This window comes from Taudactylus pleione, unplaced genomic scaffold (genome assembly GCF_031769625.1).
Source record: "Taudactylus pleione unplaced genomic scaffold, aTauple2 ptg000016l, whole genome shotgun sequence".
Classification (NCBI taxonomy): Eukaryota; Metazoa; Chordata; class Amphibia; order Anura; family Myobatrachidae; genus Taudactylus; species Taudactylus pleione.
This window is the reverse complement of record NW_028284418.1, coordinates 54,743,606-55,031,963: the sequence shown is the minus strand read 5'-3', so window position 1 is coordinate 55,031,963 and position 288,358 is coordinate 54,743,606. Positions and strand designations below refer to the sequence as shown.

At 44.0% G+C, this 288,358-nt stretch overlaps 1 pseudogene; it reads left to right on the top strand.

The window, feature by feature from the left end:
* The first annotated feature begins 217,995 nt into the window (after positions 1–217,995).
* On the top strand, positions 217,996–218,114 carry LOC148542064 (5S ribosomal RNA; annotated as a pseudogene).
* Positions 218,115–288,358: the final 70,244 nt, after the last annotated feature.

The window sequence follows — 288,358 nt, the reverse complement described above, 5'->3', positions numbered from 1 at the left end:
CGGGGCACCTCCATAAGAACAGGGTACATTTTAGCAATTTAAAATCGTGCAGGATACAGCATCCTGCAAAAACAACCTAGTGGAAATGCTACATCTGTAGGACTAAGGGCTCTATTTACTACAATCCGCATTGGTAATGCAGATTGTAGTGTGATATTACCGAGTGAATTCGCATTGCGAATTCAGGCAATATCACAGGGATTTACTACAAATCCCTTGCAGGGACAGAACTTGCGATAAAGCCCTGCCCCTGCAATTCCCCTTCGGAGCCTTATCACGGTATTTTCGCAAAAAATACCATGATTAAGTGCCCGCGCATGGGCCGACTGGTCGTCGCTGCTACCCCCCCTCCGGTGCTAAGCCCTGCCCCCGGCGCTAAGCCCTGCCCCCCACGATCGCGGACCCCCTCTCCCTTACTTACACTTACCTGCATGCTCCGGGCCTCCGGTGATGATCTCCATTCCTCCGGTCAGGTGATCTCCCATACTGCACTGGGGCCCGATCACCTGATGACCGTGCCACAGTGCACTGTGGGAGACCAGCTGACCGGAGGGGAGACATCACCGGAGGCCCGATCACCGGTGCCTTGAGTCAGGTAAGTTAATTTTTTTTCTTTTTTTTTTTACTTTTTTTTACACTGTATCAGTGTGTGGTCTGTTTAGACCACACAGCTGATTACTGGGGGCGGCTATGGGCTCTGCTCTCCCCGTTACAGCAGGTGAGTGGTCTGGTAACCGGGGGAGACCCTGGATAACGCCACCTCCAGGTGGCGTTATTATCACAGGGCTTTCTCCGGTATTTTTTACAATTTATTTTTAGTAACTTTGGTCGGATCACATTTCCCATTAAAATTATGGGAAATGCGAACTGATTACTAAAGATAAGTGATACTTAGGGGTTGGAGTAGAATTTTACGAATTCTACTCCATTTGCCCTGTAATAACTATAGGTGATACTAATATAATGTGAAAAGGGTGTGAAAACACCCTCTTTCAATTTTCACATTATTTTAGTAAAAATAATGTTGATAAATAGAGCCCAATATATTAGAGATGTGTGCGGATCCCCTTGTTTTGATATTGTTAAAACCACCCTCAAGTGTTTTGGTTTGGTTTAGATTTTGGTAAAGGATTTCTTAAAAACTTATAAAAACAGCTAAAATCATGTAATTTTGACCTGCTAACATGCAATCCAAAACCGAAGGTCTGTTTTTCTTTTTAAATCAGGTAACTTTTTATTGAAAGCTTTTCAGATATAAAAAACAACACACAAACACAATATACATATTAGTGCTGCTGACATAAAACACATATTATAGTGACAAAATATAAGTGATCAAAGGAGTAGCAGAAACGGAATGTACTCAGGAAGCCGACGGTCTAAATGGCGACTGCTGGCTTCCCGACTGTCTATTCCTGGCTAAGTACTAATGACAGGTGTCGAAACGCAGACGCCTATCATTAGACCTATGCCGGGAGACTGACACCCCGCATACCAAACAAGGTAAGCCGAGTGCGGACAACCGCGCGGTTGGGGGAGGGTTAGGTGTCAGGGCTCACAGGGGGTCTTAGGGTTAGGCACCCACCCGGGATGGATAGGGTTAGGCAAGGGGAAGGGGTGGTTAGGGTTAGGCACCTCCCCAAGGAGACTTAGGTTTAGGCTGCGGGGATGAGGTAGTTAGGGTTAGGCACTTGGGGGAGAGGTCAGGGTTAGTCACTCCTAAGGGAGGGTTAGGGGAGAAAATAGGGTTAGTATACTTACCTTATTAAGCAAACGGGATCTTCATCTCTGCCGGGCTTCCGATGTTGGGATTTGAACCGCCGGCCATGCTGCTACACCAGCAGAAACTATGCCCTGTCTAACATCATTGATAGAAAACATACCATAATGGCACATGGAGGCAAGGATAGAATCAAAAATAAAACAAAAAAGAGGAAATAATGAAAAAAGTTGGGAAATAATGGAAAATTAAAGGTGCATAGTGTAAGGAATTTAAAAAAGTAAATAAAATGGCATGCTACATGGAGGACTCCCTATTACTGTAGACTTATGAAAGCCCAGTGGTGAGAGACACCATCTGTCAATAGCTTATGAAATTTTGGAAGAACTTTATGGTTAGTATAAACATACCACTCATGGTAAATAGTATCATTAACAAGCGCCTGCCACTTGTGCACAGTATATCTGGGGAATCAGGAGCATACCAGGAGCAGACAATAGCCACTTTGGGAAGAGCAGATACTGTAGGCCCAGGACATAGCGATAAATATTAACATGAAAAAACTTGTCAATGTCCAATGCAAATAGACAAAGGTTAGCTTCTGGTGATGGTAGTACCAGAAAAGTAACTTTTATATCTGACCACACCAACATCCAAAAGTCCCATAATAAATGACAAAAATCACAATCAAGGGCACAACACTTGGTTGGAACATTAACATCAAAATGTGCTGTAGTAACAGGGGTACAATAGGAACTATGCAGTATAAAATGATGGATCTGTTGAAAATGAACACAAGGTAAGGTGCACGATGTAGAAACCAATATATGAGTCCATTGTTCATCTTGAAAAGGACCCAAGTTTGACTCTCATTTATTTTTAAGTGGGAGAATAGAATTTGGAAATTTTCGAAAGGTGAGGTCACTTTTAAGATAGGAGACAGTCTTACTAGTGGGTAGTTTAAGGAGAACAAGCTTAAGATGGGAAGGGGGTATCAAAATAAGATCAGATCCAAACTGGGCATGCAAAGCATGATGGAGTTGAAGATATCTATAAAAGGCCATTTGGGGAAGGACAAACTCCATGTGCAAATATTCAAAGGAGTGGAGAACACCATTATGAAACAGTTAAGTAAGTGTATTGATACCATGAGAGAGCCAAAAAGTATTCGAGCCCAGCATGCCCAGCTCAGAAAGACCACTTTAAATGACATTGGGACATCAGGATCAATAACCTTGCCCCCAAATACATTTTGTGCAAAGCATCAAACTGACTGGGCCTGACGGAGCAGAGGAAAATTACTCCCCAGGAATTTCTTAGAGAGTAGGACCTGCAAAGTGGACATCTGCTCACCAAGAAACCCTGCTAAAGTGGTATCAAAACCAGCTCTCAACCAAGTCACCAGAATTGCAACGCTATATAATAGAATCTTAAATTGGGAAGAGCCAGGCCACTGGAAGATTTAGTATGGAGCACAATCCGAGGCCTTTTGTCCCCCCACACATAACTTTTTTTAGTAATGTACACAGGGGAGTGTTGTAAGACATAAACATATTAGGCTGAATAACCATCTTGAATAAATTAATGGGACTGTAAGTGAGAGTTTATTCCACACATGATCTTTTGTTTAAAAACTGAGGTAATGGGTATCGAGATCTGGTTTTTAGATCCGAACTTATGGGTAGAACAGAGCAAGGACTCAGTTCTATTCAGAACCCTAAAAGTGATCAGAGCCGGGACTTGGTTCAACTCTGAACCCCAAAGTTCGGGTGTGTTCAGTTTCTGCAAAACCAAACTGCTCATCTATACTAAATATATAGGTAAAACTACATGAATTCTCAATATTAGATTCCTGTAGCACAGGAGAAACACTCTTTAAGGAGTGAAAACCTATAGTCTATGGCAACACATTTTCAATATGATGATGTCGGTATACTTTCTGTTCAAGGAATCGAACAAATTAACCCCACCTAAACAGTGGGTGAATTTATTATGCAGAAGGGAGGCCTTTTGAATCATTTCCCTTGGGACTCTTATCTCCACTGTTTTAATGATGCAATTAAGCTTAACAATGTTTGATTCATTAATGTTGTTACCTTAATGCTGTTCCATTAATATTATCTAGCTATGTTTCCAATGTTATTAGGATCCAAGTTAAGGCCTTGGCATGTTGGACATGCTATGTTTGGATTCTAATGTCCTCTAGCTACAATTAAAGAATATAGTAGTAATCTTAACAATATAATTAAATATAATTAATGAAAAACAACCCCTTTCTTAAAACTATTAAAATAGCACTCATGTTTCCATAATGATAATAAAAGTTGCATTGGTTCTGATTGTTTTAAGTAAAACCATTAATTTTGTTTAAACACATTAGGTTGCTCTATTTGTGCATTTATACAATACCAAAAAGTGATTTGTTTATTTAAAAATAATAATAACTTTACTGCTGACTACTGTGTACTGCAGTCAACTGGCTTTTAAGTGTTCTGCTGGGAAGATGGACACTGTACCCGCTGAGCCACTGAGACCAAGGGGTAAATTTACTAAGAATCGGGACTGAAGTAAGGATCAATAAGGGTAGAGGTTACAATATGTTTAAAAATGGGCAAACAAGATGGGCCAAGTGGTTCTTATCTGCCATCAAATTGTATGTTTCTATGACCCGAATTGCAAAGTGACTCATCTCTGTATAAATCGCCGGAACTCGGGTGATTTTTTCCCTTTTTTTCCCCCAAATTTACCAACAGGCAATTTGAGGCTAAACAAGTTTGCCAATGGTTATGTAGGTAGAGATTGTCGGGTAGTTTGTAAGCAAGCTCGAGTGAGTTATATCACCCAAGATTGCAATGATTTCTTTCTGCACAACTCTCCCTTGCAAGCAGCCTGCACATATCAGTGAGATATGTGTAAGCTGCTTGTGTTGTACCTGTAAAAAACAGGTTAATTTAAAAAAAAAAAATTATGTGAGGTCCCCCCCAAAAAAACTAACCAGCCTCGGACTTGTCAGCAAGTCCTGGTTCTTAAAATTACAAGGGAAAAAATGTGTAGGGTTCCACTGTAATTTAAGAACCAGCACCAGGCAGCAAGGACCGAGCTGGTTTAAAATATAGGTAGAAAAAATGGCATGAGGTTACCCCTATATTTAAAACCAGTTCCGGACCCTTTCTATAGGGGGACTGATGCCACAGCCAGGGGTGCCCTTTCACCGGCCCCCCAACCGCAGTATCAGCCCTAAACGCTAATCAGCCTAGCCCAGGGATCCCTAGGGAGTTGGGGACCCCTCCAATAAAGGCAAGTCCGTGGCTGGATAGTCTTTTGGGAGGGACCTCACGTAATTTTTTTTTAAATTAGCCCTATTTTAACCATTTACAGAAATAAACATACAGAAATCACAATGATTTCTGTATGTTTCTGACCATCTCGCAGCTCAGGGGGTTGAGAGATTGAAAAGTGATTTTGACAGAGAGTTTGCTCCTATCTCACCCGAGCTTGTCATCCCGATTCTTGGTAAATTTGAGAGATTTATGCTTTAGGTGAAAAGTACTTCCGATTTGGCCCGATGGTGATTTGATTCGAGATTGCTATCTCACCCGAGTTTTACTAGTCAGATGAGAGAAATCTCTCTATAACTCACCCGACTTTTGTCTTTAGTAAAATTGCTGGTCCCATCAAGCCTGCCAGGGCATTATGGCACTTGGTGAACCACAAGTGTCAGCATACCTGAGCATCAAGTGCCCACTGGCACCTATAGCACCAGAAAGCGCTAAATGTAAACCTCCTAAAAATTACCTTCTAAGATACAGTTTAGAAATATAGAATAAAATAAAATAAAATATGGATCTGCAAGGATATAATCTGTAAAAAGGACACACATAAAATGCAAACTATTTAGATGTTTATAAGCCCTCTAATGAGTGTATGGTGATTCTTCTCCAGAGGTCTGGCAAAGTAAAACCTGAATGCTGTCCCTACTTTACCCTACCGACGAGTAGCGGCCAGTGCAGATAGCTGGTGTGCCACTTTTCTTCCCTCATTGCAAGTGCTTGGGACCGAGGCTACAGTTCCTGGATTTTTTATCTAGTGGTGTTCACTATGCCCGGCTCCTTCCACACTGCGACATGATCTCTCTGCTCTGTGTTATATGCTTGGGACATATATAACACAGGGGAGCCTCCACTGGAGAAAAAGATGTTTTAAATCACTATAGCTGAGTGTAGATATTAACACCATCCTACACCAATGTGTTTCACTACTTATTGAGATAAAAAATCCAGGAACCATTGCCTCAGTCCCGGCATTTGCGGCGAGGGAAGAAAAGAGGCACCCTGACTATCAGCACTGACAGCTAAGAGGAGAGTGATTATATCCTTGCAGATTCATAATTTATTTTATTTTACTTATATACTGTGATAGGATCACTGGTAAAGTGGTCTGTGGCAGGTACATTTGTCCCAGATTCCTGTCTTTTGTGTTTTAAACCCCCAGGAGAAAGTCTGCAGTGTTGCAGGCTTGAGTTTCGGCTTTTTGAAAAGCCGGTTTGGGACCTGGGGGTTGTGGGTGAGAGGAGAGGGAGGGCTCCACCCACGGCCACTCCAGGTTTTGGTTCTCGCAGCCTGGTAACAGGATTGTTAGTTTTCCACCTGAGAGTGGCCAATATAAGCCTAGTTTGTTTAGGGCTGATTGTCTCACCTGGGAGAGCAGGCAGGGAGTTTGCTCAGAGACACTTGGAAACCTAACCGTGAGTGTTGTGCTGTGCTTTTGTTGCTGGCGAGGGCATTAGGCCCTGCCAGGTTCTGGTAGTAAGGGAACTACCTGTGAAGTTAGTGCCCCGACAGGGCTAGGATTTATATTTATGTTTTCTTTATGTTTCTGACATTGTACAATAAAGACTGGCACCGACCAGCTTGTACTTGCATCCAGACTGGTGTGCTTCTTCCCTGCTGCTGTGTGTGTGTGTAAGGAAGGAGTCCTCTACCCAGGAGAGGGACCCCCTAACCTAACTGTGTCACAATATGGTGGAGAATGCGGGCAACCACACACACTAAAGTTGCAGCAAGAGGAAAACTTTTCATTTAAAAATTAATGGGACAGACACCCAATTTGTGAGTGTGGAAATAACACTGTATCCTTGGAGTCCCATAAAGGAGGCGTCAGCCAATGCTCAGAGAGGCAAGGTTCAGCTTCCAACCTACACCCCAGGACAAAATGGAGGACATTATTAAGGCCTTTCTCCAAGCTACAGCAGCTCAGCAGGAATCTACCAGGGCTCAGCAGGAAGCTACCAGGGCTCAGCAGGAGACTAACAAACTTCAGCAGGAATCCGCCAGGCAACAACAGGTCGCCATTGAGGAAACCCGCCAGGCCTTAGCGGAAAACAGCCAGGCCATAAGAGAGGTGGTACAGCACCTGGTCGCCCGGCCCAGAGATGTTAATACTGGTCCTCCCACCACCACTCACTCCGTACGAGCCAGTCACTTCCTCCAAAAGATGACTTTGGGTGATGATGTGGAGGCCTATCTCGCCGCATTTGAAAGAACGGCCGAAAGGGAGAGTTGGCCCAAGGAGCAGTGGGCAAGTCTGGTGGCACCTTTTTTGTCTGGGGAGCCACAAAAAGCATATTTCGACTTATGCCTGGCTGATGCCAAGGACTATAAAAAACTAAAACAGGAGATCCTAACTCGCTTGGGAGTCACAACCTTTGTTCGTGTCCAACGGGTCCACCGCTGGGAGTTCCATAAGGACAAGCCTCCACGTTCACAGATGCATGACCTCGTCCATCTGTCCTCAAAATGGCTACAGCCCGAGACGCTGACGGGACCACAGATCGTGGAAAGGGTCGTGATGGACCGGTACCTGCGATCATTACCTGTGACTCTGCGCAAGTGGGTGAGCCATGCAGACCCTAAGTCCGCGGACCAGTTGGTCGGGCTGGTGGAGAGGTACGTGGCGGCTCAGGAGCTGATGAGTATGCCCCACCGAGCCCCGATGGCGCACCGGCAAACTCCCAGAGACACTGGTAAGACTGTTCCAGGGGAGAAGGGTGCTGGGCGGTGGAATGTACCTAAGACTGAGGGTGTAGAACCTGGAGACAGGCCTGCCAGGCCGGGAAGGTTCTTGCCCCGTAAACGACTAGACATTAATATGACTCAGTGTTTCCGATGTGGTGGCTTCGGCCATATTGCCGCTAATTGTGCACTTACGACTGAACCTATGCAATGTGATACTGCTCATGTCTACCGCAGGGGGTCTTTCTTTGCACAGATAGCCTGTACGGCTGACCGGCAGGCTGAGACTGATAAGCACATGTGTGTACTCACTGTAGATGGCAACCGAGTAGAGGCACTGTTAGACTCTGGTAGCTTGGTGACACTTATAAAAGCTGAGCTGGTGAACCCCTTGAGGCATACAGGGAAAACTGTTGGTGTGACCTGCATACATGGGGATACTCAATATTATGTTACGGCTGAGGTGAACATCGAGACACCATGTGGCTCTGCTATAGTTTCTGTGGGTTTGGTGCATGGTCTGGTGTACGATGCAATATTGGGGAGAGACTTTGCTCACTTCTGGAAGTTGTGGGAAAGCCGTTTTGTTCCAGAGGTGAACAACCCCGATCCATTTGAGAAGGTTGTCGATGTAGTGGAGGAGGGAGTTTCTTCTGAGTTATTCCCTTTTTCTACTATGGTTGGCGAACTAAAGAATGCGGAACATGACGGTGGCCCGCCAACTGATGTGCCTCCCATTGAGGTGGGAAGTGTTGTTGGGCCAGGTGATCGTCTGCCTGATTTAGAGGTCAGAAGAGAGGTCTTTGCCGTCGAGCAGTTGAATGACCCTACTTTGATAAAAGCCAGGGAGAATCTAAAAGTAGTTGATGGTAAACCCGTAGACCCTGATAGTCCTTTGTCCTATCCCCACATGGCAATGTGTCAGGATCAGGTGACTAAGAAGGGGGAAGATGTTGTGGAACAACTAATAGTTACCAAAGCCTACAGAAGAACAGTGTTGGATCTGGCCCATGGTCATATAACGGCAGGCCATCTAGGGGTAGAGAAAACCACTGAGCGAATAATGCAGAGGTTTTTCTGGCCCGGGCTTCATAAAGAGGTATCTGACTTTTGCACATCCTGCCCTGAGTGTCAGTATCATGCTCCCAGGCCACATTTTAAGGGTCCACTAGTTCCATTGCCTATCATAGAGGTGCCGTTTGAAAGAATAGCGATGGATTTGGTTGGACCCTTAATGAAGTCTGCCAGGGGACACCAGTATATTCTGGTCATAATGGATTATGCTACCAGGTACCCGTAAGCGATCCCGTTGTGCAATAAGTCAACCAAGACCATTGCCAGAGAGCTAGTTCATGTCTTTAGCAGGCTGGGTATACCTAAGGAGATACTAACTGACCAGTGTACACCGTTTATGTCCAAAGTCGTGAAAGAGTTATGCCGCCTGTTCAAAATCGAACAGTTAAGAACTTCGGTTTATCACCCCCAAACCGATGGGCTGGTCGAGAGGTTTAACAAGACGTTTAAACACATGCTTAGGAAAGTGGTCGACAAGGATGGTAGGGATTGGGACTACTTATTGCCATATTTATTGTTGGCCATAAGAGAAGTTCCCCAGTCCTCCATCGGGTTTTCGCCCTTCGACTTGTTGTATGGGAGACACCCAAGGGGGTTACTAGACATTGCCAAAGACACATGGGAGGGGCAGTCTAGTCCTTACAAAATGGTGATTGAGTATGTTTCTCAAATGCAGGAGAGAATTGCTGCTGTAGTTCCGATAGTGAGAGAGCACCTGGAACAGGCTCAACAGGCACAGCAGAGGGTATACAACCGCAATGCTCGGTTACGCAGCTTTGCTCCTGGGGACAGAGTGTTAGTATTGGTTCCCACTGTGGAAAATAAACTTTTGGCTAAATGGCAAGGGCCCTTTGAAATCTTAGAAAGAGTGGGGCAGGTCAATTACAAAGTTTACTAGCCAGGGAAAAGAAAACCGGAACAGATATACCATATAAATCTGTTAAAGCCCTGGAAAGATAGAACGGTACTGTCGGCCGTCCGAGACCCTCCAGTAAGTCCAGGGCCCTTAGTTCCCGAAGTGACAGTGGCAAAAACCCTGTCGGCAATTCAACAACAAGAGGTCAAGGAGTTTCTGATTAGAAATAGGGTGCTGTTCTCTGACGTACCTGGGAAAACCTTGGTCATTAAACATGACATCATCACTGACCCAGGGGTTAAAGTTAATCTAAAGCCCTATAGGTTACCAGAAGCACAAAGAGAATCGGTGTCGAAAGAAATTAAAAATATGCTAGAGTTAGGGGTTATTGAAGAATCACATAGTGAATGGTCAAGTCCCATTGTGTTGATTCCAAAGCCCGACGGGAGTGTGCGTTTCTGCAATGACTTCCGAAAGTTGAACAGTGTTTCAAAATTCGATGCCTACCCGATGCCAAGAGTGGATGAACTGATTGAGAGACTAGGGACGGCAAGGTATTTAACCACTCTTGACCTAACCAAAGGGTATTGGCAAGTACCGTTAACCGAGAGCGCCAAACAAAAGACAGCTTTTTCAGCGCCAGAGGGCTTGTTTCAGTACAAGATGTTGCCCTTCGGGCTACATGGGGCACCTGCTACCTTCCAAAGAATGATGGACAGGATTCTAAGGCCCCATAGATGGTATGCGGCTGCTTATCTGGATGACGTGGTCGTTCATAGTCCTGATTGGCAGTCTCACTTACCCAGGGTGCAAGCAGTGTTGGACTCCATCTATAAGGCAGGTTTGACAGCCAACCCAAAAAAGTGTTGTCTAGGCATGGAGGAAGTAAAATATCTGGGATACACCATTGGCAGAGGCCTGATAAAGCCTCAGCTCAATAAAGTTGATGCCATACAAAACTGGCCACGGCCTCTGAATAAGAAGCAGGTGAGAGCCTTCTTGGGAATTACGGGGTACTACAGGAGGTTTATACCCAACTTTGCCACCATGGCAGTCCCACTGACTGACCTGACCAAAGGCAAACAAAAAGTCATGGTAGAAATGAGTCCTGAGGCAGAGAAAGCTTTTCAGGAGTTGAAAGTAGCGTTGTGTTCCCAAACAGTCCTGATGACTCCTAATTTTGAAAGGGAATTCATAGTACAAACCGATGCATCAGAAGTAGGTATAGGAGCGGTCCTGTCCCAGATCAAGGAGGGTGAGGAACACCCTATTTTCTATCTTAGCAGAAAGTAGAATGTACATGAGAGAAACTATGCTACAGTGGAGAAGGAGGCGTTGTCCATAAAGTGGGCGTTAGAGGCTCTCAGGTACTACTTGGTCGGAAGAAAGTTCAAATTGATCACTGACCATGCCCCTCTGAAGTGGATGTCTGAAAATAAGGACAGTAATGCGAGAATTACAAGATGGTTCTTGGCGTTACAAACTTTGAAATTTTCAGTGGAACACAGGCCAGGAAGCCAGCTGGCGAATGCTGACGCGTTGTCATGTGTTCATTGTTTGGGGGCTTCAGTTGTTTCGCCCCACAGGTCGAAACAAAGGGGGGGGATATGTGATAGGATCACTGGTAAAGTGGTCTGTGGCAGGTACATTTGTCCCAGATTCCTGTCTTTTGTGTTTTAAACCCCCAGGAGAAAGTCTGCAGTGTAGCAGGCTTGAGTTTTGGCTTTTTGAAAAGCCGGTTTGGGACCTGGGGGTTGTGGGTGAGAGGAGAGGGAGGGCTCCACCCACGGCCACTCCAGGTTTTGGTTCTCGCAGCCTGGTAACAGGATTGTTAGTTTTCCACCTGAGAGTGGCCAATATAAGCCTAGTTTGTTTAGGGCTGATTGTCTCACCTGGGAGAGCAGGCAGGGAGTTTGCTCAGAGACACTTGGAAACCTAACCGTGAGTGTTGTGCTGTGCTTTTGTTGCTGGCAAGGGCATTAGGCCCTGCCAGGTTCTGGTAGTAAGGGAACTACCTGTGAAGTTAGTGCCCCGACAGGGCTAGGATTTATATTTATGTTTTCTTTATGTTTCTGACATTGTACAATAAAGACTGGCGCCGACCAGCTTGTACTTGCATCCAGACTGGTGTGCTGCTTCCCTGCTGCTGTGTGTGTGTAAGGAAGGAGTCCTCTACCCAGGAGAGGGACCCCCTAACCTAACTGTGTCACAATACTTATACAGGTTTAGTCTCCCATGTCCAAATATTCTGAAATATGGAATATTCCGGATTACGGAATAATTTTGGCATGACTGACATAATGAAACTTTTGATTTTTGATGGTTCAATGTATACAAACTTTGTCTAAGGCACAAATTATTAAAAATATTGTATAAAATGAGCTTCAGGCTGTGTGTATAAGGTGTATATGAAACATAAATAGAGTTTCTGTGCACAAACTTTTCTTGAGCCACAAAATTATAGAAAATATTGTATAAAATGACCTGCAGGCTGTGTGTATAAGGTGTATGTAACACATAAATGCTTTCTTTGTGTATATTGGGGTCCCATTCCCAAGATATTTTATTATGATATGCAAATATTCCAAAATACGGAATATTCCGTTATCCAAAATACCCCTGGTCCCAAGCATTTTGTATATGGGAGACTCAACCTGTATACTTTTATATACTCTATATTTATACACTGTATTTTAGAATGTCATTTTTAGGAGGTTTACATTTAGTGCTTTCTGGCTATTTAACATAATTGAACAAATCATTTTTGCTTATGAAAGCTGCTTTTTTGATCTTTGTGAAGCGTTTGATCAAAATTGCTATCCATACTGTAGTTGTAGTCCATATCTCAAACTTCTCTGTAATCGTACACTTTACATTTTCTGAGACGTCCCTTGTTAGCTCCTTATACATCTACAGGTCTTTCCTAGGACAAATACACTTTTCTCCAGTGCTCCCCATTCTTCATTAGACTGTCCTCTCATTTCACAACTATTAAAAGGTAGTTAAAAAGTATATTTTCATAGAAATTTACTAAGATCGTCTTCAAGCATAACGATACTGGATCAGAACCTCTATATACCTCTGCCTGTACCTTCTAAAATCCTTCTTATAAACCTCTAAGGATGACGCTAATTTGCATACGCAGTCATACAGTAAATAAAGACTTAGACCTGGAACCTGTGGTTCCAAAGCACAAGTGTTATTCAAGTAAAAGTTCAGACAGTTACACGCAATTGATCTAGACACAATTTAGGTGCAAAAGAAAATTATACGGACCCAAGTACAGTATACATATGCAGCGCTTCCGGACCCGAAGATAGGCATCAGCAAGAGACCCCTTGTTATACAGTATTCAGCACGAAGACTAAGAACCCAGCGTTTGAGCACACATATTTATACCCCCCCAGAATAAACAGGACAATAGAGAAGTTTGTTGCTGATGTCATTGGTTCCCAGGGGAGAAGCATCTGTTACAGGGCATTTAACAGGCTGGTTCCAATAGACTCTCCCTGCCTCTAACAGCTGGGGATCTTTCCTTTCCCACCCCCTGCAACATCCTAACAGTTGTTCATGAAATATACATTTTGTTGCTTGTAGGCTCTGCGATCCATAACTCGAGAATGCATGATGCGATCTCCCCACCGATAACACCGGAATACTGTAAAAAGAGTACGCATCAGTACAAGACCAAACACGACTTGTTTAGCATGTATAATACCTTAGTTATCAAATATCTTTATTTCTCAGCATTTAAACTAACTGAACCAACTTAAATCATACACTTTAAAGCTTATTAAACCTTATGTGTGAATATGTAATGTGTGAGTATTCGTGATTTGATATAAAGATGTATTAATGTGTGTATGAGGAAGGGTGCACTTAACTCTCACTAAGTGAACATCTTAACAGTGTGACATGCTGAGCCAGATAGTTCCACATGCCCACTCTGCCAGCAGTCCCCCCACCTGTCCCAGGCTTCAAAAGAAAAACTCTTTATTCTCCCAGTCTCTTGTGTGAAATGCAAATAGCCCAGCTACAAGAGCCAGACCTAAGATGACACTCTAGTCTTTGAAATCATGTCATTGCAGGAAGCCTGCTAATGTAGGTGTGTATTCGAGCCAGACCACCTGTAGTGAGGGCAGACACTGTCCAGGAAGCTTATCTACACAAGCTAGTTGTCACGTAGTCATTTGCTTTATTCAGCTAATGCAATCAATTTTGGCACACTGTAAAGTCATTTCTGAAATATATCCTTTATAATACGTAAAGTCATGAAATAGGCTTCTGGTGAATCGCTGTAACTTGCTAATAGTATTATCGCCACATGTACTAAAGTGTGAGTTTATCTAAAATGGTGCTTAGGCAGCCATCTCGCAAAATGGCATCTTGCGGCCAGTCGCAAGATGGTGTCGCTGCGATTCAATTTTAAACTGTTCTTGTCTCAGCCAATAATCTAGTTTCGACAAGCATAATCCTTATACTTCTTCATTCAACACAGTTTCAACATTATTGCCCACACAATGATAAAATAATTGCATTGACTTACATTATACATAATGTATATACATAAATGGTGGTTTTGAAGAAATGAGTTGAAGACATGATATTATAATTTGTGTAACTGATTATAAAATTGCAATTAAGTGCAAATGAAGCTGCAGATTGAGAATGAGTATGATGAGGCAGTAGTACTGCATAGTTGGTGATAATAATAAACAAGACAATTTCTAAAATGTAACATGAACAGTCTACAGCCAGTGAGAAGAGTCAGCAAACATATCATCTGGAATTGGGGATGCGGATTCCGGGGTTCAGTATGCCAATGCTGGAATCCTGCCATTTAGCGGTATACCGGTGCAGGCATCCTGACCACCGGGATCCCAAAGGTAACTACTGGGGTGAGGGGGAGGGTTAGGGGTTAGAGTTAGGCACCAGGGGGAGGGTTAGGTTTAGGTTGTGGGGGAGGTTAGGTTTAGGCTGCGGGGAGGGAGGGTTAGGGTTAGAGGTTAGGTTAGGCTTACTAACCTGGAGGCGGTGGGATTGTAACCTAGTCGGGATACCAGAAACGGGATTCTGGCCGCCGGGATCCCGAGAGCTGGCATCCTGTACCATCCCTGGAATTGGTACCTGAGTCCCATACATCTCAGAAACATAGACAGTGTCTGGTTCAAAGTTGCATGCATGTCGGGGTCAAGTGCAACAGCATTGTGTACTCCGAAATAAGTGTGGATCAGATGGATCTCTGCATACGCTCAGCTCAGCATAGACCACAATTCCACCTACACTCCCATAAAATACTATTAGAACACATAGCCTACATGCTAATGTCCAATAGCCACCCCAGTTACACGCATTCAGTCACAAGTGGAGATGCGGCTGAGATGTATACTGCTCATTATTATGTCTGTTTGGTTTGCACAGTGCCTAAAATCAGAACAGTACAGGGTGTGATTCCACACAGGATCATGGTATATATTAGAGATGAGTGGAACCACAAACTTTGGACTTACAAGTCCCAGTTTGGAATCACTTTGGGGTTTCGAATAAAGCAAAGTCCTGACTCGAGTCTTCTCGCAATTTGGAACTCAGATTTAAAAAACAGACCTCACGTGTTTTTGGATTGCATTTAAGTTCCTCCCTCATGATTTCAGGAGGTGTGAGGTGGGTCAAAATTGGCTGTAAATAAATGTCAATGCTATTGATGTTAATAATACTATAGGAACAAAAACAGGTCAAATTTACATGAATTTAGCTGTTTTTATCAATGTTTAAAGAAATCCGAAACCAAAAAGAACCAAAACACTTGAGGGTGGTTTGGGCGAAATAAAAACTAAACCATAGGAGTCCGCGCACATCTCAGTATATAATATACAAAGTATACTGCTGTATAATTTTTGTAACCAAGTATAACGTCCTATGAATTTTAATAAGATTAATTTTTTATCTTCAATGTGTCATATACAGAAAAAGGAAAGAAGTATCTTTTGCAAGAAGCGCTTCATGTATGGTAGATAAAATATAATTATTATTTTGCTCAGAGTACAATATAGTAGAGTACCTGTATTGACAAACACAAAACACATACAAACATATAAAATCGACCTGCACGATTTGGACAAACTGTTTATATTGTGACATTAAATAAAAGTTAAAGTTATTGCTCAACTATATTCTGAGACCTTTGCAGACCTTAATGGATTGTCAATGTATCACTTAAGCTGGGTACACACCTTACAGATATACAGTGTATCTGCATATCGAGTGATCTGCAGATGATGGCTTTTCATGCACACTGAACAACATCATCTGGCCGTGGGTCCTGCTGGCCGGGGGCATGTTGTGCCCAGTCCCCGCTGCCTCTGCAGCAAGCATACATGTGGTCAGCCGATTGCCCATACACACAGCACAACGCCCCAATATATCTGCAGACTGGGCATTGGTTTTGCAGCACAGTTGACGCGATATGTCTGTGAACTACGTTGGTCACAGACATAACGCTGGTACACACTGGCCGATGCACACAAGATATACAGTATATTGGCCAATATATCTGCCTGCATGTACCCAGCATTACTCTTATCTTTTAAAATCATTTATCGCTGACTTTAAAAACTCTGTGTCATTTAATTAAGTGTGACTTAAGCACATTAATTAACCACTTGCCTGGCACGGTCGTATCAGATATGACCATACCAGACTGGGCTTTCCCTGACATGGTCGTATCTGATACGACCAGTCAGAAATGCCCTGCGGGTGGCTGTTGAAGGAGAATCTTCCTGCAGCCACCAGCACAAGAGGGACCTTCCGGTCCCTCTGCAAATACATATTCTAATTGTTTCTGCTGATCACTGCTGGGCAGTGATCAGCAGCCCGGCGCCCACACCCGCCCCACGCTCAACACACACACGGCGCTGCTCCATGCAGACGCCGGGCTGCTACTGTAAACCCTGCGCTGCCGGGGGAAGGGAACAAGTGGCCTCCGCCTGCTCCCCACACTGTTCAATGATCAGCCCGGCACTGCTCCCTGCAGACGCTGGGCTGTTACTGTAACCCCTGCACTGCCAGGGGAAGGAAACAGGCAGCCTCTGCCTGCTCCCCCCCACTGTTTAATGATCAGCCCGCCGCTGCTTCATGGAGACGCTTGGCTGCTACTGTAACACCTGCGCTACCTGGGAAGGGAACAGGTGGCCCCTGCCTGCTCCCCCCCAGCCACTCACTCCCACTGTTCAATGATCAGCCCGGTGCTGCTCCATGAAGATGCCGGGCTGCTACTGTAACCCCTGCACTGCCGGGGGAAGGGAACAGGTGGCCTCTGCCTGCTCACAACAACTGTTCAATGATCAGCCCAGCGCTGCACCAAGGAGACGCCAGGCTGCCACTGTAACCCATGCGCTGCCGGGGGAAGGGAACAGGCGGCCTCCCCCTACTCCCCCCCACTGTTTAATGATCAGCCCGGCGCTGCTCCATGCAGACGCTGGGCTGTTACTGTAACCCCTGCACTGCCAGGGGAAGGAAACAGGCGGCCTCCGCCTGCTCCCCCCCACTGTTTAATGATCAGCCCGCCGCTGCTTCATGGAGACGCTGGGCTGCTACTGTAACCCCTGCGCTGCCGGGGGAAGGGAACCGACAGCCTCCGCCTGCTCCCCCCCAGCCTCTCACCCTCACTGTTCAAAGACCAGCCCGTCGTTGCTCCATGGAGATGACGGGCTGCTACTGTAACCCTTTTGCTGCCGGGGGAAGGGAACAGGCGGCCTCCTCCTGCTCCCCCCCACTTTTCAATGATCAGCCTGGCGCTGCTCCATGCAGACGCCGGGCTGCTACTGTAACCCCTGCACTGCTGGGGGAAGGGAACAGACGGCCTCCGCCTGCTCCCCCCCACGGTTCAATGATCAGCCCGGTGCTGCTGCATGGAGATGCCGGGCTGCTACTGTAACCCATGCGCTGCCTGGGGAGGGAACAGGCGGCCTCCGCCTGCTCCCCCCAGCCACTCACCCCCACTGTTCAATGATCAGCCCATTGCTGCTCCATGCAGATGCCGAGCTTCTACGGTAACCTCTGCGCTGCCGGGGGAAGGGAACTGGCGGCCTCCGCCTGCTCCTCCCCACTGTTCAATGATCAGCCCGGCATTGCTCCATGGAGATGCCGAGCTGTTACTTTATCCCCTTCGCTGCCGGGGAAGGGAACAGGTGGCCTCCGCCTGCTCCCCCTCCACTGTTCAATGATCGGCCCGGCGCTGCTCCATGCAGACGCCGGTCTGCTACTGTAACCCCTGCGCTACATGGGAAGGGAACAGGCGGCCTCCGCCTGCTCCCACCCAGCCACTCACTCCCACAGTTCAATGATCAGCCCGGCGCTGCTCCATGCAGATGCCAAGCTGCTACTGTAACTCCTGCGCTGCCGGGGGAAGGGAACAGGCGGCCTCCGCCTGCTCCCCCCCACTGTTCAGTGATCGCTCAGTGCTGCTACATGCAGAAGCCGGGCTGCTACGGTAAAGCTTGCGCTGCCGTGGGAAGGGAACAGGATGACTCCATCTGCTCCCACCCACTGTTCAATGATCAGCCTGGCGCTGCTCCATGCAGACACCGGGCTTTTACTGTAACAACTGCTCTTAAGGGGGAAGGGAACAGGCGGACTCCTCCTGCTCCCACCCACTGTTCAATGATCAGCCTGGCGCTGCTCCATGGATACGCCGGGCTGCTACTGTAACCCCTGCGCTGCCTGGGAAGGGAACATGTGGCCCCCGCCTGCTCCCTCCCAGCCACTCACTCCCACTGTTCAATGATCAGCCCGGTGCTGCTCCATGCAGATGCCGGGCTGCTACTGTAACCCCTGCACTGCCGGAGGAAGGGAACAGGCGGCCTCTGCCTGCTCACAACAACTGTTCAATGATCAGCCCAGCGCTGCACCAAGGAGACGCCGGGATGCTACTGTAACCCATGCGCTGCCGGGGGAAGGGAACAGGCGGCCTCCCCCTGCTCCTCCGCCCTGTTCAATGATCAGCCCGGCACTGCTCCATGCAGATGCTGGGCTGTTACTGTAACCCCAGCGCTGCTTGGGGAAGGGAACAGATGGCCTCCGCCTGCTCCCCCCCAGCCTCTCACCCTCACTGTTCAAAGATCAGCCCGGCGTTGCTCCATGGAGATGCTGGGCTGCTACTGTAACCCCTTTGCTGCTGGGGGAAGGGAACAGGCGGCCTCCACCTGCTCCCCCCACTGTTCAATGATCAGCCCAGCGCTGCTCCATGCAGACGCCAGGCTGCTACTGTAACAACTGCTCTGCAGGGGGAAGGGAACAGGCGGACTACTCCTGCTCCCACCCACTGTTCAATGATCAGCCTGGTGCTGCTCCATGCAGACACTGGGCTGCTATTGTAAAACCCCTGCGCTGCCAGGGGAAGGGAACAGACGGCCTCCGCCTGCTCCCCCCCACGGTTCAATGATCAGCCCGGCGCTGCTCCATGGAGACGCCGGGCTGCTACTGTAACCCCTGCGCTGCCTGGGAAGCGAACAGGCGGCCACCGCCTGCTCCACCCTGCCACTCACCCCCACTGTTCAATGATCAGCCCATTGCTGCTCCATGCAGATGCCGAGCTTCTACGGTAACCTCTGCGCTGCAGGGGGAAGGGATCTGGCGGCCTCCGCCTGCTCCCCCCCACTGATCAATGATCAGCCCGGCATTGCTCCATGGAGATGCCGGGCTGTTACTTTATCCCCTTCGCTGCCGGGGGAAGGGAACAGGTGGCTTCCGCCTGCTCCCCCTCCACTGTTCAATGATCGGCCCGGCGCTGCTCCATGCAGACGCCGGGCTGCTACTGTAACCCCTGCGCTACCTGGGAAGGGAACAGGCGGCCTCCGCCTGCTCCCACCCAGCCACTCACTCCCACAGTTCAATGATCAGCCCGGCGCTGCTCCATGCAGATGCCAAGCTGCTACTGTAACTCCTGCGCTGCCGGGGGAAGGGAACAGGCGGCATCCGCCTGCTCCCCCCCACTGTTCAATGATCGCTCAGCGCTGCTACATGCAGAAGCCGGGCTGCTACGGTAAAGCTTGCGCTGCCGTGGGAAGGGAACAGGATGACTCCGCCTGCTCCCCCCCTGTTCAATGATCAGCCTGGCGCTGCTCCATGCAGACGCCGGGCTGCTACTGTAACAACTGCTCTGCAGGGGGAAGGGAACAGGCGGACTCCTCCTGCTCCCACCCGCTGTTCAATGATCAGCCTGGCGCTGCTCCATGCAGACGCCGGGCTGCTACTGTAACCCCTGTGCTGCCGGGGGAAGGGAACAGACGGCCTCCGCCTGCTCCCCCCACGGTTCAATGTTCAGCCCGGCGCTGCTCCATGGTGACGCCGGGCTGCTAATGTACCCCCTGCGCTGCCTGGGAAGGGAACAGGCGGCCTCCGCCTGCTCCCCCCAGCCACTCACCCCCACTGTTCAATGATCAGACCATTGCTGCTCCATGCAGATGCCGAGCTTCTACGGTAACCTCTGCGCTGCAGGGGGAAGGGATCTGGCGGCCTCCGCCTGCTCCCCCCCACTGATCAATGATCAGCCCGGCATTGCTCCATGGAGATGCCGGGCTGTTACTTTATCCCCTTCGCTGCCGGGGGAAGGGAACAGGTGGCTTCCGCCTGCTCCCCCTCCACTGTTCAATGATCGGCCCGGCGCTGCTCCATGCAGACGCCGGGCTGCTACTGTAACCCCTGCGCTACCTGGGAAGGGAACAGGCGGCCTCCGCCTGCTCCCACCCGGCCACTCACTCCCACAGTTCAATGATCAGCACAGCGCTGCTCCATGCAGATGCCAAGCTGCTACTGTAACCCCTGCGCTGCAGGGGGAAGGGAACAGGTTGCCTCTGCCTGCTCCCCCCCACAGTTCAATGATCAGCCCGGCGCTGCTCCATGCAGACGCTGGGCTGCTACTGTAAACCCTGCGCTGCCGGGGGAAGGGAACAAGTGGCCTCCGCCTGCTCCCCCCACTGTTCAATGATCAGCCCGGCACTGCTCCATGCAGACGCTGGGCTGTTACTGTAACCCCTGCACTGCCAGGGGAAGGAAACAGGCAGCCTCCGCCTGCTCCCCCCCACTGTTTAATGATCAGCCTGCCGCTGCTTCATGGAGACGCTTGGCTGCTACTGTAACCTCTGCGCTGCCGGGAGAAGGGAACTGGCGGCCTCCACCTGCTCCCCCCCTCTGTTCAATGATCAGCCCGGCATTGCTCCATGTAGATGCCAGGCTGCTACTGTAACCCCAGCGCAGCCGGGGGAAGGGAACAGGTGGCCTCCACCTGCTCCCCCCCACTGTTCAATGTTCAGCCCGGCGCTTCTTCATGCAGATGCCAGGCTGCTACTGTTACCCCTGCTCTGCCGTAGGAAGGGAACAGGTGGCCTCCGCCTGCTCCCCCCCACTGTTCAATGATAATACTGGCGCTGCTCCATGCAGACGCCGGGCTTCTACTTTAACCCCTGCGCTGCCGGGGGAAGGGAACAAGCGGCCTCCGCCTGCTCCCCCCAGGCTCTCACCCTCATTGTTCAATGATCAGCCCAGCGCTGCTCCATGCAGACGCCGGGCTGCTACTGTAACAACTGCGCTGCCGGGGGAAGGGAACAGGCGGCCTCCACCTGCTCCCCCCACTGTTCAATGATCAGCCTGGTGCTGCTCCATGCAGACGCCGGGCTGCTACTGTAACCCCTGTGCTGCTGGGGGAAGGGAACAAGCAGCCTCCCCTGCTTCCCCCCACTGTTCAAAGATCATCCCGGCGCTTCACCATGGAGAGGCCGGGCTGCTACTGTAACCCCTGTGCTGCTGGGGGAAGGGAACATGCAGCCTCCCCTGCTTCCCCCCACTGTTCAATGATCATCCCGGCGCTGCTCCATGGAGAGGACGGGCTGCTACTGTAACCCCTGCACTGCCTGGGAAGGGAACAGGCGGCCTCCACCTCCTCCCCCCCAGCCTCTCACCCCCACTGTTCAATGATCAGCCCGGTGCTGGTCCATTCAGACACCGGGCTGCTACTGTAACCCTTGCGCTGCCGGGTGAAGGGAACAGGTGGCTTCCGCCTGCTTCCCCCCACTGTTCAATGATCAGCACGGCGCTGCTCCATGGAGATGCTGGGCTGCTACTGTTACCCCTGCACTGCCTGGGTAGGGAACAAGCGGCCTCCGCCTGCTCCCCCCAGAATCTCACCCCCTCTGTTCAATGATCATCCCGGCGCGGCTCCATGGAGAGGCCGGGCTGCTACGGTAACCCCTGCACTGCCTGGGAAGGGACCTGGTGGCCTCCACCTGCTCCCCCCCTGCCTCTCACCCCCACTGTTCAAGGATCAGCCTGGCGCTGCTCCATTCAGACACCGGGCTGCTACTGTAACCTCTGCGCTGCCGGGGGAAGGGAACAGGCGGCATCCGCCTGCTTACACCCACTGTTCAATGATCAGCCCGGCGCTGCTCCATGCAGATGCCGGGCTGCTACCATAACCCCTGCACTGCCGGGGGTAGGGAACAAGAGGCCAATGCCTGCTCCCCCCACAACTGTTCAATGATCAGCCCGGCGCTGCTCCATGGAGATGCCGGGCTGCTACTGCAACACCTGCGCTACCTGGGAAGGAAATAGGCAGCCTCCGCCTGCTCCCCCCAGCCACTCACCCCCACTGATCAATGATCAGCTGGGCACTGCTCCATGCAGATGCCGGGCTGCTACTGTAACCCCTGCGTTGCCGGGGGAAGGGAATAGGCGGCCTCCGCCAGCTCCCCCCACACTGTAAAATTATCAGCCAGGCGCTGCTCCATGAAGATGCCGGGATTCTACTGTAACCCCTGCGCTGCCGGGGGAAGGGAATAGGCGGCCTCCACCAGCTCCCCCCACACTGTTCAATGATCAGCCGAACACTGCTCCATGCAGACGCCAGGCTGCTACTATATCCCTTGCACAGGCAGCCTCCCCTGCTTCCCCCCACTGTTCAATGATCATCCTGGTGCTGCTCCATGGAGAGGCCGGGCTGCTACTGTAACCCCTGCGCTGCCTGGGAAGGCAACTGGTGGTCTCCACCTGCTCCCCCCCCACTCTTCAATGATCAGCTTGGCGCTGCTCCATGCAGACGCCGGGTTGCTACTGTCACCCCTGCACTGCCGGGGAAAGGGAACAGGCAGCCTCCGCCTGCTCCCCCCCACTGTTCAATGATCAGCCTTGCGCTACTCTATGCAGATGCCGGGCTGTTACTGTAACCCCTGCACTGCCAGGGGAAGGGAACAGGCAGTCTCCACCTGCTAACCCCCACTGTTTAATGATCAGCCCACCACTGCTCCATGGAGATGCTGGGCTGCTATTGTAACCCCTGTGCTGCCTGGGAAGGGAACAGAAGGCCTCTGCCTGCTCCCCCCCTGCCACTCAACCCCACTGTTCAATGATCAGCCCGGCGCTGCTCCATTCAGACGCCGGGCTGCTACTGTAACCCCTTCGCTGCCGGGGGAAGGGAACAGGCGGCTTCCGCCTGCTTCCCCCCACTGTTCAATGATCAGCCCGGCGCTGCTCCATGCAGACGCCGGGCTGCTACCTTAACCCCTGCACTGCCAGGTGAAGGGAACAAGAGGCCTCTGCCTGCTCCCCCCAAAACTGTTCAATGATCAGCCCAGAGCTGCTCCATGCACACGCCGGGCTGCTACTGTAACCCCTGCGCTGCCATGAGAAGGGAATAGGCGGCCTCCACCAGCTCCCCCCAACACTGTTCAATGATCAGCCAGGCGCTGCTCCATGCAGACGCCGGGATTCTACTGTAACCCCTGCGCTGCCAGGGGAAGGGAACAGACTGCCTTTGCCTGCTCACGCCAGCCTCTCACCCCCACTGTTCAATGATCTGCCCGGCACTACTCCATGCAGAAGATGGGCTGCTTCTGTAACCGCTGCGCTGCCTGAGAAGGGAACAGATGGACTCCGTCTGCACCCCCCCAGCCACTCACCCCCACTGTTCAATGATCAGCCTGGCACTGCTCTATGCAGATGCTGGGCTGCTACTGTAACCCCTGCGCTGCCAGGGGATGGGAACAGGTGGCCTACACCTGCTCCCCCCCACTGTTCAATGATCAGCCCGTCGATGCTCCATGCAGATGCCAGGCTGCTACTGTAACCCTTGCGCTGCTGGTGGATGGGAACAGGCGGCCTCCGCCTGCTCCCCCCCCACTGTTCAATGTTCAGCGTGGCGCTGCTCCATGCAGACGCTGGGCTGCTACTGTAACACTTGCGCTGCCGGGGGAAGGGAACAGGTGGCCTCCATCTGCTCCCCCCCACTGTTCAATGATCAGCCTGGCGCTGCTCCATGCAGATGCCAGGCTGCTACTGTAACCCCTGCGCTGCCGGGTTAAGGGAGTAGATGGCCTCTGCCTGCTCCCTCCCACTGTTCAATGATCAGCACGGCGCTGCTTCATTGAGACACCGGGCTGCTACTTTAACCCCTGTGCTGCCTGGGAAGAGAACAGGCGGCCTCCTCCTGCTCCCCCCCAGCTACTCACTCCCACTGTTCAATGATAAGCCCGGCGCTGCTCCATGCAAATGCCGGGCTGCTACTGTAACCCCTGCGCTGCCAGGGGAAGGGAACAGGCGGCCTCCGCCTGCTCCCCTCACCTGTTCAATGATCAGCCCAGCGCTGCTCCATGCAGACGCCGGACTGCTACTGTAACCCCTGCGCTGATGGGGGAAGGGAACAGGCGGCCTCCTCCTGCTCCCCCCGACTGTTCAATGATCAGCCCGGGGCTGCTCCATGGAGTCGCTGGGCTGCTACTGCAACCCATGCACTGCATGGGAAGGGAAAAAGCGGCCTCCGCCAGCTCCTCCTAGAATCTCACCCCACTGTTCAATGATCAGCCCGGTGCTGCTCCATATAGACGCCAGGCTGCTACTGTAACCTCTGCGCTGCCGGGGGAAGGGAACTGGTGGCCTCCGCCTGCTCCCCCCCACTGTTCAATGATCAGCCCAGCATTGCTCCATGGAGATGTCGGGCTGTGACTTTAACCCCTGCGCTGCTGGGGTAAGGGAACAGATGGCCTCTGCCTGCTCCCCCTCCTCTGTTCCATGATCAGCCCGGGACAGCTCCATGCAGACGCCGGGCTGCTACTGTAACCCCTGCACTACCTGGGAAGGGAACAGGCGGCCTCTGCCTGCTCCCCCCCAGCCACTCAGTCCCACTGTTCAATGATCAGCTGCTCCATGCAGATGCTGAGCTGCAACTGAAACCCCTGTGCTGCTGAGGGATGGGAACAGGCGGCCATCACCTGCTCCCACCCACTGTTCAATGATCGCCCAGCGCTGCTCCGTGCTGAAGCCGGCTGCTACGGTAACCCCTGCGCTGCCTGGAGAATGGAACAGGAGTACTCCGCCTGCTCCCCCCACTGTTCAATGATCAGCCAGGCGCTGCTCCATGCAGACGCCGGGCTGCTACTGTAACACCTGTGCTGCTGGTAAGGGAACAGGCGGCCTCCGCCTGCTCCCACAGCCTCTCACCCCCACTGTTCAATGATCAGCCCGGCGCTGCTCCATGCAGAAGCCGGGCTGCTACGGTAACCCCTGAGCTGCCGGTGGAAGGGAGCAGATGGCCTTCATCTGCTCCCCCCCACTGTTCAATGATCAGCCCGGCGCTGCTCCATGGTGACACCGTGCTGCTACTGTAACACCTGTGCTACCTGGAAAGGGAATAGGCAGCTCCGCCTGCCGCCCCAGCCACTCACTCCCACTGCTCAATGATCAGCCTTGTGCTGCTCCATGCAAATGCCGGGCTGCTACTGTAACCACTGCGCTGCAGGGGGAATGGAACAGGCGGCCTCCGCCTGCTCACAACAACTGTTCAATGATCAGCCCGGCGCTTCTCCAAGGAGACTCCGGGCTGCTACTGTAACCCCTGCAATCCCTGGTAAAAGGGAACAGGCGACCTCAGCTTTCTCCCCCCCAAGCTTCTCACCCCCACTGTTCAGTGATAAGCCCGGTGCTGCTCCATGCAGATGCCTGGCTGCTACTGTAACCTCTGTGCTGCCGGGGGAAGGGAACTGGTGGCCTCCACCTGCTCCACAACACTGTTCAATGATCATCCTGGTGCTGCTCCATGCAGACGCTGGGTGGCTACTGTAACCCATGCGCTTCTGGGGGAAGGGAACAGGCGCCTCTGCCTGCTCCCACCCACTGTTCAATGATCAGCCCGGTGCTGCTCCATGCAGACGCTGGGCTGTTACTGTAACCCTTGTGCTGCCGGGGGATGGGAACAGGCGGTCTCCACCTGCTCCCCCCAACTGTTCAATGATCAGCCTGGCGCTGCTCCACACAGACGCCGGGCTGCTACTTTAACACCTACGCTGCTGGGGGGAGGGAACAGGCGGCCTCTGCCTGCTCCCCCCCACTGTTCAATGATCAGCCCGGTGCTGCTCCATGCAGATGCTGGGCTGTTAATGTAACCCCTTCTCTGCCAGGGGAAGGAAACAGGCGGCCTTGGCCTGCTCCCCCCCCCACTGTTTAATGATCAGCCCGCCGCTGCTTCATGGAGACGCTGGGCTGCTATTGTAACCTCTGCGCTGCCGTGGGAAGGGAACTGGCAGCCTCCGCCTGCTCCCCCCCTCAATTCAATGATCAGCCCGGCATTGCTCCATGTAGATGCCGGGCTGCTACTGTAACCCCTGCCCTGCCGGGGGAAGGGAACAGGCGGCCTACACCTGCTCCCCCCACTGTTCAATGATCAGCCCGGCGCTGCTCCATGCAGACGCTGGGCTGCTACTGTAAACCTTGTACTGCCGGGGGATGGGAACAGGCGGTCTCCACCTGCTCCCCCCCACTGTTCAATGATCAGCCTGGCGCTGCTCCACACAGACGCTGGGCTGCTACTTTAACACCTACGCTGCTGGGGGGAGGGAACAGGCGGCCTCCGTCTGCTACCCCCCACTGTTCAATAATCAGCCCGGCGCTGCTCCATGCAGACGCCTGGATGCTACTGTATCCCCTGGGCTGCCTTGGGCAGGGAACAGGCAGCCTCTGCCTGCTCCCCCCACACTGTTCAATGATCAGCCAGGCGCTGCTCCATGATGACGCTGGGCTGCTACTGTAACCCCTGTGCTGCCGGGGGAAGGGAACAGGCGGCCTCCACCTGCTCCCCCCCTCAATTCAATGATCAGCCCGGCATTGCTCCATGTAGATGCCGGGCTGCTACTGTAACCCCTGCCCTGCCGGGGGAAGGGAACAGGCGGCCTACACCTGCTCCCCCCACTGTTCAATGATCAGCCTGGCGCTGCTCCATGCAGACGCTGGGCTGCTACTGTAAACCTTGTACTGCCGGGGGATGGGAACAGGCGGTCTCCACCTGCTCCCCCCCACTGTTCAATGATCAGCCTGGCGCTGCTCCACACAGACGCTGGGCTGCTACTTTAACACCTACGCTGCTGGGGGGAGGGAACAGGCGGCCTCCGTCTGCTACCCCCCACTGTTCAATAATCAGCCCGGCGCTGCTCCATGCAGACGCCTGGATGCTACTGTATCCCCTGGGCTGCCTTGGGCAGGGAACAGGCGGCCTCTGCCTGCTCCCCCCACACTGTTCAATGATCAGCCAGGCGCTGCTCCATGATGACGCTGGGCTGCTACTGTAACCCCTGTGCTGCCGGGGGAAGGGAACAGGCGGCCTCCACCTACTCCCCCCAAGCCTCTCACCCCCACTGTTCAATGATCAGCCCTGCGCTTCTCCATGCAGACGCCGGGCTGCTACCATAACCCCTGTTCTGCCGGGGGAGGGAACAAAGGGCCTCTGCCTGCTCCCCCCACAACTGTTCAATGATCAGCCCGGCGCTGCTCCATGGAGACGGCGGGCTGCTACTGTAACCCCTGCACTGCCTGGGAAGGGAACAGGTGGACTCCGCCTGCTCCCCCCCACTGTTCAATGATCAGCCCGGCGCTACTCCATGCAGACGCCGGGCTGTTACTGTAACCCCTGCGCTGCCGGAGGAAGGGAACAGGTGGCCTCCGCCTGCTCCCCCCCCACTGTTTAATGATAAGCCCGCTGCTGCTTCATGGAGACGCCGGACTGCTACCGTAACCCCTGCACTGCCGGGGTAAGCGAACAAGAGACCTTTGCCTGCTCCTCCCCACAACTGTTCAATGATCAACCCGGCGCTGCTCCATGGAGATGCCGGGCTGCTACTATAACCTCTGCACTGCCTGGGTAGGGAACAGGCGGCCTCCGCCTACTCCCCCCAGCCACTCACTCCCACTGTTCAATGATCAGCCCGGCACTGCTCCATGCAGATGCCAGGCTGCTACTGTTTCCCCTGCGCTGCCGGGGGAAGGGAACAGGCGGCCTCCGCCAGCTTCAACCAACTGTTCAATGATCAGTCCGTCGCTGCTCCATTCAGACGCTGGGCTGCTACTGTATCCCCTGCGCTGCCGGGGGAAGGGAACAGGCAGCCTCCGCCTGCTCCCCCCACACTGTGCAATGATCAGCCAGCCACTGCTCCATGTAGACGCCGGGCTTCTACTGTAAACCCTGCGCTGCCAGGGGAAGGGAACAGACGGCCTCCGCCTGCTCCCCCCTACTGTTTAATGATCAGCCCGGTGCTGCTCCATGGAGATGCTGGGCTACTACTGTATCTGCTGCGCTGCCGGGGGAAGGGAACTTGCGGCATCCGCCTGCTCCACTCCCAACTGTTCAATGATCAGCCCGGCACTGCACCATGGAGACGCCGGGCTGCTACTGCAACCACTGTGCAGCAGGGAAGGGAACAGGTGGCCTCCGCCTGCTCCCCCCAGCCACTCACTCCCACTGTTCAATGATCAACCCGGCGCTGCTCCATGCAGATGCGAGGCTGCTACTGTAACCCCTGCGCTGCTGGGGGAAGGGAACAGGCGGCCTCCGCCTGCTCCCCCCCACTGTTCAATGATCTGCCTGGCCCTGCTACATGCAGACGCCGGGCTGCTACTGTAACCCCTGTGCTGGCGGGGGAACGGAACAGACGGCCTCCGCCTGCTCCCACCACTGTTCAATGATCACCCTGGCGCTGCTCCATGGAGACACCGGGCTGCTACTGTAACCCCTGTGCTGCCTGGGAAGGGAACAGACGGCCTCTGCCTGCTCCCCCACAGCCTCTCTCCCCCACTATTCAATGATCAGCACGACGCTGCTCCATGAAGACACTGGGCTGCTACTGTAACCCCTGTGCTGCCGGTGGACGGGAACATGCAGCCTCCCCTGCTTCCCCCCACTGTTCAATGATCATCCCGGCGCTGCTCCATGCAGACGCTGGGCTGCTACTGTAACCCCTGCGCTGCCGGGGGAAGGGAAGTGGCGGTCTCCACCTGCTCCCCCTCCACTGTTCAATGATCAGCCCGGCGCTGCTCCTTGCAGATGCCGGGCTGCTACTGTAACCCCTGCACTGCCGGGGGAAGGGAACAGGCGGCCTCCGCCTGCTCCCACCCACTGTTCAATGATCAGCCCGACGCTACTCCATGCAGACGCCGGACTGTTACTGTAACCCCTGCGCTGCCGGGGGAAGGGAACAGGCGGCCTCTGCCTGCTCCCCTCCCACTATTTAATGATCAGACCGCCGCTGCTCCATGGAGATGCTGGGCTGCTACTGTAACCCCTGCGCTGCCTGGGAAGGGAACAGGTGGCCCCTGCCTGCTCCCCCCCTGCCTCTCACCCCGACTGTTCAATGATCAGCCCGGCACTGCTCCATGCAGACGCCGGGCTGCTACTGTAACCCCTGCGCTGCCGGGGGATGGGAACAGGTGGCCTCCGCCTGCTCCTCCCACTGTTCAATGATCAGCGCAGCGCTTCTCCATGCAGACACTGGGCTGCTACTGTAACACCTGCGCTGCCGGGGGAATGGAACAGGCGGCCTCCGTCTGCTCCCCCCCACTGTTCAATGATTAGCCCAGCGCTGCTCCATGCTTACGCCGGGCTGCTACTGTATCCCCTGCACTGCCGGGGGAAGGGAACAGGCGGCCTCCGCCTGCTCCCCCCACACTGTTCAATGATCAGCCAGGCGCTGCTCCATGCAGATGCTGGGCTGTTACTGTAACCCCTGTGCTGCCGGGGGATGGTGACAGGTGGCCTCCGCCTGCTCCCCCCCTCTTTAATGATCAGCCTGGCGCTGCTCCATGGAGACGCTGGGCTGCTACTGTAACCCCTGTACTGCCTGGGAAGGGAACAGGCAGCCTCCGCCTGCTCCCCCCCAGCCTCTCACCCCCACTGTCCATGCTCAGCCTGTGCTGCTCCATGCAGACGCTGGGCAGCTACTGTTACTACTGCGCTGCCGGGGGAAGGGAACTGGCGGCCCCCGCCTGCTCCCCCCCACTGTTCAATGATCAGCCCATGCAGTTCAATGATCTGCTCCATGCAGACACCGGGCTGTTACAATCAAAGAAACCTATGCTCCTGTGTAAGCCCCGCGCTGCCGGGGAAAGGAACAGGCAGCCTCCACTTGCTCCCCCCCCCTGCCACTCACCTTCCTCTCCACAGATAAGACCCAACACTGCTCCTTGCAGATGCTGGGCTGTTACTATGAGAGGACCCTGTGGAATATACGGTAGCCGCTGCCCCCCACTGGTTTGACCCGGTGCTGCTTCACGCAGTCGCCGAGTTATAAGACTGAATGGAGACTGTGCTCCTTTGTAACCCAGGCGTTGCTCTTCGCAGATGCCGGGGAAACTCTGCCCCCTGTGTAACCATTACAGTTATTAGGAACTCACACTTTATCCATGATCCCTCCCTTATCCCCTGCTTACAGAATATATGGTGCTCTTGAAGTGTGCCCTGCTCATTCCTGAGCCACACAGATCATATGGTGGCCCCTGAAGTATGTCCAACTCATACCTGCACACACTCCTCCTCTTCTTCTCTTCCCAGCAACAGGGGTGGGCAATCCTAAGGATTGTCCACTCCTACCTCTCCATCTCTTCCCAGCAACAGGGGTGGACAAGCCTATGAGAATTATCCACCTTATGATACTGGTGACTTATATTGTTACACTGTGAGTCCTGTGACAGTGTAGCTGAGGAGAGATAGAGAGAGAGAGAGAGAGAGAGAGAGAGAGAGAGAGAGAGAAAGAGAGAGAGAGAGATAGACATCAGTGATTGAGATAAGGATACATTTGTTAGATATCACAGTGACTGAAAATTATTTTAAGAAAAGTTATAATAACTGTGATCATCAAAGTAACGTGAAAACCATTATCCATTTATCATCTACACTAAGAGCGCAGTGATGTCCACCAGTGATACAGATTCTGATTCTGGAAGTGACATGTATTCCAGTGATGAAGAAGAACTACTTTTGGATGCCACTCACGAAGAGCAAGATCAAGAGGAGGTGTGCCAATTTTGTGCTCTAGATGCGCAACACTGTGGTCCAGCGCCACCACGATTTCCCTTCATGGGTGAACACCAAGTGACAACAGAAAATGGAATTCTGGGATATTTCAAATTGTTTTTTGACCTCCACTTGGTCGAATTGATTACTGCGGAAACAAATCGGTATGCTGAACAGTCCATATCCGGTGCAACACCACACAAGTTTTCAAGAAGCAATGATTGGGTCCCAACAACAGCTGCAGAAATACTGGTATTCTTATCTCTGCTAGTGCTGCAAGGCTTGATACAAAAACCTCTGCTTGAGAGATACTGGTCTAAGAGGAATGCCCTGGCAACACCATTTTTTGCATCAATAATGTCCCACAGACGGTTTATCATAATGAAAAAATTTCTACATTTTGTAGGTAACCAGGCTGAAGAAGAAGCCCATCCCAACCCCAAACTCCAGAAAATATGGCCTGTTTACTCCTACCTGTCCAAGAGGTTCTCTGTACTACTGACCCCAGAACGAGACATCTCCATTGACGAAAGTCTGCTGCTGTACAAAGGCAGACTTGGATGGAAGCAGCATATTCCAAATAAAAGATCCTGATTTGGAATAAAAATGTACATGCTGTGTGAAGCAAAATCAGGATATATTTGGTCCAGTATTATATACACAGGCAAAGGGACAATAGTGGACACAGAATACCATTATCTTCGCAAATAGTAATGAGTCTACTGAAACCCTTACTCAATAAGGGATATTGCGTCACAACAGACAATTTTTACACATCCCCTCAACTGACCGATATATTGCTGGCCCATCAGACTGATACCTATGGGACCCTGAGGATGATGCGAAGAGATGTCCCTGAAGCACTTAAGAAAGAAAAACTGCAAAACAGAGATACTATAGGCTTTCAACGGGGAAAAGTGTGTGTGATGAGGTTGAGAGATAAAAAAAGATGTTTGTATCCTATCTACAGTCCACAATATTGAACTTGAAGTAGTTGCAAAATCCCACACAACCAAAATCAAACCACAGGCTGTTATTGATTACAATTTGACAATGGGTTTGGTAGACCGTGCAGACCAGCACATTACCAATTACCCCCATACACCGTAAAAGGGGTAAAAAATTTTATATCAAAATATTTACCCACCTATTAGATCAAGCAAGTTGGAATGCTTACATCCTGTATAAAAAAAATGGAGGTGGTAAAACCCACCTACAATTCAGACTGGAGCTGGCGGAGTTGCTAATAGAGAATCATCACACAGCAGAGCCCTGCACAGCAAAACGCAGCCGGCCACCACCTAGCCCAAACCCCTTACGTCTAACAGAGAGGCATTTCCCAGAGTTTGTCCCTGCTACAGAAAAAAAAGACAATGCAGCCAGAAAATGTGCTGTTTGCTGCTCTAAGAGAGATGAAAGTAGCAAAAAAATATGCAAAGAGACACGGTTCTACTGCAGGGAGTGTGACGTTGGACTTTGTGCTGTGCCTTGTTTCAAGGTGTTTCATACTGAAAAAAATTTCTAAATGTTCCATTACACTGAAAATTACTGTTAAATGAGTTTTATATAAGTCTTAAATAGTTTAAAAGTGTTTAAAGTTCAAGTTCATGAATTTGAAAAAAATTGCTAAATTTGCCTATCAGACGGGAATCATTGTCAAACATTTACCATATCCAGTCTGAACCCTCCCTATACTCAAAGTGAAAACAGTTGTGGTAATCAAATATGTCTCATGATCAAAAGTACCACAGCCAAATTTATGCTGATATGTGTAAACAAGTTAAGCTATTTCTTTTTTTGCAACTGTTCTATCACATTCCAGAAGTCACTTAGAGTTGGATGTAAATCCTTATTTCATATGGAAATTGCACAATCACAATCAGAGGGAAGATGAAGTTAAAACATGAATTAGGTGAGCCATAAAAAACGTAGGTATTGGGGAATTCTGTGAGTTTTTATTTAAAATAAAGTACTGTCATTTTAATATGATGTTGTGTGTTTAGATTTCAGTGTTTTATTATAGGACACTGTAGTTATCATCTGGCTCTGGATACCAGTGTATGCTAACTCTTGATTTCTACAAGTACCGGTTTGTTTTGGAGGCCATGGGTATGCTTGCATTTGTAGTTCTGCAAGTGCCAGCATAGCCAAGCTGTTCATTGCTACCAGGTTGCTGAAATCAGTAGGGCCACATACTAAAATATTATTTATAAATAGTTTTACACCTATTACACCACCACTCACTACCCAAGGGTGGCGGAAGGAGGTCCAGAGGTATCAGAATGGGGTAGATTTACCTGTTTGGTAGCTGTCATTAGTTTGTGCATGCCCAACTCCCCTAGGGAACTTAGCTAAATGATTACTTGTTATAGTAGGACCAGCCCAACCTGCCATAGGCTGATGCTGTTGTGGCTTTTGCAGGGATCTACACACTTTTTCACTCCTTCACATTAGCTGTAACTACTGTAGCTGGAGCTCCATTCACTTTAGATGTGGCCTATATCTGGGTTTTATATATTTAATTATTATTATTTTTGTAATAATCAAGGTCAAGATGATGAGTGGCAAGATGCACTTTAAGAATATCTTTAAGTGGTCTCTTCCTAATTGCCTATTTTTAGTTATACATACTATATCTTATGATCTGTGTGACTTCAAAATATACAGGTAAGAGTACAATTATGTATCTTTCATTGTACATATACATTTACTGTACTGTCAACTGTAAAAAAAATCCCATATGTTCAAGAGCACAAGAGTCACCATGTTGATTTCCCAAGTTTCTCTAGACAGCCCCTACACACGTTGCTGTATACAGTCAGAACACTATATATCTTGCGTATTTAGCAAAGTGTTTTAGATAGTGAGCAGGCTCATTTTACTTTGGGCTCACCTAGCCTGCTTACTATTAAAAAATAAGGATGATAATGGATCTAGGCAAGTCAATAACTATGTTTGAGCAATGCTACCACTCAGGGAACAGGGCTGTGGTGGTGGAAACTGTTGCCCCACGACATCTGCATTTGGCTTGCAGAGTGCCTGTAATGGCGCCTGCAGCCAGTAAGGACTGTACTTCCTAATGCCTGCGGTCCCGTCCCCCCCTGCTCCAGCACTAAGTATGGGTGGGGAGAACTCTGCAAAAGTAGCAATCAACAGCATGCTATGCCAGACTCTGCTGGTCCCACTATAACAAGAAGATCTGCAGCATAGATTCCCAATGTCAGAATTTGAATATAGCCCAGGACCCATGCTCCTGCAACTTGGATATGATTGGCTGGAGCATGGAAACCCCTCTGATTGTCTGTTTACACACTAACTGTTCAAGGTTATTAGTTATTTCCTCACTGCTCTATCAGGGTTTTGTGTTTCTGGACTTCCTGAGGACATACAACAGAAGATGCTCTATGGAATTCAAAGAATTAGGAGAGACTTATTGTTTTTAATTATTTACAGTGCTATTTTTCAGCAGGAACTCAATTCCTGAACCTCTCATTAACTATGATGTAATGTTCTGGGCCAAAATGTGTGTTCCATAAGATAAGTTTTATTTTAAAGTCCCTTTTGTGTGCCTTCTTTTCTAAATACTACATATAGTCTATAGCTCCACCCCCAGTAGCTCCACCAACAGTTCCTGAACCTACAGTATTGTTCCAGAAAACTAGCCCTGATTATTTATATAAAATATTTTTAAAACTTGTAAAGATGTATATTGATTGTGTAAATGGTTTTGGGAGCCACAACATATAAATGTCTTTAGAGGCATATATGTATATACAATCAATTGTAATTGAGTTGCATCTCCAAGGGGTATAATAAAAAGTGCAAGTTACATGGAGTCAATATTTTGCTTTATTTTACTGTGAATGTGGATTAAAAGTAGAAATGTGCACGGACCCCTGTGTTTTTGATTTGGCTTTGACAAAACCACCCTCTAGTGATTAGGTTTGGTTTAGGTTTTCGATTTCTTTAAAATTATTTTTTTTTTAAAAAGTTAAAATAATGTAATTTGGGTCTGTAGTTGTACAGTATAATTAACAAATAGCGCATCTATGAAACATAATGGCAGACAGAATGGCAGTTAAAAAAAACTACACAACCGTATAGAATTTTTTTATTGATTAAAAAAAATAGCCTAAGAGTAAAAGCCTAGTAGGAAGTAATAGGTGGTGTAGCTAAAAAATATTGAGACTTTACTTGTAAAAAAATAAACCATACTGTGTGAGTTAAAAGGGAATGGGGAACATTGACTTTGGACTATCCCAAAATGGTTTTGCAAGTTTCACCCCTCTTGCAGAGATAGTTTGCTGTCATTCGATGAAGTTGTGCTTTTCCTGTGCATCGTAAATGTGCTTTGTTCAAAAGGAGAGCAATGTGTTAACTTAACATTTTTAGTTAAATTGACCAAAACGACCACCAAATCTTTACGTAGCTGAGGCTTACAGGGCAGATTGTGTGTCACGTGCACGTGTGTTTGAGTTGCACTAAAGATTTACATTAGTGACGGTAGTGAGGATATCAAAGATAATGTCCCAGAAGGCCTTGCACATCAAAAACAAATGAAAATGTGGAAAAATTTGAGAAAATCGTTTGAATTGACCATCGACTCAGCATCTGAATGATAGCAGAAATGGTAACTTTGACAAAGAAACTGTTAGGAAAGTGTTGCATCAAGATCTTAACATGACAAAAGTTTGTACTAAGATGGTTCCAAGGCTTCTCACTGCTGAGCAGAAAGAGAATCGAAAATTAATTTGCACAGACATTTTGGAACAACTTCGAGGCGACTCACATTTTTTAGAAAAAATTAACTGTGATGAAAAATTGAACTTCCAGTATGATCCTGAAGCAATATGCCAGTCCTTGCACTGGAAAACACCATCATCAGGAAGAATGAAGAAAGCACGTCAAAGCAAATCCAAATTCAAAGCCATGTTAATTGTTTGCTTTGATATCAAGGGTGTTATTTTGGAAGACTGGGTACCAGAAGGTGCAACAGACAATCAGCATTACTGCAAAAATGTTCTCGCAACTTTGCAGGAAAGAATCAGAAGAAAGAATCAGAAGAAAGAGGCTGGGGATCAGGACAACGCACCAGCTCACACAGCGACACAGATTGCAGTGCTAGAACACCCTCCATACTCGCCAGACCTAGCACTGTGTGACTTCTTTCTTTTCCCTAAAGTCTAATCTGTACTCAAGGGAATCCGTTTTGCATCAGTTACTGAGGTACAGTAGTAAAGAAGAAAACGTCAGAGCTGTTGAGACAGCTGACAGATAACAACACACTTCTCCAAAGCCACGAGTTTAGATTTCATTGTGCTCATAGCAGTGAAATAGTTAAAGTTTTTTTTAAAAAATGCTTGGGGTTCCCCAAAATCAATAACCAGCCCTGGACTTCTCAGCCTGGGCTGACACAGGAAAAAAGGAGCAGGTTTGCTGGACCCTGTAGTCCCACTGTAAAAAAAAATAGTATTTCTATATTTTGCACCTTTGCCCCCATGCCCCCACACCCATGTCGACTATGATTATTAGATGGTTGATGTAACATTATTTTAGAGGTCACTAAACAAAACTAAACATCAACATATTCTTATCAATGGACCAATATTATAGTTTCACAAAAGTTAAGAAAGTTCGGTTAATTGTAATTATTATCTAGTGTATTTTCATTTTTGGGTTTTGTTATTTGATTATTGCTATTGAGTTATCTCTATAGTTGTAACAATAGCAATGACAAGATGATACTTCTATAAAGTTCTGTGAAAGACTATTAGCCTGATTCAGAGAAGGACGCTAATGCGATATTGCACGGACTGCAGCTGCGAAAATATGCTAATGGTTCCAAAGCTTACAAGAGCATAGGGACACCCACTGCTGCCTTCTCATCTGCATCCAATGTCATGTATCAGCATTAATATCGGTAACATCGACACACATAGACCAACCATGCAGCCCTTGCAGCAGGTCTGACCTGTCTCAAATCCAGCGGCTCTCCTGATGCTCAGAGAGCTCTCATGCTGCATATGAGATCGCAATGGCAAATTTATACATGCTCATGTAATGGCATTTATATGCTAATGGTGCATACACACGTAGCGATCAGCCAGCAATACGATATCCCTGGCTGATCGTCATGCACCCTCACTAGTGTGCTGGGTGATTAATATTGATCACCCAGTACACCATATACTTTACAGATGGCTATAGCGACCCGCGATCAACGATCTCGGGTCCCTATAGTAACTTGCTCGATATCGAGCAAGTTGACTGGCATGCATGGCCCATGGACTATATCGCTATCATCCATACGTGGCCGCTCATCGCTGTTCGACACTAAGTTGGTAGGGACCTTTTAAATGACTGATTTGTACGATAATGGTAGCGATAAAGATATTGATAACGTTATTGTTCAAATCGTTCTTTAAAATCGCTATCTGTGTACGCACCATTAGACACACCTGTGTTTTTATAACTACTCTCCATTACCTCTCCCAAACATGGATTATCTGTCACTTACTTTGTGAATGGGTTCTCTGTGTATGTGGAATCGTAAGATAATCACTGCAGGTGTGCAATGCGGCTTTGACGCATACGCAATATAATAAAAACAGCTCATTCCACATAAAAATCACCATTGTGTATATCTCTGGATCATGCCCAATGTTCACTAATATGCTCTACACACATTTAAAGGACAGCTAAACAGAAAGTACAAACTGCCTTGAATAAAAGCATAAAAGCTAGGAAAAACATTCACATATATATATATATATATATATATATATATATATATATATGCAAAAATGTGCATACTGTACCTGACAGGACTTGAAATGTTTGACACTGTAATTACATTTGCTGTTCAGCAGAGTGTAAACCACTGTTCTGTTAATGGCCCTTCTCTGGCAGCAAAGAAATGATTTCTGACATGACCTTCAATAAATTTATTGACTGCTGTGCACTTGAAAAAAAAAAATAAAGTTCTCCCACAATCATCTTCAATTTAGGAATTTTAATGAATTTTTTTTATTTTTTTTTAATAAACTATTTGTAACAGAATTAAACTAACATTACATAGACGTTTAATATTTAATAAACAATTTCAATCAATTGGGTCAGATTGTAGCTTTGGACTAACAAATTCTGCTCATTTTATGATTTCATACTATATGTTCTATTTTGTATCAAGTAAAATTTCACTTATTGCCTTTTAAGGGAAATATTATATAACAAAAATAACATAACTGATTCATGTTATTACATAGTTATTTTTCTCCTATTGTACACTGCTGGCATATGTAGAATTGATAAACAATATTGCCTATGCCACCTTTTATGTCAATTCCTTGGTTACAGTACAAATGGATTCCAATTCTGTATACCAACATGTCTTATTGACCAAATACCTCTAAAAAGCAATGTGGCAAATTGACCTATGAAGAGTATATTTGGACTCGGAGTCAAGATTACTTCTTAGTGTACCATTGCAAATAATGTTTCCAATGTTCCATAAGTGATAATAGCAGAAATCACAAAGTGAGTTTACAGTATAAAGGACAACAGTAACTGGTATATTAAATGTAGCACAACCAGATGAATCCGGACTGGCAATATTCAAAATGGATAAACAGAACTTCAGATGTAGGTAGACATAAACAGAATATATATAAGCAGAAAATCAAATGTAGAACATTACTTGCATAGTATAAGGTAGATACATGAATGTCCCAACACAATATAGGAATGAACTCCTTAATGTGGCAAATATAGTAAAGCTTGAGAGAGACACTATAATATCAGATCAGAGTCCAGGTAAATCCAACAAGTTAGACAGGTCCAGAGCCCCTCAATGAATCTAGCAAGAGTCCCCAAGGTGTAACACAGTTCAACCACTGTAGGTGGATGCTAGTAGCTTAGGTGAGTGCAGACAGTGATCATGATGCAGATTAGATAGGTTGCAGATTAGCTGAATACGAGAGAGTTGTACAGTATAGTACAAAAGGATTTACCACTTACTGATCGTCCACTCAACATGTCGACCTGACATCACAACTGGACGGGCATGAGAATTTGCTCATGCAGCTGTGGCATCAGTCCCTGTAGCAAGTGTACAGGCGATCGGTGGACCGATATATCGGCTGTGCTGCTTAATCAACACGATATGTCTGTGATGGACATCGTTCACAGACATATAGGGGTTACGCACCCACTGACGTGCTCGGCATATATTAGTCGTTTGGTTGAGTGGCCGATATATCGCCCAGTGTGTAAGCAACATAGCTGTTAACTTTGAATTTGTTTCTTTAAGATAAGAAAGACTATTTTTAAGACATCTGTGCTACATAAAAGGTTAGTTTACTCTGTAATCTGTTTCCAATTTGTTTGCAACCTACTGTATTATAGAAATGTAATCTAATTCAAAAACAGTGTTGGTCTACATCAGTGATGGGGAACAGTTGACCCTCTACCTGTGGCTCCCTGCTCCTACCTGTTTTATGCCAATACTCTAGCACATTCAAAACATTAATTGCAGCAGATGAAGGGACTCTCTGTAGAATTACAATGTTACTGTTCCAGCCTTAAATCTAACTTTAAAAATTTGGTGGAGAATCTGGTTACCCTGAAGTCATGTTGAAGTTTCAAACCATTTATTATGGCTTTTACCATTAGTTTATCTTATATTACTATACCTGCTCATTTGTTATTACAGAATATTGTTTCTTTGATGATATGCAGTTTAATTTATTACTGGTTAGACTAATGTGAGCCCTTTTGAAAGTTACATGATTAAACATGTGGCCCTGGGGTTGTATTATGTTTCCCATAACTGTCCTAAACATAAAAAAATTCAGTCCACATACATTTTTAAACTTCCCAATTACTTTATACTCATTTAATGAAGGTGTTTACACAGTTGTGGATTATAATAAAGGTGATTGGGGTTTTAGCAAAGGGATAATACTATTTCTATTCAAGCTCAGTTACACAAGCAAGACCTTAAAAAGTGGTAAAGTGAGTTTCAATTCAGGGTCTCTGCTGTATATATTATAATGAGTTAAGCTGCATATTTGTTTTTCTTGCCATTCCGCAAACACTTAGGGCCTGATTCAGAACTGGACACTATTTGCGAACGGTCGTTCAGAAAAAGGGGCCAGCTATTTAAATTGAGCGCTCGCTCTTTGCGGTCTGTTGACGCCTCTATGTCTGAGCGAGTGAACGAAACATGCGCTCGCTATTTTGTAAAGACGCCCCCTGGCCGTTCACATCATACGTCATCTCCGCTATTTATTAGATTAATCGAGTACATCGAAAGGCGTCTGAACTGCTCGCAGTGGTTGTGGTTGGATTTTCCTACCGCAATCATGCGAACAGTTCAGGCTAAGAGACAACCAAGTGACGTGGCCGATGACGCTGCTTTGTTAATTATGCACACCCTTAAAACGCCCGTGTTGACCGTTTGGCACGCCTGCGTTCGGATCTCCACTCCCCGTTTTTAAGCACCTTCCTCTGTTACCACCCACAAACGCCTCATCCTGTCACTCAAATTAGCAGGCACTCGCTATTTTGCGAGTGCACGATTTCCGACCGCAATGACTGGTTGGCGCATGCACATTACGACCCATACGCATGCGCAGATGTGCGGACATCGCTCGGAGCGAACGAGTGGCCGCTTACGAGCGGCTCTGTGAGTTTTCCTCACAGTAATTCATCGAGGGGCCTGTTGTGTGTTCTGATGGAGATATAAACTTGAAAATGGTCTGAACTTGGTGCCTTTATAGGATGATCAGATATGGAAAACTTCCCAGTGATGTTAATTAAACTAGGCAAGGCTTCATGAAAATAAATTAAATGCATCTCAGTGTTATTACATTGTTGTAACACTTTACATAAAATAAGGTGTTGTATCTTTATCAAAATGTTTTACTTTATGCAAGTTATTAATCTTAACTAAACATGTACAGCTTGAGGGGACAGTTACTGTTTGTAACTACTGTTTTTGACATTACAGCTTTTATTATGAGCAAGCAGATTCAATTTACTATATGTACTCACTAGTGTAAAGTTTTACTACCCAACTAAGAGAAACTAACCCTTAGAGACGTTTTGGGCAAAATAACCGATTTGTATAAAGCTGGACCAATAACACAAAACTGTAAAGAATGTAATAGACTACAGGCACATGGGATATTTAGGCTTTATTTCTTTAAATAAGTAGTTAAATTAGTGTAGAACAAGTAAGTATATTTTAAAATTGATTTTATGAACATTGACATCTGTTAACAATAATTTATGGATATGCAGAGAAGATCTATCTAGTGCAGATTTATCAAACAATGTCTCCTTTTTGTACATCAGTGAAAAAAAGCAATGAGTTTTGGGCAATTTAAAAATAAATACACATCTATAAAATGGTTTAAATGACATGACACATTTCTTCTGCATGTGTATTGCTCAGACCTGTTCTGTGAGTTATTCATTACCTCCTCCCACATTGTCAGTCTTTTATCTCCTCAATTATCGTAACTTTATATTTACCATCTTGAAAATTCATACTACATTTAAGCGCATGTGTTCTATTGTGATTAGATTCACTTTTATACAGTATTCATAATGCAATAAGTTTACCCTATGCAGTACAAGTTGGAAGAGGAACTCAGACATAAATTAGTAGTACAGACTGTAACGCAATAAAAAAGGTCTGTTTGAAAGAACTTGCAATGTAAAGAGAAATGAATTGGCAGACATAAGATTGAGCAGCTATTTTTGAGGTTGAGTAAATGTTTTTTGATAATATCCAAGAAGCACCGGTGCTGTAATCGCTGACTTAGCCAATTATTTATTATATTTAAATATAATTAACCTGTGCTCCTTGCTCAATATTCAAACTTAAAGAATTAAGGCAAACTCCGATAAGCATTCTAGAACACTATCATGCAATTCTCTTCCAGGAAACTACATTCAGAGGTGATGATATTCAGTCAGAGTATAACAAGAGAGAAAACAAGGGGATGCGATTCACCGCACGAGCAAGGCGTTAAGTTTTACTGTAAATATAAATTGACCCTGTTATAATATTGGTCAGTAGCTGGAATTCATGTAAAGTTCACGGAGGTGCTATCATTAGCAGCTTTAATAGTCATAGAGCAAACAGAGGGCCTAATTCAGTGAAGGACGGAATTGCAGAGCTGCACACAAGCGGCTGTGCAATTCTGTCCATCTAAAATGCAGTTGCAGCAGAAGCTGTCATCTTATATTCTGCAGGAAACAGACACCTCCTTGCTTCATCTGCAATCCCAGCGTTGCGACCGAGGTCACAGCCTGGGATCATCATCACAACCATCAGTCATGATGGTTGCCCTTTTGCCAGGTTGCAGTAGTTAAATTTTACCGCAGCCTGACAGGGTCCTGGCAGCATGCAAGGCCAGGAAATCTGCGCCCTCCGATGGAGACCCCAGCCTCTTTCCTCCCCGTAAAATGGGTTAACAACCCTTTTTTCAGAGAATGCTACCCAGGAATGCACATGCTCTGCCTCTCAAATGCAACAAGCTGTCAATCAGGTTGGGCCTGGGAGGCACCGCGAGTGGGTTCGCATATGGAGGGCATGCATATGCATATTCGCAGTCCTCTAATACTCGGAGATGTGCGCTAACCATCGAGTTATTGGCTTCACCTCCTACATATTGACCCGCGAATCGTGACAGTTTGCCATGAGGGGACAGGGCTGAAGAACACGGTGCTGCCCTGCACTCCAGTCTGTCAGAGAGGATTTTGTGGGCATGTATGTGCAGCTTTTGGTGTCACCCCCTTGGAGGGTAACACCTGGTGCGGCCCGCAACCACAGCACCCTGCTAGTGACGCCACTGGTTAAGTAGTTCCAATTCAGTTTGGCTCTGATAGTGGAGAACTCTATTACTAAGATTAAAAAGAAAATAAGTTTTTAGTAGCAGTGTAAATATCCACAACTGAAATGGATGCTTGTTAGAGTTTAGGCTAAAGCACTTTTTAAAGGAGTTGGATTAACTCCAATGAATGAGAAGGGGTATCCAAATTTATATTGTAGTTTTGTAACTGATTTGGACCCAGTCTGTTAATAATCATAAGGTGGTATTGTGTTAAATATTCCAATCATCTTTTATTTTCACAATAATAAATGTTGGTCACAATAAAACATATATATCGTGTTAAAGAAAATGGGAATACCTCTCAGTTGTATATGGCTAGCCTGAAGTGTCAATAGGGCATATAATAATAATTGTATGCAATCAAAGTTTATTTTTGGTTACCTATTTGCTATCATTGATATTAAATGTACAATGTGTAAAGCTGGATACAAACTATACAATGTATCGTACGATCTATCATTCTGTCGATATAAGTTTTATGTATAACTGCAGATATCAACCACTAGGGAGTTTAAAGGAGCATAAGTCATATATGAGCATGAGCCGCGTTAACCCCGAGGTTGTAGGAGCAGCCGCTCTTTAAGGGTTATACTAACTCTCCCTATTTTTTAGTATGTTTTGCATTTGATGGTTCAGCCTATAGGGTTATACAGGATGTGTTTAAGCTCTATATCAGTGCTAGGCCCCGAGTGACAGCATCTTTTGGTTCTGGAAATCCCTCCCTCCCACCCTTTTGTTTATATGCAGTGTCTGTTTTGTGTTGGATAGAACATACGATATCAACCTAGAGAGTTTAAGTTAATTACACTGTGACCAGTTTGATAATTACATACAATTGTACTGTGCTGAATGAGGTGAGGAAATCATTTCAACACAATTAGTGTGTTTACAATGTGCCTAGCTGAATAAACACATTCATACAGTCAGATACTTACTACACCTTGCAGGTCAAGCCTGCTTACTAGCCAGTCTAATTGCTGCAGCTCACATACAAAAGACAACAATGTACATTAGTATCAAGAGGTACACGGTGTGGCAAGTGATGACACATGTTTAACTGTGATCAGCCTTGACAAAGCTCCGAGATTCTGCTGACACCCCTACAGTACATATATGCCCCATGGAAGATCCACACAAAAACTGGCTGATGGTTTACTCACCATTCACTTACTGTATGTTGATCAGCCAGTGGTCACTGGTGTCTGAAGTTTGAGTGCAGAAAGAGAGTAATAGCAATTAGTCATCTCCCTCTATATAAACACTGCACAATAAAATAATAAATTTAATGTATTTATGTGCACACAATTTTAATGAAGATTTTGATAGCTTTCTCTTTTAGTGTGATTTATATCTGTGTCCTGAATCACCTACTATAGTGCGCACCCTGAATGGAATGATCTTTATTCCATCTGTTTTTCTTTGTGCTAATATTTTGGGTTACTACAGAAGTACCTATTGGGTTGCAGCATTTTTTATACTGTGTATATTGCATGTGAAACAACTGGCACTGAATCTAACTAAGTGAGCGCCTGGTGTTTTGAGTTATTAAGGTAACTTGAATTGTGTTGGTTGAATAGCATGTCAATCATACTGCTGCTCAGGGAGCACTGCAAGTGATTTCACAGACACTGGTTGGCACATGCGCAGTACAGATCATGTGCATGTGCCAGTCGGCCACCATTAGAGTTTTACGCAATCTGTCGGGTTTGCGTACAACTTTAAATCAGGCTCTTAGTGACCACCAATAGTCATTGTGTGGGGTGATGCAGAGGTGGATGCATTTGTGCTCTGGAAAAGAGGGTGGATCTGTCCCTCTCAGCCAGGGGTGGTCCCAGGGGGGGTGATCAGGCTTGATGTGCAGCGGCAGTTCAGTGGCTGCAGCATCCCTGGACCCTCCACAGGCTGAGCAGCAGCAGTCTCCTCTCTCTCTCCCTGCCTGATGTACAACTGACCTGGTTGAACATGGGTAAAGAGTAGCCTCGCCCCCTCTCTGCACCCCAGCTTGTTGCTGTGGTAAATGAGATGTCAACTCTCCTGGACTTTGAGTAGAAGGAGGTGAGAAGAGCCTGATTCAGAGATGTATGCTGAAGCCACCACTGTTGGGAATTTGTATGCAGTGGCTGTGCAAATATATGCAAATGTTGTAGCCACCAGGAATAATATTGATCATAAATCCAAGTGACTGTGTACAAAGATGCAACATTGGTCACAGATCAGTTGATTATCAGACTTCTGAAACTGAGACACCAGAGCCATATTTACTGTGTATGGAATCACAGTCACAGACTGGAAATGGTTGCGTAGCTGCCCCATGATGCCTCCCACAAATGCCTCCTGCCTGTCAGTCACTTTGCGAATAAATCCTCACTGTGAGAGGTGATGGTAATGGAATATGATGCATGCACAGTGTATCTCATACACATGTGCAGTTCACCAATAAAGGCTCAAATGCATAAACACCAGCATTGCATCCATCTCTAAATCAGACCCTTAAGGCCCATCCACTAGACGATTAAGTTGAGCGATTGAACGGTAAAGATCGTTCAATCGTTCATAAATCGTTCATAAATCGTTTGCAAAAATGTCTAAAACAACCAGTGTTCCGCGTGCCTGATGGTCGTTTAGACATCTATTATCGTGCAAATATGCTGGACAACCTGACGGTAATGTCAGGTTGAGCATGTTTGCAGATGATTGATGAGCCTGCACTGAATGACTGCTCATTCAGAGCAGGCTCATCACAGACTGACAAACGACTGCACGATTACAATGTCATAATCGTGCAGTCATTTTCATTTCTACTAGTGTATGGGCTCCTTAAGGTTTTATACCCACTGGCATTTTATTAGCATATTTAAGACTAGTAAAATATTGCAGTTGTGAGATTAGAAACTATTGCTTCAAGTGTCACAGTCGCCAGTACTGCTGTTACTAGTGTTTGTGGTGACATTCCATTTATATTCTAATGTTGGGAACAAATAATGTTCTATCCCCATATGATTCCACTAATGTTATAAAAGCTAATGTAACACTGGCGGTTACAGGCTTTATAGCAATAATAGGTCTTATACCCACTTGCATTAATTTCATGCATTTTACTATCAAATTACATGGTCATGGCAAAATAACCAATTGTTTCTAATTTTATCATAGACACATTGCAAAAGCCTTTGCTGAACTCCTAATACTAGTAAAAATATTGATGAAAATACATATCACGTCTTACTTGCGTTAAAAAATGTTAATGCAGTGCCAGGCTATAAACTATACCATCTGTGTATTCTGGGACAGTGAACTAACTATCAACAGTATGTGTTATGTGAGCAAAGGGACAGATGAATAATGACACTGGTCTCTCCCTTAGGGTACGCAGTGGGCTCTGCAGACTGCTTGCTTAATATACCAGCAGACACATTTAAACCATGACAGTATGTCAGCGAAGATGTATGACTTATGTCTCTCTTTGGGGATTATGGGGTAAATTTACTAAGAACCATATCTGGTGGTATTAAACACGCTGGGCATTGTTGGGATAGAAGTGAGTTTTTCCCAATCAAACATACACATTTATTAAGAATCGTGTTTGACTGAATAATGTTTTCCAATGGTGTATGGAATCATAATTTGCCAGTGTGTATGTTTAGTCATATTTGGAGTGAGCTGCGTGTTTAGTAGGAGCATTTCACAGATCAGCGTGATATGTGAAATGCCCACTCTATTCTATAGTGTAGTGAAAGGGTTCAATAAAAAGAACAAAAACAGCATGGAGTCCTCCCCTCCCAAAAGACTGACCAGCCCTCGACCTTTAAGCCTCTTCTGATTTCAGGAAACTAGGAGGCAAAGCTGACATAGACTTCCCCATATTGTCCTATAACCAGCACCGGACTGAACCATCTTGGGTAGTAATGGCACAGCAGAGGGAAACACAGCCCTTCACTGTTGGGTGAGACTGTCAGTTACTGCAGAACTGACAGTCGGCACTATCCGCAACTGTACTCTGGATCCCCAAAAGGAAATTCACATACAGCAGCATTTATTAGAAACAATGACACTCTCCTATATTAATTTCTGAACTCATTCCTTAATCATTGGAACTTCATTTACTCACCTGGATGTATAAGACTTTTTTCTTTTGACTTGGACAACTTATAAATCAATTTATTTTTCACTATTACTCCAATATTTTATTTTGATTTCCATTTACCTTCTTTTAATAGTTATTTATACTGTTTTATAAACAACTCTTTTTTATATACCCCCCCTCACTGTTATCCCCCTCCCCCCTATCCTTCATGTTTCCCTGTAAGTATTTTGTAAGTCTGTTTGTCTTTAATGTGAGCCCATTAACACAATAAAATCCCTCAATTTAAACTAGTAACAGAGTCTCCTTAAAGTTATTTCCATTTCAACATAAGACTGTACATTATTATAACATATATGGTTCATACTACACCTTTCTTTTAAACAGACTTAAAATCCAAAGGTGAGCGCCAGCTGCCCCAAATCAAATTAGGGGGACACACAGTGTGGGGTCCCCCTGCCAAACCATTCTCCAGCCCTAAACTAGTCAGCTCAGGGTTTGAAGTCCTTGGATAGTGGAGAAACCCCCCCTTCCCCCCCCCAAAAAAAAAAAATGGGCCCCCCCTCCAAGCATCAACCAGCCCTAGGCTCAAAGCCTCATTGGTTTCTTGTACCATAGCCATGGCTAATAGTCTGGCTGCTCTTAGCCAATCAGTGGTGGTTGTATTAGTAATTGGCCGCTGATTGGCTTAGAGCAGCTAGGGTGCAGGAAACCTTGTGGTTTTCCGGTCATTCGGCTAGCACTATACTGTATATACAGTATAGCAGTTTGTCTGGTCCTGGTAAGTTGCTTTTTTTTCTCTGAAGATGCCTACTAGATAAGCAGACCGGCCGGTGCCAGGGAGTAGGTAAGCATGTAATGTGAGTGCGGGTGAGTGAGTGAATGTGTAATAAAGTATTGTGAATATTCACTGTGTGAGTACTGTGGTATTTTTTATATTTTTTTCATAGTGGGGTATCAGTGCCAGCAGCCTGCCGGCACTTGTGGTACTGCAACTGCCACAGGGCAAGCTACTAGTCCTAGTATGAAAACTAATACAGGTTGAGTCTCCCATATCCAAAACGCTTGGGACCAGGAGTATTTTGGATATCAGAATTTTTCTATATTTTGGAAAATTTGCATATCATAATTAAATATATTGGGAATAGGACCCAAATCTAAACACAGAATGCATTTATGTTTTATATAATCATATACACACAGCCTGAAGGTAATTTTATAGAATATTTTCAATAATTTTACCAGGAGTATTTTGGATATCAGAATATTCTGTATTTTGGAAAATTTGCATATCATAATTAAATATATTGGGAATAGGACCCAAATCTAAACACAGAATGCATTTATGTTTTATATAATCATATACACACAGCCTGAAGGTAAGTTTATAGAATATTTTCAATAATTTTGTGGCTCAAACAAAGTTTGTGCACATACATGAAATTTGTTTATGTTTCATATACACCTTATACACACAGCCTGAAGGTGATTTTATACAATATTTTTAATAATTTTGTGCTTTAAATAAAGTTTGTGTACATTAAACCATCAAAAAACAAAGGTTTTACTATCTAAGTCATGGTAAAAAAATTGCGTATTTTGGAATGTTTGGATATGAGAGACTCAACCTGTATTAGTACTTGATTTATACCATTAAACCTGCACCCATCACCACCAGGGGTGCAGGGAAGAGCCCTGGGCTCTACCTGGTTGAAGCTTTTAGCTTTATGGCCCAAGATCTTTGGAAATGGCTTTCTCGTCCAGTTAGAGAGGCCTCCACTCTGGTAACCTTCAATAACAGCCTCAAGACCTGTTTAATCAAGTATTTTTTTTTATTTTAATTATTTGTTTCTTAAAAAAAAGAACTGAGAGTCCATTTGGGAGAAAAGTGCTACTATCTGTAAAAAAACATTATTATTATTATTATTATTATTATTATTATTATTATTACTAACATTTGAGACCCATCATTCGCCAGATCGCCATGTACAGTATGCGCCCCCCTCTCTTCCTCCATCCCTGTTCCCTCTATATTCCTGTACCCCTGTTCTCTCTCTCTGTCTTTTCCCTGTTCTCTATCTCTTCCTCCTATTCTCTCTCTCCATTCTCTCTCTTCCTCATTCTCTCTTTTTCTCTCTTCTGCTCTGTTCTCTCTCCCCCCATCCATTTTCTCTGCCCAATTCTCTCTCTCTCTCTCTCTCTCTCTCTCTCTCTCTCTCTCTCTCCCAACCTATTATATTTTTCTCATCCTGTCTCTTCCCTCCTCCTATTCTGTCTCTCTCTTATAATCTCAAAATGATCCAACCTGGTAGCCCAGCATATTGGACTATGAGATCATACCCCCAGCAGCAGCTGCACTTTGCTAACTCACTTACACACACTTACCTCCCTCACACCATGCCTGTCTTCTCCCACCTCAGGTACAATGTGAGTATGGCACGAGTACAGAGTGCTGGTACAGTGCGGTAGGAATATCGGGCACAGTGACTGGTTGCTGCATTAATCTTGCTTTAGGATAGGGATGGCCATCAACCATTGATGGTTTGCAACCATTGACAATCTACTGCTGATGGCAAATGTGCTGGCAGCTCAGTGGCTGATGTCTGTGCATGCATAGCTCTCAGCCATCAATGGCTAAACCATTGATGGTTTAAAACCATCAACCATTGATGGTACAACTTTTGATTTCCATCACCTTTAGGACCCAGTGCAGCCAGCTGCATCCCTGATCAGTGGGAAGAGGTTGCATAGAACGAAGCAGGGGTAAAGGGAGTTGGGATACACACAAACTGGAGACCAAGTGGACACAGGCAGGAAGAGAGATACAACTTTACGTGCCGCAGTAAAAATACACATATGTGGGAGTACTCATTTCTGTGGTGGATCCAGTCTATGGTCATGGCTGACTAACATGCTGAAGCAAGAGGGTGTCATGCCGGAGTTCCCAGCAAGAGGCTGATGGCAGCAGCAGCAGCACCAAGCTCTGGAACCAAGGCTCTTCGCAGCTGACTGGCCTGCACTCTCATTAACTGTATTTAACTTGGAGAACTGTCACCACCATGGTTGGAGGGGGGCTGTCTTTACATTGTATACACCAGACTAACCCCTTAATAGATTATATAATAGATTAATATCAACTGGAGCATACATTGGAGTATGAACCATGATGTTTACAGCTGCAGTTTCTTCCTTCATGTTCCAGATCTCCTTCCCTAGAAATGTATCCAGGTTGATGTAGTTTTACTACAATTTAATAAGAGTCTCATCTTGTTTCAACAGCAGTGTTCCTCTACTCTGATCCTCTTCATATACCTAAAACATACTGTAGTTCATATGTGGACAGCTGCGGCAGAGAAAAACTACAGCTCTACCTATGAGTAACAGGGTATTGCTTGTATTGTGTACTATTGTTTCTTGTTCTAAGCAAAAGAGGTCCCGCTGTCTAGTTAGGACAAACTACATGTGAGTTAGTTACCAAGTCCAGGCAGAGTTTGTATAAGAGGCAGCCTCTCTGAGTCACTTTCTCTGCATGTATGCACTAATTTTATTCTCTGGTCTGTCATCAAGCATTGGCACTAGAAGCTGCTGTGCACAGACAAGCTTATCTCTCTATCACAAACAATGAGCCTTACATAGAGTTGGTGTTATATCTGCACTAGGCTGGTCGAGTCTAGACTGAATCAGTGGAATGGTTGCTGACTTGTTCACCTGTTGTGATGATGTCAGCCTGGGCATTGGCCTGGTTGACTTATTGGTTTGCCAGCAGTTTTAATCAGATGCTGGCTCTTGGGCCTGTGTGGTTTGTTCTGTTCTGGCTGAGTCTCTCACATGATTCTATGTCTTGCCTGGTCCCTGGTTCTAGTTGTTGGCAAGCTGCCTAGGAAGGATTGCTGGCTTCTTTATCTGCCAAGTATCCTGGATAAATTATATTATATATTATTGCTAGCAGATATACACCTGACTAATATTCTACTCTGGATAATCCATGTGTTTTGAAATGTCTTATCCTGCAGTTGCAGTATGTCTAAAGAAATTACTGAGTTTTGCAATTACTCTCATGTTGAAATATCATTCTGGAATTCTTACTATTGCTTAATAATGTATATATTATTAATGTAGTGAACATATAACTGCATACCCTCTTTTTAGCTGCATAATTATAGTAGCTAAATTGAAACATTGTTTGTTACTAGTAGGGGTGAGCGGGTTCGGATTTCTGAAATCCGAACCCCCCCGAGCCTCCCCGATCCGAGGCAGATCCGAGTCAGGCTCGACTTTTCCCGCCTGACACGGATCTGAAAACGAGGCAAAACGTCATCATCCCGCCTTCCGAGTCTCGCGGGTTTTGGATCCTATATAAGGTACCTGCGTCGGTGCCATTTTCTCACTCGGCTGTGGACAGTGAAGAGGGAGGGTGGGAGTTAGGGCTGGCTTGTCTGTGTAGTGTAGTGTAGTGCAGAGTAGTGTTGTGCTGTGCTGTGCTGCGCTGTGCTGCTGTTGTCCACTACTTCAAAGTCCATAGGGGCTGGCTGTGTTGTGCTGTGCTGCTGTTGTTAATAGGGGCTGTGTCCACTACTTCAAAGTCCATTGGGTCTGGCTGGACTGTGTTGTGCAGTCAATTCTCCATAGGGGCTGTGTCCACTCCAAAGTCCTGTGCAGTGTACCAATCCTAAAGGGGTGCTGTAGTGTTGTCCAGGGGGTGCTCTGTCCATCAGGGGTGCTCCCCCCAAGTGCTAAAAAAATTATATTTTTTGTGTGTTTGTGAATTGTGTGCGCAGTAGCCGCACGTGCATCAACAAAGTAGTGCCAAGCGTGCGCCTGTGTCATAAGTAAAGGGCCAGCTGGCTTGACCGTTAAAGGGTGCTGTAACCCCCAAAGTACACTCCAGTCCAAACCAAAAAAAAAATTATTTTCTGTGTTTGTGAATTGTGTGCGCAGTAGCCGCACGTGCATCAACAAAGTAGTGCCAAGCGTGCGCCTGTGTCATAAGTAAAGGGCCGGCTGGCTTGACCGTTAAAGGGTGCTGTAACTCCCAAAGTACACTCCAGTCCCAACAAAAAAAAATTTATTTTCTGTGTTTGTGAATTGTGTGCGCAGTAGCCGCACGTGCATCAACAAAGTAGTGCCAAGCGTGCGCCTGTGTCATAAGTAAAGGGCCGGCTGGCTTGACCGTTAAAGGGTGCTGTAACCCCCAAAGTACACTCCAAACCAAAAAAATATATATTTTCTGTGTTTGTGACTTGTGTGCACTGTGGCTGCACGTGCATCAACATAGGAGCAGCGCCAAGCGTGCGCCTGTGTCCCATAAGTAAAGAGCCGGCTGGCTCATTTCTTAAAGGGTGGTGTAACCCACAAAGTGCACTACTCTCCAGCAAAAATAAAAAAATATTTTCTGTGTATGTGTGCGCTTTAGCCGCACGTATATATCAATATAACATAAATGGAGGACCAAACTTTCTCTGATAAAAATAAAATAGGGAAAGATCAAGAACCACTTCCTCCTAGTGCTATTGCTGCTGCTGGGAGTTGTTCATCATCCCAGAGAGGAAGTAGGAACATCACTACTTTTACTAAACAATTGACCCTCCAACAGTCCCTAGCGAGGATGAAGTACGACAGCAGTCATCCTGAAGCAAAACGTATAACTGAGGCCTTGACTGCTATGTTGGTGTTAGACGTGCGTCCGGTATCCGCCATTAGTGCAGTGGGATTTAGACAATTGATGGAGGTAGTGTGTCCCCGGTTCCAAATCCCGTCTAGATTCCACCTGCATCCTCAAAGCAGCAGTGACAAGCGTGCGTCTGTCTGTTAAAGGGTGGTGACACCCTCAAAGTGCACTCCACAAACAATAAAAATATTCTTTTTTTTTTTTCTGTCTTTGTGAATTGTGTGGGCTGTAGCCGCACTTGCATCCTCAAAGCAGCAGCGACAAGCGTGCGTCTGTCTGTTAAAGGATTACATCGGTGACAGCATCCAAGTAGGCATGTCAAACAGTCCGTACCTGTACTGGCAGGAAAAAGAAGCAATTTGGAGGTCCCTGTACAAACTGGCTCTATTTTACCTGAGTTGCCCCCCCTCCAGTGTGTACTCCAAAAGAGTGTTTAGTGCAGCCGGGAACCTTGTCAGCGAAAGGCGTAGGAGGTTGCTTCCACAAAATGTGGAGAAGATGATGTTCATAAAATGAATTATCAACTCTTCCAGGGAGACCAGCCTCCAGAACGTACAGAGGGACCTGTGGTTCCAGCGGGGACGAATTAATACTCTGTGAGGATGAGGATGTACACACTGAAGAGGGTGAGGAATCGGTGGATGAGGAGGATGAGGATGACATCTTGCCTCCGTAGAGCCAGTTTGTGCAGGGACAGATTAATTGCCAGCTTGTTTTGTGGTGGCCCAAACGAACCAATCATTTCAGCCACAGTTGTGTGGCAGACCCTGGCGCTGAAATGATTGGTTTGTTAAAGTGTGCATGTCCTGTTTATACAACATAAGGGTGGGTGGGAGGGCCCAAGGACAATTCCATCTTGCACCTCTTTTTTTTCTTTGCATTATGTACAGTTTGGGGCCTAGTTTTTCAAACTGCCATCCTGTCTGCCACTGCAGTTTCACGCCTAGATTGGTCACGTGTTTGTGCCGCCCACTCGTGTCGCTTAGCATAGTCATCCAGCTACCTCGGTGCAACCTTTTGGACATAAAAACACTATTGTGAGGTGTGAGGTGTTCAGAATAGACTGGAAATGAGTGGAAATTAAGGTTATTGAGGTTAATAATAGCATAGGAGCAGAAAAACCTACAAATTCTGTGATTTTAGCTGTTTTTATGCTTTTTTTCAAAAAAATACAGATCCAAAACTCAAAACCCAGAACCCAAAACACGGAAGGGTGGTTTTGGCAAAACCAATCCAGATCCAAAACACGAAGAAAGATCCAGATCCAAAACCAAAACACAAAACACGAAAAGTGGCCGGTGCACACCCCTAGTTACTAGCTTGCAGTGATGTTAACTGCAGGATAGTATTTTGGTAAATGCATACGAATACTTAAGTTTGAGGATAGATAAGCACCCTGTTTGATATTTAAAATTTGTTAGTTAGTTAAGGGTTAAGGCTGGGTAGGATGTGGTTAGGTAGTGGTCAGTTGATGAGATAAGCCTATCATAGGATTTGTGGGAGGTGACAAATTACCCATATATATACCTTGGTAAGAGGAGCCATTTTCCTCTTTTCCAGTTTCTTCAAACCAGGCTGGCTAAGTGATCCATATAGTATCTTACATAGCTGTATATCTTTGTCTAATTCCTTCCCTTTTATTTCACATCCTATCTATCTCTTTTATTCTTATCTTTACCTCACCTCTTTCCTTTCAGCTCCTTCTTTCCAACCCCCCTTTTTTGTTTAACATCCCATCCACCTGCTGTGTTCAGCCCCCCCCCCCCTCTGTCCTCTGAGTTTACTGCCCCCCCTCCTCCCTCATTCCTGCTTTTCATAATGCCTAGACCCCCACCGATCAGCACCCCCCCGCGCCTATTGATCGAGGCTTCCAGGCCCCTTACATCCGCGCCCCCCCCTCCAACTAGATGTGGGTCGCACCATGCTGCAGGCCGCCCGCGTTCCCGCGCACGCACCCCCTGCCGGCTCCCGCTCCCTTACCTCCCCCGCTGCCTCTCCGCAGCTGATGACCGCCTGGTTTTCCGGCGGCGCCGCGAGCAGCACGGGCGGCCGCTGCCCAGCGCCTCTCCCCACGCTTGCCTCGGCCAGCCCGCACCTTGCATCGGTGGTTGGCCCCACCCACAGAGTCACGGCGGCCATTTTAGCTCCGGATCCCCCTCCTCAACAGCCCTCACCACTATTATTTAGCCACCAGGGTTCCCCCTGCAGCGTGGCATCAGTTGCAGGGTCCATCAGGTCTGGGGCCCTAAGTGCCCCCCCAGCTTATTATTGCCCTTCGGCCCCCCCGCATGTAGGAGCGGGGGTTATAACTTGCAGCAACCTCCCCTTGCATTCAACCCTTTAGCAGCGCAGCAGCCCAGCTGGTCACCATATTTCACCGCCCCCGGCCCCTACGGCCCACCCCATTTTTCAAATGCAGCACCTTACTTTTCAGCCCCCATCGGGCTCCACCAGGCCCCACCCCCCACTATGTTTCAATATGCCCTCCCAGCGATAACCCCTGGGCCCGCCCCCCTTTTGCAAGGGTTCACCGTATCACCAAGTCCTGCCGCCACCTTTCGTCCTTCCTCTGGCCACTTCTGCAGCATATTCCAAGCCCATGCATATCCCCCCCCTTCCCACCCTGCCCCCCCAGCCACCTGCAGCTGTCCATGCGCCCCTGCCACCCTCCCCCCCATGCCACCCTTTGCACGGAGCGAGTTGATGTGCATCTGTGATTGCATCAAGTCCCCAGTTTGCAGTTGCGGAGCATTCCAATCGGGTTGCTGAGATCCAGCGGACGGACGGTGAGATGGCATCGGCGAGTCAAGTCGTGGTGGGCGCACCGCACAGCGAGGGACTGTTGGCGAACACTCGGGAAGAAGTGGCTGGTCCTTCGACGGCAGTTTCTGGTGAGCATGCTGTTTCCACATTGCACAGCACACACTCATCTTCCACCGACTCTAGCGATTCTGCAAGTTCATCAGAGAGGCCGCGTAAGCTTATGCGATACTTAGCGCACAAGATTAAAGGGAAACGGGGGAGTCCCAAAAAGACCAGCACAGTGTCGGCAGCTAAGGTCCCAGATGCTACGAGGGATATGGTGCATTGCGCGAACACGGCCATTCTTAGGGGTTTGCGGTCTAAAGTTAGGGAAAGGATCAGGAAGGGGAAATTCGCGGACATATTTTCCATTACGGCCGATGCTAAAAAGGCTTTAGATCGGGCAAAATCAGCTGGCGCGGGCGCGGAAGAAAGCTTCCGTTCGTTCCAGAATTGGGAAGCAGGGATGTTCGTTTTCGCAGCTTCATACCTTGAGTCACGCCCGGCTGAGTACATGAATGTTCTCAAGTATATGCATATGGTGCACGGCATGCACTCGTCAGGGAAAGGTACAGCTTGATGGAAATATGATGAGACATTCCGGAAAAAACAGGAAGGGCAGGCGAATTTTCAGTTTGGCTTCAAGGACGTAGAGGTGTGGCTGGAAGTCAACCAGCTGCCTCGCGCTTCGGATTCCTTGATAGTGCGTAAACAGCCCTTTTCTGCCCCCATCGGGCTCCACCAGGCCCCACCCCCCACTATGTTTCAGTCCGCCCTCCCTGCGATAACCCACCGTATCACCAAGTCCTGCCGCCAACTTTCGTCCTTCCTCTGGCCACTTCTGCGGCATATTCCCAGCCCATGCATATCCCCCCCTTCCCACCCCGCCCCCCCAGCCACCTGCAGCTGTCCATGCGCCCCTGCCACCCTCCCCCCCATGCCACCCTTTCCACGGAGGGAGTTGATGTGCATCTGTGATTGCGTCAAGTCCCCAGGTTGCAGTTGCGGAGCATTCCAATCGGGTTGCTGAGATCCAGCGGATGGACGGTGAGATGGCATCGGCGAGTCAAGTCGTGGTGGGCGCACCGCACAGCGAGGGACTGTTGGCGAACACTCGGGAAGAAGTGGCTGGTCCTTCGACGGCAGTTTCTTGTGAGCATGCTGTTTCCACATTGCACAGCACACACTCATCTTCCACCGACTCTAGCGATTCTGCAAGTTCATCAGAGAGGCCGCGTAAGCTTATGCGATACTTAGCGCACAAGATTAAAGGGAAACGGGGGAGTCCCAAAAAGACCAGCACAGTGTCGGCAGCTAAGGTCCCAGATGCTACGGGGGATATGGTGCATTGCGCGAACACGGCCATTCTTAGGGGTTTGCGGTCTAAAGTTAGGGAAAGGATCAGGAAGGGGAAATTCGTGGACATATTTTCCATTACGGCCGATGCTAAAAAGGCTTTAGATCGGGCAAAATCAGCAGGCGCGGGCGCGGAAGAAAGCTTCCGTTCGTTCCAGAATTGGGAAGCAGGGATGTTCATTTTCGCAGCTTCATACCTTGAGTCACGCCCGGCTGAGTACATGAATGTTCTCAAGTATATGCATATGGTGCACGGCATGCACTCGTCAGGGAAAGGTACAGCTTGGCGGAAATATGATGAGACATTCCGGAAAAAACAGGAAGGGCAGGCGAATTTTCAGTTTGGCTTCAAGGACATAGAGGTGTGGCTGGAAGTCAACCAGCTGCCTCGCGCTTCTTCGGATTCCTTGATAGTGCATAAACAGCCCTTTTCTGCCCCCATCGGGCTCCACCAGGCCCCACCCCCCACTATGTTTCAGTATGCCCTCCCTGCGATAACCCACCGTATCACCAAGTCCTGCCGCCACCTTTTGTCCTTCCTCTGGCCACTTCTGCGGCATATTCCCAGCCCATGCATATCCCCCCCTTCCCACCCCGCCCCCCCAGCCACCTGCAGCTGTCCATGCGCCCCTGCCACCCTCCCCCCCTTGCCACCCTTTCCACGGAGGGAGTTGATGTGCATCTGTGATTGCGTCAAGTCCCCAGGTTGCAGTTGCGGAGCATTCCAATCGGGTTGCTGAGATCCAGCGGACGGACGGTGAGATGGCATCGGCGAGTCAAGTCGTGGTGGGCGCACCGCACAGCGAGGGACTGTTGGCGAACACTCGGGAAGAAGTGGCTGGTCCTTCGACGGCAGTTTCTGGTGAGCATGCTGTTTCCACATTGCACAGCACACACTCATCTTCCACCGACTCTAGCGATTCTGCAAGTTCATCAGAGAGGCCGCGTAAGCTTATGCGATACTTAGCGCACAATATTAAAGGGAAATGGGGGAGTCCCAAAAAGACCAGCACAGTGTCGGCAGCTAAGGTCCCAGATGCTACGGGGGATATGGTGCATTGCGCGAACACGGCCATTCTTAGGGGTTTGCGGTCTAAAGTTAGGGAAAGGATCAGGAAGGGGAAATACGTGGACATATTTTCCATTACGGCTGATGCTAAAAAGGCTTTAGATCGGGCAAAATCAGCTGGCGCGGGCGCGGAAGAAAGCTTCCGTTCGTTCCAGAATTGGGAAGCAGGGATGTCCGTTTTCGCAGCTTCATACCTTGAGTCACGCCCGGCTGAGTACATGAATGTTCTCAAGTATATGCATATGGTGCACGGCATGCACTCGTAAGGGAAAGGTACAGCTTGGCGGAAATATGATGAGACATTCTGGAAAAAACAGGAAGGGCAGGCGAATTTTCAGTTTGGCTTCAAGGACGTAGAGGTGTGGCTGGAAGTCAACCAGCTGCCTCGCGCTTCTTCGGATTCCTTGATAGTGCGTAAACAGCCCTTTCCGGCCCGCCCTGGCGGTGCAGGAGCCGGCAGAGGAAAATGCTACGCATATAATAACGCGCAGTGTTATAGAGGGTCGGGCTGTCGGTATAGACACATATGCATGCTCTCTGGGAGCGGGCACCCGGCTAAAGAGTGCGGGCGTACTGGTGGTGGAAGGACAAATCGCGGTGATCAGCCCTACGAGTCGCGGGGCGGTGTTAGGTAAAGCACCATCGCTGGTGGACCTAGGGGCGTTGAAGAGTTGGCTTGCTCGTTATCCTCTCAGGGAGGAAGCAGTCTTTTTGTTTCATGGGTTTAGTGAAGGTTTTCGTTTGCCAGTGACAAGGGAGGTCTCGGTTGTGTCTAAAAGAAATCTTAAGTCGGCACGCCTACACCCGGAAGTGGTTCGAGTTAAGATTGAAGTGGAAATCGGGTTGGGGCGCACGTGCGGCCCTTTTACGTCCCCACCTTTGGAAGGTTTGTGCATATCGCCTTTAGGGGTTGTACCAAAAAAGGAACCGGGTAAGTTTAGGTTGATACAGCATCTTTCTTACCCTGAGGGAGGGTCGGTCAACGACACGCTAGATCCATCGGATTGTCGGGTCGTTTATCAATCATTTGAGCAGGCTCTAGATATAGTACAGAGTTTTGGGAGAAGGGCTTTATTAGCCAAGGTGGATATCGAGTCTGCTTTTCGGCTGTTGCCCCTTCACCCCGAATCTTTTAAGTACATGGGTTTTAGAGTTGCGGGGCTCTATTATGTAGATAGATGCTTGCTGATGGGATGTTCCATCTCGTGTTCCTTTTTTGAATGTTGTAGCTCCTTTTTGCTATGGTGTTTACAGGCGGGCACAGGGCAAGCGGGGGTTACCCACTACCTAGATGATTTTCTGTTGGTGGGGCCAGCGGATACCCAGGTTTGTGAGGAATTGCTTTTGTCCTTGCAGGCCTTTTTCACAGTGGTAGGCGTTCCTGTTGACGGGGACAAGACGGAGGGTCCGGTTACACGCTTGACGTATTTGGGCATAGAAATAGATACTGTGCTAGGGTTATGCCGTTTGCCGATTGAAAAGGTGCGACGTTTGGGGGAGTTGCTTGAAGCGTTTGTTTTGTCAAAGAAAGTCTCGCTGAAGCAGTTGCAGTCGTTGCTAGGCCTCCTTAACTTCACTTGTAGAGTCATTCCCTTGGGTCGGGTCTTTTGTAAGCGGCTCGAAAGAGCCACGGCGGGTGCCAAGAGGCCCCATCACCTCGTTCGAATATCCCAAGATCTGAGGGAAGACCTTCGAGTTTGGTTGCTTTTCCTGCGCGAGTTTAATGGTGTTCGGAAATGGCTCCAGGCCCCAGTAGATAATTCAGAGCTTCAACTATTTACTGACGCATCCGGTTCCATCGGTTTCGGTGCCTTTTTTGAAGGGGATTGGTGCGCGGAGCCTTGGCCAGCAGTTTGGGGGGTTTTGGGCCTTACTAAGAACATACTGCTCCTAGAACTTTTCCCCATCGTAGTGGCAGTTGAGTTATGGGCTCACAGGCTTTGTAATAGGAGGATCCTTTTTTGGTGCGATAATTTGGGTGTTGTTCAGGCAGTAAATAATCAGAGGGTGGAATCTCCATTGGCTTTGAGGTTGTTGAGGCACTTGATGCTTCTTTGCTTGCGGAGGAACATTGAGTTTAGGGCGCAGCATGTTCCAGGTGTGTCTAATGAGATAGCAGACGCCTTATCTCGTTTACAGTGGGACAGGTTTTGTTCTCTCGCTCCTTACACTTCTATTCATGGTTTAAACTGCCCCTCCCATGTATGGCAGATTGTTGTGCCGGCATCAAAGGCCTCGCAATGAAGTCTCTGGCCCCTAGCACTTTAAGGACCTACACGGCAGCTTGGGACGATTGGCAGGGTTTCTTGGCTTCCACACGTGAGGGAGGTAAGACGGTTGACGACCGTATGGCAGAGTTTGTTTGGAACTGGCATGAAAGGGGTCGTTCTAAGGCTGCTATGTCTGCGGTGCTGTCTGGTATCGCTTACTTTTCTAAACTACATGGCATAGCGGATCCCACAAAATCGTTTCTGCTATCCAAAGCGATGAAGGGGTGGACGAAGGAACACCCTAGCATGTGCGACACACTTAGACCAATTGACCCGGCTTTGCTTAAAGATCTGATTGTGGCAGTATCAGGGGTTGCATTAGGCAAATACGAATCAGCCCTTTTTAGTTTAGCTTTTTCATTGGCATATTTTGGGGCGTTTAGAATCGGCAAGCTTGTGGCGTCTAGTAAGAGTTCCGCGACATCGGGTTTATTGTTAAAACACGTGGTAGTTAAGACGGAATTGATATTGTGTAAAATTCATAGGTCCAAGACAGACCAACTTGGCAGGGGTCGTTGGATTTCTATCAAAGAACACTCAGATGCTGTAATTTGCCCAGTTGCCTTGGCGCAGCATTTTAATGCTCTTCGCCCTCCAAGTGGTGCGCAGTGGCTTGTCCATGTTAACCTTACACCTTTATCTAAGTTTCAGTTCATAAAGCTGTTTAAAAATTGCCTTATATACTTAGGCCTGCCCACAGACCAATTTGGGACACATTAATTTAGGATAGGGGCAGCAACCTGCGCAGCGGTTGATGGTGCTTCAGTCGACACCTTACAAAAGTTGGGTCGATGGAAGTCATCAGCTTATAAAACTTATTTAAGGGAGGACAAGTTGCTTAAGTAGCTGCCCTCCTTGCGAGTTTGTTGGGAAGCCCAGGGGCCTTATGCCTACTGCCGCTTTGGAGTTTGAGGGGCTTTTCAGTTTTGCCCTCAAAGAGGTTTTATGTTTTTCACCTTCAGCTGGGTCACCCTATTGTTTCCCTTCCTTAAGATGCATTTATTTATTATATTGTGATTCAGTTTCTGACTAGGTAACTTTTCTTGCAGGGTTACCCAGGAATGCTAACAGTCGGGTGTGGTTTGGAGGACACTCATTTATATTTTGGGCTGGTCAGCACCCCTTAGCTTTGCAGGCCCCCCTTTTGTTAGGTGCAGATGACGTCCGTTGGTTGGGTTTCCGCGGTATGCGCTGGAAGCGACTACTGGAAGCCTTATGGACAGCAGAGGATAAGTTCGGGGTCCTGGACTGGGTGGTCATTCACTTGGGGGGGAACGATTTGGGCACTTGCAAAGTCATCGAGCTGATACACGCTGTTAGGAATGACTTGCAAGTGCTAGTTAACCGTTGGCCCAATGTGCGTATCGCTTGGTCGGACATTGTTCCGCGGCGAGTTTGGCGAGGACCCCAGGGTGGTAAGGCATTAGATGGAGTTCGTCGTAAGGTCAATATGGCAGTTGGCCGTTTTGTCCTCAGTGTGGGTGGCCGCGTCATACGGCATCCACGTTTGCATTACGAAGAAGAGAGCTTCTATAGGCCCGATGGGGTACACCTAACGGGAGTAGGTTTAGAGCTGTTTATCAGTGACTTATGTAGTTTCCTTTAGGTACTGAAGGGTCACAGTTTGGTGGTGGGCCTGGTTCCATGAACCGGGCTTTGGCGGGAAGCAGTACTCCTGGGTGGCCTATTATTTAGTGCAGGAGTGCCTGGGTAGCATCTTTCCTTTGAGAGCGGCAAGTTGGTCACCGCCCATAAGGGGGGACCTGGTCCCTGTCCAAGGGAAGGGCCGAAGGTTGTGCCAATTAAGGGGGGATGGTACTACCTAAGGTCAGCGAGGGGTGGGAATCCGCCTCCTTTTATTTATTATTGTTTCCAGCAAGGCTGTGGCCTCAGAGCACTGCTTTTGTCCTGCCACATATTACCAATTTCAAATTCGATCAATAAATTCTGTCTGTGACCTCTTTAGTTGCATTTCATGTGTCAGTGTGTTAATTTCTAGGCTTAGGTTAAGATAAGTTAACAAATAGAATGGTAAAACAAATGGGTGACTTAATGCATACGAATACTTAATTAAGTTTGAGGATAGATAAGCACCCTGTTTGATATTTAAAATTTGTTAGTTAGTTAAGGGTTAAGGCTGGGTAGGGTGTGGTTAGGCAGTGGTCAGTTGATGAGATAAGCCTATCATAGGATTTGTGGGAGGTTACAAATTACCCATATATATATACCTTGGTAAGAGGAGCTATTTTCCTCTTTTCCAGTTTCTTCAAACCACCCACCCGACTAAGCTGGTTAGTATGCTTTTTTGTTTTTGTTGCATTGTGCATTTCAGTGTTTTCTTCCAACAGGTAGAAGTTTCAGCCTGGCGGGAAGCAGTGCTCCTGGGCGGCCTATTATTTAGCGCAGGAGTGCCTGGGTAGCATCTTTCCTTTGAGAGCGGCAAGTTGGTCACCGCCCATAAGGGGGGACCTGGTCCCTGTCCAAGGGAAGGGCCGAAGGCTGTGCCAATTAAGGGGGGATGGTACTACCTCAGGTCAGTCTGCATGGGGCAGGAATCCGCCTCCTTTTATTTATTATTGTTTCCAGCAAGGCTGTGGCCTCGGAGCACTGCTTTTGTCATGCCACCTATTACCAATTTCAAATTCGATCAATAAATTCTGGCTGTGACCTCTTTAATTGCATTACATGTGTCAGTGTGTTCATTTCTAGGCTTAGGTTAAGATAAGTTAACAAATAGAATGGTAAAACAAATGGGTGACTTATCACTCTTTAGGAGTGCTATTGGTATTACTACATGAGTATTCTGGTAATCACTAAGTAAGAGTGCTATTTGAATTACTATATCAATCAGCTTTAGAGAGACTTCTTCTGTTAAGTTTGGAAAACTAAGCATTAAGGGCTTGGGTTCATTCCTGGATGGGCAACTCCTCAGAATCTAGGTGTAGTTCCCTATATGAGTTATTAGAGTGTCACATTTCTATGTTTACATTTTGATACCTGTGCTTCCTGCACTGTTATTACTTTAAGTGCAAAGTCCAGGCGGTAGCCAAGTACCTGCGAACAAGTGTGTGTCCTGAGAAAGGGGGTTGTTATTGGAAAAGAGCACTTTGTTTAGGTTTTGACAGTGCAGGAGTTTATCAGGTATCATAACAGTTGGATGCATTTTATATAAAAAAAACAAATGCAAAATGCATTTGAAATATTGAAAAAACTGCATGCACATACTTAGTTTCTCATATGTTAAGATGCACCCAGGTCTACAATATTTGCATATGTACCAAGATCATGTCTGGCATTCATTAAATGTACATATTTCCTACAACCAGGGCTGGATTAAGATTTTGGTGGGACCTGGAAATGTAAAACTGGAGGGACCCCTATGGTATAAAATTGATAACATTATGTCAAAATTAATCTGAGAGAAAAAGATAGTTATAAAAGTAGATGGTAATTATTAAAGAGGCAACCATTCAAATTCCCTCATAAAAGGGACATTTATTTAACATGCACCCAAATACAAAAGTGACTGCCAAACAAATGATAATAAATAAATGGCAATGAATACTGAAGGCATTTCAGTGCCCAATACACAATGCAAAGAGCATCCCATTGACTACCATACAATATAGAGATCATCTTAGTATCCATCATACAATATGAAGAGCATCCTAATGAGCCTCCATACAGTACAAGGAGCATCCTTGTGACCAACGGCTGCTCCTACCTGCAACGTCTGAGGGGGTCTGCTGCTCTCAGCAGGTCTGTGTAGCCGGCTTCCGCGCAAGGTGCAGGATCACAATCCCGCAGATGTGCACAAATTGACAAGCAGCCCAGGCTTCTAGGGACTGCATAGTCTGCAGCTCCTAGATGCCAGATACGGATGCTATTATAGCAGGGATCTGGCTTACTATTGGAAGTATTCTCTCTGCTACTTGTAATTGCAGACCGGACTGGCAATCTCAGGTGGAGAAAACACCTCGCCCTGGGACTGCCTGTCTGGCTGTGATTAGCAAGGAATGCTTGCCACTGCTTGGCAGTCCCTGTAGGGGGTGGATTCTACTGGGGGTGTGTCATCAGTACTTATCTAAAGTTACAAGTACATACAAGATTTATGGTAGCTTCCATAGCTTGGACAAGTCTTGAGATACCTATTTTATTAAATTATTAAGTTATTTGTGTAACTATATAAAGATTATAAATCACAAGATAAAAGGTGCGGCGCTGTGTGAGTACCATCAGGAAAAAGCACTGAATGTATTGCTTTTAAAACTGTAACCAATAAGGATCTTTCCTGCACATCTTGTGTAACTGCTCTAACCGTGTTGGTCAGATGCTATTTCACTACCTGTAGATAGCACCTGATCCTAAATATATCTTGCTTTCACTACCTGTTCCTAAGTTTTCTAATGTTGTGAGCACTGATGCAGCTAGGGTGTGTATATTCCCTGGGTGAAAGAGGGAGGGGTGGTCCCAGTGAGGAAGCCAGAGATGCAGAGAGAAGTGGAGTTAGCAGAGAGTGCAGTCAGTTGTACACAGTTATTTCCTCCCAGGAGCCATACTCTGCAGCAATAGGGTGCTTGGTCCCTGTCTCACCTGCCTGTATATGCATGGCCCCGCCTCCTCACTGACAGCAGCCGCCTCAGTCGGACTTTCCTGACAGGCAGCTGATTGATGCTTCCTAAATGCAGCTGTGTGGCTGCAACAGAAAGAACTGATGAGATTTAAAAAAGGTAAGATGGTATAAGGGGGGTGGGTTTATATACAGTAGATTATAGTAGATAATAGTAAGAATAAGGGGATAAAGGGTTAAAGCTTTAATGGAATTAATTAAAATAAAGATTTTTTTTATGAGATTGAGGGAGGTAATTATGGGGTTAATGTACATTAATGGAAATATATGTTTGTTGCAGCTAATTAATAATAGGGATTACATACCTTTGTATTAAAAGGTTTAGCAAAAGCACCAGGAAAAGGAAGCCTGTGTCGTTTACAAAACAGGTATCAACTAGTGTGAAAAAGATGGCTTTTAGGAAATATAAGCAGACCCAAAATAACAACGACAAAGAGGTGTACAGTATCTTGCCAGAAGGAAGGAGGCTAAGAAGGTGATTAGGCTGCAAAGGCAGAAGCTGAGGAGAAAATGGCCCAGTCAGTAGATAAAGGGAGCAAAACTTTTTTTAAGTATATAAGTGAATGGAGGAAGTCAAATGGAGGAATAATAAGACTTAAGACAGATAGTGAGTACATGATCGAGGGAGACAAAGAAATAGCAGATCATCGAAATAATTATTTTTGTTCAGTAATCACTACAGAAGGAGAGGGGAAGGGACCACAGTTACGTTGCAGAGGCATTCATAAAAATGAGGTACATGAAATGTAATTCACAGAGGAGAGGGTCCTAACAGAACTCTCAAAATTGAAAGTGGATAAGTCAATGGGACCGAATGGGATACATCCAATGATACTAAAAGAGCTTAAAGGGGTCCTGGTAACACCATTAACAGAATTATTCAACCAGTCGCTAGTATCAGGAGTGATTCCAGAGGAGTGGCAAAGAGCAAATGTAATACCACTGTACTAAAGTGGAAGCAAATAAGAAGTACCTACAGACCAGTAAGCCTTACATCAGTAGTGGGAAAAATAATGGAAACACTATTAAAAGAAAGTGGTGGGATATCTCAAATCCAACATTTACAGGATCCCAAACAGCATGGATTTACTCAGGGGAGATCATGCCAAACAAATCTTATTGACTTTTTTGACTGGGTTACAAAAGTAATAGATCAAGGGGGGGCCGTAGATGTAGCTTTTCTAGACTTTAGTAAGGCTTTTGACACGCATCGCAGAATGATATACAAACTGGAAAGCTTGAGATTGGATTCTTTGACTGTTGAATAAATAAGATCTTGGTTGAAGGATAGGAAACAGAGTTGTAGTAAATGGAGTGTATTCATGGGAGGGAAAGGTTACCAGTGGAGTACCCCAGGGATCTGTACTTGGGCCAGTGCTTTTTAATATCTATGTTGGTGATATTGCAAATAATATTAAAGGGAAAGTATGCCTTTTTGCAGATGACACAAAAGTATACAACAGGGTATACACACCAGGAGGGGTAAAACTAATGACTCAGGATCTGGGTAGACTAGAAAAATGGGCAAGGACATGGCAACTACAGTTTAATGTCAAAAAATGCTAAATCATGCACTTGGGTCTCAATAACCTAAAGGCTAAATATAGTATCAAGGACACTATAATGGAAAATGCAGAGGAGGAAAGGGATTTAGGAGTCACCATTTCAAAGGACTTAAAGGCAGGCAAGCTATCCACCAAAGCATTGAGAAAGGCAAGTCAGATGCTTGGTTGCATAGGGAGAGGAATCAGCAACAGGAAAAAGTGATAATGCCACTGTATAGATCATTGGTACGGCCACATCTAGAATACTGTGTTCAGTTCTGGAGGCCATATCTCCAGAAGGATATTGACACATTAGAGACGGTACAAAGAAGGGCAACTAAAATGGTGCATGGCCTACAGCACAAAACGTACCCAGAAAGATTAAAAGATCTTAATATGTATAGTTTGGAACAGAGAAGGGAAAGGGGGGACATGATAGAAACTTTCAAATACATGAAGGGTTTTAAAAAGCGACTGAAGGGAAGCATTCTTCAAAGGAAGAGATGTACAAGAACACGAGGACATGCACTGAAACTGGAGGGAGGTAGGCTCAGAGGAAATTGATGAAAAACTACTTCACAGAAAGGGTAGTGTATAAGTGGAATAGCCTCCCATCAGATGTGGTTGAAACTAAAATGGTGGAACAATTTAAACACGCTTGGGATAGGCATAAGAATATCCTTAAGAGAGATGTAAGGAGCAAATAGGGTCGAAGTTGCCTAAAGGATACATGAAAAGGGAAGACTAGATGGGCCAAGTGGTTGTTATCTGCCGTCAAATTCTATGTATCTATGTTTACCATAGGTGACAGAAAGCCTAGCTTCACCTATGAGTGCTAAAACATGTCAACCTGTCAAATTGCTATCTCTTGTAAACAACCGCTCCATTTTTCTGCTGCCTCGGTATGTAATGAGCATTCTGAGAAACAAATATTGGTCTTACAACCCCTTACCCATGTGAACAATCTCTCCTCCCTCTCCCTCCTTAGCTCCCTAGCCCCTAACCTTTCCTTCTCCCAATACCCCACACACACTCAATTTGTTAGTAAAATTTGCAGCGCAAACCTCTGCTTGTATCCACTTTTTGTATCCACTATCCACTGATTTCTGCTACATTGTCTACATTTTCCTTTTCTGTTACTCTGTGATTATTACTGCTTTACTGTGACTGTTACTTGTTGTGCATTTGACGCTTTCAATATACTGTATTAAAAATGAATATCAAATAACCCTAAACATTAAAAAATAAGATGTTTTCTTATGCTGGGTACACACTGGCATATATATTGGCCGATCAATTGATCGTCATATATCTCTTGTCTGCGTTGGCCAGTGTGTACCAGTGATATGTCTGTGAACGACGTCTTTCACAGACATTTTGCGTCGGCTGTGCTGCACAGCCAATGCCCAATATATCTGCAGATCTATTGGGGCATCGTTGTGTGTGTATGAGTGGTCAGCTAACCACCTGTTCACTTGCAGCAGAGGCCAAGGGGAGGGGTGCGCAATATGACCCCCGGCCAGCAGGACCAGCGGGCAAATGACATGATGGTTGTACATTATGTATGAACAACCATCATCTACAGCTATATCTGTTAGGTAAACTTATACAGTTTGTGTGAATGGTAGTAAATGAGATACTGTATATCAGGGGCTCCCAACCACGGTCCTCAAGGCACACTAACAGTCCAGGTTTTAGGGATAGCCATACTTGAGCACAAGTGACTTAATTAGTACCTCAGTTATTTTGATTTAACCATCTGTGCTCAATCATGGATATCACTAAAACCAGGACTGTTAGTGTGCCTTGAGGACCGAGGTTGGGAATCACTGCTGTATATGGTGCACTTGACTCTTTAGTTTTCAAAGAGCAAGTTGACACTACTACTACAATGCAGCTGTAGAGACTGAGATTACTTTTCTGCTTGTGTGTGTAATGACACACTGTACATTCTATTAGTGCCTTGGAATTTTGTATTTTAAATTTGTGAGTGTAGCATCTCATTCTTTTACTTGTTGCAAATACTGACATGTGTTTTGTCATGATTAATCCATACTGTATTTTCTAAGCCGCTGGAACATTTCATGCAGAATTGTATTAGAGAAGATAAGTGATGCTTTAAAGAATAAATAACACATGCAACCCTTGAGTATAAATTATACATATATATAGTATTTATATAACTAATCCAAGTCTATTTAAATATCAAATATTGGCAAAATTAAATGTACAATAATTCTTCATCTTTGAATAGGAAGAAATGTTTTGCAACCTTCACTTGGCTAAGACTTTTCTTGCACAAAGAGAAATGGTTGCATATGCTTAGTTAAAAAACAAAATACAAAAGAGAAAAAGTTAAAAATGTATAGTTACAATGGAGAAGCCGGAGGGGAAGGTAAGAACATTCCCACCACCATCATGATTTCTAGGTCGATCCTATCTAAAAATCACAATGTATAGTACATGGAGATCAATCTTTCCACAGTGATTTTTGCCCTTATTGTGCAAGCATTTACTGTACTTCCATATTTGCTTTCCAGGAGCACATACGACTGTCCAACTCTGCTTGAAGCCCATTGTATTCAGTAAATCTAATTTTTATTACAATTTGCTGTAAATGTCTACTTAGCCCAGCTAGACCAAGCTGTTCCTGTGTTTCCAAAAGTAAGTTCTACATCAGACAGAAACTCCACCTGCAGTCACATGGGCCAATCAAATAAATATGTTTCAAATATTTCTATTATTTTGTCACTTGCTCATTGATAATTTGTGAAGACCATAAAATAAATATGATTGTATGTATATATATATATATATATATATATATACACAGTATATGACAACATTGCTCTTCTTCAAAATAAAATTAATGTTGCTCAATATTCTGTAGTGAGTATACAGCTCTTATATTTCACACTATCTGCTAAATAATGTTAGTCATTTATTTCTACATTAAATGGAACTATAGACAAGTGTATATTGCTTTACTGATACCAATTTAAAATATCACCGTTTTAAATTGCGTTTTTGATTTTTCAATTTGTACTTTAAAACCATCATCTTATCTGAAAGGAATAGAATTGTTTCAAGCTGAGGCTTTGTGACTGTAGCTCAAATCGGGTTTCATGTTTCTTTTTATATTCTCCTGTCACTCCGTTGTCTGAAAGGGCTATAATCGAATTTTAACGTTAGAAAAGGCACAATAGGATATATGAATCAAACAAGTTTTTTTTATTTTTATCTTTGGAAATATTACTGTACAAATATATATAAAAATGAAAATGATTACACCAGGATATATAATTTTAGCTACAAACCTATTATGCAGTTTCAGCTGTCACTAATAAACTCTTTTCTGTCCACACTCCAAAATAATATGAAAATAACAAAGGGTCTGGTGCATTGTTGGTCACAATTGTGCCCCAAAACGCAGGTGCAATGTGAGTTCACCAAATAAGAAGCAAATTGTGACGTGCGACTTTGACAAGATATGCACAGGTCAGCACCAGTAGTATAGGTACCTCATTTATAATATATAATATAGATGGCATGGACATGTTTGAAGTCTAATGTGGTGGCATGGATCTACATTCTTTATGATATTTACATTATTTGGGGTGGCTCAAGTACAGAGCTTAACACATTTATAGACCTCCTAAAAAATCTACAAACTATAAAATTGACTGTGTGATGCTAGTACAACGAATGTCACCATTTGCAATTAACAAGGTAATGGGTTTAACACAATCATTTTAAATACAGGTTTGTCCCATATCCTAAGTTGACTGCTAGACAGGCAAATGTAAAGTTTCAAATCTATAAGTGAATGGCTGGACAATCTGAGCCCCATTTATGAAGGTTACCAGGGGTGTAGGAACCGGGGGAGGGGCAATGGGGGTAGATGCCCTCCCATGATATCTGTTGGGTGGGCAAAGACTGTATTTTGCCCCCCCATGAACTTCTACAAAAAGCGAATGGAGATGAATGGAATGAAAATGGGGATGAAGCGATAATAGCTTTATTTGAACTCGCCAACTGTTGTCATTTCTGTTTACCAAAAATAAAATTTTCTTCATGTTTGTTCTGCGGACATTTTCTTCTTGAAAATGCTTTTTTTTTTTCTTACCCAGAAGCCCCACTCATTTTGCTATCACAATTTGCAGTAAGCATCAGCAGGCACATGAGACCGGGCAGCTGCACTTCCCATCGACTGTTCTTGTAAGTTGTACGACAATGGAACAGAGAGAGCGAATGGTTGCTGCCTGCTGATGTTATAAGAGGGTAGCAGCAGTCTCATTGTCTCCAGATCGTAGCACATACCAGATATTATAGCACATACCATAACCAGTGAGACAGTGACTATAGATTTAAAAAATACTCCCAATCAAATGAGATTAGGCTGTCAATGAAATTTGAATACAAACTAGGTTAATAACTATGAAAAATAAAATTTTTTAAGATGAACAATTTAATTTATCTATCTTTCTAACAACTATAGTACTAATTGGTAGTTAATATTATTAATAATATTTATTTAATGTATAAATACATTTTTATAGTATAATAAACAAGGAAACTGGAGTTGGCCAAGCCCAGAAACACTGATGAAAATTAGCATAGGATTGGAAGTCTTTGTATACCTACAGTCATTGTTACAACTGTTGTCAAATGAGATAAGAAACGAGAAAAAGGGACTCCCTGCCCTATAGTAGTCCTTGTCCTTTCCCCCCCCATGAAAATTTTCATTCATACGCCCCTGAAGGTAACTTATTGCCAGCAACATATTTCGTTTAGTATTGCAGTGATACTAACGAATATGCCACTGCTATTCAGCATTACTCACCTATCCGGCGAGGTCCAGTGATAATCCCCCTCCTCATTGGTGTCTCTCTCAGTGTATCGCTGCCAGTGACAGGTTTCTGTGTCATGCACAAGCACTTTTTCAGCCGGCGAGTACCCGGAAGTGCCTGGAAGGCTTTGCTGAAGCCGGAAAGGCTGCTGCTGGGTCCCCATTGCCTGCGGTAATCTTAAACTACCTCTGTTTATTAAATGTTAAAAGTGCTAAAGAGGTTATATCTTGTTTATAAATGGGGCCTTTGACCTTATTGGTTGGTAAATTAGTTTGTACAGATTTAGTTACATGAATTTGGGACATAATTTGTTGCTTATTTTGCCAAATCACTTCAGATTAAATTCCAAAAGAGCCACAGATATAATTTTCTGAGAGCAATTCTATTCTTGGCAACATCTGATCATAATGTGTGCACATTTTTCTGCACACCTCCATGGACACAAGGAAAAAGGTGCAATGTTAGTGGTGGCTGGTGTTCCACCCCATTTCTCCAGCACCTTTCTTTTAATGGAATAGCCCCATTGAGTTTGTAGAAACTGTGCTGCCTATAAAGTTAATCATATCAGTCAGGGACTGCAGAGAGATTTTATAGGACCAATAGATGGCAGTAATAAAGGTTCGGATGGATGAAAGAAAGACAACTGCAGATGAGTCTCAAGAGTTAATTACCATTCTAATATGCAGGTAATCCTCTATCTAAAATAAGATTCCTGTTCTGTATTTTTTTTATTTTCATAAAATTATCCCAAATATAAATTTATGCATAAACCACAAAGGCTATAATGCCTTCAGTTTAGGTATTCATCTACAAAGTTACAATTTATATTGAGAAAGGGAAGTGTCAGAATCTGCTTTAAAGCCTCTGCCAGAACTACAGTAGCAACAGGATGAACAGAGACTGGAAGGATTGTTTGTGTGCTGCGAGAGACGCATGATTACATCTGTCAGATATATGAATAGATCACTGACAAATTCTCAGTCCTCCCCACCAATAGTCATTACAAACTGTACATACATTGGTTAGAAAATGAGAAGATTTCTCTTTTATATGCTGAATAATTACTACTATTCTAACAATGACTCACCTTGAAATCACACTTGTAAATAATAAAAGACAAGCTTTGAGAATACACACATACTGCAGGTATATATCTGCCTTAACTGGAGCACTGTTCTAACTAATAACCCTTTCAGACCGACGTCCCGGGAAATACACAGGTCTGTCAACTCATGATTTCCCGGGTGTCAGCAGGATCCTGGACCCGGGACTTTAACCCAGGTCGGCCCCTTTCAAATATAGGGCCGTATTCAACTGCAGATGAAAAGCCGTTCTCGGCAAAAAGTTTTCACCGATGACGTCATTTCGCCTGTTGGAAACTTTCCACCTAATTCAATTACAATAACTTTTCGCCTAAGCGGAAAGTCAATGCATTCAGATAGGCGAAAAAGATTTGCCTCTGAATGGAGGCGGAATAAAGTGCGGTTTTGGGGTGCAAAGTTGCGGGAACCCCATGCAGTGTTTGGACAGTCCCCCAAAGGTAAACTGCGTCAAAAAAAGTTAAAAAACCCTTAAGAACACCCCAAAACAGTAGTTTTGTTTTGGGGGCAATAAAGTGCAAAGTTGGGGGGCAAACTTAAAAACTAGTAAAATGGACTCTAGGGGGGTCCCCAAGAATACCCCAGGTGTTTTTTTCTTTGCAGGTGTTTGCGGCAGGTGGATTTTCCATGATTTTTAAAACTTCACTTTAGCAACTTTTAAATATGCTTGCCCACATTTTCAGGTACCCCAAATTTGCTGGGACTAATTATTTTGATGAAAAAAATATTGCTAAATGCTATTCTTCACCCCATGTACAAATACACTAAATAGCACCTATTGAGACCATTAAAGTACCCCAATACCTTCAGCAGGGCTATTCGGGGGTATCCATACTGATCCCCCATATCAGTTCATCTTTTGGGGGGTGTCAGGCCGATTACCCCGAAACTAACAGCACTTTTCGCCTATTTGAGTTTCGCCGGGTCCCGTTTTCACGTCCCTTGGAAATGAATAGGGAGAAAAGTGGCCACGCACGCAATACTTTTCTAGACCCAAAACCAGCGATGTAGGCAGAAAGTGCACCAGGCGAAAAGTCCGGGACTTGAATATGCCCCATAGTCTAGACCCGGCTCAGTGCACATACACCGGCAAAAAATGGAACCTGATAGTGGAAAGGGTTACACATGACAGGTGACTATGCACATCTCCCCCAATAACTTCTCACTACTCAGGGCTGCAGTAAGATGTATAATCTACCAAGCAATCACATAGATCAGAATACTATACAAGATTTAATTAATTTTACGGGGATTTGCTATTAATATTAATCAAATATTAAGCAAGATGAAAGTTAAATCAATTATTTAGGCTGGGTTACAGAACTGTACCCATCAATTAAAAAGGATGCAAGGAGGTCTCCCTAATACCTCCTACTATTCTATTAATGATTGTGCTTAAAATCAAAAAGCACTTTGAGAAAAAAACACATACTGCAACGTTAATTCTGCTTTACTGTGCATAGATTAACTCATTTCACACCCCTTTGATGAATAACATGATCCTGCCAGTGTAATATTTATTCAATATAATAAATTATTATTTTTTTCCAAATTACTTTACAGAATTATAAAGTTTCCTTTCACTTTTGACAAACAAGATCAATACAACTGTACTTGGATTTATTTACAATTTATATTACATTATTACATTTGTATCCTTTTGCAATATATTTTGTATTTACTTTGAGACTTTACTTTTTTCTTTGGTGAGTCATCCAAACTGCATTGCAGCCTCTAGTTTGTTTGTGTGAAACGAGAAATGTCATATGAAAAGTTAAATTAGGCAGGGGCAAAACAAGTATATTCTATAGATGGTAAGGACTATAGGGCATTAAAGAGAACTGTCTGCTTGGCTCACAGTCATGAGACCACTTTTCCCTTGTTTTTCTTATAATCTATTAGTGCAAATTTAGATTATAGACATGGCCATTCACTGCAGGGAGCATAGGAGCATGCTTTTGATTTGTAATTGCTAATTATTGATGACTATTTTTTGCACTTTGCATAAAACTCAATTAATCATAAAGGACAACAAAATGTTTTGTGTCACCGGAAACAGTGCTGTAAAATAATCCATAGCTCTTCTGTAAATGAATGCCTCTAAAGCTTAATAAAAGACATATTATAGATTTTAAAAGCAAGCTGAAAATGTCCTTGTGGAGCTTGTCTAAGTGCTTCTGAGAAATTAGATGAGTGTATGTATTATTATTTACAAGATACACAATATACGAGTATGTACTGCATACTACACAGTGTGCTTAAAGTATTCATTTCCATGGAATGCTCATGTATCAAATTATTCCAAAGAACTAGGAAAATGTTAAGTGTCACAATAGTGAACTATTTCTGACATTATTTAGAAAGGTCCTTAGAACACAAATTAAATATCAGAAGCAAGGATGCCAAAGCAAGATAGCTAACATATCATATTCAGGAACATCACAAATAAGCAAAATAGACAAATAGTTGAACCCAAGTTATGTAAAGCACCAACATAGGCAGTAATGCCGCTACGATTACCTTGGTCATGGTGCAAAATTACAATTTCTAAGGGGAAGCAAAACTGAGTTTTCGCCAGAGTGCAGTCTCAGGGAACAAGCAGACATAATATAATTTAAAGAAATGAGTAGTAGAAAATTGCATGAATTTTTTGAATAGTTTAATTGTAAATACCTTCTGTATAACTGCCTGGTGCAGGTTTGTTACATTAAATTAAAGATATAATAACCAACATATAGTATAACTGTCAGTTATAAGGTGTTCTAACATGTCATAAAAAGTATTGTATAACCTAATTTTAAGTACAAAATTGTTGTCCAAGAGCATAGGCGTGCGCAGAAGGCGGCACAGGTGGTGTTGCTTCGGCACTTCCCCATCTGCTGGGTCATGGGCTACCCCCTCCCACCGGGACTGGACAGCCAGGTGAGTCCAGGTGAGTAGTATATGTTCCGGAGGGAGGGGGGATGGTGTAGTCCATGAGCCGACAGTGGGGGAAGTGCCAAAGCGACACCCCCTGTGCCAGCTTTTATGCATGTCTATGTCCAAGAGTACACTACAGGCCACCTCACTCCTGAAAAAAAGCTGTGCCAGAGTATTTTGTGCAAATGCCTATTTTTGGCATTACCTTCAGAAATATGGCATTAGTGCTATATTTCCAGATATTTCATGGAAAAACTGTCTGGGCGGCAGTTGAAAAGGGTAACTGAAAAAGGTACAAGATGTGAGGTGTGGGATGTGCACTGCACATCCTGCACCGAATGACTGCATATTCCTGTATAATGCAGTATGCCCAGCCAGTGCATATCTGTCATGGGTGCAGGGTGAGTGATGCAAATGGGCCCATGTCTCCAGATGGCCCCTCACCCTTACTGACCAATGCACCACATTGGCTCCCTCTCTATACTTGTCCATCAGCACCATCTTTCCTTGGATATTTTCAGAAAGATGGCCTACACAGATGCCCTCTTCTGTCTGTGTGCCAACTTTTTTAATATATCACCAGAAAGCTGGCATGCCCCCTCACCCCTTAAAATGTCTCTATACTCAGCATTCATATCAGACTAGTGTGCTTAAAATATTAGGAAAATAGGCAGCACCAGATTATACCACATTCATTTTATCAATTTAAATAACCCATCCTTCTCCAATTTATATGACCCATCCTTCTCCAATTTATATGACCTATCATTCTCCAATGTATATGACCTATCCTTCTCCAATTTATATGATTTATCCTTCTCCAATTTATATTACCCATCCATCTCCAATTTATATGACCTGTCCTTCTCCAACTTATATAACTGATCCTTCTCCAATTTATATGACCTATCCTTCTCCAATTTATATGACTTATCCTTCTCCAATGTATACTACCTATCCTTCTCCAATTTATATGACCTATCCTTCTCTAATTTATATGACCTATCCTTCTCCAATTTATATGACCTATCCTTCTCTAATTTATATGACCTATCCTTCGCCAATTTATATGACCTGTCCTTCTCCAACTTATATAACTGATCCTTCTCCAATTTATATGACCCATCCTTCTCCAATTTATATGACTTATCCTTCTCCAATGTATACTACCTATCCTTCTCCAATTTATATGACCTATCCTTCTCTAATTTATATGACCTATCCTTCTCCAATTTATATGACCTATCCTTCTCTAATTTATATGACCTATCCTTCTCCAATTTATATGACCTATCCTTCTCTAATTTATATGACCTATCCTTCTCCAATTTATATGACCTATCCTTCTCCAATGTATGTTACCTATGCTTCTCCAATTTATATGACCTATCCTTCTCCAATGTATATTACCGATCCTTCTCCAATTTATATGACCTATCCTTCTCCAATGTATATGACCCATCCTTCCTCAATTTATCCTTCTCCAATTTATATGACCCATCCATCTCCAATGTATATGACCCATCCTTCTCCAATATATATGACCTATCCTTCTTCAATTTATATGACCCATCCTTCCGCAAAAGTTTAGAAGCACTCATCATACAGTATGCCTGTTTATTTGCATGGGCAAACTGAGGGTGCTATAATTATAAATGAAAATATAAGCATGCACAAATCAAAGAGGAAAGGTGAGTTATTACAGTGTGATGCACTAAGGTCCCAGTAAATGATTTGTATTATTTTGAAATGTAAAACTTAAACTTTATCAGTTTTAGTTAAAAACATTATTTCTTACTATAACTTCCATTCTGGCTTGATAGTGCTTAGTTTAGTATAAATACACAAAATCTTGTTAATTAATTCCCACTGTTTTAGTCCAGCATTAGAATTCTTAGTGAAATATTGAAAGCAAAAAAAAGAATTATAGAGAGTGTGCTCATAAAAATGAATGGTGAATTAAAATTACTATACGCATTCCTTGTATAAATATCAGTAGTGTGTGTGTTTAAACCATCAAGTTCACAGTATCTTATTGGATTATCTTAGTAGGGGTGAGTGATACATGCTGTATTTCCTTTCCTCTTGTTTATTCCTAATACTTTATTTGTTAAAATGTGTCAATTGAAAGTAATTATATCACCTTGCAGTAGCTCCCTGTGACTCAAAGTTAACATGTTGATGATGCTGGCTAGTATGCATTAATCAGACTAATGTAGTACTTCCTTTTGAGACAGTACACATCCCTGTTTGTGTATAAAGTGTGTTAAGGGGAATCACACCTAGAAGTTGTGGTTAATCATGCTCAACCCGTGTGATGTGGTACATAGGCAAATACAGAGGGGTTTCCAGATGCCTGGAAACCCCCCTCCCCAACTCACAACACAACCACAATATAAATAGTGATATAGAATTTTGCTAGTACTGTATGTTCTGCTCTGTATCACAAATGAAATAATTAGCACCACCTGTAACATGTGTAGGTCAGTAATTAATACACCAGTGCACCAACTAGAAGATCTGAAAAACATGCACTGTTAAGGGTGCAATGCTATAGACCATCAATAGGGTTAATTATTAATATCATATAATAATACACTATCCAGTGTATGTCAAGACCAATATGTACATATATATGTCTAGGGCAGTCCTAGGTTTTTTTCTGCTCCCCCAGACACCTGGACTTGCTCCAATGCTCTGGAATAGTGCCCACATCTAAATTAAAAACATTCAGCTCAGACAGGATGGCCCTACTGCCGCATTTAATGGCTTACTGTGATCACTGGCAGGGGTGTATCTAGTGATCCAAGCGCCCCTGGCAATGTAAAGGACTGGCGCCTCCCCCCTATGCAGTGCCCCCAATAGTAATCCCCCAGTAGTAATCCCCCCTATGCTGCATTGCCCCCAGTAGTAGCCCCCCTATACAGTGCCCCCAGTAGTAGCCCCCCCTATACAGTGCCCCCAGCAGTAGTCCCTGCATACAGTGCCCCCCAGTAGTAGACCCCAGTAGTAGTCCCCCTCTATACAGTGCCCCCAGTAGTAGTCCACCCTATACAGAGCCCCCAGTAGTGGCCACCCCCCCTAAATTGCCCCCAGTATTGGCCACCCCTATACAGTGCCCCCAGAAGTGGCCACCCACCCCCTAAATTGCCCACAGTAGTGGCCACCCCTATACAGTGCTCCCAGTAGTGGCCACCCCCATAAATTGCCCCCAGTAGTGGCCACTCCTATACAGTGCCCCCCAGTAGTGGGCACCGCCCCATAAAGTGCCCCCAGTAGCGGCCACCCCCTATTTCAGTGCCCCCCCGCTCCCCTTTATTGCCAGGCTTACACACACAAACACACACACAAAGAACAAAAAAAATGTAAACTTACCTGATCCCCGCTCCTGACGCAACCACCGCTGTCTGCTCTGAGTCCCGGCCGCTCTTCTCCTGGATGGGAGAGACGTCATGACGTAGGAACATCTCTCCCATCACATGCTGCGGAGGGAGCCGGCACACGGAGCTCATTAGTGAGCTCCAGCCTGCTCCCTCCGCGGACGACACAGCATCTAATGAGAGTCTGTCTGACTCTCATTGGCTGGCTGCTATTACAAACACACAGCCGCCGCTGGCGGATGTGTGTTTGTAAACTGTGTAGAACAGACCACTATCACTGCGGTCTGTCCTACACTTGTGGGGCCGGGGGACTTTTCCACCCCTTGGCTACTGGTGGCACTGTTGGGCGGCGCCCCCCCTTTGGTCAGCACCCCTGGCGAGTGCCATCCTGGCCAATGGGTAGATACGCCCCTGATCACTGGTCCTGTAGATGCTGGATACAGTATATGACACACAATACACTTTGCATGGTGCATATTAAAGCTGGATAAGTGCTAATTCCGCCCTCTTCATAGACTGGCCACACTTTCTCTAAAATCAAGCATTTTAAAACACTCTTCTAGATATCCTGTGTTTGTCACTGCGGTATCAGTGTCCTGTGGTCTTAGTTGGTCGGTGTCCCGCCCATGCAAATTATTTGCGCATACATGTCTGTATTTGGTTCAATATATATTGCTATTTGTATGCTATATGGGTCCCCGTGAGGGTATACTCAGAATATGTTTAAGAGCTGAGTATTACTACAGTAAAATCACAGGATGGTTTTTCTTCTAAAATATATAGTTCATACAGTAATATACCAATACTTGTTTGCTATATATGGAGCTTGAGGAGGTCTCACCCTGTAATGGCCAAAGTATCTGGCTTTTCCCTTCCCATTTGCTGTGCATGTGTCGGTCATATATAATTATCTTTTTATTTACCACATTGGCATTATGGGTGAATATATTATCACTGCTCCTGATCTATTTATCAGGAATATTTAGTCATATGACATATGGTTCTGCTGTATGAATCAGTTAGGTAGTAACATGCATGGCATTTCAATTTACTGGGGTCTTAGTGCATCACTCTGTAATAACTAAATTTTCCTCTTTGATTTGTGCTGACTGATGGGTTGCCAATTGTATACATTTTAAAATTCAAGAGGAAAGGGACCTCTGCTGTTGGCAGTCAGCCCATGGCACTCATCCAGTGTCTTAGTGCCCATCTGGGCCCCCACATGGTGTGCTGCCTGCTAAAATGAAGGACGTGGAGTCAGCACTTTGCTACGTGTAAGGCTGTTGCTTCTTTGCAGAGCCATAAGTAGGGTAGTTTGATCTGTGCCATGGCACAGGGCAACGCAGGGCAAGGTGTGCTGTTCGGGCCTGTCATTTTTCCTGTTTATTATCATTCCCACTTGTAGATTCCCATTATTTTATTCCAAGCATCTCCTGGCTGTCCCTATCGATTCCCTGGCCCTTCTCCATGAGACCATGCCCCTTTTTTGGGTGCTTTATGTCCCTATTTTAAAAATAGAGGAGGGGTGCCAATGCTGGTCACGGCTCTGCTGCTTCTTGTCAGAGTTACAACGATAGTGTAGAGAGTGGCAATGTTGTCACAGCCAAGCACCACACTTCTATTGTCAGAGTGAGAGCATGCCATCCTCATCTTTCACCTGCTAAAGTAAGCAGCAGGATATAAGTGCAAAGTGAGGGGTAGTAGATGCATCATCTAACAGAAGGGGGAGCCGCAGCCTGGGGTATTCCCAGGGATAATGCTGACTCTTACTGCATGGGTTAAAAAAGCCTTCCTGACTGACATTTTTAAAACTGTTTAATTACCTTGTTGCTGCAAGGGATGGTACACAAGAAAATCCCAGTGTCTATTGCATGTATCTTAACAAAACATTATGGCAGCGTTGCAGATCTGGGTGGAATGAGGGCATTTCTTATAAAGTGCACCACCAAGCACCAATGTGTCTAGTATTGTACAGTCATGGCCAAAAGTTTTGAGAATGACACAAGTATTGGTTTTCACAAAGTCTGCTGCTTCAGTGTTTTTATGATGGCAATTTGCATATACTCCAGAAGGTCATGAAGAGTGAACAGATTAATTGCAATTAATTGCAAAGTCCCTCTTTGCCATGACAATGAATGTAATCCCCAAAACAACATTTCCACTGCATTAAAGCCCTGCCACAAAAGGAGCAGCTGACATCAAGTCAGTGATTTTCTCGTTAACACAAGTGAGAGTGTTGATGAGGACAAGGCTGGAGATCACTCTGTCATGCTGATTGAGTTAGAATAACAGACTGGAAGCTTTAAAAGGAGGGTAGAGATTGAAATCATTGTTCTTCCTCTGTTAACCATGGTTACCTGCAAGGAAACATGTGCAGTCATCATTGCTTTGCACAAAAAGGGCTTCGCAGGCAAGGATATTGCTGCCAGTAAAATTGCACCTAAATCAACCATTTATTTGATCATCAAGCACTTTAAGGAGCGAGGTTCAATAGTTGTGAAGAAGGCTTCAGGGCGCCCAAGAACATCCAGCAAGCACCAGGACCGTCTCCTGAAGTTGATTCAGCTGCGGGATCGGGGCACCACCAGTGCAGAGCTTGCTCAGGAATGGCAGCAGGCAGGTGTGAGTGCATCTTGATGCACTGTGAGGCGAAGACTTTTGGAGGATGGCCTGGTGTCAAGAAGGGCACCAAAGAAGCCACTTTTTTCCTGGAAAACATTAGGGACAGACTGATATTCTGCAAAAGGTACAGGGATTGGACTGCTGAGGACTGGGGTAAAGTTATTTTCTCTGATGAATCCCCTTTTAGATTGTTTGGGGCATCTGGAAAAACGCTTGTCCGAAGAAGGAAAGGTGAGCGCTGCCATCAGTCCTATGTCATGCCAACAGAAAAGCATCCTGAGACCATTCATGTGTGGGGTTCCTTCTCAGCCAAGGATGAGGGCTCACTCACAATTTTGCCTAAGAACACAGCCATGAATAAAGAATGGTACCAAAACATTCTCCAAGAGCAACTTCTCCCAACCATCCAAGGACAGTTTGGTGACAAGCAGTGCCTTTTCCAGCCAGATGGAGCACCTTACCATAAGGTGTGGCATGGAAAACAAAACATGACCAGGAAAGTCCCCAGACCTTAATCCCATTGAGAACTTGTGGTCAATCCTCAAGAAACTGGTGGACAAACAAAAACCCACAAATTTTAAAAAACTCCAAGCATTGATTAGGTCATCAGTCAGTATGTGGCCCAGAAGTTTGCATAAACTTAATGTAATTGTCAATAAAAGCCTTTTGACATGTATGAAATGCTTGTAATTTTCCTTCCGTATACCATAGTAACATCTGACACTGAAGCAGTAAACTTTGTGAAAACCAATACTTGTGTCATTCTCAAAACTTTTGACCATGGCTGTAAGGTATTGCAAACATGAAATTTCAATTTGTGGAGAAAGATTACTGAAATGCATAAATTGGTAAAGGCACATATTTACGAGGCATTCCCCTGCTGTGTGGATGAGGCACACAGAGAGGGTGATACAGATAGGATAGACAGTGAGGAAAGAAATGGGTCTTGTGAGCTCGATTGCAGTTTTGTAGGGAGGTGGAGGGTTGCTATGATACCCCTTTGATACACGTATGAATTACACATATTTTGCGACTGATTAAAACCAGATGAAATGCAGCCTTGAACTCAGTGAGCCACAGGACCTGTGAAATTCATGAGTGTCCTTGATTGAAGGGATATTATTGCAACTCTATCCCCATCCCTCCCATGTCATTATGAAGTGGGGGGGGGGGTGGATGCCTAACTCTATGGGACTCCAACTATTCATGAGTCTCGGTGACATTTAGGGAGAGTTGGCAAGTATGGTTTACATTTCTTGCATAGTGTGCCTGTAGATTTTACCACCTCTCCACACATGCCTTATAGTTTTATGGATATATCAAACAAGAAAGGAGAGTACTGTAAATGTGCATCATGAAGAAACCATGTGATTTGCCCAGCAAGGCACATGGGTGCCAAAACAAGGTGTTTTGCATAGTCCATAAAGTGTGGCCTGTAAATGACCTCCAAGGAGCCTGTAAAAATAATTATGGTAAGAATTAGAGAAATGTATTTTTACCTATTTTGCTATTTTCCTTGTTTATTCCAGTATGTATAGAATTCAACATTTTAATATATCCAATATTTTAATATATACATACAGTATTGCAAATAAGTGAGTTTTCTTTCTGTTCATTTGGTTAATTCTGAAAAAAGTAATTTCTAGAGACAAAAATGTCCAGTAGCAAACCTTTAAAATCTGGAACTATCCCCTAAGAAACGAATGCCGTAATTAGAAGGAAAATAGTTTATTTTGTAAGCATATAAAAATAAATGTATCTTTTTTGAAAAAACAAAGTGGAGGTATATTTACTAAAGTTCAATTTTAATTGATCAAAATTTAGCAAAAATGATTTTGTGTTTCGTATAACTCATGTACTTACTAATACTTAAAGATCAAATCAAAAATTGTTTGTGATTGGCCCCAGAAACACAACATTAATTTTGATAGATTTTTAAATAATTCAAAAACAATTAAAATCAACCTTTACTAAATATAAGCGCTAATATTGTCCTGAGTCTTACCAAATCTCACGTTATTTTTAAAAATTAACAAATATAATTTTTGGTACACCAAAAAAAATCATGCATCTGCATGTGTCTATACTACCAGCCACTTTCAAAAATAAAATCCTTATTTTTATATATATATATATATATTAGGGGTGAGCGGGTTCGGATTTCTGAAATCCGAAACCCCCCGAGCCCCCCCGATCCGAGGCAGATTCGAGTCAGGCTCGACTTTTCCCGCCTGACTCAGATCTGAAATCGAGGCAAAACATCATCATCCCGCCTTCCGGGTCTCGCGGGTTTTGGATCCTATATAAGGTACCTGCGTCGGCGCCATTTTCTCACTTGGCTGTGGACAGTGAAGAGGGAGGGTGGGAGTTAGGGCTGACTGGGCTGTGTAGTGTAGTGTAGTGCAGAGTAGTGTTGTGCTGTGCTGTGCTGCTGTTGTCCATAGGGGCTGTGTCCACTACTTCAAAGTCCATAGGGGCTGGCTGTGTTGTGCTGTGCTGCTGTTGTTAATAGGGGCTGTGTCCACTACTTCAAAGTCCATAGGGGCAGGCTGGACTGTGTTGTGCAGTCAGTTGTCCATAGGGGCTGTGTCCACTCCAAAGTCCTGTGCAGTGTCCCAGTCCTAAAGGGGTGCTGTAGTGTTGTCCAGGGGGTGCTCTGTCCGTCAGGGGTGCTCCCCCCAAGTGCTAAAAAAAAAATATTTTTTTTCTGTGTTTGTGAATTGTGTGCGCAGTAGCCGCACGTGCATCAACAAAGTAGTGCCAAACATGCGCCTGTGTCATAAGTAAACGGCCAGCTGGCTTGACCGTTAAAGGGTGCTGAAACCCCCAAAGTACACTCCAAACCAAATAAAAAAATATTTTCTGTGTTTGTGAATTGTGTGCGCAGTAGCCGCACGTGCATCAACAAAGTAGTGCCAAGCGTGCGCCTGTGTCATAAGTAAAGGGCCGACTGGCTTGACCGTTAAAGGGTGCTGTAACCCCCAAAGTACACTCCAGTCAAAACCAAATAAAAAAATATTTTCTGTGTTTGTGAATTGTGTGCGCAGTAGCCGCACGTGCATAAACAAAGTAGTGCCAAGCGTGCGCCTGTGTCATAAGTAAAGGGCCGGCTGGCTTGACCGTTAAAGGGTGCTGTAACCCCCAAAGTACACTCCAAACCAAATAGAATTGTGTGCGCAGTAGCCGCACGTGCATCAACAAAGTAGTGCCAAGCATGCGCCTGTGTCATAAGTAAAGGGCCGGCTGGCTTGACCGTTAAAGGGTGCTGTAACCCCCAAAGTACACTCCAAACCAAATAAAAAAATATTTTCTGTGTTTGTGAATTGTGTGCACTGTGGCTGCACATGCATCAACAAAGGAACAGCGCCAAGCGTGCGCCTGTGTCCCATAAGTAAAGAGCCGGCTGGCTCATTTCTTAAAGGGTGGTGTAACCCACAAAGTGCACTACTCTCCAGCAAAAATAAAAAAATATTTTCTGTGTTTGTGTGCGCCTTAGCCGCACGTATATATCAATATAACATAAATGGAGGACCAAACTTTCTCCGATAAAAATAAAATAGGGAAAGATCAAGAACCACTTCCTCCTAGTGCTGTTGCTGCTGCTGGGAGTTGTTCATCATCCCAGAGAGGAAGTAGGAACACCACTACTTTTACTAAACAATTGACCCTCCAACAGTCCCTAGCGATGAGGATGAATTTACGACAGCAGTCATCCTGAAGCAAAACGTATAACTGAGGCCTTGACTGCTATGTTGGTGTTAGACGTGCGTCCGGTATCCGCCATTAGTGCAGTGGGTTTTAGACAATTGATGGAGGTAGTGTGTCCCCGGTTCCAAATCCCGTCTAGATTCCACCTGCATCCTCAAAGCAGCAGAGACAAGCATGCGTCTGTCTGTTAAAGGGTGGTGACACCCTCAAAGTGTGCTCCACAAACAATAAAAATATTCTTCTTTTTTTTTCTGTCTTTGTGAAATGTGTGGGCTGTAGCCGCAACTGCATCCTTAAAGCAGCAGCGACAAGAGTGCATCTGTCTGTTAAAGGATTACATCGGTGACAGCATCCAAGTAGGCACGTCAGACAGTCCATACCTGTACTGGCAGGAAAAAGAAGCAATTTGGAGGTCCCTGTACAAACTGGCTCTATTTTACCTGAGTTGCCCCCCCTCCAGTGTGTACTCCGAAAGAGTGTTTAGTGCAGCCGGGAACCTTGTCAGCGAAAGGCGTAGGAGGTTGCTTCCACAAAATGTGGAGAAGATGATGTTCATAAAATGAATTATCAACTCTTCCAGGGAGACCAGCCTCCAGAACGTACAGAGTGACCTGTGGTTGTGGAATCCAGCGGGTACGAATTAATACTCTGTGAGGATGAGGATGTACACAACACTGAAGAGGGTGAGGAATCGGTGGATGAGGAGGATGAGGACGACATCTTGCCTCCGTAGAGCCAGTTTGTGCAGGGACAGATTAATTGCCAGCTTGTTTTGTGGTGGCCCAAACGAACCAATCATTTCAGCCACAGTCGTGTGGCAGACCCTGGCGCTGAAATGTTTGGTTTGTTAAAGTGTGCATGTCCTGTTTATACAACATAAGGGTGGGTGGGAGGGCCCAAGGACAATTCCATCTTGCACCTCTTTTTTTTCTTTGAATTATGTACTGTTTGGGGCCTAGTTTTTCAAACTGCCATCCTGTCTGCCATTGCAGTGTCACTCCTAGATGGACCACGTGTTTGTGCCGCCCACTCGTATCTCTTAGCATAGTCATCCAGCTACCTCGGTGCAACCTTTTGGATATAAAAACTCTATTGTGAGGTGTGAGGTGTTCAGAATAGACTGGAAATGAGTGGAAATTAAGGTTATTGAGGTTAATAATAGCATAGGAGCAGAAAAACCCACAAATTCTGTGATTTTAGCTGTTTTTGTGCTTTTTTTCAAAAAAATACAGACCCAAAACACAAAACCCAGAACCGAAAACACGGAAGGGTGGTGTTGGCAAAACCAATCCAGATCCAAAACACGAAGAAAGATCCAGATCCAAAACCAAAACACAAAACACGAAAAGTGGCCGGTGCACACCCCTAATATATATATATATATATATATATATATATATATATTAGCATTGATCTAAAACAAAGTTTCTAAAAAACTTGATAGGATGTCAATTGAAAAATAATTGTGTGGGTAAGCTGATTCAGGGAAAGTGCCAAATTCCACCTTTCACATAGAAAATATACAAGAGCCAGCACTTCAGAAACGTATAATTCATATTATTATTATTTCTTTCAATTTAATTTAATAATTAATTACACATTTTATTACCTTGGCGCCGGTTCACCAAGGTATAATATTTAATGGTCATGACAAAAATTTAGTTCAATGGAGGAAATATGAAATCATTGTAATATCTGCTTTGTTAAAATACATTTAATACCTGCTCTATAGAACTGTATCATTTCCTGTGAATTAATGTATTTATTCCTACCAAACAACTCATACAGCAAAAACCTGTTGCCATGGCTTGTGGCCCGTGGAAAAATTAATTATAGGAAAGTGGAATGTGTGTAGGAGTTTCCATATTTCTCAGTGCTAGATTCATTGTCTTGTAGTGCAAAACTAGTATTTTGCAGCTAGATCTTTGAAGAGGACAAATTAAAACATAATTTATTGCTAACCACTATGAAGAAAAATGCAGCATTGTACTTTGCCATTTCTTTTAAAGGAAAAGGTGGATTAATTTATCATAGTACTATTGTTTCATGAAATCTTAGTTGAGTATAGGAAATGCAGTCATTATATCGACATTCACAAAGTCAGCACCAAAAAGTCATCATGGTTTGAATGTCGAAATGCAGGGGCATAACTAGAGGCTTCGAGGCCCCTGGAAAACTCTCAAGGTGGGCCTCCTATTTGATTTCTATAAACCTCTAGGTCTTAATGTTTTATCATATCCATATAATATATTTATCATGCATTTTAAAAATATGTATGAACTTTAAATACAATTCACAATGAAACTCCAATTTATTGGTCAACACATACAAAACATTATATGTAAACCCGTTTAGACAAGGACATTCTAAAAAATTTGAGCTTTACTGCATATAAAAAATAAATAATAATCAGAATTGATTACTTGTTAAGTATTATTACCGTATACCTTAAAATCTCTACTTCTGGCTTTGACCTCGGCAAAGTTATCTCTAACTTTTTTGAAATCCAGCTTCCTAGCCATGTACTGCTCAATGGATAGAACTGTTAAACATTTCCACCAATCTCTTCATGGATTTCCAGTACCTCGGCTATAGAGTCATCACTATTCGGGATATTATTATAACTACAGGCTCTGTAATTAGGTTGCCTTTGACATCTTCTATTCTAGTACTTTTGGTCTCCTCATAGCTTCACATTTTTCCTACTTTATCACAAGTCATAACTAGAGAAAAAAAACTCAGTGATTTTCAGGAGTTTAACACGCTTTTCTTCCTCCTCTCATTTCTTTTTTCATTTCTCACTACAATTTGCATATTTTTTTGAGGACATTGTCACAGCACTTGAAAAATGTTTACGATTATACACCTACACGAGGAGATCTAATGTTGATTCTGGCAAGTTATTCAGGAGCATCAACATTAAAGGTCAAGACTGTCAATGCTAAGGGGTAAATTTACTAACAATCGAGTTTGGTCCGAATTTGAGTGTGTTCAAACTCTCTGAGCTTCGCCGGGACTCAGGAGAGATTACAATAATGAAGTACGCACATTTACAAAGGATCGAGTTTAGAGTGAATCGAGTTCTCAGATGGTGAATGTATTCGAGTTTCTCTGGCAAGTTTGCTCTATTCACGAGAGTTTGATCCTTAATCGTGAGAATTGATTTGCCTGAGAGAGTTTTCTTGTGCCCGAGAGTTGAGAGTTCATAATCTGCAGTGGAATTGTTTGTTCATTACTACATTTCTCCAATTCAACATTCCAAAGAACCACATTAGTCACTAAAATATAACTGTTTATCCCTAAAAAAAAAAAAAAAAAGCAGGGTTGGTGAGGAAGTGATTTTGCTGAAGTATAAGTGCCAACATGCCTTGGAAAAGTTTTCACATGGGCAAATAGCATAGCTGTGGCAGGGCATGCTGAGATGTATAGTTCCCCAACAACTGATATACAGTTTATTGTCCACCCCTAGATTAAATTGACCCATTGTTATGTCCTACTAGCAGACTTTTACTGATCCACACCATTTACAGGCTGTCAATTGTCATTAGAAGGCCATTGAGATATAAAACACAATATTTGCAGAAAAAAAAACAAAATAAACATTTACATTGAGCATGGTTATAAGGATACTTACCAGAGAAATGTTCTCTGATGACCTGCAACCTGACCTGCCTCCCACTTTCTGTTGTCACACTGACGCCTGATGTTACAAATTCCCCCACCTGCTCTCTGTCTATTGCATAATCATCTGTTAAAGGCTGCTGCTAACACATATTATGCAAAAGAAATTAGCAGAGCACAATTTTGGATATTTTTAATGGCGATTACAGCAAAATGCCCACAGACTTGTCAAGACAGCGAAACCTAGATTTTAATAGATCAAAGGTACGTTCTATCACTGATCTGGTGGCCTTATGTGCATCATTATACTTGTGCTCAGCAGGAGAATTTGGAAGCAACAACAGAGTCAGAATTTTGTTCTGAAGGGACGACTGGCTGAGGATAAAGGCATCATGATATGAGCCAAGGTAGCTGACTACAACACTCATGATCTTTAGTTTTGCATCACAAACCACTTGGACATTGGTATAGTTGCCATGATGGTGATTTAGATAAACATGCGCCCTGTCCCGAGGTCACGTCAGCCCAATGTGTGTGCAGCCTATAGCACCTAGAACATTTGGCATGCCTGCAATGCTATAAAAAGCTACATTGACTGCATGCAATTGTAAACCTTGGCTAGGGAAGCAGATATAGATGTCTATGGGAGGGTGTAATGCTGCTACGACCTCTGTGGTAACTTCATAACCTCCTGAGCCTGTTCGGTTTCTTGCTCCTCTGTCCCTCCAGCCTGGTGATAGAGCCTCTGGTATCCCGGCCAAGCGCTTACCACACCAATGCTCACAAACTCAGCCTTGCCTACTCACACAAAATAATTGGCTGATTTTGGTCCTTTTCTAGGCATGCTGATACAGCAGCTTATAATTAAATTACATTTGAAATACATGCAAAATTCTCCCAAGTTTGTTTGTCAATTCGGGAGAGTTTCTTAAACTCTGCTGAGTTGAAAGGCTTTAGCAGGAACCAGCAGCTCACAGGCAGGTGAATTGATTTCCCAAATTTGGACACAAGTTTTGTCCATTCTCGTGAGGGTTTTGAAACTCGAATGTTGGCAATTTTCCAATTCCTATCTTTACAAGTGAAAAGTTACTCGAGTTTGGTCAATGGTGAATTGAAGAGTGTTTGCTAACTCTCCCAACTTTTTCTGTAGCTAAACAGATATCACTCCAGAGTTTGATGAGTAAATTTGTGAGTGATAAAAAATGGCCAAACTCTCCAGAGAAGGCTTATTCAACCAAACTCGAATCTTAGTAAATTTACCCCTAAGGATTGATAGTAAATCTACAACCAGGACTGGGTTCTAAGAGCTAATGTGTTAATAGTACACAAACACATTTAACGGTATGCAGTCTGAATGCCGACGGTCTAATCCTGGCAAGGGTTTAATAACAGGTGTCAAAATCCCAACGTCCCGTTCGAAGGTAAGCCGGGCGCCGGGCGTGGACAGCCATGGGGGGAGGGTAAGGTTAGGGGCTCCTGGGGGGGACTTAGGGTTAGGCACCCCCTGGGAGGGTTAGGGTTAGGCTAGGGGAAGGGGGGGTTAGGGTTAAGCACCTCTGGGGGGAGGTTAGGGTTAGACATCCCCCCGGGAGGGTTAGCTTTAGGCAGTGGGGAAGGGGGGGGTTACGTTTAGACACTTAGAAGGGAGTTAGGGTTAGGCACTAGGGAGGGAGGTCATGGTTAGGCATCCCTAAAGGAGGGTTAGGGTAGGGGGTAGGGTTAGGGGTACTTACCTAAATTAGCGATCGGGATCTTCACCCCTGCCGGGCTTCCGCTTTCGGGATTAGAACTGCCGACCATGCGGCCAGTGGTATTACATACTGATTCCATCCTAGTCCCTCCATTTATGGTTAACTCTCTCAGTTAAAACTGTTAATAAATTCAGTGACTCACACACATTCTTCTGTCAAATGACAGAGAACAGTTTTTTCACATTTTGCTGCCCAAATTGTCCCATAATTGTCTATGTAGGAGATAAGACACAGTTATGTAAATATACCTCAAATCTCAAGACTGGACATAGACGGTTATCTGCCCCTCTTTCCTGGCCTGACTGACTTCAAAGGACTCAGAGGTCGTAAACCTCAGTTTACCCATCAGCCCCTCTGCAGCACAAACCTAGGTCAGCTATAGGGCAGCTGCTTTATCATACAAAGTTCAGGAAATATAATTTCTGGTGATTACTTCTGGGCCTATTCACTACAAAGTGTCTCAGCATAATAGCATTAACATCACTTTCCCCAGAATGTATGTACTGTGCTGGGTTCTGGGGGGGGGGGTCTGCTGTCTCTCTGCTGTGGTAGGACGACCCTAGAAGAGAAATGACCCTGATCCATGTGGCCATCTAGTCCCAAGCAGGTTCCAGACAAACAGCAGACATGATCCACTCACTGACATCCCACCAAATTAGGGGTGTTACATATGCTATAACCTCATTAGGAGACATTTGTATTTACTGTACTTTTCATTGCGTATGTACACAATAAAGTTAATTGGTCAATATAATTTGGGTTTGGTTACATTCCGTGCCACAAACACCAAAAGGAAGTTCTGGAGTAAGAACAAGGGAACTATGAAGTCAGAACAAACAATACAACTTGTATAGGGCCTACTTTTATGAGGGTTTAGGCAATATTAAAATGTTATAACAGCCTTTAGGAATACTGTAAAGCTGGAAAGTCTACAGCAGATAGTAATATTTATAATGTTATACCCAGGTGTAGTATGAGATGGTGACTGTAGCTAAACTCTGTTTTACCTGGCAATCTGGATTCTCATACCTGGTCCAGGTTCTTTCCACTTATCAGAGAGGTAAGGAAGATCAGTCCAGACAAGGGTCATTCAAACAGTCTCCTCCACAGAGAGACAATTTATTAGAGATAACTGCAGTTTTGTGAATTTGATAACTGGCTACTAAACCCAAGCTGCTTACCAAAATATTCCGTTAACAATAATGTGGTTCATATCAAAACACTCAGCAATATAATATGCAAATACAGTAATACATTAAATTCAAATACGGTAGTGCAATTAACTTCAGATATGTATTCACTTCTCTGTCAATACTGTAAACATTCAATAATTAATTACTTTGCATACTCTATAGAAATCAGTTACGATCATGAACTTCACATTGTCATATATAATCAAGTGCAAATAATGTTTCCCTATAAACACTACAATCTCAAAAGATTGGCAATAAACTACTGTGTTTCTCGTTAGTGCGCCTAGGAATAGGGGTCCTCATTCAGACCCGGTCGCAAGCGCTGAGCGCTTGCAACCAGGTCGATGTTTAGGCCCTGCTGTGCGTGTGGAAGCCCTGGAGAGAGTTTCTCTCTCTGGAGCTCACTACAAAAGGGGCGGCTGTCGATGTTGATCGACAGCTTGGCCCATTTTGTAGACGTGGCGGGGGGATGGTTTCACAAATGGAGGCGTTCCTTAAGGAACGCCTGCCGTTTTGTGGGCGGCAGCACTGACATCAGCAGTGATGTCAGTGGGAACTTCCTGCTCGATCAGAGCAGGAAGCTCCCTGGGGCTTGCGGTTGCCGAGACCCAACATTAGGGTCTCGTCTCAAGCCCCGATGGTCGCGATGGTCTTGACCACCATCAACCTAGTCGGTTACTAAAGCTGTGGGTGGTAACCCACAGCTTAGCTAGCGACCAGGAGGCCGCACTTAAACATACAAGTGGTCACCTTCATTAAGAGCGAGCGCTCACTTCTTGCGAGCACCTCTGAATGAGGCCCAGTGTCCCTAATCTTCGCTGATCAGCACAATGGAGCTCATTATTAAGAATACCTGGGTATTAAATTGAAGTTGAAATGGTTACAGTCTTTGCAGAAAATCCACTTCCTATAAAATCAGCCTCTGTAATTGTGCAGTTCTTCATCTGACATGTATTACAATGCAAAGGGTACCTGTTCAGCATATAGCACGTGACCTGCACAGCCTCTCCTCTCTTTGGTGCTGTAGTAAGTTCAGTGAAACTGAGCACTTTCGAACTCTCTTGTCTTTCTGCCTGACATGGAGGGGGTCTCCTCCTCACAGCCACTGTTACCCCAATCAGCTGCTGATCCCCACTCTCTGTGCCCTCAGTCAAGGCCCAGAGCAACAAACACACACACTTCTGGCAGCTGCTTCTCTCCATCAGCACACACAACACAGCTCCTGTCACGCTCCACATGGCTGCTTCTCCTCTGACCTCTCTAGTTTCACTTTCAATCCTGGGCTCACCAGTGCTTCTCACACTTGGCTGCTCCTGGGTCCTAGAGTCAATCCTCAGCAACATTCACTGTGCACATGAAAGGACTGCCAGGGAGTTTACCCTTGCAGTACCAGTTAACCCCTAAGCAGTTTCTTTGGGGGTGCCACAATAATAGCACTATCTAAGATTTATATATTTTCATTTTCAGATTCGCTGACAACGTGGCATGTCGTGGCCAAAACTGCAATAGTGTTATAATACAACCAATTTATTTATCATATTTCAGGCCTGCAAATGCCCCTTTATCATAGGCGTCTTTACAATGGGTGCAAGGTGCACACGGGCCCCTGGACACCTTGCACTCATAAGCTACTTACCTCTCCACAAATTCCAATGAGCTGCTCTGCAGCGCCGTACCAGCACTGCAGAGCAGCATATAATCACTGAGAAAATATCGGCAGACATTTTCCAGGTAAGATGTCACCGGGAAAATTGGTGCGGGGGCCATTTTCCCGGAGACCCCTTGCATGCGCAGTAGATTCTGACATGAAGCCAGAATCTACAGTTGCTCATTGCTCATTGTGCTGACAGAGAAGAGGAGGCCCAAACGGAGGCTACACATGGGCCCCTCCTCTCTTAAAATGCCCCTGCCCTTTATGCTCTATGCCATCTGCACCTTTAGGCCATCAGAGCCCCTACATTCCATCTTTATATGCACAAGAGACCCCACATGTCCATTAGGTGCTTCAGAGGTCTTTCTTACCATTTAATATGGCATCAGAGCCCCATCACATGCCATAAAAGACCCCTCACAACCCGTTACATGCCAGTACTCACCCATGCCCTCATATGGAACTCTACAAAAACAAGCTGTAAACTGTTATGGCCCACTATGAAATATCATTGTATGTTGCAATGTGTATGTCTATAAAATGTGTCTGTCTATAAAGCTGATCTATTTCAAACAGGGCTAACCAACCAACCCCCTTCTCCATAAAAGGAACACTTATATTAAAATTGCCATGTACAAATATCTACAACCTTGTCCTCTGCTGAGTGGGATATCCTTTCTCAAAGTGCACCACACTGATAATGTGCTATATATAGTAAAACTAAAAAAAGGAATGAATAACGGACATGCCTTATGGTGCCCTTTACATTCCAAACTAGGGGGTAAATTTACTAAAGTGAGAGTTTTTAGAAGTGAGTTTTAGAAGAGATGTTGCTCATAGCAACCAATCAGATTCTAGCTATTATCTTCTAGAAGGTGCTAGGTAAATGTTAAGTAGAATCTGATTGGTTACTATGGGCAACATCTCTTTTAAAATTCACTTCTAAAAACTCTCACTTTAGTAAATTTACCCCTAGATGTTAAGTGACAGATAAGCAGACTGCTGCAACTCCAGTACAATGGGGGGTAACATGAACTTATGGCAGCAGGTAAAGGCTAGCTGTATACTGTAAATTAGCTTTATATTTAAATATTGCTGACAAATCAACACAGCAGCAAACATTTTCCAATCCACTCATTTTAGGCTCCGCTTTGCTGGGGTGTGGGGAAGCAGGTAGCTGCTGCTATGTGCTGCTAGAGCACTAACAATACTGAGGGGTCTATTTACTAAGCTGCGTTAGGCGATAAAGTGAACGGTGATAAGGTACCAGCCAATCAGCTCCTAACTGCCATTTTTCAAACAGAATGTGACATGGCAGTTAGGAGCTGATTGGCTGGTACCTTATCACCGTTCACAGACCCCTTCAAGTGTAATATATTTATTAAAGTCGTTCTCTTCAGATATATTTGTATTGTGCAGTTGTGTGTTGGTGATAGAAAGTCTTTTAAATACACAGCCAAGCACTCCCAATTGTTTTTCAATAACCTCCCAGAACATTTAATTAACAGCAAGCACCTGAGCATCAGAAGATGAGGGTGGAGTTATCAGAGGAGGTGGACCATGGAGGCGGAGCATCAGATGGGGCCTTGAATTAGGATTGCCAAACTTCCAGACTCCAGATAAAAATTGTGATTCTATAATGTCCGGAGGAATCCCAGAATGGTGGTAGCCCTAGCACTATCATTGATAAGACACAGATGTTTCACAGATAATATTAATCACATTGAATTTCAAACTTAATGTCAATTACATTTTAGTTGATTCCTCTCTAGTGGTTCTTTAAACTAATAATCATTGCATACTGCAGGCTAGCAGCAGGTATTTAATGTGTTAAAAAAATAACAGTGTGAGTTTTTCTTATATATTTTACTGGTTTCTTCCACCATTAGCTTCTTTATAGAAGTTCAACACAATTAAATATAAAATCAGCTACAAGGTCAAATGTGGGACGAAAAAGGCAAAGCATTCAATAAGCAGAGGGTACACGAAAAGGACAAGTTCTACACAAGACAATCATAGTATCTATTCAGACTAGGGCATAGTAGAGTAAATTAACATGCAATATGTTAATATTGTATTGGGCATTATCAGAGACACATAATGTATTAACACTTATTTATATAGTGCACTCATACAGTATTATGTAGCACATTACAGGGAATATTGATTCATTCACATCTGTCCACGTTGAACTTAGTAGTCTATTTACTAAGCCTTGGATTGAGATAAGGTGAACGGATATAAAGTACCAGCCAATCAGCTCCTAACTGCCATGTCACAGACTGTGTTTGTGTTTGAAAAAATTACAGTTAGTAGCTGATTGACTGGTACTTTATCTCCGTCTACTTTATCTCCATCCAAGGCTTAGTAAATAGTCCCCTCTCTCATATGGACATACAGTACATACACCCTAGGACAGCGGCATCCAACCTACAGCCCACAAGCCAAACGTGGCCCATCACTGCTCCAATCAGCCCAATCCACCTGCTCCAATCAGCCCCATCCACCTGCTCCAATCAGCCCCATCCACCTGCTCCAATCAGCCCCATTCACCGGACTGCAATATTAGCATCTTTGATCTGCCGCTACTCTCCTGCATCTACACCCCTGCAATAGCAAGTGATAAACCTCAGAGACAGAGAGTGAGGAGAGCTCTGTCCACTCTGCCCAAGTGATAGACCAAACTGAGGGGCTACCCCTGTGTGGCTTCAGCTACTACCCAGGTATCCAGCCCCTAGGCTGTCCCCCCAACAGTCCTGAATCTCCCTCCCAGTAGAAAACACAGGATGGACAAGCCAAAGACTGGAGGCAGAATCTGTCTTGAAGGGAATAGAGGCCATGGCAATACCTGAGGACCATAGTGACCGGAAGTAGTGTTTGATCATATTAGTGATTGGTACCTTATGTACTGGAGACTGTATATGAAAGAGAATCCTGGAGGATGCGATTCGGGGCATAATCTAAGAAGAGAGTGAGGAAAGGCTTATTATCTGAGGAGAATAAGGAGCAAACTGGGAAAAAACAATTTTGTGGCCCTCCATTCAAAATACATTTCTTAATATGTGTCATACAGATCCTGGCTAAGTCAAACCAGAAGCCTTCCGTCTTCTCACAGAATCCGATAATAACTCCACATACAAGTGTATTGGAAATAATCCTTCTTGTATAGGCAGGAGGATCAAAATAGGGTTCCCAGCATGGTAAAATAATTATCGCTGATGGTTGTGGCTATATTCAAAAGTGCACAGGAAGACAAATGGAGCAATAAATCTGGCTGTTAGCAGCCTTTTGTCTCCCTTGAGGCATTTCTCCCCTCTCACAGGGGTTTTATCAAAAGGGTTCTAGTTAGACTTATCCGGGAGCAGTATGACACAGTCTACATCGCATAGTGAGGTCTCCTTTTACACAGCCGGGAGTTGCATGATCCAAGTTGAAACGCTCAGTCTGGCTGTCCTTCTGTAGCAATGTCATTTGAAAAACACCCGGCGTCAATATATCAATTGCATAATGTCCACTGCTGTGTCCTGTTGAATGGGGGTGACTCGGCACACTAACAACAAGTGTCCATTGTTCCTGTCATTAGGACTACTATAGTGTGAGTACCTTCATAATTACTGTATACTGGACATAGGAGCAGTTTACTATAATCTACCATTGGAAGATATTTCAAGAGATTTTATCAGGAACCTTCACTATAGGCTCTATTTACTACAATCCGCATTGGTAATGCAGATTGTAGTGTGATATTACCGAGTGAATTCGCATTGAGAATTCAGGCAATATCACAGGGATTTACTAAAAATCCCTTGCAGGGACAGAGTTTGTGAGAAAGCTCTGTCCCTGCTAATCCCCTCCACAGCCTTATCACTTTATTTTGCAAAACATACCGTGACAAGTACCTGCGCATGCGCCGACAAGCCGCTGCTGCTACCCCCCCACGGTGCTAAGCACCGCCCCAGTCACCAAGCCCCGCCCCCCGTGACCGCGGGCCCCCCGTTACCCCTCTCCCCCCATGCCACCCTCCCTCTCCCTTAATTACACTTATCTGCATGTTCCGGGCTCCGGTGATGTCCTTCTTGTCCTCCGGTCAGCTGACCTGATGACCGGGCCACAGTGCAGTATGGGAGACCAGCTGACCGGAGGGAGGACATCACCGGAGCACCGAACTCTGGTCCCTGGAGTCAGGTAAGTTCATTTTTTTTCACTTTATTTTAGCTGTGATCAATTTTTTTTTATATTTATTTTTTTAGCAGTGATCAGCGTGTGGTCTGTTTAGACCACACAGATGATCACTGGGGCCAGCTCTGGGCTCTGCTCTCCACGTCAGAGTGGAGCAGGAGTCCGGAACTGGGGGAGACCCTGGATAACGCCACCTCCAGGTGGCGTTATTATCACAGGGCTTTCCCCGGTATTTTTTCACAATTTATTTTTAGTAACTTTGGCCAGATCACATTTCCCATTACAATTATGGGAAATGCGATCTGCTTACTAAAAATAAGTAATAATTAGGGGATGGAGTAGAATTTTACAAATTCTACTCCAATTGCACTGTAGTAACTTTAGGTGATACTAAAATAATGTGAAAAGGGTGTGAAAACACCCTTTTTCACTTTATTTTAGTAAAAATAATGTTAACAAATAGAGCCCTATATGTGTTAAACACTTGTTAGAATTTGCTAATAATTAACTAAATATCTATGAAAAGATTTTATTCTTAGGCAATTTGAGCAGTACCATTTAAACTCATCTGCAAAGTGTAACCCACAGCTTAACAATCGACAAGGAGGCGGCCGTTCAGGATGCAAGCAGCCACCCTGATTCAGAGCGACCGCTTGCATCTAACGACCGCCTCTGAATGAGGGCCAGAATCCCTCTGCTGTCAGCTGCAAGTATCCACATAGGACAATATTTACTGTATTCATAAACACACCAATGTTATTCTATTTTAACCACTTAACTGACGGTGTCGTATGGGGTGGGAATGCAGCCAGCAGTACTACAGCTGACAAGGTGTGACCACACCTCCCTGCTGTTTTTTTGAAGAGGAAATGTGTAAAATGGATCTCCTCTAACTCCCTGGACTCTCCTGAAAACCCGGCAATTTCTGACCAGTTTTGCTGGAAAAATCTATGTAGGTAAATCTCCCACCACCAATGTGCTAATAGGTAAAGACTGGGACCCTTGAGTTATAACTCAGTCACCCCAAAGATGTCAGTAATTCTGTCTGCCACTCCTCCCATCATTACTACTACATGCAGCATCTTTGTACACTCTCTTTCTGGATACCCAGGGCCAGAGGGGGGTATGCACAGGGGCGCTGAGGGGGGTACTAATTACTCGGGCCTAAGGGCCTGATTCAGACCCGGACGCAAGTGGCCGTTCGCTCGTCCGCCGTAGGAGCGGAAATATTTAAATTCAAGCGCTTGCTCGTATGTTCGCACGTAGCTAATTTTCCGCCCCATAGTCTCCCAACCCCTCCTCTAGCTAGCGAACGTTCAAAATAGCGACCGTCCGTCTCCTCTTTGGTTGCAGGGAACGCTTGCACAAGTCAATTCTGGAAGTGGCCCTGTCAGTTTTCGATTGCCTGCTATTTCATTCTTCACACATACTTTAATCGATTAATGGCAATCACTATATTAATTACCTTAATTGCTATTCACATGTTTGCAATCCTGTTTTTTTTTCAATGTCAATAAACTTTATTCTTGTCAGTGTGTGTCATTTGTACCGCAGAATACGTACGGTTTGAACAATGGGATGGTTTTTCGAAATTAAAAGTTTTTTGGAATGCTACTATTGTTTTGCGTTTTTTTTTTATAGGGAGATTTTATTACTTTAATTTTTTTATTTAAATTAGCTTACACATGTCACTGCACCAAGCCTATCATAACTCACATTATATTTGTGAGGCTGTAGGTCACATGACTCAAACAATAACCAATAGAATGGTTCCTGTTAATTTACATTAGCCAATCAAATTTTTTCTAGGACTTTTATTAAAACAGTTTTGTGTAAAAAAAATCATTGCCATCATGAGAGCCTCCGCGTTTTGTAGGCGTGAGCTACTGGTCCTCACTGAGGTGATGGACAAGAGAATTACCCATCATCCGCCCCCCATCACCAACCTCCTCAAGCGGATGGCGTACGCGGAAGTGCGCCGCCACCAGCATTCCGTCGGCTATCGCCGAAATATCGGCCAACTGGAATGCAGGTGGTCGGATTTGGGACGCCGATCCCCACGCCTGCTTGCACTTTTGCGTCTCCAGATTGTGGAAAGTGTTTATGTGTTTGTTTATATATATTTTATTATTTTGTTGTTTTTTTTGGCCTACCTGCATGTGCATGTTTACAGTATAGCCCTGTTTGTTAATTTTGGACCTACCTGCGTGTGCATGTTTACAGTATAGGCGTTTTTTTTTTTTTGGTATTTTGTTTACAAAATAAAAAAATAAAAAAACCATTGTAATTAAATATGTTTCTCTCCATCATTTAGGGGCCGAGCGGATAATGAGACGGCGCAGATGGGTGTCTCGACCCCTATCCCCCACTCCCACCCAAACATCCTCTGCCCACTCTTCCCCAAATTCCCCCTCCACCCCAGACCTTGCCGCCCATCAGTCCCCTCCCTCTCCTCACCTTACCATCCCTCCAACTTCCCCCTCCCCTCAAACCCCCCTCTCTTTTCCTCACCCTCCACTTCTTCCCAAATTACCCCTCCTCCTTCCCAGAGCCACTGGCCAACCTCAGAAGAGGAGGAATTCGGTGCTCCAGGCCTAGGCACCATTTTGACCGGTATGTTTACATTTTAAACTATGGGGTTTTTTTGGATTTTTAAATTTGGGTTGATGTTGTCCTTTTGCCTGTGCAGTTCAAAATAGTAAAGTACTTCCAATGTTTTTGATATATATCTTTGTGAAACAATGTCAAGGATGTTTTCCCCTTACACATATGACACATGTCCAAACACTCACAATTGTGTCTTTCTTGTTAACGCTACCCACAAATGTTGTATTTTTGCACCTTTTTTTTGTTTTTTTTTGGATTTTTATTTTTTATTTTTGGGCCCTTATTTGTTTTGAATCTGTTCGTTTTGCATTCCTTTTGTTTTGGACATGTTTTGGTACCTGTTTTTTTTTTTTGCGATAGTCTGAATTGTTGGATGTTTTTTAAAATATAAATGAAGGTGTCATTTTAGTAATCTGCACATTTTTTTAACCCACAGAGGACCAGAGGCGGAACAAGGCATTTTCTGCTGGATTAATGGAGCTACGGGGCCATGTCATTGCTATGCTGGTCTCACTGGACCATCTTTTGGTGAGCCTGCGCCACTAATTTTTTGTTTTTAAAAAAAAAAGTTTTAGAAAAAATAAAGTTTATTTGGATTTATTTAAGTCTCATTCCTTGTGTGTAAATCTTAGATTGTTGAACCTTACATAAGTCTACTATTTGTCCATGAGTTTTAAAGTAATGTAAATTTGTTTGTCGAAAGCTCAAGTAAGTATGTAAGCTTGCACATTAAACACATAACAATACCAATAGGTTTGGAGAATTAACCTCAAAAATAGAATAATTTTTGGTGTGGGTAATGTAAAAATTAAAGCTACCTGCTTAGGCCTAGAATTGAAAACATACTGATTCACCATAATACCTTTGGTGTTTGTTTTTAGCAACAAAGCAGGTACTAAACTTTACAAATTAAGAAATTACAGTATTAGACATTAAGCAACTTTGCATTTTTAGAAACAGGTTACACTTGGTTGTAATTTACGATGGAAATGGTTGGTTAACATAAAATAAAATTTTAATGCACACAAATAATAAACACCATGTGAATTGACACAATAAATTCAAACATTGAAAACACACACACAAGTCAAAACAACACCAAAACCCCCAAAAAAACAAAATCATTGTTCCCAACGTTATATCCAATGTGTCCACATAAAGTCATTTGTGTTGATCAGGTAGTAGGCAAGGATTTTTATGGTCATTTTAGGGATTAAAAAAAAAAAAAAGTTAAAAGTGTACATTAAAATATTACTTGTCTACATTGTGGCAATTAAATAAATTTGCTGAAATAATTTCCTAAAAAATCTGGCCACAACTTCATCGCGTATGGCCCCCCCACATACTGACCTCCGACCAACCACGGGGGGGCCGTCCTCAGGATCCTTATGGCGATGTTGTGAAATATCCCACACAGGACCACAATTTTCGAAACCATAGCTGGCAAATACATGAGGTCGCCACCAGAGCGGTGGAGGCATCTGAATCGGCCTTTTAAAAAACCGATACAGTGCTCCACCACCTGCCTGGTGGCTGGAAGTGTGGAATTATACTGACTTTGTGGCCCTGGTGTTGGAACCAAATAAGGAGTGAGCAGCCAGGGTGTGCAAGGGTAACCACTGTCTCCGGTGAAAATATAAAAAACAACATCAGGACCATTGTGTAACAAGCTATGCATTGGTTTCAACAGAAGGTGTCAACTTACCCAGAAGCCATGCATCACCAGCTTGTAGGTTGTTTAATTTGTGCCAAATCCCTGATTGCCGGAGGACGAAGGAACCATGTGCACTGTCTGGGAATTTGGCATTCAGGGACAGGATCTGGAGGGAGGCATCACATACCACCATTACATTCATCGAGTGAAAGTGCTTTTGGTTCCTAAATATAGCCTCCAGCCTTGCTGGAGGCTGAAGTGGTATGTGAGTGCCATCCACAACCCCTATGATGTGTGGGAAGCCAGCAATTTGGTAAAAATTTGCCTTCGCCATATTAAGGGAACCCATATCCAATGGCATTTTAATAAAATGATGAGGTGTTTAAAAAGTGCCTCCATCACTGCCCTCAGGATCCTTGAAAAGCAGGATTGGGATATTCCTGCGACTATTCCCACAGTGGTTTGAAAGGATCCTGAGGCACAAAAATGTAACACCGACATTAATTGCGTAAGTGGTGGTATTGCTGTAGGACTGTTAATTTGCCGTTCAAGATCACTCTCTATTAATGAGAGAGTGTCTATGATGATTTGTGGCGGAAGACGGTATCGCCTTAACACCTCATCATCTGGCATTCCAAAAAGGGTGACACGTGTTCTATATATCTGGGGCCTTGCACACCTACAAAGCCTACGCCTGGGACAAAATTGACGTTGGTCGGGTTCTGGAACCATGGCCAATATAATACGACCAACATCAACCTGAAATGTTAAGCCAGGTAGTTATTGTTTTAGACAAATGTGTTAAGAAAAATATACTTATCTGTTCAAAGCAAACCAAAGATTCTTACAGGCCTGGGACGTGTCATGTGAAAACCAACCTACATTTCAAAAGTAGAAAATATTTTTAAGATTAATTTAATAAACTATGAATGAAAACAAATATAGTTTGCAAAAAATTAGAGAAAGGAGCACACATTAGTTCTCAAAATAGTATGCTACATTTAGTGGTAAGACATGATTTTACACCGAAAAAATACACATTAGTTCGCTAAATAGTACACTACTTTTACAGTTAAAAAAATACACTTTAGTTCGTTAAATAGTACGCTACTTTTACAGTAAAAAAAAAAAAAGACACATTAGTTCGCTAAATAGTACGCTACTTTTACAGTTAAAAAAAGACGCATTAGTTCGCTTAATAGTACGCTACTTTTACAGTTAAGAAAAAAGACACATTAGTTCGCTAAATAGTATGCTACTTTTACAGTTAAAAAAAAGACACATTAGTTCACTAAATAGTACGCTACTTTTACAGTTAAAAAAAGACACATTAGTTCGCTTAATAGTACGCTACTTTTACAGTTAAAAAAAAAGACACATTAGTTCGTTAAATAGTACGCTACTTTTACAGTTAAAAAAAAAAGACACATTAGTTCGCTAAATAGTACGCTACTTTTACAGTAAAAAAAAGACACATTAGTTTGCTGAATAGTACGCTACTTTTACAGTTTAAAAAAAACACATGAGTTCGCTAAATAGTACGATACTTTTACAGTTAAAAACAGACACATTAGTTCACTAAATAGTACGCTACTTTTACAGTTTAAAAAAAAGACACATTAGTTCGCTAAATAGTACGCTACATTTAGTGGTAAGACATGATTTTATACAGAAAAAAAGACACATTACTTAGCAAAACATATGCTAAGACCAACACATCGAATTTGTTAATTCATAAAACCAAAAACACTTACCAAAAACAGACAAATATCCCAAAGTTATAAAACGTCACTGGGTCACTGCCAAAATAACTGTAAAAAAAAAAAAACATTAAAAAAATTGGAAACTATTTACTATTAATTTTTTAGGGGGATTTTTGAAATACTTACTCAAAAATTCTAATAAAAATAGCCCCAAAAAATGCAAAAATGCTAATGTAAAAAAACAAAGTAAGAAAAAAAACAGAAATATCACAAATAACAACTACTCCTTTGAAACAACCACAAAGCACCAACAAACCACTACACCACAAAACCTCCAACAATCCAAAAATGCCACCTCAACTGGAGTCACACCAAGCCATAAATAGGCTTTATTTTCCCGCTCAAATTAAGGACGGACAATAGGAGCGCACAAGGAATGATGCAGCCGAATAATGCTGACGCATGTCTAAAAATGTCACTGAAGGCCCAAATCGGTCTGCTACATTGAGAAAAGACAATGAGTACAGAGCAGCAAAGTACTAGCCAACAGGCGCCATGTAAGTATTTTTTTTTTGATGGGAAAATGTGTATTTTTAACATTACATTTTAAAACATTTTACTAAAAATATTTTTAAACATTTAAAAAAAAAGGTGTGGAGGATGCCATGGAAGAGGCTGCTGGCCCTAGTAGGCAAACTAGGGCCAAAAAAAAAAGGCAGCCACAATTCACAAGGAAGGAGATGGAGGTTTTGGCGCAAATGTGCAATGACAACCTGGCACAGGCACCAAGGAATGTGGGTGCAACCCAGAGATGGAAACTGTGGGACGACATAGCCAGTGCTGTCAATGGGGTGGGTGAGTTTGAACGCTCAACCTGGGAGGTCAAACGCCGGTACGTAAAAACTACATTTTATTAAAAAGTGTTTACAGGTCAAAATACTGCAGGAATAATGCCAACTTTTTAACCAACAGATGGAGCGACTTCAAATATCGGTTTAAACAAAAACTGGCTGATAGGGCTAGGTATGCAGGGGGGACAGGTGGGGGTCCCACCCCTGTGTCCCTTGAGCTCACAGATTTAGAGGAGCTGGCCCAGGGGTGTGTGCAGGATCAGGAGGTGTTTGATGTGTCAAACATGGATACCGACATGCGAGACTTTGCTGCTCCTCATGTTGCCCCAGGTAAATGTTGTAATGTTAACAACTCAGAAATATGTTTTTGACAATATCTAGATTATAATTTTACTCTTTTCTCTTTTTTCTCACAGAGACACAGGCGAATGAGTCTGCTCCAGAAGTGAGCTTTGGCCGCAGAATTTCTTCTGGCTCTGCAGGGGAGGAAGCAGTAGATCCGGCTGGGGACCCTGTGGCACACAGGCCAGGGCATTCCCCCTCGCAGGCAGTGGCCCTCCTCACTGATCTCAATGTTAAAATGGATCAGTAGACCGAGATTCTGCTGAAGATGGACACCAATTTGCTGTGGGTGGCAGATGCCCTGGAGGAAAATACTGTGGCCAACGTGCGAATTGCAAATGCCCTGGCGGAAAATACTGGGGCAAACATCAGAATTGAAATGCCCTGGAGCAGCTCGTTCGCCAGCACATGTTGGAGCCAGCCTCCTGTCCTGTCGGAACATCAGGACCCTCCACCTCTGGCACAACAACAGCCATCCCTCCAAATGTGCCTAGCCCTATGCCTAGTCCAGAGGCCACAACATCTGCCTCTGGCCAGGCCAGCCGAAGGACATTCCGGACCTGTTCAGACTACCTCCCTACCCCGGCCAAATGAACCAAAAGGCGATGACAGCACTGGCTAATTTCCCCACAATCCATCTCTGTGTTTGCCCCATATTCCTTAATGCCCAAAACCTCCCTCTCCTTTCTTGTGAATTGTTTTTAAATTTTGTTAGTTTTTGGATTTCAAATGCCACTTATTTTGTTTGTGTGTGGCCAAAATCATTTGTTATTTGTATTTATGTAAACACAATTTTGTTTATTAAAAAAAAAAAAAAACATTTAATAAAATTATGTTGAAAATCTGCAAAATTCTATTGTTAATTTATTCCAAAACTGGTTAAAAGGTAATCCCTCAAACAAAATTACAAACAATACAACGGAAATATAAACATTAATTTTGAGTTAAAAAAACAAGGGTTAAAAACAATTTATGAGTTTTAATTAACACTTAGCAAAAAACAAAAGGACGATTGTTTTCTCGGCCCCCCAAAAAATATGAAAAAAAACAAACATGCATACAATATTGTTTCCCTAAAAAAAAAACACTTAAAATATTTCAAAAGCACACAAAATTAAATAAAATTTGTTAGCTAATTGATTGTATGACCCAGAAATTAAAAAAGTAGTTCACCTGCGTTCGGTTTTTAGCTACTAAAAAATGTCTATTTGCTAAACACCTTACAAGCATTTTTGCAATTCAAAGTTGATTGTTTTTGTGGCCTCAATTGATAAATCGCAACACCATCGAAGTGCCAAGGGAAGTACGAGGAGACCACCGTCATTGTGGTAGACTATACCAGACCACAAGCTGAGCAAGCAGTCGTAATGGAAATTGGATCAGACAGTGACGTATCACTTGTTCCATTCACATTTGGCACTCGCATAAGATAATTTATGTACGCCCAAAAAACGCCTCGACACGCCTGCGTTTTTCCATCTCCACACCCATCACCGCCCCAAAAACGGACAATTCTGTTAATCACATTTGACATGTCACTTCCTGTTCGCTGTGTCTACGATCGACAGAAAAATGACCGCAATCAGACGTACGCACATGCGCACTATTACACCGACGCATGCGTGGTTGTACAACATCGGCTGACTAAGAACGAGCGGCCGCTTACAAGTGGCTCTGATTCAGGCCCTAAGCTTGATGGGGCCCTGGTTCCACCTCACCTTCCTTACCTGTCAGCAGCAGCAGTCTGTGAGGTCTATTTACTAAACAGTGTTATGAGACAAAGTGAGAGGAGATAAGGTACCAGCCAATCTCCTGTCATTTTTCAAACACAGCCTGTGACATGGCAGTTAGGAGCTGATTGGCTGGTACCTTATCTCATTTTACTTTGTCTCCTAACACTGCTTAGTAAATAGACCCCACCCGCGCACGCAGAGTGGGATTCTGAGTACCTAGTGTCAGTCTTTTTTCAAAGACTGACACTGCCTGGGCTGGCTTAAGGGGGAGCTGCAGTGCGCAAGCCCCTCTCAGTCAGTTCCCAGGCCGGGTACCATGATCGGATGACTCAGCGCCTTATGCCTGGACACTGTCACAACTGCCAGTGACGCGCTGTGGAGTTCCGGAGCTGAGTCAGCCGCAAGACGTAGATGGCTTGGTGCCGCCCGGGGGGGATATACAGCAGTACTGTCTGAGTCATCTGGCTTCATAATATTTATTGTATAAAGCCAGATGCCTCCGACAGTACTGCTGTATGTCGGCGAAGAGCCGGGGGTCTTGTGGGCAGCGGCTGGGGGGGGAGGTCTGCGCGGCGGGGGCTAGAAGTAATATTTCTTGATGCCATTCTGACTGCTGTATTTATATGGGTGGTGGGGCAGGAGGGGATATGTATTTAAATGATACCACTCCATTTCGACTGGTCTACTCCATGTATTTGCGGTGGGTGGGGATGAAGGTGGCACTGTATAAGGGGCACTACTGGGGCACTGTATAGAGGGACCACTACTGGGGGCACTATATAGGGGGACCACTACTGGGGGCACTGCATAGGGGACCACTACTGTACATAGGGGAGCACAGTATATGGGGCACTACTGGGGCCACTGCATAAGGGGCACTACTGGGGGCACTGTACAAGAGGCACTACTGGGGGCACAGTATAAGGGGGCACTGTATAAGGGATGCTACTGGGGACACTTTATATGGGGCACTGTATAAGGGACGCTACTGGGGGCACTGTATAAGGGGCACTGCATAGGGGGACCTCTACTGGAGACACTGTATAAGGGGCACTGCATAGGGGAACCACTACCTATGTGGGCACAGTATATGGGGCACTGCATAAGGGGCACTACTGGGGGCACTGTCACTATTGGGGGCACTACTGAAGGGAGAGGGGTATTTAATAAATCATGCTGGCTGTATTTATTTGCCTGTTGCATTCATGTTTTTTAGTGATAGAGGTGTGTGGGTGTGAGTCAGTGTGTGTGTACCCCGTCATGGGCTGAGTGGTATATTTTACTGTAGTGGTCGTAAATCCTGTGTAAGCTGTTTCTCTCTCTCTTTATTTATTTGGGGCCAGATGTTTTTTTATTGGTTCGGTAACCAAGGATTTGGAAACCCCCCTTTGAAAATCCTGCGTTTGTCACCGGACCCCTGTGTTTCCCCAGCCCACACACTGGGCTGCGGTGTGTCAAGGGAGTCTTCTGCAGCTGATCAGCATCAGTTTCCTCTGGCTGTGTAAGTGGGGGGGCGATCACACTGATTGCACCCCCACTGGATTTGCTCCTGGCTGAGGGGCACATGGTGCTCCCCTGTGGAGCTCGCTTCACCACTGTTCAATTTGGGGGGATTAAGGAAGTGTGCCCATGCCTTCATACATAAGACCACTCCCCCAACAGTACCAGTGACTGGCACGACTCTAAAGACCCTGGGTATGCACAGAACAAGATCAAGTACTACAATAATCATATTCAAATGATGTGACCAAGCTGAAGCCAGCAATAGTGCCAGTACCAGTTACTTGAAGTCACAGTGCTGCACTTGACTACTGTGCATATACATTTCCCCTTGTCAGTATTTACTTATTATTATACTGTATTTAAGCATCACAGAGGAGGGATACGGGGTGAGCTAGATCCAATCATCATCTTCATTATTTACATTTCCAAGTTCATCTCTAGTACAGTAAATGAATGAGTAATGTTATAGAACTAAAACAAATGAAATCTTATACAGTATATCATTTTCTTGATGCATGGTAAAGCAGCTGGTACTGTACGTCTATTACAAAACGAAACAGTATAACTGTAAAATGTTACATTATCATTATGTGATGCAACACAGTAACAGATGAACAGTGCAATATGGTAAAATCATAATGCACCAGGTATCATGGTAATGCTTGCTACATCTGTTCTTTATGATAATAAAGGTCAATTTCAATGTCTAGCATATACTGTATATTTATTATTCCGTGCTTCTACTTAATTTAAATTTTGCTTTATACTTTTTATGATCAAATAAAACTGTAAAGGTGTTTTTTTTTACATTGGGCAAAGTTAACCTCTGACTATTTCATAATATACCATGTCAGCAGTATGTTCATTTTCTCCCAGTGGAGTGAAGTTATTTTTATTGAATAACCTGTATTATATGACAAATGTGTTGTACAGTGGGAACATAGAGAACATTATTTTTAGATCACATTTATAATGTCAAATAGTTCTTTGGTAGAAAACCAGCTTACTGCTGACTTTAGAATTTTATATTGTATGTAACAGAAAGAGACTGGTATAACAAAGAAATATATGATTTTCTCAACAAACTACAGTAAGCACAGCAGGGCCGTAACTCGGGTAGTGCGACCAGTGCCGTGGCACAGGGCACCGCATGGGCAGGGGGCGCTGTTTGGGCCTGTCAATTTTCTGTTTATTATCATACTCACTTGTAGCTTCCTCTTCTTTTATCCCCAGCATCTCCTGGCCTCCCCTATCTCTTCCCTTGCCCTTCCCCATGAGGCCATGGCCCTTTTTCAGGTGCACTATCTTATGTCCATATTTAAAAGATGGGACGGGGGTGTGCCAATGCTCTCTCTGGCACAGGGCACCAAAAAGTCTAGTTATAGCTCTGAAGCACAGCTTTGTAACAACTGTGTTTTTTGGAGATCGATCGGCCAGGTACATTAACGTCTGAGCTTAATAGAATGCTTTAGGTTACAGTGCACCTGATCTACCCAATCTCTTTCCTGGTCAGACAAAACAGAAATATATTCACTAATATAACATCATACTGTAGCTAAATAAGAACAAAGCTGGGAATATATCTTAAATATATGCAAATAGTTCTGAAAAATTAATTAACCCCGACCTGATTAGATCACTCTCACTTCTAATTGGCTAGCTATTTTGTTTAGTAGGTGGGCTTTCCTTCCTTCAGATCATTTTGTGCATAGTCTTCAGCGTGATTTGTGTTTTCCATCTAATGAGGGTTTTTTTATTGTTACAAAGAAAAGTCTATGGATGAGATGTACTAAGCCATGGAAAGAGATAAAGTAGAGAGAGATAAATATACCAATCAATCAGCTTCTAATTGTCATTTTACAGGCTGTGTTTGAAAAATGGCAGTTAGGAGCTAGCTGGTTGGTACTTTATATCATCCACTTTTTTCTCTTTCCAAGGCTTAGTACATCTATCCCAGTATGTTAGGTGTACCCCCTTAGAGGACCAGACTGAGTAGCGCAGCCTATTACAGAAAGGGACGGTGGTTATGCTAGGTTTTTTCTGTTACTACAAAAAAATGCAAAAGTGTGTGAGTCAAGATAGCTACTATACCACACCTGTCACAGCCACCTCTACACTTTATTCTTTTATTTTCATAGGTGTTCCGATTTCCTCCCACACTCCAAAAATATACTGGTAGGTTAATTGGTTCCTAGTTTGCATGTGATAGGAAATATAGATTGTAAGCTCCATTGGGGCAAGGACTGATGTGAATGGCCAAATATTCTCTTTAAAGCGCTATGTAATATGTGTGCACTATATAAATAACTGGTAATAAATAAAAAAAAATTTGGCAGCACTTGAACTTGTCACTTTCTACATCCGGTGACTTCTGTCCTAACACTGTGACCTGCGGCACCTGGTGTTGATACCATCCACAATCTGACTTGTGTTCACATCTGCATCAGCCCAGTATATTTATCTGCATTTTGGAGAACTGTATACTGTATTCTATGTTGTAGTCATATATATACATATAAACTAGACAGAAAAGAATGATTATTCCTGCCAGTTATTCTTCCTTACTCGAAAACATAATACCCAAGTGATCAAACATTTAATGAGTTCAGAAATGCCAGGTCCTGTGGGAAAGTATAGTGGTCATTTTTAAATGTGTTAACACGGTACTCAAAACAACTGAATGCCCCGATGTCCTAAGCATTGCAGACGATAAACTCTATTCCTGCATACATTACCTATACATAATACTTGTCAAAATTTTGAGGGGCGATGGAGGAAACAGATTTTGCCATTTGCAGAGCCATTATGCCTCTCATCCCATTATTCCATGGAACTCCCCACAAGTTCAGGAATCTCCTAGATCAGCATTTTTCAACCACTGTGCCGTGGCACATTAGTGTGTCTCAAGTAGTTGTCAAGTGTGCCATGGCGGTCAGCTCAGCACACTTGTACTGTAGTGTTTTATTTTTGAGGATGCCAATGTAGTGTGTTTTATTCCTGCGGAGGTCAATGTAGTGTGTTTTATTCCTGTGGAGGCCAATGTAGTGTGTTTTATTCCTGTGGAGGCCAATGTAGTGTGTTTTATTCCTGTGGAGGCCAATGTAGTGTGTTTTATTCCTGAGGAGGCCAACGTAGTGTGTTTTATTCCTGTGGAGGCCAATGTAGTGTGTTTTATTCCTGAGGAGGCCAACGTAGTGTGTTTTATTCCTGTGGAGGCCAATGTAGTGTGTTTTATTCCTGTGGAGGCCAATGTAGTGTGTTTTATTCCTGTGGAGGCCAATGTAGTGTGTGTTATTCCTGAGGAGGTTAATGTAGTGTGTTTTATTCATGTGGAGGTCAATGTAGTGTGTTTTATTCCTGTGGAGGCCAATGTAGTGTGTTTTATTCCTGTGGAAGTCAATGTAATGTGTTTTATTCCTGAGGAGGCCAATGTAGTGTGTTTTATTCCTGTGGAGGCCAATGTAGTGTGTTTTATTCCTGTGGAGGCCAGTGTGTGTGTAGATTTTAATGTGGGAGCCAATGTTTATGTTTTTTTTATTGGTCATGCACACCACAAATCTTGTGTAGTGTGCCTCAAGCTGAAAAGGTTGAAAATCACTGTCATAGATGTTCCTAGGCTGTCAGGGAAATCTGACCTCTCATACAGGACATAGCCTGAGTCAATGTATACTTTAATCCAAAGTAGTGTTTTAAGGGGTTGGGTATGGGATCCCGGCTGTCGGGATGCTGGCTCTGTCAGAATACCGACAGTGGCATCCCAACAGTCACAGTACTGACACTAACAGGTAAGTTCCCTAATGCTAACCCTTACCCATAATCTTAACCTTCCCTCCCTGGTGCCTGAGCCTAACCTCACCCTCTAGTGCCTAAGCCTACCACCCCAGTAGCATACGCAGGGGGGGTTCTGAGTTCCCAGAACCCCCCCTGATGGGCTGAGGTTTTTTTATTGAGACGGAGACAGCTCTGTCTCCATCACTACAGTGATGCTGCAGCCACGATTGAATCACTCAGACAGAGAGCTCTGCTCAGATCAGAGCTCCCTCTAGTTTGAGGGGAACTGCGGGCACTCAGCAGTGGTGAATACTCAACTGCACTGAGCTCTGCCGTGGCTTCAGAGGGAGCCCGCAAAGTGTAGATGATCCTGCCTATGAGTACAAAGCAGTTTGGTGTTAGGATCAGCAGCTGTGGGACCCGTCAGTGTCAGTCACTGTGACTATTGACTACCGGCAGCTGCAGAGTTTGGACCCCCCTTCTCATAGTAGAGAAAAGTAGAGCTTCTCTGCCCGACCCGTCCAATGTCCACATACTTAGCTTCTCACCCTGTGTCAGGTGTCTGCAGACTAGGAGGATGGAAGTCTCCTCTCCCCGTCCCTCCCCGAGTAAGTCCCCGCCTTCCTGCTCAGCAAACAGTGTCATCTCCCTGCCCCCTTCCAGTCCCCACCTCGAGTCCACACCCCTCCTGCTCTGCCTGGTATGTCCTCCCAAGCAAACAGTGTCATCTCCCTGCCCCCTTCCAGTTCCCACCACGAGTCCCTGCCCCATTCTGCTCTGCAAGGATTGTACTTCTCCCTTGCTGGCAGCTTCCAGTGTGTGAGGGAGGACAGACAGACAGAGCTTACTACAGTGCTACAATCACAGGTAAGTACCAAAGGATGGCAATGTATTCATGCTATGGGGGAGGTTAGGAGGTGTAAATGATCAGATAGGGGGGGTTGTTTGGTATGGGAGGTAGGTTGGGGGGATATCATGTAGTAATGTATTGTGAAGGTTTAATAAGCTAATATTTTTGGGGGGGTTAGGTGGGTTGTAGTACTGTATTAGGGTTTGTGCAGTAATATTTTCTGTGGTGGGGTATATTTATATTACAGGTTGTATACTATGTTCTATTGGGATATATTGAATGCATATGGCAATTATATACTGTTTATATACACACAGTATATGTATGTATGTATATATATATATAATATATATACTGTATATATATATATATATATATATATATATAACTATATATATATATACACACATACATACATATATACACACACACACACACACTGGTGGCCAAAATAGCGGACACATTTTGAAATTTGAATGTTCTTCAAATTTGAATGCTTATAAAAACTGTTTCACTTCACGCCGTGCAATGATTCATATATCAAATTAAAGGACGTTTAATGCCGAATTCAACAGAATAAACAGAGGTCAAATATTTGCATTATACAAGGGAAGTTATGCTACTTTCAGTCAGACAAAGAAGCACAGGTGCATTAGATTCAAGAAGTGGATTGTAGTAATAGCCACTACCAGCCAATCTGAATTGTCATTCTGAGGACCAATCAGCTGTCATTTATGAGCAGGTGCGAGGTCATGTTCAAAGGTGGGAAAGGTCAGTTTGGCTGTTTCATTTTGCAGAATAAAGTTGGTTACTGAAGTGCAATTATGGTTGGATGTTTGTGTGTATTGTTTAGTGCTAACAACAGTGTAAAAAATAAATACAACAATGTCATCCAGGCAAAGTGGTGACTGGTCACCCAGGAAGAGATCCAGGATTGTGGAGTTACGTGAAAATGGTCTTTCGTATGCAGCAATGGCGAGAGAAGTTGGTGGGAATGTGACAACATCAGGAGTATGAAAGTTTTGTTTACGCTTTCAGGTAACACAATCTATACAAAACAAAGAAGGAAATGGTCGTAAAAAGTGCATAACTGCTATTGATGATAGGAGAATAAAACTAATTTGCGTCAGGGACAGATGGATGTCATCTGCATCCATTAGCAGTGACCTGAGTGCAACTAGTGTTTTTGTCAGTGCAAGAACAGTACAGAGAAGACTAACGGAGGTTGGCCTAAAAGGTAGGATTCCCTGAAAAAGCCATTTTTGAATAAAAAGCAGCGGCAGAAATGAATACAGTGGGCAAAAGAACACATTGCATGGACAGAAGGTCAGTGGAAACAAGTGATATGGAGTGACGAAACTAAGATATCGATATTAGGCAGTGATGGGAGAAAATATCGGAGATGTCGCATCGGGGAAAAGGTACATCCAGATTGCACTCAAGCGACAACAAAGAATCCTACAAGTGTTATGATCTGGGCATGTATGACAGCAGATGCTGTAGGCCGCCTTTATGTCATAGATGGCACACTGAACGGCAGAAAGTACATTGACACCATCCTACAACCAAAACTCCTACCTTGTATCAGGGATCTTTTTCCAGATAATGCCCCATTTTTTTCCCTTCAGGATTCAGCTCCCTGCCACACTGCACGGACATGCAAAATGGGGTTCATGGAGAATGACAAACAGGTGCTGGGAGGCCAGGAAACAGCCCAGACCTGATCCCCATAGAACATTTGTGGTTTTGTTTGAAAAAACTGGTACATCTGAGGCATCCATCTAATAAAGGACAATTAATTGAGGCTATAATTGTCTCATGACGCCACATAAAAAAGAAGGTAGAGCTCCAAACATTGGTTGGCTCAATGCCACATCGCTGTGCTGCTGTCTTGAAAAATAAAGGATACCCAACGAAATACAGTTAGGACAGTAACATCATTAGTACATATGGATTTTCACCCTAAGTGTTGTTTTCACTGCATAACTTCTCTGTTTATTGTGTTGAATTCAGCATGAAATTTCCTTTCATTTGATATATGAATCATTGCACTGCGTGAAGTGTAACAGTTTTTATAAGCATCCATAGTTGAAAAACATTCACATTTCAAAAAGTGTCCTCAATTTTGGCCACCACTGTGTATGTGTATATATATATATATATATATATATATAGTGTATATATAGCGGGGAGGGTAGTGCTGTAACGTGGGAGCTAATCTATATCTGGAACCCCCCCTTACAATCCTGCATTTGCCCCTGCACCCCCTCCCCGCACCCTAAACCTAAGCCTCACCCTTAGTGCCTAATCCTAACCTTCCCCCTTGTGCCTAACCCTAAACCCTAAACCCATTGACGTGCGGTGAGGTAAGTGGCCGGGGAGGCACTGGCTAGTATCAGAGCCAGATTTACATATACATATATGAAGCTGAGGGTACATGTGGGCATTATACCATGGTGCAGCAGTATATAGTGCTGGAAATGTGGTGTGTTTTGATCAGGGATGTGCGGAATAGGTAAACAGGGGAGGCAGTGCCTCACCTGCCATACACTTTTTATTCAAGAGTTTTGACTATAAAAATTATAAGAATAATAAAAAGAAGATAGTTATAATATTTTGTTACATTTATTCTTATAATTTTTATAGTGAAAACTTTGGAGTATACCTGAGTATGACAGGAGAGGCTCTGCCTCACCTCACCGCACATCACTGCCTAACCCTAACTCTCCCCTAACCCCTGATACTTACCTTCGGGATGCTGGCGGTTGGGATTTTGGAGCCGGGATCCTGACTGCTGTCGTGATTCCTACGCCGGTATTTAGACCATCGGCATCCCGTCTGCCGTGATGCTGACTACATCCCACTTTTAAAATACTGTACAGATATGTCCTCATACACTGTGGCTTCAGTTGCGCCAAACAGCACCTCTTGGCGCGCAGGGTACAAGGTGACTTGGCTACGCCAAGCATCTTTCTCGCTCAAAATGTGCACCTAATTCGCATATATAAAACAAACTACTTTGCTAGATTACACTAATGTCTTTGATGTGCGACATGTACATCAGTGTGCAAATGTGTCTGAATTTGTATACAAAGTGCTACGATGCAGCGCCCGCAGCATTTCTCATGCCAACTTCCATTGTTCTTCATCTGCGGCTTTGTATGTGTTTAAAACCATTTCCTGTGCTTTTAAAGTCGCAGCTCTGCATCTCTAATACACAGTGAGTGGTGTTTTGCTGCACACCCAATGCGAATAAGACACAAAATATAAAGAAAAAGACGCTATGCTGCACCTCTTGGAGTGGCTCAATGGCACCAGACGTCTTGCACAGGATGGGATATACAGTCAGGTCCATAAATATTGGGACATTGACAGAATTTTCATATTTTGGCCTCTATTCACCACCAAAAATGGCTTTGAAATGAAACAAACAAGATGTGCTTTAACTGCAGACTTTCAGTTTTAATTTGAGGGTAATTACATCTAAATCAGGTGAACAGTGTAGGAATTACAACGGTTTCTATATGTGCCTCCCACATTTTAAGGGGCCAAAAATAATGGGACAAACTAAACAATCCTAAATCTAACTTTCACCTTTTAATACTTTGTTGCAAAACCTTTGCAGGCAATTACAGCCTGAAGTCTGGAACGCATAGACATCACCAGACGCTGGGTTTCATCCCTGGTGATGCTCTGCCAGGCCTCTACTACAAATGTCTTCAGTTCCTGCTTGTTCTTGGGGCATTTTCTCTTCAGCTTTGTCTTCATCAAGTGAAATGCATGCTCAATCGGATTCAGGTCAGGGGATTGACTTGGCCATTGCATAACATTCCACTTTTTAGCCTTAAAAAACTCTTTGGTTGCTTTTGCAGTATGCTTCGGGTCATTGTCCATCTGCACTGTGAAGCGCCGTCCAATGAGTTCTGAAGCATTTGACTGAATATGAGCATATAATATTGCCCGAAACACTTCAGAATTCATTCTGCTGCTTTTGTCAGCAGTCACATCATCAATAAATACAAGGGGACCAGTTCCATTGGCAGCCATACATGCCCACGCCATGACACTACCACCACCATGCTTCACTGATGAGGTGGTACGTTTTGGATCATGAGCAGTTCCTTTACTTCTCCACTGTGGTACAAGTTGATCTTTGTCTCATCTGTCCATAGGATGTTTTTCCAGAACTGTAATGGCTTTTTTAGATGTTGTTTGGCAAACTCTAATCTGGTCTTCCTGTTTTTGAGGCTCACCAATGGTTTACATCTTGTGGTGAACCCTCTATATTCACTCTTGTGAAGTCTTCTCTTGATTGTTGACTTTGACACATCCTGGAGAGTGTTCTTGATTTGGCCAACTGTTGTGAAGGGGTTTTTCTTCACCAGGGAAATAATTCTTCTGTCATCCACCACAGTTGTTTTCCGTGGTCTTCCGGGTCTTTTGGTGTTGCTGAGCTCTCCGGTGCATTCTTTCTTTTTAAGAATGTTGCAAACAGTTGATGTGGTCACACCTAATGTTTTTGCTATCTCTCTGATGGGTTTGTTTTGATTTTTCAGCCTAATGATGGCTTGCTTCACTGATAGTGACAGCTCTTTGGATCTCATATTGAGAGTCGACAGCAACTGATTCCAAATGCAAATGTCACACCTAGAATCAACTCCAGACCTTTTACCTGCTTAATTGATAATGAAATAATGAAGGAATAGCCCACACCTGTCCATGAAATAGCTTTTGAGTTGATAGTCCCATTACTTTTGGCCCCTTAAAAAGTGGGAGGCACATATAGAAATCGTTGTAATTCCTACACCGTTCACCTGATTTGGATGTAATTACCCTCAAATTAAAACTGAAAGTCTGCAGTTAAAGCACATCTTGTTTGTTTCATTTCATAGCCATTGTGGTGGTGAATAGAGGCCAAAATATGAAAATTCTGTCAATGTCCCAATATTTATGGACCTGACTGTATATGCTAGGTATGAGGACACATCTGTAGTTCTGCTACAGATGGAAGAATATTATTACTTCCCCAATTGTTCTGGTGTTCTCAATACTGGTGTGATTAAAATATTTTGTTCAGTCATTCTGGCTCGCAACAATTTGTTAGTGATGCCTCAAACTGGGATTTTATTAAAAAGTCATCAACATAGACAAGTATTACAATGAATTGCAACATGCAGTGATTCAATAAACAGAGGTAATTGTACAGATTTATCAATAACATGCAATAAGTCAATAAACACGGATAGCTGAACAGATTTAACAAAATGCAATAATACGATAAACAGAACATAATTGAACAGATTTAGCATTTGTCTTGTCATTTACTTTTTTCATGGACGAGTTTTACGGGTATACACAGTGATCAGATAAACTTGTTAGGGGGGCAGGAGGGTGTTGAGGGTTTAGAGGTGAAGTCATTTCTGTAATCAAAAATGTATTTTGATTTATCAATTGTTTACCAATACAATACCCACCATTCTCTCTCTCTCTATACTGTATATACATATACAATTGTGCTGCAGTAATTTAGTGGATCTAATTGCATTAATTTTACCTCTCCAAAAGATATGACTAGGATTTCATAGAGCTTTCGAGAACGTTTGGGTCATTTAGTTTGTATTGCTTCGTTTTATTAATTTTTATAAAGTCCTTCTTATTTGTAAGGTTTTTAACAGAGGTATTTTTATAATGTTTGCAGGGTGTGCTGTGCACATGGGCTCCTGGGTCCAGGAGGCCCCCCGCAAAGTACACCCTGCACTCAGACCAGGCTCACCAGGGGTATGGCAAGCGGATTTCTCCCCCTATTTAGTGTGCAGTGGCACCATCTTTCCAGTGGTGAAAACTCTGCACAGTGAAAGCTAAGACTGTGCTATCTTCTAGAAATATGACGCTGTCTGAAGAAGGTATGGGGAAGGGGGGGATCCACTACATCGAGGATGTGCACCCCTCCCCCAATAGGTCCTTATAGAAATTACAGAGGTGATTCTTTATCCCTACTGATTAAGATATTTTTTACAGATCTAATAATTAACTGTGGAAATAATGTTGATGAGAACAATTGTCTAACTTGTAGTTTGGGTTATTACACATTAATTGAAGATTTCACACTTGGCTTCGGAGCATGCGCCAGCTCACAATATTCATTGCAAATCAACTTGCATTAAACGCTGCATCAGTCCCAAAGTCTTTTGGTCAAGATAAGAAATATAAGTCAGATTTTGGTGCTTTATCTACAGTTAAAAAGTGGTGGAGTTACAGCTGTCAGAAAAAGGGGATCCACACCAACTGCCAGTGAGTCCCGGCCAGCGATGTTTGTGTTGGCAGTTGGTGTGGCTCCCCTATTTGAATTTTGGACTGCTCTGCAGCCCCCACCTCTGGAGCTGCCACTGCTCTTAAATGATTCCTGCATTCAGTTTCTCACACACTAATACTGTACATATGTGTTTACTTTTGTAATGCGTTTTCACCTCTCAGGGTCATCAAGAGCATTGACGGGCCTGAGTACTGTGAGGGGGGTGGGCCAAATTGTGGAGGCATGGCCATCCCCCTCCCATTTTTTTTGTGACGCTGCTTGCTGGGAAGTGGGGTGATTTGTCCCCCTTGGCCAAGGGGCAGATCCAGGGGGGGTGGAGCAATCAGTGCATTCACCCACCCCCATCACACTTGCAGGAAGAGAAAGCAGGCTGCTACTTCCCAGCAGCAGTAACCCCCTTGGACCCTGATCAGCAGCAGTAACCTCCTTAGGCCCTCCGCAGCCCAGCACACAGCAGCGTGTGCTGGGCTGGGGAAGGAGACTGCTGCCAGTGAGCAGAAGCAACAGTCTCCTCTCTCTACCTGCCTGATGTGCTACTGACCCAGGCCCCTCCAGCCATCCCAGGATCGAGTAAGCAGTACCCGGCCCCCCCCTCTCAATACCCTTGTTAAATCTGCTATTGTGAAACATCTAACAACAACTTGAATTTGGGGACAAGTTATTAAATAACAATTGCACCAATACCCTATCTTTTGGTGTGACTTTGGATAATTTACAAGTTGTTAGATTTATCAAAACAAAACCACCAGAAATTCACAGCAAAACCACCATTTTCATACATAAACCACTGCCAATCACCATTCCGATATGCCCTGTGGCTTGTTAAACATTAGGATCATTTGCCAAAGAACAAATCCTATGCTGCTTAGCATTGGTCCCGTTTGCTTATTAGAGGTCCCAAACACTGCATCTGGGAATACCTGGGCTAGTAGGCCCCTTTCTGGTACCCCTAGCTGATCAGTAAAAGTATCATGTAATGTAGGAATCTCCAGATCAGAGATGCTTTCCCATGACTGGAGGCTTAGCATATGTTTGCAAATGTATTTACAGTAACTGAGATCTCTACATTGCTATATATGTTGAATGTCAATCTCATTTGCTGGTCCATTGTAGTGTGTTGGAGGAATTTGTTTTGTTTTTTTCTTTGTCTAAAATCAGCCCCTCCCTTACATGTACCTGTGATGGTCCAATAAACTTATTGAGTAACTGCCATTCTGTGTATCACCGATCAGTAACAGGTAACGATAATGGATTTAAACCTCTATACACTCCTGCCTATACCTTCTAAATCCTGCCTATACCTTCTAGAATTGTCACTATTTGCGTACGCAGTCATATAGTAAATAAATGCCTTCAGACCTTGAAATGTGTTTCCAACGCACAAAGAATATTATTCAACATAAAAACAGTAGGTTACATGCTGTGAACTAAAGACAATTTAGCGCAAAGAAATCATACAGACCCAAGGTACAGTTATACATATGCACGCGCTCTGAGACCAGTTATCGGCATCTACAAGAAATCTCCGTCAACAGCATCAGCAAGAAGACTCCAGATTGGGGTCTGAACGCACATATATACCCTTACAGGGGTAAGCAACACAATAGGCATATTTGGCATGATTCCATTGGTTCTCTGTCATGGTGCTTCTGTTAGAGGACATTTAACAGGTCGATTCAAATGGACACAGGTCAGCCTCCAACAGCCTTTTGTCTCCTTTTTCCCGCTGCATGCAAATCTAAGCTGCTAACATTACATAGTACATTTTAGTGTTTTAACTCTCTACAGTCCATAAGTTGTGAACGCATGTTGTGATCTTCTCACCGATGACACCAGAAAGCTGTTGAGACAGAGTAGATCAGTACAGCACCAAACACGGTTTGCTTATCATGTACTAAACCTTAGATATCAAAATAGTCTTTATTTTACAACATTAGTAAGAAATGAATAAACTTTGAATATTACCCTTTGAAGCTATGGAACCTTTTATGTGAGTGTGTACTGTGTAAGTATTTGGGGTTTGGGAAAAGACACTAGTTAGGTTTATGTAGCGAGGACTTTTAACTTAGGGAAGATGTGTATGCATGAAGCTAATAAACAGCATCCGTACGCGAGGTATTATGCATTCGCTACTGTGCGTATTTTAATGTGTGTATGGGGGTATGGTGAAATATGAGATTGCATGATGCTGATAATAGCATCACCGTATGTACTTAAGTGTGAGTTTCTCTAAAATGGCACTGGCCGGCCATTCGCAAAATGGCGTTGTGCAGATCTTATTTTTAAGATGGTGTCTTGTGGCCATTCGCAAGATGGCGTCATTCCAATCTAATTTTTAAACTGATTCTGTCTCAGCCAATTATCCAGCTTTGACAGTCCACCCTTTGATAGCAACCAACATGCTATCATACACTGATCTTACATTAATTTTTAGGCTTACATTTTCATATATCATTTAATGTTATATTATGGGATGGCACAAGGTGGTTCTTAATCCATTAATAATGGGTCTCTAAGAGGGGACATAAAACTACCATTATACGCACACCGCAGATCTTGGAAGATCATGTGAAAGGTGTGGGGATGCACCTATCCTATAAAGGAAGTCTTGAGGGGGATTAGGGACTTACATTTTTTGAGATGTTTTAAAATAACATTTTAATAATACATTTTGTGCTTTCCAAAATAATTACATTATATGATGGTGTTTCCTAGTTCAGGGTTGTAATGCAGTTCTACATTTACCTCAGTATTCATATTGTCATTACTAACCACCATCATAATTTTGTTCTTCTGGTTTACCTTATCTATACATTTTCCACATTTCAACACAGTAGGAACACACTTGACACATATGCCCATTACAAGGATGACAACCAGTATGAAGATCAGGAGTTTACCTATGCTTGCGATCATTTCCTGGTCCCACTCTCCTAGACCTGAGAACCATTTCACTGGGTTCAACCATGAAACCCATTCCTCTACTTTCTCCTCTACTTCAGCCACTGAAGCATTATGGATCTTCCGAAATTCCCATTTTAGCTGCAGAATTTCATCCATCTTCTGGTCTATGACCTCCTTGGGGTCGCTGGTATAATTCATGACATAAGTGCAACACTTCACTCCAAATTGGGTGGCCAAAGTTACGCAGTACCCCCCAGTGACAGCTGTTAAATAATTTAATACTAGTCTGTGTTGCATCAGTTCTTTCATGTACACTTGCAATTCCCTACCTGTATACCTGAAGGTGTCATCATACATCTCGGTGAAATTATCTATCAATTTATCAAGATCTTGGATACATCTAAAATTTAGTGTACCCCGAGCAATCCTAGTGGGATCCAATGCTACTAAAACTTGAAAGCCAGTTGTCTCACTAATTAACTGAGTGGCTTTATGCATATCACCAGGTATCATTTTTCTTTTGCCTCTGTGTTCATACTGCATGTGAAGATATGGTGCCAGTGATTTTTTTTTTATGAATACCAAGCATTTCAACATGTGTGAGGGTCATATCTCTTAACAATTACAGTACTAAGATTGGTCAGACATTCCCCTGATTGGCATTGCACTCCCCCTCTTGACTCCACTCCATCAGCACTGCCATCAGCTCCCATCTCCTCTATCGGTCCCCCGTCACAGAAACCAGATATCCCTGATCAAACCAGGATGATGGAAACTCTGGAAGAGAATATGAAAATGAACACAGCAGACCAGTCCATCACCACAGCAAGGACCTGCAAATTTCTTTAGCTCAGGTATCTCACTACAACCTTTTAATCCTCCCAAAACAAGCTCGTGATCGACAGGTCCACGTTATCATCCTTGTCTCCACCTTGTTTCTCCACCAGTTGATTGACCTTTTTGCAGTGAGTAGAATGGAACCAGGTATCTCTCTCGGCCACCTTCAAAGATGTGGTACTCGTCAGCAACACCTGGTACGCACCTTCCCACCGATCAGTCAAACAACCTGAGCGTAAAAAATTTGGATCATAACAAATTCTCCAGGTTTGACATCATGACAGTTTGCATCAGACATGTTAGAAAATAACATTTTCAATTTCAGTTGTTCTTACTCATCTTTGTGAGACACTGCCCAGTAACCTAATTATCATATTTTCACATGAGGCTGCCTGTCAAACAGTATCTCAAAGGGGGACAGATAAAAAAATAAAAAGGATGGTCTGGGGTGATATTAATACCCAACAACTTACACATGTTTGTTTTTAAAGACATCACCTGTGAAATGAGTATCCCCATACTCTAGGGATACCATATCTGCATACAACCTTCTATAGCTACTGCTCTAGGTAGTGTCTTAGCCCCTGGGTTTAGACAGTTTCCCAAGTACTTGACCTTAGCCTGGCATGGCTGCAATTTGTCCTTAGGAACCTTGTGTCCTGTGTGTGAGAGATGAAGCACAACAGTTTAGTATAATTTAAACATGGCATAAATGAAACAGGGCACAACAATAAATCGTCCACATATTATATCAGAACAGATCCATTGGCAGGTTGAAAAGATTGTAAACAGTCGTATAAGGCCTGGGAAAAGATACTGGGGCTGTCTATGAAACCTTGGGGTAATTGTGTCCATGTGTAGTCCTTCCCATTAACCTGACTATCTGTAGATTACAGATATGACTGACCCCTAGCGCTGACTTTCATTCTCCAATACAGCATGTAAGGCTACTATTGGAGTTGGCAACTGTTGGGGGTTTCCTGTATTCTGTGGATATCCCTTATGAGGATATACAGGTACTGTCTGGTTTGGGAGACCTACATTCTTCACTTTGCAGTACTTACTTAGGTGTCCCACTTGGTTGCAGTTAAAGCATTTTTGTGAGCGGGGTGGGTGATAAGGTTGTTGTGTGGGTTGAGCAGAGGGGAAAGGATGAGGGTAAGGATAAAGATTTTGAAGGTAGTATGGTGGTTGAAGATATTGTGGCAGTGGATATTGTGGCGGTGGATAGTATGGGTTTGTTGTGGTGTAGGATAAGTGGGGTAGGGCTGTGTTTGTGGTGGTGTGGGATTAGTGAGGACGTTTAAGTGTTCAGGTGTAGGTGCAGGTGTGGGTGCAGGTGTGTCTGCTGGCTGTGATGTTACCGTCATTCCTTCTAGAGCTTGAATACTGACAGCCATTAGTTTCTCGCTCTGGGTCTCTCTCTTTTTAGAGATGTTCTTGTCATGTTCAATTGCAGATTCTATGAGGGTGTCTATTGTGACTCCCCTCCAGCCAGGCTGTGAGGTCTGAACCTGGGTCTTTAAGTTCTCTTTAAGACCATCCATGAGTACAGTGACAATCATTCCCCTGTGGTGAGTGCTATCTTTAATATCTTCTTACCCAGTGTACTGGGTGATAGCCTGCAAAGCCCGGTCACAATAATCTTCTGCAGATTCACTCTCTTTTTGTTTTATGGTGAAGATTTTGTTCCAGTTAACTACTACTGGAAAATATACACCCAATTGAGTTACAATGCAGGAAATGTTACCTTGATTAATTTTGTCTGTTAAGGGAACATCTCCATCCAATACACAATCCGTGATAAATTTTGTCACGTCGATATTGCATGGTAGACAGGCCCTTAACTACACTCACCAATCTTTGTTGATTGGTTCGTGATAACTACCCATATTTCTCAAAAATCTTTGACATTTGGCTAATTCCTTTTTGGGATCGGGGAAATCATTCTTTATGGAATTTAGCTCTGCTCTTGTCCAAGGACAATGCATTACTACTTCCCTTGTGGGCACTACTCCATTCGCATCTGCATTCCCATTCAGAACAGTTATTGATTGGAGGGGATGCAGACCAGCCGCACTGCTACTTTTGACCTTATTACCTGGCTGGGGGTTTAGTCTGTTACTGCAACGTATAGGGTTAACAACTTCCTCTACAGATGCAGTGGATGTTAACACTTCTTGTACTATCACTGATGGAAATGGCGGCACCACTTGTAATTGTCATGGTGGAGCATCTAACATGTATACAGCATGAGAAATGGCAGACATAACAATAGGCTCATCATCCACATCATAAACATTTTCCTTATGGTTACTTAAGAGAGGCTACAAATTACTTGTTACATCTTTTATGGGTTTTTTCAACAACTGTACCTGCACCCCATCCGCATAGGGTGGCAGTGTTGCGCGTGAACCACTGGCAATACCGTCCACAATGCTACCTTGCTGCATGTGTGTGCTATTTCGCGGTTCGCATGCATTGCAATTTAGCGCTAGAAGAAGAAAGAATGATTTATATTCTTGAGGCTGCAGCAGCTATAGCAGTTAGTTCCTGATATGGAAAAATTATAATATCCACAGCAACTCTCCGCCATAAGATAGTTTCTTCAATAGCCTGAATAAAGTAAAGATACCAGCAGTTCGACACATATTCTGAGTGTCAACAGTCAAAAGGTTGATATGGTCAATTGGTTGACCTTCATTCCGTAGACCTGTATTTAGGTTGACAGGGTTAAATGGTCAACACATTCAAAAGGTCAACATTAAACATGTCGACACTAAAATGTTTTTTTTTCATGATATTTAGGGTTAGGTGTAGGGTTATATTTGGTGGTAGAGTTTAGGATTAGACTAAAATACCAATGTCGACCTTTTGAATGTGTCGACCAACACTGTCATCCTAAATAAATGTTTACAGAATGTTTGTTGACCTAATGACCATGTTGACCTATTGATTGTTGACATTCAGAACCAGCCGACCTTGTTGACTTTTTGTTACTGTTGATCTTTTATACCACACACCAAGTAACATTTGGAAGCTGATTTTTGTTAAAGAAATTGTTGCTAAGTTCTGACTGAAAGGCTGCCCACACACGTCACATTCCAGATTCACAGTTTTATTTTTGTGCATCCATCAAATACTGTATATAGTAATTTGTATTCAAATATTCAGAATTGCCATGTTTATGTATATACTCTGCAGAGGTTGTGTTAACTTCTTTTTACTTAAATATTCAGCGAACCATGCATTCTGATTTACATATATTTTTTGTTTCTCTTCTATTTTATATAACTTTCCTAACTTAGATTATAGAACCTACAATGTAAACACCCTCACGCTGTTTCTCTGTTTATGAATTATATCAATGACTGAACATGCTCCTGGCATATAACAGAGATAGGTGACTCACAGTTTCCTTCAAATCACTTTGTGAATATAATCTATTGCAAGTGCTTTGAATTGCATATTTACTTTAGCTTTGTGACAATGTATGTGTACTGAATTCATTATCTTATTATATAGTTTTTTATATACTGTATATTGTTTTATTAAAACAAAATCTCAATTTATATAATGGTATTATCAATATTACACTACCTATATAATATCTAATAATAATAATAATAATAATAATAAATACAAAATAAAATTAAACAAATGTAAAAAATATAGAGTAGTAACCTTTCCAATTTCTGATCATTTAATGGGCAGATGAAATACAATTTGCTGCCTGAAGCAACTCAGCGATATCATAAGATATTGAAAAAGATAAAAAGCAGGTAAAATGTGTGGGAACATCATTGGCAGGTTGAGGCCAGATGATTAGCACTCTGATGGATATATTTACTAAAGTAAGAGTTTTTAGAAGTGGAGATGTTGCCCATAGCAACCAATCAGATTCTAGCTATTATCTTCTAGAAGGTGCTAGTTAAATGTTAAGTAGAATCTGATTGGTTGCTATGGGCAACATCTCCATTTCTAAAAATACGCACCTTAGTAAATATACCCCTGAGAATGCACTTCAACAGTCAGATATTTGATATACAGTACAGGGCACTAGATGCATATTCCTTTTATAAGTCACGTGAAAAAAATAAATATTTATTACACGTTTTTAAGTGTAAGTCTAATTAAATGTAGATTTTGCATTTTATTACCTTTAATATATAATAAATCATAATGAAAAATCTCATTGTACTCCGTAGCACTTTCTAGTTTGGGACTAACATATCTATAAAGCAAGACTGCTATTAACAGAAAGACAGAACGATAAGATGGTCCTGCTCACAATATATAAGCTTACAATATATAAGGAAACAGGAGTTTTATAGACGAGGCTTAGTTCTACTTATGAAATATTGGTGCTGCTAGATAGCAAGGAGGAAGTTCTTGGTGGGACTATAAGGTTCAGTCAGGGGTTACAGAGCTAAAAAATAAAAGTACATATTTGTGAACTGTGTATTGTAGTGGTAACAAGGTAGAAGAGACTAATAAGATTATTATGAGTTTGGTAAGACAAACTCGCACACAGATATACAAGTGTTGCATATCAAAGTAATCAGCACAGTCTGCTGATGCATTCTAGTTGCATTGAGACATACATGCATTTTTGGCAAAAAAGATGCCCAGCACTAGCAGAGTCTCACGGGATCTGGCATGCCGAGGACACATCTGTAGCTATTAACTATGGAAATGATGTGCAGTTATTTCTGCTGAGGTAAAACCCCAGGGTTAATTAATAAGCCAGCCAGTCATCAGGGACTTGGTCATGACATCACATGGGGGGGAGCTGATAAAAGGTATGGGAGAATTTTGCTTTGTGTCATACTTGAGGGAACAGTTCTAAGTTGAAGCCTGGACCTGCATTTTCCTGATATATTCTCCAGCCAAGAATAAGCTGAGTGTAATTCTGTGTAAGTTATTTCCTTTGTATTTTGGAATTGCAACACACATTTGTCTATGTGATTTGTAACCCTTTTTATTTATATACTTTCTGTAACTAAACATTGTCATTATATTGTAATTATAGTGTTCCTTTATTAGTCTATTTTCATATATGCTCCAGAACCTAGTTTATTAGATCATTAAGGTTACATTAAAATTATTGTTATGCATGAGAAGCAGGGGGAGACCAGCTAACTGCCTGAAATATTTGTCGCCGAGCCTTCACAATTGTGATAGAGTGTTAGGGGACCTATGGCTCCTGTCAGGGCCGTAACTAGAACTTTGTGGGACCCATAGCAAAATCTTGTAAGGGCTCCCCTCCCCCACTGGCACCAAGAGGTAAAGAGGTGAAGGATAAAGAGGAGAATGGTGATGGAGGCATAGTAAGGACTTGACAGTGCCAGATCAGCAGCAATGAGTACAACAGAGTGGCACTAATTTGTTCAAAATGTAGACAGCAGGATAGGATGGTTAATGATCAGTAGAATAGATGGAGCAGCTGAAATGAGAAAATAGGGAGTCCAGATGATGGAAGAGGTTAGTTTGGGCCCCATGGAGAGCTCACATGTCTGCAAAAGTCCAGGTAGGTTTGCTTGGTGAGAGACAGGGACTGAATAATAGTAATACAGAATGAAATGTTAGACAGTGAATTGATCAATTGGTAATTGAAAGAATGTGGTGAATCTGTTTGAATTGCCAAGGTTCAGATTTGGATTGTTGGCGGCGATGTGTGGTGGCTGATGCTGCCTCATCAAAGACCGTGGAGATTGTTGTAGAAAGAAGCTCCAGCTTCAGGACAGGACACGGTGGAAATAGGAGTTTAGAGGGACAAAAAGGATAAGAGGAGGATGGTATGAATGTAATTTGTGTGAGTACAGATTTGAGTGCTGCTAGGGAAGTAGGATGCAGAGTAGAGTAAAATGAACGCAGATCATGGTCAAATAGTAGGGAGATAGGAGAACACGTGGTCCAGGGAATGTCCATTGTGGCAGGGGCAGTTGAGGTACACTTGGAGAAAACATTGTAGGTAATGAATGTGTTGAATTTAGTGGTGGCAGTGATAGTAGGACTGTTGAAAGCCCCTATAATTTTAGTGAGCTGGCCATTGGAAAGGAATTGGGTAAGCCATGATGCAAAATTGTACACTAATTCGGTCAATAGACAGCAGCAGTGAATTGGTAGAAGATACATATTAAAAGGAAGAGGAGAGGGAGAGTTCAGTGTGTTCAGGAGAAAGAAGAATGCAGTAGCTAGAAGTATATGAGCATGGATCGGAGAAAGTAAATAGCGCATGTTTAATGGAAGGCTGATCATAGAGTTATTTGGTAAAGGTAACAGGGTCAACCAGTGAAGTAGAGGAGAGGTAGTATCTATGAAATATAAGAGGAAAAAAGCTAAGCAGTAGCAACAGAAGGTCAAGATGAGGCTGTGAGGAAACAGGAGAGAGTGTAAAGATTATTGGTAAACTGTGGTAGAAGTTAGCTCCAACGGGAGGAGGTGGAAAGAATTATGGGAAGTTTTAACTAATCACTTTATGACTAGACAGTTTTAACCCTATTTGACCAGACCAATTTTTATATTTTGGACATGTGTTAGTTTCACTTTGCACAACTACTCTATATTTAGTTTTACAAAGGAATGTTATATAGTCTTTTTCTTTAGGGATAAATAGATCTAATATTTAGTAACAGATTGATAAAACAAATATTTTGTTATTTTTATGGGATTTATATGGGCAAACAATTGCAAAATATGATACATCCAAATATACAGTCCTAGAAATTTTCAACAAAATAAAATTTTTACCCATCTCGCAATCCTAATTTTACATTTTATATTGTGTAAATGTAAATGTGTTTTAAGTTACATTTTATTTTGTACAATGTTTTAAATATGAGGTGTTGCCATTAAATAACAAGACTGTACTGTAAAATAGACCACTGATTGAGTTAAAAGGTAGTGAGGGAACATTGACCTTGGACTATCCCAAAACGGTTTTGCAAGTTTCACCCCTCTAGCACAGATAGTTTATGATTATGTGCATCATAAAAATGCTTACTTTAAAAGTAGAGTAATGTGTTAACTTAAAATTTTTAGTTAAATTGAACAAAACACCCCTGCCAATTTCTGGATTTTTGTTTTTTAAATGGGGTGCTTATATAGAGTGTTTACCAACTCACACTCAGGTTAATATTTGGAAGGTGTTTGAAAACACATAATGGTTTTTGTTAATGGCAAATCTCTTAACGAACCATCTTTCTGTGGCCTTATGCCTTTGAGCCCCTGAATGTTATGACATACTGTATGACTTACTCACTTCTTACTCCTCTTTCCCACATGTTGCACTACATAATTTATGCTCCATATTACACAAGTCACATTTTATAGTATATTGTCTGATTTTGCTGTTATGACATGGATGTTATTATTATCATTATTGTGCTATCATACTATATTGCATTATTATGTACTTGGCACCTTTCTTTCCTGCAGTGGCCTGTGGCCTGAAATTATTTTTAGTTGCTGGTATGATATGTATCTAGATGTGTTTTTTTCCATTTCTAGTTGATTTCTTTCATTTTATTTGTTCTATATGTAATTGAAATGTCAGCAAACTGATTGCTTGCTATTTGTTGATTTGATGCTTTATAGCCTTGTATTATTTTTGTCATTTGTATTGTATCCTTGCTGAACAATAAACAGATTTATAAAAATAAATGATGGACAATAAATAAAAAAAAGCAGGGCTCTCTCTATCCCTTCTTTTCATGTCTATATTTATTTGTGAGTCCCCATTTTATTTACTTTAAGTCCAGTGCTTACAAATCCATAATAATCATAATAGAAGTAATAACTAATCTTGAATGAATTACAACTAAAAACAGCAAAAGGTAAGTGTCTTCAGTTCGTTATGACCATCAGCATTCTGCATTTAAGTGTAGTTCCTTTTTAAGCATAGCATAACACATTGATTGCTAAATGATATTGAATGATCATACCATAGGGCCTGATTCTAAGCCACAGAAATAAAAACACACAATTGTTTAGGGAAAGTAGTTCAGGAGCTCAGAGTTGCATAGGCTCAGTGGGAACTGAGCTTAGATGTTATACTGGAAATTTTCTAGAGCCAGTGGATGGAACATATACCCCTGGGTTAGCTGTGAGGGGCTGAGCAGAATCAGGTGGTTCAGGGAAGCTCAGTCTGGCATAGGATTGGATGGACCATGGTCAGGTGATCAGAACATGTCACAGCAGTGCTCCAGGCTAGGCTTATGTGGATTATTGCCTAGCAGGCCGAGAAAACTGAGAAAGTGACCCAGCTGCACAGAAAACAGGACCGGGTAGTGACAGTACCCCCTCTATGAGGAGTGGCCTCAGGACTACTGGGGTTTCTGGAGTGGAGACTTATCAAAGGAGATAACTCAAGATCTTTGTCGATTCTTTGTCTGGCGAGAACGTCTTGAACCAACCAAAGGAAACGGACTCTCCTGTAAGGAAAATTTTTTGTCAGGGAACATGGGAACTTCTAGAATTGGAGCTTTATCAGCTTCGGTGTCAATCAGAATTTTAATCTAAATCAAACATAGGAATCAACTTCTTTTTAGGAGCTTGATATTCCACAGGATCCTTGACATAACAGGAAGCAGAGGAGCCTACACAAACTATACAATTCAAAGGACTGGAAGACTGAGTAAATGCTGTAACCAGTAAATCAGGAACAGGAGAATCAGGAACTGACGAAATAGAAGCTTCAGCTAATTGTGCTTTTTTCAAACTGGTCTTATCTTCAGATAATTCGGAAAGAACGTTCAGATGCCTGTGAAAACAAGCACTAGGATTATAATTGGAAGGATGAGATGAATTTGGAGTTCCTTCAGGGAATGTATCTTTAGAGGAATCTGATTTCAAAAGTTTTGGACCAAACTATTTACTGCATCACTTAAGATCACTAAATTCTGGAGCACAGGATCATTACACTCGATAAGTGGGTCAGCCCATTCTAAAGCTTTCCCCCTTAAAAATAAAGAATAAATATCTAGTTACATTGAAAGGAGTGACACCAGACGAAGGATCAGACTCCATCAAAGTGAGGTATTAATCAACCAGTGCATAGTAATGCGGTAATTCTTCATCGAAATAGACAGATGATGAAGCACCAGACGAATTCTGTGAGGATGAAACTTGAGATTCACACTCAGGAGCTGAAATAGAACTTGCCTGAGGAACTTTAGACCGGTGAGAGAATGTCATGCCTGGAATTGGCTGACTGAAGTCCCCAATTGGGACCATCAGAATACTTGATACCCCATCCTGGGGTATGGTGCTGGAAGCCTCCACTTGGGTTGAGGCACTTACATCTCTTGCAAAAGCTGTGGACTCAGAACACTTGTTAATAGAGTTAAAAAAGAACCGCTCCCTGGGGTGACAGCCTGGAGTCCTTTATTGGGACAAGCAGAATCCGGGCTGGAACCAGAACAGGCAGAATCTAGGCTGGAACCGGAACATGCAGAATCCGAGCTGGAACTGGGCACTGGAGACCTCTCCTGGGGTAAGTAACTAAGACACCCCTTATGAGGTTGGCAGACCAGACTTTCCTCCAATGAAATTGGAAGGCGAACATTTTTTCTTTGGACCTACAAATGGGACCGGATGGAGTCCAGAGGAACTTGAAACAGTTGGAACTGAAGGAGGCTGAACCTGACAAATGGATGGAACTGGATTGAGTCAGGAGGAACTTGAATTAGCTGGGACTGAAGGAGCTTTTGGACCAATGGATTGGGTCCAGAGGTATTTGAATCGGCTGGGGCCAAAGCAGTTTTTGAACCAGTGGATGGAACCAGATTGGATCCAGAACAATCCTAACTGGAACTGGTACAGGTGAAATGCAAACTAGAATTTGAAGAGTGACTAATTTTGTGTCACCTTGAATCTCGCATGGACATTTAAGAACAGATGCCAGAACAGGTACTGCACTACAGCCGCAGGTGGAGGTATTGCCCAGCACAGTCTCTGAGGACACTCGGACGGACTTGCTATACATCTGTGCTCACATCAACGGGCATTCCCTCCCCGCTTCAACAAGCACTGTATTGCTCATTTCTGTGAGCGGGACTCCAGAGACAGATGGAGGGGAGAAAAAAAACGGAGTTTCTAATTACTTGCTTTAACAAGTCTGCCTGTTAACATTGGCACCTTAGATCTTTACGGAGGAACTGTACACCTATTGCCATTTGCTGCTAATAGAGAGACTTTCTCACTTATACTCACAATTTTAATCCATTTATACTTTAGTCCAGATACATTGGAATATATTTATATCAATGCCGCTGATGGTTCCATGACATCCTACAAATTTTTTAACTCATGAGTACCTGAACATTTTTTTAAGGGATATCCCTGGTTTAGCAGACTGCTGGTATTTTTCACTTTTTTATTTATTTTACCTTTTTAAGATGTCTATATAATATTATTTTAGATTGTATGTTATTTATTTGGTAATTTTTCTATTTCTGTTTATTAAATCAATTCTATTTATGAGACACTTCAGTTTAATGTGAATTTCCTATGTGCAGGTCTTATATTTCTTTCTGTAGGCTGCGAGACATGACACCGAGTCTTGTGATAATCTTTTGGCTTGCGAAGAGTACAGTCTTTAATGAAATGTTTAGCATCTCCACAATACAAGCAGAGACAAAATATCCTACTTTGCTGGAGTTCAGCCTCAGAGAGCTTGGACCATGGGCAACTCTGATGAACATCTTTCTCAGCAAGGGAAAAGGGGTATTGATTCCAGAGAAGCCTTGCTCAAACATTTTTTGGTCACTGGATATTATGAAGCAGGCTTAACTGATTCTGTTGTATTCTTGAGGAGTTCAGGTATCACAGAAAGAATGCTGGTGAAAAGTCCTTGTAACTGTATTAACATTTGATGAAGGATATGCAGTTGATCAGGAGTCTGAGTACAGAATGTCTGATAACTTCTGGAGAAGTAGTTCTCCCATTCTGAAGTTGGGATGCCAGTATATTTAGTAAGAAATTCCTCAATAGAAAGTCCTTGTAGAAAGGGATTAACATGCTTTGAAGGAATAGATGGAAGCAGAGGAATCCCAATTTGGAGATTGACCTGTAAAACACCAGGGCCTGCAGCAGTAACTGAAGGAGATTTAGGATGGGTAGGTACTCCAGGTCCTACAGCAGAGCTTTGAATTTTATCCTGACAGGTAGAGATATCCTGTAAGCATTGTGCCAGCTGGCGACTTGTCACCTCCAGATTCTCCAGACATCCTGCAATATTATTGAGGAGGTCTGGTGCTAGGCAAATACCTTCGGCCAAATCCATTTGGCCAGTACAAAGTGTCGCGCTTGTGTTTGTTTGTGGAACCGGGGTTAGGTAGAAGTCTGTTTGAGAAGTGTAAGGTGTACAAGCAAAGCTGGCAGGCCTGAGGAGACCTTTTGACATGTGAGTAGATGCTTTCCTGACTAGGAATTGAACCCAGGTCTCGGCAGAGAGATTCCAGATCGTACCAACTAGATCACCAGGGAAGTCGGTGTTGTTGATGGTATGATGTATGTAGCAGAGAAGAGAGTAGCAGTAGATTAAACAGGCATAACTGAGTTGTTATTCGATAATAATAAAAGCACTCTTCTTATTTATTTCTGTAGTCCAGGACACTTGAGTGGCAGATCTTGGCAGAAGTATTTACCAGGCTTGGACTGGGTTTTCTCTGTAGTCTGGGGGCACTTTAAAGATGAAAGGACCAGATACAGACAGAACACCAGAATAGATAGTAGCTGTGGAATAATCTGGAACGGAACCAGGGAAGCAGGAACGGCTGATATACCTGTGCAAAGCATCCACCTGTCTGCTCAGGTATAGCACAGATTCAGCACACTGGAACAAGCTGGAATTACCTGTGTAACTAGAGATGCTGATTACACAGGAGAAGAATCGCATAAAAAGTTAGTGCAGCAAATACAAACAGAACTGCACCAGCAGGATAACAAATGAATATAACCGGAGCACAGTTGAGCTTCACTCAGTAGGGACTGAGCTAGACAACACACAGTTGATTAGTGGTGAGTCAGAGATAAAGCAGAAGTGAAGCAATGCTGAATCAGAGCTGGGAAACCACAAGTTAATTACATTGCTGTGAATGAAGGATTCCTTGAAGCAGAGTAAAAGTACAGGTGAACCACATAGATGGTAATTGGACTCACCACAGGCAAAGTCACAGGGGCCTATTCATTAAACCTAAAAATTCTCTAGAGATAATTAGGTTTAGAACTCGCATGGAGTTCTACCTAATTATAGGTGGAATTCATCTTTCCACCTCTCCATAAGTATCTATTCCGAAAAGCTGTCATTTTTGCGATGACAGCTTTTTGGGAAATAGATACTTTTCCCTGCCTACACTACCTTATCGCATCTGGAAACAGTGCTGCGCATGCGCTGTTACATCTGTAAAACCAGTGCATGCACAGCACTGCCTACAGATGCGTTAAGTTTGTGTACCCCACGACCCCCCCCCACCCCCCTCCCCCCTCCGCTCACCTCCCCCCCCCCGACTTACCTGTCCGCTCAGCAGCCTCCGGCTCCGTCCTGCTGGTCTGTCATGTGGTTTCCCAGCAGACCACATGACAGATTAGAAAAAAAACCAACTTTTTTTTTCTCGATACTTTCTTGTGCTCTGCTGGGGAGCACACATGTCCGACCAGCCTCCAGAGCCTGAGGATGGAGCAGAGCGCCGGAGGGACTCGTCGGGGGACCTGCACACGTGGATACAGGTAAGTCGATTCTGCTATTCGCCACCTCACAGTGGCGAATAGTAACTGCATCAAATTCCAAAAATTCATAATTTTCGGAATTTGATGAATACCACAATTTCCACATCCCCATACTAATGTATGGGTAGTGTGGAAATTAACGCAGGGGAATTTAGCAAGGAGATATCTGTGATATCTCCTGTGCTAAGTCTGTTCATGAATACCAAAATAACGTTATTTAAGGAAAATGTCCTTAAAAACGTTATTTTAGTGTTGACGAATAGGCCCCACAGTGTCTAAACAATGCTGAAATCTTGCAAACAAATAGCTGGCTGGAGGTGAAGTCAAGATATCAGCAATCTAAATTACGGAACAGATATTGCAGTTGCTAGAAAAGACACTAATTAGGAAATTAGTCACACAGTTCAGGAGTAGCTTCACCCAGTACGGATTGGGTTAACAGCAGCAATAAAGCAGTATAGCAGAACTGCACTGCTCAGGACACTTACTACTTTAGTAAAAGTAGCTCAGGAGCTCAGAGTAGCAGATGCTGGGTGGGAACTGAGCTTAGACATTGTACTGGCAATTTGCTAGAGCCAGTGGATTGAAGTTAGGGCCTGATTCAGAGGCGCTCGCAAAAAGCGAGCGCTCGCTCTGAATCAGGGCGGGCTCAGGTTTTTTAGTTGTGGCCTCTTGGTTACTCGCATAGCTGTGGGTTACCACCCACAGCTATTGCGAGCGGCCATGATGATGGTCGCGAAGGTCAAGACTAGGGATGTGCAGGCTTGGATAGGTTCGAGTTTGCACAAAGTCCAGGAATGATGATGTTCGTCCATGCAAGATGACATTTTGCCTCTTTCTGAGTTCCGTTTTTTTGGAGGGAAAAATCTGAACTCAACGTGCAAACTCGAACCTATCCGAGCCTGCACATCCCTAGTCAAGACCATCGCGACCATTGGGCTTGCAACGAGACCCTTGCGGTAGGGTCTCGTGGCCACAAGCCCTAGAGAGCTTCTGGCTCAAATAGAGCCGAAAGCTCTCTCACTGACATCACTGGTGATGGCAGTGGGGCCGCCCACAAGCGGCAGGAGTCCGCATGGGAACGCCTCCGTTTGTGAAACCACCCCCCCGCCACGCCTACAAAATGGGGCGAGCTGTCGATCAACATTGGCAGCCACCCCTTTTGTAGTGAGTCACAGAGCGAGCATTTTTTGCACTCGCTCCGGGGCTCGTGCACGTGTAGTGCACACGCTGCATGTGCGCACTGGGCAACCATCGACCCGCTTGCGAGCGCAATGCGCTTGCGAGCGGGTCAGAATCAGGCCCTTATTCCCCTGGGTTAGCTGTGAGAGGCTGAGCAGAATCATGTGGTTCAGGGAGCCTCAGTCTGGCATAGGATTGGATGGACCGTGATCAGGTGATCAGGACATGTCACAGCAGTACTCCAGGCTAGACTCTGATGTGAATTACTGCCTAGCAGGCCGAGAAAACTGAAGTCTATGCATCCAGAATGGACTAAGGACGCTGGCACCTTGCCATGAGACTGGATCACAGTGTGGTAGGAGTAGTAAGTGACCCAGCAGCACAGAAAACAGGACCAGCTTGTGACAATATGATGGCATATAAACACAACTACATAAAAAAATTGGAAATCACAAACAACAGATATATTGCAAGATGGTATAGCAATAAACTCAGATACACATGCAGCTTGCCGTATGGAATTGCAGCACAACATATAATGCAGAATGGAATAGCAATATATTAACCAGTGTGTTTTTCAGAGTATAATAGCAGCAAGAGATATGTGCTTATATTGCAGAATGGAATTGCAACAGTACACAACATGAATGGCTTGCAGAGTGGATTTGCAGTACAATGAATGATTCAGGTATTGTCAGGACTGCGACTATTTCAGCACATAAAGATAGATGACTTTTTCCAAAGTTCCTTTGTGGTCATTGGAGGAGCTATCCTGCTTGCTGGCATTCTTCACATACAGGGAATAGATGCCCTGATTCAGAGCCGGACGCTCTGACAGAGCGCTCGCTCTGAATCAGGGCTGTCCCTCTTAGTTTTTAGAGCGGACTCCTGGCCGCCCGTATAGCTGTGGGTGACCACCCACAGCTATAGCGAGCGGCCAAAAAGATGGTCGCGATGGTCAAGACCATCGGGCTTGCGACGAGACCCTTGTGGTAGGGTTTCGTTGCCGCAAGCCCTGGAGTGCTTTCGGCTCTATCAGAGCCGAGAGCACTCCCACTGACATCACTTGTGATGTCAGTGGGGCCGGCCCCAGACGGTAGGCGTTCCCATGGGAACGTCTCTGTTTGGGCAGCGGCGCCCCGGCACACCCACCAAAGGGGGCGTGCTGTCACTCACCATCGACAGCACGCCCCCTTTGTAGCGAGACCCATAGCGACGGCTTGCCTGTCGCTATTCTGGTCTCGCGCATGTGCACGACAGTCGACTGCCTCGTGCGCATGCGCACTGGGCCAACATTGACCCACTTGCAAGCACTCAGCGCTCGCGAGTGGGTCTGAATTAGTCCCAGAGAGTTAAAGTGATCATCTGTTTCCAAGGTGTTGTCAGGTTGTGGGATTCCTAGATTGCTCATTATTTCAAACCTGATTCCATTTGGGTCACATGTTCTGAACTTCCTATTGATCACAGACCTCTAGTATAAAGCCTGTTACTAACTGTGTCTCAGTGTCTGTGCAATGGTACTTTCAGGTCTTTCTTGGACTCCTGACAGATCCCTGCTGTGCCTGTGGGTTGCTGTGGACTTTGCTATATCTCCGTTCATGTTCCAGCTTAACTTCTGATGCCAGTTACCAGCCACACTATAGAGCTCAGCATAGCCATTGCCTAAGTATTGCTTTCTGCTCCACTATTGTGGTTTCACCTTTTGCTGCACTATTTACTTTGCCTGTTGCCTCTCACTCCTGTGGACATCAAACTCATCTTCATTCCAGTTGTCAACTGCACCGTTACAGTTATCATCACCGCATCGCAGGGTTCAACCCCTTTCCAGATTCTAGTTACACCGCAGGGCTCAACCCTGTTCTGGAACCACACCGCTTCACAGGGCTCAACCCTGCTCTGACCTCATCACATCACAGAGCTCAACCCTGCTCCGATCTCACCACATCACAGGGCTCAACCATTCTTCAACCTCACAGCATCACAGGGCTCAACCCTGCTCCGTCTTTCACGTATCACAGGGCTCACTCTGCTTCGGATCTCCATCACTACATGGTTCCACCTAGGTGAAGCTCCTCTATACCATCCTGAGGTGTTAGCCTCATACTGGACTTGGGGTTCCCTACCATATTAACTTTTCTGTGTTAAAGACTATATGGGGGTTTTTCTCCTATACTCATTATTGCTTATCTGAACCTCAGTGTTGTTGAGACTTTATGTGAGACGTTGCTATTATATTTCTCCTGTGAATAAATTCTATTTACTTTTATTTCATGCTACCGAGATTTTATGAAAAGGTCATTCCTAAACTCACTCCAGTTTATTGCGCCTAGTAGGCCTGTCTCCTCCCAGGAGTCTCAAGTGTCGGCAGCCGTGACAGTTTGCACAGACCCAAAAATGAATCCGGATTTGGAACAGGCTGCTAGGGTACAGGTGCTTCAGGGTTTGACCACTCGTTTGGAATTACAGGAAAACACTCAAGTTCAAGTTTTGCAATGTCAATGTCAGGATCTTTCTACATGTCTTGACAAACTTAAGATTCCTGTTGCAAGTACATCAGGGGTTTCTGCTTCTCATTTACATTTACTGACTCCTACCTCTTATGATGGTAATCCAAAACACATAGAGGATTTCTCAACCAATGTGAGATTCATTTTGAATTGTTACCTCAAAGTTTTACCACCTTTCGTGTTAAAGTTGCTTATATTATGTCATTACTGTCTGGTGCTGCTCTTGAGTGGGCCTCTTCTTTATGGGAGAGAAATGATGCCTTAATGTCTAATTACCAAGCTTTTGTTTCTACTTTCAAAAGGATATTTGACGAACCTGGAAGATCAGTGGCCGCATCTGTGGATATTTTGTGAGTAAAGCAAGGAACAGCTCCAGTTGGTCAGTATGTGGTTCATTTTCAAACTATAGCTGCAGAACTTAAATGGAATAATGAGGCATTAAGCCTCACACACTTTCTTAACTCACACAACTTATTGGACCCACTTCAATCCGGCTTTCGTTCCCAACACTCCACAGAGACAGCACTGACTAAGGTAGTAAATGATCTTGTCACTGCCAAGGCTAAAGGCCATTATTCACTTCTAATTCTTCTAGATCTCTCTGCTGCTTTTGACACTGTTGACCACTCTCTTCTCATACAAACACTACAATACATAGGTCTTAAGGGCACAGCTCTTTCTTGGTTTTCTTCCTACCTATCTGATCGCTCTTTTACTGTTCATTTTTCTGATTCTGCCTCCTCTTCGCTACCTCTATCAGTTGGAGTACCGCAAGGCTCTGTCTTAATTCCTCTGCTATTCTCAATCTATACCACCTCTCTTGGCAAACTAATCAGCTCTTTTGGATTTCAGTACCATCTGTATGCGGATGATACTCAAATCTACCTATCCTCTCCAGATTTATCTCCATCTGTATTGGTCCGTGTCACTGAATGTCTTTCTGCCATTTCATCTTGGATGTCATCTCGCCACCTGAAACTTAATATTTCTAAAACAGAATTAATTATATTTCCACCGGCCAATAACAGTTACCAACCTGATCTCTCTATCACTGTTGATACCTCGACCATCCACCCCGCCCCACAAGCTCGCTGCCTTGGTGTCATCCTTGACTCTGAACTGTCCTTTGTTCCCCACATTCAATCTGTTTCAAAATCATGTTACATACACTTAAAAAACATATTCAAAATTCGACCATATCTCACACAAGACACTGCAAAAACTCTAATCCATGCACTTATTATTTCCCGCATTGACTATTGCAATAGCCTCCTTACTGGTCTTCCCAAAAACAGGCTATCACCATTACAATCCATTATGAATGCAGCTGCAAGGCTAATCTTCCTTGCAAAACGTTCTTCTTCTGCTGCCCCGCTCTGTCAGTCCCTCCATTGGTGGCCGGTTTTCTACCGTATTCAATACAAAATACTTTCACTTACACATAAGGCTATTAACCAAACAACACCAACATACATCTCTTCACTCATCTCAAAATATCTCCCAATCCGACCTCTCCGCTCAGCACAAGATCTGCGTCTCTCATCCCCATGCATTACTTGCTCCCATTCACGGTTACAGGACTTTCTTCATGCTGCACCCACTCTATGGAATGAACTACCTCGCACAATAAGACTTTCGTCTAGTCTCCAATCCTTCAAGCGATCCCTGAAAACTCACCTCTTCAGGCAAGCTTATCAAATTCCAGAACCTCCCACATAACCTTCATAGCTTCCATACCTAATTACATCCCCTTTTTACAGTCCACACACAATCTCACACATTGTCTTTCTCTCACATCCTCATGACATTTGGTCGACATTCCTGTGTGACTGGATCATGCAGCCAACCAAGAAACTGTGCATTCTGGCTGGACCAAATGCAATATATAGCACCTATCCTTGTGTATCAATGCCTATTTCCCTATAGATTGTAAGCTTGCGAGCAGGGCCTTCCTACCTATATATCTGTCTGTTATTACCCAGTTTTGTTCTATTAATGTTTACAATTGTAAAGCGCAATGGAATATGCTGCGCTATATAAGAAACTGTTAATAAATAAATAAATTAAGAGCAGCACACTGGAATGGTCTCTCTGAGAGACTTAAAGATGAGTTGGTGACTCGGGATCTTCCTGAGAGTTTGGATGAGTTAATTTAATTGACTATTAAAATTGAGGGGTTCTGAGGAGTTGCTCTGAGTGTTCTAAAAGTTCTCTTCCCCAGTCTCGCTCTTTTCATAGTACATCTGATGAGCCTATGTAAATTAATAAAGCTAAATTGTCTGAAGTGGAGAAGCAACGTAGGAGGCGTTCTAATTAGTGCTTGTATTGTGCATCCTCAGAACATTTCTTGGCTAAATATCCAATAAGGCTGGGAAACGATTGTCCCTAGTTGATGGAGGGGATGTCAAACTAGGGGTACTTTCTAAAGTTTCCCCCAGAAAGGATTGTTTAATTTCTGTGAGCATTCCTGATTTTGGTTCTTTGTGTCAAGAGTTTTCTGCATTGCTAGATTCTGGAGCAGCTGGCAATTTTATTTAATTGTCTTTGGTTCAGAAATTAAAAATTCCTGTTGTCAAATTAACCCGTTCTTTTTCCCTTTTGTGCAGTTAATGGGACTAGAATTTCTAATGAATATGTTACGCATCAAACAAAGTCTATGAAGTTGAGGGTAGGAGCTTTGCATGAAGAAAGTTTAGAGTTTTTGGTATTACCCATTTCTATGTATGATATAGTTCTTAGTTTAAAAGTATAAGAAGCGCTGACTCAAAATATATATATAATATGTGTGTGTGTGATTGTGAAATATATTGTGAAGAATGTGAAATATGACTCTAACTTGCATTAATGTGGATCAAATAAATCTGCAAAACCATTCAAACAAAAAAAGGGAGAAAACTGAAAATAAAATAAAAATAAATAAAAATAAAATAAAAATATAAATACAGAAATAAAGGTAAAAAAGAATAGAAATAAAAAGAATAATAATACTAATAATAAAAATAAATATAAATAAATATAAAAATAAATATAAATATAAATATAAAAATAAATAAATAAATATGAATCAGAATGAGTATACAATGATAGTGTTTATGCTCTTTCAGGGGTTAAATGGGTGCCCGCTGCTGTACTGCAGTGCTGTGTGTAACTGTCCCTACCTTTCCCTGAGACACGGAGTATGTTGTCTGCACAGTTCTCCAATGCCGGTGGTAACTTCGGCACTCAGTGTTAGAGGCACATGTGCACTGTGTCCCATCTTAGATGCAGTGATAGCCACTTGCTCCGGCTCGCTCCTGACCCACTCTAGTCTTCAGTTCCCTTTTTGGCTTGCTGGCCCAAATGGGAAAATGCCGATGGTGTGTTTATGGTGAAAGGCTCCAATGCATTTCGTCCATGTGACAGACTTTATCAAGGAAGCCGAACTGCCAGTAATTGCTCCCACTAGTACTCTGGGGTTTGCGATGATTGGCTGATAGGTGTAGTTATACCAGTGTTGATTAATTACCTCATTAGGGTAATGAATTTATCTGTTAATTTATTTATTATTTTAACATTTTACAGCATTTAATATGTTGTAAACAGCAAGCGGCATGTATGGCTTGCACAAAAGTTTTTTAAAGTATTTTAAAGTGTCTTACTAATAAAGTGTAGAACCCTAATGATCACTTTAACTCTTTAATAGAGAGTTAAAGTGATCATCTGTTTCCAAGGTGTTGTCAGGTTGTGGGATTCCTAGATTGCTCATTATTTCAAACCTGATTCCATTTGGGTCACATGTTCTGAACTTCCTATGGATCACAGACCTCTAGTATAAAGCATGTTACTAACTGTGTCTCAGTGTCTGTGCAATGTTACTTTCAGGTTTTTCTTGGACTCCTGCCAGATCCCTGCTGTGCCTGTGGGTTGCTGTGGACTTTGCTATATCTCCGCTCATGTTCCAGCTTAACGTCTGATGCCAGTAACTAGCCGCACTACAGAGCTCAGCATAGCCATTGCCTAAATATTGCTTTCTGCTCCACTGCTGTGGTTTAACCTTTTGTTGCACTATTTACTTTGCCTGTTGCCTCTCACTCCTGTGGACATCGAACCCATCTTTGTTACAGTTGTCAACTGCACCGTTACAGTTATCATCGCTGATTCTAGTCAAACCGCAGGGCTCAACCGCGTTCCGGAACCACACCACTTCACAGGGCTCAACCCTGCTTCAACCTTCATTGCATCATGGGGCTCAACCCCACTCCGGATTCTAGTTACACCGCAGGGCTCAACCCTGTTCCGGAACCACACCGCTTTACAGGGCTCAACCCTGCTTCAACCTCATCACATCACAGGGCTCAACCCTCCTCTGATCTCATCCCATCACAGGGCTCAACCCTGCTCCGATCTCACCGCATCACAGGGCTCAACCCTGCTTCTATATCACAGCATCACATGGCTCAACCCTGGTCCATCTTTCACCATATCACAGGGCTCACTCTGCTTTGGATCTCCATCACTACAGGGTTCCACCCAGGTGAAGCTCCTCTATACCATCCTGAGATGTTAGCCTCATACTGGACTCGGGGTTCCCTACCATATTAACTTTTCTGTGTTAAAGACTATATTGGGGTCTTTCTCCTATACTCATTATTGCTTATGTGAACCTCAGTGTTGTTGAGACTTCATGTGAGATGCTGCTATTATATTTCTCCTGTGAATAAATTCTATTTACTTTTATTCCGTGCTACCGAGATTTTAAGAAAAGATCATTCCTAAAGTCACTCCAGTTTATTGTGCCTAGTAGGCCTGCCTCCTCCCAGGAGTCTCAAGTGTCGACAGCCATGACAGGTATACTTGCAACAGGTACAGGTAACGCAAGACAGAGCCAGGACAGGATCCAGGAATACCAAACAGCAGATACAGGGACCAGATGGCATGACTTCCACAAGAAACTATCTATGGCAAGGCAGGAATGGGCTGGCTGCCCTATAACAGAAGTCAGAGCCAATCCCATGTGAGCAAACAAGACCAGCCTCTGGTAATTACCACTATGAGCAGCTGAGTGCTGCATGTTCACAGAGGCTTCCCAGCTGGGAGCAATCAGCCTTTATCAAAACTCATGTGGCTCTCTTTGCCTGTAAACCCTCTCAGCTGTGGCCGGAACCTGCAGCATGAGCTGTCGCAACAGCTCATAACACCATATAGTATAATAGCTCTCATTATTAACAGTTATTATTTGTAACAGTTACTTTTATAGTGCCAGCATATTCCTTGGCACTTTACTTTTAGAATTGTCATCCAAGCATTAAATCAAAAGGGGAGGGGGGGGATAACACTGCCCTCAGTTAAAACCTGATTCAGAGTTAGAATATGTGCACATATGAGACCAATTTAAATCAAGGTTAATATTTTATAAAAATCATTGTTTAGATAAAAAATACATAGACACAACTGACTGGTACTAGACATCAATACATAGTAACAATAAAACACATAATGTTGCAATATTAAAATGTAGCTAATAGAAGCATACCAGCACAGGTGAATGATCTGTATATCATACCTTGTCCTATATACAGAAATGCTCAATAAAGCCAGTGGTCCTTTGCTGACCTTTGGTGGGGCGGGTAGGCAGGACACCACTTGTATACTGGACAGCTCATCTTGCTTTCGGCGCTAGTAGCAGGTACATCTGACAGGACCTGCTTGTAATTGCCAGGTATCTCGTCCAGCTCTGTGTGCTCTATGTGGATAAGAGCCCAGTATGTGGAGGTAGCAGGTCAGTAGTGGGAGCTCCGGGTACTCAATTACTATTGACAATAGGAACACCGCTGTCAAATGCTGTCAACACATTTCGTCTCTACTGCATGGAGACTTTTTCAAGACTGACAGCATGTGAGAAGAACATTGTATTTATCCTCTGTAAAGCACCGCCTCTGTTAATTACTTTCATTTAAAGTCTGTGATCTTTATTACTTTCAGCTGGTGTTACCATTTCTTATACTTGAATCCATTTACCCATAAAATATATATGATAAAAATAAAATAAACAAATTACATATAGTCAATTATATTAAAAAAAATCCATAAAAGATATAAACAAACACATTGTAAACCTTTGACATTTATTGTTCATTCCATTTGAATCTACAATTGCTAATTATATGGAAGAGAGAGAAAAGAAAAGACGTAGCTCCCATACAAAGGCGGCTATTCCAGGTGACAATTAACATATTTATTGTAACTTGATAACACAGAGTAATAGCGCTGATACCTCTGAAAAATTAAAGCAAATATAGTAATGATCTTATTAGAAAGGTGACAGGGTTCATTCTAGTATATATTCAGCTGACAGATATCGTCCTATCTCACGACTAACTATAATAATAAACATATATAAAAATACAGGTGCCATGCTCCATACAGTAATAATTAGAACAATAATAATTATTAAAACTTGCTGAAATACATACACAAACTCCTACTACGTAGGTATGAACAATGCAAATAATGCACATATCAGCTTCGGGGGTGAATCTGCACTCAGCCAATCTTAATAGGATAGTGCTGGTGTTAGCACTGGGTGTACTGTATGTGAACATGTCCTTAAAGTAATTACTTGGGCTACATTACAACAACCTTTCCCCATCACACTTCTCCTTCTCATGTGCATTACCCATTTGTTAAATTTACGCAACTCAGCATCAACCCCTTAGGATTTTAGGTGCCTCCAAATGCTAGTGCTCTGGGTGACCACATTAGACATCTCTACGTAGATATCCAAGAAGATAAGCCAGCCAGGACAGATGGCTTATTCCCGATAAAATCATAAGGACAATTAATAGGGTTGCTGGTCCCATTGGAGGACCAGTCACTAGAAAGGCCCCTAATGCCATGGAAAAAAAGGGCAAAGGAGAAAAAATAGAAATTGTTTTTCAAAAGGAAAGAAAAAAGAACAGGCAGAAATAAGGCTGGGCCCATAAGTGAAGGATCCAAGGGCCTGATTCAGAGATGGAAGCTATTGCAATCACAGCTGCAATTTCGTACACAGCGCAGTTGCAAAAATCTGGGGTAATAGTCACTAGAGATGAGTGGTTCGGATTCCTTGGAATCCGAACACACCCGAACTTCCGGGTACTGATGCTATCCGAGCTGCAACCCGGATCTCCCTGTCTGCCTTGGATCCCTATTTGTGCTGCTAATGATTTTAGCTTTTTTGGTAAATTTTTGTAAAAAATCTAAAACCAAAACTAGTCACAGCATTTTGGCAAAACCAAAACCGGACGATGAATTAGAACCAAAAACCAGCGAAAATGGTCTGGTGCACATCTCTAATAGTCACAAAGCTTTCCCGAGCATATGGATACCCACCCCTGCCTTCTCATATGTGTACGATTTTGCTTGCCGGTGTAAATATCAGTAACCATGACGCACATGGAGCAGCCATCTTGCCCTTGCAGCAGTCTGACCAGTCACAGACTCGGCAGCTCTCCTGACATGCAGAGGGGTCTCATGCTGCATAGGAAATTGCAAGGGCTAATTTATGCATGCCCATGTAACTGCATCTAAATGGTTAGACATGCCTGCATTTTATTGACCACCGCCCTGTCACCACCCGCAAATGCTGACAACCTGTCACTCACTTTGCAATGGATTCCTCCGTGCGTCCATAATAGCAATGCGAACGAAGCGATTGCGCAGTGTGGCTCATACGCATACGCGATGGCAAACAATAACTTGATCTGCATACGTAATAGCCATTGCGTCCATCTGTGAATCAGGCCCTATCATTTAGAGCACACCTTGCACACATGAAGAATGAGGCCGCCCTGATATGTTTTAATGCATGTCTCTTGCTTATTGTAAAATGTCTAATAGTCTGAAGAGAGAGACATACTATTCAATTTGGAGCGAAAAGTCTGTTGCCGCACTTTTCGTTGTCTTCGCCGATTTTCTGCGCGAAAAAGTATTGCGCGCGTCCCCGCGTATCCCCGTATTCAATTCCAAATCGGTGAAAACGGGACGTGGCAAAACTCAAACAAGTCAAACGTGCTGTCATTTTTGGGGAAATCAGCCTGACACCCCCCGAAAGATGCTCTGACATTGGGGTTCACTATGGGTACCTTCGATTAGCCCTGCTGAAGGTATTTGGGGTCTTTGAATGGTCTCAATAGGCACTATTTAGTGTCTGTCAGCAAGTGGTGAAGAATAGCATTTTGCAAGTTTTTTGGGAGGAAATAAGTATTCCCATTAAATTTGGGGTACGTGAAAATGGGTGCAAGCATATTTTAAAGTTGCTAAAGTAAAGCATTAAAGAGCGCCAAAAACACACCTTCAGCAACACCTGCAATCAAAAATTCTCCTCCCCCATACTTGCAGACCCCCCCCCAAAGGCTATTTCACTATTTTTTTTTAATTTTGTACCCCCACTTTGATTTTTTTGCCCATTTTTTCAAAGTGCTTGTTTGGGGTGACTTTTGTGGTTTTCTTTGTATTTTTTGATGCAGTTAGCGTCAAGGAGGGTATAAAAAGGGATTAGAGCGGTTGCCGCAATTTTGCACCCCAAAACCCCGATTCTGCACTTTTTTCCACCAGGTGTTCGTAGGCGAAACTTTTTTGCCTATTACATTGCATTGCGTTAGCGCCCCGGGAAAAGACGCTGAAATTGAATACGGGGATAAATGAAATCGGCGAAAATGACACCATCTGCGAAAAATTTTTGCCGAAAACAGCTTTCGCTCCAAATTGATTACGGCCCTAAGTTTTTTGAGAATTCCAACAATGGTAATGGAATCCTATTCTTTTTCTAAAGAAAACCATTCAAGTTCGCATGAGACAACACAACACAATACATCATGTAACAATGATCATCGTAACAATTTAACATTTTTAATTTTCTTCTGCAATCCATTTTTTCAATTTAGTTTCCTTGTCCATTTTGCATTCATCTTACTGTATATATAATAGGCAATTTATTTTTATTTGTAAAAACAAATAATAAAATCAAATTCATAATACCACAATTCTGTTTCCATAGAAAATATATGTATTCTTAAAGACTATGGAGATAGCAATAAACATTCCATTTAATATCCGGAACTATTATGTAAAAATGACTGGTAGAACAATATTTATATAGAATTTGTCTTATTAACAATAACACAATTGTCAGTGAAGAATGTATATTAATCTCTATGTTTAAGTTGATAGTTTTGTACAAATAAATGGAAGTGCAGATTAGCATTGTGAAACTCAATTATAAAGACAAATGTATTAACAAATTAATGCAATGCAGATTATGTTTTTGTTCACAGAAACTATATTTTTTGTGATGTTAATAAAAGTATAAGAAATTATATATATATTTATAAATAATAAATAGTACAGTAAATGGCTTACATAATAATTATGCTGATTCTTCAGCCGCTAACTTATTTGCAAGACCTGCATCATGTCAAACTGTTTTGATCATTTGTTTTCAGCCCAACTGCTTCTTTACCCACCAGCTATATCGCAAATCGGAAGCTTTGCATAAAAAGTTGCACCATTGGACGCGCATCGGACTTTAGAGCAGCCATATGAATATCAATCACAACATGACTAATAATACCAGTGCAACTGCAAAATAGAAGCAGTCGCTGTCCGCGACACACCCATGGCTAACTAGCCACCCCCCTGTTACCACCCAAGAACATCCACTGAAATTGTCTTTCTCTCTGAATCCAAATTCGTTCTACGTCCACTGTGACACCATCAGGACGCATGCACAATGCGAATAGGTCACATGCGCAGTACAAAATACATTGGACGACTGTGCAAACATCTGCACTGCATCAACCACTTAATCAGGCCCTTTGTGTAAATACTCTACATCTAAAAGTTGAAAAGGGACAGATCCATCGCAATGGTATTATAGACATTCAATGTCCACATGTTCTTTCAGTCAGTAGCTAGTTGTCATGGCAAAGCAGAGTATGAAATTCCTCCCTCTTTCAGAGCTGAAAGGTCTTTAGATTAGCTGGTGTCCCAATTTATTGTAAGTATCAGGACTCTGTTGAATAATGGAATCCTTCTAACGATTTAGGATGGAGAAACGTTAATAAAGAAGATAAGTAAAGAACTAAAAGATGAACTAAGAAATAAAATTGTAGTAGATAATAGTCAGTTGATCTCTTTAACAATGCATGCACAATTGACTTTTATTTCTCTAACACAGAACCTACAGTATGTCTAAAGAAGTAAAACAGAAAGCACCAGGTCCATGTGCCAAAGGAACTTGGTTCAATTATTGTTTGATCACTATTCCTTGCATGTGTTGGCTCCCTCTTAACTAGATTAGTGCCAACAGAAACCAAATGATTGACATATTTTTGATTTGGTTTGGTATTTTTTTTCCATTGGCTATCTTGCGGTGGGAAAGTACAGCAGGTCACCAGTCTCTGTGCAATTTATTGTTTAGGTGCGCTCACCTTTGTTGACTTGTTAGTTGGCTGTACCACAATGATGGGGGCAGCTTCACTACCCTACCAGGGGCTGCAGTTCAGTTACCGGCATCCGGAATGCTGGCTGACGGAATCCTGACGCTGGAAGCCTGACCTGGTACTAAAGATAGGCGTCTAAATCCTGAATCTATCTTTAGCCAGATATCGAAATCCCACCGGCCGGCATACCCAATGAAGGCAAGCAGGGAATAGCAGCATGTAGCCGCGGGGGGGCGGGGTGTTAGGATTAGTCACCCCAGGGGGGGATTTAAGGACGAGGGAGGGTTAGGCTAAGGAGAGGGGGTTAGGGTTAGGCACCACCAGGGGGAGGTTAGGGTTAGGGACCCCCCCAGAAGGGTTAGGTTTAGGGTGCAGGGAGGGGGGGTTAGGTTTAGGCACCCACGGGGGGGTCTTAGGGTTAAGCACCACCCCAGGTGTTTTAGGGTTAGGCACCACTAAGGGAGGGTTAGCGTTTGGGGGGGAGGGGAGGGTTAGGGTACTTACTTGCCCCAGTCGGGATCTTCATGCTTCGGACCTTCCGGTATCGGTATTTCATCTGCCGGGCATAGATCCAGTGGCATTACATACCGATTCCCCTACCAGGTGGGTAGTCAAGATTGAAGGTTGAGGGAATACCTCTGTTAGTGTTATAATTTGTGTTTTTGCATCTGCCATTGGTTGCTAATTGCACATTGTTGTATTGTCCTGTTGCTGGCTGTCCCCTTTTGCCACCACTCTTATTTTTCAATAACTGTATTAAATAAGTAGCTAACAATCTTTTTCTGCCAAATCTATGCCTCTGTGTCTTTATTTATTTACGTCTTTATTTATGGTTATTAGCAGTGGCAGATTTTACTTGGGGATGCTGGGCTGCAGACCCCCATTGAAAATATGGCAATGAGCCAACCATTCCAGCTCAGGCTCTAGCAACAGTTGTGGCAATAGCGGCCCCCCTCCCCTGCGCCAGTCCTATAGAGCCCCCCTCTCCCGTTCCAGTCCAGCACTGCCCTGTGTGCTTGATAGATGAGTTCACACCGAGTCCTCGGTGCAGGGCAGGCACCACAGTGAGCAGGCTGCGTGTAAACTTGCCCTGTGAGACGGAGTTTGCTGAGTAGTGGCTTCCTATTGGAAGCTGTTACTGCTAATCTTACACAGTAACAGAGCAGGCAGTCTTATGGGGGAGAATTTCCCCCCTCCCTGGGACTACCAGTCCAGAGTGTGATTAGCAGCAACAGCTTTCAGCAGGAAGCCATTCTGTGCTGAATTGCCAACCATAATGTGTTTCTAAGGGCTGCAGACTGTGCAGCCCTAGAAGCTGTATTGCATGTGCAAACTTTCAGTGACTCTGATTCAGCTGAAAAGTATGCAGTGCACCAAAGAAGTGCTTAAAAATGTATATAATCTTCTACAATTTAAAATCATCTCTATATTATTCTATGTTAAGCAGTAGCTAGGCAATTGCCACCTCTATTAATTTTAATGTAGGACCCACCAATGGTTATTAGTATGTTATAGTTATGTTAAGTGATGCACACACACAGTGACAGTTCTAGGGGCAGAGCACCGGCCCCTAGATGGCGCCGCTGAGTCCCCAGAGGAAAACAAAAAAAACTGTGCTGGTCCCCGCACCCCCCCCCCCCGCTAGCTGTCGCCGAGTGGCTCCATTTGCTGCTCACCTGGCTCCTCCCCTGCAGCAGCAGCCAAAAGCTGAAGCTCACTCCTGAGCTTTGGCTTCCAGCTCTCGCAGAGAGCACTATGGGAGGGATGTCATGACATCTCTACCATAGATCAGTGGAGCGGTCGGACTGGACTTCATCGGACACAGGAGCGGGGCTTAAGGTAAGTAATGTGTTTGTATTTTAATTGTATTTTTTGTAGAAGCACTAGCACTGGGGGTACGACTATAGGGGGCATTATTACTGGGGGCACGACTATGGGGAGCATTACTAATGGGGGCCTTACTACTGGGGGGATTACTATAGGGGGCATTACTACTGGGGGCACTACTATAGGGGGCATTACTACTGGGGGCATGACTATAGGGGCATTACTACTGGGGGTATTACTATAGGGGGCATTACTACTGGGGGCACTACTATAGGGGGCATTACTAATGTGGGCATTACTACTGTGGGCACTACTATAGGGGGCATTACCACTGGGGACTCTACTATTGGGGGATTACCAATGGGGGCACTACTATTGGGTGCATCACTACTATAGGGGGCATTACTACTGGGGGCACGAATATAGGGGCATTACTAATGGAGGCCTTACTACTGGGGGCATTGCTACTTGGGGCACTACTATAGGGGGAATTACTACTGGGGACATGACTATAGGTGGCATTAATAATGGGGGCATTACTACTGGGGGGATTACTATAAGGGACATTACTACTGGGGGCACTACTACTGGGGGCATCACTACTATAGAGGGCATTACTACTGGGGGGATTACTATAGGGGGCATTACTACTGTGGGCACTACTAAAGGGGTCATTAGCACTAGGGTAACTTCCAATTGGGGAACTACTACTGGGGGTGATACTATAGGGGATATTACCAATGGGGGCACTACTACTGGGGGCACTATTACTGGGGGTATTACTACTGTGGGCATTACCACTGCGGTCACTACTAATGGGGCACTGCATGGGGGGCACCAATACCAGGGCCATTGTGTAAGGGGGCACCACTGCTGTGGGCATTGTATAAGAGGCACTACTACTGTGGGCATTGTGTTAGGGGCACTATTACTGTGGGCCTTGTGTATAAGGGGCACTACTTTGGGTATTGTGTATAAGGGGAACCACTGTGTGTCACAACATGAATAAGGGACTACTGTGTGGCCTAATTTGAATTGGGGATAATGTATTATAAAGGGAATTACTGTGTGGCACAATGTATTGTACAGGGCATTACTGCATGTGGCATAATGTGTTATACAGGTTATTACTGCGTATGGCATAATGTGTTATACAGTGCATTACTGAGTGTGGCATAATGTGTTATACAGGGCATTACTGCATCTCGCATTATGTGTTTTAAAGGGCATTACTGCGTGTGGCATAATGTATTATAAAGGGCATTACTGTGTAAGACATACTGTGTAAGGCGCTTTACTGTGCATGGCAATTTTTCCGTAAGTGCTGGGCACACCCCACAGTGTGGTGAATTGGGGGTGTACTGCAAGGACACGCCCCCTCGACAGAAGCGCATGCGCTTTTGGCGCGCATAGAGGAACGCCATCTAAAAAAACTTATTTCTTTATTTGGGAAGGGGAAAGGGGGAACTTTCACCCTGAGCTCCTCAATATCTAGAATCGGCCCTGCACACACATAACACCCTGAAGTGGGCAATCTCAGAAATAAATAGAAAGGAAGGTCTTAGTTATATTAGAAAAGCTGGTTTAGTTTACTGTTGGAAAAAGTCACCTTAGAAGTAAATATAAAAATGAAATATGTTTTAGTTATAGAAAGTACATTGGATAAAGTACCATGCAGAGGTACCATCAGTGATAAGTGCAAATGTCACTTACCTGTCCACACACCTGGGAGCAATGTGCTCCGAATGATGGGCAATTTAACATGTTGTAGGCATGTCTATTCAGGTCAATGTTCCTGACCATACTTGCCTACCTTTTGCTTCTCCTCCCCGGAAGAAGCCTGGGGAGGAGAAGCAGGTGAGTTGTGACGGGGGCAGGGCCTAACGGTTTGCGGCAATAAGCCCCACCCCTTCACTGCAAATCGCTAAGATTGGCTTAAATTTAAATAGGAGTGGGGCTAAATTACATGAGAATCGTGTCATTAAGCACCGCCCCCTACACAGGGACCCGCGATCACCGCAGAAATTCTCCCCATTTTGCCCACTTCACGAGGAAGTTGGCAGTATGTGGGAGAAGTGCCTATCCTTCCGGGGTGCGTGGGGTTGCCTGAAAAATCGTGAGCCTCCCGTGAAAACCGGGAGGGTAAGCATATTAAGGAGGAGTATAGCAGACAATCCACATGCACTATCCCAGGGTAGAACAAGGAGAATATTTTGATATTTTAATATTATAGAATGGTGACAAGAAAACATTTATTACATTAATGAGCCAACTCAATAATAACTCAATAATGAATTAAATCTTAGACTAACAACCGAATACAGCCTTGACAAAATACATTTTTTAGATCTCAATACTGAAGATCATAGTCATATTTCAACAGACCTATACCGTAAATCTATGGGCACAAGTAGTATTTTACTCTTCAATGGCTCACATTTTCCTCCTTCTTTGAGAAGGGTTCACAAAGGTGAATTTCTTCATACCAAACATAATTGCTCCGTGGCTGACACCTTACGATAAAAGCTGAACAGTTAGGATGAAGATTGAATACAAAAGTATACAGCAAGAGAGGTATTAAAGGCCTATGGAGAAAGTCACAAGAGACCAGTTATTAATACCTAAAATTAGGGAACATAAAGAAGAACCTATTAGATTCATCTGTACCTTTTGCAGAGAATGGCAAGAGAGTTTGTGACATCCTACACAAAAATTGGGATGTTCTCTGTACAGATACAGATCTGGCTCAACCATTAGTTGGAGAATGCTCAGGAACTTGACAGACACATTGCTCAAAAGTCATCAGAAACTATTCGAAGATCACAATATTTCAGTCATGGTTCATCGTAGTGTGGGGCATGCAAAGCCTGTCCCTACAGTATAGACATTCCACTAAATCCTTTAAATCCTTCTCTGACAAATATAGTACAACATGGTACATAACGGAGAATATAAATTGTAATGCTCCTTGGGGCAGATGTATTAAGCTCTGGAAAATGATAAAATGGAGAATGATAAACGATCAACCAATCAGCTCCTAACTGTCATTTTTCAAACACAGCCTGTAATATGACAGTTGGGAGCTGAGTGGCTGGTCATTTATCACTCTCCACTTTATCACTTTCCAGAGCTTAATACTTCTGCCCCATTTGTGTTATATAATACAACCTACAGATATGTCCTCATACATTGTTGCTGTTGTTGCACCCTTGCGACTCTGCTTGCGCTGAGAGTCTTTAAAATCTTTTTCACACAAAAATGTGTCCTAGGGCCATATTCAATTAGGCGCGAAAAGCCAAGATCCGTGATAAAGTATAGTCGATTGCATCTTTTCGTCTGTCGGAAACTTATCTCTCTATTCAATTCCACCCGCTTTTCACGTACGCGGAAAGTCAATGCAATGTAATAGGTGAAAAAGATTCGTCTCTGAATAGCAGGTGAAAAGAGGTGCAACATTTTTATTTTGGGGTGCAAAGGTGGGGAAACCACTCAGAACCCTTGGGACAGCCCCCCATAGGACAACTGCATCAAAAAATTACCGAAAAAAAAACGTAAGAACACCCCAAAAAAGTACTTTCATTTTGGGGGTGAAAAAGCACAAAGTGGGGGGACAACTTCACAAACTAGCGAAATAAGGTTCTGGGGGTGCACTAAGAAGGGGTCAAGTGTTTTTTTGGATTGCAGGTGTATTTATGAGGGAGGAATTTCACTTTTATTAAAACTTCACTTTAGAGACATTAATAAATGCTTGCACCCATTTTCAGGTACCCCAAAATTGCCAGGACTACTTATTTTCTCCAAAATATACTGCTTTATGCCAATCTTCACCACTTGAGCAAAGACGCTAATTAGAGGCTCCTGTACCAACATAAGTACCCCAAACAGTTTTATTAGGACTAATCAGACACTACTACATTGATCCCTAATGTTTTTGCATCTTTTTGGAGGGTTCAGGCTGATTACCCCTGATTCTGACATCATATGCAATGCAGTAGCGAAAATATGCTAATGTTAGCAAAGATCACCAGAGCATAAAGACGTCCACTGCTGCCTTCTTACTTGCGTGTGACGATGCATACCTGCGTAAGTATCTGTAAAATCGATACACATCGGCGGCCATCTTACCCTTGCGGAAGGTCTGACCTGCCGAAGCCTTGTGAGCTCTTCTGACACGCAGAGCTGCGCATGCATTCGCAGTGACTAATTTATGCACACCTGTTACCACCCCCAAATGCTGACAACCTGTCAGTAACTTTATGATGGGATCCTATGTGCGTCCGTAATCACAATGTGATCTCTGCGACGCGCAGTGCGGCTTATACACATGCACGATGGAGAACAATATCTTGATCAGCGTTAAAATTCCATTAGCGTCCAACTCTGAATAAGTCCCACTATCCCTTTCACCAGTACCTCAGCAGCAAGTTTTGCACTTTGAATTATGGGCCCGATTCAGACCCGCTCGCTAGATGCGTTCGCACGCAGCCATCAGCTACCAAAGTATGCAAATCCCATTATCGCACAGCAAAACGTTAGCACGCCCACTATGTCTTGGCGTGCGATCGCGGTATCTATTTAGACGCCCACCAGCCTGTCACAAGATGCCCACTTTCACTTAGTAACACACGTCATCTCCAGGAAGTGTATGAAACAATCGGTAACATCGAGTAACATGGGACCCATACGCAGCACTTGTGGCTGACCATACCCTACCACAAGCACTGAGTGCTTCAGTGTGTAATTCAGCCATGTGACGTTTATGCTGACGCTGCGTCTTAATTATGCACGCTTCTGAAACGGTGTTAGGATGCACAGGCACACCTGCATTCGCACCACCACACCCCCCCGTTTCCATCGACCACCCCCTGTCACCACCCACAAACAGCTCATCCTGTCACTCATTCTAGAGAGGCATCTGTGTACAAGGGGCGATCGCTTCGCAATCGTATGGACTGGTTCGTGCAAGCGCACTGCGTCTTATACGCATGCGCAGATTGCAAACAACGGCAGGCTACGTGTGAACGCAGCCTACCGAACAGGTCTGAATCAGGCCCTATGTGCACTTCTTAGGTTGCAGACAATTTCTTACCTGCTCCAGATTACTCATATCAGTCTTACAAAAAATTGTATTTGTAGCTATAATTAGTAAATATATCATGGGGAGAATTGATACAAGTTATATGATTACATTTTTTGGGTCATAAACAAATAGTTTTCCCCTCTCTAAGGCTAAATTGACAAATTTAACTTGGGATTTTGTCTTCCTCTGCATAACTCAAATCTATGAAAGTTTGAAGTTAATGTCTTTTTTCAACCTTATAAGGTACCTAGGGGTCCATTTACTAAGCAGTGTTAGGAGACAGAGTGAAAAGTGATAAGAAAGTGATAAGGTGCCAGCCAATCATCTCCCAACTGTAATTTTTCAAACACAGCCTTTGAGATGAAAGTTGGGAGCTGACTGGCTGGCACCTTATCACTTTCTTATCACTTTTCACTCTCTCTCCTAGCACTGCTTAGTAAATAGACCCCTAAATGACAGTGCAGACAGGCGTTTTTCTCATACCGTTTGGAATGGGGTATATCAGGAGCAGACTGACTTACAGAACAGAAATCAGTATACAGTAGCTTCCAAAATCACTTGAGTTTCAGAAATCACTGCAGTGCAGAAATCACTGCAGGACAGAGGGGGTGATTCAGCTACAGACGGATATGCTATTGCAGCTGCTAATGTGTTAGCAGCTGCAATAGCTGTAATATGGTAATGCAGCAGGAGGCGTCACGTCTCCTGCATGCATTACTGTTCCAAGCTGCGTCCAAGGATGCAGCATCAGATCATCTTCGATTCTTTCGGCTGCTTGAGTGACAATGGGGTCATGCAAGTCAGCCGCCACAGATGAGTAAAAGAGGCCAGGAAATCTCTGTCAGCAGATGGAGATCATGGCCTCTCCACTCCCCCACAATGGTGGCGACATGCCTCTGTTTGGTAAATGGAGGCCTTCGCCACCCCCTTCCTGCTCAGAAATGGTAACAGACTGTCACTCTCTGGACAGAATGGGGCCCATCTGCAGTGGCACTGTGTGGCTGCGATAAATCTCCCCTGCTGTTTGTAATTTCTGTATGCTATGTTTTGTCAGGATCAAAGATTGTGGATTGATTATGCTGTCTGCCACAGTCTGAGTTTATTGAGTGCTGGTGGTTCATCATCTGGGTGCTTACTGCATCAACTCAACTGATAGGTGCCTGTTACCTAACTGTACTGTATCTCTTTTCTATACTTCTTCATGAAAATAACAGGTATTATGTCTGCCCTTGGTGATCCCTCTTTTTAGTACAAAGTGTTCCACCATTATGGATACATTATGGCACTGTGTGGCTGCGATTAATCCCCCCTGCTGTTTGTAATTTCTGTTTGCTATGTTTTGCCAGGATCAAAGATTGTGGATTGATTATGCTGTCTGCCACAGTCTGAATTTATCGAGTGCTGAGCTGCTCATGAGCCTGCCAGGCACTCTGCTAAGACCCCCGGGGAGGCTTCTGTAAGATGAGACATTGAGTGAAATGCTAATATTGCACACTGTTTAATTTCAAAGTTTATCATGCAATCACAGAAGGATGACTAACATCCATATTTCATGTATGCGGCAGTTGGTTATGTAACCCCCCCTTTACTCTATTAAAGGACACTAGGTTACTAAATTCCATGTAATCTCTTTTACCTGTTCCTCAACTCCTACTAATGAGTGTACCTCTTTTGTGTTGATGTAGCTTATTTTCTGATCCTTACACCTCCTTGTGTCACTCTGCCAAAAAAGTACACTCCATTAATAACTGAAAATAACAGCTTTATCTGGGCAAACATTCAGCATAATAGTAACATACATGAATACTCTTTTGTACATGAATATAATCATTTCAGAACATGAGCACACATATACCGTTTCATACGGCCACTCTTATATACCCCTGGCCACTGAGGCACGCGACCCTTACTCTGGCTGCGAGCCTTTCCAGTTCCCGCCGGCAGCTCGAGCCACTGATCCTCATGCTGCATCTTGAATCCTCTCCTATAGCGGGCGCCCCCTCAGCTGCCCCATGTCCACTATGGGGTTTTCCCCCTTTTCTGTGGTTCATGCTGTCACCTCAATGAATGTGCTTAAGCACTACACATAACACCACAATTTAAATGTTTACATAGATATCTACATATAAAGCACAATTACTTCATTTTTGTATTAGGATTCACATATATATTATATCCATATATTTTACCTCACAAATTGTACATTTATAAATATTACAATAATTTATGAGTACACTACTTATTTTAACCCTTAACCAGGGTTACAGTTATATAACACAGTACTTTGGAAGAGAGGAGATTGTGACAATGTGTGTATGAAGCTGTGTGTATGAAGCCTGCCCTCTGAACCTGTGTAATTTAAGAGTACCCCGGTTTAATGGGATTGTGTGACAGTGTGTGTCCCTGACGAAGTTCAAGCCTAGTCAAAAAAACAAATCCTGGTCAAACTACACCACCATGCCAAATTTGGTGGATCTACTGTAGGTACAAAACTCTGGACATACATAAAGGACAACAGAAGACACACGCACACTTTCTCGCTTATTATGTAGATGTAGGAAAAAATGAGAGGCTTGGGCTCAATCAGTGAGAAAGGCTGTGAGTCCAAAAGTCCTGGCGCTCTAAGTAAATATAACTAAAATATCTTATCCACTGCTGCTAGTCCATCGACCAGTAGATCATCTGGTCTAACAATATCTATACCACAAAACCCACAAATGTTCTGCACTGAGGATCGACAACCAATAATAAATGTAAACTTTTGTTTGATTGATAGAATTAGCAATAGGCTACAAAAGGCTTCCTCAGTATCACTTATTTATTTCAATAAAATAATATTAAAGTACAACATATGAACAGCATAATATATTCAAAATGTATCATCACATTAGGAACAGATAAATATCTCTCATATTAGTGTACACAATTGAATAATAAAATCAACAATTACTTCAAAATAGAAACAAGGTCACTTTAAGAGAGATACAATCCTACAAGTATCCACTCAATTACTTAAAGCTTGTAAAGATTGTATGACTTTTAGTGTTTAGTTGTTCACCCATATAATGGGAATAATCCACAAATGCAGGTTGATGCTCCCTCGTATCCAGTAATAATAAAATGGCAAATACTCAGTCACTAATCGCTCAAAGCCATTATTGTTAGATGATTCGAGTGAAATGGATATAACACCTGGATGTGCCTTGATTATAATGCCTGTAGATATGGGCTATTGTTTAAACATATTGATCAGTGTAACAGAGTCACATCACATAATTCCCCATTCACTTACAGAGTCCAGTAGTGTATATGTTACCGCTCGCAGGACCAAATGCCGTCGTGGTGTAAGACAAGTCCCAGTTACCTCCGTATAGCGGGGAACAAAGCGTGCACCTCCGTCTTCTAACGCAAACGCCGCAGCAGTGCGTGGCTTGCAGTCTCACCCCAAATGGCTTGTCTCTGTCCACAGATAGTTGGGGGCGTGGTGAACCAGCCTTGATATTGCTATACTCTTTGTATAGGGCTGTACCCACATATACACTGGGTGCTCAATAGCTGATAAGGCACAATATCCTATAAGATCCAAAATTTCCTGTGCTGTGATGATCCAAAAATTTTAACGAAAAGGTCTCTCCCTCATCGCTCCACAAATGCTTTCTTGTATGCTTTAATAAAATGTAAAGCATGTTTTCTCTGGTGTTGTGTTGAACTTTTCAAATTGGCTGCTGAGCTTGTACATGACTCAGAACTTCAATTTCACTCAAATCTTTGTCAAAATGCTTCTCTGCTAAGCAACACTAACAATCGTAGCCCATTAAATCTAAGCTGCATGCTCAGGGATGTTATTTCATAGATGGCTCCCAGAATTTCTATTGTCTCCCAGTCAATCGCAGCATTGTCTATGTCACCATGGGGTATTCCAACTCCTTTGGGTTTTTATAAGGTACTGCACGCTGCTGAGAGGTAAGAGGGAATATTGTTTATATTTCAGTTGACCTTTTTTAAGCCTTCTTTCCTCGTGACCTCCTTTAGTAGATGTTAAAGAAGTACTGTCACTGCCAGCACTAGTACTCGGTAGCTCCTGCTCTTCCATGAACTCATCCATGATTGATTTTATTTTTTATACCAGTACAAGAGTAAATCTACTGTAGTTGAACAATGAATGTACAATAAGATAGGGAAATGCGGGACTGTTACCTTTACCATGCAATATTATTAAAAGACTGGAGAGTCTTGTTGACACAAAAAAAAAAAAAATTCCTTTTTTCCACTTATTATTATTATTATTATTATTATTATTATTATTATTATTATTACTATTATTAATTTTGAGGTGCAGCTGACAGGGGCACATCTACACACACACTAATTACAGTAATAATATATTTTGCCTCTACAAAACACACAGTATTGCAAAAATACTATTTTAACAGAATTATAATAAAAGATTTGAAATGGTTTTAAAAATAGCTGACCTCAGCATGTCTACACACCATCTAAGTCCAGTAATATTATTCGCAGCCTCTACAAAACACACACTCTTGCAGAAATACAATTTGAATTGAATGATAATAAAATACTGACATATTTTTTTAAACACCAGCAAGAAAATGTCTTTTTTTTTTGCAATTATTATTTGTTTATAGCAGGAAAAAAAGTCTTCTTTCTTTGGGGTGCAGCTCAGTCAGACACAGCACAGTCATTTATGGACAAATACAGTAATCTTGAAGTTGAAATCACACTGTCACTGCCCTCATACACAAATGACTGACAATATAATATATATACAGCAGTGTAGAGATACTGATATATCCTTGTGAAAAACAAGTGCAAGCTCACATTAACAAACATACACAACAGCCATTTTGCAGCACTAGAATGCAGGTGCTACTATGTCTGACAAACACACTGTAGCCTGTTTTCACTTAAGCGCATTGGATTTCAGTTGTTGCTAGCTAGTGTGTCTGACAAACACACAGCGACAAAGTTAATTGCAGCCAGTCACCCTTCCCACCTACTCCCGACCTACCTACTACTACAACTCTCTCTCGCCTTCTAATGGCATCCTAATGCATTTTTTTTAAAGACCAACTAAAGCCCACCTACTCTCACACTCCTGTGTGTGAAATGGCGCCTGATTGTGAGGGAGGAACTCTTATATGCAATCCAAAACACGTGAGATCCGTTATCTCTGAGAAAATTATGTTTTACCTCATACTAAGATCCGAGCATGGTGGGAAGCAATGGCATAACTTAAGGGGGTTGGGCGGGATACGTGCCCTGGGTGCTGTCGGAGGGGGGGGTTGCCGCCGGCCGGTGTCCGGGTCAGTAGCCAGGGTGTAGTGCGGACTGCCGTGAATGCGGTCTGCACTACACAGTAAAACAAACACACCAACGCCACGCGGCGGTGTGTTTGTTTTATCAGCCAATGAGAGTCAGACAGACTCTTATTGGCTGCTGCACCCAGGGCCGAAGCCGGGCTTGAGCTTCGCCATCCGGCTCCCACAGTGGGTGAAGGGAGCGATGTTATGATGTTTCTCCCCTTGTGCCGAGCGTGACAGGAGCAGCGGACAGCGGCGGGCGCAGGAACGGGGATTTTGGTAAGTATATTTTTGTGTATGTGTCTGCGTGTTTTATGTGTAAAAGGCACTACTACTTGGGGCATTGTATACTGGGCACTGCATAGGGGGCACTATATAAGGGGTACTATATATTGGGCACTACTGGGGCACTGTATAAGGGGCACTACTGGGTGCACTGTATATTGGGCACTGCATAGGGGGCACTATATAAGGGGCACTACTGGGGGCATTATATATTGGTCACTGCATAGGAGGCACTATATAAAGGGCACAACTGGAGACACTATATATTGGGCACTACTTGGGGCACTGCATAAAGGGCATTACTGGGGGCACTATTCTTAGAATGGATGAATCCTTTGACAAGGATTATACAAGTCATCTTCAGCCACATTCTTTGCACCAAACTACAGAGCTGACTTCTCTCCTATTATTGCTTTACAAGAAAAAATGTTCTTATCCCCTTCTTATTATCTTACTTTTTGAAACTGATGAATATAATCACTTTCCAAGCACACTAGGCCATGTCAGTCTGTACGGCTCTTGATAACAACAGCTACTGGTTCATCACCTGTGTGCTTACTGCATCAACTCAACTGATAGGTGCCTATTACCTAACTGTACTGTATCTCCTTTCTATACTTCTTCATGAACATGACAGGTATTATGTCTGCCCTTTGTGATCTCTCTTTTTAATATAAATTGTTTAACCTTTATTGGTATATTATTCCTGCATTTTACTTTATAATATACATGTACTCACATCCACTTGAATCAAGTAATGTCCGGAGATTCCTGCTATGATAATTTACTTTGATTGAAAATCATCAAATCAAATGCAGTGTTGAAAATTTGGAAAGCAACTTTTTTTAATGAATTAATTTATTTGTTATGCTATTTATGTTTGGGCACAATAGCTTTCCTTGTCTAATGGACATATATCTTGGCGGAGATCACTAATGAGGGAGAGTTGCACAAAGGTTTTACCTGGCATAATAGGAAAAGTTCACCTCCACTGCAGCATATAGTGTAGCTCATGAACAGATCAGTAGCAGAAAACTGCAATACTCCACATTAAGTTACTTATACGGCATTTCAGGATCTCCTGGATGCAGTATTTCAACTGATAATATTACCGCACTCACTGCTTTCACCATATCCTGTGTTCTGCTTACAGGATTCTCCCCACATCTCACTCCAGGCAAGGCCCTCTAGGGGTGTCTCTGGGAGGCTCCACTAGGGGTGTTTAAGCTTCCATCTAACCAGAACAAACCTTTTAGCTATGCAGCAACTTGCCACGGCCTCTCACATGGTCCAGAGCCCTCCTTTTCTGTATCTCATGCCCTGTCTCTGTCCTCTTCCTGCACGGAAAATCCTCACTGTTTTTATGGCCCACTCACATAGGGGTATATTTAGTAAAGTGAGAGTTTTTAGAAGTGGAGATGTTGCCCATAGCAACCAATCAGATTCTAGCTATTATCTTCTAGAAGGTGCTAGTTAAATGTTAAGTAGAATCTGATTGGTTGGTATGGGCAACATCTTCACTTCTAGAAACTCTCACTTTAGTAAATTTACCCTATAGCCCGCAACCTGATTGGTCACTTTCTTAATTAATGCTTTAAATGGGGTATTACATAAAGGAGGTTGCTTGAGTCATATATACAACAGTTTGTGCACTATCATGCAGGGAATATACCTGATAGTAAGCGAACAATGTTTTACAGTACAAAGAATGGAACTATAAGGAGAGAGTATGATACCAGTCATAAGATATTGGCCCTGATTCTGAGTCACTTGCATGTCCCAATGCAGCCGCTCTCTGAATGTGAATGGATTGCATACACAATGCTAATGAGACTATTTGCAAGTCCTAATGTGCATGCATTGCACTACCCCACTATTTCTATATATATTATAGCAGCCATCATCATTATCATCGGCCCTTACTCTTAGCCTGTGCTAGGAGCAGAAGATCCATGTGTATATGGCATCCAGATTTCATATGCATGATTCAGACTGGTGGGCAACTCGGTCTACACACCCAAGAAACAGTTTTCTCGCATTTGCTGACATTGTTGCTGCCCAGTTGCCATCCAGAAACATTAATTTAAGCAGCCACAGTAATACATCCGAGATACACATCAATCTGAATCATGCATACATTTGCAATGATACGTATGTTGCCCCGTGGGCATGCGCACCCCTTAAGCTGCCAGGGAAGAGGCAGCCTCTCTTTGAAATCATTATGGCCAATGTGAAACTGCTGTATCCAAACAGAGCAGTTTCACAACAGCCATCTTTAATCAAAGAAAGACTGACTCTTCCCTGGGAGCTGGCTGAGAAGTGGACACACACACAAAAGCAATGACCGCTACTCAAGTAGTATTGGGGGAAAGGTGTGATCTACATTCCATGGGAGTGAATCATGGCTAGCCTATCAGGGCTTTACGGTGAACAGCTTATGTCCTGGGGGATGGGGGTGTTGTTGCATACCTATGCTCTGCCCTTGGTGCATGCACAGAATAAAATCACTAGATGTGGCAGCATTCAGCTCTCCGTGTGACTCAGAATCAGACCCATAATTACTGTATTTATTAGGAGAAAATGAGTGGTGGCTATTAGAAAGAAAGTGACCTGAACGTCAGATCTAAGAGGTGTAATAGACAATATTTAATTTATAAGTGACATAGGATTGTATTCATTTAACAGTATAAAGGGTCTCTCCACCAAATATCATATTGTTTTTTAAGAGGTGTACTAATGCTCTTGGCTTTTGTGGGAGAGGTTTTGTGTATACACTACAAACACAGGGCCTGATCTAGAGACCTACGCTAACCTGATGATTAGCGCATATCTTGGATGGTTTAGGGTCTGCGCATGTGCAGGGCCCGTTCAGCGCATGTGCACAACGTGTCTTGCTATCTCGCTCATAGCCCCCCTAAGCAACAGCATATCAATTTGCGTTTGGGGGAGCAGAGGCATGTCTGGCCACCGTTCCCGGAAACAGGGGCGTGATTGACATGCTGCAGCATTTGGGGGGTAAAGCGGGGGGCGTGTCTGGCCACCATTCCCGGAAATGGGCTGTTTCACCCCCATTTTACAGGAGGGACAAGGCCAGTATCTGAGTCAGTACATGCAGATTTTCTGGCCTTGCAGCTGCCAGGACCCAGTTAGGCTGCGGTAAGCTTCAGCTACCACAGCCTGACCAAAGGGGCAACTATCGCAACCAGTGGTTGCTGTTGTTGTGATGGCGATCCCAGACTGCAACCTCAGTCACAGTGTTGGGATCGTAGATGCAGCAAGGAGGTGTCTGTGTCCAACCGACACCTGCTGCATTTGCATTTGAAATGGACAGAATTGCACAGCTGCTTGTGTGCGTCTCTTCAATTTCGTCCATCTCTGAATCAGGCCCACAGTCTCCTCCACCGAGTATATCTAGAAAAAAATGACTAGGGATCCTATAATCTTCTATGGGAAAACATCAATGTTTTTCAGAAATTCGATTTTGAATTAAATTAATTTTTCTGTTCGATTTGACATTCGATTTGGACTTTTGTAAATCCCATTCAAGAAAATCGAACCAAAATCGAATGGAAAATCAAACAGAAAACAAAATCGAACCTGGCTCAGAACCCAGTGCTGGTTGCGCTAAATACAAGGTACCCCTACGTCATTTGTCCACTGTATTTTGGCAACTAGGGCTGGTTCTGAATAGCCTGGTGCTGGTTGTGCTTAATACAGGGGACCCCAATGTCGTTTGTCCCCTGTAGTGACTGATCTTATTGATCCGTCCGTGCCTCTGTGTTTATTTTTTTAATACACAGATGCATGTATCATGGATCTCCCTGATCCGTGCATGCATCTATGTTGGTTGAGAAGTGAAACTCAAATAGAAAATTTTTTTCTATTTGAGATTTTTATTTGGGGTTCGCATTTGCATCTTTGCTGTCAATTTGCACTATTTATCGGTCATGATGACAATATGAATCCTTAGAAAATTTCAAGATACTATTGCTTTCTATGGCAAAATGCTGCCAAGTTGGGTCGATGGTCTATTTGTCCGAAACATGTTACCATCCATTTTACGGGCATTCTTGGCCGAGATTTAGACATCAAATGGAGCAAAGTCGGCAGAGTTTAGCTTTTAGTAAATTCCGAATATACAGTTCACGGGCGATATTGCCGCATTCAGTGTCATTCGAGGTAAGTAAATTTACCCCTTACTATCAATTTTCTTTTGGTAGAAAGCATCACATGTAACTGTGTCACCACAATTCTCTTGTAAAAATGCCCTAAACCAGCCAAACACAAACACTGTAGTGGAGGCCTTTTCAATTACAGTACAAACCAGCCACTCATTTACTAGTCTATTTTTTTTTTTACTATTGTGCTGCGATTTTCCAGTGATTTCTATTGGTTTTATTAACACAATGCTTAGTAAATCTGGGATTTGCATTGCTGTCTATCGAAATAATTTACGCCGGTGGTCTATTGCCACCTAAAGTTGGATTTTTCATGTAAATTCCCTGCAGTTTTGCCTTTAATAAATATCTGAATGGCAAAATCGACGGGATATCGCTGGATAACACCAAATCGACCAAATCTGATAACAATAATTAGGATCCATTACTACTCTATGCTTAGGCCAATATATTTGGATAACTATTGCTCCATTGGTAAAACAAGCAATCTACCATTTTCCAGGAGGGTTTGCTCAGTAGTGTATGTTATATATTTTACATTAACTTATGTCTATGTGTTTTCAACATATACTGAAAAATATGCAGAGTACTGTATATCTATTATTGGTTTATATATTTTGTCTTTAAGAAAAAAACTTAACAAAATTTTCAGATTTTCTTTTCTTTACCAGTTTAGAGTTGCAATTTGAACATCAGTGTGGGAAGGAACTTTCTTCCTTTACAAAGTTAATGTACTGGAAAGCAGTTAATATATCCATTGCTGTTGCCTTTGGCTTTTTGTTCTAGAAGTCATTATTGTTTTACAGACTATTTGAGTTTAGAGTTTGAAGAGTCTCTGAATTGTTTAAAGACAATACAAGTGATATTTAATTCTTTATTAGAGATGTGCACCAACCCCCATGTTTTGGTTTTGGTTTTGGCTTTGGTTACATATAAACGTGGTGTTTTGGTTTTGGTTTGGTTTTGATTTTCTTTAAAAATGTATAAGTATAGTATTATTAACATCAATAAAATTAATTTCCAGTAAATTTCGACCACCTCACAGCACCTTAGATCAATAGAGAGGGACTTAAATGCAATCCAAAATGCGTGAGATATGGTTTTTAGATCCGAGTTCCAAACTTGAGAGAAGACCAGAGTCGGGACTCTGTTCTACTTGGAACCCCAAAGTGATCCGAGCCAGGACATGCTTTGACTTGAAACCCCAAAGTTCATGTGAGTTTGGTTTAAGCAAAACCAACCCGCTCATCTCTAATCTTTACATGCAGATGAATATAATTTATTGTTCTTTTATATGTTACATTTCAAGATCAACCTGTAGTCTGCACTAAACCAAAGTAATTGTACTGTAGAATAAAAATATTAATGAACTTATATCATAATTTTATACATCCGCAAAGTTACTTTATGTAATACATTTTTTCATTAAACATAAAAGGTGATTTAAAACAGGATATATGTTTTCACAGGGATGGATAAATGTTTGTGGGAGCCCTAAGGCAAATAACTTGTGGGGGGCCCTACCAATAAAAGTAACAATATGATATGGTGATGATATTTTAAAAAAGTATAACGTGTAAATACTCCCAGCACCTCAAATGCATTAAACACAACATAGTGCCCCTTGTTCACGTTATGCATCATAGAAACCCCAGTTCACATATTCCACAATGCTCCCAATGCTAGTGGTGTAGCAATGTCTGGGGCTCCCCTGTATACTGCATATGGGCTCCTGTGTGGGAAAAAAATGCTCAAAGCTAGCAGAGTTGCACAGGACCTGACAGCGAGGGCCGTAGCTAGGGTAGTGTGACCGGTGCCATCGTACAGGGCACCACAGGTCAGGGGGCGCTGTTTGGGCCTGTCAAATTTCTGTTTATTATCATTCTTGCTTGTAGCTTCCTCTTATTTCATCCCCAGCATCTCCTGGCCTCTCCTATCTCTTTCCTGGACCTTCCCCATGAGGCCATTTCCCTTTTTTGGGTGCATTATGTCCCTTTGAAAAATGAGGGGGGCACCAATGCTCTTTCTAGCACAGGGCACCAAAAAGTCTAGTTACGGCTCTGCTGACAGCTCACTCACACCAGGCATATCGCACTGCATAACGTATTGAGGCTAGATGAGAAAGGACACATCTGTTGGTAGATCCATGTGTGCTGGCTGCTAATCAGAGGATGAACGGAAGCACAGCCATGTTCATCATCACATAATTGACACTAAGGATGGTAGGTAAGCACAATTATACTTTGTAGAATCATACCACAGTCCACGCTACAGCTTTGCACCTATTGGACCTAAGGGAAGTGGTTGGAGTGAATGAGGTGGGACCTCAGCATTATTCCCTTGTACTGTTCCCCATGATTCCTGATGGGAGCCCTAAAATGATACATACTCCCAGTCAGGGCCGCCATCAGTGGGGGACTGCCAGTACTGCAGTACCGGGCCCGGACACTCGGGGGGCCCGCCCAGCGCCTGCTACATACTGCCAGCCACTACTCCTAACCCCCTGGCCGCAAGTGCCACAGTGACAGGTCTGGCGGCATCCTCTACTATACATCTGCCGCCGCCGCACATTAGTCACAGTTAAGTGACTTGTCACCTCACCCAGCCGGGCCCGTCAGCTAATGGCGTAACTATGGAGGGTGAAGGGGGTGCGGTTGCTATGGGGCCCGCCGGCCCAGCGATCGCACCCCCTGCACCTTCCTTATGCCGGGCTCCCCGCTGAGATTGTGTTACCAGCGGACGCCCGGCTCCTACTCAAACCCCCGGCGGCAGCCGGAGCTCACTCCGTCTTCCGGGTCCCACAGTGCACTATGGGAGTGACGTCATGACGTCACTCCCATAGTGCCGAGGAGCGGGCGACGGGGCGGTCGGTGGCTTCACAGGAGTGGGATAAATGTAAGTTTTTTTTTTTGTTTTTTTTTGTGTGTGTGCGTGCGCCCACGCGCGTGGGGGGAAGCTACTGGGATCTCACTACTGGGGGCTCATTACAGGGGGCTCACTACTGGGGGAAGCTACAGGGGGTCACTACTGGGGGCATTACAAGGGGCTCACTACTGGGGGCAGCTACAGGGGGTCACTACTGGGGGCAGCTACAGGGGGTCACTACTGGGGGCATTACAGGGGGCTCACTACTGGGAGCAGCTACAGGGGGTCACTACTGGGGGCATTACAGGGATCTCACTACTGGGGGCAGCTACAGGGGGTCACTACTGGGGGCATTATAGGGGTCTCACTACTGGGGGCAGCTATAGGGGGTCACTACTGGGGGCATTACAGGGGGCTCACTACTGGGGGCAGCTACAGGTGGTCACTACTGGGGGAAGCTACAGGGGGTCACTACAGGGGGCTCACTACTGGGGGCAGCTACAGGGGGTCACTACTGGGGGCATTACAGGGGGCTCACTACTGGGGGCAGCTACAGGGGGTCACTACTGGGGGCATTACAGGGTGCTCACTACTGGGGGCATTACAGGGGGCTCACTACTGGGGGCAGCTACAGGGGGTCACTACTGGGGGCATTACAGGGGGCTCACTACTGGGGGCAGCTACAGGGGGTCACTACAGGGGGGTCACTACTAGGGGCAGCTACAGGGGGTCACTACTGGGGGCATTACAGGGTGCTCACTACTGGGGGCAGCTACAGGGGGTCACTACTGGGGGCATTACAGGGCGCTCACTACTGGGGGCATTACAGGGGCCCACTACTGGGGGCAACTACAGGGGGCTCACTACTGGGGGCAGCTACAGGGGGTCACTACTGGGGGCAGCTACAAGGGGCTCACTACTGGGGGCATTACAGGGGGCTCACTACTGGGGCATTACAGGGGGCTCATTACTGGGGGCAACTACTGGGGGCACTGCGTAAGGGGCACCATTATATATATATAATATTGTGTATAGGTATGGTAGCGGGGGAAGGGGGGTTGTGGGAGGTGGTGGGGGTTTGTGAAGGTTGAGGGGGGTCCTGCCTATTATGACAGTCCCGGGCCCCACCATTTCTGATGGCGGCCCTGCTCCCAGTCACCATCTCAAATTTGCCATTTAAAAAAAAAGAAAATCTGTAAAACAGTGTGACTGAAAAAAGTGGATTTACACCGTAAAGTGGTCATTCTGTGGAATTTGTTACAAATGACATCTGCAGGCTCACTCCATGGACTCAGAAAATGACTGAATAAATTTATTACAAGTAATGATATTTGTAGCTGTTCCTATTACATTACACAAGTTGATTAACCCAGGGAATCAATGAGTGTAATTTAAGAGTTTATTAAGGGGTCATACAATTACAGCATATGTACCACCTGGTATCGCTGTAATGCTTGTCTGCACATATCAGCCAGTTACAGTACCTCAGACATTGCAAGTTTTCCTGCACACCTCTACGGGATGCAGGAGAAACATACAATGTGGATGGACCGAATGTGCTATTCCAGAATGGAATACATTGCATATATCACCTATAATTAAATTGCCATTGGAGTATGATAAGGGAGGCTCTGTCTCTGCACGTCCCTGGTAGAAAGTGTGCTAAAGCAGCATCATTGCTTTTTGGACGGCTTAACTGTACTTCCATTCCTGGACAGAGTTTTGAACTTGACATATTTGTTCAGTCTTCAGATCTAAAAGTATTACCTTTCCTGGACCATTGCCTATTAATGAGATAATACAAATATTTTAAAGATGGTTTTGTTTAAACACACACAGGTGTTAATTAGTTGCAATTATCCAAAGGGTATTTATATGGACCATTAAGACAATGTGCATTCATGCTCCTGAGGAAGCTGGGATCACACTTACCCAGGGAAACGCATTGAGCTTTAAACCACACCACTTTGGAATATTGACTCTTACCTACGGATTATCATTTCGACCAATATTTCTCCGGATCACTGGATTGCGGCTTATCACCTGTGGATACCCCTGGAGGACACAACTAAGACAGAGTGCTTATGGACTTTGGGGATCATTCCACAGTCACTGGTGAATATTGCTGCTAATTCATTGGAGGAGGTCCTATATCCAGTAAGACACAATAGGAACGCTAGTGGTGTATGTTTCCTTTTTTTGGTATACATTGGAACTTTTTATCTTGTATTATTAATTTTTACAGTATTTATTTTGCACGATACCATTTTGGATTTAAATTGATAACAATATAATAAAATATTTTTATAACAACACCGTCTATATGAAATATTAACCTCTTTTTTTTAGCGAGCGCTGTTTTTTTGTTTATTTATTTCTGCCCAGTAATATGCAGATGAACACAGGTTTGTTTTCTGTCTGAAAGGGTCAACCCGGGTCGAAATTCCCGGTACTTCGACCCCGGAATTTATCAGGGTCGGAGACCCGGGAATTTAGACCCAGGTTGACCCTTTCAGACAGAAGAAATACCCGTGTTAATCTGCAAAATACCAGGTAGAATTGTAGGTAGTTTGCTCTTCTGTCTGATTGGGGGTACAGGCAGGGACCGGCAATACAAACACGGCATGCAAATGCCGGGTAAAAGCCGGGTTTTGCCTTTTTCTGCCTGAAAGTGATGTAAATCACACATTTACTAACAGATGAAAATGATGTAAAAAATAATCTGATAGTAAGTGTATGACTTAAACCATGAACCACAAAATTTACCAAAAATCGATCTGTAGTAAATATACCTCTTGATGTCTTGTGCACCTTCAAGCCACTGGGATCCATATCTCTTGCATGTATCATATATTGGTAAACAACATCCACTGTGATCCTTTTTGGTTATAATAATATATTATATGTGTGTCAACACATTCATTGATTTCTGCTCTGTAACTATGGTTTTACCAGCATTTCTGTGACATATATTATGTATGCTAAGGCCAAATGAATGAATCTATTATATTCTATTAATATATTTCAGAAAATCTCAATCAGAAGAAAAAATGGACAGAAAGTATAAAAAGTGTGACAAAATATGATTAAAATACATTAATGATACAGGAAAAGAAGATTAGTAAGGCTAAAAATGAAGGCTGTGCCCGCACCACCACACAAATGCCTCTGCCTGTCAATCAGGCAGAGGCATAGGGGGGCCTGTGTGCGATCTCACAGGACACGTTCTGCACATGAGCAGAATTGATAATCGGGAATCTGCATGAGTATCACAATCTGCCTCCTCTGCTGAATCAGCCCCAGTGCTTGCAGTTTCATTGACCAAACTTTTTAACTAATCACTGCTGACAGGTATAATGCCAAGTAATTGGAGAACGGCAATGTATTGCCACAATACGAAAAAGGGGAGTTTCCAGGCAACCCGTAACCGCCCTTCATACACCTATGCTCGACATTCAGAAATGCAGATGCCCACAGCTTGTAGCTTCGGGTGAGAGGAGAGGACAGGTTGAAAGAAGTAGTATAAATCAGAATCAATATGAAATACAGATGACTGAATAGCCGCCAGTTCTCATACCGATGCCGGAAGCCTGAAGGGAGGACATCCCAACAGCAGCTGGTAAGTACTCTAACCCTACCCTCTCCCCCCCCAACCCTCCCTTAGGGGTGCCTAACCCTAACCTCCCACCAGTGGTGCCTAACCCTAAGTCCCCCCTAAAGGTGCCTAAACCTAACCCCCCCTTCCCACACCCTAGATCAGGGATAGGGCACCTCAGGCCCAGGGGCCGTATAAGGACTTCGTAATCATTTGGTCTGGCCCTCAGAGCTTTTCTCTGTTAGCCTCATCTGGCTAGCAGGGTACCTAGAATGGCACCCTGCAGCCAGAATCTATGCAGCAGTGCCACCTGGAGCGTCCTTTGGATGCTTCAGATGGCCACACCGCTGCCCTTACAGCTCCCAGGAGCATCCTCAGGATGCTTCGGGCATTGCTATAATCACCAGCAGTTGTGGCTCCGCCCCATATTATGTTTCACGGAGGGGGCGTAGCCTGCAAAGGGCCCACAAATAATGTTATATATATCAAAATGGCCCTCGGAAGAAAAAAGGTTCCCCACCCCTGCCCTAGACCTAACCCTCCCGGGGCGGTGCCTATCTCTGACCTCCCCCCGGGAGTGCCTAACCCTAACCCTCCCCTTCCCCTAGCCTAACCCGAACCCTCCCCAGGGGGTGCCTACGGTTACTATGTAACTATCCCCGGCTTACCTCATTTGGGATGCCGGGCATCAGGATTTCAGAGTGGGCTAAAGATAGGCGTCAAAATGCCAATGCCTATCTTTAGCACTGCGCCGAAATCCCGAAGGCCGGCATCGTTAGCCTTCCCCCATTAAGATTCCAGCGGCCGGCATTACAGGAGAATAGCAGTAATTGCAAAAATAAAAACCTCTGCAAATACTGTTACAAGTGAAACCCCCAGAAGCTTAGTTTCTGAGTTTTCTCTGATATTTCTCATCAATCCTGCATATCAATTCAGTAAGTGATATGGCAATGACAAATGTTTTTGTCCAGATAAATTGTAATGCAAATGGCCATGATAATCGCCTACACATATTACTATTATCCTTTAGTTATAAAGTGCTACCATATTACTGTACTGTACATAATGTTGTATGTATATGGGACCATGGGGTCTATTCATGTAGATGTGTGGTGCAGAATTGTTACTTATCACTATAGATCGTATCAGTTAGATGCAATCTATAGCTTAGATAAGTAACGATTCATGTACCCTCACCTGTTTTGCGATGTGATTCGGTATATCTTGGTCCGACGTTACGATCTTTGGATTTTTTTCAGTGTCTTTTCATTTTCTTTTCTTTCCCCATTTGTTCTGTGCATGCACTTGGTAATCTTTGAGGAGACGGCAGTAGAGGAGGGGCGGGTATTGGCAGAGCGAGGGGGACTGGCTGGGGCAGCGGGCAGTCAGAAGGAGGTGACCTGGCATATGCCAGGTCACATAACTATAGTGGCGGTGGATGCTATTAGAGGGGGCACTGGGGCAGATACCGCCAGGCAGTCAATTGGAGGTGACCCAGCATATGCATTTGCCGAGTTACCTTACTAATATATAGTGGCGTGCAGTGGCGGTTCTAGGGATGGGCTAACAGGGCCATCACCCAGAGCGCCGGCCCCTAGAGGGCGCCACTGAATCCCCAGAAGAAAAAAAAATAAATCCAAGAAGAAAAAAAAAAAAACAGCGCAGGTCCACCCCCGCTAGCCGTCGCAGGGAGTCTTCATTTGCTGGGCGCACGGCTCCCTCCCTGCAGCAGCAGCGGCAGCGGCAGCCGAAAGCCGGAGCTCATTACTAAGCTCCGGCTTCCGGCTCCTGCAGATAGCATTATGGGAGGGACGTCATGACGTCTCTCCCATAGATCCGTGGAGCCGCCGTTGGACCGGACGCAGGAGTGGGGCTTAAGCTGAGTATTGTATTTGTATTCTAATTGTATTTTTTTTCAGAAGCACCAGTACTGCGGGCAGGACTATATAGGGGGCATTAATACTGGGGGGATTACTATAGGGGGCATTACATCTGGGGGCGGCATGACTATAGAGGGCATTACTACTGAGGGCTCAACTATAGGGGGCACTACTATTGGGAGCATTACAACTGTGGCCACTACTAATGGGGGCATTACTACTGGGGGCACTACTAATGGGGGCAATGCAACTGTGGGCACTACTATAGGGGGAATTACTGTGGTCAGGGCACTACTATAGGGGGCATTACTACTGTGGGCACTACTATAGGGGACATTACCAATGGGGGCACTACTACTGTGGGCATTATTACTGTTGGCATTACCACTGCGGACACTACTAATGAGGGCACTGCATGGGGGGCACCACTACCGGGGCCATTGTGTAAGGGGCACGACTGCTGTGGACATTGTATAAGGGGCACTACTACTGTGGGGCTTGTGTATAAGGGGCACTAATTTGGGCATTGTGTAAAAGGGGCACCACTGTGTGTCATAACATGAATAAGGGATGCTGTGTGGCATAATTTGAATTGGGGATAATGTATTATAAAGGGAATTACTGTGTGTGGCACAATGTACTATACAGGGCATTACTGCATGTGGCATAATATGTTATACAGGTTATTACTGCGTGTAGCATAATGTGTTATACAGGGCAATACTGCGCATCGCATAATGTGTTATACAGGGCATTACTGCATGTGGCATTATGTGTTATACAGGGCATTACTGCATGTGGCATAATGTGTTATACAGGGCATTACTGCATGTTTCATAATGTGTTATAAAGGGCATTACTACGTGTGGCATAATGGCATAAAGGACATTACTGAGTAAGACATACTGTGTAAGGTGCTTTACTGCACATGGCAATTATTCGCCACGAGGGGAGAGCTTGGGGGAAGCCCAGTACCTTCGTCAGTGTTGAGCACGCCCCACAGTGTGATGAATTGGGGGTGTTCCACAAGGACACGCCCCCTTTCCGGAAGCTTGCGCGCTTACAGCGCACGCAGAGGAACGCCATCTATAAAAGGTGATTTCTATATTTTGGGGGGTGGGGGGGCGCTACTGGGAACTTTCGCCCTGAGCTCCACAATGTCAGAACCGGCCCTGGTGGCGTGTCATGGTGGGGACAGAGTAAAGACACGGCAGGGACAAATTGGGCAGTAGGCAGTCAAACTTCAGAGGAGACCAGGCATATGCCCTGGGCTCCTCTCATTGGCTGCTGTCTGTGAAGTGGGAGGAGAGACCTGGGAGAAGGCAGGGAGACAGCTGACTTCACTGCTCTTCTCCCCTAACAAGCATATATTCACCATCCTGAGATGGCTAATGGATTATGCGAAGAGAAATGGACAGCAGAGCTTCTATGAATTGCACTCACCATGCAAAAGTATGGTGATGTGATTCATTCATGGAGCATGGGTGCCACTGGAGAAGTAATGAACTTCTTCACAGAAACCTGCTCTGTGAATAGCAGTAAGCAGAGAAAATCCCTGTGCTCCACAAAACAGGGCTTTTCTCTGCTCTATTAATAAACCCCCATAATACAAATAAATAATATAGAATAGCATGAAACAGAAGGTAAAGATGGCCCTGCACAAATGATGTGTTGCAATTTGCAAAGTCCCAAATGAGATTACAGTCTAATAAGGGTGGCAGACAATACATAACGTAGTGGAATATAAATGATAGCTTTTGGTGGGGAGAGTATGTGGCTACTATAAATTGGAAGCACTAATAATAAAACCATTGTAGAAATGTTAAAAGAAAATCTGCTGCTGTCAACCTTGAATATCCACATTTGGCTTCACCGAATCTCATTCCTCTTCTGGGTCTGGAGATGGTTTTGTTTGCCCAGTATGTCTGCTTGGCATCATGCTCCTTGCTGGGCACAGAGGGCCTGATTCAGCAAGGGACGCATGTGAGAGCCGCTGCATGTATATACTGATCAATGCATACGCATGACATCCACAGCACAAGGATGCAGACGCCTAGCAATACATAGTGCTGCCCATATCCCTTTACTCAATGATCAGTCAGTACGCAGGATAGCGCAAACATCGGTAACATCGAGAGCCATCAGACCCAGACGCACAATAGAGGATGACCTGACCTGGCGCAGGATTTTGGCCACTTCCTGCGTGCATTGGGTTGTCTGGCTGCGTATGCCGCCGCACAGCCTTAATTATGCACGTTCCTGTAATGGCGTTCAGGCACACCTGCATTTGGCCACCCCCCCCCCCGTCACCAACCACAAGCAGCACTTTCTGTCAATTAACATCGGAGGGGTCTCCATCCTCACTGCGTAAGTCATGCAAACCTTTACCCGGCCGCAGTGACTGGTACACGCACACACATTGCAATGCATATGCATGCACAGAGACGCAACATCGGACAAGTGCGTGCGATCTCTCACATGCGTCCCTTACTGAATCAGGCCTAGAGACAGAAACTGTGTTACCCATCTTCTCATACATAATGGATGCAGCTGTAGAGAATAAGGAAGCCACAGACATCACCAATGGATGAATAGACGTTGTGACTGCATCAAAAGTTGTACTTATTGTTTTCATCAGCTGAACTGAGATAGTGTTACAGTAGATCTATCTGTGGTGTTATTACACGTATCTGTATGTCTCTGTACTTCCCCACTGCCAAAACAAATTTATAATAAACTTATATTTGCGAGAAGATGATAATGTAGGTGGAAGGGGAACATGCAAAACTAGGGAGGCCAATCCCAGGAACCCGATCCGTGGGATCACGTGATTTAACTTTTAAAAACTCTGGGATTTTAATCTCTGCATTAAATGTATAATGGCAATGTGGTGGTGTGACAAACTAATTCAAATACTGTGACCAGGGCCGTAATTAGAGATATGCGAGCAGTGCTGTCACCATGAGTACAGGGCTCTGGGGGAAGCAACATCGCTGCCCCACGACAACTGTATTTGGCTTGCAGTGTGCCTGAAACAACACCTTGCAGCCTTAAATGCTGCTGCAGAGCTTTGCAAAGTCCCAAATGACCTTACCTTTGGACAGTCCTGGCACGGACCCATCAGCCTGTACAGCACCAGGAGCACCCTACGGATATTCTAGACAGTGCTGTACTTCCTGGTGCTGGCGATGCTTCCCCCTTGACATGACATCATGACATCACATATTTGGGGGGTGGGGCTGGCACAAGTGCTCCAACACTGACTGTGACAAAGGGGGAAATTTACTAAGCAACAGTTTGGTATGCTGTTTTCAATCTGCCAAACATAAGATGAGGTTTTCAGGGATGGGGAAGTATGATTGCCATGTAGTGAGCTCTGAATGGCATGGGAGGCTAATTTTTTTAAATGTAGGGGTCTGAGTACTTGTTGGTTCATTGTGTGGTAAGTGTAGTATCTAAGTAGTATGTGGAAAACTTTTGGAACAGGAAAATATCATATGGAGGCCAGAGCCAGATTAAGGGGGGGCATTTGGGCACGGTGACACGGGCGCCCCTTTCTCAGGGCCCCTGGCTGCCGCACACTGCTGCATTTTCTTAGGGACGGACAAGTGGGATTGAGCCAGAAGATGAGTGAGGTGGGCTGGATAACAAGTGGGGTTGATGCTAGAGCAGTGAGGATGGGCCACCGTGTCGTAAGTGCCCTAAATAGGGCACTTATGACAGGGTCCCCCCCAAAGGCTTTAATCCAGCTCTTTTGGGGGATGAGTAATGAGGGGAGCTGTTTGTTAATTCTATATGTTAGGCAACTGTAGGGACATCTGTTGGTTGGAGGGCCACACATGTGGCCCTGGAAATATGTCACTGAGTTATAGTATACAGAGAGAGAGAGATAATGCAGATAGCAGAATAATAATAATATTGCAAAAACTGTATTTTGGTAACATTTTATCAAATAGCTTTTAATTACAGATAACAAATTGTGAGATAAAGATGAAATCAAAATGAAATAACAAAATTCTAGAGATCCTGCTCTGAAATGGAATATGCAAATGAAGTAACAACTCCTATGGAACTTGAATATTTGAAAGGTGAAAAAGGTGAGACATTATTTAGATAATGTAATTTGAATTGTAATTTTAATGCCAAATTATTGCTCATTTGTACAAATATAAACATCACATATTGCAATGCGTTTTTTGTCTCTCTAAATGTTTCATAAACTTATCCACAGGTTGGATTTAACCCTTGAGAGGCTTTATAAGATCTGGCCTTCTCTGTCTAACCAATGCTGGCATAATTGTGGTCAGATTCTAGTGTGTTTTTTTGGGCATGCCCAAAATTGGATATACAGTGGCATCAGATATTTAGGTTCATTTCTAAGGTGACTGGGGCATAACCCCAGATCCTCTTTTAGCATTAATTAACATTAATTAACAATTAACATTTTCAACTACTTTTGTAGAAATTGGCATTCAATATTAAGGTAATGCAGGAGATATCACAGATATCCTGCTTACATTTGAGTCCCAATCTGGCCCATTGTCCCCATACAATAATGTGGGTGCCTAAATTCATCAAGCTCTGTAAATACAAAACCCGATTGCCTGACCACGCTCCTTCCCTATGGGAAGGAGTTCTTGGTTGTGAAGAAGGATACCTCTGCCCCTGTTTATCTCCCTCTGTTGGAAGTTGACACTAGGGGGTATATTTACTAAAGTGAGAGTTTTTAGACATGGAGATGTTGCCCATAGCAGCTAATCAGATTCTATTTAACATTTAACTAGTGTAATACCCTTAAGTAAAGTGATATGTTGGGGGAATTGCGCTAGGTAGGGTTTCCTTACCACTTCTATGTTTCTGACGGGCCCAGAGTCTGATCAGGAGGTAAGTATTAAATATAGGCAATTGTATTTCACACAACTAGAATTTATTCCCTCAAAAGAATATTCAAAATAAGACAAATGCAATTTAGCAACTTTACATTGAAACAATTACATCACCATAAAATTAACACTTTTTTATAAGAATGGAAACACTCTGATCCGGGTCTTTTTATTTATCTGGGACTCTGGAATCTCGGATCCGTGTACTAGAAGAAGGGTTAATCCACAGATATGCAAACTGGCAAATTTCAAGATGCACAGTCAATTCTAGACAAAATATAACCCTATTATTTTGTGCACAAAACAAATAATAGTTTTCTTGTTACTTATGCATGCAAGTGAGTAGCTAGTTGATGAGGTGTTTGCAAACGGTGCCCGGGTTGAAGTGTAGCTTTTTATAAAAGGAGCTTATGGATCCTCAGGCAATACTAAGCCCTGCAAAATTATCAGTGAAATGAACTTTCTGACTGTCCTGCCAACTATCTTTAATATTATGCAATTCCTTTGGGAGTGATAACTTTCATCCAATTCAATGCAGTAAGGGATAAATGGTAGCCGCTTTTCCTGGCTAAGTTCCCTGCAATCAGGCTGAGAGGAACTGGTAACTCCACCCTTTGATCTTACACAGTCTCATGCACGGTGTCCTTTGAACTATTTGTAAGTCCTTCACTACCCCTGCGAAGATACGATGCCTGCTACTATTGAAAGCTGGGGGTTAAATGATGATAGTTACTGCAGAGTAATTACAGCAATTCTGCTGGCTCAGATTATCCTGAGGAGAAAAGGGCTATCACTATAGGGAGCACTGCTTTCTGCTGATCTCGGCTTATTCTGAGGTAAAAGAGGACTGTCTCTATAGCTAGAGTCTCTGACTAAATCTTAGCTCCCTGTTCTGGAGTTTACAGTGCTACAAAGTCAATGGGCTCCCAGGCTGTCTATAGTCTGTTAGCCCTGTTGCCTTCAGTGCAGTGATCGTAACTGAGATGGGGTGTATCTGGCTGTCAGCAGGTGTATTGGGGATGGAAAATGGTACTCACTGCTCCTCCTTAATTAATCACGCCTCCGTCGGGCTCCAATCAGCCCTCCGCAGCCTCCTACTGTCACTGTGTAGCTGCCCCCGCCTCCACAGCTGCTTCGCCTGGTCCTGCGTCCCAGCCTCTCCCCTCAGCTTCCCAGCTGACAGTCACCTTGTTTGGGGGAGGATACTGGGCGGGCCGGCCGATGATGCTGCTTCCTCCCGGCGGTGACTGACAACACCGAGGACACGCGGCTTCACTCACGACTCTCCTCTCCGGACTTGCGGCTCCTCACAGCACCTCACAGTCCCGCTACCTTCCGTCAGCCTTTCCTCAGGCGAATCACCACCCAGCAGCCCCGGGTGGCCCCTTATATATCTACCGTCGCGTGCGGGTCCGCTTCCCACCGACCGCACGCGCCGCTCTGCTCTTGTCCATAGCCCTCTATGGGCTCTCTCTGTTCCCCCTCTGTGCAGCGGCTGCATAAACTGTTCCCAGCGCGTGCCCATCAGTCTCAGTGTCCTGCTAGGGCAGCCGGCTCCACTTGCTCCCCTTGAGGGGGTAGTTTGCTCCAATGTTCCCCAGGAAGGGGTTAACGGGCTCAATTGTACTGTATATATACATATATCAAGAGGCACGGCATGTACATAGCAACCAGCACATCAATCTTTATAAACAGAACATCTTGCCTCATAGTGTAAATACATTAATTTTTCTATCATATTAAAGGACTATGCATTATATGTATTTTAGTACCATGTGTATATATGAATCCACCATCAATCACTCTAGGGGTATCACACTAGCACCTTCTAGAAGATAATAGCTAGAATATGATTGGTTGCTATAGGCAACATCTCCACTTCTAAAAACTCTCACTTTAGTAAATATACCCCATGGTGCACATGTGTGAGCCAAAGTACATTCAAACGCACTAATACTGCCGGTCTGACTCAGCAGTGCTTAGTTTCACTGCTACTAAAGTAGGGGTGATAGAGATAGCGAGGACAGCTGCTCTTCGGATCAGCTGTCTCTGCACCGTAGCAATGTTGAATTGCTCCAATGAATTTGTATCCATCATTGATACTCGCAGCGAGTTGGATGCTTAATGAATAGGTGCCCATTAATCTTCTATTTCTCCTTCCTGCTTCTGTGTTATGCTCCTTGTAATATCACTGATGTGTTATAGACAAGTCATGTAGCTATGTACATGAATTTAGAGATCAATATTCTAACTCACTGGGGACTTTACAATGCAGACCTCAGGTCCATGGTGGTGACAGAATTCAAACCCCATGAAGTTCCTCACCTGTATTGCAGCCTTGCTCTGTCTCTCTGTATCAGCACCACTTTGGTCATGGGATGAGAAATAGGACCTCCTTTATCATAGTCTCATGTCTTGGAGATTGGGGAATGAGACTCAAAAACAGGTGATCAAATATTGGGTACTCCACAAAAATTCTCTGACCCGTAGGCTTTCAAATACAGTAATTAAATAAATGTAATATTATATGAACTTTAATAAAAGAAATGCAGCTAAAAATAAATACACACTGAAAATATGTTCCTTTATTCTTGAATTGTATTGTACAGTATTTTAAGTATAAAACAGATCCTTTAAGAAATCTGGCTAGATGACCTCTTGTTCATGTGACAGTCAAGATATTTGACCTTTTATTGAGGGCTTTGAAAGCTCTCGTTTTTCAATTCCCAACTGGTTTATCCTATATGATGTCATTTATCTATTAACAATACAGAGATCAATACTTATTCTTCGCAGGAATGAGATTGCAGCTGAAGGCGACATCAACATTTAATTTAATGTCTTTTAAGGAATCATTGCTACAGGGATTCTTTAGGAAAAGTCATTATATTTCTGTTTAAAACAAGACTTCTTCCTAGACCATCCATTTAACCTTCACAGCATTTTTAACCAGAATAGTAAAGTAGCAAATGTCTTTCTAAAAATGTATTTTTAAAAATGCATTATCCATAAACAATAATGTTTCCAGAATCCAGTTTAAATTTTAGGGTCATTTAGTGCATCGTGCATTTTGTACTGCTGATTTAATCGCTGTTCTTGTAGGACAAAATATTGACTATAATGAAATCGACCTGCCGTAACATTTTTAACTTGAAGCCGTAAAAGTGCAGGTTGCCTTAGAATGACTGGCACTCTGTGCCCATGCAAAGCCCTGATCAATCAGCCTTTTTATTGAGCAGTTCCCCAAAATCTCCCCAACCATAAAAACAGTGCTCCCTACCTGCGAGTCAGAAACAGTGCAGGCCGGACACAGTATGGGTCGCATGCAGTGCAGGTCAGATACAGTGCAGGTCAGATTAATTGTGGGTTGGATACAGTACAGGTTGGATACAGTGCAGGTCGGATACACTGCGGGATACAGTGCGGGTTGTATACAGTGCAGTTTATAGTGCAGGTTGGATACAGCGTGGGTCAAATACAGTGTGGGTTGGATACAGTGCGGGATACATAGTGGGTTGGATGCAGTCAGAGGCGTCACTAGGGTTGGTGTCACCCGGTGCTGTAATGCACGGTGACACCCCCCCCCTCTCCACCCAAAAAAAAATTAAAAATCAGGACCAAGGTGCTCAGCTTTGTGAATGTTCCCCCCTTACCAGTCCAGCAGTCACACTGTGCTCCTCCCAGAATGCCAGGCTCACCGGCGGGCGTGATGATGCCACGGCCGATATTCTGGGTAGCAGTGCTTAAAGTGGTCCTAGAGACGTGGTGGAACGACCCCCCCTCCCCCGGCGATTTATCAATAAAAGGACAGCGTGCGCCTATGGCGTGTGGCACAAAAATGGGGCATGATCTTGAAAGAAAGGGGTACGGTCATACAATACTATCCCCAATTCAAATTACGCCACACAGTAGCACAATCTTATCCACATTACACCACACATAGTGCCCCTGATTCACATTACACCATAAAGTAGTGTCCCTTATTTATGTTCTGACACACAGTAGTGCCCATTTTACACAATGACCACATGATTGACCCTTATACACAATGCCCACAGTAGTAGTGCCCCTTATTTAGTGCCCACAGTAGTAGTGCCCATTATGCAGTTCCCCCTTAGTAGTACCACTTTATGCAATGCCCCCTGTAGTTGTACCCAATATGCAATGCCTCCTGTATTAGAGCCCATTATGCAATGCCCCTTGTATTATAGCCCTTTATGCTGTGCCCCCAGTAGTGCCCCTTATACAATACCCCCAGGAGCCCCTCTTATGCAGTGCCCCCAGGAGTGCCTCCAGACAGTAGTGCCCTTATACAGTTCCCCCAGTAGTGCTCTTATGCAGTGCCCCTTATACAATACCCTCAGGAGCTCCCCTTATGCAGTTCCCCCAGTAGTGCCCCTTATACAATACACCCAGTAGCGCCCCTTATGCAGTGCCCCCTATAGTGCCCTTATACAGTACCCCAGTAATGCCCCTTATACACTACCCCCAGTACCGCCCCTTATGCAGTGACCCCTCCCCTGTGCAGTCAGTCAGTACTTACCTCTCCTCACGACCTGCTGGCCTACACTGGGTCTGTCCGGGTGGGGTGCGCACTTGACTTGAGACGTCCCTCTTGCACTTGGCAGTGCGCTCACAGCAGGCCCGTAGTCCCTCCTCCTCCTCCTTCTACAGGCTGAGCGGCTCCCAGAATTACTTGCGGAGCCAGCGTGCGTGATGACGTCATCGCGGCTGGCGTTCAGAACCACACACAGGCACAGAGAATCTTTGTGCCTGTGTGTGGCTCTGGATGCCGGGTGCGGTGAGACTGAGAATGCGCAGCACTGCAACAGCAGCTGATACCCGGCGGCGGGCAGAGCAGAGGACGGACCAGCGGCAGGACGGACCAGCGGGAATCGGGAACAGAACAGTCTCTGGCTCCAGCAGCTCAAGGTCAGCGCCGGCGGTGGTTCCGTGGGTGTGCGGCCCGTGCGTGTGATGTGCTGCTCTTCTTGGCATCACCCCCTTGAAGGGTGACACCAGGTGCGGGCCGCACCACCCGCACCCACCTAGTAACGCCACTGGATGCAGTGCAGGTCGGACATAGTGTTGGAAGCAGTGTGGGTTGGATACAGTGTGAGTCGGTTACAGTGCGGATCGAAAACAGTGCGTGACAGTGTGGATTAGACACTGTGCAGGTTGGATGCAGTGTGGGATACAGTACTGGTCTGATTATAGTGTGGGATACAGTGTGGGTTGGATACAGTGCAGGCCGGATACAGTGTGTTATACAGTGTGGACTGAAAACAGTGCAGGGTACAGAGTCGGTTACAGTACAGGTCGGATACAGGGCCTGATTCAGACCCGCTCACGAGCGCTGAGCGCTCGCAAGCGGGTCGATGTTGCCCAAGTGCGCATGCGCACGATGGAGGCAGCTCCGTCGTGCGCATGCGCGAGACCCGAATAACGATGGCCAAGCCATCATTATGGGTCTCGCACCAAAGGGGGCGTGCTGTCGATGGTGATTAACAGCATGCCCCCTTTGGTGGGTGTGCTGGGGGCGTGGCTGTCCAGATGGAGGCGTTCCCATGGGAACGCCTACCGTCTGGGGCCGGTCCCACTGACATCACTAGTGACGGGGCTTGCGACGAGACTCTTGTGGTAGGGTCTCGTGGCCGCAAGCCCCAGAGAGCTTCTGGCTCTAATAGAGCCGGAAGCTCTCCCACTGACATCACTGGTGATGTCAGTGGGGCCGCCCACAAACGGCAGGCGTTTGCTTGGGAACGCCTCCGTTTGTGAAGCCACCCCCCCTGCCACGCCTACAAAACGGGGCGAGCTGTCGATCAACATCGACAACTGCCCCTTTTGTAGAGAGCCACGGAGCAAGAGAATTTCTCTCTCACTCCGGGGCTTGCGCACGCGCAGTGCGGCTGCTGTACGTGTGCAGAGGCCATCATTGACCCACTTGCAAGTGCTGAAGCGCGTGTGAGTGGGTCTGAATCAGGTACTCTGTACAGACCACTATGTATAATTACCGCAGCATCCAACGGTGCGCCTGGATTTGCACATTGCATACTCAGTACAGGCCACTGTGTATAATTACAGATGCATCCTCCGGTGCTTCTGAATTCGCACCTCGTGTACACGCCAACCACTGAACCACCTTCTGTACTAGCGGTGCACCAGTATCCGCACTCCATGCAGTCAGCGCAACCACCACCCTCCTCCAGTGCCAGCAGAGCATCTTGCTTCTCAGTGGACTTTCTCTCTTGTCGTTCTATACCAATACTGGAAGCAACTTTATTGTGCCTAAGGGCCTATATAATATGTATTAGTACTTCTCCAAAGTACTTCCTCTGGGCCGTAGTAGTGTATCTCTCTCCGTTTCCCACTGGTATCGGATACCTGACCAAAGGGCAACGACCTGCTTGTCGGGAGCATCTAAACCCATATCCCACTTGGAGGGGTCAATGTTGAACACCTTCTGGCAGATTAGACTCCGCGCCTTTGGTCAAACTTTTGTTCAGGAATGATGATGTTTGTCCATGCAAGATGACGTTTTGCCTCTTTCTGAGTCCCGTTTTTTGGATGGAAAAATCCGAACTCGGCGTGCAAACTCGAACCTATCCGAGCCTGCACATCCCTAATATATATATATATATATATATATATATATATATATATATATTATATATATATATATATACATATATATATATATGAACAGTATATATATGGCTTAGAGAACCCTGTGCACCATAGTGGGACAACATAGCTATATATTGTTACTAACCAAACCTGTAGCCCATTGTGCAACATGGTAATGACACTTGATGGCAAGAAACACCCTTAAACAAATGCATCATCTTCATCTCTTTATCTGATTACAATAATCTTCCACAACATGACATCTAAAGTTTAAACTTTTCCTCTAAATAAGATTTATTTTTGCTTGTACTGTATACTCTGCTAGAATGCCCTGGCTCTGCCCAGCTCAAGCCCCCTCCTGTAAAGTTGTACTCTTCTATAAATGTCATCTCAGAAAATCGATATGCCCTAGCAAAAAGTCTAGATGCACTTGTACAAATAGAGGTGCAAAGCCTAAGGTGTAATTTACATTGTGGAACAGCTGTATTGAACTTTGTATATGACCTCCATTGTTCTGCGGAGAGACTCCAGACAAATGTTTGCAGTGACAATTTCATTTTCACATTTGTTTATTACTAACACTGTAAATACTGTATTCTCCCTTGTTGATCTGGCACATTAGTTATGCATAAGACACTTTTCTACAAATTAGGGATGAGCGGGTTCAGATTTCTGAAAACCAAACCCCCTCGAGCCTCCCCGATCCAAGCCGGGAACTGAGTCCGGCTCAGGTTTTCCCACCAGACTCGGTTCCCGGAATGAGGCAAAACATCATCATCGCGCTGTCGGATTCTCGCAGGTTTTGGATTCTATAAAAGGTCCCCGTGTCGGCGGCATTTTTTACTCTGGTTGTGGTCAGTGAAGAGGGAGGGTGGGGGTTTGTTGTGCTGTTGCTGCTGTTGTCCATAGGGGCTCTGTGTCCAAAGTCCATAGGGGCTGTCTGGGCTGTCTTGTGCAGTGCTGTTGTCCCATAAAGGCTGTGTTGTCCATAGAGGGAGGGTGGGGGTTGCTGTGCTGGTGCTGCTGTTGTCCATAGCGGCTGTGTCCAAAGTCCATAGGGGCTGGCTGGGCTGTGTTGTGCAGTGCTGTTGTCCCATAAAAGGGGGTGCTCTGTCCATCAGGGGTGCTCCCTCCAAGCACAAAAAAAAAATTTTTTTCTGTTTGTGTGCGCGTTAGTGCGCCTGTGTCATAAGTCAAGGGCTGGCTGGTCTGTTGAAGGGTGGTGTAACTCCCAAAGTGCCCCAAAAATTTTTAACATTTTCTTTTTTTCTTTTTCTGTGTTTGTGTGCGCCTTAGCCGCACATGCATCGACAAAGTAGCAGCGCCAAGCGTGCACCTGTGTCATAATTCAAGGGACAGCTGGTCTGTTGTAGGGTGGTGTAACCCGCAAAGTGCATCAAAAAATAAAAAATATATATTTTTCTGTGTTTGTGTGCGCCTTAGCAGCACATGCATCAACAAAGTAGCAGTGCCAAGCGTGCGCCTGTGTCTTAAGTCAAGGGCCGGCTGGTCTGTTGAAGGGTGGTGTAACCCCTAAAGTGCCCAAAAAAATGTAAACATTTTCTTTTTTTTCTTTTTCTGTGTTTGTGTGCGCCTTAGCCGCACATGCATCAACAAAGTAGCAGTGCCAAGCATGCGCCTGTGTCATAAGTCAAGGGACGGCTGGTCTGTTGTAGGGTGGTGTAACCTGCAAAGTGCCCCAAAAAAGAAAAAATATATATTTTTCTGTGTTTGTGTGTGCCTTAGAAGCACGTGCATCAACAAAATAGCAGCGCCAAGGGTGCGCCTGTGTCATAAGTCAAGGGCCGGCTAGTCTGTTGAAGGGTGGTGTAACCCCCAAAGTATCCAAAAAATGTTAAACATTTTCTTTTTTTTCTTTTTCTGTGTTTGTGAGCGCCTTAGCTACACATGCATCAACAAAGTAGCAGTGCCAAGTATGTACTCTTTGGGGCCTAGTTTTTCAAACTGCCATCCTGTCTGCCACTGCAGTGCCACTCTTAGATGTGCCACGTGTTTGTGCCGCCCACTTGTGTCGCTTAGCATAGTCATCCAGCTAGCTCGGTGCAACCTTTTTGCCTAAAAACAATATTGTGAGGTGTGAGGTGTTCAGAATTGACTGGAAATGAGTGGAAATTAATGTTATTGAGGTTAATAATAGCGTAGGAACAAAAAAATATTCTGTGATTTTAGCTGTTTTTATGCTTTTTTCAAAAAAAATACAGATCCAAAACACAAAACCCAGAACCCGAAACACGAAAGGGTGGTTTTGACAAAACCAATCGAGATCCAAAACCAAAACACGAAAAGTGGCCGGTGCACACCCCTAATACAAATGTGATAGCGCCAATCGCATGACCCACTCCAGTTTTAATATAATAAATTTATTTATCAAAAAGACATCATGTCTTAATATGCAAACTAGCACAGATGGACTAAATTGATCCTGTATTGGTATAATAGATAGATCAAGTATGCATATATTTTTATGTATATTTCCAGTAATTGTATATAACTGGAATCACCTGCAATAATATAAAGATAAAAACAATATGTAAAATGCACAATAAAATAAAATAAAATTGAAATTGAGATGTTAGGCCTTCTTCCACATATCTAATAATTGTGCAATATTAATGTATCTTCCATAGGTGGTGGGAATAAAAGTCTCTAATTGACTCTAGAATCTTCCTTGTTTCCTATAAGCAGTGAGAGATACTATACCATGTAACAAAAATGAATGATTCAAAGTTGCATTCCAATCGTGCAAAGTAACCATTCGAGGTGCACCCCTGATGGCTCTTTAGGAAAAGTTACAGTGTAATTCCCTAAGCCCTAACCGGGCAATATCTCCAAAGTCAATGACCACTGTAGGCACTCAGTAATCCTCCGGTTGTGCATACACATAAAAAGCTGAAAGGCAGGATTATGTGGTTGCCGTTATTGCTGGCTGTAGATGAGCGTGGCCAGAGAGCCGTGGTGTATATGGAAATCCGCTCACCTGATGGGGGTATGGAATTCGATTCCAAGCTCCGTCTTGACCCCCTCAGTCAGTCGGATCCCGTGACTGAAAGATCGCCACACATCGGCTCACCGCAACGGACAGTCGGATGCTGCTCGTAGAGGCCGCTTCACGCTCAGTGAGACTGGCCCAGCAGCATGTGCACAGCTGACTGCTCCCCCATCCCAGACTTCAGACAATACCCGGAAGGAGGGCAGGGGCAAGGAGGACAAACAGAACAGCTCAGTCCTCGATTGAAATCTCCACTGATAACATGTCAAACTGCAATTATGATGATAGTGCAAGGAGTTTCCTAACAGCATCAGAATTATAAGCTGGAGACAAGGACACCCTTAATGCGTTTCTTTCTCTATGAGAATTTCTTCAGAAGGAATAATAATGAGATGTGCATCTGAACATTAATAGACAATACAAATAGTCGAGAGTAACAACAAGAACAAAAAAAATAATGTCGTTGAGACAAGACTCTAATGATCGTGTGTAATATTAGACATTTTGAGCCATATACTGTAATACAGAAGGAAAAATTGTATCAACCAAAGGCAGGGCTGCCATCAGAAATTGTGGGGCCCGGTACTGACAAAATAGGTAGGGCCCCACCCCGGGGTATAGGGCAGAGTTGATTGGAGCTGTGGATAATGTGGGTGGAGCTACATGGTGGAGGAGGGGTGGCACAGGGCTGTAAGAGAAGGCAGGCTGGCTGGATGGACTGGGGTAGGCAATGCAGGGAAGGCTGGCTGGACTGGGGAGGCATTGTGCAGAGAAGGCTGGCTGGACAGGGAGGGGGGCAGTGCAGGAAAGGTTGGCTGGACTAGAGGGGGGCACAGAGCAGAGTCAACATACCTGCTTTCATCATTGTGCTTCCTGAGAGAGGGGCCCAGGTGGCATCGGCGAGGCAGACAGGGAGAAAGCGCATCGGTACTGTGGCATTTGAACTGTGAAGCCGGCCACAAATCAATCACAGCTCCCGGAATGGTAGCCAATCAGGAGCGGCCACTCCTGATTGGCTGTCGTTCCGTGAGCTGTGATAAAGCTGCAGCACTTGTCCCTGCCCCTGTGGAGCTTACAATCTATATTCCCTATCACATGTACAGGCATACACTTACACGCTAGGGTTAATTTTTGTTGGGAGAATTTAACCTACCAGTATATTTTGGAGTGTGGGAGGAAACCGGAGTACCTGGAGGAAACCCACGCAAGCACAGGTAGAATATACAAACTCCACAAAGGGCCATAGTGGGAATCAAACCCACAACCTCAGTGCTTTGAGGTGGTAATAGCTAACCATTACATTGTCTTTGCTGAATGTATAATGGGAAAAGGGCATTACAAACTTTACGACTCAGACAAGAGGCGATGGAGTAAATGTTTGTGGTGGCAAATTGCTTATAGCGTAAGCAATATTTATGTAAATCCTTACCCTAAATATATGAATAAATACAAATTAAACACAATAATGATGCAAAAATGACGACATCCACTAAACAAGGATAACTAATCATAACATACATACAATAAATTATGTGATAAATAAAATATCTGGACTATGTTCACCAGGTATCAATGATTAAATGTAATTTTTGTAGAAAATATTATTATACATTTTCTTACAAATATGTCTTTATAAAGGGGATGTACTATAAACTGCTTTACAGCATAAAAAATGTGATGACTCATCAGTGGACCTTGTATCTTCATTATAACCACATTTTTAAAGCTCTTTCCAAAAGTATGGAATAAAGAAATTAGAAGAGTGCAAATCAACAACTGCATTCAGAAATCGGAAGCGTGCTTGAATAAAGCATTCTGCTGCAAAAGTATATTTACTGTATGTGTTGCTGCATGCAGAATTTATGAACTGGAACTTACAGTACAGTATTTTAGTTTCAGAGTGATTGTGGATTCTGTGGATGAACAAACGTGTGTGTGAGTGTATTGTATTGTAAAATAATAATATAAAATATATTAAATCAAATAATATTGCTTTTCTTCCCTAGCCCAATAGGTAACAAAGCATTGATCCAAGGAATACTGTAGCCTTCTATGAAAATGACTATTGCATACATTACAAAAGGTCAAAGAAAAGTGCTGGATACAGCCTGAAAAAGCAATTTGTAAGGAAAACAAATGTGGTTTCCCCACTGTGAACATAAAATGAGAATACACAAAGAGATCTTGCTCTGCTGCTCAGATATACGTGATAACTTTGAAAGTGCAAAAACAATGATCAAACATTTTCTAATGTATTAAAGTATTCATTCTGAGATTTGTCATCATGGGAATAATACACAGCAAGTTTCTTATACAGTATTTGTGCATTGCCATTTGTAAAGAACAATTTACTTTATATCATTTCAGATGCAGAAATTCCATATAAATCAAATCAGTTTTTCACAGTACTTGTACATTTTCATTTTGCAGAAACTATGGTCCATAAATAGAGCTGGGAAGATGTCAGTCAGTTCATTCTACTTTGTGGTGTGGTTGGCATAGCAGTAGGAACAGAGCTAGCATAATAAAACTATTGTATAGATTAGAGATGTGCGCCGAACCTCGTGTTTTGGTTTTGGATCTGGATCTCCCCTGGTTTTGGATTTTTTTTCCTTGGTGTTTTGTGTTTCAGTTTTGATTTTAGATCTGGATTATTTCTTAAAATATCATAAAAACAGCTAAAATTGCATAAAATGTTCCTGTTTTTGTTCCTACAGTATTATTAACCTCAATAACATTTATCTCCAGCCATTTCCAATCAATTTTGACCACCTCACAATATTATTTTTTTCATCTAGTTAATTCCAAAAGGTTGCATCCAGCTAGCTGGCTGACTAAGATAAGCGACACAGTGGGCGGCACTAACATATGACAGTTCAGCTTCCAATTTACAACATGGTTACAGTGTGTTATACAGTGGGTTGGATACACCAATAGTGCACTTACTGTGACAGCAGTGTCGGCAGAACGGGGTTGCTGACGGTGTCCTCAGTACATGGAATGGTAGTGCTGCATTGCTGGCAGTGTCCTCAGTGCAGGGTACTGGCGGTGTCAGCAGAGAGGGGGTGCCAGCATTGTCTTCAGTGCTGGTTTGCTGGCTGTGTCGGCAGTGCAGGGGTTGCTGACGGTGTCCTCAGTACATGAAATGGAAGTGCTGTGGTGCTGACAGTGTCCTCAGTGAAGGGTATTGGCAATGTCGGCAGTGCGGGGCTGCCAGTGGTGTCTTCAGTGCAGGTTTGCTGATTGAGTCGGCAGTGCAGGGGTGTTCTCAATGCAGGGTGCTGGCAATGTTGGCAGAGGAGCGGGGATGCCAGCGGTGTCCTCAGTGCAGGTTTTCTGACTGTGGCCCTCATTTAGAGCCGCTCACTATTTGCGGTCGTTCGTTCTAAAACAAGGGGTGGCTATTCAAATGAACCGTTCGCTAATAGCGGTCTGTTCACGCCTCTAAGTCTGATCGAGCGAGCAAAACTTGCGGTTGTAATTTTGAAAAATACGCACCCTGGCCGCTCGCATCCTACGTCATGTCCGCTATTTATTAGATTAATCGAGTACATCGAACAGCGTATGAACTGCTCGCTATTCTTGAGGCTGGTTTTTTCAACCGCTATTTTGCGAGCAGTTCGGAGTAAAAAAAAACCAAGTGACGTGGTCAATGACGCTGCTGTATTAATTATGCCCTCCCTTAAAACGCCCGTTTTTACCTTTAAGCACTCCTGCGATCTAATTCCACACCCCCGTTTTCAAGCACCTTCCCCTGTTACCACCCACATACGCCTCCCTCTGTCACTCAAAATAGCAGGCATTCGCTATATAGCGAACAAACGATTTTCGCCCGCACTGACTGGTTCGCGCATGTGTATTAAAATCTGTACGCATGGGCAGATGTGCGAACATCGGTCAGAACGAACGAGAGGCCGCTTACGAGCGGCTCTGAATCAAGGCCTGTGTCAGCAGTGCAGGGGTGTTCTCAATGCAGGGTGCCGGCGGTGTCGGCAGGGCAGGGGTGCCAGCGGTGTCCTCAGCAGTGTTGCAATGTTTCTATGTGTGCTGACAGTGTCGGCAGTGTAGTGGTGCTGGTGGTGTCCTCAGTGTGGGAGTGCCGGCAGTGTTGGGGTCGCTAACGGTGTCCTCAGTACGTGGGGCAGCATTGCAGGGGTGCCGGCAGTGTCGGCTGCAGTGGTGTCGGCAGCAGGGGGCGCCGGCGGTATCAGGCAGCGGGGGATGGCGGGCGCCATCTTCTATTGCTTCCAGTGTGCATATTAAATGGGCTCAACGCTGATTGGCTGCCAATCAGCGTTAAGCCCCCTGAATACAAAACCTTGCGACCTAACAGCGGCATCGCAAGGTTTTGCCTCGGGTGAGGGATCCAGGGCAGGCAAGGAGATCCAATCTTGGCTCGGATACCCCCGGATCCCCGAAATTTGGGTGGGTTCGGTTCTCTGAGAACCAAAACCCGCTCATCCCTAGTATAGATGTGCACGAACCCCCATGTTTTGGTTTTGGATATGGATTTTGGTTTTGGTTTTTAAAACACCCTCAAGTGTTTTGGTTTTGGATTCAGATAAAAATTTATAAAAATCGATTGAAAATCGATAAAAATCAATAAAAATCGATAAACACAGCTAAAATGTCCAAATCCAAAACCAGAGTTCAGTTTTTAAATCACAGTTCCGAACTGGAAACAGATCCGAACTGGGAATCGGTTTGAAGCGGGTTACAAAAGTGAATCTGAACCTTGACCAAGTTCTACTCAGAGTCCCCATATTCGGGTGTGTTTGGATTTCAGGAATCCAGACCCACACATCTCTAATAAAACATTGCGAGACAGGAACGGACAGGGGCTGCTGAGCTCACCCGTGAATGGGGCATGGCCTCGTCTAAAGGGAGGCGCAAGTCAAGGGGGCCTGACCTTGTGGGATGCCACCGTCTTTCAGTATCCCTGGCTGAGCACTGGGAGGCGGAGCAGCTTGGTTGGGGTTTGATGCCGGACTGGCCCATTTGGCCATCGACCCTTATGGCCAGAAGTGCAAGATATATAAAAGGCATGTGCAAGGGACATGCAAGGTGTGCGACTGCACAATCCTTAGGTAGCCCCAACCATACATAAAGCATGTCCTCCCTGAATCTCACCTGAGTTCCAGTGAAGAGATTCCAGAAGTACTAGATGGGAAAAACACAATGACTCCAGCATTGGTTAAAAATGGATATGTTCAGAATCCCGACAGAGGGGATTCCAGCATTCAGAATGCCGATGATGGAATTCCGACACTTATCAGAATACCGGCCCCAGCATTCCGACCGCCGGGATCCCAAAGGTAAATAGTGGGGTTAGGGGGAGGTTAGAGGTTAGGGTTAGGCACTAGGGGGGGGTTAGGGTTAGGCACTAAGGGGAGAAGGTTAGGTTTAGAGTGCAGGGAGGGGGAGGTTAGGTTTAGGCATTAGCGGTAGGGAGAGGGGGAGCATTAGGATTCTGACCAACTAGTGTCGGTTTCCTAACCCTGTTGAGATGGCGGTGTCGAGATTTTGACCGCCGGCATCACATACAGAACCTATTTTATATACATATATGTATAGTGTTTAGAAAGACTTGAAAATAAAACTTATCTTATGGAAAATACATTTTGCTCCTGGACATTACATCATAGTGAAGGGTTCAGGAACTGAGATCCTGCTTGTTTCTGCTGAAAAATAGCAATATATATATATATGTTAAACTGGAAAAGCAATGCTGCATACACACATAAAGATTTTCTTTCCAACCATCCAAGTAGTTGATTGGTTGGAATGAAAATCTGGTAACGTATGGGAGTAAAAGATGATCAGCAATTTGCTCCTAAATGCCAGAAAACCGATGAAAATGGTCGTCAGACAAGTTTGTTAAATGTTTGATCTAAACAATTTGTTCAAACAACAGTTTTTCTCCATTTTCTGGCATTTAGGAGCAAATTGCTGATCATCATTTATTCCCATACGTTACCAGATTTTCATTCCAACCAATAAACTAGTTGGATGGTTGGACAGAAAATCTTTACGTGTGTATGCAGCATTAGTCTCCTGCTCCAGTCAATAAGAAACAAGCTGATTGGATATCTGGGTGTAGAGGCGTTGTACACAGCATTACTTGTAAACAAGACATCCAATCCATTTTTAAATCCTATTAGTGAATTTGCCATCACTACCACATTTATATTGTAGTTAAACTGTTTTTCTTCTGTTTGCAATCAATGACCCCTAGTCATCTCTATGCCTCATGGACCAAAAATCTAGACTTTGTAATTACCTAGAATAATTGTATACATATTAATTGGGTCACCTCTAAGGCACCTGTCTTCTAAAGTAAACAAACCTAGTTTTTACACATTCCATTTATAGTTAGATCCTTTCCACTTAATTTATTAATGCTATTGCCTGCTCTAAACCCTCTTCAGTTATTTTACTCCATCTTGCAGTGGAGTGCTCAAGCCAATAGCTCATTCTCAGGATGCAGTCTAACTAATGCATTATTCTCTGGAAATGCTACTTAGTTATCTGTCAAGTACTATACTTAACTTACAGATGTGCCCAGCTATAATGCGGCATTACAGCGTTATCTCTCACGCCACGCATGGCGCGCCACACACCATGCCATGAGTCGCGCCACAAAGAAAGTTTAGTAATGAAAAAAGTCATTACGTGTAATACAAATTTTTGCCCACCAGATGTCACTTTTCCTAAACTACATAGTGCATGCGTCTGATTTCATTATGTGTAATAAAACATTTTGCCCACCAGGTATCATTTTTCCTGAACTACATAGCGCATGCGTGTGATTTCCAATGTACCGTATGGTATGTTCTGTATCACCGCCCGATGATTGGTTGACAGAAGCGGTGATTCGGTACACTATACAGTATTACAGCGTTTTCCACATGGAATCAGGAATGTACGGTATAATAAAGCGGTAGAAGAATGTCTAATAAAGTTTGAAATCATTAAGCTCTGTATAACCCACTGACTGTGCGGTTGAAATCATACAGTACTTGCGCAAATGTAAATACTGTCGGCACAGTCCCAGACTTAGACATTGTAGAGGTTTCATTACTTTACAAAGTACAGAACTCTAGTAATGGGTGAAGCGTGTGGCCTAGCGGTCTAATGCCTAGTCTCACTGCTTCTCCCCTCTTCTTGTTCTGTGGGTTCGAGACCTTGAAAATATATATTTTTTATTATTTTTAAAATATTCAGTATTCAATACAGTACATGTGGAGCGCATGCCCAGTGCTTTGGGAGTCAAAGAGCAAAATTTGGATTTTTATTACTGTACATACAGTACTGTACCTTAGAACGCAAACTTGCGTCAATGCTGGTACGCTGTGGTGACTTATAGCCAGTTCTGAGGGGTTACGGTACAAATAGGATCTTTTGCACGTGGCCAGTGGCGGGGTTGCAATGCATTGCCAGTGGCGCTGCGCCATAGCCATACCCTTGTAGCGCTATGCCATGGCATACAGTATGGAAGATCATACAGTAGCAGGTCATGATTCACACACAGTGAAAGTGGGATCTCCGTATTACACACTGACTGTGTAGTAATAATATTAAAAATAAAAAGTGTAACCTTGACTGTCTAAAAATAATAACAAATAATAAAAAAAAAAGTTTAACCTTCCAGGTTTCGAACCCAGAACCGGGTTGAACATACGTCTGCAATGTAGAAGTTCGATTTCTTACCTCTACGCTACAGACGCCTGAGTACTTCATCGTAGGGTACTGTAGATGTCACATAAAGTACTGTAGAGGACAGATGCAATTCTTACTAGGAGAGACTTGTGAGCAAGGGGTTAGGTGATCAGTCTTGCTTACACTTCTCTCCTTCTGTTCGAGACCTTGATAATTTATTTAGATTTTTAAATGTTCACTATAGTACTGTAGTTCAGTATTGTTATCCAACCCTTACAAAATTCAATATATTATACTGTATGTACAGTAGATGTGCCCAGCTACAGTACTGTAGTTTGTTGCTCCATACGGTACGCCATACTGTATACCGCATGCACTGCTACTGTAGTTGCGCGCTACACTGTGGCGTATTGAGTATCATAGCACTGCGCATGCCCAGTTGTCTGTATTATAGTAAGTACAATACTGTTGACCCTGTCCCGGACTTACGGTAGACATTGTAGAGATTCCATGACTCTAGGAAGTACCGTACAGTACAGTTGATGCAGTAGTCTAGGGGGCTAATGCCTAGCACTACTGCATCTACCATTTTCTTGTCCCGCTGGTTCGAGACCTTTAAAATATATACTGTATACGGTAATTTTATTTTGTTTTAAATCTTCACTAATACATTATCCAGAAATTCTGGTATTTCTATGCCACAGTACTTTATGACAAAAAAGTGTAACCTTGACTGTGTAATAATAATAAAAAATAAAAAAGTGTAACCTTTCAAGTTTCGAACCCGCAAAAGGGTTGTACAAGCGACGTAATGTATTGGTTTGATTATTTACCATTACACTACAGCCGCCTGCAATACCAAGGTTGCACCTGGCTCGAGTGTGTCCTACAATACTGTACGTCATCGTATCTCAGGCACATGCCCAAATCTACGGTATACCCATGTAGCATTTTTTTTTTAATTCTTGGCTACTTTTGTTCAGTATTGTCATCCAACCCTTACTAAACTCAGTACATTTTATATATTAGGGGGTAAATTTACTAAGATGGGAGTTCTATTAAGAAGTGATGTTGCCCATAGCAACCAATCAGATTCCATGTATTATCTTCTAGAAGGTGCTACTGTAGATAAATGAGAAGTAGAATCTGATTGGTTGCTATGGGCAACATACAGTACAGTAACTTCTACTCCTACATGTTTAACTTTTTCCCCCAAATTTTTTTTCTTCCACCCCCAAAATGAAAGTGAATTTTTGGGGTGTTCTGACTGTTTTAAAAAAAAAAAATTACGCAGTTTACAGTACCTTTAGGGGACTATCTTAAGGCTGCACGTTGAAGGCTTCCCTCAACGTTGCACCCCAATTCACCAATTTTTTCCACCTGCTATTCATACAGTAGGCGAAACTTTTCACATACTGTCTTACTGTACATTGCATTGACTTCCCGGCTACGGTAGGCGGAAAAGCTTTCAAATTGAATACAGCGATAATTTTACGCCTGGTGAAATGACGTAATCGGCAAAACTTTTTTATCTGATCACGTCTTTTCGCTCCAATGGGTGAAAAAGTGCCAACCAATCTGCTCCCAACTGTCATCTCACAGGCTGTGTTTGAAAAATGACAGTTGGGAGCTGATTGACTGACACCTTATCACTTTTGTATCACTTTTCACTCTGTCTCCTAACACTGCTTAGTACAATTGGAAGGAAAAGACGAGATCAGCTAAAAAAAGTAAATAGACCCCTAAATTGAAAACGGCCCTCAGTGTGTACAGTACTGTATGTCTACTGTACTGTATACTACTGTAAGTGTCGGGCAGCTGTGAAATCACTGGGATGGGCAACAGGGATACTATATAGTATATGACTGTGGGCGGCAACCCCCATCGGCCGGCACACCCCTGGTGAGTGAAATCCTGGCCAATAGGAAGATACGCCCCTGCATCTGTGTGTTATTGACTTTTTGTACCTTTTTAATGACAGATGCACGTGTTGGGTCTCAGGCGCACTTAAAGACTGAATTACATACAGTACAAACACCAATTTTATAAATTAATGACAATTTTTATTTAACCTACAGTAACATGCTGTACAGAGGGGGGGGAACTTCTTTAGCTTTCCACCCCCGTAGTCCTCTACTGTCCCCCACTTCTTTCTTCTGCCGCTGGCATGTCCTGGAGTTCCAAGCTGGACACGGACATGACTACTGTACAGTACCTAGGAGGAAGGAGATGACGTGAGAACAGTCCTTTCTCAATGCTGACCGATACGCCCTACTGGACTGAGGACTACACAAAAAGATTAGGCTTTTAAGTTAAAATCATCACTGGCACTTTTGGCCTCAGATCCAGAGTTTCACCTATACCAGGTGCAGACTCTACCTTGCATCGGAGTGCAAGGTCCATTGTACGCCCTGAAGACAGGAGGATAGGCAGAGGCGAACAGACAGTAAAAGACAGACACACAGGTATGGTAAATACAGTACTCACCGGAGATACTCTTTTTCTGCGTCCCGCTCAATCCCACACAGAGGTCCCTGTAGGAGAGAGAATTTGCCATGCAAGGCCCTTTCCTGCTCTAATAGTGTGTCACACTAATCTACTGTAACATTAATATCAGCCCTACTGTATCTCACCAGCCTAACAAACTACAATATTAATGTACAGTACAGTTGGCCTCACAGAGGGCCTACCGGTACCTGTTATGGTGGAAGAGGCTTTGAGGGGGGAACTTCTTTAGCTCTTTTGCTTTCCACCCCTGTAGTCCTCTCCTGTCCTCTGCTTCTCTCTTCACATGGGTCTTCCTCTCTTCAGACCTGTTGGTCTACTGTAGGCTGGCCTCACATAGGGCCTATCTGTTATGGTGGAAGAGGCTTTTGGGGGGAACTTCTTTAGCTCTTTTGCTTTCCACCCCTTTAGTCCTCTCCTGTCCTCAGCTTCTTTCTTCTGCCGCTGCCACGTCCTGGCAAGTGGCGGCGCCGGGTCTTCCTGTCTTCTAACAAGACCCTTCAAGTCGTGTTTGTTGATTGAAGATCTGTACTTGTATGTGTGACTGTCCTCCATGCATGTTTCCTTGGCATGTGCAGCACCCCATTCAACGTGTCCTTGATCCGGGTAAGTCCTTCTTTTCCAATCCTGAATCTTGTCCGGCATCTTGAGAGGATATCTTCTCTTAAATTGTTGGGGATTGACACTTTCTTCCGACTTCCATCAAAGTTCACCCGCTTGGTCCAATTGCAATACAGGTCGTAGGGCACGTGTTCTTGAAATATTGCTTGTGCATATCGATGCATCTCACAATTGACAGCTCTGTAAATTTCATTGTCCTTGTCAACGTTGATTACAGCCAGTGGTATATCCGGTAAGGATGTTCCAAATACAGTCAGTGGTGCTGGGGTGCTCGACATGACAGGCGTTCCTGGTGAAAGTACAGGCATGCTTGCATTGTTGAGCCTTGATTCTTCAACTGATCATTCAGGCAGGCGATATGATGCCACTGGTGTACTCTCCCACTGAGGCAGGCTGCATGATGGCACTGGTGTCATGTCCAAGTACTCTGATGCCACTATATTGTCCATATCTAGTAAGTGGAAGGATGGGTCAGTCTCCAAGTTGAAAACATCGTCGTTATCCTCAGGCTCAAATTCATCTGGTGTGACCATTTCATACTGGATTGCCTGGTCATGTCTCTTCCTGGTACTCTGGGCAGCGGCCTCTTGTCATTCTTCTTTACTTTGCAGGATTGCTTCTTTCATTGCTTCTGCAATGGTCTCTTTCAGCCCTTCCTTCAGCTCTTCTTTCAAGTTGTCAATTTTCGCTTCCAGATGACCAACTTTTCCCACGAGGTCTCTCACCATCCTAGCACAGCTATATGTGCATGCATTATCTTCTTGGAATGACAGTTTTTGATGAGTTGGTGAGTGGGATACATCTTCAACAAGAGGCTCAAAGGTGTCCAATTCTTCGGGTCCATAAATCACTGGTGTTTCCTCCTGGTTCTGGACATTCATGGGTTGCTCCACGTTCCTTGGTCCATTTTCTCCAATGTCCACTTGCAAAGAGTTGTTCTTGGGCTTTGCATTCTTCCTTGCCTTGACTAGAACAGGTACCTGTAAATTTTCCTTACCTGTTTTCTTCTTGGAAGGTTTGCTTGTAGACCATTGTGGGACTAGTGCACTCAGCCTTTTGGTCACTGGAAGTGGGCAAGATTTGTTTCCGTTGTAAAAACCTTTGCTCTTCACCATTTTGACAGTTCGGTGCACTCGGAAATACACAAGTATAAAGTCACTAAATACAATGTTAAGTAAACTAGTGGAAATACATGTACTATATACAGTAAATGTTTCACATTACAACACTCTAAACAATGACAGTACTCATACTGCACTTTCAAGAATGTGCTGCTACTGTACTCTATACAACTCCAGTAATAACCCTATCACACAGAAAAGCAAATTACAGTACTGTAGCATTTACAGTAAAGCTTTTTGCTGATCAGATTTTTACTGTGTGAAAGGGTCACTTTGACCTTGCATTTAACCTGGGTCAGAGACCTGGTCATTTCGACGTACTGTACAGTACCGGTATGTTGACCCTGTCACACAGAATAAATGCTCGTGTCCATCTGCAAATCAATGGCTAAAAGAGCTACTGTACTGTATGCCCAGTCATTTGTTTGTCTGTGCCAAAAAGGGTACAAAGCGGGAGCATCAAAAAAACCTGTGCTTCAAATGCCGGATAAAGACAGTACTGTACTTTACTTTCAGTTTTAGTTTAAAAGTTGTTTTCAGTGTTTTTTTTCAACAGTAAATATACCGTACATTCAATTAAATATAGTACATACTGTATGGTACAGTACTGTACACAGTACTATGCAGTGTTAGGAGACAGTGAAAAGAGATATGGTACTGTAAGGTACTGTACAGTACTGCACCAACCAATCAGTTCCCAACTGTAATTTTTCAACGTTGCATTTGAATAATTACATTTGGGAGCTGATTGGTTTTTAAAGTACCTTACACTATCTCTTTTCACTGTCTCCTAACACGGTGCATGTGTTATACAGTATATACAGGTAAATATAGGAGATTACAGCGCCAGCTGTTAAAGTTATAATACAGGTGTCTAAAAAACACTCCCTAATTATATACTGTACAGTACTGTACTGTATGGTAGGTGTCAGCTCATCAGTAATAAAATGTGTGAATATCTGAACTGATATACAGTACAGTACTGTAAAGTAGAGCACCAAATTTGCTATTTTTAAAACATAAATCAAAACTTAGTGTGTACAGTACCATTAGAACCATTAGTGTAAAAGTTAAATGTGCAAAGTGGTGCAATAATGCATTGATACAGTACTGTAGGTATAATATGTGCAAATAAGCGTCTACGGGGATGGGTGAAGGACGGGGCATACCGAGGCAGCGGGATATTAAACACAGCAATTTTGTGACTGAAACTAAGATGGCCGCTGAGCAAAACAAGATGGCGGCGGGGACAGGACGGTCACTCACGGGAGACTATGAGGGGCAGCGGGAGGCTAGGAAAAGATCAGTGTGTGTGATAGTTACTCGATACACAAATAAGCGTCTACGGGGATGGGTGAAGGACGGGGTATACCGAGGCAGCGGGATATTAAACACCGCAATTTTGTGACTGAAACTAAGATGGCCGCTGAGCAAAACAAGATGGCGGCGGGGACAGGACGGTCACTCACGGGAGACTATGAGGGGCAGCGGGAGGCTAGGAAACGATCGGTGTGTGTGATAGTTACTCGATACACAAATAAGCGTCTACGGGGATGGATGGGTGAAGGACGGGGCATCCCGAGGCAGCGGGATATTAAACACAGCAATTTTGTGACTGAAACTAAGATGGCCGCTGAGCAAAACAAGATGGCGGCGGGGACAGGTACGGTACTTCTCAATATACAGTACAGTACTACTGTATACAGTATACCGTATTTGTTTAAAAAAACTACAGTACAGTATGTTACGGCTGATGTATAGTAAGAATGTAATACCCCCCTGTGTTCTAAAAGACTGTACAGTACTGTTATACAGTATATATTTTTTAAGATACTGAACGTCTGTGGTGCACTGTAATGTAGTCATAACCATAGTGGCAAAGTAGTGTGGGCATCACGGGATTGAAAAGTTTCTGAAGTCGTGAAATCACTATTGTGTAACATTCAGGTTGAAACAGCATCACCATTGTCACAAGTTAGAAGGAAATTCAACAGCATACCGACAGCAGTAATACAGCCAAATGCGCATGCTCAGTGATGATCTTCCATACGCCATGGCATAGCGCTACATGGCGTATGGCTTGGCACCACAGATCCCATTGTACCCCATCCATTTCTAATCCATGGCAGATGGCTGACAGCCACCATAGCGCCAACGGTGTAATGCAGAGAGCTCTCTCTCATACAGATCCCACTACTACCGTACTTACTGGACATGAGAAATCACTATAACGCTATTTTGCGCTTGAAACGCACAGTCAGCTTTGAACACAGAGCGCTCTCTCACAGACAGAAACCACTCTCAGACACAGTCCAAGAGACATCGATATAGTGTGTAAGGCTAAGACTGCATCTACGTTGTCGCATGTTTGCGTTTTGCGCTTTAGGCACAGTTTGTAATACAGAGCCCTCTCTCTCATTCTATACAGTCCATTCACTACCAGTTTCTGCAGTTATGAGATCACTATTGTGTGGTGCAAAATTCAACGGCACCATCAGTTTTTAATATACAGTACAGACACATTCATAGTGGCACACTAGTTGTCCTAGCAGATGGGGGATGGTGCCCTTGGCAATGGTCACTATTCATAGCATTTTTCAGGACACTAGGGCAGAGCTGACTGCTTATACTAAATGGATTAACAAAGCATCCTTTATTATGGTAATGAGAAGCTCTTGCTTGATTTCGGGAAGGGACCTGATGCACTGTGTATGACTCTCGGCCCACTGGGCATATGCCAGAAATCCCATTGCAACCCTCCTACTGGGCATCCACCCGCCTTAGATGGAAATTCAACAGCATACCAACTGCAGTAATACAGCCAAATGCGCATGCTCAGTGATGATCTTCCATACGCCATGGCATAGCGCTACATGGCGTATGGCTTGGCGCCACAGATCCCATTTTACCTCCTCCATTTCTAATCCATGGCAGATGGCTGACAGCCACCATAGCGCCAACTGTGTAATACAGAGAGCTCTCTCTCATACAGATCCCACTACTACCATACTTACTGGACATGAGAAATCACTATAACGCTATTTTGCGCTTCAAACGCACAGTCAGCTTTGAACACAGAGCGCTCTCTCACAGACAGAAACCACTCTCAGACAGTCCAGGAGATGTCGCTATAGTGTGTAAGGTTGAGACCGCATCTACATTGTCGCATGTTTGCGTTTTGCGGTTTAGGCGCACAGTTTGAAATACAGAGCCCTCTCTTGGCGCTACAGATCCCATTGTAACCCCTCCACTGGGCATGTGCATGAAATCCCATTGCAACCCCTCGAAGCAGACAGCCACCACAGCGCAGACATTGACGAAAGTTTTGCACTATTTAAACACACAATCAGTTTGTAATGTCTTACTTTTAAGCAGTCTTTTAAACAACAACACTACAGTATTACAGTACAACACTACTAAAGTAGTTTCACTATAGTGTCCAGAGCAGACAGTGCCAATAAAAAAAATATACAGTATACGTACGGTATATTATTTTCCAGGGATCGAACCCGGGACCATAATTCTTCCAAAGTGATCACCTAACCACTAGCCCATATGACAGCTACAGTGAACTGCACAGAGCGGACTCATCCTTGTGCACTCCTCCCGCTGCTGTTTTTAATTAAAAAAAAAATTGTCATACTGTAATTCATCCCATCTCAGTGAAAGCTGTGCGTGCATCTCATTAATCTACAGTATCGGTTATACTGTGATAACAACTTGGGCAACTTCTCTAATGTTCAGTTACTGCACCGTATGTACAATACTGTATGTGCAGTGATTTGCATCCTGTTATAAGATCTTACTGTATGGTACAGTACTGTACTGTATGTACATTATGTGACATTAAAAATATTGGTTGTGCGAACATGCAAATGCTGTGAATGTGATATCCATCCAATTTACTGTAAGTTTAACAGTATGGCATTCAGTACAAGGCATTCAGTACAAATTACAACAGTGGAGCACTCGCCACCCAGCGGTTAAGCACTGTATTACATGCCGTAGCATATCCTTCGTTGAAGAATACCACGGTATGTCACAAGTCCATGGCGCGACTCAGAGGCCTGCACGCCACGCCATGAGCATCAAAATAGCTGGGCAAGTCTGTAGGTACTTTTCCATCTTAGTTTTCCCTGTTGCGTGGCACATGGACACCTGGGTCCAGGGGAGCCCACATCGCACACCGAGCCGGCACTGCAGAGCAGCAAAAATCATTGGGAAAATGGCGGAGGTCATTTTCCCAGTGTTCCCGGGAAAATGGCACAGGCTCCATTTTCCTGGAGACCTGCACATGCGCAGTAGATTCTGGCACTAAGCCAGAATCTACAGTGCACCGTGGGACCGCCAGAGAGAGTAGGGGGCCGAACTGAGTCTGCATGCGGGCCCTCTACTCTCATAAAACTCCCCTGCCCTGTTGTTATTTATTTACTGTGTAAGTAGTATCATAGTTATTACTGTGACCTAAATGTATCTACATTCAATGTTATCTGATATGTCATTGCCCAGTGTCCCATAATGTTTAAGTTTTTCTGTAACAAGTTCCTCTTCTGGTTTACGTGTGTTTATTGAAATAAAGACTTCCCCAAAACCTGTTTTTACAATTAATATTCACTTAAATCCATAGTGAGGATCCTCTTCCTAGATTTACTAAAGCTTCTAAAACAGGCAAGCGGTGGTGTTGTCCATAGCAACCAATCAGTTTCTGTTTATCATTTTTTAAAATGTTAGATAGAAATGATAGGTAGACTCTAAATGGTTTCTATGACTACACCACCACTTTTCTGTTTTCGAAGTAATCTACTGTACCCCTTAATCTTTAAGGAATAATAATCCACAAACTCTATATACAGCACATACTGCTTATTGCGGAGCACTGTTATATTTTAATGAAATACAATTTAAATGTTTCCATGATAACAATTTTCTTAATTCACCCTCACATGTGCTCTGAAAACAAGGCACACTTTGGACCTCATTCAGAGGCGGTTGCTAGTTGCAAGCGGTCGCACTGAATCAGGGCGGCCGCTTGCATCCTGAACGACCGCCTCCTTGTCGATCGCTAAGCTATGGGTTAACACCCACAGCTCTAGCGACCGACATGGGTGATGGTTGCGATGGTCAAGACCATTGCGACCATCGGGGCTTACGACCAGACCCCAAGGTTGGGTCTGGGCACTCGTAAGCCCCAGGGAGCTTCCTGCTCTGATCGAGCAGGAAGCTCCCCACTGACATCAGCAATGATGACAGTGGGGCCGCCCCCAAACAGCAAGCATTCTGGCGGGAACACCTCCATTTGGGCAGGCACGCCCCCTGCCCGCCTCCCAAATGGGGCAAGACAGATCTTAGTGCACATTGCACCTTAAACATATTGGGCCTGATTCAGACCCACTCGCGAGCGGCTGTCCGCTCGCAAGTGGGTCGATGTTATGGACTGAGCATGCGCACGACGGAGGGAGCTCCGTCGTGCGCATGCGCCAGACGCGACGAGCGAAGGAAAGTCCTTCGCTCGTTGTGTCCGATCAAAGGGGGCGTGCTGTCAATGTTGATTGACAGCACGCCCCCTTTGGTGGGCGTGCCGGGGGCGTGCCTCCCTGACAGGGGCGTTCCCACGGGAACGCCTCCCGTCAAAAGCCGGCCCACTGACATCACTAGTGATGTCAGTGGGAGTGATTTTGGCTCTGATAGAGCCAAAATCACTCCGGAGCTTGCGGTTGAAAACCTCAACCGCAGGCTCCAGCTCGCAATTTCGATGGTCGCGATGGTCTCGACCATTGCGGCCATCACAATGCACGCTCGTATAGCCTGTGGGTGGTGACCCACAGCTATACGAGCGTCCAGGAGGACGCTCCATGAAAATGGAGCCCGGCCCTCATTCAGAGCGTGCGCTCTGCTCAGAGCGTACGGCTCTGAATGAGGGCCATTGTTCTTTAATTAAGCCAGTGAACAATCTTTAAAAGTTCTTCCGGTCATGTCCCCCTGCACCGCTTTTCCTAAATATATTAGCTAAGGGTCATTCTGTTGCATATAAGGACCCATTTGCCGTTTCTAAGGGCGGGCGACCCATGCAATCGCATGGGGTGCTCCGCCCTGGCCCTATCAGTCAGACTCACAGACAAGTTGCAGAGGCAGCAACGACCACTGCCCTGTGCTCACCAGTGCTGCTCCTTTATCCGGTCTCTCCCTGTCCATCCCTGCCCACCCACCGCATGACGTGGCTGCGCCGTGACATCACGATGAGCAGCCGCACAGAGGAGCAGCCTATTTAAGGCACATCTAGATGTCGAGGAGCCCGGGCGGGTGCCATTTCGTTAGGAGTCGGGACACTGGACTGGGCGCGGATGTGGGAGCACGGACTGGTCTGGAGACTTCACCGCCCGGCATGGAGCACAGCACAAGGGCAGCAGAGAGACTCCAGAGAGAAAAGGAAAGGGGCAAATTGGGCAAGTATGTATGTGCATAATGTATTAAGGATCCTGGATAAGAAAAAAGGAGATATTGACTGGCTAGTAGGTTACTGTGCACAAAAACCCTTAGGTTTGCAACTTTCCATCATTTAGCTGTTTTGTAATAAACATGTCTGGAGACCTGTCCTCCTCAGTATATTCACTTTCCTACACTGCATAAGGGTCACTGTATAAGGGGCAAAAATACAGGGGGCACTGCCCAGACTTGATGACATTTAGCTCCCTCCTTCTGGGAGGGAGCTGTCGGGCTTACAGGGCTGGGGGCGTGAGGCAGCCAAAGGGGGTGGGGCACGGCACCTGACGCTGCATTGGGGGCAGAGCATGGGACTTGACAGCGCGATCGCGTCATTGTGCCTCCGCCCCCTCTTCACAATGCCATGATCAATGGCATTCTGCAGCCGGGGGCGGAGCCACGATGACGCGAATCATCGCGAATCGCGTCACCGGCCCCCTGCTGCCGGGGTTTTTACTTAAAAGCCAGGTTTTTACACATCGCCAGGGCCGGGAGGATTGCCTGCCTTTCCGGGAGGTCGGGTGCGGCACCGGATTTTCGGGAGGCTCCCGACCAAATCGGGATGGTAGGCAAGTATGGCACTGCATAAGGATCACAAATACAGGGGGTACAGCATAATGGGCACCATTGCCTGATAACCAGTGGGGGGGGGTTAGCCTGAGAGCTGGGGGGATAATGCCTGATTTCATGCTTATGGAACCAGAGTGGGGCTGTTGAGATAAATCTGGGGGGTGGCTGGAGTGACATATGAGGGGCCATTGCAGTGGCATGGGTGCTGCAATGACACATGAATATGAGCTGTAACGACAAGGGAGGGAGCTGGAGTGAAACATGGAGGAGCTGAAGTGTGTATTATGTGAATCTTGCTTTTTCAATGTATTTTATATGGCTCTGGATTTCAAAATGTGGTTTTTAAAACCTTTTATGTGGCTCTGGCTGTATTTTATGTGGAAGTAGCTTGTTGCAGTGTATTTTATACTGAAGTGGCTTTTTCAGTATATTTTATGTGGATCTGGCTTGTATTTTCAATGTGCTGGGCTAACTCCCAGTGTGACTAAAAACGGGGGCGTGACACAAGGTAATGCACCTGCAAATGTCATACCAAAGGCGTGCACACAAAAATGGGACATAGCTTTGTGACAGCTAGGCCAAGCCCCATTTTTGACTGGGCGCCTTCAGCGCGCGCATGCTGATGGCTGTTTAACTTAACTACAGATGTCTTTTGACTCTTTGCCTTTCACTGGTTAGCCACCCGTGGGCTCTGCAGTCACAGCAGCTGACAATCTGTGGTCTTTTTATTTGAGACCACACCTCCTTAGTGAGTTCACACCCCCTTCCCAGAGGCGCGTGTGCAAAATTAGTACCTACTGCTTGTTAAGGGGGGGGGCGCATTTTGACTGTTCGCACAGGGAGCTCCAGACCCTAGCAACGGCCATGTAAGGATCCCATACTTATTTTGTATAAGGACTGCCTCTTTGGCCTAACACAACCAATTTCTCCCATTTACATCTTACAAAAATCTTGGGGAATTGGAAACACTCATGCTTTATATACTGTATCCCAAGTATTGGAATTAAGAGATTTTTTTCTTCTTTAAGTAGTCCCAAAACCATGGACCATGCAAGCCAGTGATTCTAATGTGGTTTCCTCCAACAGAGGGCCTGATTCAGTAATGAACGCAGTTGCATATACTCACACAATAGGACGATTGTTGTGTACTGCGCATGCATCGCAATGTGAGTACACTAATTAGCCATTGCGATGAGGACTGCAACAGCGGAGGATACGCAGACCCATGGCAGAGTGATTCACAGGGAGTGCCCTTTGTGGGTGGTGAAGGGGGCTGATTGGCCGAACACAGGAGTGCGTTTCAATGGCGTTGCAGGGACGTGCATAATTAATACATACAAACTTATCACAAAAATGTATTTATACAGATGCGTCCTCATACACTGTGGCTTCAGTCAAGCCAAATAGCTCCGCTTGGAGCACCAAGTACCAGACATCTTGGCCATGCCGAGCGTCTTTCTAGCTCATAATGTACATCTTATTCGCATAAATAAAACAAGTGATAGTGACAAAATTGCTTTGCTAGATTGCACTGATCAATTTGTACAGTATATCTCTCTGAATTTGTGTACAGGGCCAGCAACAGAAATCATGGGGTCCTGTACACACTTTTTTTTAGGGGCCCCCCATCTCCGGTTCCTTAGCACAGGTACGGGGGGGGGGAGTTTAGCAGTAACAAGTTGATTTTAAGGCTTATACCAACTCACTTATTACTTATACACATACTTGCCTACCCTCCCGATTTGGTCGGGAGCCTCCCGAAAATCAAGTGCCGCTCCCGACCTCCCGGGAAGGCAGGCAAGTCTCCCGGCAGCTGCCGACCCCTCCTGCCCCCCACCGCAATTACAAGAAAATCCCCGGCAGTGGGGGACTTGTGACGCGACTCACACCGAATCGTGTCATTTTGGCCCCGCCCCCTGCTTCACACTGCCTGTAATATCAGCAGTGTGTAGCGGGGGCGGGGCCAAAATGACATGATCGTGTGGCTCTGCCCCCCGCTCCACCCGCAAACTCTTGTCATATGGCCGGCCCAGCCCCCCAAGTCAAGCCGATCTGGCTGCTACCTTCCAGAAGAGGCAGCCAGATAGTCGGCAAGCATGCTTATACATCTGGATGTGTGTTTTCTTTTATTATAGCAGAGACATTGAAATAACAAATAGGTGTTTTTTTCTTCTTCAGAAAATGTAATTACTGCCTCTAATAGGTGCCAAAAGATGGTAATAAAAAGTGTGTATTTCTCTGTGTATTATTTGGGGAGGAATAGTGAAGGGTACTAACACAGTAGTTTATGTTTATCACTGGACACAAGCACTGATAACTAGGCAGAACATTGCCTATATATATTCCACTATGTATGCCACACAGGCTGAACTGTTCTGATTTTGTATTAAAATTAAATTGACTCCATGGGGGGCTGGAGGAGAGAGAAAGAGAGAACGAGAGAAAGAAAGAGAGAGAGAGAGAGAGAGAGAGAGAGAGAGAACACAAACGAACACACAACTGACCTTTCACCTAGTTCTTCAGCAGGGATGCTATCTACAGTAGGGAACTTCTCATGGCCGACGCAGAAGACAAAGCCAGAGCACGCATCCCTGGCTGCATCCAGGAAGTGGCTTTTGCGCCGGGGCCGGTCACTAGAGTGTGACGTCAGGCCCCCGGCAACAGCAGTGTGAGAGAGTAGGTAAGAGGAGGGGATGGAGCAGACGGAAGGGGAAATGAGGGGAGGAGATGCGAGGGGTGTAGGGCAGTCAGACTGCCTCCTCATTCTGTGTAATGGCTCACAGCAGTGTATTATAATGAGTCAGTCTGACTCGTTTTTAGTACTACTGTCAGTGCCACTGCGGGTACCCTCATTATCGCGGGCCCCGGCCTGCACCGCTGGACATCCACGACTGATGCAGTGCGTACTGCAGGCATGTACGGGCCCCATCTACCTGTGATGGACCATGCAGTGGCGGGGCCCGAACATGCCTGCGGTGCACCCTGTATCACTGCAGAGGTAGAGCAGGTTTGTCTGTGGGCCACTACAATCTTGGGGCCCGGTACGGCTGTGCCCCTAGACCTCCTGTCGACGGGTTGTTTGTGTATGAAGTGCTATGATGCAGCGACCACGGCTTTTTCTTATACCAAATTCCACTGTGCTTTATCTGCAACTTTGTACTGTATGTGTGTACAACTAATCCTGTGTGGTTGAAGTGGAAGCCCAGCATCTCTAGTACACAGTGAGTGGTCACACCAGGCATCTCGCGCCTTATGACGTATAAAATCGCTAGATGTATGAGGACACATTTGTAATTCACTAACTATTCAGTATCAGAGCTGTTCCTGTCACATCTGTCAGCAAAGATCATGTTCACGTCTACATCTTATCTCAATGATCATTCTTTTTCACTTTCCTCCATCCTGTCCTAACTTTTTGAACCCTACATTATTTTAAGCCTCCTCATGCTTCAAACACAACATAATCAAACATTACAGACGTGTTCTTGCTCATCCAGCCTCAATACGCCATGCTGCGCTATGCTTGGCATGAGTGAGCCGCCAGGTCTTGTGCAACTTTGCTAGTCTCGGGTGTCTTTTTTGCCGAAAATGTAATGTAATGTGACTAAGATGCACCAGGAGACTGTGCTGACCAATCTGTCACTTAAATATCTATGTGCAACTCAATATGTAAATGGAACTTGGTGTGGAAAAAGCTGCGGCCGCTGCATAGTAGCATTATGCCTGCTGATTGAGAGACTCAGTCACACACAGATATACAAGTGTCACATATCACATTAATCAGCACAGTCTCCTGGTGTTTCCTAGTCCCTCCGCATTTCTTCACATGAATGCATTTTCGGCACAAGAAAGATGCAAAAAATACGCCCAACACTAGCAGAGTCTCATGGGACCAGGTGCACAGAAAGGGGCTATTTAGTGTGACTACAGAAAAGACGAGTGAGAACACATCTGTACTTTGTACTTTGGAGCTCATTCAGACCCTCTCGCTAGATGCGTACGCTCGCACCCAGCGTATGCAAATCCAGCGCACGTCCAGCAAGGCAGGCGATCGCACAGCAAGGCATTAGCACATCCACTATGTCTTGGCATGCGATCACTATGTGTATGCAGACGCCCACCAGCCATTCATAAGACGCCCACTTGCACACGTCATCTCCTGGAAGTGCATGAAAACATTGGTACATCGAGCATTATCGGATGCGATCGCAGCGCTTGAGGTTGACTATACCCTGCCCCAAGCACAGCGATCACTTCAGTGTGTAATCCCACCATGTCACGTTTACTATGACGAGGCCTTTTAATTATGCACGCCTCTAAAACGGCGTTGCAACACTCAGGCACGACTGCGTTTGTACCTCCACTCCCCAGTTACTAGTGATCTGCCCCTGTCACCACCCACAAACGGCCTCTCCTGTCACTCATTCTGCTGGGCTGTCTATGCTGGGCGAGCGAACGCTTCCCGAACTTTCGCAGTGGTTTGCGCAGGCGCATTGCGATGCATACGCATGTGAACAATGCAAACTATTGGCAGCTGCAAGCGAATGCATCCTAGCGAGAGGGTCTGAATGAGCTCTTTTATTCAATGCAATCCAAAAAAATCTACTCCCACAACTGGAAGACTTGACCTGAGGTTGATAGATTGGCTAAGTACCCCCGCTCTTCAATTCTTACTTTTCAGATTTTAATACTTAAGCCAACATTTCCTTACACTTTCAATCACTGAACAAAAAGTGTGTATAATGCAATATAATCTAATAAAATGGTAACAAAAATCCAAAAGCTTCATTTTATTGCACTAGTATAGTACTTTTCAAAAGTAATTGGGAATTATGTGTCCCCTTACTATGAAATATAAGGTTATTTATTAACATTTATTTAATAACATTTACTTATATAGTACCAGCAAATTCCATTGCGGTTTACAATTCTAAACAAATTAATTTTGAAACAGTATTGAAACAAGATTGGGTAATAATAGACAGACAGAAAGGTAAAGAGTGCTTTGATCATAATCTTACAATCTATAGGGAAATAGGGATTCAATACATGAGAATAAGTGCTAAATATTTCAAAATGGTCCAACACAGCAATGTCGGCCTGTGATCAGCATGTTAAGTGATTGTAGAAAGAAAACATATGTAAAGTTATGTGTGGGCTGTGTACATGGGAGGCTATTGTGTACAATAATATGAATGTTGGAATTTGATAAGCTTGCCTAAATAATGAGTTTTCAGGGAACGCTTGAAGTTTAGAGACCAAGAGAAAGTTTTGTGTAGGAGTGGACATTCCACAGGAGTGGTTGCAGCTCGGCAAAAGTCCTGTAAAAGTAATTGGGATAAGGTGTGGATGACAAATTAAAATTTTGTGCAGAGCAGAGGAGTCGAGCTGAAAGATATTTAGAGATACAGTAAGTGAAGAGATGTAGGTTAGTGTAGTTTGGTTTATAGCCCTATGTGTAAGTACAAGTATTTTGCATTGAATTCTGTAAAATACTGGCAAGAGGACTGAGAGAACGGAGCAGCAGAAGATGAAAGTTTTGATATAGGAAGTCCATGAGAAGTTCCTTTATCATATAAGAGCCCTTGGATTGGTAGCCTTATTTTGACTACTATTATCCCTATATTTCATTACAAGAGGTGCATTATTCCACATAATATGTAGTTCAGTGGTCAGGTAAAGTACAGTAGTTGGATCACTATGTGCTGTATAGGTGGTTCCACTAAGCATATGGAACAAATGTTTACATGAACTTGTTATAGATAACAGATTTAACACATTTATGATCTTCTGTTATGCAGACCAAATACTGAAGGATAGCAGCTGCATTGTTTTATAGAACATGATCATACAGTATGTGACCATCACAATGAGACTTCAACACAAATATACTCTAGCAAAGTCAATGAGGCCAAACCGGGTGGTTATCATCATCATCCAAACAACACTGGAAAGAAGAATAAGAAGTATGTGAGCTACAAGAAAATGGCTGCCACTCTACAGTACACTGATTTCTACATGAGGCTGTGTACCCAAGGAAGTGTAGTTAATTACTAGTCATTTGTACCCAAGGAAGAGTGCTGATTTACTGATTTAGATGTGTGCTCCATTACAGGGCATGTGTGCTGCATTACATGATGTGTGTACTTGATTACAAGATCTGTGTACAGCATTATAGGGTATCTGCGGCCAAAATTGTGTGCTGCATTACAGGAGACATGTAACGAATTGCTTAATCCTGATGGAAGAGATATATTCATAGGGGTTCATTTAAGATCATACTTGTTGACTTTTACTCTGCCCTCCCTGGGAGAAACCTGTGGAGAGGCAGCAGTTGGGCAGTGATGGGGGTGGGGCCGGACCAGTCGCGTCATTAGGCCCAACCCCCTCACGGCAACCGCCCGCGAATCGCACATATTTTAATAGGGGGCGAGGCCAAATTAAACTAGATTAAACTAGAATCGTGTCATTAAGCCCCACCCCCTAACGACAGACCGTGGATCTCCGGTAAGTGTCTCCCCATTCTGCCCACTTCACTAGGAAGTGGGCGGGAGGCGGGAGAAGTGCCTACACTGCAGGGAGTACATGGGGTCACCCGGAAAAACGGGAGCCTCCCGCAACTTTCGGGAGTGTAGGCATGTATGTTTAAGATGCTAGAATTTAGTATAGAGTGTAGCACATTTAAAATGCACAGCAAAGTCTATGCTAAAACAGCTTGTGTTAGTGGGCTAATGGGCTAAAGAGCAGACGTTTTGGACATCCGTGCAGGCTCTCTCTGTGACCATTGCAGATGTAATTTTATTTTTTACTGTGACAACTGTGCATGGTTTGCAAAACCTAAGCAGCACCTTGAGTCCTTTGGGTGAAAAGCACAAAATAAATAACATTATATTATTTTTAAAATGCTTCTGCATCTTGTACTGCAGCGGGTTCTCCTTCCCCCTCCCTTCCTTTTTTCCTTCTTCGTTACACTAGGCTTACTTTTTTTTCCCTTGTTTCTTATTTACTCAGAATCTTAGCAGAGTCAGTTCAGCAAGGACAATGGACAACAATTGTTTTTATTTTCTTATTTTTATTCTCATGTATATATGAATTCTCTAGTGCATACTGTGTGTATTTTGCAAACAATGTGATTCCATTGTTTGAATATGCAAATCTTATAAATAACTGTACCCTGTTTGTTTATAATATGGACAGATATTTCTCAAAGTTTTCTTGGAACTGTGATATGTAGTAACCATTGCCGTTCAGTATCCTGACTTTGTATGTATATTTGAATTTTTTAGTATTAATTTGTTGCGAAACTCTGAATAAAGATATTTGAAAAAAATACTTAGTTCATTTGCACCTTCCCCCATTATCTCAAAGTGATATAACTTGGAATATATGCACTAAACAATTAAATGCTCTTGGGTTCATTTATAGTTGGATGTAAGTCATTGTATGACATGTCTCTCAGACGCAGCAGTACACGCTCTCTTCAGCACTGCACGCATAGGTGTTGTGTTCACAATCTTCCTTTCCATGTATCCATCAGAAACAACTCCCATCTCCCTTATTTAAGTTATTTTATCTCCATATTCTGAGCCGATTAAACTCACCCCAATTATATAAAAAAAATTATCTTATGTATATAGGGTTATTATGTCATACTTTTTTAGCAGTCATTTAATATTTCTACATTGAACATACAGTAACATTCATATAACAGTTGTCTTAATCAATACAAGAACACAGATGTATAATATGTAAACCACTAACAAAAGCATTGTCATTTTCCATGCACTCCATGCTGGGAATACCATCTAATGACAGGCTAGCTCTGCACTTCTACAGCTCTTATACAAAAGCCCAAACATTTCAGACCAACAATTTAATTTAGCAAAAATGACACAACAGGGTATGGAAAATAAATGATCTTTAACACAGTCACGGTGGGCTTGAAGTAAAGGCCTGTGCAATGATTGAAGTGTACAAAAATCCTCATCATTTTATGTAAATGAACATCCAATTCATTATTTACAGAATCAATAATTGCACATGTGGTGTTTTAATATTTTTAAATATCCTCCTTTTCACATTAGTGGTGCATTATTCTTTAATTTATACTAGTAGATGATTCTGAGCAAAAAAAAAATAAGATTCACGTATTTCTTTTCATTTTATTAAATTATATTTTTAGAATTTTTTTATCATTTGTTTAGTTGTTCTAATCTTATTTATGAGAATAAGCTAAACTAAACTACGGCTGTATCTTTTTAGGGGATTGGTATGAAATACCGCAGGACCTATGTCCGGCGGTTCAAATCCCGACACCGGAAGTCCGGCACCAGTGAAGATCCCGACAGCTGTAAAGGTAAGTACTAACTAAGCTACACCCCCTAACCCTAACCCTCCTTTAAGGGTGCCTAACCCTAACCACCCTCCCTAGTGCCTAACCCATACCCCCCTCTAAGTGCTTAGACCTAACCCCCCCTTCGCCACAGCCTAAACCTAACCCTCCCAGTGGGGAGCCTAACCCTAAAATCCCCACTGTGCCTAACCCTAATCTTCCCTCTAAGTGCCTAAACCTAACCTCCCCCAGAGCGGTGCCTAACCCTAACCTCCCCCCGGGGGTGCCTGACCCTAATCCCCCCTTCCCCTAGCCTAACCCTAACCATTCCGGGGGGGTGCCTAACCCTAAGTCGTCGTCCCCTGGAGCCCCTAACCTAACCCTCCCCCCCACCGCCCGGCTTACTTTCGATCGGGATGCCGGGCGTCAGGCTCCCGGCGTAGGTAAAATGACAGGCGTTGGAATATTGTCAACTGTCATTAGACCCCTGCCGGGTTTAGACACGGTTGGGAAGCCGGCGGTCGGCATTTCAACCATCGGCTTCCTGACTGCATCCCCTTTTTAGAGGCTGCTGTCTGCAACATGACTTGAATTTAGGGCTGCATAAATAAAGAATATACTGTAATACACATGCGGCCAGCTCATTTGAGAGCACAGTAGAGACCTAGGGATTCACATGCGGTGGAAAGTGAGTTTGTGGCTAGGTAGTACTGTCATTTTTAAATGAGTCTCTAAAACAGTTCAAATTGTGAGAAAACTCCTTGGGCTGTGCCCGTACATAATATAAATGGTTCCAATAAGTGTGGAAATGGTAAAAGTTGTATGCTTGATGGTGCACTTCGTTGTCGACCTTCTGACATCTTTCCCACATTGTATATATGTATGTATATATATATATATATATATATACTTCATAAAAAAGTGGATACCAACAGCTACCTTCATTATAAAAGCAACCATTTGCGGAGAAGGAAGGACAACATACCATACTCCCAATTTCATAGGTCAAACGTAACTGCAGTGACAAAGATATGTGTAACCAGCAAATTGAAGTGTATCAAGAGAGATTTAGAGACAAGAGTACCCGAGCGATGTTAAGAGAAGCAACCCAGAAAACAGAGAACCTAGTTAGATCGGAATTGCTCTCATATAAGGCAAAAGAAGAAGCAAATAATTTGATTCCCTTTATTACAACCTACAGTGCACAAGAACAGAAAATAAAGGAAATTTTATGCAGACATTGGAAAATTTTATTAATGGATCCGGTACTAAAGGATACATTACCTCCAAAACCCCCCATGGTATTCAGAAAAGCCAAGAATTTTAAGGATACTCTGGCCCCCAGCATTCTAACTGATGCTACCAAGGTGCTTGGGATGTTACAAATGTGGCAGATGCAATGTCTTCAGATATTTACATCCACAAAGAAACATTTTAAAAATGACAATAACACAAAGGAATACAAAATGAAAAATGTTCATGAACTGCAATTCAGCGTCTGTAATTTACTTATTAGAATGTTCGTGTGGCATCAAATATGTCGGGCAAAACGAAGAGAGTTTTGAAGCTCAAAATACAGGAGCACATCAGAAATATTAAAAATAAAATTGAAAGCCACATGGTTTCAAAACACTTTATTTCGCATCATGGATCCAATCTAGAAGAACTTACATTCAAAGCTATTGAACATGTCAAATTGGGAGAAAGGGGAGGTGATTTGAGCAATAAGCTGTCAAAACGGGAGATGTTCTGGATATTTGAGCTGAACACTCTAACTCCGATGGGTTTTAATGATAACTATGAGATAGCTCCCTTTTTTATAACCAAATTGATTTTAAACTCTTATTGATTTTAAAATATTTGTTTTAACAAGTCATTTGAAATAGTTTTTAAACCTGAACCCTTTTAAAAGGATAAAATAAGTGCCTACTTCATCTACAGCCATACCAATATGTAAATGTCCAATCTCGTCCGAACTTTTAAGTTAAGCATAATTGGGCCTGGTCAGTATTGGGATGGGGGACCTCCCAAGAATACCAGGTGCTGTAGTTTTAATATATGAATATAATAAATCTGGTTTCATAATTGGTCAGGCTCTGAGTCTTATTTCATCCTTGTTTTTTCAAATTGTAAGTCTCCATTATACTAAGATGCGTATATGTAGGTTCATGTAACCAAATATTAACTATGTTTTTTGTCTTTAATGGACAAGTGTATGGGATATTCATTTGCTTACTGTATATCAATTTGAAATAGAAATAGAAAAATTATTGGTTCATGATAAAAAAGTCTGTTAGTTATAAAAAAACAAAAAAACAAAATTAAACCTTATGGGTCTGTGTTGTATTTACGCTTTCTAATCATTATTTTTTGACTACCTAGGAATCAACCACGAGACACCTTTTATATCTAGGAAAAACCATCCCACAATAAAAACTCTTGGAAGGATACAGATGTCATAACCATGTTTTTATTTTAGAATTGCCATATATACAAATATCTGACATAACAAAATGGCCAACAGAACTAAATGAGAACCCAGTAAATTGGCTGAAATAATCACAATAGGACATAATAAAACATATTGTCAAATGAGTACAAAGAATCCAAAAAGATGGTTGCCGCTAAATTTCCATGGGAACGAGTGCACAACAGATCTATAGAGATGTATCCAGCAAAATGGCCGAAGTACACATAATGGGATACAGCAAAATGGCCACCACCACTAGAGAGTTTTAATGAACATAAGGGATCCAAAAAGATGGCTGCCGCTGAATGTCTATGGACGTATGTTTAAAGCTCCATTTTTTATACATGATTGGCAATGTTATTTGCTAGGGCCCTGATGGAAAGGGCACAATATGAATAATGGTTGTTAGTCCTGTGGATAGACCCTCATCGATTGCTATGTGCATTACATAGCATATCTAATACCCGGAAGTGATGTCATACTAAACCCCCGCCCCTTTAACTCAGCATATCAAGCAAAGGGGTATAAATACAGGGACAGCACACAATGGACATCCCCTTGAAGAAGTCTAGAGAATAGACAAAACGTGTTGGGACAGTGCAATCTAGCCTTCCAGGACCTTCTTAAAATTGAGATAAGCTCCATATATATTAATTATTTGCACAATGCACTCAGCATTTAATGATATAGTTTCTAGGTGGCAGAATCCAACTGACACCATTTTTCTGATAGAGCTGACACCCTTTTGAAAGAAGGGGAGTGCATCAAGGTTATTATTGATTAATCTCTGTTCAAAAGTGCCTTTTTTACCTATCTCCTATAAATCCTGTTATGGTTTTTAATTGGCGCTGAATTTTCATCTATTTATTTATATATATATATATATATATATATATATATATATATAAACACACCACCAGATTGAGTTGGATTCTCTTATGGGTAGCATGTGTCCTTGTAGAATATTTTGAAGTCTTGTGTCATATTGAACTCCCAATTGGTCTCAGCATCATAAGCAGAAATGCACTATAAACTATTAGATTGTTCTTATTTGACCCCTAAACTGAGGTTCCTTATTGGTGCCTCTTCTAATTCTAATTGTTTTAAATATACACAACCAGAGGCTAACCTTATACATTATATTTGGTCCTGCAGCAAGATGCATCGGTTTTGGTTGGCTGTCCAAGATTTTTTTTTGCCTGGACGGATAAATGGGCATTGTGAAATTTCTAACCATAATTTATTTTATTCAGTAGGACTAACCTAGCTAGAATAGTGATGGGCACAAAGAAAAGTATTCTCTCACAGTGGATATCCCCAAATGTCCCAAGTATCTCTCTCATGTTACCCAGATTGTGTCACCTCTTCCACATGTATTGGATGGAGATGTCCATAGACAAAGATGGAAGAGCTGACCAGTTCTCTCTGGCTCCCATATGTTTGTGCCTTATCTCCCCAGACCAAGTCAGCTCTTAAAACCTCAGTCCAACTGACTTCCTGTACAATTTGGCATTCTTGTCTAATGGCAACTCTCATTGTTCTGACTTTGAGCAGCAGGATGATGTCATCTACATGCTCATGATGTGCCCCCTATGTTAATACTGATTTTAATTATTTGTTGCTTTATGTTGTTATATTGTGCAAGTCATTGGCTCTATGCACTGTATTAATGTAAAAGTACCATTATATTGTTTATTTGACTGCAATTGTCATAAACTATTTGAACCTTTCATAGAGAAAAACTTTCATTAAAAAATAATGTAAAATGGGATCTGTATGTGACAAGTGGCCTACTCCAGATGTCAGTGAGCAAATCATAAGTGGTTTATTAGCATTAGAATGAAGGGTCAACAACAGGTGTCGCAAGCCAGATTTGCAGTCTCTCCAGAAACAGAACTTAATTACCTAGCACTTAGTGCCAGTTGAGTTTCTTCTTTATATTCAAATGGCTTTTCTCAGAGATCGGACAGGTGTCTCCACTCTGCACATGCATAAACTAGAGATTCTGATCCAGGGAGCAGTCTCTCTATCCACTGTCCCAGGCAAGGATGTCAAATGCCCAAGATCCATAATGTTGGGGCAGCATCTTAAAGAACAGGCTCCTCACCTGAAAGGAGTGTGCATGTACCTCAGGGCACAGTGTAGAATGTGTCAGAATCACACAATTCAGCATGGACATGTGTGCAACCAATGTTCTGGGAAGACGCATTTTATGTATTATTATTATTATTATTATTATTATCGTTTATTTATATGGCGCCACAAGTGTTCCGCAGCGCCTTACAAAGTACATAAACAAATAATTTGACGGACTTACAGTAAAAAATAGGACAAGGACATGGATAATATACATTGATACATAAGTGACCATAACACCTAGATATGCAACAGAGCGTAAGCAACCAAGTGTCAGGTGCCATGGTGGGGGGTAAGAAGTAGGTGAAAGTAAAGTAAGGAGAAGCACAAGAGGGTAGATTCCCTGCTCGTAAGAGCTTACATTCTAAAGTATTGTGATAACTTGGGATAATTAGCACGGTAGACGGGTTAGTGGTGCACTGCCTAGGTGCATAATAAAGGTCTACACGCAGTTTTTCAGGTTTAAATTAAATAAATGTAGCTTTACTGTCAGCATTCAGGAACAAAAATAACAAACACTTAGCCCCCCTCAGGGCACTATCTCACTTCTTGAAATCCTAGTCTTCTCACATAGTCTCTCTTGTGGCCCTCCTTGCCTCCTGCAGGTATGGACACTAGCCTCCTGGCCTGGCTTGGCTGCCACAACTTCACACAAACAGTCTTAGAGATTTGTGGTCCTTCCTGCCTCTTTCAGGTCTGGACACTGGCCTCCAGGCACACTGGAAGTAACATTATTTTACAGCATTAGGAAGTCAAAACACTGTTCATTTATTTTATTATTTCATATTTCTGTATTTGCAGAAAAATATTAAACTTTTATTTTTTCATATAAACATTACAATGCTTTTGTGAAGGGAACATACATTTCAAGTATTTTAAACTTAGCAGCAATTAAAAGTCGCACTCTTAGGTGAGTAATGTATTGCTGAAGTTTCCAGGAAAAGGTATTGCTCTATCATTATTATTATTATATTGCTCTAATTTAATAATATCAAAGCAGACTTAGAAGTTATGTTTTTTTTTTCTCACTTCAATATATTTTAATATTCTTGTACGAGCTTGGTTATATAAAGACTTTGGTAGATAAAGCCACTCACTTGCCACTCCCGGAAAATGGGGTGGACACGCCCCAATTCCAGGAACGCTGGCTGGACCCGCCCCCACACCACCCCTTCAATGCCTCTGCCTGTCAATCAGGCAGAGGCATCAAAGGGGCTGTGTGCAACTATGCAGGAGCCATTCTGTGCACTCGCAGATTGGTTCCTGCAAATGCGCAGATTCCCGAGTGGAGCAGCAATAAGAAGAAACTGGTTGGATTTAAGACCTCAACCTAATCATCATGAAGATAACATGCCTGAAGAATATCCTTCTTCTGACATGTATGATAATCTTGATAACAATGAACAAACCGTGTCTCACAAAAAGGTCCAACATGGTTGATGAAACATGTTAGAAGATGTTGTTAACATATTGTTCTTGATTTGTAGCACTGAAGAACACAGGGCTTATCTTTAAAGAAAAGAGGATGTGATGTTATTGCATTAGCTATATGCTTAATGTTTGCAGACACTCTCTTACTTAATGTCAAAGCCTCAATCTTCCCTAGGACCATGGGTAATGCTGGTAAGCTGGTGCAGTCCTGGGTACAGAGGGCATGATTCAGATGGTAAGCAGCTGCGATTTTTTTACGTAACTGCTGTGTGAAAATATGTTACTGCTACTGCCACATGGAAAGTATTACGACACCCAGCAATGGCCTTGCAGATCCAAGCAAATGTGTAAAAATACGCAGCGGTAGTCGCAGATCCTTCGATAATCAACCACCTAAGTAACCCAAAGGACTCGCTGAATGGCAGTGGGAATTGAGATGCTGGTGCCATATTTTCTGCATATGGGATCACAGATGTAAGCAGATAGACGCCCTGAAAATACTCATGACATGCCACGTTTATGCTGCCACTCCGTTACTTCCCACAAAACAGCCCGCCTGTCAATCACTTGCAAAGAAATCCTCACTACAACCATAATTCTGTTTGACAACAATTCAATTGCTGCGTTGTGCACACTGCACCTAAGACGTATGAACAGTCCACCGATAATTGCTCAACTGCGCAGACATCAAAATAGTGTTCATATCTGAGTAAGGCCCAGAGTGTGTATAGCTTGGAAAGCTGAATAAGGAAGCACTACAGTTATTACTCATGCTCCAGTGTTCTTATACATAAGGTCCAGTGGCGGCTCCAGAGGTAGGGGCTGCAGAGCAGTTCAAAATTCAAATAGGGGAGCCACACCAACTGCCTCTTCATACGCTGCCAAACGTCAGCGGCCGGGACTCACTGGCAGTTGGTGTGGCTCCCCTATTTGAATCTTGGACAGTGCTGCAGCCCCACCTCTGGAGCTGCCACTGATAAGGACACAAGCAAAACATGCCCCATGCAGATACCTTCTAAAGCAGCCAAAGTACAGTGCTTTCTAAAATGCATTTTTATTACTTCTATATTAAAACTGCGCTTGCTACAAGTGCCACTTTAATCCAAAAGCTATATAACTACTACTATACATTACTGCTAATAAAACTGCAAGTTTATTAAGTTCAGTCATACAGAAAATCAGATGCATAAAACTAAATAACTTTAATAAAATCCCATTATTAAGGTTCATGCCACTCCAATCTTAATCTTCTTGAAATGTCAGTTTAGCAGTTTACTCAGAAGAAGGAAAGAGGCAATAACACAGAGAGCAACAATTTCATAATTACTTCCAGTTCTTAATAAAAGAAAACAATATTGGACATGGTGATTTAATAGTAAATATATATTGTAATGTGTTTTCTGAATAAGCAGATGCTGGGAATTATAAATGTTTCCTATTATTTTCATTATCATCTCTTGTTTAGCAGATGATAAGAACATACTAAAAATAATTAGAACAATATACTGAAGAAAGATGTTAAAAGCCAACACTCTTATCTTATTTTCCTTTCTGTCATATTGAATTGTTCTATAGTATTTATTTTATTTTTAAAGGTTCATACACACATAACGATTTCTTGAACGATTTAACTATAATGATGTCGTTATCGTTAAATCCTTGGTAAAATCGATCATATATTTAAGGTGAACGATGAATGATATACGTTTAAGTGCGATCAAGTTTGTAGTTTGTAGTTTGCAGTTCATCGTCCATTCTGACTGTCCAACAAACGATTTTCGTTTCGAAAATCATTCATGTTGTACAGAATGAACGATAAATGATGAACGATTTCCATTCACTGTATGCATGATTAAAAAATCGTTCATCGTTCATGAAAATCGTTCAGTAATTTAGTAACCAATGATTTTTAGTGAACGATTTTAGTTCACTTTTTCAAGGGAAAATATGAATGAAAATCGTTCACTAAAATCGTTCGTTACTAACAACGTTGTGTGTGTATACACTTTAACTAGTGAACTCAGCAACTTTGCAGTCTTCATTGCTATGTTTTAAAGGAGACATGTTGATATCACCCGACACTATAAATGCATGTTTGGACTGCCACTGAGGCACATTTGTTTGTGGGGAAAGATGGCGGTGTTTGTGGATAAGTAGATTGCACAGACAGAGGGCCTGATTCAGACCCGGTCACAAGAGCTGAGCGCTCGCAAGTGGGTCAATGGTGGCCCACAGCGCATGCGCATGATGGAGCCGGCTCCGTCGTGCGCATGCACGAGACCCAGCTAGCGACGTGCACTCCATCGCTCCGGGTCTCGCACCAAATGGGGTGAGCTGTCGATGTTGAGTGATAGCTCGCCCCCTTTGGTGGGCGGGCCAGGGGGGTGGCTGCCCAAACAGAGGTGTTCCCATGAGAATGCCTGCCATTTTGGGGCGGCTCCACTGACATCACAAGTGATGTCAGTGGAGAGATTCCGGCTCTGTTAGAGCCGAAAGCTCTCTGGGGCTTGCGAATAACGAGACCCTACCACAAGGTCTCGTCGCAAGCCCGATGGTCACGATGGTCTTGACCATTGCGACCATCATCATGGCCGCTCGCTATAGCTGTGGGTGGTCACCCACAGCTATGCGAGTGGCCAAGAGGTCGCTCCAAAAAAAAAAAAAGCCCGGCCCTGATTCAGAGCGAGCGCTCTGTCAGAGCAAGCGGCTCTGAATCAGGCCCAGAGTGGAGAAGTTGGGCAGAGTGAGGGGTTTCCTTGCAAAGTCCATATGAAGTGCACCAGTATTCCTTGTTTAAGGAGCATGCACACAGTCCAGACTGCAAGGTAGAGATCCAAAGATCCTTCTCTTGCAATACTGTAGCCTATATACTATACTGACTAAGGGCATTTAAAGATAGTTCTAGCTAAGACTTAATAAATGGGTGAAGACTGCAGAATTTAGCTGAACATAGGTGATATTTCTGATAGTTCTTGCATTATGCTTTTGTTAGGTTTTTGTTAAATAGATCTGATACTAAAAATGTGCCAGAATCATGCAGAAACAGTCATTTATGCGGGATTTTGGCTTAATAAATTGACTCCTACTGTAAATGTCCTACTCAGACATTTTACCCCATGTTTGAGAAAAAGGGGTGGTGCTCTAGGTTAAAATGGCAATTGCTGCCAAAAGTAAGAGACAATATACCCACACTACTATTAATCACTACTGATTTATAATAGATTTGTAGCTGTACTTGCATAAAGATTATAATTGAATCATGGTCCCATGCTGCCAGCATCAAAATCAGTACAGATTCTCTGAATGTCATAGAAAAAAAATAATAGTACTTAATCAGATTAACAATTAATAAATATATACCACATGTAGAATATGATCCAGGCTTTTTCAAATATAAAAGGGTGTAAATATGTGAATGTGAGTGGAACTCACTATTATACCCCTTTTACACCGGAGCTAAAACCCGGGTTATTGCAGGGTTAACCCGGGTAGTGCCTGGGTGTAAAAGGGGAAAGGGTTGGATTGCCGGTTTGAGTGACCCGGAAATCCAACCCAAGTAACTTGCAGGGTTTAACACCGGAGTAACCCGTGAAACCCTGCAGGGTGAATGGCGCGCTCCGGGTCACGATGACCTGGAGCACGCCGCATGATGATTTGTCTGGCTTCAGTTGCGCTTGGAGATGATGTAATCTCCAAGCATCCTCTTCAACACTGGAAAAGCCGGGTCAATGCAGACCCAGCTCCGGTGTGAACGGCGCTGACTCTGGGATATCTTGGGTCGGCGCCGGGGAAATTCCGAGTCTGATCCGGATTGGAACTCTGTTCCAACTCCGGGTCAGACCCAGAATTTCAGTGTAAAAGCAGTATTATTGAGCTCAATTAGTGTCGAATGTGTCTAAATATGGAGCGAGCTACGGCACTGCCTCCATAATGCTCCTTTAGGGTAACATTTTCCTGTACCAAGATGGCCACCCTTTTGGTCATCTGCACATGTGCAGTGCCATCTCATCACAGTGTAAAAGATCAGATGCATTCGACACAGCTCTAGAGAAACCCTGCAATATATTCTGTTAAATGCCACAAAAGGCTAAACCGCTTGCTTGTACGAGTATGCACCGTTACCAACATATAATAACCGACTGGTGATCTGTATGTTCTGCTCAAGCTCCGCACCATCCTTTACACTGTCTGTATGTAACTGTGTGTAGACTGTACAAACATACTGCTACACAATAAACCAAACTCCTTGTTAAGTCCTGTGCTGTCCAGTACATCTGGTGAATCCGCTGGTGTATACTATTTACTCTGGATATAACCGCTAAATAGCACACACATATCAACAGAATGTACAGGGAGGCTAGATTTATACTTCCCCTATTCATAGCCATCTGCAGCTTGTTTGAAAAACAGGAATGTCACTAAATATGGTAGGGAGACTAATAAGGACATGGCAAGCAGGATTCCAAAGAGAAAAAAAGATTTACTGTTCTAAACTAAATTAATATTAAGTGTTTTATTGTGTTATCATTATTAGTAACACAATAATGGTAATCATGCATTACAGTTTAGTTTTCACATTGTACAGTACCATATTCCCGCTATCAGCAGAAATTATTTTATTGTGTACAAATAGGGTAATGAGACTTTAAGATTTACTACTAAAGTTGCCTACACACATACAGTACCTATATTGTACACGATCTGGCCGATTCCAATGCATTGGAATGACAGAACGTGTAAAATATGCCCAAATCGTGAGTCCCCACTCACGACCACGATGCGATGCGCATCCCCGCAGGTTGCACATCGCATCTTCAGATCTGCCGTGCTGTAGTGCAGATCTGAAAATTTAAGTCACGATGCACTGGATAGTTTAGGAGGCACAATAGATTGTGTGCCAAATTGGCAGCTTTTCAGACCAAATCGTACCCACGACAGCCGGGGAGAGTTCAGGGGGTAATCGTGCACATCGTAGAATTTTGAGCACATCGCTATGTAAGTAGGCACCTTAACATTGGCAAGCCACATCTCAATGCCATCTATATGCTACTGTGAGAGTATGTACTGTATATACATGTGTTTTACTGTAGGCAGATGCTACTGTTTTTTAATTGGATGCATCTTGAGATGCTCTAGACTTTCCACATGCACAGCTCCTCTTCTCTCCATTTTTTGTGCATCTTCTCCTTCTATATGTTCTAAGCACATATGTGTCCCCCTCTAAATGGGCCATCATATGTTTTATAAAATAAGAGTACCAAAACCCCAAGATTAAATTGTTCCTTTGGTTGTTACCAATTTCTTAAAATTTCAATTAGAATGTCAGCTTATACGTTTTACCACCAATTTACAGTTTCTTCACTAGACTGTGAAAATAACTGCCAGCTACCAGTAGGTGGTGAAATGCCTAAATAATTAATACTGACATTTTATGAATTTACTAACAACAACAGTACCTCCTGTTATGGATCAATACATTTGCTGATCTTAAACATTTTACTTTTTGTAGTATCTCTATATTTTAAATGAGAATATTAAACATTACAGAGATGAGATGAGAATTCTGCATTCTTAAATATGTAATGGATGAAAAAAATATGTAAAAGGAATATGTACTTTAATAATTATATGGTGCTTATTTATATATGTATTTTTTTAATTATTAAAACATAGATTAAATACATTAACTGTAAATGCCTGTGTATCTAAGCCTTAAGAAAACAAAACAGTCAATTTGTGTTAGACATAGTTTCCTCAGAACAGAAGTTATAATAATTGATAGTAATAATAATAATTGACTTCTGAAAAGAAAATGCTTTTAAAAAGCTCTATATTTTGTTTGTATAGTACCACTGCATTAACAAATAGTACATTTTTCAGCAGAGACAAATAAAGGATGTATTTATGTTTAAACTTAATGTTCTAAGATATATTGTTTTCTGGTTGTACTTGCAAGCTTTTTATTTTAGATTCCAGCCTATTAAAGTGCATGTCTGGTGAATCTCATTTACCTAGCAGTAAACAGTAAAATGTTTTATTTTATTTTTATTTTTTTCATTAGTCTTTTATTGTGCTGAGTTTTCAAACCTACTAGCTTTGTGCCACAAGAGTTCAAGGAAACCAATTTTAGAGTCTGAGTGGTCCTCATAAATCACAGAGTAGTCCACAGTGAGTAATGTAATTAAACAACAATAATGTATCCCAATTTCATTTTCCTACTGCTACAATAAATGGCACTAATATAAAATCACTCATGATTCATTATAATTAAAATGTACATTGATCTTTCATTTGCACGTGGTTACTAAGAATGCCAGTATGAGTGACATTTATCTAAATCTATAGTTATAAAGTTGGCATTTGGGAGATCTGAAATGAATAAGCTAGAGCTTACAGGGATAAAAATAATGTAAAAAAAATGTAAAATGTAAAATAAATATCTTAGTAGTTTGGGATTAGGCTAGGCTTTTGTAGCTTTCAAAGCATAGAAAAAATACAGAGGTGCTGATTCTGAGTTCCATGCAAAGTGGTTGTAGTTGCAGGCAGCTGCGGAAGGCAGATTTACTACCTTATGCTATGAAGCTAATGTGGGGGTTTGTGTGTCCGCGAGTGGAAACACGTGCCACTCATTAAATTTACCCCAGCCACGGCAACCATAATCCTTAGGGTTATATTCAATTGGGCGCGAGGTTTAGCGAGGCTAAATCCTTGTGCCACATTTTGGGATCCCACGGGTATGCGCGCTCAAGATACCCACGGGATTCAACATTGAAAACCACGCGCCGAGTAAATTTTATTTAAAAAACCCCCCTTACCTGCGCGTGGTTCTCCACAGCTCCCGGTAGCTTCCCCTCTCTCTTCCTACTGGAGAGGGGGCTGCTGGGAGTCCCGGGGGATGGTGGGAGGGACAAGGGCTGCAGAAGGTAAGTAATTAAGGACTAATTAAGCTAATTGGATACTTCCAATTGCTTAATTAGTCCTCAGGGAAGGTTCCGCCGGGGTGTCAGAGCAAGTCCCGGTGATATCTCCTAAAATGAACGATTTTAGGAAAATCATGCTTGCTCAGGAGATGCGTAAATAAAACCCTCCCGGCGCTAATAGAATAGCAAAAAACACCGCACCTGCTGGGAAAACCTTGCAGGGGTGGGTTTTTTGCTATTCTCGCAGCCTATTGAATATGCCCCTTAGTATTGGCACTTGCACTAGTCCCATGCTCAGTGGAAGAGATCTGTCAGAGACAGACTTCCCTTCCCTGTACGCACAACTCGGAATCACACAGAGCTTCAGATAGATGTCCATGAAACTCCCCCAACTCGCATTGTTACCACCCCTAAAAGACCAATTTCATGGAAAGACAGATCCAGTCGAGTTCTGTATGATTCAGAATAGGACTGAGATACCCAAAGTGTGTAAATTTGCATCTGCGCATTCGCTGTATGTAAAAACTTCCATGCACAGAGATCCATCTGACTCAGAATCAGACCCATTATGTGCACTTTGTACAGCTGAGAGTTACGTTTTTTAACAACCATGGTACGCAGTGCCCAAATATGCCATCACTTAAAATAATTTGTATTAAATCCACACAGCTTTTTTTGAATGTAAGCATTTGGAGGTCCCTTCCTCCATGTCATTTCCTTAGCTTATTACGAAAGACTGGAGAAAGGGCACACACCTTTTGGTGTGCCATGACGGTCAATCAGTAATAAATGGCATGTCTTAGCATGTCCTCACTAGAAGTGTCTTCAAAAGGAGAGTGGTCACACTAATCTATTTCCAGTTCATGATAGAAGGTCTAGCACATATGCTCTTGTGCTATTGATGTCTTTTTAACAAGTTATTTTCATGTCCATTCTTTGAATTGAAAGTGCTTGGACCCATCTCTCTTCTTTGTACCTAATTGCATTTAAAGGTTTCCTAATAGCAACAAAGATCATACATAAAACCTAGTCTCTCTTTATTAGCTACAGTATTGCACAAAGCAAGTCTGATACTATAATTCTTCTACTGATTGAACAAAAATATATTTCAAAGATATTCATGTCTACCAAGATTATGTGATTTAAATAAAATATATAATAAGCATTAAAGCTTGTCTGTCTGTCTCTTTGCACGGCCAGAGTTTTTGACCTAGTTTCACCAAATATGGTGTGGTGGTGTAGTTTGACCAGGATAAGGTTTGAACTTTGTCATGGCCTCACAATGTCACATAATCTCTAAAAATGGGGGCACTCTTAAATCACACAGGTTCTGGGGCTGGCTTAAGTGCAAATTGACAGTCTGCCAAAAACCAGTGTGAAAGCTTCAAAAGTATCCTATTAACCTTGCTGTCTGAGCAAGCATCAAACTTTAGGACTCATGCAAGTTCATATTATATCCAGAGTTTGTCCTTTTTAAGTGACCATATATATTAGTCAGCCCTCTGTGTTTGTGTGCAAGGGTGTAACTAGAACTTTCGGGGCCACATAGCATGAGCTTAAAATGACCCCCAAAGGTAAAAAATCACATACATTTGCCCCCACACAGAGCCTATTCATGTTATGCCACACAGCACCCATTCAGGTTATGCCACACAGTAGTGCCTTCAGAATCCAGCAGCTGTTGATTTGGGGTCAGGCTGCCAGCTAATTGAAGCTAGCACACCAGCAGGCAGTGGCAGACATGGACAGACAATGCCCACACAATTTTATTCTGGCGCTGGTCGCGAGCCAATAGGAGCTTGCGGACCGGCAGCCAGTCAGGAGCCGCCATGGCTGCCAGTTTATGAGCTCTTATTGCCTAGCAATGAGTAGCACTGTCTCTCCATGTCTGTAATCAGCTGGCGGGCTGGCACAAAATAAACACCACTGTCAACCAGGACCTACCTTGTGTGCGTGATTGGGTGCAGGCGGAGTAGCGGGTCACAGAGGCATCTCTGGCACTATAGCAGCAGCACCACTTGCGCCCACTGTAGTTTAGAGATGAGCGGTTTGGATTCTGTGGAATCCGAACCGCTCCGAACATTGGGGATCCAAATCCACCCGAATGCTGTTCGGGTGTTCCCTGCCTGACTCAGATCCCCGTTCGAGGCCGAACCACAGCCTCCTGATGTTGGATTCTTCTGTAATAGCGGTCTGCCCTACACAGATCAAACACACAGCCGCCAGAGGCAGCTGTGTGTTTGTAAGAGCAGCCAATGAGAGTCAGGCAGACTCTCATTGGCTGTTGTATGGAGGGAGCCGGATGGAGCTCACTCATGAGCTCCATCTTCCGGCTCCCTCCGCGCGTTATACAGCATAGCAGAGTGGATGGTGGCGGGAGCAGGAATTCAGGTAAGTTACTGGGGGCCTGCTAAGGGGGGGCATACTACTACTGGGGGCCTGCTAAGTGGGGGCACTACTACTACTGGAGGCCTGCTAAGGAGGGGCATACCACTACTGGTGGCCTGCTAAGGGGGGGGCATACCACTACTGGGGGCATGTTAATGGGGGCACTACTACTGGGGGCATGTTAATGGGGGCACTACTACTGGGGGCATGTTAATGGGGGCACTAATACTGGGGCACTACTACTGGGGGCACTCCTATTGGGGGGCATACTACTGAGGGGCATACTACTTGGGGCATGCTAATGGGGGCACTACTACTGGGGGCCTACTAATGGGGGCACTACTACTGGGGGCCTGCTAATGGGCGCACTGCTACTGGGGGGCATACTACTGGGGGGTATACTACTGGAAGGCATACTACTACTGGGGGCACTGCATAGGGGGCCCTACTACTAACGGGACTGCATAGGGGGCACCAATACTGGGGCCATTGTGTAAGGGACACCACTGCTGGGGGCATTGTATAAGGGACACCACTGCTGGGGGCATTGTATAAGTGGCACTACTACTGTGGGCATTGTATAAGGGTCATTATTACTGTGGGCTTTGTGTATAAGTGTCACTGCTGTGGGCATTGTGTAAAAGGGCCACTACTGTGGGCATTGTGTAAAAGGGGCACTACTGTGTCATAACATAAATAAGATACACTACTTTATGGTGTAATGTGAATCAGGGGCACTATGTGACGGAATGTGAATAAGATTGTGCACTGTGACTCCTAGGGCCGTAGCCCACTATGTAAACAAGTACTGTGATTCTGCTGGCCGTACCCCACTGGGTGGGTGCACTACTTTTCATTTCTGCCACTGCTGTGTGGCAATGTTTCATAGATGTGCTTTATACTGTGGTGTCTGTGCCACTGTGCCGCTGCTTTGTCGCTTAGTAACCAGTCAGCTCACTGCAACCTTTGGCCAATAATGTTGAAAACAATATTGTAAGCTGTGAGGTGGTCTAAATTGACTATAAATTACTGGAAATTAATGTAATTGAGGTTAATGATACTCTAAGAAGAAAAAAAGGACCAATTTATGTGATTTTAGCTTTTTTGTCAATTTTTGTAAAAAAAAATCCAAATCCAAAGCCAGTCACCGCAGTTTGGCAAATCCAAATTCCAAAGCCAGTCACCGCAGTTTGACAAATCCAAATCCAAAGCCGGATGGCGAATTAGAACCAAATCCAAATCCGGCAAAAAAGGACCGGCGCACATCCCTACTGTAGTTACATCACTTTTTGCATGTATGTTAGCAAACAGTGGTGTCTTTTTCAGGTTAGTATGCAGAAAGGGAGGGTTAGGTGGTGAAGGGGGAGGGTTAAGATACTTACCTAGCCCCCATTGGGATTCTAAGCATCGGGATGCCGCTGTTGGTATTTTGATAGCTAGCATCCCAAATGCCGGTCTACCATACCCAACCCATATCCAAGTACCTTTACTTTATAATCATATTCTAATACAGTAAAAGTTTTACAAAATGCTAAAGGAGATGCTGGTTGAAACAAAATAAAATTGTTTTTTAAAAGACAATCTTTTTTCAACGATTTAATTAGTTTAACCAGAATTTAAAATGTAATGTGTCATCAAGAACCTTTCTCTGTATATTGTTTAACAAAGAGCAACAAACATTGTCTACTTAGAAAACTATTTTAAAATATTGCAGTTGAAACAATTTAAAGAGATAAGAAATTATCTGTCTGGCTGCCAGCAGCACTAAGACCTGGAGCAGCGGTTGCCAGAGACATGACCTCTGACCTGCACCATTTGCACATATATGACGTCACACAGCATCATCCTCTCCTCTCTGTCCTAGCGAATGGGCATGCTCCTGAGTTGCTCCAATTGTATTGGATTGGATTGACCCCATTAATCCACTATATCACCATTGAACTATGTGATATAGATCCTGCTGCCATTGCTGCATTAGTCTATACAGTGTGTGCACACCTGGTGCACCACAATACCTAGCTAACCCTACAATTGCTTTTGTCTGCAACTGGAGAATCTTGTTACACTTTACCTGCTAATAGCCCTGTTTTTTCCTGGTGTCACATGAAACTTTGCCATGAAAATGCAATTGAAGCAAGAGAATCTGTGAAAAAGTTACCAATCATCTGGGTGATAATCCAAACCCAGAAGATGTGGACAGATCCATGGGGACAATAGGATTAGATAATAGGGTACAGCTTGTATACTTAATTATTCACTGGAATACAAATGCATGCGACATGTGGGTGGCTTTACAGACATTATACAGGAACAAAGGTCTAATGAGACAAATCAACCTGCTGCAAACTTTATATGGCACAAAGCTTTGCATACAAGAATATGAATGAATAGGTAGATATAGTCACACGCTTCCAAGCTATCAATGAAGATTGTATAGGCCAAGATACTGCAATTTCAAGACTGCATACATAAAAAGCCAATGTACAAGTGACTTGATGGTCACAAGTTAAGACATAGGGCCACAGACCGTAAACTGGTACTTCATCATGCAAACGTGATAGCAATATATATAGCAGTCACCATTACGGTTGCTGGTACATAGACTTAGGTACCACAAGGCACTTTAGCTGTAATGAGAGTTGGTTCAAGTCACAAAAGCCATGTAAACCTGTAACATCAGACAAATCAGAGATAAAGTCCATCTTTTGATAAAGCCACTGTGTGCAGTGAAAAGTGTTAAGGTTATGGAACTGGATTCCTGGAGTAGCACACTACACTACTAACTTATTGTTCCTGTTCGCAATATAATACCTGGATTTACATGATCAACTAGAGAAGGAGTGTTCTTTGCTGGTCTACCACATCCATCTCTGAGCTCTGGTTTGTGGCTAAGGTTTCCTATTGTCGGTGTTCACCTGCCCATGGTGCCTAACACATTGGAGCCTGTCGAAGAGATACTGGTGAGTCCCGATTGCCCAGTCCCTGCTGGTGGAAGCAGTATTCCTACTGCTCTATTAGTGTTAATTTCCATTGAGCACAGATATTGGACATCACCTATTGTGTTAACAATCAACACCATAATCATGACTGAACTTTGAGCACAATTAAGCCAAACTGTGGAACAAACATTTTCCTATCATACAGAGACTGTGGGATACATAATTAGGGGGCTCCATACCAGATAATCACCTTCTCCTCCTCACATGAATTCTGTTATCAAGCTGTTGGTCCTTGCATACTGCTGTGTGCTGAATACACGCCAGACCACACTTTCCAATATGAGAGTGAGTCATTGATATATTTTCACAATTGCAATCCATGAGAGATCGCAGCTGTGATTGCATTTGTGTCCACATCTGAATCAGGCCCACTGTGTGCTTAAGGATCAAGTATAAAACACAGCATTGTAACAAGGTATTTGAAGGACCCATAGCAAAAATTGTAAGGGCCCCTGTGTACCACCCAATGGTGAAAAATTTATATAACACATGTAAGTTTGACAAGGAAGATTTCCCCCATAGCAGCTGTACCCCTTGCACCTATGGTAGTTACACTCATGGTAAAACAGTTGTCACATACATGGAAGATGTACTATTTGTGACTAGAGATTAACGGGTTCAGTTTCCTGGAAACCAAACCAGCCCAAACTTTCCTTATCTCTGCGACATTTTTGGACTCAACGTCATTTTCCAGGTGTCAGATATTGCATGTGTTGGATCTGATATAAGTCCCTCCTGCAGTGATTCATCATTTGTCACAGGACCATGGGAGGGGAAGGAGGGTAGGCTAGTAAGCTTAGCTAGTAAGTGACAGTTAGTGACAGTGGGCCTGATTCAGCTTTGGGAATAGAGGGCCTGATTCAGACCCGCTCGCGAGCGCTATGTGCTCGCAAGTGGGTCAATGGTGGCCCAGTGCACATGCGCACAATGGAGCTGGCTCCTTCGTGCACATGCGCGGGACCCGGATAGCGACGGGCAAACTGTCGCTCCGGGTCTCATACCAAAGGGGGCATGCTGTCGATGTTGAGTGACAGCACGCCCCCTTTGGTGGGTGGGCCAGGGGTGTGGCTGCCCAGATGGAGGCGTTCACATGGGAAAGCCTACCGTCTGGGGCCAGCCCCACTGACATCACAAGTGATGTCAGTGGGAGTGCTTTCGGCTCTGTTAGAGCCGAAAGCACTCTAGGACATGCGGCAGCGAGACCCTACCACAAGGGTCTCGTCACAAGCCCGATGGTCGTGATGGCCTTGACCATCGCGACCATCTTCCTGGCCGCTCACTATAGCTGTGGGTGGTCACCCACAGCTATGCGAGCAGCCAGGAGGCTGCTCTAAAAAAATAGAAGGCCGGCCCTGATTCAGAGCGAGCGCTCTGTCAGAGCGTCTGGCTCTGAATCAGGCCCAGAGTGAGAAAGAGCACGTAACTGTGAACCAGGACAAACCATGTTGCAATGCATGGGGTGCAAATACATACATTTTATTTTGCATGCAGGATAAATACTGTCTGCTTTTGCATGTAGCCCACAAATACTGCAAAGCTTTATTCTTACACTGCAATTTAAATGTAGTTTGGATGCACTCCCAAATCTAAATCTCTCTGCACATGTTACATCTGCCCCATCTGCAGTGCAGCATGGTTTCACCAAGATGATCAGTTGCGCACTGTTTCTCACTCTGGGCCTGATTCAGACCTGGGGCCTGATTCAGAGCCGGACGCAATTAGCGCTCGCTCGTCCAGAAAATAGGGGTGACTATTCAAATGAACCGTTCGCTGTTTGCGGTCTGTTCACGCCTCTAGGTCTGAACGAGCGAACAAAACTTGCGGTCGTTTTTTGAGAAATTACGCCCCCTGGCCGCTCGCATCCTACGTCATGTCCGCTATTTATTAGATTAATCGAGTACATCGACCAGGGTATGAACCGCTCGCTATTCTTGTGATTGGTTTTTGCTACCACAATTTTGCGAGCAGTTCTGGCTATAAAATAACCCAGTGACATGGTCAATGACACTGCTGTTTTAATTATGCACACCCATAAAATGCCCGTTTTGACCTTTAAGCACGCCTGCGATCGGATCTCCACTCCCCGTTTTCAAGCACCTTCCCCTGTTACCACCCACATACGCCTCTTTCTGTCACTCAAATTATCAGGCATTCGCTATTTTGCGAGCACATGAATTTCGACCGCACTGACTGGTTCGCGCATGTATATAACGATCCGTACGCATGCGCAGTTGGGCAAACATCGCTCGGAGCGAACGAGCGGCCGCTTACGAGTGGCTCTGAATCAGGCCCCTGGTCGCAAGTGAATGCCTGCCTTTTGTGAGTGGCCTCACTGACATCACCAGTGATGTCAGTGAGAGAGCTTCCGGCTCTATTAGAGCCGAAAGCTCTCTGGGGCTTGCGGCCACAAGACCCTACCACAACGGTCTCATCGCAAGCCCGATGGTCGCGATGGTCTTGACCATCGTGACCATCATCATAGCCGCTCACATAAGCTGTGGGTGGTAACCCACAGCTATGCGAGTGGCCAGGAGGCCGTAACTTAAAACCAAGTGCCCGCCTTGATTCAGAGCGAGCGCTCGCTTTTTGCGAGCACCTCTGAATCAGGCCCTCTATTCCCAAAGCTGAATCAGGCCTAGTGACAGTTAGTTAGATAGTGAGAATCATTAGCAGGAAAGGTTTACTGACACTGTCTTTGATGGATAATGCCACCCACAGTGACAGTCCCCTAGGTAAAACTGGCCGAACTAGGTTGATCAATAGGCAGCAAATCATTGCTTTTATTTTATAGTGCAGGAACATCATTTAATAATTAGTAAGACTCGTGTGTGGCTTAAACTTTGGGTTGTAATACTGTATCCAGTGGCTGACTGGAGCATGAAGGGCCCAAAAAGGGAACACAATAATAGAGGCCCACAAAGAGGTGTGGCCAGTGACTGGAGGGGGTGTGGCCACCTATAATGGGAATGTTTTATAGTCTTCTATTTTTATACACTAAAAATATAATACTATAAAACTATCTCTCTTTATTAATGGGAGGGGTCACTGATCTACTCCTGTGCATGGCAGTCAGGTATGTGGGTAAGGAAGATTGTGGTGGGTATCGGGGGTCATGTAGGCAGTGCAGTGTTTGGTATGGAGAGGCCATGTAAATAGCACAAACAGCAGAGGGATAGTGTTTGGCATGGAAGGGTCAAGGAAACAGTGAGGATAGGTAGAACTGAGTGTGGAAGAGTCAGGGAGGTAGTGCAGAGAGATAGTATATTGTATGGAAAGGTCAAGGGAATAGTGCAGATAGGTAGTGGTGAGTTTGGAGGGGTCAGGGGGTAGTGCAGTGAGATAGTGTTTGGTACGGAGGGGTCAGGGGGTAGTGCAGATAGGTAGTGGTGAGAATGGAGGGGTCAGGGAGTAGTGCAGATAGGTAGTGGTGAGAATTGAGGGGTCAGGGAGGTACTGGTAAGCATGGAGGACTCAGATAGGTAGTGGTGAGCCACCCAGTAACTCTTGCAATGCCAGTCTGTTGTGGGTAAATAAGACCACTACACATGTACTAACATTATGCCACACTGTAGTGCCCCCCATATAATGCAACAGTGTACTGCATCTACTTTATGCCAAACTGTAGTGCCCCCCACATTATGCCACTGTAGTGTCCACACATTATGCCACACTCTAGTACCCACACATTATACCACTGTAGTGCCCACACATTATGATACCTGTAGTGCCAACACATTATGCCACCTGTAGTGCCCACATATTATGCCACCTGTTGTGCCCACACATTATGGCACACTACAGTGCCCCCACATTATACCACACTGTTGTCCCCCACATACCACACTATAGTATCCACACTTTGCCACCTGTAGTGCCCACACATTATGCCACCTGTAATTCCCACACATTATGCCGCCTGTAGTACCTACACATTATGTTGCCTGTAGTGCCCACACATTATGCTGCACTGTAGTGCCCACAAATTATGCAGCACTGTAGCACCCACACATTATGCTACCTGTTGTGCCCACACATTGTGCAACACTATAGTACCCCCACACTAGACCACACTGTAGTACCTCCTCATAGCACACTGTAGTGCCCACACATTATGTCCACTGTAGTGCCCACACATTATGTCACCTGTAGCTGCCTGTAGTGTCTGCACATAATTTGGAGTTGTGCACCTGTGATCTGTCTGTTTCTGTGTCTGTACATAATGCCACCTGTAGTGCTCACACATTATGCCAACTGTAATACCCACACATTATGCCACCTCTAGTGCTAACACATTATGTCACACTGTAGTACCCACACATTATGCTATCTGCATTGCCCACACATGCTGCACTGTAGTGCCCACACATTATGCTGCCTGTAGTGCCCACACATGCTAACTGTAGTACCTACACATTATGCATACGTAGTGCTAACACATTATGACACATTGTAGTGCCCACACATTATGCCACCTGTAGTGGCCACACATACCACACTGTAGTGCCTACACATTATGCTGCCAGTAGTGCCCACACATGCCATCTGTAGTACCCACACATGATGCCACTGTAGTGCCCACACATTATGCCACCTGTAGTGCCCACACATTATGCTACACTTTAGTGCCAACACATAATGCCAACTGTAGTGGCCACACGTTATGCCACCTGTAATGCCTCCCACATTATGCTACACTGTAGTGCCCACACAGTGTACTCACCAGAAGCCACAGCAGCTGGCAGACCAACAGGCAGAGCTGCAGTCACAGCCTCACAATGAGTCAGACCCAAGAGGCTGCGCTGCTGCTTGGTCAGAGGAGCATGTAATGGGCTCATCCAATCAGAGCTCAGCACATGCTCCTTTGACCCCTCTGCTGAGACTACTGGGATGTATTACCAGTAGTGCACTGTAGAGCAGAATCTGACTGCACTGTGCTCCAGTCCACTGTGTGTAGCTGCTGGCTGGGTCAGTCACAGCCTTGATTACTACCCGACAAGTAGGTGTACTTCACCGACTACAAATGAACTGCGCCATAGGCCACAACTTCCTGTTATAGAGGGTGTGGCTAGTGTGTACCCGCAATATGTCAGTGAACCGACATATTGCATTGGCTGTGCTGCACAGCCGATGGACAGATATGTCTGTATGCATTGGTAGGTGTGTACGGGTGGTCTGCAGACCACCCATACACACACAGCGGCAGCCACGAGGATCCACCCACTGACCACCGGGTCCCGGCCGCAGGGACCCGAGGGCACAAGCAGATGATGGCAGTTCAGTGTATATGAACGACCATCATCTGCAGATATATCTGCAGATCACTCGATCTGCAGGTATATCTGTCAGGTGTGTACCCACTTTAATAGTCAGTAACAGTCAGTAGGTCAAGGACAACCACTTATACTATCTGCACAGTGTGTCATAATCGGTGGGAATGTTTTTTTATTGTTAAAAATATTTTTTTTGTACTAAAAACTTCAGCCCGTGATACTGTGTCTGTGATATATAACAGTCTTTAACAGTCTGTAGGTCAAGGACCACCGCTTATATTATCTGCACAATGTGTTGCAGTCGGTGAGCATGTTTTTTATTGTGAAAAAAAAAAATTTTTTGTGATAAAAACTTCAGGTTATGATACTGTGTCTGTGATATTTAACAGTCAGTAGCCTAATGGGAAGCAATCGGGAAGCCGACTGCCTATATACCGGCAGCCGGCTTCCCGACTGTCTTATCCCGGCAAGGGTGAAATGCCGGGCATCTAGCTGTAGACGCCCGCATTTCCCCGATGCCGGGAGCCCGGCGCCCAGCATCACGATCGTAGTGATCCCGGGCGACGCGAGTGGACAGCCGCGGGAGGGGAGGGTTAGGTTTAGGGCTCCCGGGGGGGACTTAGGGTTAGGCACCCCCCCGGGGGACTTAGGTTTAGGTAGCGGGGAAGGGGGTGGTTAGGGTTAGGCACTTAGAGGGGGGATTAGGGTTAGGCACTTGGGGGGGAAGTTAGGATTAGGCACCCCTAAGGAGGGTTAGGGTTAGGGGGGTTAGGTTAGTGGATACTTACCTATCCACGATCGGGATTTCCAGCGCTGTCGGGCTTCCGCTGCATCGCACTCTGCTCCTGATGGGCTGCCGCTGACGGGAATCGAACCCGTTTTTTTTTTTCATACCCATTCCAGCCTAATGCCTCTACCATCAGTGCAGGGTTTTGCAGTCAGTGGGCACATTTAATTTTTGTTAAAAAATTATTGCATTTTTGTGCCAAAAACTTCAGGCCATGATACTTTGGGGCATATCCAATTAGCCGCGGGGTTTACCCCATGGCTAATTGTCACGCTGGACGGGATTCAATTAGTGGGGATTTCACGCGCGGGTGTCCCTGAGACCCCGCGTGCGAGTCCCCGCTGATTGACTTTACCTCGCACCTCATGTAGGTGCAAGGTAAAATCAGCGAGAGGCCACCCTATTCGGCCTCGCACGAGAGGGTATTACACACTGATTCCGCAGTTCTCGCTGAATCCGTGTGTTCTCGTGCGGGAGTCCCAGGTCTAATGACACGGGGAAATAGCTATTTTATTGAATAGCTAAACCCTGCGTCGCAGGACTTTTGCCTGTCAATTAATTGGATATGCTCCTATGTCTGTGATATATAACAGTCAGTAACAGTCAATAGGTCAAGATCTGCCACTTATAATATCTGCGCAGTGTGTCGCAGTCAGTGGGCAGGTTTTTTGCGAAAAGAAACAATTATTGATTTTCTGTGAAAAACTTTAGGCTGTGATACTGTGTCTGTGATATATAACAGTCAGTAACGGTCAGTAGGTCAAGGACCACCGCTTATACTACCTTCACAGAGTGTCACAGTCGGTGGCCAAGGTTTTTGGTGAAAAAATATATATTTTGTTGTGCTAAAAACAGGTTGTGAACTGTGGGCCTGATTCAGACCCGGTCACTATCTGCGTATGCTCGCTGGATGCGTATACAAATCTGTCAAAGTAACGCCACGGGAAGCGAACAAGGCATAAGTACACCCACCATGTCTTAGCGAGCGGCCATTTCTTTGAGAATATACCCAATCGCACAGGCAGAGCCGCCCACCAGCACACGTCATCTACAGGAAGTGTATTAAAACATTCGTACATCGAGCACCATCGGATGCCAACGCAGTGCTTGCAGTTGCTTTACCCTACCATAAGCATTGTGAGGAAGCAGTGTAAAAAAAAGGCAAGTGACGTGTACTATGACGCTGCCTGTTAATTATGCACGCCTCTAAAATGGCGTTGAAACACTCAGGTATGCCTGCGTTCGCATCTCCAACCCCGCGTTATTAGTGTGCTGCCCCTGTTACCACCCACAAACGGCCTCTCCTGTCACTCATTACCCTGGGCTGCCTTTGCTGGGCGAGTGAGAGGGTTGCAATCACGGTGTGTAGTTCGTGCATGTGCAGAACGAAGTGTGTGCATGTGCATACGCAGAACATCGACCCGTTTGCGAACGCACAGCACGAGCGAGCAGCTCTGAATCAGGCCCTGTGTCTGTGGCCATAATATTGTGTCTGTGATTTATAACAGTCAGTAACGGTCATTAGGTCAAGGACCACCACTTATACGATCTGTGCAGTGTTTCTCAGTTGGTGGACACTTTGTTTTGTTAAAAAACAAGTGTTGGTCTGGATCATGATGAGCAATCAGTAGGAGCAGCAACCAAGCACTAGCAATGGAGCTGCTGCCACCACCAGTCATCATGATGATACCGCTTCAACATCATCTATTAAAGCCAATGCTCAAGGGCATAGGGCCTGATTCAGCACGGAACGCAAGTCTGAATATGCATGCAACCGGCTGCTGAGAAATTATGCTAATGAACCCAATTGCAATGACACCGCAGCACAAGAACCAGACGCCCACCACTTCGTAATGCTGCCCACTTCGCTTTACTCACATCCAAAATACCTCACTAGACAGTGAAAACATAACATTGAGAACCATCAAACACATTAGCGTAATAGTGGTTGACCTGTGTGCATTTAGAGCTATGGCTGTGTCTTCCATCGCAGGGGCTTAATTATGAATGCCCCTGTAACTGCATTCAAATGCACTGGCACACCTGCGTTTCACTGACCACCCCCTGTCACCACCCCTGAACAGTCACTTCCTGTCAATCAATGTGTGCTGAGACTGCGTGCTCCCTGCGATTGCTTCCAGATGCAAGCGGCCAGTTCACGCACATGCACTACGATGTGTATTCATGCGCAGAACGCAAACATTGGCTGGGTGAGTGCAAATTCGCGGTTGCGTTCCTCACTGATTCAGGTCCACAGAGGCTTTTAGTAGAGGCATCTAAAATAAAAAAACATATATTACTACTACATTGCTGAAGAAAAAAGCACCTTTAATAAAGGAAATGTTTTAGGCAGAAAAACATAAAATTGGCAACATGCCATACACCACACATAATGGCAAGAAAAGGCTGTCAGTCAGGCCTCACATGACGATGCAAGAGCGTCTCATTCTAGAAGAGTTGTCAAAAAGTTGAAAACCAGAATATCAGTGGTAAAAATAACAACTAAGGCAGTAGAACAAACTGTGTGTTTTTCAGAAACGTCACAAATCCCTGAGGAGAGTCTAAGTGTGTCTGCAAGTGCTATGTGTGAGTCTGGCCTTTCTGACACTGTGGCCCTGATTCAGAGCCGGATGCTCTGAAAAAGTGCTCGCTCTGAATCAGGGCGTTTATTTAATTTTTTCCTGCATCTGTTAAGTTACAGCCAGCCCTTCACTCCATGCCAGTTATACTGCCTGACTTCCTTTTATGTGGTCGTGTTCTCAGTAACCTGAGTTCTAGCCAGTTTAGCAAGTTCTGCTGTTCCAGTTCCCAGTGTCTGTTTTTCTGATCTGGATCTGCCTGTCTGTCATCCAGCCTATGTTCCTGTCGTGTCTGAGAGCACCTGTCTGCCATCTGGTTTCTGCATCCAGGGGCGATTACAGCCACGCCAGGCCCAGGGGAAGAAGGGGGCGTGACCTAATTGTGGTAGGCATGGCCACGCCCCCTTAGGGGAAAAAACATTTTTGCAGTGTCGCTGCGCGCTGAGGAGTGGGGCACTGTGATCCCCTCAGCCCAGTGCATAGCCAGTGGGGGGTGAGATCAGTGTGATCGCTCTCCCCACAGGCATAGGAGACTGCTGTGGCTGATACTTAGCAGCTGCGAATAGTCTCCCAGTGCGGCACAGCACACAGCAGCGTGTGCTGGGCTGCTTTGATGTCAGATGGAGGGGGCGGCACCAGGCCCCTTGAGCAAGCCCATGCCCGGGTAATCAGTACCCTCTCCCACACATTTTGTAAACCTCTTAGAAAACTCTGGGATGTCATTGCAAAATGGCTTACCCTACTTGGACTCTCCTCAGGACTTGTGATTTCTGACAATGCCACAAATATTGTGAGAGCATTACAGCTGGGTGATTTCAAACACATGCCATTTATTTTTCACACAATCAATTTAGTGGTGTCAATTTTTTTTTAAATTACATGGGCGTGCAAGAGATGCTGTCTGTGTCCTGAAAAATTTCAGGACATTTTTGGCATTCTGCAACTGCATGCAGAAGTTTGCAGCATCTGCAAGAATAGTTTAATATGCCCTGCCACCAGCAAAAGGTACTAACAAGGTGGAATTCCACCCTATATATGCTTCAGTGGATGGAGGAACAGCAAAAAGCCACACAAAAAACCAAGACATAGGGAGAATGTACCTTACTCTAGCACAAAGGAGAATACTTTCTGTGTTATGCAAGGTGCTGAAACCCATCAAACTTGTCACCTGTGAAGTGATTTCAGACACTGCCAGCTTGAGTCAGGTGATTCCCCTAATTAGACTTTTGGAAAAGCAGCTAGAGTAACTGAAGGAGGAGCTGAAACAAAGCAATTCCACTAAGTATGTTGTACTTGTAGATCAAATACTTTATTTGCTTCGCCTGGATCCAAAGGTTGTCAGCATCTTAACATCAGATCAATACATTTTGGTGGCCATGCTTGATCCTAGGTTTAAGTCATACATTGTGTCTCTCTTTGCAATGGACAGAGATCTGAAGAGATGCAAAGAGCTCTCGGCGAGCACGTTGTCATCTCAAGCAGCACGTGACACAGCGATGTTTCCTCCTACAGTTTCTCCGATATCTGTACTTGCCAGGAAAAAAACTCAGCTTTCCTAAGAGAACCACTGGTGATGAAGATGAGTCAACTCAACATTTTGACATCTGGTTGGGTCTAAAAGAACTGCCTAATTTTAGTGACGCATTGAATGGGGGAAGAGGGGTGATCCTGCACAAGACATATATATAAGTTGGTGATATATGAACAAACAATACCTATTAATTAATATTACTTCTGTGTGTGTTGGTGGTGCTCCCTAAGGTAAATTCTAGTCAACATTCTTGAAGGGGTTCCACAAGAAAGTGGGGAAAGAAAGAAACCTTTTGGAGGCACTCTTATAGAAAAGTTAATAATTAAATCTAGCTTTTATTAGAAAAAGGTCAACATGCTAAATCTAGCAAGGAGCAGAATAATCGCTCTCCCATTAACCTACCGTAGATATGTCATTTTGGTGTAGAATAAAATAAAAGCAAAAATAGTAAATACTGTATCAAAAAGGCAAAATATATTGTCAGAACACTTGTGCTCAGTTGCTTGTGTTCAGACAGGCACACCAAAACCAATTATCAGGTAATCCTATAATTGTATATATTCAACCAGGGAGAATACAATGTAGATATGTATGCTTTAACCATATAATATATCTCAGTCTAGCTGAGGGTAGACTGTCACAATACTTTAAAATGCAATTTCAGTAAGCAGTGGATTCACCACATCATTATATATTTACAATCCGTTATATGTAGCATATATCTTATAATATAAAACAAACGGTTGTGCACAATTATGTAGTGCTGTACCCCAGATGAATTATCCTAATCACATCACAACAACATATAGATTTTAATTTGTTTAAATCTTGGTTGTTTGTAAGAACAGTACAGGAATATTTATAGCAGTCACCCAATTAAGAAGCAGCAAGAACTTCAATATGCAGAATGACATTAAAAGGTCCAAGTTCAGGGTACAACTATATTAATAGTAGACACAGAAGTATAGACCGCAATAAAAGAAACACATGGGTCACATATCAATTGCATAGAGATGAAAATACATTTTTATCCAAGAAGAGGTGGATATTAAGCATAAGTTTGTGCAGGCACCATGATAAAAATATAGATCATAAGAAAAGATCAAAGTGTAGTGATTTTGACACTTCTACCTCCTTTCCATGTGATCACTAGGATCAGTGAGAAAGTGTCAGGGTGCACCGACAGGAAAAAGTAAGGTGTACTTCTACTGTCCGGTATGTAGGTGTGAGCCTTTCCCTGGTATCTGAGGCATTGCATGGATGGTTCAGCCCACAGCTGGATGAGAGGGCACCGGAGGAGAGAATACCTGTTTACTGCAATGTGGAGTGATGTTGCCTGGTCCCTGGTTGGGTCTGTCAGCTGGATCCCGTCTGTGCACCACGGGTATCTGGATAGAGCTGATGCATGTTTTGCCTACTCTTGGTCTTGTTCACAGTTAGCCTAACCTGGAGTTCCCCTATTTCCAGATATAGGCAGGGCTATAGGGTGTTACCATTATGTATAGTCTCTCATGGGCATATTAGTTTTGAATGGCAGTGCTCTGGGCCAATTCCCTTTAATGTTGATGTCTGCATCCTAATAGCTGATCAGGAGTGTCACATTATATTGACACTGGTTTCAACCAATTGCAGACCCATTATAATTTTAGTTCATCTGGTTGTTAATTGTTAAATACTCTGGTAGCAATTACAAAGTTTAATACATATCTGATGTAATTGTCATTGGTGTTTAATACAGGGGAACATAAAAAAATGTTTTTCTTGCCAAGGATTTAAGAGTACTCGCAGGTCCTATTTTTGCATTATATCTTCGCTATAGCTGAACTGGCTCCAGTTTTCAAATGAATGAAAAATTATAAAATTCAATTATTTTCTCCATTTGAAGTACCTTACTAATCTAGGCCTGCTTTACTTAACAGAATCAACTTAGTTTTGCTTTTTTAACAACTACCCTCTTTCAACAAAAACAAGAATTTGTTTTAATTGTGATAACGGAGCTGGTAGTCACATTTGAGACACATAACACATTCAAATCTCCTCAGTAATGCTGGGAGGAGGTGTGGCTGTACACTGACATCGTCAAACCGCAGCCACACCTCCTCCCAGCATAGAGAGAGTAGCAATCGAGAGGACCGAGTGATGCAGTTAGCACACCCAAGTATGAATTCTGCAAAACAACCGATACCACATAGCGAAGATTTACCTGTACCATCATTAAGTTCTTTGTGCGAAGTTGAATGTGATGATGTGGAAATGTTAATTTAATCCAGTGCAAGTAACAACATATGACAGTGAGTTTCAAGAAAGTTCCTCTACTCCAAACAAATTTTCTCAAAAGGAACTAAACAATTTAATTCGTGATTTGAATCTATCAAAAATAGGAGCTGAGCTTTTAGAATCCAGACTTCAAGAAAAGCACTGTGTTGAACCGGATTTTACTATAACGTCATATCGAAATAGAGAGCAAGCCATACTGCCATTCTTTAGCCAAGATAACAATCTTGTGTAATGCAACAATCTTCCGGAACTTTTTCAGATGATGAGTTTACCAGAATATCGAGCAGAAGATTGACGGCTTTTTGAATAATTCTAAAAGGAGCTTAAAATGCGTATTACTGAACAATGGGAAAAAATGTGCATTGATTCCTATCAGTTATTCAAAAAACTTAAAGAACAGTATGAAAATATCAAGTTAGTCTTAGAAAAAATTGCTTATTCTCAGCATCAGTGGTCTGTTTGTGTCGATTTAAAAATGGTAAACTTTCTTCTTGGGCAGTAAAGCGGATATACTAAGTATCCTTGTCACATATGCTTATGGGATAGTCATGCAAAACAAAAGCACTGGTAGCAAACCGTATGGCCTCCAAGAGAAGTTATAACTGTAGGAGAAGCCAACATCATTCATAAGCCCTTAATTGACAGGAAAAAAATCATACTGCCGCCTCTCCATATCAAACTGGGTTTAATGAAACAGTTTGTAAAAGCATTGGACAAGTCAGGCAATTGTTTCACGTATATTTGTTGAACATTTCCATCTCTTAGTATTGAAAAATTAAAAGCAGGAATTTTTGAAGGCCCACAGATACGTAAACTGGTGAAGGATCCACATTTTAACACATCTATGACTGTAACTGAATCTGAAGCATGGAGTTATGTGTCTGTCATTCAAAATGTTTTAGGCAATCACAAGGCAGACAGCTATCATGAATTAGTCCACAACATGCTAAAATGTTTCGAGAAAGTAGGTGCCAAAATGAGTATTAAAGTATACTTTTTGTGCAGCCATTTAGATCACTTCCCATCCAATCTAGGAGATTTAAGTGAAGAACAGGGTGAACGGTTCCACCAGGATATTCAGGTAATGGAAGAAAGATATCAAGGAAGGCGGGATCATCACATGATGGCAGATTACTGTTAGTCTGTTGAGGGACTGCCCACAACAAGAAAACAAAAGAAAATCCTACAAAAAAAATGGTTCTCATAGCTTCCTAACACTTATGTATGTAATTATCCTATGTCTTTTTATAACATATATGAATCAAATTTAATCAGAATAAAAAAAAATATCTTTTAACTATTTTTAACATTGTTTAATTTAATTTTTCATAAATATTAAATACATATGCAAATCTCAAAAACTAGAGCCAATCGAAAAATAAGCATGGCATATTCATGATCAGGAGCACAAAATTAATGGAAACCGACTCTTAAATCTCTGGCAACAGATTGAATGTTCCCCAGTGTAATCAATGGCATACTGTATGTAGGTTAGAGTTTAATCCAAGCTGACACTGTTAGCATATAATTAACCATCCCCATAGTTTTACTGATGTAATTGAATATAGGTAACAATAATTACACAGGTCTGCAAAATGAAAGGTATTGAAAGCTTTTTTTAATAATACTTTTCTATTCTTAATTATACTCCTGTGTACACCAAGAAATAGTATATAAAAAAATTACCACATCACATTTACCTATAAGGGGGTTACATAAATTTTTAAGAAAAAACAAGAAGTTTAATTGTTTTTGACATATTTATTGTGAAATATGAAGAAGTATAGATTATATCACTGTGTTTTTGTCTTAATTACATAATAAAATAACAATAAAATCAAACAATAATAGAAACAAAACCATAATTGTTAAAAAAATTGTTAATATCTTGTTTTTTTGTCTTCAAAATTACGTTTTGTCGCTTATCGCTTATAAGCTTTTTCTTTGTAGTCCCTGTGTATCATCCAGCAATAGCCAGCCATCACCAACGACCCTGGTATCTTATTTCTTCTTTCTACATCTTTAACATCTTTGTGGAACCGTTCACCCTGTTCTTCACTGCAGTCTTCGAGATTATTCGGGAAATGCTCAATATGGGAATTTAAATAATGAACCTTTAAACTCATATTGCAGCCAAGGTTTCTATAACTATTAAGCATTTCCCTTTTGTAGTTTGGATCTTTGACACTGCCTAAAAATTTTGAAACCACTTGTTTGAACAAAGTCCATGCCGAAAGTTCCATAATATTCATTACACACCCAAAATGTTCATCTTTTATTAACTTTCTAATGTCAGGGCCTGTAAAAATGCCTTCCTTCAGTTTAGCATTGGATAGATTAGGGAATTAGGTGCATATATATTTGAAAGTTTCTCCATCTTTAGGCAGTGTTTTTACAAATTGTTTCATCAGTCTTAATTTTAGATGTAGAGGTGGAAGTAAAACTTTATTTGGATCTACTAAAATGGATTTGATTACATTATTTTTTCCAATTTCTAAACTTTTCCAAGCTGGCCAATTGTTTTTTTGCCAATGTAAATTTTTAGCTCTGCTATCCCATTCACAGAAAAAATATGGGAATTTAGTGTAGTTGTTGTGTGTGTGCAATGTTCCTTTAGACAGTATAGGGTTTAGGCCCTTTGTAAATTTCAGCTCCAGGCTCATGTGGACCTTAAACTGGCACTGGACGGGGGGAAGTTTTAGGACAAGAACTGAATTGCAACATTCTATACTACTGACTGAACTCATTTAAGACAATGTTTTATAATAAATGTAGGCAGAATACATTTATTACTTTAAAGAATATAAAAAAAATTACTTAATCATAAATACACATTTTGCAGAATAATGTGATGTGATATGCAAAATCGGGAGTAATTTTCATGTTCAGAAGCCAAAAATTATCACATAAATTTGTTAAAAAACTTTTTCATCGCAGACCTGTGCTATCAGATGTTCACCTTTATTTAGCTTGCTTGGAGAGATTAAATATATCTCATTAGACATGTGATAATCATAAAGATATTTTTGTCTAATCTACAGAAAGACAAGGAGTTTTAATAGAGGTGATTTTTATGCCTGGCATTAATATGATCTTCTACCATTTAAAAGAAGGTTGTTCTAACCAGTATTGATATTCTCATCTACTTGTTTATTTTTAAAAATATGATGTTATTACCAGCATTGCCATCTACGTTTAGTAATAAAATACATATTGTTTTTTGCTTTGTCACACTGATTAGACATATGGTTGTCATACATATAGTGGGACTCATACATCATTTCATAGTATGTTAATTGACTGAGCCAAAATAAAATATGCTGATAAAAATATATAAGAGAAAGGAAAAAGGAGATGGGGTGGAGGTAAGAAAAAAGGATTCTAAAATCTATTCCACAGTTAAATAAAGTGCTACACTAGGTACCTAAAAACATGGAGTTTGTGATTAAAATAAAAATAAATATATATAGTGTCAAATAAAAATGATAAAAGGTATGTGTACAATAAATTAAGATAAAAACCACTCAGTTCCATGTTAAAATACAAATTATTGCTGTTGTTGTGAAAAAGCAAAAATAAGTACTGTATATAAAAAGTGGTGCTGTAGATAACCCTATTTGAAAGTGCAGGAATATAGTTTGTGCTGTGATGGATATCTCAGTGTCAGGATAAGGCTAAATTAAAATATATATTCAAAATGATACTAAACACACCCCTATTTGAAAAGTACAGGAATACAATGTGTGTTGTGATAGATATCTCAGTGTCCAGATAAGGGACTTGTGCTCAGAGTGGAAAAAATGGGGTGATAAGTATTATGTGGGTATAGAATCCAAATTAGCAGGTGATTCTGATATGGCTAAAATAAGAAGTAAAGAGGAAGAATTTGTGGCAAGTGGTACCTATATGAGAATGGACAGGATGTGCTGTTCCAGAATGGTGCATTGCATAATCAGTATATAAAGGGTCCCAAAATTTATGTAGGCAAAAAAACACTGTAGTTTATGTGCTCAATTAGTCCATCGTGATAATGCTCCTAACTTAAATGTCAATTTGCTTTCTTTCTTCAGGAGTTCTGTAGTAATATCCCCTCCTCTTTTTCATAAGTGTGCTCTCTCCAGCCCAAAGATGCATAGATCTTTGGGAGTATTCTTGTGGGCATAGTGGATATTCTTGGCAACAGTTGTTTCATTTTATGAAGGTCCGATGTGGCATACCTTATGGAGTCTATATGCTCTAAGTCTCTTTGTGTCAGCATGTGGGAAGTCATGCCAACATATTTTATGTTACATGAGCAGGTTATACAGTAAATTACACCAACTGCTTTGCAATTGATGAATTTGTTAACCTTGATTTTATTCCCAAATCTGTCTATGACCAAATCTGTTTTAACAATGTATTCACACACTTTACACTCTCCACAAGGATAAGTTCCCATTCTGAGTCGTCTCTTACAATTTTTCCTGGTGAAGTGACCCTGTACTAATTTGCCATGGAGGTTCAGAGATCTCCTCCAACTCAAGGATACTGTCTCACCTAGTGTTGCCATGTAATCTGAATCTGTCAGTATTATTGGCCAGTCTTTCTGTACAGTATGATTTTTTTTATTTCTTTCCACTCAGAGCAAAACTGACCCACAAATCTTATTTTTTGTTGGTCATCTTTAATATTCACTTTTTCTAAAAATAAGTGATTGTCTTGAGGTGTTTTTGACTGCATGTATTGCTCTATTAATGCTTCATTCACTATAGCCTCCTTCCTTGAGACTAGTGGTTAATTCTTTGCTTCTCTGATGGAATACATGATCATCTGAGTAGTTCCTCCACAAAAATTCTCCCTTGGGGATATTTTCCACTGTGGGTGGGAAATGAGAGTTGGAGTGATGCAGAAAATTTGTTGGTTGCCGTCTCCTTCCTGAATAATTCAGTATTCAATAGACCTCCAGTACCTTTATAGATGAGTAAATCCAGATAGGGGATACTATTTCTGCTTGCTACATATGTGCATTTAAGATTTAGGTAATTTTTGTGTAAATCTTTCATGACGAGTCATCATTACCTTTCCATATCATAAAGATTTAATCAATGTACCTCTGACACATAATTGTGTATTGGCTTTGGTGGTAATTTTTCTCATGAAAAACATATTCCCGCTCCCACAATTCGAGAAATATATTAGCATATGTAGGGGTGTAAGCTGCCCCCATTGCTGTCCCCCTAGTCATTATGTAATATCTGTCATCAAATGTAAAGTAATTGTTATACAGTACAAACTCTAATAGCTCCAAAAGGAATTCATGGAACTCACTGAAATCCTCAATCATGAGGAAGTATTTGACTGCCTTTATTCCATCTGCATGACCAATAGATGTATGTAGAGATTCGACATCTAGGCTTACCAAAAGTTGAGTCTTCTCTAATTTAATGTCATAAATTTTTTGAGAATTTTTGTGGTATCCTGTACATATGATAGCAGACATAATACATTATGATGTAAATGTACAGTACATCTAGGAAAGTACTTGCCTTTTCAGAGAGGCTTTCTTTTCTCAAGATTATTGGACTACCTATTGGATCATCCAAACTTTTGCACACATTTGGTAAAAGGTAAAAAGTAGGAGGTTTTTGGTTTGTGGTTGTCAGGTATTGATTTTCTTGTTTTGTAATTGAGGCCTCTTGTAGTGCTCTATTGATAATTCTGGAGTTATCTGTAGGGTTGAATATAGATTTTTTTATAGCAATCTGGGCTATCCAGTTTTCTATAGGCATCCTTAATGTATTTATCCTTCTGCTAGATTACTATATTTCCACCTTTTTCTGATGGCTTTATGAGGACATCATCCCAAGTGTTTATTTCTTTGATTGTCTTTCTTTCTTTGTGACTAAGGTTGTGATATTTAAATCGTGACTTTTTCTTATTAAGTTGTATGAGGTCCAGATCTTGGGAGACCAAATTCATAAAGACTTGTACTTCCAGACAGATGTTTTCCTGTGGATGGAATGTAGAATGATTTTTACATATTGGCCACTTTCTATAGTGAGGGCAGTTTTGGATAAACCAAAACTAAAACCAAACAACGAATTAGAACCAAAACACGGGGGTCAGTGCACATGTGTATTTGTGACAAATTTAGTAACTAATCTAATTACCATCAGTTTCCTGCGGAAAGAGCGATACATGGTCCAATTAAGACGCAGGGGAGGGAATGTAATAGAGTGTTACTTAGTAAAAAGTGCAAGTTTGCTGCAAAAAAAACAAGTGAGTTTGCTTTCGCTGGATATGTGAGAAGGTGCAAATTCGCAATGAAACTTGAATCAACCCTTCTTGTCTCATCCAAAGTTGCATACAGATGTTTGCCCATGTAAAACATAGAACTCACACAGCATTATAGGGGGCAAGTTTAACAATCGCACAAAACTAGTAAAAAAGCATGTATAGCAGAAGCGTGCACAGATCAGTGAGATCCACGCAGGCTTCTGTGTGTTTGAAAAGGATGAAAGTCTTAAAAAAAAAAAAAAAATTACATGTAATCCTCTGCCCCCCAAAAGCACAACCAGCACCTGACTTTGGCCTTATTCAGCAAGGAATGTAGTTGCTAATACGCTTGCAATTGGCCGATTGTTGCATATTGTGCATGCATATGCATCACAGTGCGTATGCGCAAACTAGCCATTGCAATTGGGACTGCAAGCACAGTGACTACGGGGGTGGTAACGGGGGGTGGTCAGCCGAATGCACGCGTGCCACTACATTTGAACGTCATTGCATGGGCATGCATATATTAGCCACTGCGATGCCTTATGCATCCTGATGCCTGATTGCATGCAGGGAACTTAGCAATTTCTGGGTAAGGCCAGGGCTTGTACAAGTGTGCATGAAGCTGCGATGGTACTTGATTGTACCAATGTTTTTGCAGTCTTGCTAAACATTACGGATGTGTGTAAGGTAAAATGGGCTTCCTCATGTAGTGCATTGCGATTGCAATGAATTAGCATACTATTGTAGTTGAACTGTGTGTGTAATCGTTACTGCATTCACAGTTGCATTCCATAGTGAATCAGGCCCTTTGTGAGTCAGTCCTGGTTGAGGAAATAAGGGGAAAAAAAGATGTAGGGGTCCCTAGTATTTTCATCAACCAGCACCAGGCTATGTGACCTGACCCTGGTTGTGGAAATAAGGAAGACAAAATGAGTAGGGGTCCTCTCGTATTATCCACTACCAGCACTGGGCTCTAACTAGCAGGGGTGTAATGCCACAGCTGGGGGACACGCTTCATGAGGTCCCCCGTCCAAAGCATTTAGCACACCACACTAGTCAGCCTACGCCAGGGATCCCTGGGGAGGTGGGGACCCCCCAATAAAGGGACTCCCCTCTCCCTGGCCGGTGGATTCAGGGTTGATTGTGTAAAAAAATAGATATAAACTAACATTGTCTTTTGCAGGAGGACTAGAGGTTCCAGCAAGCCTCCCATGCATGTCTGTGTTTAGAGAACCACAAGTACCACCATGCAGAGCATTAAGGGCCCACTGGTACCTCTAGTCCACATGCAAAATAAATATTAAAATAATGACAAGACACATACACCATATGTTGCACGCAGTGGCGTAACTAGGGTATTTGGAGCCCAGGGCAAATTTGAAAAGGGAGCCCCCCATGTGCGCGTGCATAAGGCGCGCGCGGCAAAAAAAAATGGGCGTGGTCACTTAAAAATGGGGCGTGTCAACATGACACACCCCTTTATTTTCAAACTGAACATTCCTATCCATATGCACCTTAACCCCAGTAGTACCCCTTATACAGTACCCCCAGTATGCAGTTGTGGTCCCTCTCATGCAGGCCCATAGTAGTGCCCCTTATACAGTATCCCCAGTAGTGGTCCCTCTTATACAGCCCCCAATTAGTTCCCCTTACTCAGTACCCCCAGTAGTGGCCCCCCCCAAATGCAGTGCCCCACGTAGTGTTCCCCCTTATGCAGTGCCCCCAGTAGCAGTCCCCACAATGCAGTGCGCCCAGTAGCGGTATCCCCTTATGCAGTGCCCTTTTATATAGTGCCCCCAGCAGTAGTCCCCCCCATGCAGTTTTCCCAGTAGTGGTCCCCTTATGCAGGCACCCTGTAGTGATCTCCCCTATCTAGTGCCCCCTGTAGTGGTCCCCGCAGTGCCCCTAGCAGTAAGCCCCTTATATAGTGCCCCCAGCAGTAGTGTCCCCTTTCCCATGCAGTGCCCCCAGTAGTGGTACCCCTGATGCAGGCTCCTAGTAGTGACCCCCCCCTATCCAGTGGTCCCTGTAGTGGCCCTTCCAATTATTGCCCCCAGTAGTGGTCCCCCGAGTGCAGTGCCTCTAGTAATACTAGGCCCCTTTTAGAATAAAATGCCCCCAGTGGTAGTCCCCCCCCCCAAGTAGTAGTCCCCAGTAGATGTCCCCCCCAGTAGTAGCCAACCCCTCCCCCGTTGTGCAGATAGGTTTAAAAATAAATAAATATATATAAAAATATACTTGCCTGATTCCACGCTGCTCCTGTCCGCGATGCTGCTCCCGCCCTCCAGTCCGCCTGGGCTGGCGCGCTCAGCATTATGGGACTGACGTCATGACGTCATGACGTCAGTCCCATTACCCACTGCAGGAGCCGGACGGAAGTCCGGCTCTTGCAGTGGGTGCTGCAGCAGTCAATGAGAGTCTATCTGACTCTCATTGGCTGCTGTTTAACACATGCATCGCCGCCAGCGCTGGCGGCGATGCGTGTGTTATGCACAGCCTGAGCTCGCTCCTGGCGCTATTGGGCAAGCGCTCAGGGAGAGGGAATGGGCTCAGGCGTGCAGCACAGGACCGGCGCTGGAAGCCTAGCGCCAGTCCTGTGCAAATGTGTAGCGCTGACCGCACTCATTGCGGTCGGCGCTACACTGGCTATCTAGGGCGGGCGGGCTGGTACCGTGGCCGGCGGCGCCCCCCCGCGCTGCCGGTCCAAGGGCGCCCAGGGCATGAACCCTGCTCGCCCTGCCCTAGTTACGCCACTGGTTGCACGCCACTACCACCTACCATTGTGGCAGATATTGATAACATACTAGAAAGTGCAGCTAAGGGACTCATGCACTTTGGAGACTAAAGCTGTGTACACATGTACAGATTTTCTGTCCAACCATCCAACTAGTTGATTGGTTGGAATGAAAATCTGGTAAGGTATGAAAGCAAATGACAATCCGCAACTTGCTCCCTAACGCCGTAAAATGGACAAAAACTGTTGTTTGAACAAATTGTTTAGATCAAACATTTAACAAACTTGTCCGGCGACCATTTTCATCTGTTTTCTGGCATTATGGGAGAGAACTATTGTCTGCACTTGTTACTGATATCTACCAGAGACCGCATCAACACATATTCTGTCAGCAGCCAACTGCCGTTATTCATCCTGCGATGTGTTTACAGCCGAGAGTCTGCCGGAGTTTACAGTTCTCCTGGGAAATGTGCTGAAGGCAAGCGGTCACACTGCCAGCACGAGTACCGGAGCACCTCACACTGTGTCTTCTTACTGCAGCCAGCGCAGCTGAGTACCTGCTGCAGCTCTCAGATTTCACTGGGGAATCAATTGATGGCAAGCGGCTACCTTGTATCAAACATTGCTGGAGCAAACCACGCTGTGTCCATTTATAACAGTGAGCACAGCTTCACTTATTCAATAGGAGCCTTATGGGACACTTCTTTGGAATTACAACCAACAATCAATGGGGAAGCAGTGAGTTCTTTACAACTTAAGACACTTTCTACTGGCTCTTTTCCCTTCTGGATATTGGGAAAGCCAAGTACTTAATTTTACATTCCAATATTTCCTAACAGGATCCTCCAAATACATTAATTTCCACAGGGGGGAATCAAATATCTATGCATTTTTATCCCTTTGCTGGGAATATGTTTTATCAGTTTTATCAGTTCATTAGTGTATTGTGCGGATTGTACATCTAACAGTTTAGGAACTGCAGTTCTAGTTTTTATGTATTTGACAATAAATGTTGCATTTGTCTACATCTGACCATTTGATAAAATTTTTGGTGAATACCAGCGCAGCCACACTTTCTTTGTATTAATATTGTCTTTTGCAGGAGAACTAGATGTTCCAGCAAGCCTCCCATGCATGCCTGTATTTAGAGAACCACAAGTGCCAGCATGCAGAGCATTAAGGGCCCACTGGTACCTCTAGTCCACATGCAAAATAAATATTAAAATAATGACAAGACACATACACCATAGGTTGCACACCACTACCACCTACCATTGTGGCAGATATTGATAACTTACTAGAAAGTGCAGCTAATGGACTCATGCACTTTGGAGACTAATACCTCTTTTCCACCAAAAACCCAGGTCCAACCTGGGTTTTTGGACATGGTTCCAACCCTGGTCAGACCCAGGTCAGACCCATTTACACTGCACCTTTGATCTGGGTTACTCCCATGTCAGCCCTGTTCACACTGAACTCAGGTCTGCCCTGCTAAACCTGTGAGGTCAGAAAAAGTGGGAGGTGAATGCTCCACAACCACCAATCAGCTCATTTTAGGCATGACCAAGGTCAGATAACCCGGGTTGCACCGTTTACACTGCACCATTACCTGGGTCCATCCTGGGTCCAACCCTGGTAGCTACCTGGGTTGGATTGCAGGGTCACTTGACCCAGGTTATTTTTCAGGGACCCTTTTACACTGAGCTGCGACCCGGGTAGACCCAGCAAAAACCCAGGTTTTTGCTCTGGTGTAAAAGGGGTATAAAGCTGTGTACACATGTAAAGATTTTCTGTCCAACCATCCGACTAGTTGATTGGTTGGAATGAAAATCTGGTAAGGTATGAAAGCAAATGACAATCAGCTATTTGCTCCCTAACGCCGTAAAATGGACAAAAACTGTTGTTTGAACAAATTGTTTAGATCAAACATTTAACAAACTTGTCTGACGACAATTTTCATCTGTTTTCTGGCATTTAGGAGCAAATTGCTGATCATCAGTTACTCCCATAAGTAACCAGATTTTAATTCCAACCAATCAACAAGTTGGATGGTTGGACAGAAAATCTTTACGTGTGTATGCAGCATAAGGGAATTAGGGCCTGATGCAGACATGTGTTTAAAACTGATGGTCGGGCATGTGCAGAATGAGTGCCTTTTGTGGAGGGGGTAACACCAGCTTGTATTTCCTGGAATGAGGGCATGTCTCCTCCATTTCCTGTGAGTGCTGAGGGCAGGATCTGCATCAGAGGATGCAGTTTTACTGGCCTCATAAGCAGGCAGGAGGCAATTTGATGGTTGCGATATTGTTCCAATGCTGCATCTTCGGATGGAGCACTTGGATCTGCGACGCCAGCTGGAGACTTCTTTTACCCTCAGATTCATCAGCCGCCTCTTCCCTGCGACTATGCAATATTGTACATATCTAAATCAGGCACTATATTTTCATTTACAACATCCAAGCAACTTGAAAGGCACAATGCAGAGCAGGTACCTGCTGAAGAATTTTGCAATGTTCCTCTTCAGATGCAGCACTCGGATCGCAGATTCTGACAGGAGCCGTCTTTTGCCTTCAGATGCCTCCTGCAGCATTAGCATATTTACACATCACTGCTGTGTTCAAAGATGCCACAGCGATGTGTACTACTTCCATCTCTGAATCAGGCTCCTAAACCATGTACACACTAGATGATGTGTGTACCCAGCGATGGCAGATGCTACGGCACAATATATATCGGGTAGTCCATACACACTGCACAAACTGGTGTATGACCACACGATATATGTCATTCCCAGTGACGTGCGGTGAGGTAAATGGCTGAGGAGGCCCTGGCTAGTATCAGAGCCAGATTTACATATACATATATCAACCCCATACAAAGGTGCAGCAGTCAGGGATGGACTGGGGCTGTACATATGCCCTGGCAGTCTGCTGTGTGCGCATGCTCGCGAAGGTGGCATGGTTTAGTTTTAAGGGGGTGTGCCACGGGCAGTGGCTTAACTAAGTGTGGTCGAGCAGGGGTGTGCCCTGGGCGCCGTAGGACAAGTAGAGCGTAGGACCATTGGCTGCTGCTGTACACACATCGCCGCCATGCAGCGGCGATGTGTGTGTTAATCAGCAGCCAATTAGAGTCAGACAGACTCATTTGCTGCTGCTCCCACTGCAAGAGCCGGGATGGAGCTCACTCATGAGCTCTGCCTTCCGGCTCCTGCAGTGGGTAATGGGAGAGATGTCATGATGTCTTTCCCATAATGCAGAGTGTGCCAGCCCGGGAGGACTGACGTGAGGATGGCGGATGGGGGGAGTACTACTGGAGGCACTATATAAGGGGCACTGCATAAGGGGGACTACTACTGGGGGAACTGCATGGGGGACTACTACTGGGGGCACTATATTAAGGGCACTGCATAAGGGGGACCATCACTGGGGGCACTGTATAAGGGGAACTAATGGGAGTCTGCATAAGGGGGACCACTACTAGGGGCACTTTACAAGGGGAACTAATGGGGGGTTGCAGAAGGGGGACCACTATTAGAGGTACTGTATAAGGGGCACTACTAGGAGCCTGCATAAAATGGACCACTACTGGGGACATTGCATACTGGGGTACTGTATAAGAGGCACTACTGGGGTTAAGGTGCATGTGGAAAGGAATGTTCAGAGTGACGAGAAAGGGGTGTGTGTCATGTTGACATGCCCCATTTATAAGTGACCACGCCCCTTGAGACCACGCACATTTTTTCTGCACATTAGGAGGGGGCTCCATTTTTAAATTTGCCCTGGGCTCCAAATACCCTAGTTACGCCACTGGCCTTGAGTCATGGGGACCTGGCCTCACGACATGACCACCTCTCTTCCCAGCCCACTGCAGCCACCCCTTCCCTCCCCTGAAGCTAATACCCTATTATCCGGCGGTGTTGGGTGGAAGGCAGGGATACTTCCACCCTCCTTGAACCGGCCCTGAGACCATTGGCCCTTCTGGCAAATGCCAAAAGTGTCAGATGGCCAATCCGGCCCTGGCAGCAGTATATATTGCTTGAAATTTGGTGTGCTTTGATCTAGCATGTGCAGAAAAGGTAGATAGGGGAGGCAGAGCCTCACCTGCAATACAATTTTTACTCCAGAGTTTAAAGGATTTTGCAATTTAACCTCTATATACCCATGCCTATACCTTCTAATATCCTACCTATAAACCTCTAAGGATGACGCTAATTTGCATACGCAGTCATACAGTAAATAAAGACTCCAGACCTAGAATCTGTGGTTCCAAAACACAAAGCATTATTCAAGTAAAAGTACAGCAGTTACATTCTATGATCCTCATATAATCTTAGCGCAAAGAGATTATACAGACCCAGCGCTCTCTGGTTCAGATGTTAGGCATCAGCAAGAAACACCTACCCCTCTTCAATCAGCATTCAGCACAAAGACTAGGAACCCAGGGTCAGCACACATATTTATAACCCCCAGAAATAAACAACACAATAGAGAAGTTTGTTGCTAATACCATTGGTCCTAAAGGAGAGGGCATATGTTACAAGGCATTTAACATGTTGATTCAAATAGACACAACCCAGCCTCTAACAACTGGGGGTCTCTGGTTTCCTGCCTCATGCAACATTCTAACAGTTGTTCATATAATGTACATTTTGTTGCTTGAAGTCTCTGCTATCCATAAGTTGAGAATGCATGATGCGATCTCCACACCGATGGTACCGGAATACTGTTGAAAGAGTACGCATCAGAACAATACCAATCACGGCTTACTTATCATGTATAAAACTTAGTTACCAAATAATCTTTATTTCACAGCATTTATGCTAAATGAACAAACTTAAATCTTATACTTTAAAGCTTATTAAACCTTTTAAGTGAATATGTAATTTGTACGTATGCGGGCTGTGATGTAAAGATGCTAGTTAACTTGGGGCAGATGCGTGCGCATGAAGCTAATAAACAGTGTTTTCATACAGGATCTTATGCATTCGCTAATATGTAACTAGTTAACAGCGCAATTGTGCATATTAATGTGTGTATGAGAAATGGTGCACTTAAATCTCACTTAAACTAAGTGAACACCTAGCAGTGTGGAATGCTGAGCCTTATAGTTCCATGACTGGCTCATGCCCCAGCAGTCCCCACCCTTTTCAGGCTCCGAAATACTGGTCTTTGTTCTCCCAGGGCCTGTGTGAATGCAAATTAGCACAGCTACAAGACTCAAACCTCAGATAACACTCTTGGCTTTGAAGGTATTTTATTGTAGGAAGCCTGCTAATGTAAGGTGCTACAAACGACCCTCTTGCTGTATTCCAGCAGGGCTACCTGGAGTGAGAGCAGACATTATGTCCATGAAGCTTTTCTTCACAAGCCATTTGCCACATGTGGCCATTTGCTCTGTTTAGCTAATGCAATCCAATTTTGACATACTGTACAGCCATTTCTGAAATTTATCCTTTAGGGGAATTATAATAATATACACACTTTATCCAGAGCACCCAAACTACGTAAAGTCATGAAATGGGCTTTTGATGAATCGCTGTAACTTATGGCAATGGTCACAGATGCAATCGCATGATGCTAATAGTAATATCGCCACATGTAATATAGTGTGAGTTTATCTAAAATGGCACTTAGGCGGCCATTCGCAAAATTCCAGCTTCGACAGTCCACCATTTGATAGCGAACAACATGCTATCACAATCTGATTTTAAAATATAATTTAGGCTTACATTTATATGCTATTTAGTGTTATTATGGGATGGCACAAGGTGGTTCTTAATCCATCAATAACGTGTCTCTGAGTGGGGACATAAAACTACTATTATACGCACACCGCGGATCTTGGAAGATCATGTGAAAGGTGCGGGGATACACCAGTCCTATAAAGGCAGTCTTGAAGGGGAATTGAGACTACATTATCTGAGGTGTTTTTAAAAATAACATTTCAATAATACATTCTATGCATGTCTAAATGTAACACATTAAAATGATGGTATTTCAGGGTTGTAATGCAGTTCTGTATTTACCTCGGTATTCATACAGACCACCCTCATAATTTTGTTCTTTTGTTTTACTCTATTTTTACATTTTCCACACTTCAACACAATAGGAACACACCGGACACATATGCCAATTATTATGATGACAATCAGTATAAGGATTAAGAATTTGCCTATACTGGCGATCATTTCCTGGACCCATTCCCCTAGACCTGAGAACCATTTCACTGGGTTCAGCCATGAAACCCATCCTTCTATCTTCTCCCTTACTTCAGCCACTGAAGCGTTATGGTTCTTATGAAACTCCCATTTTAGCTGCAGAATTTCATCCATCTTCCACTCTATCACCTCCTCGGGGTCGCTTTTATCATTGGTGCAACATTTTACTCCAAATTGGGTGGCCAACGTTACACAATACCCTCCAGTAACAGCAGTTAAATAATTTAACACTAGCCTGTGTTGCACCAGTTCTTTCTTGTACGCTTGCAATTCTCTCCCTGTATACCTGAATGTGTCATAGTACATCTCAGTGATATTATCTATCAATTTAGCAAGTTCCTGAATATATCTAAAGTTTAATGTACCCCGAGCGATCCTGGTGGGAACCAATGCGACTAAAACTTGAAAGCCAGTTGTCTCACTAATTAACTGAGTGGCTTTGTGCACGTCACCAGGTACCATATTTTGTTTGCCTCTGTGTTCATATTGTGTGTGAAGATATGGTGACGGTGTGTTTTTATGTATACCAAGCAATTCAACATGTGTGAGGGTCATAACTTCTGGGACTACTCTTCCCAGGTAACACAAACCTTCGGAACTCGGGGAGAGCCACTTATACGCTTTTCTTCCACATATAAAATATACATTATCAGGGAGAACATAAAGAATGGTATGCATCAATTATCATTAAGCACATTTCCCTTGCAAACAATCCTATTTCTTGGTCTTCCATCTGGTACATGCAAGTTTCTGGCTGTATTACTTTAGCACAATAACCATCTGGTACCTTACCAATAATTTCTTTGGTGGAACTCAATGTATACCGATACCTAAAATGATTTAATTGAGCGTAGCAGATCATGGTTTATGGACTCATTATCAGCTCATTGTGAGAAGGTCATCGTCTGATTATTCCCCATCACTTCCCAACTCCCGGGATTATTGGAGTTGGTTATGTTTAAACACAAAAGTGATCTATCTACTTGGAATTGATATAGGCCCTGATTCAGAGCTGAACACTCTGAGCAGACTGCTCGCTCTGAATCAGGGCCTTATGGATGCTCCACCCACAGCTTATGCGAGCGTCCATGATGATGGTTGCAATGGTCAAGACCATCGCGACCATCGGGCTTGCGACGAGACCCTGTGGTAGGGTCTCGCTGCCGCAATCCCAGGAGTGATTTTGGCTCTATCAGAGCCAAAATCACTCCCACTGACATCATTACTGATGTCAGTGGGGCCGGACTCAGACGGTAGGCGTTCCCATGGGAACGCCTCCATCTGGCCGCCACGCCCCTGGCACGCCCACCAAAGGGGGCGTGCTGTCAGTCACCATCGACAGCACGCCCCCTTTGGTGCGAGACCCCGAGCGATGCATTTCTCGTCGCTCGCCGGGTCTCGCGCATGCACTCGACGGAGCTCCCTCCGTCGTGCGCATGCGCATTCTCACAACATTGACCCACTTGTGAGCGAACTTTGCTCGCGAGCGGGTCTGAATGACACCCATAGTTTGAAATGAGGTGGTTTGGATGAGAGGAATTTCCATCCAATGTTTTTCCGTTCTGTAATTATAAAATTTCTGTGATATTCAGCAGAAATGGCACCAACCCTACGTTATGCTGTCCCTGTGGCACATGTGAACACACCCAGCAATCAGTTTGATTTAACACTTTGCCTACCATGCTATGATAATCCTCTAAAGGATACCCACCCCAGTATGGGTTATATTTAGGTTGGCACCGATGGATACAGTTCTCATCAACTAGGGACCCACAAAGCTCACAAATACAGGAATCTTCAGACGATAAACCTCCACACCGTCCCCGAGTATCCGGAATGACAGCTCTCTTATCAATAACAGTACTAAGATTGGTCAGACACTCCCCTGATTGGCATTGCACTCCTCCTGACTCCACTCCATCAACACTGCCATCAGCTCCCATTTCCTCAATCGGTCCCCCATCACAGACACTGGATATCCCCGAACTGACCAGGATGGTGAGCAATCTTAAAGAGAATATGAAAATGAACACAGGAGGCCCATCCATTGTCACAAGAGATGTAGTACATTGTCACAAGAGATGAAGTACGGACCTTCCCACCGATCAGTCAAGCAACCTCAATGCAAGAAATTTCTGATCATAACATATTCTCCTGGTTCAACATCTTGACAGTTAGTATCAGGCATATCATGGGACAACAATTTCAGTTTCTGCTGCTGTTGCTTTAACTGCTTACTCATTGATATAAGATACTTTACAGTTACCTCGTTGTTGCCCTTCAAGTCTTCCTGTGGACTTATAATCAAATGAGGTTGTCTACCGAACAGTATTTCAAATGGGGACAGATTTATAGGGGGTCTAGGAGTGGTCCTTATGCTATGTAGGAACAAAGGTAATGCTTCTGGCCATCCTAGTCCAGTCTCTGTCATGATTTTACCGTTCATCCTCTCTACCTTGGCACTGGCTTGCGGTTGGTTGTGGGTGTGAAGTCGGCTATTAATACCCATCAGCTTACACATATTTTGAAAAACATCACCTGTGAAATGAGTACCCCTGTCACTCTCAATGATTTTAGGGATACCGTACCTGCATACAAATTCCTGAACTATTTTCTTGGCAGTAAATGCAGCAGTATTAGAGGCCGCTGGGTAGGCCTCATCCCAATTAGAAAATACATCAGTGCACACTAATACATACTTAAGATTTCTGCAGGGTGGTAATTGGATGAAATCAATTTGTATCACCTGGAAAGGTCCATCAGTCGGTGGAATGTGGGATGGTTCAGTAGGGATTGCTTTCCCTATGTTCTTCCTCAAGCAGGTCAGACAGGACATTGCTATCTTTTCTGCTTGTGAAGAAAAACCTGGTGCACATCAGTATGCTCTCACCAACTTGCACATACCTTGTTTTCCCAGATGAGTCAGACCGTGTGCTGCCTCAGCCAGGCTGGGGTAATATGCCTTGGGGGCTACTGTTTTACCTTGTCCGTCCCTCCAGAGCCCGGAGGACTCTTGCCCACATCCCTTGGACTTCCAAATGGACTTTTCCTGAATTGAACACAAATTTTGCATCTCAATTAATTTCAGCATATCAATTGTTTGGAAAGACATATTTTTTTCAGTGGAGAAAACATTTTTAACCCTGCTGCCCATTTTGCAGCTTCATTGGCTCTGTTGTTGCCCAGTGACACCGGATCATCCTCACATGTATGGTCTTTACATTTAATTACTGCCACCACTTTGAGCAGTTGGATTGCTTCTAAAAGATGTTTTATGTTTCGGAAATGTGCAACTGGTGTGCCTGCTGCTGTCATAAAATTTCTCGGATTTCATAGAGCCTCAAAATCATGCACCACCCCGAACGCATACCTCGAGTCAGTGTAAATGTTAACAGATTTGCCTGCTGCCAGTTCACACGCTCTAGTTAATGCTACTAACTCTGCCACCTGGGCTGAGTGAGGAGGACCAAGAGGTTTAGCTTCTATGATGTCTGTGTCATTTACAACAGCATAACCTGTACATAATTCACCTGTGTCTGTTTGTCTATGACAACTCCCATCCATATAAAAAGTCACATCCACATTCTCTAAAGGCGTGTCGTGTATGTCAGGTCTAGCAGTAAAGGTCTGATTCAGATATTCCATACAATCGTGCGTATCATTATGTCCGCTGAACTCATCGCCCGCCAGCAACTCGCCTCCTTCCACCCTTTGTACATTATGTTGTACATATGGTAAATACTTTCCTGGATTCAGCGTGCTGCAACGTTTAACAGTGATGTTTGTGGGTGCGATTAGAGCTAGTTCCCATTTGGTAAACCTAGCCGAAGAGACGTGTCTGGTTTGAGCTGAGTTCAACAGAGCAGATACAGCATGGGGAGTGTAGACAATCATATAATGACCCAATACTACATCACACTTTTACTCTGCAAAACTTCTCAAACAGGTGGGGAGTGATCTTGCCACAGTGTCCAATTGGGCACTGTAGTATGCTATGGGCCTACTGGCATCACCGTGTTTTTATGTAAGGACACCTGCAGCACAACCATCGGCTTCCGTACAATACAAATCAAAAGGTTTTTTATAATCAGGTATTCTCAAAGCAGGAGCTTTTGTCAGACTATCCTTAAGATTAAGAAAAGCCTGCTCTGTTTGCCTGGGTGTATGACACGATCGGGCTTTAAGGAAGAGACTAATTCCTGTAAAGGCAACGCCAAAATAGAAAAACCTGGGATCCACATTCTACAGTATCCACACATTCCCAAGAAGGTATGAATTTGCTGTTGATTCTGCGACAGTGTCATGTTCTGTATGGCCTGGATACTATCATTTGTAAGAAGTCATAACCCCTGGGTTAGGCAGTGTCCCCAATATTTTACTCTGGATTGGCATGGCTGTAGTTTGCCCTTAGCCACCTTGTGTCCTGTATATGAGAGATGAAGCAACAAAAGTTTAGTATCATTCAAACATGACATAAACGAGTCAGAACATAGCAATAAATCATCCACATATTGAATTAGAACAGATCCATTGGCAGGTTGAAAAGATTGTAAATAGTTGTGCAATGCCTGGGAGAAGATACTGGGGCTGTCTATGAAACCTTGGGGTAACCGTGTCCATGTGTATTATACACCACTGTATGTAAATGCGAATAGATACTGACAGTCAGGGTGGAGAGGCACAGAGAAGCAAGCAGAACAGAGGTCAATGACAGTGAAATGGGTTGCATTTGGTGGGATCTGCATCAGGATGACAGCTGGATTTGGCACTACAGGGAATTGGCTCTCTACTACATTATTAACACCTCTAAGGTCTTGTACCAGCCTTTAAACCCTCTCACCACTCTTCTTCACCGGGAAGATGGGACTGTTGGCTACACTAGCTGTACGAACTAAAATTCCCTGTTGCAAATGTCGCTCAATTATTGGAAAAACCCCAAATTCTACCTCCTGTTTTAGTAGGTACTGGGGAATTTTTGGACCTTGCCTACCGCTTTTTAAATTTACCATTACAGGGCTTACGTTTGACATTAATCCAGTGTCCTGTCCATCCTTAGTCCAAAGGGAATCTGGAATTTGGGACAACATTTCATCTACCTGAGATGGATTTTCATTTAAACTTGTAGAGTGATACATTATCCTTTGGGGAGTGTCCAACATATCCCACACCTCATGTGCAACTCTCTATGGGATATCTAAAAATACACCATCAGGGGTGCAATATATAACACATCCCATCTTACATAACAGGTCTCTACCCAGCAGGTTAGTAGGAGTTGCAGCAGCCAGAAGGAAAGAATGCCTGGTATGCAACGGCCCAATAGTAACCTCTGTGGACTTTGTTAAAGGATAATGCTCCACTTTACCTGTTACACCCATTGTTGGTACTGTCTTGTTGGTCACCTGTAAATTAATGGGAGATTTTATCACTGACCTGGTCGCCCCTGTGTCTACAAGAAAAGGATATTCAGTACCAGCTACATCAACCATCATGACCGGTTCTTCCCTAGTACTTCCCGTTAACCTGACTATCTGTAGACTACAGGTATCACCTGACCCCTAGCGTTGGCTACCATTCTCTAATAAAGCATTTATGGCCACAATTGGAGCTAGTGCCTCCTGGACATTTGCTGGTCTCTGTGCATATCCCTTATGGGGATGTCCAGGTCTTCCCTGATTTGGGGTTCCTACTCTTTTTACTGTACAGTTTCTACTTAAGTATCCTGTTTGTTTACATTTAAAACATGTTCGTGGATCGGGTGAAGACACGTGTTGTTGTGAGGTTTGAGTAGAGGGTAAAGGTGGTGGATATTGGTAAGGATAGGGAGGGTAAGGGTATTGAGGGGGATATGAGGTTTGTGAGTAGTATGGAACCTGTGGTTGTATAGGGTTTGTGGAATAGAGCTGTGTTTGTTGTTGCATGGGGTTAGTGAGGGCATATAACTGTTCAGGTGTACGTGTGTGTGCAGATGCGAGTGTGTCTGTTGGCTGTGATGTTACTGTCATTCCCTCCAGAGCTTGTATACTGACAGCCATTAGTTTTTCGTTCTGGGTCTCTCTTCTTTGAGATGTTTTTATCATGTTCTATGGCAGATTCTATGAGGGTATCTATTGTGACTCCCCTCCAGCCAGGTTGTGAGGTCTGAACCCGAGTCTTTAAATTCTCTTTCAGACCATCCATGAGTACCGTGACTATAATTCACCTGTGGTGAGTGCTATCTTTAATATCCTCTAACCCAGTGTACTGGGTGATAGCCTGCAGAGCCCAGTCGCAATAATCTTCTGCAGATTCACCCTCCTTTTGCTTAACTGGTGAAAATTTTGTTCCAGTTAACTACTACCGGAAAATATATACCCAATTGAGTTACAATGCGGGAAATGTTACCTTGGTTTACTTGGTCTGTTAAGGGAACATCACCATCCAATACACAATCCGTGATAAATTTTGTCACATTGGTATTGCATGGTAGACAGGCCCTTAACACCACACGCCAATCTTTTTTAGTTGGCTCATGAGAACTACCCAAATTTCTCAAAAATATTTGACATTTGGCTAGTTCCTTTTTGGGATCGGGGAAATCATTTATGATGGAATTTAGTTCTGCTCTTGTCCAGGAACAATGCATTACTACTTCCTTCATGGGCACTACACCGTTCGCATATGCATTTCCATTTGGAACGGTTATTGTCCGAATGGGATGCAGACCGGCAGTGCTGCTACCTTTGACCTTGTTACCTGGCTGGGGGTTTCATCTGCTGCTGCTACATATGGTATTAACAACTTCCTCTATGGGTGCAGAGGGTGTTAGCACTTCCCTTGCTGTTACCGATGAAGATGGCGGCACCACTCTTGATTGTGGTGATGCAGCATCTATCATTTGCACAGCATGGGAAATGGCAGACATTACAATAGGCTCATCATCCACATCATAAACATTTTCTTTATGGCTCCTTAGGAGAGGGTACAAATTGCTTGTTACATTTTTATGGGTATTTTTGGTAACTGTACTTGCACCTCCATCCACATAAGGTGGGGGAGGTGAGCGTGAACTGCTGGCAATACTCTCCACAACGCTACCTTGCTGCACACATGCGCCATTTTGCAGCTCGCCCATATTGCAATTTAGCGTCGTGGATGTATTCTCTGGCAATGCGCTCGCAACGCTAGTTTGCATCGCTTGTACATTTTTAAGCCATGCATCCCCTTCAAGCTGCCACAACTTTAAACATTCATAATATTTTACCTTTTTCTCTTGGGAGCGCATCAGACTGATGTGATCCTGGACATGATCTAGTACATTTTTATCAAAACTACCAATTCTGGGAAACGGTCTAACACTCTTCATCGTCATTTTAAACCATACATCACACTACCTTATCGCATAAGTACCATACTTAGTATGCATAATACGACGGGCCGATCCAAACGGCGCTTCCATTAGCAGCACATCATTGTCTAACATCTCTATTGTTTGCATGGCCCCCATTCTGAGACAACTCCTATGCTTTTCAATAAAGATTTAAACTGGTGAAAGACAATCAAGATACTTTCACTTACCTGTGGATGATTTAAATGGCAGTGCCCACCCACCTGGATAAGATTTGAAAAAGGCAACTTCCACACCCGGATAAGATTTAGTAAGGCAACTTCCACACCTATGGAAGTTTCTGTCAGCTACTTCCATGCACCTCTCTACAACAAAGACAACATGTACACCTGCTACTGTGTATAGAACGGTAAGCAGCTTACCGAACGACTAGCACTTAGCCCTTAAAGGTCATAGGGTATCTCTAACTGTAGGGAACAAGTTACCCCTACCAACAAATACTCACTGTTACACACTTTTTCCTGCGCAGAATAATACACGTTAACCCAGATATCGATAACAATTGAAAAATGTAAACCTCAATGGCTTTATTTAAACACGTGGCAGCACAACCGGAAGTACGTATACGCTATTATGCGACCAGTCACATACACAATAATGCGACTACCACACAACCGTATGACAACTTTTTAGATGCGTATGCAAAAGTGCATCTTTACTGTGCATAAAACTGCGGCTCAGCCGCATGCTCAATACTGCGGCACCCCTTTAAACGTTAGGTTCTATCAACAAAGGAAAACAAACTTTTTCCTCTCTTGTCCCTGGATTCAAGTCAGCTTCCTTGGCTGACATGAAAACGGATAGTGATCTTTCAGCACAAAGCGGTTGCAGGTAAACCCTGCATGTGGCCACTCCACCCTTTGCTGAGATATCGATAACCGTATGTGCCGTGTGAGTAGGTGAGTGACTTCACGATGAGCCCCCAACTAAGGATTTTGCAATTTAACCTCTATATACCCCTGCCAATACCTTCTAATATCCTACCTATAAACCTCTAAGGATGACGCTAATTTGCGTACGCAGTCATACAGTAAATAAAGACTCCAGACCAAGAATCTGTGGTTCCGAAACACAAAGTATTATTCAAGTAAAAGTACAGCAGTTACACGCTATGATCCTCATATAATCTTAGCGCAAAGAGATTATACAGACCCAAGTACAATTACACATACGCAGCGCTCTCTGGTCCAGATGTTAGGCATCAGCAAGAAATCCCTCATCAATCAGCATTCAGCACAAAGACTAGGAACCCAGGGTCAGCACACATATTTATACCCCCAGAAATAAACAACACAATAGAGAAGTTTGTTGCTAATACCATTGGTCCTAAAGGAGAGGGCATATGTGACAAGGCATTTAACAGGTTGATTCAAATAGACACAACCCAGCCTCTAACAACTGGGGGTCTCTGGTTTCCTGCCTCATGCAACATTCTAACAGTTGTTCATATAATGTACATTTTGTTGCTTGAAGTCTCTGCGGTCCATAAGCTGAGAATGCATGATGCGATCTCCACACGGATGGTACCAGAATACTGTTGAAAGAGTACGCATCAGAACAATACCAATCATGGCTTACTTATCATGTATAAAACCTTAGTTACCAAATAATCTTTATTTCACAGCATTTATGCTAAATGAACAAACTTAAATCTTATACTTTAAAGCTTATTAAACCTTTTATGTGAATATGTAATGTGTAAGTATGCGGGGTGTGATGTAAAGACGCTAGTTAACTTGGGGCAGATGCATGCGCATGAAGCTAATAAACCGCGTTTTCATACAGGATCTTATGCATTCGCTAGTATGCGACTAGTTAACAGTGCAATTGTGCGTATTAATGTGTGTATGAGAAATGGTGCACTTAAATCTCACTTAAACTAAGTGAACACCTAGCAGTGTGGAATGCTGAGCATTATAGTTCCATGACTGGCTCATGCCCCAGGAGCACCCACCCTTTTCAGACTCCGAAATACTGGTCTTTGTTCTCCCAGGGCCTGTGTGAATGCAAATTAGCACAGCTACAAGACCCAAACCTCAGATAACACTCTTGGCTTTAAAGGTATTTTATTGTAGGAAGCCTGCTAATGTAAGGTGCTACAAACGACCCTCTTGCTGCATTTGAGCAGGGCCACCTGGAGTGAGAGCAGACGTTATGTCCACGAAGCTTTTCTTCACAAGCTAGTTGTCACGTGGCCATTTGCTCTGTTTAGCTAATGCAATCCAATTTTGACATACTGTGCAGCCATTTCTGAAATATATCCTTTAGGGGAATTAAAATAATATACACACTTTGGGCCTGATTCAGACCCACTCGCGAGCGGCTGTCCGCTCGCAAGTGGGTCGATGGTGCGCATGCGTGAGACGCGACGAGCGAAGGACTTTCCTTCGCTCGTTGTGTCTGATCAAAGGGAACGCCTACCATCAGAAGCCGGCCCCACTGACATCACTAGTGATGTCAGTGGGAGTGATTTTGGCTCTGATAGAGCCAAAATCACTCCGGGCCTTGCGGTTGAGAAACTCAACCGCAGGCTTCGGCTCGCAGTGGCGATGGTCGCGATGGTCAAGACCATCGCGACCATCATCCTGCATGTTCGTATATGCTGTGGGTGGTGACCCACAGCTATACGAGCGTCCAGGAGGACGATCCATATTTATGGAGGTGGGCCCTGATTCAGAGCGAGCACTCTGGTCAGAGCGTCCGGCTCTGAATCAGGGCCTTTATCCAGAGCACCCAAACTACTTAAAGTCATGAAATGGGCTTTTGATGAATCACCGCAACTTATGGCGATGGTCACAGATGGAATCGTATGATGCTAATAGTAATATCGCCACATGTACTAAAGTGTGAGTTTATTTAAAATGGCGCTTAGGTGGCCATTCGCAAAATTCCAGCTTCGACAGTTTTGACTGTAAAAATTATTAGAATAATACAAAGAAGATATTTATAATATATTTTTTATTTTTTTCTTAGCATTTTTATAGTGAAAACTTTGTAGTATACCTAAGTATGACAGGAAAGGCTCTGCTAACCAGCCTCACCTGACCACACATCACTGGTCATTCCCCCGCCACATCAAGAAGCATGGAGTCGTTCCTTGAATTTTCAGATTGGTCTGCACTGCAGGCCAATCTGAAGATGCGATGAACAACACGCGGGAGCATGCAATAGTGTGTACACACTGGACGATGTGGCGATTTGTCATTCTGATTGGTCCCAAAACGACAAATCGTCCAATACATCATCTAGTCTGTACCCGGCATAAGTCCCAGATTCAATTACACAGGACACCTGCATGAGGATCCAATAAATTGAAATACTGAATACAGATGTATCCTCATACATCAGTGCTGGAGTCATGCCAAACAGCCCATCTTGGTGCGCCAGATCCTGTGCTAGCACCGGGCATCTTTTTTGCATCTTTTTTTTTGCTGTAAATGCGTCTTAGTCACAATGTGATAAGACTTGTACAAATCTCAATTTAATGAGCACAGGGCCTTATTCAGAGCCGGACGCTCTGACAAGAGCGCTCGCTCTGAATCAGGGCCGTCCTACCTATTATTGGAGCGACCTCCTGGCCACTCGCATAGCTGTGGGTGGCCGGTCGCATAGCTGTGGCCACCCACAGCTTATGCGAGTGGCAAACAAGATGGTCGCGATGGTCAAGACCATTGCGACCATCGGGCTTGCGACGAGACCCTGCGGTAGGGTCTCGCTGCCACAAGCCCAGGAGTGCTTTTGGCTCTATCAGAGCCAAAAGCACTCCCACTGATATCACTAGTGATGTCAGTGGGGAGAGCCCCAGATGGTAGGTGTTCCCATGGGAACGCCTCCATCTGGGCAGCCACGCCTCGGCATGCCCACCAAAGGGGGCGTGCTGTCAATCACCATCGACAGCACACCCCTTTTGGTGCGAGACCCATAACCCATATTCGGGTCTCGCGCATGCGCACGACGGAGCCGCCTCCGTTGTGCACATGCGCACTTGGGCACCATCGACCCACTTGCGAGCGCTCAGCGCTCGCGAGCGGGTCAGAATCAGGCCCACAGTCTCCAGGTGCATTCTATCATATAGCATTTCGATGAAGACACATTTTTGGCAAAAAAAGATGCCTGGCACTAGCAGAGTCGCACATGACCTGGTGGCTCACTTGTGCCTGGCATCTCGCACCACGTTGCGTATTAAGCCTTGATGTGTGAGGACACATCTGTACACCAAACCTTTACTTTTGCCCAGCATGCAAATAGCTTATACTTATAATATTGGGCCTGAATTAAGAGGTGCATGCAGTTCATGCGCGACTGCGATTTCTCATGGCTTCAATGTGAAAATATGCAAATGTCAGTTTCAGCTTTATCGTTCCTCTAACCCTGCAACACCCACTTTTTATATGTGAGCAATGTTCCACTGCGTCGGCGGTTCCTAACATTCCACCTTTCACACACCATGGACCTCATTCAGAGGCGGTCGTTAGATGCAAAAGGTCACACTGAATCAGGGCAGCCACTTGCATCCTGAATGACCGCATCCTTGTCAACCTCCTGACTGACCAGGTTGATGGTCGCGATGGTGAACACCATTGCGACCATCGGGGCTTACGACCAGACCCTATGGTTGGGTCTGGGCACTCGTAAGCCCCAGGGAGCTGATGATATCAGTACGGCCGCCCACAAAATGGTAGGCATTCGTTAAGGATAGCCTCCGTTTTGGAAACCACCCCCCGGCCCGCCTACAAAATGGGACGAGCTGTCGATCAACATCGACAGCCGCCCCTTTTGTAGAGACCTCCGGAGCAACAGAGTTTCTCTGTCGCTCCGGGGCTTGCGCATGTGCAGTGCGGCTGCTGCATGTGCGCAGTGCAAACTATCGACCAGGTTGCGAGCACATCAATGCTTGCGACTGGGTCTGAATGAGGTCCCATATCCCTGAGCAGCCCCTGCCCGGAGCACAGCCTACCTTGTAACTTTCTTAAAATTATGGCCACTAAGGCTGCAGTGCTGCAAAAGAGAATGCAGCCACATACTGCAATATGTCCATGGCACTCCCATAACATATCCATGCCACCTCCTCTTTTTACAATAACATTAGGTCACCTCCAAGCAGGTCCAGATTAAGGCTTGTGGGAGCCCTGGGGCAACTAAGTTGTGGGGGCCCCCACCTAGCCACACGGAGCCTACTTCCCCGACCCCACCAACCACACAGAGCCTACTTCTCTGACCCCACCATGGAGCCTACTTTGACCCCCCCATGTGTGGTTAAATATGCACAAACACATAAATATATAATATATATGTAGCAAATGTATTTATTATATATAACATACTAACACATATACATACTAACACACACATATACAGTATACACACACATACAAACACACTAACACATATACATGCACACACATAAACACATACAAACATACTAAAACATATACATATACATTATACACACACTAACACATACATATATACACACTAACACATACACAGTATACACACACTAACTGTATATACAATAGCACATACAAATATATACACATATATACACAATAAAACAGTACACAGACACACTTACATTTGTATGCAGCAGCTGTGGTTGCTAATGGGGACGGGCACCTCACATCATTAGGAGCCGCCTCTTCGCATTGTAATCCTGCAATTTGCCGGTGATATGGGGTGGGGCTTGGCATATTGGCTCTGATCCCCTTACAGCCGGTGAATGGGGGAATTGGTCTACATAGGGGGGTGGTTTAGGTACACAGAATTCCCCCTGTGTCCTCTAGTGTGGGGGCCCCTCTGTGTGTGATGGGCCCTGGACGACCGTCCCTGTTGCCCCCCCTTAATCTGGCCTTGCCTCCATGGATAGCAAATGCTGTCTCAAATCATAGCAAACATATGCCATCTCACGGATTGGTTGGTGTGCGTGCAGTAAGGGTTTTCTAGATGTTTTGCGCAGTAGTAAAACATAGCTCAACTGCTCAAACATCGTCACTGTGTGCACCTCTGATTCAGGCCTATTGTCTTCTGATCAGAAGACTAATGCTGGGTAAATACTGGCTGATATATTGGTCAATCAATTGATCGACCAATATATCGTGCCCCCATCGGCCAGTGTGTACAGACGATATGTCTGTGAACAACATCATTCACAAACATATCGCATTGGCTGTGCTGCACAGCCAATGAACAGATATATCTGCAGACATATCTGTCCATCAGCAAGTGTGTACGGGTGATCAGCCAATTGACCGTGCACAGGGGGGCCGAGAGGAGGCAGAGAGCCACGAGCAGGTACTACTTACCCGGATCCAGCACAGCTACCCATCCACAGCAGCCCAGCACACGCTGCTGTGTGCTGGGCTGCACTGAGAGACTGTCCGAGGCTGCCAAAGCAGCAGCACGAGCAGTTTCCTATGCCAAAGGGGGGGAGCAATCACAGCGCCACCCTCCCCAGCACGCAGTCGTAAATGTTTTTTTTTTTTTTAAGGGTGCGGTCCAGGCCACCTCTGGAGGGGGCACAGGAACTTCCGGTTTGCGTTCCACATTGGAATGCAAATATCGGAAGCGCAGAAGCTGGGCCTGGCCGCACCAGCAGGCAGCCGCAGTCACTATCTACCGGCCCGGCAGAGTGGTGGACGGGACTGACCCAGCGGGAACCTTCGCTCTTTCCCGGTCGCCCAATCCGCCCGTGCTTTGTGGTTCTTTTTTTCATGCGGCGTGGGAGGCCTATGGACATGGGACGTGTGCTGCTGTATCCTGTTTTGCTAAGTGCACTATTTTCACTGCCACTGAGAAGATCCAATGATTAAAACAAATTCTCGACAATATTATAACTAATATTGTGCTGCAGTTTTTTTTTTTATATTAATAATAATTAATTTAATGATGTCATTATTTCAGCATCCCTTTTAAAATTCCTTTAACACAAGTCTATATAGATCAAGTGACATGAGCAACTGTCAGAGAAAAGACAGGGTTAGGGCACACTCAGTTGGGAACAATTAATAAAATGGTGTCTAGATTATGACCCCTAGCAATCGAGCAGGATTTTAGTCTTCACATACATAATGCATATCATGTTTGACATCCATTCTGGCATCGGTAACAAGCAACAAAACCATTTTCATTATTTCATTTTGATTAATCACCTGTCATTTATCCATTTGCTACATTTTGCAAGTTGTTGTTTATTCCTCCTAAAAAAAAACAAATGTTTGGGAACAGTGGGCCTGATTCAGCTTTGGGAATAGAGTAAGATATAGCAAGTAACTGTGCATCTTGGTAAAACCATGCCGCACTGCAGGTGGGGCAGATGTAAAATGTGCAGAGAGATATAGATTTGGGAGGGGTTGCGTCCAAACTTAAATCTACATTGCAGTGTAAAAATAAAGCTGTCCAGCATTTGTGGGCTACAGGCAAAAGCAGCCAGTATTTACCCTGCATGCAAAAATAATGTATGTATTTGCACCCCTTGTATTGCAACATGGTTTATTCAGGTTCACAGTTACGTGCTATACTGTATGTTACTCTATTCCTAAAGCTGAACAAGGCCCAGTGTTGTTAAATTTCCTGTTGAATTATCACTATCATCATTATCATGCATATGAATCATTTTACATTATTGGCATAGGGCCTGATTCAGAGACAGTGGCGGCTTCTGGCATGGGCAAGCAGGTCCGTCGCCCGGAGCTCAATTGTATCCGGTGCCCTCCCTCCCTCCCACCCGGCACTAAATTCAGTGTATACGCTCAGGGGGAGGGAGTGGAGGAGGGAAGGGTGTTGCAACACAGGACGGCGCTGGGCACAGCAAAACCTAGCGCCGGTCCTGTCCAGAGATGTACGGTATTGCACAACAGCAGGGAAATGGACGTGCAACTAATATGCTAATGCATCAGGAGGTGTCTGATGCGAATAGATGCATCATGACCACTTCGTAGATCCGAGTGCTGCATCCTAAGGAGGAACATTGTATCTTCTGCAAGACCATCAGCAGTCTGAGAAACCCTAAGGTAATTCAAATTTCCCCTCACAGCTCCGTAACTGAGGCCAGGAAGTCTGCATAAGAAGACGCAAACCCTGGTCTTGACACTCCAAGAAAATGTTGGTGACACTCCCCCATTTTCTGGAACGGAGGCTGGTATCTCCCACTCACCCCCCCCAAAAAAATGGCTGGCTTGCGGGAAATGCAAGCGATCTCGCAGTAGGAGACCCGCACATGTCCAGTACAGATCCTGCACATGTGCAGGACTCTCACAGTTGGTATTGTATGCACAGGGGCGCCGAGAGGGGGTGGGAGCGGGTACAGTTTACCCGGGCCCGGGCTTCCAGAGGGGTCCGGCGGGGGCCCGGGTCTGGCGCTGGCCCCCCCTCAGTTCCTCCCTCCCTCCCTCCCTCTGCAGCAGCCCAGCACACAGCGTGTGCTGGACTGCAGTGGGAGATTGCTTGCGGCTGCTAAGCAGCAGCCACAGCAATCTCCTATGCCTGAAGGGGGGAGCGATCACACTGATCGCGCCCCCCACTGGCTTTGCGCCGGGCTGAGGGGCTCACAGTGTGTGTGGCCACGCCTGCTGCAATTAGGCCACGCCCCCTCTTTAACGGGGCCCCGCATGGCTCTCTACGCCCCTGTGTATGCAAACCATAGGATTTACATAAAACAAGGAATAAGGCCGATAGTGTAGTATGTAGGGTGTCACTGTTGTGCTAGGTTTTGTATGTGAATCCAGATATGAGTCTCTGGTAGGATTGGGTTCTGGGATTGGTGTCTGGAAGCTGGTTGGTCTGTTATACTTCCTGCTCATGGAATGATGTGTAATGAGGATGCTGGAAGTACAGCTGAGATGGTACTAAGCTGTACTAGAAGTTGATTATTGGATTGGAACCGATGATATAGAATAGTAGACTGGAACCGATTGTGCTGGTTGTTGGACTGGAACTGATGATTCAGGATTCCGGAGTGGAACTGAATAACAGGATCACTGGGGTGGAACCAGATAGGGATTGCAGCTACAGAAGGGAGCAGCTAGATCAGCAGGCCGGGGGGGCGGTAAAAGAGGGCATGACTGGGTGGATGACTGTCGTTTGTTGGCATGGCAGGGACAGGGTCATGCAATCGCATCATTTTGGTCCTGCCCCCGCTACACAATGTCGATAATACAGGCATTGTGAAGCAGAACCAAAATGAAGCGATTCAGTATGAATCGCAGAGGGGTCGGGGAGATCGGCCTGCCTTTCCGGAGGGCCGGGAGCTGGGTGGCTCCCGGCCGAATCAGGAGGGTAGGCAACCCTGCTACAGGTACAATCTGCACTTGAGTCGCTGAGTAGGATAAGTATCCACAGGAGCTCTCACAATATCACACAGCTAGGCTGCGGACAATATTGCACTGGCAAGTACTGTGCACATTGAGAAACCTTATATACCCCTGTGAGAGTAGGGATTGGCTGCAGTTGTCAGCTGACAGGAAACTGGAGTCCTGTTGGTGGATGAACAGTCACCTGATTCAGACTGTCATGACAGCCAGCACTGGAGGGATTGTTGTATGTCAGAAGCCGCAGGTAGAGAATGCCACCGCGGCTGGATGAAAGTCGCAGGAGGTCTACCACGGAGCCAGAGCATAGAGCAAGGAAGCAAGAAAGTAGGCCGGCGGCTGCACAGAATAGTGCGATTTGTGACATAGTAAATAAGAAAAGCTTGTTTGTAATTAATTTATTACCATGTAACATTTCACACTATGGGATGTATGTAATAGCCTGTGAGTTGCAGTCAGCCATGATATGTCTGCACATTACAGATGTGTTTGCTCTAGGTGTGCCAAATAGCCCCTCTTGCCGTGCCAGGATCCTTGGACATTTTAACAAAAGTTGCATCTTATTCACACCACTAAAGATGGCAAGAATCAACAAAACTACATTGTTAGTGTACTCAGGGCCTGATTCAGAGAAATAAACAAATTGAGCCATGCCTGCCAAACTCATTGCCTGGCTGTCCCAGTTCGATCAGTTCTACCTGCAGTTGCCAAAGTTCCTCCAGCCATTCCACTCCAGTACCGTGGTTATGCAGATGTCTTCTCTTAAAAGCTTGTGGATGTCCTTCCGCCAAATAGGGCCTATGACTGTGCCATCAACTTGGTGCTAAACTGCCCAAAGGTCGGTTGTGTTCCCTTTCAGTACCGGAAGACAAGGCAATGAGAGAGTACATCAAGGACGCTTTGGCTAAAGGGTACACCCGCCCCTCTAAATCATCAGTGGGGGCTGGCTTTTTCTTCGTGGAAAAGAATGATGGGTCCCTTTGTACCTGTATTGACTATAGAGGCCTTAATAACATCACCGTCAAAAACTCATACCCGTTACCTCTCATCTCGGTACTGTTCGACCAGCTGCGCAAGGCTAACATCTTCTCCAAGATCAATCTGTAAGGGGCATACAACTCGATTTGTATCAGGTGTGGGGATGAGTGGAAAATGGTCTTCAGCACACACTCTGGACATTACGAGTGTCTGGTCATGCCATTTGGCCTATCCAATACTCTGGCAGTCTTCCAGGACCTTATTAATGACATCCTCCGAGAGTTTTTGGGTGTATTCATTGTCATGTATCTGGACGACATTCTATTTTTTTCTCAATTGCTGGATCAACATCATCATCATGTACATCAAGTCCTTCAAAAACTACTGGAGAACGACCTGTATGCCAAGTTTAAGAAATGTGAATTTCATATCACCCAGATCTCTTTTTTAGGGTATGCCATCTCGTCCCAGGGACTTTTGATGGATCCTGGTAAAGTCAAGGCCATACTAAAGTGGGTCCAGCCTACTTCCCTCAAAGCTATCCAGCGTTTTCTCAGCTTTTCCAATTATTACCACAGGTTCATTAGGTCTTTCTCCGCCATTGTGGCACTCATTGTGGAACTGACCAAGAAAGGAGCGGATAACTTAAATTGGCCAGTCAAAGCAATCCAGTCCTTTGAAGCATTTAAGGTCACATTCACTCAGGCACTGGTACTCTGACATCCTGATCCAGACCTTCCATTTGTCCTAGAAGCGGATGCCTCTGAAGTGGGAGCTGAAGCCATATTGTCACAGAAAGATCCTAAAGATGATAAACTGCACAGATGTGCATTCTTCTCTCACAAATTCACTTCTGCTGAACACAATGATGACGTGGGAAATCATGAGTTGCTCGCAATTAAATGGGCCTTTGAGGACTGGAGGCATTGGCTGGAAGGGCCCAAACACCAGATTATATTCCTTACCAATCACTAGAACCTTTCTTACATCCAGTCTGCAAAGAGGTTAAACTCTCGTCAAGCACGCTGGGCATTATTTTTCACCCGGTTCAACTATATTTTTTCTTTCTTTCCTGGTTCTAAAAACATCAAAGCTGATGCTCTCTCCAGGAGATTTGAGCTGGTGCAACAGATTCCCAGTTCTGATGATCCTATCCTTCCTGATGCCTTCTTCCACCGTGCCATCACCTGAAATTTGTCCGAACTCATTTGGGCCTGTCAGTCAGAGGCATCTCTGAATAAACCTGCTAGTCTTCTTTTTGTCCCAGAAAAATTCAGGTCAGTTTTACTGGATTTTCATGCCCGTCGAGCTTTTGGTCACCCGGGTATTGGTAAGACCTTGGAGCTGCTCTCCCGCTCGGTCTCGTGGCCTTCCTTAATCAAATATGTGTGTGAGTTCATCCTGGCATGTGAACAGCTCCTTCAGGTCTATTACGTCCTCTTTCCATACCAAAGAGACCTTGGACTCACATCACCATGGACTTTATCATTGATCTTCCGGTATCTGCTCGGTGCTCTGTGATCTGGATGGTGGAGGATCATTTTAGTAAAATGGCACACTTTATACCTTTTCCCAAGCTACCTTCAACTAATGTACTTGCTGGTCTGTTACTTCAACATATTTTCCACCGAGGGGTATTGTTTCAGATTGTGGGACACAATTTGTGGCACAGTTCTGGAGAGCCTTCTGTGCTTCCTTGGGCATTGAGCTTTCTTCTGGATATCATCCGCCATCCAATGGACAAACTGAGCGGGTTAACTAGTGTCTGGAACAATATTTACGATGTTACTTTTCCAAGTGTAATAACGACTGGGTGTCCCATTTGCTGCTTGCTGAGTTTGCGTTTAACAACTCGTGCCATTCATCAACTTCAGTTTCTCAATTTTTCTGAATCACGGGCCAACATCTCAGAGCCAATTCATTCGATTCCAGTTTGCCGGTGTGGCCTTCTGTCTCTTGGCTCCGGCGCATTTGGATCAAGGTCCATCAAAGCCTTCAGAAGGTCTCTCTCTGCTCCAAGAGGTCTTCTGATAAGCATCGGAGGTCATGTAGTTTAAAGAAGGGTGATTTGGTTTGGCTCTCTACTAGGAACATTAAGCTTCACCAGCCCACCCAGAAGTTCGGTTCGAGGTTCATTGGCCTGTTCCGCATCATTGCTCAGGTGAATCCAGTAGCCTTCAAGCTTCATTTACCAAAGTCTCTCCACGTCAATAACACCTTCCACTGTTCTTTGTTCAAACCAGTCTTCAGTTCAGTCAAATTTAAACCCAGGTTTTCTTCCAGGCCTGTTTCAGTGGTGGTCCACAGTCAACATGAATTTGTGGTGGAAAAGACTTTGGACTCTAAGATTTCCAGGGGTCATCTGCATTTATTGGTTCAATGGAAGGGCTATGGTCTGGAAGAGCGCTCCTGGGTCCCTGAAGCTGCTCTACATGCTCCCAGGTTGAAGAGACTTTTCTTCTGAGATTTTCTGGATAAACCAGGTTCTGGTGGTTCTTCAACCCCGCGTCAAGGGGTGGGTACTCTTACAAGTCACGGTCATGACTTGTCTACTTTGAGCAGATTACCTGGTCAGGATGGGGCTATTCTGCTTCCCTCATTTGCTAGGTGATCAGCATGCCTCAGGAGGTGATGTGACATCCAAAGCATAAGATGATTGGTCTCTCCTCCTATTTGTACACTCTGGCCTTTTGCTGCCTCGCTGACCAAAGCGTTCCTGAAGGTCCACTCGGCTCAATCGCACCAGCAGCTCCCAGGCTGTTACCAGCTCACCTGTCTCTCCTACCATTCCCAGGCCGCATCAGCAGCTTCCATGCTGTCACCAGCTAACCTGCCTTTTCACGGCTCCCAGGCCACACCAGCAGCTTCCGTGCTGCCACCAGCTAACCTGCCTTTCCAACAGTGCCCAGGTCACACCAGCAGCTTCCGTGCTGCCACCGTCTCACCTGTCTCTCCTACGGCTCCCTGGCCACATCACCAGCTCCCACTAGTGGCATGACCGACTCACAAGTCTTCTTGCAATTGGTTTCTGTTTCCTCTCTCCACTGAATCCCATTGTACTTTTGTGTGAACCTCTACTACCTTGAGTTATAAGACGAGGCAGCTGCCTAAGTACTGGTGAATGTTTCATAGTTCTAAGGGAACAACGGGCGGTTGTTATTAGCGGAAGACCTCGCTAGCCTGGGTTCTAGGTGGTTCACATAGAGCAAGCTTTGGGATTCATAACAGGCAGATGTAAAATATGCATGAATTTAGGTGTTAGATGGGCATGTCCAAACTCAAAGCTAAATTGTAGGGTAAAAATAAAACTTCTCAGTGTGTGTAGGCTACATGCAAAAGCAGCCAGTATTTACTCTGCATGCAATAACAATACATTTATTTGCACCCCCAACATTGCAAGATGGTTTGTTCCAGATGCAAAGTTACTTGTTCTTTTTTATTTGATCCCACCTCAGAATCAACACTGGGTTTTAATAACCCCAACAGCAGAACTTCCTCCTTCTCCTGCACATTACCAAGCTGTACTTTCTGGGGTTGTTTAAAACCACTTTGTCCATAGAACATCTACACAACACCATTTAAAGCTTGGTTTTGGGAGGAAATAAGGGGATTCCACTTCCATGTGTGTGACTGTGGCAGCAGTGAGGGTAATCTATGCAACAAGATGAGCATTTGGAGTTATATGTGCTATTGGGTGGTCTCTATGCTAGAGGTAGTTGGCAATAAAGATATCCTGATAAAAAACACGTTGGGTCTGTGACTTTCTGCCTGCACTTTATTGACTGATAAAGCTTTTAAATCTGAAAAACAACTTTTTATTTTAAACATTGTATGTGTAATTCCTTTGTATGAATACTTTAGAATTGTACATGTCATACAAGATTACACTATATGTATATTGTTTTGTGTCCATTTTCTGAGTGCCATATGAACTAAAGACATTTTTAATAGATGGTGACCCATTTGGAGAAATAATTTCAGATAAGCTGTATATATTTCTTATGTGGTATTCTCCTCATTATCCCCTACATGTCCCCCTCCCTGCTTACTCCATACTTATTCCTTTGCTGGGAGTTACTTGTGCCCTCTCATATACAGTATGATAGGGCTTGTTTCCACACTGTGCTCTAGTGTCATCTTTTGTAGTAAATCTTACAATTTCCTGCCTTCTGGGGCAGTTAGTGTTTTCTCTGAACCCTATGTAAAGCTTTATCCTTCAACACACATACATTTTGTAAAGTAAAAATAATCACTCTTACTTTACCTCCAGTAGGTTCGATGCTGGGCAGTCCAGATGTTCTGATGTACTGATGTGTGATGCACGAAAAAGAGGTATTATTCTAAAGTGGGCACTCAAAAAGCAGTATCTCCTAAAATATAAACTTTATTATATAAATGAAAAGCGAATTATAAAAACAGAATGTGAAGTGATATGTACTGTAACATGTATGTAGTTTATATTGTCAGTTAAAAAACGGACACCTCAAATATAGGGTATTTACCCCAGTCCTTGGAATGTGGGCCTTAAGCTAGAATGCAGCTTTTGGTATTGGAGGTGTATTATTATCCAGGTCAATTATTAACCTCAATTTATTGGTGGATATCTCTCCAAACCCTCTATATCTGAAAATACATTACTATCCGCTAATGGCTCTTACATATTCTGCATCCTTAGGGGAGGGGCCTTAGATTGTACACCCTAAGCACAATGTGAGGTGCTACCTACTGAGACTTGTAGTGCTGCAAGTATAAAGTAGGGGTGAGCGGGTTCGGATTTCTGAAATCCGAACCCCCCCGAGCCCCCCCGATCCGAGTCCGATCCGAATCAGGCTCGACTTTTCCCGCCTGACTCGGATCTGAAATCGAGGCAAAACGTCATCATCCCGCCTTCCGAGTCTCGCGGGTTTTGGATCCTATATAAGGTACCCACGTCGGCGCCATTTTCTCACTCGGCTGTGGACAGTGAAGAGGGAGGGTGGGAGTTAGGGCTGTGTAGTGTAGTGTAGTGTAGTGCTGCTGTTGTCCACTACTTCAAAGTCCATAGGGGCTGGCAGTGTTGTGCTGTGCTGCTGTTGTTAATAGGGGCTGTGTCCACTACTTCAAAGTCCATAGGGGCTGGCTGGACTGTGTTGTGCAGTCAGTTCTCCATAGGGGCTGTGTCCACTCCAAAGTCCTGTGCAGTGTCCCAGTCCTAAAGGAGTGCTGCAGTGTTGTCCAGGGGGTGCTCTGTCCATCAGGGGTGCTCCCCCCAAGTGCTAAAAAAATAATATATTTTCTGTGTTTGTGAATTGTGTGCGCAGTAGCCGCACGTGCATCAACAAAGTAGTGCCAAGCGTGCGCCTGTGTCATAAGTAAAGGGCCGGCTGGCTTGACCGTTAAGGGTGCTGTAACCCCCGAAAGTACACTCCAGTCCAAACCAAAAAAAAAATTATTTTCTGTGTTTGTGAATTGTGTGCGCAGTAGCCGCACGTGCATCAACAAAGTAGTGCCAAGCGTGCGCCTGTGTCATAAGTAAAGGGCCGGCTGGCTTGACCGTTAAGGGTGCTGTAACCCCCGAAAGTACACTCCAGTCCAAACCAAAAAAAAAATTATTTTCTGTGTTTGTGAATTGTGTGCGCAGTAGCCGCACGTGCATCAACAAAGTAGTGCCAAGCGTGCGCCTGTGTCATAAGAAAAGGGCCGGCTGGCTTGACCGTTAAGGGTGCTGTAACCCCCGAAAGTACACTCCAGTCCAAACCAAAAAAAAAATTATTTTCTGTGTTTGTGAATTGTGTGCGCAGTAGCCGCACGTGCATCAACAAAGTAGTGCCAAGCGTGCGCCTGTGTCATAAGTAAAGGGCCGGCTGGCTTGACCGTTAAGGGTGCTGTAACCCCCGAAAGTACACTCCAGTCCAAACCAAAAAAAAAATTATTTTCTGTGTTTGTGAATTGTGTGCGCAGTAGCCGCACGTGCATCAACAAAGTAGTGCCAAGCGTGCACCTGTGTCATAAGTAAAGGGCCGGCTGGCTTGACCGTTAAGGGTGCTGTAACCCCCGAAAGTACACTCCAGTCCAAACCAAAAAAAAAATTATTTTCTGTGTTTGTGAATTGTGTGCGCAGTAGCCGCACGTGCATCAACAAAGTAGTGCCAAGCGTGCGCCTGTGTCATAAGTAAAGGGCCGGCTGGCTTGACCATTAAGGGTGCTGTAACCCCCGAAAGTACACTCCAGGCCAAACCAAAAAAAAAATTATTTTCTGTGTTTGTGAATTGTGTGCGCAGTAGCCGCACGTGCATCAACAAAGTAGTGCCAAGCGTGCGCCTGTGTCATAAGTAAAGGGCCGGCTGGCTTGACCGTTAAGGGTGCTGTAACCCCCGAAAGTACACTCCAGTCCAAACCAAAAAAAAAATTATTTTCTGTGTTTGTGAATTGTGTGCGCAGTAGCCGCACGTGCATCAACAAAGTAGTGCCAAGCGTGCGCCTGTGTCATAAGTAAAGGGCCGGCTGGCTTGACCGTTAAGGGTGCTGTAACCCCCGAAAGTACACTCCAGTCCAAACCAAAAAAAAAATTATTTTCTGTGTTTGTGAATTGTGTGCGCAGTAGCCGCACGTGCATCAACAAAGTAGTGCCAAGCGTGCGCCTGTGTCATAAGTAAAGGGCCGGCTGGCTTGACCGTTAAGGGTGCTGTAACCCCCGAAAGTACACTCCAGTCCAAACCAAAAAAAAAATTATTTTCTGTGTTTGTGAATTGTGTGCGCAGTAGCCGCACGTGCATCAACAAAGTAGTGCCAAGCGTGCGCCTGTGTCATAAGTAAAGGGCCGGCTGGCTTGACCGTTAAGGGTGCTGTAACCCCCGAAAGTACACTCCAGTCCAAACCAAAAAAAAAATTATTTTCTGTGTTTGTGAATTGTGTGCGCAGTAGCCGCACGTGCATCAACAAAGTAGTGCCAAGCGTGCGCCTGTGTCATAAGTAAAGGGCCGGCTGGCTTGACCGTTAAGGGTGCTGTAACCCCCGAAAGTACACTCCAGTCCAAACCAAAAAAAAAATTATTTTCTGTGTTTGTGAATTGTGTGCGCAGTAGCCGCACGTGCATCAACAAAGTAGTGCCAAGCGTGCGCCTGTGTCATAAGTAAAGGGCCGGCTGGCTTGACCGTTAAGGGTGCTGTAACCCCCGAAAGTACACTCCAGTCCAAACCAAAAAAAAAAATATTTTCTGTGTTTGTGAATTGTGTGCGCAGTAGCCGCACGTGCATCAACAAAGTAGTGCCAAGCGTGCGCCTGTGTCATAAGAAAAGGGCCGGCTGGCTTGACCGTTAAGGGTGCTGTAACCCCCGAAAGTACACTCCAGTCCAAACCCAAAAAAAAATTATTTTCTGTGTTTGTGAATTGTGTGCGCAGTAGCCGCACGTGCATCAACAAAGTAGTGCCAAGCGTGCGCCTGTGTCATAAGTAAAGGGCCGGCTGGCTTGACCGTTAAGGGTGCTGTAACCCCCGAAAGTACACTCCAGTCCAAACCAAAAAAAAAATTATTTTCTGTGTTTGTGAATTGTGTGCGCAGTAGCCGCACGTGCATCAACAAAGTAGTGCCAAGCGTGCGCCTGTGTCATAAGTAAAGGGCCGGCTGGCTTGACCGTTAAGGGTGCTGTAACCCCCGAAAGTACACTCCAGTCCAAACCAAAAAAAAAATTATTTTCTGTGTTTGTGAATTGTGTGCGCAGTAGCCGCACGTGCATCAACAAAGTAGTGCCAAGCGTGCGCCTGTGTCATAAGTAAAGGGCCGGCTGGCTTGACCATTAAGGGTGCTGTAACCCCCGAAAGTACACTCCAGGCCAAACCAAAAAAAAAATTATTTTCTGTGTTTGTGAATTGTGTGCGCAGTAGCCGCACGTGCATCAACAAAGTAGTGCCAAGCGTGCGCCTGTGTCATAAGTAAAGGGCCGGCTGGCTTGACCGTTAAGGGTGCTGTAACCCCCGAAAGTACACTCCAGTCCAAACCAAAAAAAAAATTATTTTCTGTGTTTGTGAATTGTGTGCGCAGTAGCCGCACGTGCATCAACAAAGTAGTGCCAAGCGTGCGCCTGTGTCATAAGTAAAGGGCCGGCTGGCTTGACCGTTAAGGGTGCTGTAACCCCCGAAAGTACACTCCAGTCCAAACCAAAAAAAAAATTATTTTCTGTGTTTGTGAATTGTGTGCGCAGTAGCCGCACGTGCATCAACAAAGTAGTGCCAAGCGTGCGCCTGTGTCATAAGTAAAGGGCCAGCTGGCTTGACCATTAAGGGTGCTGTAACCCCCGAAAGTACACTCCAGTCCAAACCAAAAAAAAAATTATTTTCTGTTTGTGAATTGTGTGCGCAGTAGCCGCACGTGCATCAACAAAGTAGTGCCAAGCGTGCGCCTGTGTCATAAGTAAAGGGCCGGCTGGCTTGACCGTTAAGGGTGCTGTAACCCCCGAAAGTACACTCCAGTCCAAACCAAAAAAAAAATTATTTTCTGTGTTTGTGAATTGTGTGCGCAGTAGCCGCACGTGCATCAACAAAGTAGTGCCAAGCGTGCGCCTGTGTCATAAGTAAAGGGCCGGCTGGCTTGACCGTTAAGGGTGCTGTAACCCCCGAAAGTACACTCCAGTCCAAACCAAAAAAAAAATTA